The sequence below is a fragment of the Bos taurus genome, chromosome X (genome assembly GCF_002263795.3).
Source record: "Bos taurus isolate L1 Dominette 01449 registration number 42190680 breed Hereford chromosome X, ARS-UCD2.0, whole genome shotgun sequence".
Taxonomy (NCBI): domain Eukaryota; kingdom Metazoa; phylum Chordata; class Mammalia; order Artiodactyla; family Bovidae; genus Bos; species Bos taurus.
In genome coordinates, this window is record NC_037357.1 from 87,132,650 (window position 1) to 87,411,467 (window position 278,818).

The 278,818-nt window shown below is 48.4% G+C and overlaps 15 protein-coding genes, 1 non-coding gene and 1 pseudogene across 47 annotated transcripts; 8 read left to right on the plus strand and 9 right to left on the minus strand.

Moving 5' to 3' along the window:
* The first annotated feature begins 3,826 nt into the window (after nt 1–3,826).
* CCDC120 (coiled-coil domain containing 120) lies at nt 3,827–20,292 on the plus strand. 7 transcript variants are annotated; one of them, XM_024987841.2, is made up of 11 exons: nt 3,827–4,139; nt 12,995–13,094; nt 13,260–13,350; nt 13,489–13,622; nt 14,306–14,446; nt 15,031–15,328; nt 15,805–15,867; nt 16,147–16,321; nt 16,458–16,556; nt 17,713–18,627; nt 19,119–20,292. In XM_024987841.2, exons 3-11 carry the CDS (start codon nt 13,302–13,304, stop codon nt 19,231–19,233), a joined length of 1,989 nt encoding a protein of 662 aa, XP_024843609.1. In that variant the 5' UTR covers nt 3,827–4,139; nt 12,995–13,094; nt 13,260–13,301; the 3' UTR covers nt 19,234–20,292. The 7 variants fall into 7 exon arrangements, with proteins under 7 accessions (XP_024843609.1, XP_024843613.1, XP_024843610.1 ...); XM_024987845.2 differs by having other exon boundaries at nt 12,995–13,037; XM_024987842.2 differs by lacking the exon at nt 3,827–4,139 and adding an exon at nt 9,696–10,480.
* Nucleotides 20,293–20,828: 536 nt separating this feature from the next.
* On the minus strand, nt 20,829–23,464 carry PRAF2 (PRA1 domain family member 2). Its single transcript, NM_001046009.2, has 3 exons — nt 23,273–23,464; nt 22,081–22,298; nt 20,829–21,645 (listed from the first exon to the last, which is right to left on the minus strand). The coding sequence occupies exons 1-3, from the start codon at nt 23,449–23,451 to the stop codon at nt 21,506–21,508; spliced, it is 537 nt and encodes a 178-aa protein (NP_001039474.1). The 5' UTR covers nt 23,452–23,464; the 3' UTR covers nt 20,829–21,505.
* Nucleotides 23,465–23,916: 452 nt separating this feature from the next.
* On the minus strand, nt 23,917–29,159 carry WDR45 (WD repeat domain 45). Of its 2 annotated transcripts, NM_001076151.1 has the most exon segments (11): nt 23,917–24,352; nt 24,738–24,883; nt 24,970–25,071; nt 25,153–25,361; nt 25,474–25,553; nt 26,021–26,115; nt 26,238–26,343; nt 27,195–27,299; nt 27,389–27,463; nt 27,593–27,664; nt 29,062–29,125. In NM_001076151.1, coding segments are annotated over 10 exon segments (1,083 nt in total). In that variant the 5' UTR covers nt 27,648–27,664; nt 29,062–29,125; the 3' UTR covers nt 23,917–24,242.
* Nucleotides 29,160–40,773: 11,614 nt separating this feature from the next.
* On the plus strand, nt 40,774–43,115 carry LOC522428 (large ribosomal subunit protein eL36). Its single transcript, XM_005228173.5, has 2 exons — nt 40,774–40,803; nt 42,630–43,115. Exons 1-2 carry the CDS (start codon nt 40,774–40,776, stop codon nt 42,990–42,992), a joined length of 393 nt encoding a protein of 130 aa, XP_005228230.5. The 3' UTR covers nt 42,993–43,115.
* A 3,099-nt stretch (nt 43,116–46,214) lies between these two features.
* On the minus strand, nt 46,215–71,527 carry GPKOW (G-patch domain and KOW motifs). Its single transcript, NM_001193252.1, has 12 exons — nt 71,436–71,527; nt 53,894–54,559; nt 52,827–52,981; nt 52,603–52,727; nt 50,607–50,716; nt 49,591–49,810; nt 49,066–49,195; nt 48,374–48,500; nt 48,048–48,171; nt 47,890–47,959; nt 47,268–47,353; nt 46,215–47,176 (listed from the first exon to the last, which is right to left on the minus strand). The coding sequence occupies exons 2-12, from the start codon at nt 54,052–54,054 to the stop codon at nt 47,042–47,044; spliced, it is 1,443 nt and encodes a 480-aa protein (NP_001180181.1). The 5' UTR covers nt 54,055–54,559; nt 71,436–71,527; the 3' UTR covers nt 46,215–47,041.
* LOC101906207 (uncharacterized) lies at nt 54,166–72,861 on the minus strand. 2 transcript variants are annotated; one of them, XM_015461696.3, is made up of 6 exons: nt 72,710–72,861; nt 72,440–72,622; nt 71,766–71,869; nt 70,288–70,371; nt 56,890–56,995; nt 54,166–54,559 (listed from the first exon to the last, which is right to left on the minus strand). In XM_015461696.3, exons 1-4 carry the CDS (start codon nt 72,756–72,758, stop codon nt 70,309–70,311), a joined length of 399 nt encoding a protein of 132 aa, XP_015317182.1. In that variant the 5' UTR covers nt 72,759–72,861; the 3' UTR covers nt 54,166–54,559; nt 56,890–56,995; nt 70,288–70,308. The 2 variants fall into 2 exon arrangements, with proteins under 2 accessions (XP_015317182.1, XP_015317181.1); XM_015461695.3 differs by having other exon boundaries at nt 71,723–71,869.
* Nucleotides 70,774–70,852, minus strand: MIR2486 (microRNA mir-2486). Its single transcript, NR_031275.1, has one exon. It is a non-coding gene; the product is annotated as a microRNA mir-2486 (primary transcript).
* A 3,859-nt stretch (nt 72,862–76,720) lies between the features above and the next one.
* Nucleotides 76,721–80,624, plus strand: MAGIX (MAGI family member, X-linked). 7 transcript variants are annotated; one of them, XM_005228176.5, is made up of 7 exons: nt 76,721–76,872; nt 76,960–77,142; nt 77,713–77,859; nt 78,695–78,777; nt 78,854–79,090; nt 79,199–79,370; nt 79,977–80,624. In XM_005228176.5, exons 1-7 carry the CDS (start codon nt 76,824–76,826, stop codon nt 80,378–80,380), a joined length of 1,275 nt encoding a protein of 424 aa, XP_005228233.1. In that variant the 5' UTR covers nt 76,721–76,823; the 3' UTR covers nt 80,381–80,624. The 7 variants fall into 7 exon arrangements, with proteins under 7 accessions (XP_005228233.1, XP_015317176.1, XP_015317177.1 ...); XM_015461690.3 differs by having other exon boundaries at nt 80,055–80,624; XM_015461691.3 differs by having other exon boundaries at nt 80,070–80,624.
* A 3,073-nt stretch (nt 80,625–83,697) lies between these two features.
* Nucleotides 83,698–86,737, plus strand: PLP2 (proteolipid protein 2). Its single transcript, NM_203363.1, has 5 exons — nt 83,698–83,877; nt 84,950–85,102; nt 85,208–85,303; nt 86,041–86,131; nt 86,330–86,737. The coding sequence occupies exons 1-5, from the start codon at nt 83,782–83,784 to the stop codon at nt 86,350–86,352; spliced, it is 459 nt and encodes a 152-aa protein (NP_976239.1). The 5' UTR covers nt 83,698–83,781; the 3' UTR covers nt 86,353–86,737.
* Nucleotides 86,738–86,856: 119 nt separating this feature from the next.
* Nucleotides 86,857–95,876, minus strand: PRICKLE3 (prickle planar cell polarity protein 3). 3 transcript variants are annotated; one of them, NM_001014886.1, is made up of 10 exons: nt 95,744–95,851; nt 94,182–94,267; nt 93,137–93,320; nt 90,987–91,100; nt 90,527–90,664; nt 89,507–89,710; nt 89,229–89,415; nt 88,165–88,464; nt 87,564–87,606; nt 86,861–87,323 (listed from the first exon to the last, which is right to left on the minus strand). In NM_001014886.1, exons 1-10 carry the CDS (start codon nt 95,783–95,785, stop codon nt 86,999–87,001), a joined length of 1,623 nt encoding a protein of 540 aa, NP_001014886.1. In that variant the 5' UTR covers nt 95,786–95,851; the 3' UTR covers nt 86,861–86,998. The 3 variants fall into 3 exon arrangements, with proteins under 3 accessions (XP_005228174.1, XP_005228173.1, NP_001014886.1); XM_005228117.4 differs by having other exon boundaries at nt 86,857–87,606; nt 95,744–95,876; XM_005228116.4 differs by having other exon boundaries at nt 86,857–87,606; nt 89,507–89,731; nt 95,744–95,876.
* A 1,684-nt stretch (nt 95,877–97,560) lies between these two features.
* Nucleotides 97,561–109,361, minus strand: SYP (synaptophysin). The gene is made up of 7 exons (NM_173963.2): nt 109,309–109,361; nt 108,102–108,167; nt 106,851–106,975; nt 103,805–104,000; nt 102,921–103,112; nt 101,322–101,652; nt 97,561–99,169 (listed from the first exon to the last, which is right to left on the minus strand). The coding sequence occupies exons 1-6, from the start codon at nt 109,342–109,344 to the stop codon at nt 101,326–101,328; spliced, it is 942 nt and encodes a 313-aa protein (NP_776388.2). The 5' UTR covers nt 109,345–109,361; the 3' UTR covers nt 97,561–99,169; nt 101,322–101,325.
* Nucleotides 109,362–112,676: 3,315 nt separating this feature from the next.
* CACNA1F (calcium voltage-gated channel subunit alpha1 F) lies at nt 112,677–140,132 on the minus strand. Of its 2 annotated transcripts, none has more exons than XM_059883331.1 (48): nt 140,108–140,132; nt 138,378–138,627; nt 137,893–137,998; nt 137,316–137,455; nt 136,920–137,062; nt 136,664–136,816; nt 135,229–135,425; nt 135,013–135,116; nt 134,303–134,493; nt 133,969–134,052; nt 133,763–133,856; nt 133,572–133,598; nt 133,263–133,423; nt 131,905–132,130; nt 130,718–130,925; nt 130,500–130,620; nt 130,302–130,383; nt 128,951–128,993; nt 128,707–128,770; nt 127,661–127,805; nt 127,314–127,443; nt 126,762–126,821; nt 126,440–126,546; nt 126,270–126,357; nt 125,578–125,685; nt 125,433–125,485; nt 123,573–123,719; nt 122,589–122,790; nt 122,340–122,498; nt 121,296–121,406; nt 120,765–120,848; nt 119,935–119,955; nt 119,596–119,724; nt 119,219–119,284; nt 118,874–118,965; nt 118,064–118,223; nt 117,706–117,833; nt 117,325–117,421; nt 117,035–117,137; nt 116,670–116,771; nt 116,358–116,488; nt 115,998–116,126; nt 115,233–115,402; nt 114,402–114,527; nt 114,181–114,308; nt 113,963–114,075; nt 113,383–113,580; nt 112,677–113,102 (listed from the first exon to the last, which is right to left on the minus strand). In XM_059883331.1, exons 1-48 carry the CDS (start codon nt 140,130–140,132, stop codon nt 112,872–112,874), a joined length of 5,937 nt encoding a protein of 1,978 aa, XP_059739314.1. In that variant the 3' UTR covers nt 112,677–112,871. The 2 variants fall into 2 exon arrangements, with proteins under 2 accessions (XP_059739314.1, NP_001192592.1); NM_001205663.1 differs by having other exon boundaries at nt 112,872–113,102; nt 114,420–114,527.
* A 1,760-nt stretch (nt 140,133–141,892) lies between these two features.
* Nucleotides 141,893–156,973, plus strand: CCDC22 (coiled-coil domain containing 22). Of its 2 annotated transcripts, XM_005228144.5 has the most exons (17): nt 141,893–142,045; nt 143,137–143,314; nt 149,277–149,409; nt 150,169–150,275; nt 150,424–150,490; nt 150,589–150,767; nt 152,745–152,939; nt 153,455–153,517; nt 153,611–153,730; nt 154,438–154,557; nt 154,651–154,767; nt 154,873–154,974; nt 155,283–155,390; nt 155,650–155,745; nt 155,961–156,020; nt 156,101–156,175; nt 156,605–156,973. In XM_005228144.5, the coding sequence occupies exons 1-17, from the start codon at nt 141,996–141,998 to the stop codon at nt 156,716–156,718; spliced, it is 1,884 nt and encodes a 627-aa protein (XP_005228201.1). In that variant the 5' UTR covers nt 141,893–141,995; the 3' UTR covers nt 156,719–156,973. The 2 variants fall into 2 exon arrangements, with proteins under 2 accessions (XP_005228201.1, NP_001069484.1); NM_001076016.2 differs by lacking the exon at nt 155,650–155,745.
* On the plus strand, nt 145,234–146,955 carry LOC107132065 (small ribosomal subunit protein uS2-like; annotated as a pseudogene).
* FOXP3 (forkhead box P3) lies at nt 156,886–176,178 on the minus strand. 3 transcript variants are annotated; one of them, XM_024987814.2, is made up of 14 exons: nt 176,091–176,178; nt 172,428–172,463; nt 172,118–172,287; nt 163,848–164,079; nt 163,224–163,328; nt 162,996–163,134; nt 162,527–162,614; nt 162,352–162,456; nt 161,381–161,468; nt 161,120–161,200; nt 160,193–160,343; nt 159,440–159,516; nt 158,147–158,248; nt 156,886–157,952 (listed from the first exon to the last, which is right to left on the minus strand). In XM_024987814.2, exons 3-14 carry the CDS (start codon nt 172,186–172,188, stop codon nt 157,803–157,805), a joined length of 1,389 nt encoding a protein of 462 aa, XP_024843582.1. In that variant the 5' UTR covers nt 172,189–172,287; nt 172,428–172,463; nt 176,091–176,178; the 3' UTR covers nt 156,886–157,802.
* PPP1R3F (protein phosphatase 1 regulatory subunit 3F) lies at nt 175,277–191,689 on the plus strand. 4 transcript variants are annotated; one of them, XM_024987938.2, is made up of 4 exons: nt 175,277–175,643; nt 186,180–186,232; nt 186,450–186,529; nt 189,917–191,688. In XM_024987938.2, exons 2-4 carry the CDS (start codon nt 186,199–186,201, stop codon nt 191,213–191,215), a joined length of 1,413 nt encoding a protein of 470 aa, XP_024843706.1. In that variant the 5' UTR covers nt 175,277–175,643; nt 186,180–186,198; the 3' UTR covers nt 191,216–191,688. The 4 variants fall into 4 exon arrangements, with proteins under 4 accessions (XP_024843706.1, XP_024843705.1, XP_005228176.2 ...); XM_024987937.2 differs by having other exon boundaries at nt 175,278–175,643; nt 186,447–186,529; XM_005228119.5 differs by lacking the exon at nt 175,277–175,643 and adding an exon at nt 175,697–176,743.
* Nucleotides 191,690–203,466: 11,777 nt separating this feature from the next.
* On the plus strand, nt 203,467–223,870 carry LOC100848555 (X antigen family member 5). 9 transcript variants are annotated; one of them, XM_010821937.3, is made up of 5 exons: nt 203,467–203,569; nt 217,453–217,532; nt 217,977–218,073; nt 221,227–221,352; nt 223,703–223,870. In XM_010821937.3, exons 2-5 carry the CDS (start codon nt 217,461–217,463, stop codon nt 223,723–223,725), a joined length of 318 nt encoding a protein of 105 aa, XP_010820239.1. In that variant the 5' UTR covers nt 203,467–203,569; nt 217,453–217,460; the 3' UTR covers nt 223,726–223,870. The 9 variants fall into 9 exon arrangements, with proteins under 9 accessions (XP_010820239.1, XP_010820241.1, XP_010820238.1 ...); XM_010821939.4 differs by lacking the exon at nt 203,467–203,569 and adding an exon at nt 203,993–204,073; XM_010821936.4 differs by lacking the exon at nt 203,467–203,569 and adding an exon at nt 204,459–204,585.
* Nucleotides 223,871–278,818: the final 54,948 nt, after the last annotated feature.

Below are 278,818 nucleotides of genomic sequence, written 5' to 3' on the forward strand. Positions count from 1 at the left end.
GAGAGATAAGAAAGCCTTCCTCAGTGATCAATGCAAAGAAATAGAGGAAAACAACAGAATGGGAAAGACTAGAGATCTCTTCAATAAAATTAGAGATACCAAGGGAACATTTCATGCAAAGATGGGCACAATAAAGGACAGAAATGGTATGGACTTAACAGAAGCATAAGATATTAAGAAGAGGAGGCAAGAATACTCAGAAGAACTATACAAAAAAGAGCCTAATGACCAAGATAATCATGATGGTATGATCACTCACCTAGAGCCAGACATCCTGGAATGTGAAGTCAAGTGGGCCTTAGGAAGCATCACTATGAACAAAGCTAGTGGAGGTGATGGAATTCCAGTTGAGCTATTTCAAATCCTGAAAGATGATGCTGTGAATGTGCTGCACTCAATATGCCAGCAAATTTGGAAAACTCAGCAGTGGTCACAGGACTGGAAAAGGTCAGTTTTCGTTCCAATCCCAAAGAAAGGCAATGCCAAAGAATGCTCAAACCACTGCACAATTGCCCTCATCTCACACTCTAGCAAAGTAATGCTCAAAATTCTCCAAGCCAGGCTTCAGCAATACATGAACCATGAACTTCCAGATGTTCAAGCTGGTTTTAGAAAAGGCAGAGGAACCAGAGATCAAATTGCCAACATCCGCTGGATCATCAAAAGAGCAAGAGAGTTCCAGAAAAACATCTATTTCTGCTTTATTGACTACGCCAGAGCCTTTGACTGTGTGGATCACAACAAACTGTGGAAAATTCTGAAAGAGATGGGAATACCAGACCATCTGACTTGCCTCTTGAGAAACCTATATGCAGGTCAGGAAGCAACAGACTGGTTCCAAATAGGAAAAGGAGTATGTCAAGGCTGTATATTGTCACCCTGCTTATTTAACTTATATGCAGAGTACATCATGAGAAACACTGGGCTGGAAGAAGCACAAGCTGGAATCAAGATTGCCGGGAGAAATATCAATAACATCAGATATGCAGATGACACCACCCTTATGGCAGAAAGTGAAGAGGAACTAAAAAGCCTCTTGATGAAAGTGAAAGAGGAGAGTGAAAAAGTTGGCTTAAAGCTCAACATTCAGAAAACGAAGATCATGGCATCTGGTCCCATCACTTCATGGGAAATAGATGGGGAGCAGTGGAAACAGTGTCAGACTTTACTTTTGGGGGCTCCAAAATCACTGCAGATGGTGATTGCAGCCATGAAATTAAAAGACGCTTACTCTTTGGAAGAAAAGTTATGACCAACCTAGATAGCAGATTGAAAAGCAGAGACATTACTTTGCCAACAAAGGTCCGTCTAGTCAAGGCTATGGTTTTTCCAGTAGTCATGTATGGATGTGAGAGTTGGACTGTGAAGAAAGCTGAGTGCCGAAGAAATGATGCTTTTGAACTGTGGTGTTGGAGAAGACTCTTGAGAGTCCCTTGGACTGCAAGGAGATCCAACCAGTCCATTCTGAAGGAGATCAGCCCTGGGTGTTCTTTGGAAGGAATGATGCTAAAGTTGAAACTCCAGTACTTTGGCCACCTCATGCGAAGAGTTGACTCACTGGAAAAGACTCTGATGCTGGGAGGGATTGGGGGCAGGAGGAGAAGGGGATGACAGAGGATGAGATGGCTGGATGGCATCACTGACTTGATGGACGTGAGTCTGAGTGAACTCCAGGAGATGGTGATGGACAGGGAGGCCTGGTATGCTGCGATTCATGGGGTCGCAAAGAATTGGACACGACTGAGCGACTGAACTGAACTGAACTGATCTGAGCCACAGTCAGCTCCCAGTCTTGTTTATGCTGACTGTATAGAGCTTCTCCATCTTTGGCTGCAAGAATATGATCAATCTGATTTCAGTATTGACCATCTGGTGATGTCCATGTGTAGAGTATTCTCTTGTGTTGTTGGAAAATGGTGTTTTTTATGACCAGTGCGTTCTGTTCGCAGAACTCTATTAGCTTTTGCCCTGCTTCATTCTGTACTCCAAGGCCACATTTGCCTGTTACTCCAGGTATCTCTTGACTTCCTACTTTTGCATTCTAGTCCCCTATAATGAAAAGGACATCTTTTTTTGGTGTTAGTTTTAGAAGGTCTTGTAGGTCTTCATAGAATCCTTCAACTTCAGCTTCTTCGGCATTACTGGTCAGGGCATAGAGTTGGATTACTGTGGTATTGAATGGTTTGCCTTGGAAATGAACAGAGATCATTTTGTAGTTTTTGAGATTGCATCCAAGTACTGCATTTCAGACTCTTTTGTTTACTATGATAACTACTCCATTTCTTCTAAGGGATTCTTTCCCACAGTAGTAGATATAATGGTCATCTGAGTTAAATTCACCCATTCCAGTCCATTTTAGTTCACTGATTCCTAAATGTTGATGCTTACTCTTGCCATCTCCTGTTTGACCACTTCCAATTTGCCCTCATTCATGGACCTAAGATTCCAGATTCCTATGCAATATTGCTCTTTACAACATCAGACTTTACTTCCATCACCAGTCACATCCACAACTGCGTGTTGTTTTTGCTTTGGCTCTGTCTCTTCATACTTTCTGGAGTTATTTCTCCACTGATCTCCCATAGCATATTGGGCCCCTATTGACCTGGGGAATTCATTTTTCAGTTTCATATCTTTTTGCCTTTTCATGATGTTCATGGGGTTCTCAAGGCAAGAATACTGAAGTGGTTTGCCATTCGCTTCTCCAGTGGACCACGTTTTGTCAGTGATTTTTATGGTATGCAAATTATACCTCAATTAAGCTGTTTTAAGAAAAGGTCATTGAAGGATGCTCTGTAATATAATAGGGTCATTTAAAAATGATTTAGGGTGTGCGTAAGAGTCATTGGAAGGCTTGAGGGACACATTTGGGGTCACTGGAGTATGATTTGAAGGTAACTGCAGAAATAAAGTTAGTGATTATTTGGAGATATTGTTGAGGACTGTTGGAGAGTGCTCTGGGGTCAGAGTCTGGATCAGTGGAGTATGATTTGGAGATGGAGAGGGTGTGGAGGGTAGTTTGAAGTGCAGTTGGGGGAATCTCACTTTGCGTAGTTGGGAGTATATGGAATAGTGATAGGGGCTTTGGAAGTTAGTTTTTCTGGGAGTGGGATTAGTCAATGAAATGTTTGGTGGTGGTAGGGAGTTGGGAGTTAAAGCTGGTGACTGTTGGAATTGATTTGGGGTGCAGGTAAAGGTCACATACAAAGGTAGTTGAGAATGTTTGGAGTGGCTTGAGTGCCATTTGGGGGTCAAAAGAGTATGGTTAGAAGGGTACATGGAGAGTGGTTTAGGGTCAGTGCAGGGTGTTTTGGGTGCATATTGCGGGGAGATGAGTGTGATTTGGAAGTGCTCTTTGGACACTCAAGGTTTCAGGGCTGATTGTAGATGATTGGGGGAACAATTTGGGGTATTGGAGGGTAGCTTATTCGTGCAGCTTGGGTGTTCAAGGGAGGTAGATTTGGGGTACTGCTTTGGGATCAATGGACAGTAGTTTGGGGATACAATTTGGGAGATGTGAAATGTGGTTTGGAGTGCATTTGGGGCACGGAGGGGGAATTCAGAGGTGTGCTGGTGGCTGACAGAAGGAAGTTTGGGGTGGCTTGAGGTGAGAGGACACTAGTCTGATTACTGAGGGGGCGTGGCCTCGGTTTGAGAACGCTCCACGGCCTCGAGAAAGCGTGTGCGCACGCGCTCCGAGCTGGTTCGCTCCTGGCGCTCCCAGGGCAGGAAAATCGAAGACCCGAACTAGCGCCTGCGCACTCGGACTCCGCCGCTGCTGTGGTCTCGCGCCCCGCCCCCCGTCTGCCCCCACCCCCCCGACCCCGCCCCTCCAGGCTCGCGCTCAGCCGCGGAGGTGGAGGTGCAGTCGGGAGCCGACCGACCCGAGTTGAAGGTGGGGGGCCAGGGTCCACCGCCCGCGGTGGAGCGGGTACTCCTCTCCTACCCTCCCCGCGTCCCCAGTCTGGCCCCCACGGCTCACAGTCGCGCGGCCGAACGCGGCCCGCGGGCAGGGCGCGGAAAGGGAGTAGGCAGGAGCCCGGGGACGAGCTGGGGGCAGCGAGGGAGGGGCGCCGCCCCCCCCCTCCCCACGCCATTGCCTGCACGGACACCGCCTACGCCGCGGGCGCGGACACTAGGTGAGTAGAGCCGGCTTGGGGTTGTAAAAGAGGAGACAGGGTGGGGCGAAGGCCCAAAAACGCCGACCAGCGATGTACCTGCGCTCGCACCCCTTATCTCTGACTCCGTGGTCTCCCTCTCGACCCCTGACTTACCTGGCTACATCTTTTTTAATCTGGAACCCCTGCCAGTTTTGGCCCAAGGACCTCTGGACTGACCCCTGACTAACCATATTCTGGCCTGGTGTGATCCTCAACCTTTGTTTTGCCCCCCTAAATCCAGTCCTGACCCCAAAGCATCCTTGACCTGACCCCAGATCCTTGCTTGACCCTGTTCCGTCTCTGAAGCTCATCTTGCCTTGTCTTGATCACCCCAGTTTTTGTCCAGATGCTTCACGTGCCTGTTCCCTAAACTCTAGTCCAGTCTCTGGACCCCTACCAGTCATGTCCTGTCTGCTAAACTCCAGTCTGATCCAGGTCTGTCCTGATTCCCAACCTCTGATTTCTGTACTCTTTCCCCCAGGTCCCCCTCCTGACTCCTGAACTCCATCCTGGCCCATCACCTTTACACTCTCCCTCTTGCCTCCTGCCATGCCCCTGCCCTCAAATCTATGCTGTTTCCCCGTTGTCTTCCCTAGGCCCACCACTGTCCTCATTCCTATCTTCATTCTGTCCAGATCTTTTCCTGTTCCTTACCTCTATCCTGAACCTGCCCTTTTCCCTACCCTCTTCCATGACTACTATCTTGGCCTGTCCTCCATCATGTCTTCTGACTGCCCTTTTATACTGATCCTGATACCTGCCTGCTTTTTTGTCCCCTACTTTTCCCCTGGCCTTTATCCTGAACCTCACTCTATCCCATTCTCTGGCCAGTGTCCTGGCTCCTTCTCCGTCTTATCTTTTGACCTCCATCCTACAATGACTCTGATTCTGTTTTGTTCCCTATACTCCTTCCTGTTCTGTCCCTTCATCCTGTCCCAACCCCAGGCCCCTCTTCTGCCCCTTACCATGCCCTTCCATGCCATTCAGATCTCCCTTCTTTGTAACATCCACTTTTCATCTCCTTTGAGCCCACAAGGACAGGGGTCCCATTATACCTTCCCCTTGAACTTGGAGGTTCCACTGTACCCATTATCTCTGAAATTCATCCCAGAAGCTTTTCTTAGCATGAGCAAATAAATAGCAAACAACCTTGTGGGCCCCCTGTGACTAAGGGAGTTTTCACATGTTATTTCTCTCATCCCTCACCCAGTGATCTCACACAGAAATTGCATTTCTCTCCCTGCCCCAGGGGGGCATGGAACTGTTCCTGGGCCCCCTCCACTCCCCAAGTGTGAAAGAGCACCCTAAATTATTCAGTTATTCTCTGGGAGTCTGTGAAGTCTGGGTCATGTTTCCAACCTTGCTACGTTGGGGGCTGATGTGAGTCCTCTAGGTCATGTTATCCCCATATCCTGGTCTTGATCCTGGGTGCAATGATCCCTGCTTTCCTGGCCTGAAAAAAGTCCATTCTAGGCCAGAGGCTTCAGGGCTTGGTAGAGGTAGGATGCAGGCAGGAGTTTATCCTTTTCCTCTCAGCAGGAAGCAATACAAATCTTGATGCTAAGTCCATCCTACCTCTGCGGGCAGGTCTATGTGTATTGGGTGTGTGGTGGGGGTCTTTGTTAGAATCAGGCCCATCCAGTAGTGACAGTAATAACAAGAAAAAATACGAAGTTCTCTCACTGTCTGAATCTCCTTGATTTTGAAGACAGACAAGGAGAATTTGAGTAGTGAGGACGTAACATGTCATTCAGTTCTGTTTTATTCCTGTATTTCTCATAGAGAATAGTGAGAGTTTGAATAATGAAATAATGGACCTGTTTCATTTATCCAAACCTGTTAATGACAACACAAACATCTCTCGCTATTCTAGTGTATTTGGTACCCAAGTTCTGAGAGGAGAGTTTGAATAGTTCACACAGTGAAAGATACTAAGTTATCTGAAGGTATTTTGTTTTAGCATTTTACAGAGTGAGTAGGGAGAGTTTAGGTAGTGAAGGATAATGGCTTTAACTCAGAAATGTGTTCAGATCTACTAATTTTCCTGTGCTCCAGTGGCAAGGATTGGGATAGTAAGAGCATCTCATTATAGAAATATGTTTGGTTCCTGTTATTTTGCCTGGTGAGTAAGGAAAGCTCAGAGAGTGAGGAAAAGAGAAAGTGAAAAAGGAAAAGGACAGCTCAGGATTGAGTCCTATCTCAGAAATGTATCAAAGTCCATTCACTTCCTGTATTTGGATAGTGAGAGTTCAGACAGTTTTTCTGAATATATTTGGTTCCTGCATTTTTGATGTTGAGTAGGGAGAGGCTGGATAATGAGGAAAAACAGCTCTGTTTCAAATATGTCTTGTTTGGCAAGTAGAGCGGGTTCTATATCTGGGTGGCAAGTAAGGAGGGTTTTGAGGCTGAAATGTGTGTGTGTGTGTGTGTGTGTGTATTTGATTCCTGAGTTTGGACTGGGAAGAAACAATTATGCATGACATATTACATATGTATATAGACCACTTACCATGGGCCAACCTGTCCTAAACTGTCCCAAGCAAACTTTGGATCTCTTAGCTCATGTCATGCTTACAGTCACCCTGTGAGTTATATACTGCTGTCATCACCCCCATTTTACAGATGAAGACGTTGAGTTACAGGGAAGTTGAGTGACTTGCCCAAGCAGTCACACAGCCAGGCAGTGGCAGAGCTGAGTTGAATCCCAGACCCACCACTTGCTAGCCCTATAGGAAGAGGCCACAGGAGGCTCAGGTCCCCACTGGCATGTGGCTTAGAGGTGGTTGTCTTCTCAGTTCAGTTCAGTTGCTCAGTCGTGTCTGACTCTTTGAGACCCAAGGGACTGCAGCATGCCAGGCTTCCCTGTCCATCACCAACTCCTGGAGCTTTTTCAAACTTATGTCCATTGAGTCAGTGATGCCATCAAACCATTTCATCCTCTGTCGTCCCCTTCTCCTCCCACCTCCATTCTTTCCCAGCATCACGGTCTTTTCCAGTGAGTCAGTTCCTCGCATCAGGTGGCCAAAGGATTGGAGTTTCAGCTTCAGCACCAGTCCTTCCAATGAATATTCAGGACTGATTTCCTTTAGGATGGACTGGTTGGATCTCCTTGGAGTCCAGAGGACTCTCAAGAGTCTTCTGCAACACCATGGTTCAAAAGCATCAATTTTTTTGGCGCTCACCTTTCTTTATAGTCCAACTCTCACATCCATACATGACTACTGGAAAAACCAAACCTTTGACTAGACGGACCTTTGTTGGCAAAGTAAGGTCTCTGCTTTTTAATATGCTGTCTAAGTTGGTCATAACTTTTCTTCCAAGAAGCAAGCGTCTTTTAATTTCATGGCTGCAGTCACCATCTGCAGTGATTTTGGAGCCCCCAAAAATAAAGTCTGTCATTGTTTCCATTGTTTCCCCATCTATTTGCCATGAAGTGATGGGACCAGATGCCATGATCTTAGTTTTCTGAATGTTGAGTTTTAAGCCAACTTTTTCACTCTCGTCTTTCACTTTCATCAAGAGGCTCTTTAGTTCTTCCTCGCTTTTGCCTTAATTGTGGTGTCATCTGCATATCAGAGGTTATTGATATTTCTCCCGGCAATCTTAATTCCAGCTTGTACTTCATCCAGTCCAGCATTTCTCATGATGTACTCTGCATATAAGTTAAATAAGCAGGGTGACAGTGTACAGCCTTGACAGAGTCCTTTCCCGATTTGGAACCAGTCTGTTGTTCCATGTCCAGTTCTAACTGTTGCTTCTTGACCTGCATACAGATTTCTCAGGAGGCAGGTCAGGTGGTCTGGTATTCCCATCTCTTTCAGAATTTTCCACAGTTTGTTGTGATCCACACAGTCAAAGGCTTTGGCGTAGTCAATAAAGCAGAAGTAGATATTTTTCTGGAACTCTCTTGCTTTTTCTTGATCTAACGGATGTTGGCAATTTGATCTCTGGTTCCTCTGCCTTTTCTAAATCCAGCTTGAACACCTGGAAGTTCACGGTTCGTGTACTGTTGAAGCCCAGCTTGGAGAATTTTGAGCATTACTTTGCTAGCATGTGAGATAGGTAGTGTGGTAGTTTGTGCAGTAGTTTGAGCATTCTTTGGCATTGCCTTTCTTTGGGATTGGAATGAAAACTGACCTTTTCTAGTCCTGTGACCACTGCTGAATTTTGCAAATTTGCTGGCATGTTGAGTGCAGCACTATTCACAGCATCATCTTGTAGGATTTGGAATAGCTCAACTGAAATTCCATCACCTCCACTAGCTTTTTTCATAGTGTTGGTTCCTAAGGCCCACTTGACTTGACATTCCAGGATGTCTGGCTCTAGGTGAGTGATCACACCATCGTGGTTATCTGGGTCATGAGGATCTTTTTTGTATAGTTCTTCAGTGTATTCTTGCCACCTCTTCTTAATATCTTCTGCTTCTGTTAGGTCCATGCCATTTCTGTCCTTTATTATGCCCATCTTTGTCTTGTAGGGGCTGTTAAAAGTCGTGGACAAGGCCAGTGATGTGTGTGGGTGACTCCGCCCTGCCTCTCCCAAGAGCCCCAGTTACCTGCTCTTCCCTCCTTACTCTCGCTCCAACCCACCTCTGCCTGAGTTGATTATGTAGTTATTAGCAACTGTGAATGACATGGTGTGAGTTTCCTTGCATTTTGAAATGTCTTCCAAAGCTACTTTGGCCTCCGTTGGTTGGCTGTGTTTGTGCCATTTACCTGTTTTCCAGATGCGGAAACCTAAGCCTTGAGACTCAGTCTGCATCGCCAGCCAGATACCCTGTCCCTCTCAGCCCTGATTTTATAAACATCCCCCTTCTGAGCATCCTTGGTGTCCCACAGGACAGGGGGTTTGGGGCCATGGCTGAGAGGACACTCCCCACCAACACCCAGCTGCCCAGCTTGTGGCTTCTGCCTCCATCAGCCCCAGGCAGTGAAGGGAGGGAGAAGGGGGTGATGAAAGTGGCCTTTGTGTCCCATGCCAGAAATCTCACAGCCAGGAAGAAAGGTGGGCAGGGTAGCAGGAGGCCTGTAGCGTGCACATGGGGCGTTACTGATACAGAGTAAGTTCCTTTCCAGCCTTGGCCCACCTGTCAAGTGGGGAGGGAGCTTTCCTCACTCTGCTTTTTCACATCATGGCATGGGCTGCTGTCGGGCCTGGGCTGGGCTTGGGCCCTGAGGGCACAGAGCAGATGGTCCCTAATGGAGCTCAGGTTGTGTGTGGGGTGTGCCGGGGCAGGCCCAAAGCCCAGGTGGTGGTATAGGGGAAACAGTTGGTCCATCGGTCTGGTCCATCGCAGAGACTGATAGCCTCCCATTTCCTTGACTCCTGGCCAGAAATGCCCCAGGGGGTTGGGGAGACCCAGCCTGGATATGAAGTGTGAACCGCCCCCACTCCTCTTCCCCTGCAGGAGTTGCCTCTGTCAACCTGCAATCCAGCACCCCGCCCCCGCAGTTCTGATTGTAGCAGCTCTTGCACCTCTGTGATCAGAGTTGGGCCTCTTCACCTGCACGGGGGGGGGGGGGGGGGCCCACTTTCATCTCTCCAAGCTGGCTCTGTGGAGCTGGATCTGTGCCATCCTCTCAGGTGTGTAGGGGTCAGTTGCGGGGGGTGGTTAAACCACTGGTGTGTTTTTGCCCTTTGCTGGAATGATTTCTTGTGACGCTGCAGAAGGTTATAGGGTCCTGAGACATGGTCTCTCTTAGAAAACTGGACCTCGTTTGTCCGACTTTGGCAAACTGTTACCTCAACGAGGGTGGGAATTGCCTTCCAACCTTTTCCCACGTCTGCCTCGCCTTGGGAGGAAAGGGTAAAGGATCTCCAGAAAGTGATGGGTGCTGCCACAAGAGACACACACCCAGTGCACACCCAAGTCCTTCCGTGTGCTTAGCCTCTCCCCAGACCTCCAGCCTTCAGCTCCTAGGGTGGGCAGGATTGAATCTGGGCACTTGGGCAGCACCAGAGGCAGCTACCACTCCCACGACCATTAGCCCTTCCTCCTCGGTCCTCTGCTAGGTATATGGGGTAAAGGGGGAGGTCCAGGCTCTCTTCTTGGCCATGCTGGACTCCCGGGAGAGACATGACTCCAAGACAGCTCTTAAGGGTGACCCAAGCCCTGGTGTCAGGCAGGCAAGGGTTAAAAGGTATGGGCTGGCCCAGTCCCTGGCCAGGTAGGCTGGGCCATTACCTAGTGGGAGGCGGCCTCGGCATCCGCCACTGGGCTCACCACTTATTGCCACTACCAGCGGGAGCAGGGCCTGGTCGAAGCAACTTTTTTTTTTTTTTGAGGTACCTGAGGCCACCCCACAGCACCTCTCTGACGGGTGAGCACCCGGGAGCGGTGGGGCCAGGGGCGAGGGGTGAGGGGAGAAGGGCATGGGTATGCTGAAGTTCCCTGCCAGAGAGAGCGAGGTTTGTGTGAGAGGCACAACCAGGAAGCAAGGCCTGGCTAAAGGGGCAAAGCCTAAAATGTCCAATTTCCTTTCCTGGCATGAAGCCGATTCTTTGCTGGATGTGGATGAGGGGAAGGGACGAGGGAGAAGAGCAGCTGGCACCCTATTAGCAGAAGAGCGCCCCTTCTCCACTCCCTCCTATTTCCTGTCCCCTTTCCTCCACTGCTGAGGTAGCCCTTGCCCCGCTTCAAGGGCTCATCCCCCTAGGAAAGCGTAGACTGGGGTATTGAGAAACTGCCTCCCACACCTGTCTGCCCACCACCCCTATCTGTCCCCCTAGAGGGGGCCCTGGGGGAACCTCTCGGGCAGTGTGGGGAACAGTGCAGTACATCAGGAGCTGTTATTTGCTCCAGAGATGGCAGGATGTAGAAATGGGGGTCCCACTGAGGTGTTGGGGTGCCACCTAGGTGAGGTGTCTTGGTTGTAAACAGTCATTACAGCCAGGAATTTCTTTCTCGGCTGTGGTGTCAGAAGGGCAGACCTGAAAAACCTGCTGGGCCCGGCCGCCTCTGGGTGTGTGTGGGGGCCCTTTGCAGCTCTCTCACTGCAGCCCATCCTCAGATAGGACAGGGACACAGGGTCACCAGTGGGGAGCCCCCGGGGCTGGTTGGGAGTGTGTTGGGGAGGGAACTGCTGGGATCCCCTCTTTCTCACCATCCTTGGGTGGGAACCAGGCTGCCCCAGGCCCCCAGGCCAGCATGGAGAGGGTAGGCGAGTGGAGGCAGAGGCTTGAGAGCGGGTGTGAGAGTGTGGGGGTGTGGGGCGTTGACCTGTGTCTAACCTGCCTGATGACCCCATGACTCAGGCCCTAGCTATGTCCCTGAAGTCAGGCTGACAGGGTGTGGAGTCGGGGTTCCTGTCTGGACCCCGTGTGGACTTCCAGGATGCCACAAGCTCTACAAGCTCCCAGGGAAGGAAGGCTGAGGGAGATGGAAGGAAGATGAAGCAGCCCAGTGTGGGATGGAGGAGTGATCCTGGTGAATGGGCCCATTGGGGAGGAGTTGAGGCTCCTGTTGGGGTTAAGGAAGGTTTAGGGGAGCCCTCCTCAAACCCAAATGGAAGCTGGGGAAGAAGGAACCCCTGGAGCCAAGGAGCAGAGGAATCTAAGCTGGGACCTCAAGGAAAGCCTGCCATGCCAGGCAATGTCAGACCTTGGAAGGTAGCTGCTGCCTGGAGGTGCAAAATAGCTTTAGGGACTGACCCCACCCTGATTTTGAGGATTAGGAACCCCTGCTTTGTTGGAGGGGCATAGACCCCAAGAGGTGGGTGAGAGGCCTGCTGAGAAACTCCTGGCACCCTATTAGCAGCTTGGCCATGACTCCAAGATACACATAGGGAAGGGGCTTGAATCCACCCCACCAAGGCTGCCTGGGTCTTCACACCTGGCCACCACGTAATGACAAGCTGGGGATTGCAGAGGCAGATAGAGATGGAACCTCGGTAGCCTCAGGAGGTCCCCCCAGTCACCTGCTGCCGAGGTCAGACCAGGTGGTGGGAGGTGATGTCACCTAGCTGCCCAGCTGGGGACTGAGCAGGCCGTGGGAGGGAGCAAACTCCAAAGGAAGGGATGAGGACAGGGCTGGCAACCAGCCAAGGCTAGCTCCATGGTCAGCCAGGGTGTCTGGGGCAGAGAAGGAGGCAGTCGCTTGTTATCTGCAGCTGTGGACTTTGCCACTCCCAGTCCTGGCAGGGTGACTTCCCTATGCCTGTGCGGGACAGGCTGGCATGCTGGGTGGGGCTGGATGGGTCCTGAGGCCAAGGGCACGCTTTTGCTGCTGCACCAGGGCCACAGGACGGAGTTGGGACGAGGAGCAACTCACAGACCTTGCAGTCATTCTTTTATTCACCCAGCAGACACTCCCTGAGCACTTGCTGTGTGCCCGGAAGTATTCTGAATGCCAGAGATACTGATAACATTTTCTGTTCTCATAAAGGTACAAGGGAGGCATAGTCTTGACATAGTGTGGGGGCCCACCTCTGGAAGTCACACTGAAGCCTCAGAATATGAGAGAACCAGGGGCTGGAGTGGCCGGAGGGAAAAGTGCACTCCAGACAGCAGCTGCAGCCTGCGCAAAGGCTTGGACCCCTGATGGGCTGAGAGATTATGAAGGATTCGTGAGGTTCAGCACCTCTGGGGAGGGAGAGTGTTGGAACAGAGGGTGGGCCTGGCTACATCCTTAGCCGTAGGCAGATTATTTCATCTCTTTGTGTCTTACTCTTATCTCTAAAATGGAGGTAACGATGGTCACAGAAATTGCCATCGCAGGGTGGTTGTGAGGATTAAATGTGACATATAAGGTGACTGTTCCAGGCACCCAGGTGGTTAATAAAGGCCCACTGTTGTTCTAGTTGGTTGTATCTGTACTGTTAATTCTCCTTTCCCAGGCAAGACTCCTGACGGTGGCCCATGGGCCTCTGACGAGGTGTTGTAAGTCTGCCCAGCTCCCCACTTGCTCTGCTCCCACTCAATGGGAAGGGAACCAAGGTACCCGGGCCTTGACATTGGCACAGATTCTGAGAGGGCAGGCCAAGCAGGTGGGTGGGGTCAGGGTCCTCCTTATTCGCAGCTGGGGCACGGGAACCTGGGTAGGGGTGGAGGGTGGGGGTGCATGCCGGATGATCCCCAGTGGCCCCCCTGCATCACTGCTAGGCCTTGTGCAGCCATCAGTCACGGCATCCTGACAGCTTCAGGATGGAAGTCAAAGGTCAGCTGATCAGCTCTCCCACCTTCAACGCCTCAGGTCAGTGTCTGGTTCCCCCTCCTGCTGCCTCCTCCCCTGCTGAGTTACCACTCGCCTGTGTGGGAAGGAGTGGGCCCTGGCCCCACAGCTGCTCCAGGATGCCCCCCACCCCCTGATCTTCACTCCCTCTGTGTCCAGCTGCCCTGTTTGGAGAGGCTGCCCCCCAGATGAAGTCAGAGCGTCTACGGAGTCTGCTCGACCGGCAGCGGGCCCTGCAGGAGGCCCTGAGCCTGAAACTTCAGGAGCTTCGGAAAGTGTGTCTCCAGGAGGCGGTGAGGGCCTGAACCTAAGGGCGTCTGTGGTGGGGGGAGGGGGGGCGGGGGTGGGGGGAGAGGGGTGAGGAGCAGGGACGAGGTAGGCAGACTGAGCCACTTGTCTGAGCTGGAGATTCCCCAAAGCTCAGCTTGGATGTCTTCAAATACGGTAATATTTTACCACAATCCCCTATCAACAATTTGAAATCCAAAGAAGAAGAAGAAGAACAAAAGCCTCAAAGACAAAAGAAGTTATTTCCCAAATGTGGCAGTAAAACCTGACCAGAAGTGACATGGGCTGATTTATAGTTTCGATTTACCTCTCTTGCTGCGAATGTCCACACAGTTTGCCAGAAACGGTAATGCGGTTCAGAGCATGCAGCCCAGGCCCTGAAGGGAGTGTCATATGATATGTAGTATACAGATGGTGTCACCTTTATAAAAACTGTGAGATTCTGGATTCCAGAGCAGGCTTCCCTGCCTCCCATGCCCACCGGCCCTGGGCTTTGGGCCATGAAGGGGCTGAGAGTGTGCCACACACCCACCTGGTGGAGAATTAGGAAGAGGAAGAGAAATAACAGGTGTGGGCGCTGAGCAGGGCTGGGCTCCTAGTCCGACTTCTGTACCTTCGTGTGTCATGACTGCTTTGCCCCATCCCCCCAACTAACCCTTGGTAGTCTCCAACCCCTGACCCCACCCAGGAGCTGACTGGCCAGTTGCCTCCCGAGTGCCCACTGGAGCCTGGTGAACGACCCCAGTTGGTCCGCCGGCGCCCCCCTGCAGCCCGCGCCTACCCTCCACCACACCCTAACCCAGCACACCACTCCCTGTGCCCCACCGAGGTGAGCTGATGGGCATGCTGAGCAAGGTGGGGGTGGGACAGGATCCCGGAGGAAGCTGAGAGGGGCTTATGGCCAGGGAAAGGAGAGACTAAGGTGGGGAGGCTTCCCTGGTGGCTCAGAATCCACCTGCAATGTGGGAGACCTGGTTTCCATCCCTGGGTGGGAAAGATCTCCTGGAGAAGGGAACGGCTACCCACTCCAGTATTCTTGCCTGGAGAATCTCATGGACAGAGGAGCCTGGTGGGCTACAGTCCATAGGGTCACAAAGAGTGGGACACAACTGAGCACCTTTCACTTTCACTTTCAAGGTGGGGAGGGAAGGAGCTTAAGGGAGGTGGCTTCCAGGTCTGAGAGAAGATGCTGGTCCCTAACTGTCAGGATAAGCATTTCCCCCTGCCCCAGGAAGACGAGCAGGTGCAGCTCTAATGCACACAAACCCTGCCCCCAGAGGAACAGTAGGCGCCCCCAGGAGGGGCAGGCCCCGCCCCCAGCCTATCCAGGCTCTGACACCGCCTGGTCCTGGCGCCTGGCATTTCCATTTCCAACATCTGGTCCTGTCGCACCGTCTCGGGTGGGCCCCACAGGAGCTGGCGCTTGAGGCCCTGGAGCGAGAGGTGTCTGTGCAACAGCAGATCGCCGCAGCTGCCCGCCGCCTGGCCTTGGCCCCCGAGCTCAGTGCTGAGCAGCGCCGGCGCCGGCGCCAAGTCCAGGCAGATGCCCTCCGGAGGTTGCACGAGCTAGAGGAGCAGCTTGGGGAGGTCCGGGCCCGCCTTGGCCTCTCGGGGCTCCCGCCATCCCAGCCCCTGCCCCTGTCCACTGGAGGAGCCGTTATCACCACCCAGGGAGTCTGCCTGGGCACGCGCCTCGCTCAGCTCAGCCATGGTGAGCCAGGCCCTGTTATCCCACCGACGAGAGCGGGAAGGTGGGCACTGGCTAAGGGGCTGGCAGGGGTGGAGCGGATGAGCAGCCAGTGAAGATTGGGGAAGGTAGGCAGGACTTAGGGGACCCTAGCTGTGAGAGGAATTGTTGTAGACTGTTCCCAGGCAAGGGTGGGGACATTGGGAACAGGCCTCAGGAAAGTGAGGGACAGGGGCTTCCCTGGCCGTCCAGTGGTTAAAGCTCTGCACTGCAGGGGGCACAGGTTTGATCTCTGGTACTAGAACTAAGATCCCTCATGTCACTCAGTGTAGCCCCCCCCCAAAAAAAAAGTGAGGGAATAAGCTCCTGGTGGTCTTGGATTTAGGTAAAGGTGGATTCTTGGGAAGGGTGCCAGGTGGGGAGGAGATGGTCCAGTGGTGTAAGGGGGTGGCACCCAGGCCTTGCATTGATAAGCCTGGGTCTCCGCTTTTCACCTGTAGAGGATGTAGTTCTGCACTCGGAGAGCAGCTCCCTCTCAGAGTCTGGGGCCAGCCATGATAATGGTGAGAACCCTTGTCCCCTGTTCTTTGATGCATTGCCCCTGCCCTCCCTCTTCAGCTCCTCTTTAGCCACACCCCATCCTCTGGTGGAGCCCCCATCTTCACTTCACCGCCCTCCCCTCTGCCCCTCCCATCAGCCCCAGTTCCTGCCCTCCTCCCTTGGTTCCTCCTCTACCTGTCCTACCCTGCTTAGCCCTCTGCACCTCCCTAGCTCCTGCCCTTGGCTTTGTCTACAACCCTCCCATTGAATCCCCCCTCCACCATTTTCTCCCTTCTGCTCAGAGGAGCCCCGTGGCTGCTTCCCTCTGGCTGAGCGCCCCTCACCGCCCAAGGCCTGGGACCAGCTGCGGGCAGTCTCTGGGGGCAGCCCTGAGCGGCGAACCCCATGGAAACCACCCCCATCGGATCTTTATGGGGATCTGAAGGGCCGGCGAAACTCTGTGGCCAGCCCCACCAGGTGAGGATGAGCCCCTCCACTCCTTCTGCACAGCCAGGAGTGGGGGCTGAGCCTGGGTGGGCAGGAGGACCTGCTGGGAGGTAGGGTCTCTAACCTGGCCCCCACCCCCACCCTGGGCCCGCATGTCTCTGTCTAGCCCTACACGCTCACTGCCCAGGAGTGCCTCCAGTTTTGAGGGGCGAAGTGTGCCTGCTACTCCCGTCCTCACCCGGGGCGCTGGCCCCCAGCTCTGCAAGTAAGTGGACTCTAAGGGTGAGTTTGAGGACCAGAGGAGGGAACTGGTAGTTCTAACAGGGGGTACTGGGGAGAGTTATTTGGATTCCAAGAGTGTAGGACATGAAAGACTGGGCTTTGAATCCATCAGTTTTATTCTGATTTTCTGTGTAGGTTGTATGAAAAAGCAAGAATTTTATTTATGCTTCAGAACTTTTGTCCATAATGCATCCTATTACATGATAAAGAAATATAGGTAAAATATCTTTTGGAATATGCCATACATAATGTATGTGTAACATCACATTATAAATAAATTTTTTAATTGACCAAAAAAAGAAAAGCTGAGCTTTGAAAGGTGAATAGGAGTTGTCTTGGTGGAGAAAGAGGGTGGGGATTTGGGGCAGAAGCATTGAAGTTTGAGTATGGGGTTTTTTGTGCATTTTGGGCAAGTCATTTCCCTTCTCTGAATCTTGGTATCCTCATTTGTGAAACAGGCATATCAATATGTGTCTCTGGAAGAGGCTGTAGGCATAAATGAGTTCTGGTTAACATGTGCTGCATACCGGCCATCTGCTAGGAGTCAGTCCTTTACTTGGTATCAAACTCATTTAGTTATCACAACATCCCTATGAGGTAGATGCCATTATTCTCATTTTAGAGATAAGAAACCCGAGACACAGAGAGGTTAACTAACTTGTTGGTAAACCAAAGACTTGGTATTTGAACCCAGACAAATTTGACTCAAGAGTCCGTGCTTTTAACCATGGTAGTCTCCTAGTCCTTAAACAAATACGTACTTACCAAGTGCCTACTTTTTCCAGGCTGTGAACAAAAGTCCCCATCCTTGTGACACTTGCCTTCTATGAATAGTGTCCTCCCCTGCTAGCATTTCCTCTGGAGTCCCTTGCTTCCATCTCCCTCGGAGCTAACAGCCCCAGGCACCCCATACATTTTCAACCCCTCTGCTCCCCAGTCCTGGTTAGGACCTCTGCTGCTCTTAATGTGCCACTCCCTAACGCCTTTATACCCCATTTCCAGTCCGGGGCCCATTGTGGAGTATGAAAATGAAGGCCCAGAGAGAGGCGTGTGTTGGGGGAGGGGTTGCGGAGCGTACTCATCCCATCTGCCTGATATTTCTGACCCTTCTCCCATCACCCCCACCTCTGTGCCCCTAGACCCGAAGGCCTCCATTCTCGCCAGTGGTCCAGCAGCCAGGACTCCCAGATGGGCTTCCCACGGGTGGACCCTGTCTCCGACCGCACCTCCCTCTTCGCAGCTCGCACCCGCCGCAGCAATAGCTCCGAGGCCCTGCTGGTGGACAGGGCAGCGGGTGGGGGAGCTGGGTCCCCGCCCGCACCTATGGTTCCCCCTGCCAGCGGTCCTCCAGTCTGCAAGAGCAGTGAGGTGCTGTATGAGCGCCCCCAGCCAACCCCCGCCTTCTCCTCCCGCACGGCTGGCCTCCCAGACCCTCCCCGGGCTGCCCGGCCCAGCTCAGCTGCGCCGGCCTCCCGTGGGGCACCTCGGCTCCCACCCGTGTGTGGGGACTTCCTCTTGGACTATTCCCTGGACAGGGGCCTGCCCCGTGGGGGTGGCGGGACAGGCTGGGGGGAGCTGCTACCCGCAGCTGAGGTTCCAGGACCCCTCTCCCGCCGGGATGGGCTTGTCGCCATGCTCCCAGGCCCACCGCCTGTGTATGCAGCTGACGGCAGCAGCCCCCTCCTCCGCAGCAAGGACCCCCATAGCCGTGCCCCCCGCACCAAGCCCTGTGGTCTGCCCCTGGAGGCCGCCGAGGGCCTGGAGGCACATCCCAACCCTGTGCTGTGGATGCCCCCACCCGCCCGTATCCCCACGGCCGGTGAACGCAGCGGCCACAAGAACCTTGCCCTGGAGGGGCTGCGGGACTGGTACATCCGAAACTCGGGACTGGCCTCGGGGCCCCAGCGCCGGCCTGGGCTCCCCCACATGGGCCCGCAGCACCCGCCCTTCCTCCATGCCCGCTGCTATGAGGTGGGCCAGGCACTGTACGGGGCCCCCAGCCAGGCGCCGCTCCCACACTCGAGGAGTTTCACGGCGCCCCCTGTCTCCGGCAGGTATGGGGGGTGTTTTTACTGATGGGTAGGGGTCTCTTGAGGCAGATGGCAAAGGTGTCCAGGTCAGGGAGCAGCTAGTCATGGTAGCTAATGACAGGGACCAGGAAAGAAGCAGCTGCAGCCTTGGCCTGTGGTCCCTGGGCCTGCCTGACCCGCATTAATCCGTGGGGCCTCGGCGGAGGGGTATCTTGGGCCCCGGTAGCAGCAGTTCTTCACCGAACTATTCCAGAGTTGTAATAGTTGAACAGCCAGTGCATGTCAGCTAAAAATGAGCCTTGAAACTAGGGTGCTGGGAGGAAGGGCTGTCCTGTGCCCCTCGCCTTTCTCTTCCTCTTTTCACCGCGCCCCGCACCTGCGAGCCTAAAGGTACTCTCCTGTGCCTGTTTCCACCTCTTTAACGAGCCTCTTTTCCTCTTTCTGTGTCTTGTCCGTCTTTTCCTCTGTCCGGTCTTCCTACCCTGTCTTCTGGATTCCTGCTACCCCTTCTAAAGATACTACGCGGACTTCCTGTACCCCCCGGAGCTGAGCGCTCGTTTAAGTGACCTGACGCTAGAGGGGGAGCAGTCCTCCGGTTCTGACCCCCAGACCCCGGGAACACTGGTCTGACCCCTTCTGACATGCCCCTTATTGGCCTGGACAAGACTCCAGTTTGGGGAGCGCACAGCTGACCTCGCTGAGCCCTGGGATAGGGTTGCTGTCACTCCTGGTGGTGGGCACCAACCTGATCATCCAAGGCCCCTAGCTCCCTGTGGGCCCATAAAGGTGTCTGACACCCTGCATCTCCTTTCATGCTGTGCTGGGGACTGGGGGCCCTCCGCCAGCTTAAAAGAGAGGAGGTGATGTAACGGAGACTCCAAGCCCCTTCCTCCATTTCTGTTTACAGTTGTGATTTAGGTATTCACTGTCCTCCCCCGACACTAGACATTTTATAAAAAGGGAAACTGTGATCTCATCCTGGTTGGGTTCATTCCTGTCCCTGTGCCCAGCCTGCTCCATTCAGGAACCCCCTCCACAAAATGGACCAGATAGGGTCTTGGGCCCAATTTAGGGCAGTCAGGAGACTGATGTGAACAGAACTCCCTGCCACCCATCCACTGGGACAATTTTTTCTTGGCAGAGGTGCCCACATTTGGAAGGAATGAAGTCTCTGCCCACATGTGGAAGGACTGAAGTCTGGGTGGGAGGCTTGGGTTCATTTTCCCTTCCCCAGGGGTGCCTGAAGGTGCCCCAGATCCTGTCTGTCTGTGCCCGCTGCCTCTGCCCACAGAATCAGATGGCTCAGCCTTTGGTGGCAGCCTCTGCCCTCTTCCCAATCAGGAAGCCCCACAGGAGGACCAAAGGGCAGAGCCATTGGGTGTTTTGTGTCCTGGAATGCTGCGGTGGTGGAACCTAGCATCTGGTAGATGCCAGTGAAATCCTCAAGTGACGTCTTGCCACTGGCTCCATCACATCTTCCTTGGCTTTCCTTCCATCCACCACTTTTTAAAAAAAAATCCACACAAGCTGTGTTTTCTATGATACCTTTCTGTGACTTTCTGAAGCTGGGGGTTCCTCTACCCCCTTTACCTGGTGTGAAAACTTTTCTTTTTGTACCAGTGGATCTGGACCCAAAACACTACCCACATTGGAAGGGGATTTCTATAATAAATGTGTAAACTGAATCCATGTATTGCTTCCCTATCTGCCTTGCCTTGGGGGCCCACATCTTTACCTAAGATGACATTTTAACAAGAAAAATATATATATAGCACTGTGGAAACAGCCTTTGATAACGTAATCTGCTTTGGTTTTACTTGCTTTGTCATGTGGGGCAACTTCTTCGCCTGTCCATGCCCAGATTCCTAGGCAAGAGCCCTTAGAGATACAAATGATGGCAGCAAACACTCCTTGCCCTTAACTCCCTTGTGTGTTAATGCCACTCTAGGGATTCCCTGGTGGAACAGTGGTTAGGACTCTGCACTTTCACTGTTGGAGAGCCAAATTCAACCCCTGGTCAGGGAATTAAGATCCAACAAGCTGCTCAGCACTGGGAAAAAAAAAAAAAACAAAAAACCGCTACTCCAGAGGTAATAGATTTGAGAAAGGAACTGAAAGCTAGTCTTTTAAGCTCACATATGTGACAGACTCAGAAGTCTCCAGCAGAATTGAAAAGCAGGTTACTTCTGGCCATTGAAAAACACAGACTACCCAAGAGGCCCAAATTGACTTGAGCAATGCAACAGCCTTTATTGTTGCAGCAATACTGCTATATATGCCCCATTCCTGGTCAGGGCTACCCCCACACCCCACCCCACGGTCCTTGTCACTGGAATTTTTCGGAGAAGTGGCAGAACTCCTAAGCAGAGCTGGAGGGAGGCAAGTGGGACTGGTGAGTGTTGGGGTCACCTGGGACCAAGGGTTCAATGGGGTCAGGATACCTGAATCCTCTACCCTGATGGGGGCTGAGAACACTTGGATCCTGGGTTCAAAGCTGGGGTAGGGTCTGGAAAAGCCTTGGTTCAGGGTTCAGGATTTGAGAATGCCTTGGTCCCAGACCCCAGCTTTGGGACTGAGCATGGAGGATAGATGGGTCCCAGATTGGGGTTGGGGGTGTGGACCTAGAGTTTGAGGTTGACTATGGTGCTCTGGTCTCCAACTCTCAGTTTTGGGCTGGATGTGTCTCTGGGTCCAAGTTCAGGGCTGGGAAGACTCTGGTTTCCTAAAATGGGAGGTGGGGGTGGGTATGAGGGAATATCCCAGTTTGGGACCTGGGGAAAGGGTTGCAGTTGTCTTTTGAACTGGGTGGGAGGCTCCTATTTTAAGGGTTGGGCAAGGGCTCTGGGTTCGGGCCGGGGTGGGGATGGCATTCTCCACGCCTTTGGGTACAGATCCCAGGCCCCTAGGATCCAGCCTCCTGTTCTTGTCCCAGCGCCTCCAGCAGCAGCCCCATTGGTGTCCGCTTGAGACCAATGCTCTCGATCTTGTTCTCAATCTTGTTCTTGAGGTTGCGCAGGCGCAGTGACGCATGCACCAGGATCACTGTGGGCAATACCGAGAGGAGTGGGGTCAGTGGGATGGGACATCTGCCTTTAGCTAATGGGGGGCCGGAGAAAGGAACTGGAACACCGGCAGACCAATGGAATGGTCGGTAGCCAGGTCGCCTCCGAACCCTGCTAATATGGCGGAATAATACGTTTCACAACAGGGGCGTGGCCAGAAGGGTGCGCAGCAATGGGGACGTGGCCGGCGGAAGGCACTTCATACCAGCAGTGACGCCCAGAAAGGCGGGTAGTAAGAGGGGCGTTCCCAGGGAGGGGCTCAAAGCCAGGGAAGGCGCTTTGTAAGGGAGGGGTGTGGCCTTGCCCGCTGAGTATCCCAGCCCCCTCTCAGCCCAGGAACCGGGGTAGGGCGGGCCTGGCGCCGTTCGCGAGCGCTGGCTGTTTTCCCGGTTATCTCAGGGTAGTGAAGACTCACGAAGCACTGGCCCGGCGATGCTGAGCAGGAAGGTGCCAGCGCCGCCCGCGGCCCAGAGAACGAGGAAGCCGACGGCAAGCACTGCGGCCAGGCAGGCGGCTGGGTGGCTGCGACGGCAGCGGCGCACGGCGGCTCGATTCTCAGCCGCGCACACCAGCATGCCAAGGGCCACCGCCACTACCAGCGCGCTTAGGAGGGTGTGCAGCGGGCGCACGTACCTGTGGGGACAATGGAACTAAGCTAGCCCCCGGGCTGGCGGGGAGAGGGCCTCCCAGACCACCGTCCACCAAAGCCTGGATGGGCCCCAAGAGCTCTGGTTTGTTCCCACCTCTACCCCTGCTCTGGATCCTCCCGCTCGGTAAATACTCCCACCTTCCCAAGAGGTCCACCCTCCAGGTCTTCTAACTTCTGGGAGCCCTGGGCTCCCCGCAGAACCCACTCCAGCTGCACCTCCCCATTCCAAGCCTGACCCCAAACCCACTCTTTGCAAAGGCCCAGCCCTTGCAAATTCCTCTTCCAGTCCTATTTCCATACATTTCCCACTCTCCAAGCCCAGAGTCCTTTCCAGACTTCCTTTCCTTGAAATTCCCCCTCCAGGCTCCCATTTCCTACAGATTCCTCCCTCCATCATTGCTAGAACCCCTTCCAGGCTTTCAGTACCACTCTTAACTTCCAATCCTGACCAAGACCTTCCTCCAGGTTCTCCAACTGTCCCTCGTCTCAGGCCTTCATCCTTGGGTCCTTCCTCATAACTCAAGTTTCCCAACTAGTACCTGCTCCTGGAGCATTCCAATTATAGCCAGGTTCCAAGTCCAGATCCTCCACAAGTCCACTCTTCAACTTGACCAAGTCCAGCCCCTGTCTCTGCAGTAAATTGTTCAAGGCCACCTAAAGCTGGTCCCATCACCCCTCAGGCAGTCATGTCCCAATTTTAGGCCCTCCTTATCTTCAGATCCACACTTAACCCTACCCTCGCAGGACCTATTCCAGCTGCCCCTCCCATCCCAACCTGTCCCTAAACCTTTGCAAAGGCCCAGCCCTCTTCGAGGGCTTCTGTCACCCAGTTCCCCCCTCAGTTCCTCATACTACTGAATTCGCCCTTCAAGGTCTTCATCCCTCTAAAAATCCCGCGGGCCCACCCTCCATGCCAGTGGGCATCCCCGGCCAACCGGCGCCTCCCTCCCTCCCTCACCCGGCCAAAGCGAGACCAAGGCCGAAGCAGATAAGGTAGTTGGTTTGGTAGTAGAGGAGGTTGTTGATGACGCGGTGGCACCATCGCTGCGGGTCGCAAGGATCCGGGGCCACCAGACGCGCGGACCCCAAAACGAAGTCGTCCAAGGCGCGTAGCGGTGGCAGCCGCACCTCCGACATCCTGCCTGTCGATGTAGCTGGACCAGAGAAGCGGTCGGACTACAACACCCGTACCACCCCGCGCCAACACGGGGCACACCGGGAAATGAAGTCTGGACCCTTCAGCCGCTACCCGGAAGACCCAGCGGCTGCGCATGTGCACCGATGCACGTGACCGGAAGTGCGGGCAACAAACCGGAACTGTAGGCTGGCAGGGGCTGCCGGGAAATTAAGTCTGCGCCATGGGGCGAGACATTCCCATCCACCCCCACGCGGGGGCGCCACAGGGCCGGTTGAGGGACATGCTGGCTGTTCTGGCACCCTGTAGCCAGACCTTAAGAACACGCAGAGACTGTCAGAAGGACCTGCGCAAGATGCCACTTCCTTCCCGTCAAGGTCCAAGAGGGTCACACCTTTCAGGAAACTCCTGCAGGGCCTTTTCAGCCTCATCTTCTCTAGGCCCCACTCCCAAGGTCCAGTCATAAATACTATTAAGGGCCTTTTATTATTTATATTCATCACATCAGAGTCTTTTTCTGGGAAGTTTTTTAAAAATCCCCACAGGTTGGATTAGGGCACCCACTCTGGGTCCTTAGCAGTTTTCTTCAGGCTGGGAGCTCCAGGGGGTCCACTGTCTGGGTCCCTGAGTCCCTGGCCTGGCCCTGCAGGCACACAGTCATCAGGAAGTGCTTGGGGCAAAGTGGGCGCCCGCTCCATTAATGCTTCCTGGGTGGCGGCTTCCACAGCACTCCCACCCCTACACGGGCTTTGCAATCTGCCACTGAAGGTCCCTAGCACAACCCACAGGGTGCTTAAAAGTCATCATCATCACAGATGTCAAGGTACACATCAAAAGCCTCTCGGTTGCAGTTTCCATCAGGAGTGAAGACATATTTGTGGAAGGTCCCATCTACACAGATGGCTGGAAGAGAGGGGAGGATTGGAAAAGGTTAGAGGCTGCCAAAGCCACATTCTAATCCTCTCAGGTGTCCCATAGCCTAGGGTCTACCTCCAGGCCTTTGCCCACATCTCTTCTGGGTTGGGAAGATCCCCTGGAGAAGGAAATGGCAACCCACTTCAGTATTCTTGCCTGGAAAATCCCATGGACAGAGGAGCCTGGCAGGCTACAGTCCATGGCGTCGCCAAGAGTCGGACACGACTGAGCGACTTCACTTCACTTCACTGATGATGGAAGTGACCCATCCATTTTTGCTCCCTCAGGCCTCCCATGACCTAAAATTCTTTCAGGTCCAATTTGCAGGCCTCCGCCCATGCAGTACCCCCAATCAAGGGCTATTCCTACTCACCAATGACAGAGTTGACATTCTTGGAAGTATTTCGACCAAAAGCACAGATGCAGGCTGACTCAGCAGGCACGGTGAAGCTTGCCAGGCTCCACTGAGAGTCCACATACTGCCCAATCATAGGCCCCACCTTGCCCACGCGAGCCAGCCTGCAGGCAATACTGGCTAAGCTCAGGTGTGGTATATGTGCAGGGGGATGATGGGGGTAAGGCAGGGTAGGGCAGGAGGTACTCACGCAGAACGGCGGTTCAGGCGGGTATCCTTGAGAGCAAAGATATGGACTGTGCCCTTATCACTGGATGCACACAGGAAGGAGGAATCATGGCTAAAGTTGATGCTGAAAGACAGACCAGCAGTGATGCCCACATGTCATGCTGGGCGTGGGGTCAAGAGCCCACCACCCATGCCCTGTGCTTACCAGTAGAGGGTGGCAGGGTCGGTGCCTCGACGCAGTTCCACCAGTTTCTCCTTGGACTGTGTGTCAAAAAGGCGAATAAGTGTGCCCTTCTGAGAGGCCGAGGCCACTACTGTGCCTGGCTGGTTCAGAGACACACACGCCACATCGCTCTGATGTGCATTGATGGTAAACGGAGCAGAGGAAGTACCAGGCTTTGTGCTTGCCAGGTCCTGTGGTAGAAGGAGCAGTTCAGGCTTAGAGCAGGTAGTAAGGAGGTCAGTGGCCAAGAGTCCACAGGGAGAGCCGGTCCACCTACCCATCCCTGCCCACGGGACAGCTCACCACAAGTTGGAGGCTCCCGCACTTGTGTCCTGGGAACACTAGCAGCTGTTTCTCCAGGCTGGGACAGAGGTCACAGAGCCCTAAGGTGTGAAGGGGGTGGGCTGGTAAAGAAGACGATGGGGCCAGGCAGGGTCTCAGATGGACAGAGCTGGATAAAGGCTGGACTTCAACCTTCTATGATACATGTTACCCACAGAACCCACAGGGGGCTTGTCCTCAACTGTGCTCCCCACCATCAAGGCAGATTCTCTACCTCCCAATGCATTTGTGGCAGTTCCAGGAGGCCCAGGAGTCCCTGGCATACCTGCAAATGTCCTTACTGAGCCTTTTTGCTCTGTGATCTCAGATAGCCAGGGGTGGGACAGGGCCAAGAGTGGAGAGAGAGAACTGGCTAAGGGATGGGAAAATGGATACACTGGGAGTCTCAGCCCATCAGAGCATCTCTATGCAGACTCCCTCCCTGCCTCTTTCCCAGTGCCTTTGTGCATGTCCCTCTTCCCCATCCACTACCTCCTGCCATTACATCTGCATCTCAGGGTCCTCTCACCCTTGGGGTTGTCCCGGGTGTCAAATTCAAACAGCTTTCGGGGATTGTCAGGGAAGGAGTACACATAGATGCGGTTCTTCAGCACGATCACGATTCTGTGGGCATCACACAACACAGGATGGTCATGAGAGAGGGCAGGGTACCCATGCAGGATGAACCCTCTCTCCTGCTGGGGGGACTTCCTACCTCCCCCAACCCCAGTCCACCTCAGGCTCACTTGTCATGGCGCATGCGCACAGCCAGCACTGGCTTGGTGAAGGTGAACTCCAGCACCAGCTTGTCCTTGGAGTCCTTGCCCTCCCGGGCATCGTCCCAGATCAGCACTGCTTGGCAGGTGGGTGTGTTGTCGGGGCCAAAGTGTAGGGTGAGGGGCAGCCCTGGTGACACAAGACCTACCCCTACTCCCCATGGGACCTCAACCACTTGCTTAACCTTTTGCTAGCACCCCATGTGATCCTCACACAGCATGACCACTTGTGATTCCTCAGGAGACAGGTTCTAGAACTGTTATACTCATTTACAGATGAGGAAGCTGAGGCTCGAAGGGGCTGGCTACCTGGCCAAGGACCTCACAACCCATCAGCAACCAAGCAGGGACTCATATCCAGGCCTGGAACTTCCCATCAGTAACCATATCTGCTTCCAGGGTCCCAGTCTATACACCCCCAGAATATTTCTGTGAGGAATCCTAGGGCTTCTCTTGCCATGCCCCAGTGGGATAAACAAAAACCCTTAAAACAAGATGGTGCTTGAGACTCAAAGCAAGAGTGCAATGGGGAGACTGCCCCAAGATTTTAAAACCTATTGATTGTGTGACCTTGGATAAATCACTTAACCTCTTTGGGCCTCAGTTTCTTCATCTGTAAAAACGGGAATAATGATACTTCCTACCACACATAGTTATTATGAGTATTAAATGAGTTAATACATGTAAAGTGGTTAGGACAGCACCAGGATCACAGCAAGCGCTCTATAGGTAAGGACATGTCATACAGGAGGCATTCAACAAGTGTTTGTTAAATGAAGACAAAACACCAAGCTTCTCAAGCAATGAGATCCAGGACTTGTAAGCCTCACTGTGTGACTCTGAGTTACTCTTCATTTGCCAGTGCCTCTGGGAGGCCAGGATTCTAGGGAGTCTGGGCCAAGGGTGGGATGGGATGAGGACACTTACCTGAGATCTCTGAGAACTTGGGGCTGCTACCACCGCCCACCAGGGCCAGCAGGTTGGAGCGGTGCAGCATTTCCACCAGGCCCATGCTGCCCACCTGCTCATGGTCTGGACAAGGACCAGGGTATCAGTACGGATGGGTGCCAATTCCCAACCCATCCCTTCTGCCCATTGCACCTCCCCCACCGACAGCTCACCCAGATGCCCCTTCTCCATCAATGGCTCCACGTTGTAGATGCGCACACCTGTCTCCATAGCACAGCAAAAGCAGCCTGGGGATGGGAGGAATCCGGACTGCCTCAAAGGATGCCCAAGTGGGAAGCTAGGGGCTTAACATCCACCTGTGGCCATTCTCTCCCTCCCCCCGCTCCCAAAAGGGCATAGGCACAAGCCTCTCTCACTCTGGTCTTGGTTGAAACGCAGACTGGTCACACCTCGAAGTGGCTGCTGAGTCATGGTCCAGGATTACTTCCCTGGACATAAATGGGGGTAGGGTTGGGAAGAGTCCTTTGGTCTGTTCTCTGAGTCCTAGAACTCCCATCCTCAACTGATTACTTCCTCCTCCTTCCATTCTGCTACCTAACCCCAGCAGTATTGCAGAGAAGACAAAATCAGGGGAAGAATCCTAGGGTCTCCAGTCTAAGCTCCCAAGACCCCAAGGAGCATGGCCAGGAACATTCCCATCTTCTCACACTTGGTTGACCCCAACTCTGTGTGCCTATCCCGACCTCGACCACCCCTGCCCCACCTCCTTACTCCCTGGCCCTGACTGTTTCTCAGGAAATAATGAGGTAGGGGGTATTTCAGTGATGTCTCCTCTTTACCCCCAGCCAATCCTGACCCTAGTGCCCAACATGGCCTGGAACCACCCCATACCCACTTCTCTTCTTACACCTGGACCTAGCACCTAAGTCTGCCTGTCAATAAATGGGAAAGGGAGCTCAAGCACCCACCTCCTTCTGCACCTCCCCGACCTGGCCCTGAGACCTGCTATAGTTGGTCCACCATTCTGAGGAGCTCTCCTTCCATGTCCTTCTACTCCAACCTATTCTATCACTCCCAAGCTCTCACACCTTCTGTCCTCACAGGCTTCCTGAAATACCTCCAGGATCCCATTCCTACCTCCAGACAACCCCTCTCATGACATGCTAACTTCTGCCTCATCATGGACAACCTGGACCTTCCCCCAGATCCCTGTATGCCCTAAAGACACTAGTTCAGAATTCCCTTATCACCCAGATGCCCCACCCCTGGGACACACCCTTGCAAGTGTTCAGCTATCCCTGACTTTGACATGGGTTGGCTGGGACCTACCCTCAGGAATTTCATACCCCTTAAGATCCCTCTTCCAGACTCCCTATCCTCTCCCCAAGACCCTGCCCCAGGGGACCCTACTGCCTCAAGACCCTTGCCCAGGACACAGACTTTCCAAAACTCCTACCTGGGACTACTCAATCCCCCCAGCAAGATACCTGGCCCAGATTCCCCTAATATTCTTGCCCTAGAGTCCCCATATTCCCTTTAAACACCCATCTTCCCCAAATCTTTGCCCAGGCACACCCTCTTCCCACCCTTCAAATGTCCCCCTCACCTCTCCACACCACCTCCACTGGACTGCCTCCTCCACAACAAAGACCCATTCGTTGGAGATTCCCCCACCCAAGAACCCTGCCCAGGGATTCCTCACACATAGCTCTCCCACCCCTTACGTCCACGACCACCCTCATACTCTTCCCAATGCCAGCACCTACTTAAGATGCTTGTCCTAGATACCTTCCATCAACCAGAACTCCTGCTCAAAAGACCCCTTTGTCTCCTAGACCGCAACCAATTTTGGGACCATGCCCCAGATCCCTGCTCCTGCACTGACCTGACCTCTGTGCGTCCCCGATCCCAGCTCCAGTTCTCGGTGCCGCCCGCGGCCCGGCTTTCTGACCTCCCGAGCCTTGACGCCCTGCTCCGGTGTTTACATCAGGCCTCACTTCCGGGGGAGGGAGCCTGTGACCGGAAATGATTCACCCTGCCCAGAAAACGCGGCCAGTCCTGCTAGCCCAGCTTCTGGGTCATTGGAGCAATGAGAGAGAGCGTGGCATCCTCCCAGGAGGGCGCGGGAAGCAGAGGATGCTCAGCCAAGGCATGATTGTCTGAGGGAACCGCGGACGGATGGGCGAGAGAGAGTCTTTCCCTCGCTGAGCGGAAAAGGGCGAAAATTCTTCAATTCGGTCCAGCTCCGACAGCTAGAGGCGTTATCTTCTGGGCTAATAAGACGTGGACCACCGAGGTGGGGAGAGGGACCGCCCCCGTTAGCAATTTGTAGTTCCCGCACACTCCTAGGGAGGGGCGACCCAAGACCCTTGAGCCTGGGGTGGTCCTGGAAGCCTTCAAAGCTGTCTATCCCAATAGCCAGGGGAAACCAGATTGAGATTCCCCATCCCACCCTCGCTTCGTTTTATTCACAAAGTGAAAAAAATTTTTTTTGATGGCAAGATAAATGTTCTCTGGGGGGGGGGGCAAGAAACCCCAATTATGTACATAGTGGAAATATTTTTTTATTCAACACGTGAGATGTGGACTCACGTGTAGTTTTGAGAAATAATACAGAGAAATTCTATGTACTTAAACACTTCCCCCTAAAGGTAACATATTATCAAACTATAGTAAAATATTACACTCAGAATATTGATATATTTAATATTGATACAATCCACCCATCATTTACTTTTTTTCAAGTATTGGTTTTGTTTTTTTTTTTTAGTTCTCCTTTTTAATTTATTTTATTTTTTAACTTTACAATATTGTATTGGTTTTGCCATATGTCAACGTGAATCCGCCACAGGTATACACGTGTTCCCCATCCTGAACCCTCCTCCCTCCCCGTATCAAGTATTGTTTTTATACTTTCAAAAGTTACTAATATATAATGGACAGTGGTTTAATGTAGCCTTTTTAATTGATTCATGGTATTCCGTGGAATAAATGTCTAATTGTTCAGCTGTTACCCTACTGATTGGAGAAGGAAATGGCAACCCACTGCAGTACTCTTGCCTGGAAAATCCCATGGAAGGAGGAGCCTGGTAGGCTACAGTCCATGGGGTCGCGAAGAGTTGGACACGACTGAGCGACTTCAATTTTTTTTCCCCTACTGATAGCCATCTAGGTTGTTTGATGGACTGTGTTGACAACATCCACAGGCATGTTTACTTGTGAATTTTGACCCCATATACTACTCTATAGCTTCCCTGGGATCCCTGGGTTGGGAAGATCCTCTGGAGGAGGAAATGGCATCCCACTCCAGTACTCTTGCCTGGAAAATCCCATGGATGGAGGGCCCTGGTAGGCTACAGTCCATGGGGTTGCAAAGAGTTGGACATGACTGAGTGACTTCCTTTTCTTTCTTTCTACTACTCTAGGCATCACTCCACTGTTATGCTCCTCCACAAAGCCAATCTTCTGGCTCTCTTCAGTCTCTACTTTCTCACAACCCAGAGCATATTTAACTTTTTTTTTTAATCTGCTGTGCCATCGGCATATTGCAGGATCTTAGTTCCCTGACCAAGGATTGAACCTAGGCACCAGCAGTGAAAGCTTCAAGTCCTAGCCTGTGGGCCATCAGAGACTTCCTAAGGCATATTTGACTTAATTCACTTTGGCTTCTATCTGTCTCCTAGACTCCCTGTCTCTGAGACCTCTCTTAACCAGATTACTGATGATTAACAATCTTCCCAAACCAGCAGTTACTTCTCTACCCCTTCCTGTGACCACTCAGCATATTCCACAGTTTCTTGCCCTCACTCTCTTGGTTTTCTCCTGTAACTCTACTGCTCCCCTTTCATCATTTCCAAACATTGGTGTATGCTTGGCCATGATCCTGGCCCCCTTACTTTTATAGCCAGTATTTTGTCCCTAGGTGACTTCATCTTGTCTCCTAGCCTTAATTATTGCAAATATTTGTAAGATTCAGTAATTTAGGCCTCTGGCCTAGATGTCACCAGAATCATATATGCTATGGCTTGTTGCACATTTTCACATGGATGTCTCATAAGCCATCTCAGATTTAACCCATCCAAACAGATTTCTTGAATCTCTCTAACTCAAACACCCTCCTGTCACCCACATCTCAACCAATGGCACCATTACACCAAGTTTGTCATGCAAGCCAAAGAGCAGATATATCATGCTTGATTCTCCTTTGTCACTGGCAAATTGTGTTGATACCACTGTCAAAATGGTATCACAGATACAACCCCTGGGATTTCCCTGGTTTGTCCAGTGGATAAGAATCCACCTGCCAATGCAGGGTACATGGGTTCTATTTCTGGTCTGGGAAGATTCCACATGCTGCTGAGCAGCTAAGCCTGTGCACCACAACTCCCAAGTGCTGCAACTACTGAAGCCCGTGCACCTGGAACGAGAAAGCCCACACAGCAACGAAGACCCAGCACAGCCAAAAATAAGTAAATAATAAATAAATATAGCAGTGTGTACACGTCAAAAAAACAAAAAGGCCTGGCACATAGGTCGATTGGAAAAACTCATAATTCACAGGGCATGGAATACACAGGAAGGTTGTGGGGAATAAGTAGCCCTGGACTTAGTACCACTCCATACCCAATTAATCATTAAAGGAAGACAATGAAAAATCAAATTGTTTCCTAGTAACTGTATTTCAGTACAAAGATAAAGAAGATTCATAGGAATAATAATAATAAAACCCTAAAAATAAATAAACCTAATAAGGTAAAATTCACAATGTCTGTTACCCACCCCCCCAAAAAATGACTAGGCATAAAAAGAAAGCAGAGGTACATACTACAACATGGAAGAACCTTGAAAAACATATGCTAAGTGAAAAGAGCCAGTCACAAAGGACCATGTGTTGTATGATCTCATTTGTAGATAATGTCCATAATAGGCAAGTGAAATACAAAGTAGATTAGTGGTTGCCTAAGGCTGGTGGGGTGGGGGATATGACTGGGAGAAAAAAAGGCAATGACTGCTAAGGAGTGTTTGGGGTGCTGAAAATGTTCTAAAACTGATTGTAGTGATGGTTGCACAAGCCTGTAAGTATCATTTAAAAAGAACATTTAACTGTACACTTTAAATCGTGTATTCTGCGGTGTGTCAATTATATCTCAATAAGAATGTTATTTTTTTTAAGCAGAAAAACAGGACCCATAATAATCAGTCAATGGAAATTGACCCAGAAAGGACATACATGTTAGAATTAGGAGAGAATAATGCTAAAAAAAAGTTATTAAAAGCTGCACTCCATATGTTAAAAAAAGTTGATCAGAGACATGGAACGTTCACCCAAAGTAAAAAATACACCTGATGGGATTAATGACTAGACACTGCAGAAGAAAAACATTAATGACTTAAAGTCCTAGCAATAGAAACTAAGAAAATGAAAAAGGGAAAAGGAATCTCCAAAAATAAAAAGAGCATATATGAGCTGTAGAACAATTTTGTGTGACCTAATATGCAGGAAATCGAAACCCCAAAGAAGAGCAGAGGGGACAGAAAAAGTATGTAAAGAATAAAGTCCTAAAATTTTCCAAAATTAATTAAAAATATAACCTCATAGATCCAAGAAATTCAATGAACACCAGCAAAAGATGCATGAAAAATACTACACAGAGGCACACTGTAATAAAATTGCCCCAAACCAATGAAGAGAAAATCTTTATTTTTTCTTCAGGTTTAATTGAGATATAACTGACTTACAGCACTATATGTGGACAATTCTGAAAGAGATGGGAATACCAGACCACCTGACCTGACTCTTGAGAAACCTGTATGCAGGTCAGGAAGCAACAGTTAGAACTGGACATGGAACAGACTGGTTCCAAATAGGAAAAGGAGTACGTCAAGGCTGTATATCGTCACCCCACTTATTTAACTTATATGCAGAGTACATCATGAGAAACACTGGGCTGGAAGAAGCACAAGCTAGAATCAAGATTTCCAGGAGAAATATCAATAACCTCAGATATGCAAATGACACCATCCTTATGGCAGAAAGTGAAGAATTAAAGAGCCTCTTGATGAAAGTGAAAGAGGAGTGTGAAAAAGTTGGCTTAAAGCTCAACATTCAGAAAACTAAGATCATGGCATCTGGTCCCATCACTTCATGGCAAATAGATGGGGCAACAGTAGAAACAGTGGCAGACTTTATTTTTCTGAGTTCCAAAATCACTGCAGATGGTGATTGCAGCCATGAAATTAAAAGACGCTTACTCTTTGGAAGAAAAGTTATGACCAACTTAGATAGCAGATTGAAAAGCAGAGACATTACTTTGCCAACAAAGGTCCGTCTAGTCAAGGCTATGGTTTTTCCAGTAGTCATGTATGGATGTGAGAGTTGGACTGTGAAGAAAGCTGAGTGCCGAAGAAATGATGCTTTTGAACTGTGGTGTTGGAGAAGACTCTTGAGAGTCCCTTGGACTGCAAGGAGATCCAACCAGTCCATCCTGAAGGAGATCAGTCCTGGGTGTTCACTGGAAGGACTGATGTTGAAGATGAAACTCCAATACTTTGGCCACCTGATGCTGGGAAAGATTGAGGGCAGGAGGAGAAGGGAACAACAGAGGATGAGATGGTTGGATGGCATCACCAACTCAATGGACATGGGTTTGGGTGGACTCCAGGAGTTGGTGATGGATAGGGAGGCCTGGCATGCTGTGGTTCATGGGGTCACAAAGAGTCGGACATGACTGAGCTACTGAACTGACAGCACTATATAAGTTTGAAGTGTACAGATAATGACTTGATTTACATACACCATGAAATGATTATCACAAGTTTAGTGAACATCCATCATTCCATATAAATATAAAATTAAGGAAATAGAAAAAAATTTTCCCTGTGATCCACTTATAATTTACTTTTATATATAACATACAGCAGTGTTCATTATATTTATCATGTTGTACATTACATCCCTAGTACTTATTTACATATACCTGGAAGTTTGTACCTTTTAAACCATCTTCATCTTATTCCCCCTTTCCCACCCCCATCTCTGAAAAACACAAATTGGATCTCTTTCTATGAGTTTGTTTGTTTGTTTTTGAAGGTGGGGATTGGGGAAGGGGCAGCAAGAAAGACAGTTAGGAGGCTATTTCAGTAAATCAGTGGTTTTTGGTGCCTTATGGCAGAAAGCAAAGAAGAACTAAAGAGCCTCTTGATGAAAGTGAAAGAGGAGAGTAGAAAAGTTGGCTTAAAATTCAACATTCAGAAAACTAAGATCATGGCATCTGGTCCCATCACTTCAAGGCAAATAGATGGGGAAACAATGGAAACAGTGAAAGACTTGATGTTGTTGGGCTCCAAAATCACTGCATATGGTGACTGCAGCCATGAAATTAAAAGATGCCTGCTCCTTGGAAGAAAACCTATGACCACCTAGACAGCATATTAAAAAGCAGAGACATTACTTTGCCAACAAAGGTCTGTTTAGTCAAGGCTATGGTTTTTCCAGTGGTCATATATGGATGTGAGAGTTGGACTATAAAGAAAGCTGAGCGCCAAAGAATTGATGCTTTTACAAAGACATCAAACCAGTCCATCCTAAAGGAAATTAGTCCTGAATATTCATTGGAAGGACTGATGCTGAAGCTGAAACTCCAATACTTTGGCCACCTGATGGGAAGAACTGACTCATTGGAAAAGACCCTGATGCTGGGAAAGATTGAAGGTGGGAGGAGAAGGGGATGACAGAGGATGAGATGGTTGGATGACATCACCAACTTGATGGACATGAGTTTGAGTAAGCTCTGGGATTTGGTGATGGACAGGGAAGCCTGGTGTGCTGCAGTCCATGGGGTCACAAAGAGTTGGACATAACTGAGTGACTGAACTGTCCTTCAACACAAGGTTGACTTTCAACAACCTGCCTGATGCTGTTAAAACTTCTGATAGTAGGAGTACCACTGTGCCCCTTCACCTCCTCACCTTTTTGGAGCAAATAGGACTTAGCATCTTATTTGAATTAAGATGTATTCCTAAGTCTTTAATCCTTTTTAGTTTGCTTTTCAAACCAGCAGTCTGATTATTTACTTACTGCTGTATATTAACAGGACAGTCACCAGAGAATGAAGAATGATGCACATGCCTGTCATGCCAAGTTGTCACAAGGAAGGGCATCAGGATCAAAAAGGACCCACCTGTCATGATTGAGTAATGTCTGGAAAAAATCCAAACTAGGATGAATGCTTAGGCATTCCAGATTTGTGGGAATGAGTTTCAAGTATCTATATCTCAGTCAAAATCTTTCTTAAAACAGAAATCTTGAAATTAAACATGGCTCTGCTCAAACTCAGTTGGGTCAACTTTAATATTAGAATTTCTCCTTGGAACATTTCACCTTCTTTTGTGGATATGACTCAATGAATTAATTTTCTCTTAACACATCCTGGAAAATGGATTGTTTGGCAATTGAGAAATTCGGTTTAGCTCTGATGTTCTGGAAAGTAACATACTAATTCCCTTCATTAACAGCTAATTATTGAACATTTATCCGTTCATTTATCCAATGTATACTGAGTGCCTACAACACACCAGGTACCTGTACTAAGTGTTGGAGAATGGAATAATAAACAGAACAATGTCCTTGGAAGAGAAAGGTGGTGAATAAATGGATGAGTAAACATATATTTATATATAAATTAGAGATAAAATGGATTAGGAGATAGGAAGGGTTGCTACCTTATTTGGGATGATCACAGAAACTTCTGTGATAAGGTGACATTGGAGCAGAAACCTGAGGGATTGAAGTCTGTGGAAGTTTGGGGAAAGAGCATTCTGGGAGAAGAAACAGCAAAGATATCAGTGCAGCCTGAGCAAGTGAGTCACAGAAGTATGTTGTGGGGGCAGAATATGCAGGGCCTCATCACCATTTTAAGTGCTTTGGCTCCTATTCTGAGTGGGATAGGGAGCCATTTGGAGGGTTTGGGGCAGAGAGACATAACCAGACTGGCTTCTGTGTGTGGACCACACAGAAGGCAGGGAGTAAGGGAAGGGGCAGCAAGAAAGACAGTTAGGAGGCTACTTCAGTAAATCACGCAGTGGTTTTTGGTGCCTTTTGGACACTGGGCATTGGAGATGTTTTCTGGAATTATTTTGAAGGTAGAGCTGAAGGACTATGTTGATGGATTAGATACAGGGTGTGTGGATGATAAGAGTTAAGAATGACTCAGAAGGTTTTAGTTAAGCTGAGAGGTGGAGAAGCAGATTAGGAGTTTTGTATTGTTCTTGTGAACTCTGAAATGCTTCTGAAATATCATTTAGAGATGTTAAGTAGGTGATTGGATATGACTAAAGGTCAGGAGTGAGGTACAGGCTGGAGACAACACATTTAGGAGGCATCAGAATATCAAACTCATTTACAGCCAGAGGAAATTACCTAGGAAGTGAAAGTAGGTGAGGTTAGAAGCCTAAGCCCTGGGGCATTTCCAAGGTATAAAAGTCAGTATAATGAGGAGGAACTGGCAAAAGACTGAGTAGGAGCAGCCAGTGTGGCAGGAACAGAACCAAGGAAGGATTTCTGGAAGTCAAGAGCAAAAGCATTTCAAGAAGGGAGTCAAATGTTGCTGAGAGGGAATGATAAGGAGCACTCATGATATGCAGGCACTGGGTGTACAAAGATGAACCAGAATGCCAGGCACATAGTAGGTGTCCATGTACTTTTAATTGTAACAAAATATACATAACAAGGTGCTTCCCTGGGGGCTCAGAAGGTAAAGAATCTGCCTGCAAAGCAGGAAACCCGAGTTCGATCCCTGGTTGGGGAAGATTCCGTGGAGAAGGGAATAGCTGGCTACCCAATCCAGGATTCTTGGCTGGAAAATCTCATGGACAGAGGAGCCTGGTGGGCTACAGTCCATGGGATCAACTGAGCGACTAACACTTTCACTTTTTAATACATAACATAAAATTTACCACCTTAACCATTTTTAAGTATACAGTGCATTAATGTTAAGAATATTTACATTGTTGTGAAACAAATCTTCAGAACTTTTTTATCTTGCAAAACTGAAACTCTAGACTCATTAAACAACATCTCTCCACTCAGCCTCCTGCCCCTCCCCAGTCCCTGGCAACTACCTTTCTACTTTACGTTTCTATGAATTTGACTTCTTTAGATACCTCATATAAGTGGAAACATACAGTATTTGTTTTCTTATGACTGGCTTATTTCACACAACATGATGTTCTCAAGGTTCATTCGTGTTGCAGCATGTGTCAGAATTTTCTTCATTTTAGAGGCTGAATAATATTCTATTGTATGAATATCCCACTTTTTGCTTATCCATTCATTTATTGATGGACACTTGGATTGCTTCCACCTTTTGGCTTTTGTGACTAATGCCGCAATGAACATGGGCATGCAAAGTCTATTTCATACTATGCTTTCAATTATTCTGGATATTTTTCCAGAAGTGGAATTGTTGGATCATATGGTAATTGTTTTTTTTTTTTTTTAATTTGTGGGGAACTGCCATATATTTTTTTCCATAGCAGCTGCACCATTTTATATTCCTACCAAGAGTGCACAACGGTTCTAATTTTCTCATCTGAACCAACACTTCTTCTCTTTTTTTATAGTAACCATCCTAATGAGTGTGAGGCCCAGAGAATTGTCATTCTGGATCTGTATGGCAGTTCCCTGGAAACCTTCATTTACAGGGCTTGTCTTTATTTGACCTGATACAGAGCTCTCTCTGAGTCACATCTGCTGAGGTGGTGATAACAGCTGGAATCATCAAGAAGTTGACCAAAAAATCATGAAACACTGGATATGAGATGTCCAGAGGGACCTTTGAAAAACTCTGACATATTTCTGGGAATCCAGAAGGCCAAATGCATGTGCAACTGCAGGACTGAAAGCATGCCCAGGAAAGAGCTAAGGAGACTGTATGCTTTCACCTCTGGGTGATTTGTTTTTTATTGGAGTATAGCTGATTTACAATGTGTATTAGTGTCAGGTGTACAGCAAAGTGAGTCAGTTATCCACTCATTTTCAAATTGTTTTCCCATACTTGTTATTACAGAACATTGAGTAGAATTCCATGTGCTGTACAGTAGGTCCTTATTAGTTATCTATTTTACCAGCAAATTTGGAAAACTCAGCAGTGGCCACAGGACTGGAAAAGGTCAGTTTTCATTCCAATCCCAAAGAAAGGCAATGCCAAAGAATGCTCAAACTACCGCACAATTGCACTCATCTTACACGCTAGTAAAGTAATGCTCAACATTCTCCAAGCCAGGCTTCAGCAGTACGTGAACCGTGAACTTCCAGATGTTCCAGCTGGTTTTAGAAAAGGCAGAAGAACCAGAGATCAAATTGCCAACATCTGGGGATCATGGAAGAAGAGAGTTCCAGAAAAACATCTATTTCTGCTTTACTGACTATGCCAAAGCCTGTGACTGTGTGGATCACAATAAACTGTGGAAAATTCTTAAAGAGATGGGAATACCAGACCACCTGACCTAACTCTTAAGAAACCTGTATGCAGGTCAGGAAGCAACAGTTAGAACTGGGCACAGAACAACAGACTGGTTCCAAATAGGAAAAGGAATACGTCAGGGCTGTATATCATCACCCTGCTTATTTAACTTATATGCAGAGTACATCATGAGAAACGCTGGGCTGGAAGAAGCCCAAGCTGGAATCAAGATCACCGGGAGAAATATCAATAACCTCAGATATGCAGATGACACCACCCTTATGGCAGAAAGTGAAGAGGAACTCAAAAGCCTCTTGATGAAATTGAAAGAGGAGAGTGAAAAAGTTGGCTTAAAGCTCAACATTCAGAAAATGAAGATCATGGCATCTGGTCCCATCACTTCATGGGAAATAGATGGGGAAACAGTGGAAACAGTGTCAGACTTTATTTTTTAGGGCTCCAAAATCACTGCAGATGGTGACTGCAGCCATGAAATTAAAAGACGCTTACTCCTTGGAAGGAACGTTATGACCAACCTAGATAGCATATTCAAAAGCAGAGACATTACTGACAACAAAGGTCCGTCTAGTCAAGGCTATGGTTTTTCCAGTGGTCATGTATGGATGTGAGAGTTGGACTGTGAAGAAAGCTGAGCGCCAAAGAATTGATGCTTTTGAACTGTGGTGTTGGAGAAGACTCTTGAGAGTCCCTTAGACTGCAAGGAGATCCAACCAGTCCATCCTAAAGGAGTTCAGTCCTGGGTGTTCTTTGGAAGGACTGATGCTAAAGCTGAAACTCCAGTACTTTGGCCACCTCATGCGAAGAGTTGACTCATTGGAAAAGACTCTGATGCTGGGAGGGATTGGGGGCAGGAGGAGAAGGGGACGACAGAGGATGAGATGGCTGGATGGCATCACTGACTTGATGGAAGTGAGTCTGAGTGAACTCCGGGAGTTGGTGATGGACAGGGAGGCCTGGCGTGCTGCGGTTCATGGGGTCGCAAAGAGTCGGACACGACTGAGCGACTGAACTGAACTGAACTGATGTGGGATCTTAGTTCCCATAGGTTAAATTGAACCTGCGTCTGCCTGCAGTGGAAGGCAGATTTTGAACCACTAGGCCATCAGGGAAGTCCCTGTATCATATTTTAGATTTCCATGTAAGAGTCACATGTAAGTGATAGCGGGTTTCCCACGTGGCACAGTGGTAAAGAATCTGCCTGCCAATCTAGGAGACACAAGAGAATGCAGGTTTGATCTCTGGGTCAGGAAGACCCCCCTGGAGTAGAAAATAGTAACCTGCTCCAGTATTCTTGCCTGGAAAATTCCATGGGCAGGGGAGCCTGGCGGGCTACAGTCCATGGGGTCACAAAAGAGTTGGACACGACTCAACAACTAACACTTTCACTGCCATATGCAACAATATTAATGGACTTCAAGGACATTTTGCTAAGTGAAATAAGCCAGACACAGAAAGCCAAGTACTACCTGATTCCACTTATAGGAGGTATGTAAAATAGATTTGGGACTTCCCTGGTGGTTCAGTGGTTAAGAATCCACCTTGCAATGCAGAGGACACGGGTTTTTTCCCTGGTCAGGGAACTAAGATCCCACATGCCACAGAGCCACTAAGCCTATGAGCTGTAGGGCCTGTGAGACACAAGACAGCCTGTGTGCTGCAACTACTGAAGCCCAAGCGCCACAACTAGGGAGTCTGGGTGCTACAACGAAAGATCCAGCATGATGCAATGAAGATCTCACGTGCCACAACTAAGACCCAACACAGCCAAATAAATAAATATTAAAAATAAAATAATCAAATTCATAAAATTAAAGACCAGATGGTGGTTAACAGGGGCTGGGTAGAGGGGGAAATGGGAAGATATTAATCAACCGGCATAAAGTTTCAGTTAAGTAAGATTAATAAGCTCTGGAGATTTGCTGTACATTGTACCTGTAACCAACAATAATGTATTATATACTTAAAATTTGTTAAAAGCAGAGATCTTATGTTGAGTGTTTTCATCACAATAAGGTCTAAAAAATAAAGCTCTTTGGAAGAAAAAAAAACATGAATTGGTTAATCTATCTTGGAAGCCTTCTCCATTTTGCATTAATGAGTGTCTAGTTGTGACTATGGCCTTTGTCCTAGAGACATTGCCCAAGGTTTGACACTGAAATGGGCCTGCCATTTTCTTTTAAATGCTTTTCAAAATTAATTATTTTTATTTTTGGTTGCACTGGGTCTTCACTGTTGCTAGTGGGCTTTCTCTAGTTGCAGAGAGTAGGGGGCTACTCTCTAGTTCTGGTATGTGGGCTTCTCATTGAGATGGCCTTGCTTGTTGCAGAGCACAGGGTCTGGGCACATGGGCTCAGCAGTTGTGGTCCATGGGCCCTAGAGCATGCCGGCTTTAGTAGTTGAGGCGAGTGGGTTCAGTAGTTTCAACTCAGGTTCCAGAGCATGGGCTCAGTACTTGTGGCACACAGGCTTGGTGGGCCTGCGGCATGTGGGATCTTCCTGGACCAGGGAACCCATGTCCCCTGCATTTGCAGGGTGGATTCTCACCCACTGTGCCGCAAGGCAAGTCCTGCAGTTTTCTTTTGAAGAGTAGTTTGCAACTGGTGCTTGTACCATAAGCCCCTGGGGGGTTCATTATAACAGAGCGCTGGTTCCCAACTCCAGAAGGTCAAATTCATTAGGTCCAGAAAGGACCTGAGAATTTGTATTTCTGCCCTGTTTACAGGTGATGCTGCTGCTGCTGGTCTGGGGTCCACACTTTGAGAATCACTGCTTGCCTGATACCACAAAGTAATAAAACTCTGCCCCTGGAGAACTGTCCTAACCTCCTCATGGGAACCCTTGATTCAAGATATGGCCAGAGTCCCTAGAAGGACAGGAAGCTGAGACTTGGCTGAGTTTACAAACAGGTTTAGGATTTGCAGGAATTGAACCTGCTTGGTACTAAATGTTTGTTTAATAAATGACAAGTATGTTGGAGAGAGGGAAAAAAAAGCCCTACAGCTAATGGTGTACTTAATGGCATAAGACTGACTACTTTCCCCTCAAAACCCAGAATGAGACACATATATACTCTCACTACTGCTCTTTTACATTGTACTGAAGATTCTAGTCAATGCATAAAAGCACGAAGAAATAAAAGGCATCTGGATTGGAAAGAAATAAACCTGTCTTTATTTGCAGAAACATGATTATCTAGTAGAAAACCCAATGGAATCTATAAAAAAGGTAATAAAATTGTTATTTTAGCATGGTTGGAGGATACACGATCAATGTATGAAAATCAACTGTACTTTGGGACTTCCCTGGCACTTCAGTGGTTAAGACTTGGTGCTCCCACTGCAGGGGAACTAAGATCCCACATGCTGCATAGAACAGCCAAAAAAAGAATGTGGAGAACTGGTTTTCAAAAATTATTTATTTGGCTGCATCGGGCCTCAGTTGTGGCATGTGGATCAAACCCAGACCCCCTGCACTGGACCACCAGTGAAGTCCTGGATAACCAATTTCTTTTAAAAGGCACAAAGCCATGCAGTGGAGGACGGATGGTCTTTTCAACAAATGGTTGATACTCATACCCAAAGGAAGGAGCCTGGATTCATACCTCCTACTATACAGAATGTGTTAATTGCCCAGTTGTGTCTGACTCCTTGCGACCCCATGGAGTGTAGATCACCAGGCTCCTCTGTCCATGGGGATTCTCCAGGCAAGAATATTGGAGTGGGTGGCCATTCCCTTCTCCAGGGGATCTTCCCGACCCAGGGATCAAACCTGGGTCTCTTGTACTGCAAAAAGTAATTCAAAATGGATTAAAGACCTAAATATATTATCTGAAACTATAAAACTTCTAGAAAACCTGTGTGATCTTGGATTAGGCAAAGATTTCTTAGATAAGACATCAAAAGGACAATCCAAAAAGAACAAATTGATAAATGTGACTACATCAACACTGAACATTTCTGCTTTTCAAAAGCCATTGCTAACTTTCTGCCTCGCCAGCCACTGCAGAGCAGTGGCTGTGGCTCTGCTCTTCCCCATGGCCATTGGCCTCAACAAGGGCCACAAGATGACCAAGAACGTGAGCAAACTGAGGCACAGCCACCTCCTCAGGCGCCTCACCAAGCACACCGAGTTCATGCAGGACATGATCCGGGAGGTGTGCAGCTTCACCCCTTATGAGTGGCGGGCCATGGAGCTGCTCAAGGTCTCCAAGGACAAGCGGGCCCTCAAGTTCACCAAGAAAAGGGTGCGGACATACATCCGTGCCAAGAGGAAGAGAGAGGAGCTGAGCAATGTCCGGGCCACCGTGAGGAAAGTGGCAGCCAAGAAGGACTGAGCCCTTCCCCTCTGTGCACAATAAACATATTCAGGAAAAAAAAAAAAAGACATTGTTAAGAGAACGAACAGACAAGCCATAGACTGCCAAGAAAAATACTTGCAAAGCATATATCTGATAACGTGTCTGTATCCAGAAGATATAAGAACTGCTTTTTGAAAGGTCTATTAATAGGATATGGCAAAAGGGGTGGTGTATCTCTAATCTTCATAAAGATTCTTAAAGCTAGAAAAAATGGAATAGATGAATAATTTGCAAAGAAGAAATAGACACACAGATGTAGAGAACAAATGTTTGGATAACAAGGGGGAAAGAGGGTAGGACAAACTGGAAGCTTGGGATTGACGTATTTACACTACTATGAGTAAAATAGATAATAGATATTTACAATACTATGTGTAAAATAGATAACTAATGCAAACCTACTGTACAGCATAGGGAACTCTACTCAATACTCTGTGGTGACCAAAATGGAAGGAAATCCAAAGAAAAAGGGGTGGGATATATGTATATGTGCAACTGATTCACTTTGCTGTACATCAGACTAAAACAACATTGTAAACCAACTATATGCCAATTAAAAAAACATTAAAGCAACCTGGGTCTCCTGCATTGGCAGGTGGATTCTTTTACCACTAGCACCACTTCATATCTTTGCTCAAATGCCACCTTTGTAATAAAACCTTCCCTGATTATCCTATGAATACTGCCCACTCTGGATCCCCTTTACCCTGCTGTACTTTCTCCCTGCATCCTCCTCCATGGTTGTTCACACCTTTTAACATACTGGATAATTCTCATGCTTATTACCTCTCAGCCCCACTGGAATGTCAGCTCCACAAGGGCAAGGATCTGTCTTGTTTTGCTCATGATCTTCAGTAACTAGAATCAAGCCTGGCATAGAATAGGGACTTGATGTTTGTTGAATGAATGATGTACCCTTTATGTATCCCTAGCATGCAGAACAGTACCTGGCATACATAGGGGTTCAATCAGTTCAGTTCAGTCGCTCAGTCGTGTCTGACTCTTTGTGACACCATGAACCACAGCACGCCAGGGCTCCCTGTCCATCACCAACACCCGGAGTCCACCCAAACCCATGTCCATCAAGTCAGTGATGCCATCCAACCATCTCATCATCCTCTATTTTCTCCTTCTCTTCCTGCCCTCAATCTTTCCCAGCATCAATGTCTTTTCAAATGAGTCAGCTCTTTGCATCAGATGGCCAAAGTATTGGAGTTTCAGCTTCAACATCAGTCCTTCCAGTGAACACCCAGGACTGATCTCCTTTAGGATGGACTGGTCGGATCTCCTAGCAGTCCAAGTGACTCTCAAGAGTCTTCTCCAACACCACAGTTCAAAAGCATCAATTCTTCAGAGCTCAGCTTTCTTCACAATCCAACTCTCACATCCATACATGACCACTGGAAAAACCATAGCCTTGACTAGATGGACCTTTGTTGGCAAAGTAATGTCTCTGCTTTTTAATATGCTGTCTAGGTTGGTCATAACTTATAGATACCCATTGAATGAATTGGAGCAATACCAACTACTTCCTAAGGAAGTAGTTTTTTCAAGTTGTTACTTACTCTCTCTGCTGGATGCTACAAACACGGAAGTTAAAAGGCCCCATTGTGGGAGTGGAGGGGAGCACCTCAGGGCTGAGGAAGCCATGTCAGAAAAGAGGAGCCTACCTGTATATATCTGCGCCCAAGCTCAGCCCCAGGCAGCAGTCCCAGTCACCCAAATAACTGATTTCTCTCAGAAAAGCAGAGAAGCTGCTTCCAGAGTCTGTCACAAAGGGTGGCTCAGTGTCTGGACAGCTTCCTAACAGGGTAGCACCCTACAAGGAAAACTGGAGATTTGGCAAAAGTGGCAGATGCTTTTTCACCCACATCTTGCTCAGACCCTGTGATGGGGAAACAGCCAGTCTGGACAAATTGTACAGGTCGTGGTCCCCTGCTTGTGAGCGGTCTGTGGAGTATTCATGGGCTCATGGAAGCTGTTGCTGCAGTAACTGCTGCCAAGGAGGCAACACTGGCAGCACGTGCAGCAGCTGACAACACCATGCAGACTCAGAAGGTGTTTGTACACAGTGAACGAGGGGCAGGTTGGGAGGGCTTCCTTGTTCTTCTGTGCTTCCTGGAATGTAATGAGGCCTGTCCTCACACTGAGGGATCAGGAGGGATCCTCTTGGAGAAGCACAAAAAGCCCCAATGATCTGCCCAGGGGTACCAGGCCATCTGCCAGGGGCTAGGCCTTCTGAACACAGGGTTGTATTCAAGAACTTCAGGCCCCATTTCCAAAGGCGGGCTCAGGAGAAACATTAACTCCAGGAAATTGGATCTGATAAAAGATCTATTTTAAGGGCCAAGGCGCACAGAGGAGATGGAGGAATTGTCTGAAACTGCCAGGTCATGTATCATTACAGGGCAGACACAGCACCAGGGCCATTCCCTGGGGAGCTTTATGTCCTCCAGGGCATTACCAAGACAGATCTACTATGATTTGGAGAAAAGAGGAGGCCTTCTTGACTGGGTGAAGCATTTAACAACATAGGAAACTGATTTCTGGATGTGGGCTTCCCTAGTGGCTCAGATGGCAGAATTCGCCTGTAATCCCTGAGTTGGGAGGATCCCCTGGAGGACATGGCAACCCACTTCAGTATTCCTGCCTGGAGAATCCCCATGGACAGAAGAGCCTGGTGGGCTAGTCCATGGGGTGGCAGAGTTGGACACAACTGAGCAACTAAACACAGAACTCCCAACCCTTTCCAAGATTAAAAATACAAGTCAGCCTGTAATTCCAAGGCAGTATGTACAATCACAGTGATGATGCAAGAACTGGAGGGACTGAGGGTGGGGTTGTTCTCTGGTATCTGCCTTAATAACCCTGTTTGGCTAATCTTGAAAATATATGAGTTCTGGAATTAATTAGGGATGATTAAAAAAAAATTAAGCCAGTCTATGCAAGTGTCCCTCATACTGAGGTGACTATACTAGGTTTTCTAATCCCTTAGCTTACTGGGCCCATGGCCAACTCATTGTCTTTCTATACCTGCTCCTTTTGGCTCAGAACAATAATCTGCTTCTGCTTGGTGTAGATAGCCGCTTACCTTTATTCTTCTTCTTGAGGGGAAAGTATTCAAATTCTCCACAGCGGTGCCCTGTTCTGAAGCATCAGGAGTTTATACCAGAAGCCTAGATCTAACGCAAACACCACTAATTATATCAATGATTTAATGACTGAGGATGATTTACAAACAGTTGTGCCTAAACTCTGACTTCCCTTGTCGATTTTTTTTCTTCCCTGTTGACTTTCTATCTTAGGACATTAAACAGGGAAAAGGATTCTCTGGAATCCTTTAGTAGGAAAAAAGATAACCTTTTGAGAATCTAGTTACTCGGAGAAACCAGAGAAATTCTACCCAAGATAGACAAAACTTTTTTACCTTCAAAGTTTTGGGACTAAAACGGGGGCCCCCGAGATTAACTGGATCCTCTGGAAATTAGTGCTAACATGTCCCATTGGTGGGGAGAAGCCTCCCTTCAGCCTGAATCCTGTCACAGGCTCAAGATACCCTGTGGGCATCTTCTGTGGACCACAAGTAAAAGCAGAGCCTGCAAGATTCTTCCTTAGGATGTTCTCCAGAGATGCAGCATTCCTGAATCCCTAGTCTCTGCTCGGGGACAGGGTTCATAGCTTCGGGATTCTGACAGTGGACTCAGGAGCAAATGGATTCTTCCACTTGGCTGACAGCCCAAACTTGGCAGTGGGGCTGAAAACAGGAATGGTTCCCATCTCCACTCACAGCTCAGCACACCATTTATGATCTCTTTGTTTCATGAACTATTTGAACTTTTTATTATATACTAACTTCGGGTAAACTGGGTTTGTTTCTAGCCTCCCTTCTGACCCATCCTGTCCCAGGGCTGCACTGCCAAGTGGAGGGCAAACCATGACCCCCCCCCCCCCCACCTTCACAAAGGCAGGCTTTTCACATTGTACAGGACTGGCAACAGCCCAGGGGATAGGAGTGTGTCCACAGGTCAGTCTTCCTCCACGTCCCAGAGGCCCACAAACTGGCAGATGGCATCATAGTGAAGCTCCACCACTCTGTCTTCTCTCTGCAGCTGTACCAGAGCCCGGCTCCGTGCTCTGTCCCGGTCCAGCAGACGGCCCACCTACAGTAGGGGTGGGTCGAGTCAGCAAGGCCAAGCCAGACCAGAGACGTTCCCGTGTGCCCCTGCCCCCGTTCCTAGGTCTGCAACTCACCCTTCCAGCCCATTGCCCCAGCACCACCATCACCTGGTCGCCTGGGACCTTGGGGACCAGGGTCTCCAACATGTCTTCCCTCAGGCCTGTAGACAAGGAGAGGGGAGTGAGACCTGCAGCAAAGGCCAGCCCAGCCAGGTCCTGTCAGAAGGGCTTTTCCTGTATTCCCTGGAGCCACTCTATACCTGTTGACAGATGGTAGTCCCCCATATTCATTTCCCAGAGGAGGAAACCTAAGGAGCCATTCCTGGCAATAGTTGTAATAAAGGGAGCATTTATGTACAACAATGATGAGTGGGGGTTGATAACAGACACCATTTATTGTGGGCACATCGTATGCTCTGCCCTGCATGGGGAGCTTACACACATCCCTGCAAGGCACCAATCACAAGAGGGAGAAATAGGTTATCTTCATGATAATTTTTCAGAAGAGGCAAGTGGGGCTCAGATATTCACCATCACAGAAGTGTCTAGTGATCTGTCAGAGGGTGTTGAGCCTTACAAAAAAACCCAATTCTGCCCAAACTCCCAGCCTCTGCCTGGGCCAGGGTCTTGACGCTAGATAGTCTTCTCATCTGCCTCCGGGATGATGGAAGACCCAGCAACCATCCCTCAGACTCACCTTCCAAGACCTGGCCTTCATCTGTCCGACACACACAGGTATCTGGGCTCAGGACGTCTTCAATTGTCATCTGGGGAAAGGGTCAGCAGATATGAGAATGTTAGCTAAGGGGACCCATTCCCCGGGGGAAGAAGCAGACCCAGGTGTGGGGTTCCCACCTTGGTGTTGTAATACTGGCCGCCCTTGTGCAGCTTGTCCACAAACCGCACTCGCAGATCCCTGTGCAGCCAGTGCTGACTTCGGGGGGCTGCTTTCTCATTCTTGGTCGCAGGCCCATCTTGTCTGTGGAGAGGGGTCAACACCAGGCATAGCTCTTTATGGGGGGCATGTTCCAGTCACCCCACCTTTGCCGATGTTTTGAAACCCACCCATAATGCCATTCCTAGTTCCTTCTAGGCACCTGCCTTGCCCTGGAAGCCTTCTCTGCTGGAGCCTCCCCACAGTTCTGCCCCTACCCCCAAGGCTGAGATGCTCAGTGTCCCACCGGTCTGGATGGTGTTTCCGCTTCCTCTCTGCATCCTCCCAGCATATGTGGCTGTCCTGATCCCGGAGGGTCTTCCGTGGTGAGGTTGTTCTGTGGTGTTCCCCAGGGGAAGTTCTGCTCACCTGACCTGTTCAATAGGGTGTGAAGGGAACCCAGAAACAGCCTTGGTGTCTCACTCGCTTCCCTTCCAGGCCACACCTCAGCCTCAGGCCACCTCTCATCTGCCAGAATACCCCAGTTCACCATCCAGCCTTTGCCTTGGCTATTAGAACGCTGCCTGCTTCCTCTCAGCTGTCTCGGCTTCCTTCAGGAGGCCTTGCTCGACCCACCTCCCATGTGCCAAACTGGCCCATCCATGCCTAGAATGCCTTCCTCCCCGGCATGCCCTAGTCCTAGCTGTTCTCCATCCCTAGCAATAGAGCAGTCCACTACCCGAGAGACAAAAACTTTCCAAGGGTAGAAACTGGTTTCCATTCCTGTTGCTTCCTCCCTAGAAAGAGGCTAAAGACCCAGGGTTACTACAGAAACTTCTCTTCAGTCAAACTACATAAACCACTATGTTCACTCTCACCTCTTAATTCTGACTAGAGGTCACCCTTGCCATGTAGACCACTCCCAGCCCTCTACAGATCTAACTCCCACCCCCAGGAACACTGCTCCAACTCCCCCAGCTGAGTAACAGGCTCACTTACTCAGATTCAAGTTCTTGTCAAACTCCTTCTGGGAGACAGGCCGCAGGCAATACTCACTAACAGTCACCATGCGGCTCCCCACAGCCAGACGGACCATGGCTCGAACATTGTCAGGATCAAGGCCTTCCACCTAAAGTGTGTGTGGGCGGGGGGAAGAAATGAGGCAGGGGTTGAGTGGACTTGACCCATGTTCCTAGGACCAAGTTGTCCACCCTTATCTCTAATAAGCGTCTTATCTCTAATATGCGTCTCTCCCAGCAGACTGTGAGGCATGGACACATTTTAAGTGTCTAATCCTCAGGGACTTGTGGCATATGGCATTCTCTCCCTTTTAGTTGAAAACTGAGGCTCAGAAAGACCTGGCAAGTAGTCCTTAGTTACAGAACGAGATAGTGGGCCTGGCAGCCCAAAAAGACAAGGACTTACAGCCTTTATACTCCACACCCAATTCTGCCTCCTTCTGACCCTCACATCAATCTTCCCTGCTGCCTGTTTTTTGGCTCTAGGCACATTAAGGTTCCTTACCTTCCCATAGAGGCCTCGGTGGGGGCCAGAAAGAACCACCACAGCTCCTCCAGGCACCAGTCCTTTAGGCTGGTCTTCCTTATCCTTCTCTTGCTCCTCATCTGGCCTCGGCAGGCGGTAGGGGCTGGCAGGGGCCTGGGCCTGGGCCTGGACCTCGGTCAGGTTGGCGCCCAGTCCTAATCCCTTGGGCCTCAGTGAATTGACACGGGGCTTCACTACTCTGCAGGGAGCACAGAATATGGACTTGTCAGGGGGATGCATCAATCTTCAATGTCTTGTTCCCCACCCCTATCCCCAACCACTACTTAACTCCCATCCTATCAACATGTTCAAGAATATCCTTCCCAATCTCATATTAGGACTATTTCTGACCTACAGAAATGGCAATTTCATTTGGTTCAACCGAATAACATGCTGAGTATACCATCTATGACATGGTATCTAGAGTGGATTCTGAGACAGATCCCAATAGCCAAATATACCAATATTTCTACATGGGAAACTATTCACACCAAACAAGATAAATAGACTGTAAAATGCTCAATGTCAATTCAGGTCATATTTGGCTGCCAAATATTTCATGGAAAAAAAAAAAAGTGGGGTTTTCAGAATTCTTTAGAGTTTGGAACGGTAGTCTGTATGATCATGACAATATCAAGGGTTTAGCCTATGCTTATCTGCAGCCAAGGGCTACTATAAAGGCTTTATGTGTATCATTTCACTTAACTTTGAGAACAGTGAGGTCAGTACTGTTATTATCCCTATTTTTCAGATGAGGAAGCTGATGCCCAGGGAGGCAATGTTTACATAAATAGGATCTCTTAATGGAGTTTCAAAGGGCAAACAGGAGGTTATAATAGCAGTGGAAGGAACTATTGAAATATTTAGGGTGGTAATGTGCCCTCTCCCTGCCTGGATGGTTCTGGGTGGGCGGTAACCATGGGGGGTCTGTTTCCTGGCCCATCAGTTGTCCCCTAGCCTATCTGCTGTCCCCTGTCCCTACCCGAGAAACTCACTGACTGAAGGTCCGGCCAATGCCCTCGCCAGGTTTCCAGCCCATGCCCCGCAGCATGGCCAGCCCATAGGCCTCTACAGGCACTGCCTCGTAATCAGCCTCCTCCGGCACCTATGGGTTTAGGCAGAGGAAGGATGGTCAGGCTTGGCTTACCATGGGCCCACTGAAGTGTACTTGCTATCACCCACTGAGTGACACTTGAGGCTTCTTTTCCAGTCAGCTCAAGGGTGAGTTTTTCTTTCCTCTCATCATCCCTCACTTTATTCCTCCATGTTCAGTCCTTGGACAAATATTTATAAAACATCTATTCTGTGCCAGCTACTGTTCCAGGTGCTGAGGATAAAGCAGTGAACAAAAGAGACAAAAACTCCTGCCCTTGTGTGGCTTACATTCTAGTTGTGGAAACAGAATAAATGAAATGCCTAAAGCATGATATGTCAGGTAGTGATAAGTCAGAAGACGGAGAATAAAGCAGGTTAAGGGGAGGCAGAGGGATGGAGAAGGGAGTGTCACCAAGTTGATATTTGAGTAGAGACCGAAGGAGATGACAGAAGGAACCCTGAAGATACAGGAAGAGTGCTCCAGAGAGGACAGTAAAAGCAAAGGCCCCAAGGCGGGACAAGATCTGTTGTGTGTGAAGAGCATCACGAAAGCCAATTCGATTGAAACAGATGTGAAGGCAAAGAGGGGTGGTAAGAGATTAATCAGGAGAGCTGGCCAGAAGCCGTGATAGGGTGGCAGCTGCAACGGGACCAGTGAAAAAGTTACTGCAATAGTCCAAATGAGAAATGCTGGTGGCTCAGACCAGAGGAGTGGTAGTGGTAATGGAGAGAAGTGGTCAGATTCTGGATATATGTGGAAAAGAGAGATGACAGGGTTTTGCTGACAGTATATAGGGTATGAAATAAAGAAGGGATTCAAGGATGACTCTAAGGTTTTTAGGCTGAGTGAGAGGAAGGATGGATGGAACTGTGATGGACTGAGATGTAGAGGCTCTGAGAGGAGGGAAAATCAGAGAAAAGAGGCCAAAACTGGAACGGGATGGAGAGTGAAGTGAAGGTCTTTTTTAAGATGAAAGAAACCCAGAGGTTGTCTGAAAACTGAGGAGAACAGTTCAGTTGAGTCTCTCTGCTTTGGGGCTGTAGGAGAACTAGAACCCAAATAAGCACTGCCAAAAAATTGTGAATGAAGAGGTGGAAAGTAGGGTCCACGAGTATGAAAGGCAGACTTGGTTACTTCTGTGAACACACCCCTCACCTCTCCTGTTATCAGAATCATCACTTCCTTAATTCTTTATATTCACTCTAGACACATCAAGGTGTCACTGATGGACACATACCATGCTGATTTCCTGTCACTATGCCATTGTCTGGGTGGTTGCTGCCATTAGGAGCACTCCCCCTCCTCTTCCCTCTCTCACTAAACCCTACCTATCCTCCTGGCCTCACTCCTACCACTCTGGTCTGGGTCACCATCACCTTTAGCATGGACTGCTGCTCTCCTTGCCTCCACCGTTGCTTACTAGTCTGTTCTGCTCACAGCAGCCAGAGAGAGCCTGGCAAGTCATAAGTATCATCCCTTCTCTGCTCAGAGCCCTCTCATTGCTCTCCTCCCACTCAGAGTAAAAGCCAAAGTCCTCACCATGGCCCACTTATGACCTCATCTGCTACCCTTCCCTCTCACTCATTCCACTCCAGCTACACTGGTCTCCCTGGTGTTCCTCAAATGCTCCAAGCAGAGTCTACCCTTAGGATCCTTACATTTCCTGTTCCCTTTGCTCCTCATCTTCTTCAGATAATCCCAGAGTCCAAAGGTACCTTTTCACACCTCAGTATTTGGATTCATTTGTCAGTGCTTCCAAAAAGAACAGAAGGAGGAAGGGAGAGGCGACAGACCTCTAGTATACACACAGACTTTTCCTGCTGGTGCAGGGAGACAAGCCCTGCAGACAGGGCAATGAGAGACTGGGGAAGCGGGGAGGTGAGGGGCCAGCTCACTGTCTCAGCCTGGGGTTCGCTGTCTGTCCCTTCTCGGTTGGGGGTGCATCCTTTCTGGATCATGGGGATAGCAAGTGTGGGGTCGACACCTGTATTCTCTCTCTCCTCCAGAGACTTCTTGGATTCTGAAGAAGAATGGGAGGGAGCAATGAGGTCCCACCCTCTCCTTCCATTTTCCTCCCGTTCTTCCTTCACTAGGGCAAGGCAAAGGAGGGATTACTCACCCTCAATGAGCTCCTTCACAGCCTGGGACAGCATCCCATCCATCAAGACCTCAGTATGTGTGGATGGCCCAGGGGCCTGGGTCGGTGGCTGCCTTCGATGGCCATTCTGGATCAAAGGGATGACAAGTTCCTTGGGGGCTTCTGAGGGCTTCACACTGATGTGGACACAGAGGAGTGAAATTGGGAGAGTAGCACAAGCAGTGAGTCCTGAGCCACAACCCTTCACTCAGAAGAAACACAAGAGCCACACTCACCCCCAGCCCCATAGATCATGCCCTCCGTTCTCGTGTTATACCCTAGTGGTGCTTTCTTTGGATTCTCTCCCCCACACAAACTCTTTTTTTTTTTTTTTTTGGCTGCACCTGGTGACTTGCGAGATAGTAGTTCCCCAACCAGTGGTCAAACCCCGCCCCCCTGCAGTGAAAATACGGAGTCCTAACCACTGGACCACCAGAGAACCCTCTCTCCCCACCTCTTAAATGTCAGTGCCTTCGTGGAATCAGTCCTCAGTTCTGGACCTTCTGTTCATCCCAAGACCCAATTCTGTGGCTTCCACAAGGACCTAGAAATCACCATCTTCAGCCCAGACTCTCTCCCCCCAGTTCCAGGCTCCACACCAGCCTCCTGGACGGTTGATTCTCTTCTGGAAGCCCCTCCCTCAAACTGTCCATTTCGAATTAAGCTGATGATAGCCTCCCCCCAACCTGAATCTGGCGCTCAATTCCGGTTCCCATATCGAAGAAGCCTCACCGCTCCACCTGGGCCACTAGGAGTCCTGTCATTCTCATTCCTTTTCTTTTTTCAGAACACAAACACACGCTCCGCAGGGCCCCTCGACTCCTAAAGACACTCTCTCTCAGGAATACATCCTCTCCTCTCAATCCCTTCGGCCAACAGATCCAATTTCCCCACCTGTCTTACTGACTCCCGACTTTTCTCCTTCACAGATTTTCTCCGGCTCTCCCTCAGACTTCCCAGGCCACTGTCACCAAGACATGAACTGGTTCCACCCTCTCGCAGGCACCCACCGCACCAGTTTCCAACGGATGAAAGACCCAGTACTTCACCTCTGCAGCTCCCGGCCTTCCACGGTCTTCAAGAAATCCTTCTCCTCCGGAGCCGCGTCTCCCGCTAGCCATCTCCGGGCGGACGTGCGATTGAAGCTGAAGGAAATTGGGGCAGTGGAAGACCCCGCCGGCCGCAAAACACCATCTTCGGCGTCCGCCATCTTGCCCCTCTTCCCAGGCCGTCGCGCTGCTCGCTGGGAAGCTTAGTTTACGCACACTTTGCTGGGGCCTTGAGCACGACCGGTAGAACTACTCTTCCCATGAAGCACTGCGGCACTGCGAAGGCGGATAGGGACCGTAGGAAGTAACTGCCGCTCTTTTACGTCACAGGAGCGCGTGACGCCAAGCATAGAGGGAAATGTAGTTCTTAGGGAGGCTGTATGCGTGCTAAGTCGCTTCAGTCGAGTCCGACTCTGCGACCCTATGGACCATAGTCTATAGGCCAGACTCCTCTGTCCGTGGGATTCTCCAGGCAAGAATACTGGCATGGGTTGCTATGCCCTCCTCCAAGGGATCTTCCTGACCCAGGGATGGAACCCACGTCTCTTACGTCTCCTGCGTTGGCAGGTGGGTTCTTGGGGAAGGTAGGCGTGATAGAAGATGGGTTCGTTCTTGCCAAGTATTCATTCCTATGTGTGGGCATTATTAATCGCCTGCTTTGCCCTACTGGTGTGGGAAATTAGGTAAAATAAATGATTAAGAAAAAAAAATCTGTTAGTGCCAGTTGTGTACAATAATAAATAATACACTTCAAGATGATAGATTTAATAGTGCACAAACTCTAGATTCAAATACACATGACCTTTGGATTACATGGGTTTGAACTGTGAGGGTCCATTTATACGTGGATATCTTTCACTAAATAACCTACTACATTACTACATGATGTGAGGTTGGATGCAAGGTTGGTTGAATCCGAGGATGCAGAATCTGGAGGGCTGACTCTAATGTTATAGGAGGATTTTGTTTTATTTTATGTATTTATTTTTTTTTTTTGACAGTTGAAAATAAAATTCTAATTTATTAATCACAGCAGAGTCTGCATTCATTTTTAAAGGAGTGGTATACAGATGCTGCTGCTGCTAAGTCGCTTCAGTCGTGTCCGACTCTGTGCGACCCCATAGACGGCAGCCCACCAGGCTCCCCCGTCCCTGGGATTCTCCAGGCAAGAACACTGGAGTGGGTTGCCATTTCCTTCTCCAATGCATGAAAGTGAAAAGTGAAAGTGAAGTCGCTCAGTTGTGTCCAACTCTTCTCGATCCCATGGACTGCAGCCTACCAGGCTCCTCCGTCCATGGGATTTTCCAGGCAAGAGTACTGGAGTGAGGTGTCATTTATTTAGTCTACAAACAACAGTGACTCATATGAAACAAAAGTGTTCATATGAGTTTGTCGTCGCAATACTTTCACAGCAAACACACCCACCCCAACTTGGGTCCTCTGTTTAAAGGCTAAGAACCCGGAACTACAACACAAACGCTCCAAATCCTTTCTGACACTGACTCTCCACAGTTCTGCTTTCTTTAGATGGTTGTTAGGATTGTTTACACATGAGTGACAATTCTTTGGAAATAGACTTTTAATTCTGCCTCCTCAACCAGCCAGCCAACCAATCAACCAACCAAACAATCAAATACACCAAATACACAAGTTAGTTAAGTCGCTCAGTTGTGTCTGACTCTTTGCGACCCCATGAACTGTAGTCCATCAGGCTCCTCCACCCATGGGATTCTCCAGGCAAGAATACTGGAGTGGGTTGCCATTTCCTTCTCCATATAGGAGGATTTTGGACTGCCCTGCATTGTTGCCCCTAATCCCTACATCGTTCAAAGGCCAGCGGTATTAACAGTCTGGCTTCCTCTCTTGAGACTCTGGGTCTAGTGGAAAACAATGACTCTCAAAATGATAAAAAAATGTTTCTACCAACTTTACATGTTGTGAGAGCCACCTCCTAAGGCCTCAGAAGATTAATGAGACACTCCTCTGAGTAGGACCTTAGAGTTTGTAAAGTAGAAGACCGATACTTAAATAATCATAAGAAAGAAAACTAAAAATCTAAAAATTTATCCCAAGGAAACCATCCAAGATGTTAAAAAGTATATCAGAGTATTATTTATTGTAGCAAAAGCTTGAAGACCACTAAAATGAACAACAAAAGGGGATGGGCTAAATGAATTAGAGCACATGGTTTGGATGGAACCAATACAGAGCTTTTAAATGTGAAGCTATAATTAAATGAAATGAGGACATAGTCACAGTGTTTGGAAAGTAAATAATAATTTAGTGGGTTATAGGAAGCTCTTGAAAACAGGTAGCCCAATATTCAATCAATTTTGTGGCTATGCTTTCAGGTTTATAAGCCCTAGGCATCCTGCGATGGGCCCTGAAATCTCAAGAGAGAAGCCATTGTGGTTTTCAAAATATACAACAACAACATCTTTTTTTAAGTTGTGGTATATGGGATCCAGTCTCCTGATCAGGGATGGAACCCAGGCCCTCTGCATTGGGAGCAGGAGTCTTAGCCATTGGACCCCCAGGGAAGTCCAAACAACATTCTATCTTATTACTAATGATGTGAACATTGCCTGGGAGGCTAACTGTCCCTGGCTAAAGTGATACCCACTTCCTGAAGCAGCCACCTGAGATAGTGTGCACAATACAGGCTTACGCAGGCTAGGGCCAGAGGTCCCTGAGAATCTTACCTTCTCAGTTGGTTCACACCTGATTTGTGACTAACTCTTGACATGTACCACAGAGATCATGCCAAGCTATGCTAGTCCTGATGCAAAACTTCATGGTGAAAATATAGTGGGAGAAAAGACACTTTTTTTCTGTTTTTCCTTTATTCTGAAAACAAAATCAGGAATTTTTTTTCTATTTGCAAGCATTAAGAAAAGTGTTTGCTTACCACGCAGTGTAAGAAGACTATAGGAAAGTTTTGCACATTCAACCATTTATTCTTTTGTTCATTGAATAAACATGAATTGAGCACCTACCTTATTACATACTCTTCCCTCCAGGTACTCATATAGGATAATGGGACAATCCATGGTTCCAAGCATGGTTATGACTGCAGACATACAGGACTGTGGGAAGGGGTGGCTGAGAAGACAGAGGGGATTAGTTTACATGATACCACTTCTAAGATGGGATGAAGATTCAGAAAGCATTCTGAAAGATGGCAGGAAATGAAGCTGGAGTGATGGGCTGGAGTTTGGCTACCTCACTACAACTGACTCAAATCCTCAAATTAAAGACTTTCTGCTGCATGTGATAAGGGTGCCATTCGAAGGTTATGTGACATGACAAAATTTGTATTTTAGAAAAATAATGTATATCAAAGGTATAGAGACAATGTGCTCAATACACAAAGCGCTCCTGTAGTTCAATAACTATAAAAGGAAAGCAATTCCCAACTGAAAAATGGGAGCAGACAGAATTAGATGGTTCACGAAATGAGAAATACAAATAGTCATGAAGCACATGTAAAGATTCTTAACCTCACTAATACTCAAAGCAGAGACTTCCCTGGTGGTCCAGTGGCTAAGACTCTGGGGTCCCAATACAAGGGACCCAGGTTCAATCCCTGGTCTTGTAGCTAAAGATCCCACATGCTGCAACTAAGATCCGGCACAGCCAAATAAATAAATAAACACTCAAAGCAATGCAAATAAATAAATAATAAAATGCTGTTCTTCTCTTAACTCACTGGTAAAATAAAAAAGACAAACACTTCTACTGTGAGTTCTCTATGCCAATTGCCCATCTAAGCACTCACTTAGTCCCCCAAGGATTCTGTGAGGTAGGAACTATTTTAAAATCCATTTTACAGGTAAGAGAACTGCAGCCCAGAGAGGCTGAGTTGGCCAAGATCACAAAATAGTAAGTACTATGGATGAATCCTAGAGCTACTAAAGATAGAAGAAAACGGGCACATTCATACACTGCTAATATGGGCACAAATTGATTCGACATTTATCCAGGGCAGTATAATAATATATATGCCTGCCCTGACTCAGTGATTCCATTTCTAAGAATAGATCTGAAGGAAAGAATGGAAAATTGGAGCAGGAAATTCTGTATGCTAATGAGTGAATCTACATTATACCCTGACTAAAAAGGTTTAAAAATTCTTCATGGTTTGACAAGGAACAATAGCTACAGTATTGTGTTAAATGGAAAAAGCAATTTGAGGAGTATGTAGGAATTTCTGGAAAATTAATAATGTTATCTTATTTAACCTAGTGAGAGTTACACAGGTATTGATTTTACAGTTTGTCAAACTGTTAGTGTATGCTGTATGTATGTTCTCTATTAGGTATATTTCACCATTTTTTAAAAATAGAGAATTCCAGAATAGTAGTACTAGGAGCTTGGTGGGCCTTATCCTCAAAGCAACCAACACTAGTGAACTTTTTTACTTCTTTTTATTCTTTATTAGAAGATAAATGTTTTACAATGTTGTGGTGGTCTCTGCCATACATCAACGCAAATTCTGAGCCTCAGTTACCGCCCCACATTTCACCCCTCTAGGTGGTCACACAGCATCAGGCTGGGCTCCCTGTTATATAGCAGCTTCACACAAGCCCTCTAATTTACACATGATAGTGTATATAAATCAATGCTACTTTCTCAATTCGCACCACCCTCTCTTCCCTTGCTGTGTCCACAAGTCCGTTCTCTCTGTCTGTGTCTCCATGACTTCTTGGTAAATAGGTTCATCAGTACTATTTTTCTAGATCCCATATAAATGCATTAGTATATGATGCTTGTTTTTGTCTTTCTGACTTACTTCACTCAGTATGACAGACTCTAGGTTTATCCACCTCACTACAAGTGACTCAAATTCATTTCTTTTTATGGCTGAGTAGTATTCCATTGTATGTATGTACTATATCTTTATCCATTCAACTGTCAATGGACATCTAGGTTGCTTCCATGTTCTGGCTATTGTAAATATGTAAATAGTGGTGCTATGAACATTGGGGTACATGTATCTTTTTGAATTATGGTTTTCTCAGGGTATATGCCCAGTAGTGGGATTGGGCTTCCCTGGTAGTTCAACTGGTAAAGAATCCGCCTGCAATGCAGGAGACCCCAGTTTGATTCCCAGGTCAAGAAGATCCCCTGGAGAAGGGTATGGCAACCCACTCCAGTATTCTTGCCTGGAGAATCCCCATGGACAGAGGAGCCTGGCGGGCTACAGTCCATGGGGTCACAAAGAGTCGGACACGACTGAGTGACTAAGCACACACATGGTAGTTTTATTCCTAGTTCGTTAAGGAATCTCCATACTGTTCTCCATAGTGGCTATATCAATTTACATTCCCACAATCCATGCAGTGGGTTTTCCTTTTCTCCACATCCTGTCCAAGATTTATTGTTTGTTGTTTTTCTTTTTTATGATGGCCATTCTGATTGGTGTGAGGTAATACCTCATTGTAGTTTTGATTTGCATTTCTCTAATAATGAGCTATGTTGAGTTTAACCAACCCCGTAAAGTCTTTGGGAATTGCATAAGGGCATATAGGAAATGGAGAAACATTTGTTCAAGAAAATCCAATAAATCACTATGAGAACACCAAGAGTCTGGCACTTTAATTATGACTTGCTCCCTCCCTACATGCCAGCTCAGTGTGATAGAAGCTCTACTCCAAGAGTGTGGACAAGAACATGGGGCTCTTCCCCTGCCAGCTCCTGGTCTAGGACAGTGATTTCTCCTCAGGAGGGGCAGGTAACCAACATGTCTCATCTGCTCAGCCCCATATTATAGAAACTCTATTCTGGGAAGGCATGACTAAGAGGCCTGGGGCTCTCTTCCACCACCCAGACCCTGTTCATAAGGATGAAACTGTACCCCAGTATGGCAGACCAAGAATATTGGGCCCCAATTGCCCACTCCATAGCTTACTATTAGAGTGGAGGTTCCACACTGGGAAAGACAAGCAGATAATACCAAAGGATATAACCTCCCCAGCTCCCTGCTCATAAAAGAGGAGTGTTGGTCATTCCAAGAGGGGTGGGCTTCTGATAGACCTGCAACTCTTGAGGGAGAATATAAAGAACAGAGAGTTTAACAGCTTTCCCTTAGAGGACTGACTTTATTTGAAACAGAAAGTCAAGAAGTTGAAGAACAAGAGCTTTAGAAGCCATTAAGATAGCAACAGGCAAAACAGGGAGAAACAGCTGACAAGAGTCCTTCTAGGGGCAGAGCAAGCTACAAAGACTGCTCTCAAGAAGAAAAAAAAAAGCTGTTCTGAAAGACTACACCATGCTTACACCTTAAACATTGTAAACCAACTATACTTCACTTAAAAAAAAGATTAAAAAGACTACCCCATATTTTAGTTGAATAAGGGGCCTGACTTTAATGGAATAAGATTTTAATTGGTTAATTAGAACAAGTTATGGAGAAGGCAATGGCACCCAACTCCAGTACTCTTGCCTGGAAAGTCCCATGGACGGAGGAGCCTGGGGGGCTGCAGTCCATGGGGTCGTGAAGAGTCAGACACGACTGAGCGACTTCACTTTCACTTTTCACTTTCATGCATTGGAGAAGGAAATGGCAACCCACTCCAGTGTTCTTGCCTGGAGAATCCCAGGGACGGGGGAGCCTGGTGGGCTGCCGTCAATGGGGTCGCACAGTCAGACACAACTGAGGCGACTTAGCAGCAGCAGCAGAACAAGTTATGCCCCAGAGTATTGTAAAACTTCAGTGGCAGTTAAATTAGGTATAGTATTGATAGCTTATGGTGAATGATGTCAGATTCGTGATCTCTAAAGAAAAAGATTTAGATTTGGGACCAGAGACCAGGCTTGACCACTCAGGGCTCTTGTGTGGCAGAAGTTTTGTTACAATGAAAAGGGACAGAGAAAGCTTCTACACTGACATCAGAAAGGGCTGGAGAGTACCCCACTTGCTAGTCTTAGCTAGGGAGCTACATACTTTTTATATTGGTTATTATTGCTAAGTCGCTTCAGTCGTGTCCGACTCTGTGCAACCCCATAGATGGCAGCCCACCAGACTCCGCCATCTCTGGGATCCTCCAGGCAAGAATACTGGAGTGGGTTGCCATTTCCTTCTCCAATGCATGAAAGTGAAAAGTGAAAGTGAAGTCGCTCAGTCGTGTCCGACTCCTAGTGACCCCATGGACTGCAGCCTACCAGGCTCCTCTGTCCATGAGATTTTCCAGGCAAGAGTACTGGAGTGGGGTGCCATCTAAATCAAAATAATATCTCAAGGTTATAAAAATCTTCCTAGACCCACTCCCACAATTTACATTTTAAGATTACAGGATTAGAACTAACAATAGAAAGATCTTACCAGACCCACTATCATAATATACATTTTAAGATAACAGGGTTAGTCAGAAGGTTTTCAAGAAGGAGAAACTATCCTCAAGCAGGATACATTGTTATCTAATCCTTGAAAGTGAAAAGTGAAAGTGAAATCACTCAGTCTTGTCAGACTCTTTGTGACCCCTGGATTGTACAGTCCATGGAATTCTCCAGGCCAGAATACTAGAGTGGGTAGCCTTTCCCTTCTCCAGGGGATCTTCCCAACCCAGGGATCGAACCCAGGTCTCCTGCATTGCAGGTAGATTCTTTACCACATGTTGTGGTAAAGAATGAGCCACACGGGAAGCCGATATAATCCTTAGTACCTTAGTACGAAGTTTAAGCTGAGTTGTTTTTTTGTGTAATCATCAGCTCTGGGCTTAAAGAAGAAAAACCATTTTATGTGACTAAGACTCAGAATGTAGCCTGGCGGTCTACACCCCATGGGGTCACAGAGTCAGACACAACTGGAGCAACTAACACTTGGACCTAACATTCCAGGTTCTTATGCAATATTGATCTTTATAGTATCAACTTTTACCTTCACCACAAGACACATCTACAGCTGAGCATCATTCCCACTTTGGTCCAGCCATTCATTCTTACTAGACCTATTAGTAATTGCTCTTCACTCTTCCCCAGTAGCATATTGGACACTTTCTGACCTGGGGGGATTATCTTCTGGTGTCATATCTTTTTCCCTTTTCATACTGTCCATGGGGTTCTCCAGGCAAGAACACTGGAGTGGGTTGCCATTTCCTTCTCCAGTGGCCCAGGTTTTGTCAGAACTCCTCCCTATGACCCATGTGTCTTGGGTGGCCCTGCATGGCTCCTAGCTTCACTGAGTTACACAAGCCCCTTCACCATGACAAAGCTGTGATCCATGAAAGGGACTATGTTCATGCCCAAAGCTGAACCCTTTGAAGAAGTTTATAAGGTGGAAACAGATTTAACTAAATTAGTCTGGTCAAGCCACTAAACAGTAAACAAGGAAATTATAACAAAAATGGACAGCTCTAAATATAGAGTTGCTATGATATATTATACAAAATGTTTAGTTTTCAACAGAAAATTATGAAACATGCAAAGAAACAAGAAAAGTGGCAGGAACAGCAGGAAACAGAAACTATTAGAAGACTCAAATGTTAGACCTAGCAGATAAACTTCAAAGTGAAACAGGAGGAAAGAGGGCAGGGCACGACCTTTAAAAGAATTACATACCAGTTGAGGATATGACATAAAATGACTAGAACCAACTAGGTCCAAGATGGCAGAATATTTGACTTCCAGTAGACTTTGAGCCTCATTATATGCTCATTTTAATATATTAGCATGCTAAATGGCACACTTACAGGCACCATAACAGTTCTCAGATCAACCATAAAAAAGCAAAAAGTGGGGGTGGCCCAAATCCTGGAAATCCTTGCCCCTTCTCCAAAATAGTTGGAATAATCCTCCCAGTCATTTGTCTATGAAATACTCAGCCCATGAAAACTAACCACACCTTATTTCAGGGCCTCTCACCTTCTGAGATGGTCCACACTCTGTCTGTGGAGGGTGTTTTTCCCAAGGCCACTCTTGCCTTTTGAGATGGACTCCATTCTGTCTATGGAATGTATATCTCTAAATACACCCATTTTTTACCTATCACTTTGTCTCTCACTGAATTCTTTCTGTTATGAGACATAAAGAACCTGAACTCCATTAAGTCCTGAGACCAGGTGTGTGATTTCAATGAGAAGGCTATAGGTTTAAGGCCCAGTCTGGGTCTCAGCTGGGTTTGAGTCCCAATCTGAGATGTGCAGTTTCAAAATCACCTATTAAATTTGCTCAAAGAAGTAAGAAATCATGTATAAAGATGTAAGGGAAAGTATGAAAACAATATCTCATCAAATAGAGGATATAGTTACAAGGCTTCCCAGCTGGCTCGGTGGTAAAGATTCCACCTACCAATGCAGGGGACACAGATTTGATCCCTGGTCTGGGAAGATTCCAGATGCCATGGGATAACTAAGCCCATAAGCCACAACTACTGAGCCCTCATGCTACAACTACTGAAGCCTGTGCACCCTAGAGCCTAGGCTTCACAACAAGAGAAGCCACAGCAATGAGAAGCCCATCTATGGAGTGTGTATCTCCTTAAATAAACCTACTTTCCCACTTAATTCCTGGGGTAGTGGCCCTTGCCTGCACGCTTGTCTCCCTCATAAGAGTCCTACATTAATATGCCTACTTCTTGCCCATTGCTTTGTCTCTTTCTGAATTCCTTCTGTGCTGAGACATTAAGGAACCCGAGCTTCAGTAAGTCCTGATGCCAGGTGAGTGATTTTGTTAGGGAAGCACTAACTGAAACTTCCTGCCCTGGCCAGGCACACAGTAACAACTTGCATGAACTATTTTAACAACAGGAGGTCCTGGTAAAGAACACAGAACTAACAAGCTACCAACAACCGAAATAATTCAGGAAAGGTGTAAAGGACAGAGGGGGATGCCAGTCCATATATCCTACCAACCTCCCAGAAAACGTCTTGCTGGAATCTATCTTGGCTGAGCAATGTGCATGCCATGGAGGAGGGACCCTGAGTCAGAGTCATGGGCCAGAGATAACCCAGAAACTAACCGCAGTACCATAAAACCCGAGATTGTGAGCCACGTAGCAGAGTAGTTCTCCTGGGTTCCCTTACCCTCCTGCTCTCCACCCAGATGCCCTTTCCCAATACAGTCTCTTGCTTTGTCAGCACAGGGGTCTCCTCAGACAATTCCTTTCTGAGTGAACTATCTAACAAAGTGTTAGACAAGAGCCCACTCTGAGGCCCTGGAAGGGGTCCTCCTTCCTGCAAAAATTTTAATTAAAAGACAGCGGGTTCAAGCATCAACAAGACAACTCCTTAAAAGACAATATTCTTTCTTGATCTTGTAACATGACCTACCATGATGATGCTTAGATCTGGATTATGTAAACCATCATACATCACTTGATGTATAGCCCTCTGTCTCAAAAAACATATAACTGTATCTTGACTTCTAAGGGCCAGAACAGTTCTCAGAGCTTTCTGAGATGCTCTTCTCAGGTTATAATCCTCAAATTTGACTTGAATAAAATTTTTCATTTCTTTTTTGGATCAACCAATTAGTTTTTCATCTACAGGACAATAACCAAAATGAAAAAAATAAGCAGAGGGACTAAAAGTAGCTCTTTGGGGCTAGCAGAAGAAAGGAGCAGTGAACTAGAAGAGAGTTCAATGCAAATTATGCAATTTGAAGAACAGATTGTAAAAGGAATGAATAAAAAAATGAATAGAGCATCAGACAAATACGGGACACAACTAGGTACACCAGCATATGTGTAATGGGGAAGCACAAGTGGAGACAGAGAGAGGAGCCAAAGAATTCAAAGAAGTAATAGCTAAAATCTACATGACAAGAAGCTTAACCAACTCCAAGCAGGATAAATGCAGAGAGATAGATACCTAGGCACATCATATTCAAAAATGTTAAAATCCAAAGAGAAAACCTTGAAAGAACAAAGAGAAAAATGACTCATCTACAAGGTAACCCCAATAATATGACAAGCAGTCTTCTTTTTTTGGTTCCACTGGGTCTTCATTGCTGCTCACTGACTTTCTCTAGTTGCAGTGAGCGGGGGCTATTCTTCCTTGCAGTGCACATACTTGTTACTGGGATAGCTTCTTTCACTGCGGTGCACAGGCTCTAGACACAGGGGCTTGAGTAGTTGCAGCACTTGGGTTCAGTAGTTGTGGCTCAAGAGCTTTAGTTGCTCCTTGGCATGTGTGTCAGGAAGGGCGGCGGTGAGGAGACACCCCTCGTCCAAGGTAAGGAGCAATGGCTGCGCTTTGCTGGAGCAGCCGTGAAGAGATACCCCATGTCCAAGGTAAGAGAAACCCAAGTAAGACGGTAGGTGTTGCAAGAGGGCATCAGAGGGCAAACACACTGAAACCATACTCACAGAAAACTAGTCAATCTAATCACACTAGGACCACAGCCTTGTCTAACTCAATGAAACTAAGCCATGCCCGTGGGGCAACCCAAGATGGGCGGGTCATGGTGGAGAGATCTGACAGAATGTGGTCCACTGGAGAAGGGAATGGCAAACCACTTCAGTATTCTTGCCTTGACAACCCCATGAGCAGTATGAAAAGGCAAAAGGAGAGGATACTGAAAGAGGAACTCCCCAGGTCAGTAGGTGCCCAATATGCTACTGGAGATCAGTGGAGAAATAACTCCAGAAAGAATGAAGGAATGGAGCCAAAGCAAAAACAATACCCAGCTGTGGATGTGACTGGTGATAGAAGCAAGGTCCGACGCTGTAAAGAGCAATATTGCATAGGAACCTGGAATGTCAGGTCCATGAATCAAGGCAAATTGGACGTAGTCAAACAAGAGATGGCAAGAGTGAATGTCGACATTCTCGGAATCAGCGAACTCAAATGGACTGGAATGGGTGAATTTAACTCAGGTGACCATTATATCTACTACTGTGGGCAGGAATCCCTCAGAAGAAATGGAGTAGCCGTCATGGTCAACAAAAGAGTCCGAAATGCAGTACTTGGATGCAATCTCAAAAACAACAGAATGATCTCTGTTCGTTTCCAAGACAAACCATTCAATATCACAGTAATCCAAGTCTATGCCCCAACCAGTAATGCTGAAGAAGCTGAAGTTGAACGGTTCTATGAAGACCTACAAGAGCTTTTAGAACTAACACCCAAAAAAGATGTCCTTTTCATTATAGGGGACTGGAATGCAAAAGTAGGAAGTCAAGAAACACCTGGAGTAACAGGCAAATTTGGCCTTGGATATGGAATGAAGCAGGGCAAAGACTAATAGAGCTTTGCCAAGAAAACGCACTGGTCATAACAAACACCCTCTTTCAACAACACAAGAGAAGACTCTACACATGGACATCACCAGATGGTCTACACCGAAATCAGATTGATTATATTCTTTGCAGCCAAAGATGGAGAAGCTCTATACAGTCAGCAAAAACAAGACCAGGAGCTGACTGTGGCTCAGACCATGAACTCCTTATTGCCAAATTCAGACTTAAATGGAAGAAAGTAGGGAAAACCACTAGACCATTCAGGTATTTCCTAAATCAAATCCCTTATGATTATACAGTGGAAGTGAGAAATAGATTTAAGGGCCTAGATCTGATAGATAGAGTGCCTGATGAACTATGGAATGAGGTCCGTGACATTGTACAGGAGACAGGGATCAAGACCATCCCCATGGAAAAGAAATGCAAAAAAGCAAAATGGCTGTCTGAGGAGGCCTTACAAATAGCTGTGAAAAGAAGAGAAGCGAAAAGCAAAGGAGAAAAGGAAAGATATAAACATGTGAATGCAGAGTTCCAAAGAATAGCAAGAAGAGATAAGAAAGCCTTCTTCAGAGATCAATACAAAGAAATAGAAGAAAACAACAGAATGGGAAAGGCTAGAGAGCTCTTCAAGAAAATCAGAGATACCAAAGGAACATTTCATGCAAAGATGGACTCGATAAAGGACAGAAATGGTATGGACCTAACAGAAGCAGAAGATATTAAGAAGAGATGGCAAGAATACACAGAAGAACTGTACAAAAAAGATCTTCATGACCGAGATAATCACGATGGTGTGATCACTGACCTAGAGCCAGACATCCTGGAATGTGAAGTCAAGTGGGCCTTAGGAAGCATCACTACGAACAAAGCTAGTGGATGTGATGGAATTCCAGTTGAGCTATTCCAAATCCTGAAAGATGATGCTGTGAAAGTGCTGCACTCAATATGCCAGCACATTTGGAAAACTCAGCAGTGGCCACAGGACTGGAAAAGGTCAGTTTTCATTCCAATCCCAAAGAAAGGCAATGCCAAAGAATGCTCAAACTACCGCACAGTTGCACTCATCTCACATGCTAGTAAAAGTAATGCTCAAAATTCTCCAAGCCAGGCTTCAGCAATATGTGAACCGTGAACTTCCTGATGTTCACGCTGGTTTTAGAAAAGGCAGAGGAACCAGAGATCAAATTGCCAACATCCACTGGATCATGGAAAAAGCAAAAGAGTTCCAGAAAAACATCTATTTCTGCTTTATTGACTATGCCAAAGCCTTTGACTGCGTGGATCACAATAAACTGTGGAAAATTCTGAAAGAGATGGGAATACCAGACCACCTGATCTGCTTCTTGAGAAATTTGTATGCAGGTCAGGAAGCAACAGTTAGAACTGGACATGGAACAACAGACTGGTTCCAAATAGGAAAAGGAGTACATCAAGGCTGTATATTGTCACCCTGTTTATTTAACTTATATGCAGAGTACATCATGAGAAACGCTGGACTGGAAGAAACACAAGCTGGAATCAAGATTGCCAGGAGAAATATCAATAACCTCAGATATGCAGATGACACCACCCTTATGGCAGAAAGTGAAGAGGAGCTAAAAAGCCTTTTGATGAAAGTGAAAATGGAGAGTGAAAAAGTTGGCTTAAAGCTCAACATTCAGAAAATGAAGATCATGGCATCCGGTCCCATCAATTCATGGGAAATAGATGGGGAAACAGTGGAAGCAGTGTCAGACTTTATTTTTCTGGGCTCCGAAATCACTGCAGATGGTGACTGCAGCCATGAAATTAAAAGACACTTACTCCTTGGAAGGAAACTTATGACCAACCTAGATAGCATATTCAAAAGCAGAGACATTACTTTGCCAACAAAGGTTCGTCTAGTCAAGGCTATGGTTTTTCCTGTGGTCATGTATGGATGTGAGAGTTGGACTGTGAAGAAGTCTTAGCACCGAAGAATTGATGCTTTTGAACTGTGGTGTTGGAGAAGACTCTTGAGAGTCCCTTGGACTGCAAGGAGATCCAACCAGTCCATTATGAAGATCAGCCCTGGGATTTCTTTCGAAGGAATGATGTGAAAGCTGAAACTCCAGTATTTTGGCCACCTCATGTGAAGAGTTGACTCATTGGAAAAGACTCTGATGCTGGGAGGGATTGGGGGCAAGAGGAGAAGGGGACGACAGGATGTGATGGCTGGATGGCATCACTGACTCGATGGACGTGAGTCTGAGTGAACTCCGGGAGTTGGTGATGGACAGGCAGGCCTGGCATGCTGTGATTCATGGGGTTGCAAAGAGTTGGACACGACTGAGTGACTGATCTGATCTGATCTTCCTGTGTGCTATTCTGGATCTGTCAGGAATCCTCTGTTCCTTATTAATTCCTAAATATTCAGGAATTAAGAGGAGAGGCAAGCCTCTCCCATGGCTGAGGGATCCAGGCATTTCCTTCATTAGTTTTTCAATATGATGATAAATACCCTCTTTCTTCTTATGAATCATATGGTAAAACTGATTGTTTACAACTCTCTCTTTAATATGGATCGCCTATGTTTTGTAAGTCTGGAATTTTAATCTTTATCTTTGCTGAGAATAACTACAGTATATATGCCCAAACCATGTTGACTAAAACACCTTTGCTCAATCAGAGCTTTGGTCCCTGTGTCTTTCTTTCTTTCTTTCTCTCTCTATTTCTGGCTGATTTCCTGGAACGCGAAAGCCGTCTGTAACCCAGGAAATATTAGCCTCTCTCCTTCTTTCCCTTTCTCATCATCGACTCTGGACCACCAGGTTCCAGTCCATTAAAGGACATCAACACATGTGGAATCTTCCCGGACCAGGGATCAAACCCTTGTCCTCTGCACTTAGCAGGTGGATTCTTATCCACTAGGCCACCAGGAAAGTCCCAAGTAGGCTTCTTATCATAAACAGTGGGTCCAGAAAACAGCTAAAATTTTACTCAATCGTGAAAGTCTATATACTTTGTACCCATGATCTGGAATAAAACAATGTCTGCTCTTGCTACTTCTATTCAATATTGTACCTAAAATTCTAGTTGGGAAAAGTAGGCAAGAAAAAGAAATAAGAGGCATCCATATTGGAAAATGTTGATAAAAGAAAGGACAAGTGAGTGGTTCAGCAGCAAAGAATTCACTTGCAATGCAGGAGACTGTCTGCAATGCAGAAGACACATGTTCAGTCCCTGGGTCAGGAAGATTCCCTGGAGAAGGAAATAGCAACCCACTCCAGCATTCTTGCCTGGGAAATACCATGGACAGAGGAGACTGTTGGCTACAGTCCATGGGATCCCAACAGTCAGAAAGGACTTAGTGACTAAACCACAATTTAAACAGTGAATTATTTCTGGGAAGGTCACCTTCCCTTCGGGGAAAGCAAGGGAGGATGTCTTAGGCAGATTACCTCACTAGTGCTGACCAGGAAAAAGAAAACCTCACAGACTAATTGGCTTAAAATTCAATTCCTAGGATAGCCTGCAAGTACAATTTGGTTAGATATTAAATATCAGTGGAGCTTAGCACAAGTCACTCCATTTTGCATTGATTGTTTCCTTTTTAACAAAAGAAATAAAACCATCTCTGTTTGCAAATGTCATTATATAGAAAATCCTAAGGAACCAACTGAAAAACAATTAGAACTAATAACAAATTTCACAAGGTTACAGGATAGAAAATTAAACTACAAAAATCAATTGTATTTCTATAGACAAGAATGAAAAAAAAAAAACAAAAAACTCCATTCACAACAGCCTGAAAATAATAAAAATACTTTCGAACAAAATTAACAAAAGAAGCATAAAAATTGTACTCTAGGAAATGCAAAACATTGTTGAAAGAAATTAAAGAAGACCTAAATAAATGGAGAGACATCCAATATTGACTCAAGGCTTGTGCTGGATTCTCAGCATGGCCCTGTTCAATGCTCTCCTGCAGCTCCCATCCTTCTCTTCCACCCTCTCTCCCAACCCAAGAACCCAAGATTCATGAAGGAAATCTTGGCAAGATGGATGGTTCAAGCTTCTCAAAATTACACGTGTTTTTTTTTTTTTAATACTTATTTATTTGGCTGTGCAAGGTCTTAGTTACTTAGGATCCAATTCCCCAAGGTAACTGAACCTGGCCCCCTACATTGGGAGCCTTGAACATTAGCCACTGCACGACCAGGGAAGTACAACGCAAGGCTTTTAAAACCGACTGTACTTGACATGCCAGGAACTCTTCCTAGGAGGCAAGGGCATCTTGGGACAAATCCATGATGTCATTGTCCTTCTGGTATTCTAAGGGCTAAAGAATAAAAGAGACTAGTGTTAGTCGTGCAGTCCTGTCTGACTCTTTGCGACCCCATGGACTGTAGCTGGCCAGGCTCCTCTGTCCATGGGATTTTCCAGACAAGAATACAGCAGTGGATAGCCATTCCCTTCTCCAGGGGATCTTTCTGGAATCAAACCCAGGTCTCCCACATTGCTAAAGAAAGTCTTTAATGATGGTCCTGTGAAACTGGATAGGGCTCTCGCCCTGTATAAACATTCTAGCAGCTTCTCTTTGAATTCACATCCGGGTTTCACCACTCTTAGTATGTAAGCCGAGACCCTCAAGAAATCATCCAGGCTCCACCCACCCGAATAACCATCCTGATCCCACCTTAGCTAACAACCCTAGCAACAAATATTCAAGCAATCCTACCTCCCTCAAATAAAACACAGATTTTGCCCCTCATTTTAAACCCTTAGGCCCACCCTACACCGTGCTTCTCCAGAATTCCAGGTCCTGCTCTCTAATTAGCCGGGTTTTAGTCATTAAGTCTCCGACTCATGTACTATAGCTACCCCATGCACTATAGCCCTCCAGACTTCCTCTGTCCACGGGATTTGGCAAGAATACTAGATGGGTTGCCATTTCCTACTCCAGGAGATCATCCCACCCAGGAATCGAACCCGGGTCTCCTGAATTGCAGGCAGATTCTTTACCCACTGAGCTACAAGAGAAGACCAACTAGGCTATAAAACCTCAACCTATTATTCCTGACAATTCCAGCCACACTCCCAGTGCGTTTATAGACTCCGCCCCCTTGACTAACATTTCAGGCCTGCCCCTCAGCCACTGCCCGCCCCCAACCCTCTCCAGGCCTGGCCTCCTCAGAAATACCACTTGAAACCCCGCTGACGTAAGTAAATATCAAGCTCCGCACCCACAGCTAATCTTACAGCGTTCAACTACTCCAATAACCCTCTCTATGTCACCTCCTAGAGGAATAGTCTAGGCTAATACCAGCACCCTCCAATCACAGCCGAGCGCGGGCCTCCATATTCACACTCATTGGTCCCACCAAGAGAAGTGAAGTTGCTCACTCGTGTACGATTCTTTGCGATGCCATGGACTGTAGCCTACCAGGCCCCTCCGACCGTGGAACTTTCCATGAAAGAGTACTGGAGTGGGTTAGCCATTTCCTTCTCCAGGGGATCTTCCTGACCCGGGAGCGAACCTAGGTCTCCCGCATTGCGGGTAGACGCTTTACCCTCTGAGACACCAGGGAAGCCCTCCCACCAAGGGGAGTAACTAATAATCCTGGGCCCGCCCCCTCGGAACCAGGCTGCACTCCGACCACGCCCCTGGAAGGCCACGCCCCATCACGCACCCTCCTTGGGGCGCAGGCGCAAGGTGGCGCCGGCCCTGCGTACCAGCGCCGCCACGTCGGCCGCAGCTCGGGCCGCCAGGGGGCGAGCTTTCAGCCGCGCCAGGAACTGTCTGGCGCTGGCATCCTCGGGCTGGGGACCGCCACCGCCTGCGCGAGTGAAAAGAACAGATCAGGGCCCACCCTGAGTCTCAGCGAACCCTCACGGGCCCCTACGATCAAAGACCTAGAATCCCCCTCAAGATCCCCGAGACCACTCCTTTTTCATAGTCCCGAAGGTCACCGACTGTGCCTTTCACCTCCCTGGACCCCCGACTATCACGGGAATGCCCGTGGACCCCCGCCTGCTCCCACGATATCGCCGGAGAGCTATTTAACTCCAGCACTCCTGGACACCTCCTAACACCCTGGGAATATCTCGAGGTTTCTGACGGCCCCCCCGACACAACCCCAGATTCCAAACTCTTCCCCCCAATATCCAGAAGGACCACGATTCTCCCAGATGTCCCAACAGAACACGGTCTGCTCCCTGTGGCCCAGGCACCCCCGATTCCCCTCTAGATGTCCTAGGTAGCCCTGCTGGTCCATGTAGCCCCGGATGGCCCCTCCACCTATCCCCAGAGGCTCCAGCCTAACCTCCCACAATCCACCAGACCCCCGCCTCCCCCCGCCCAGTGCCCAGGTGTCCCCAGTGACCCTGGGCAGACCCCTCCAGCACACCTCCCCCGAGACTCCTTGGAGTCCCGGGGTCTGGTGCGCCGCCCCGCGGCGCAGGTGTGGGTGTGGGTGTGGGTGCGGCTCCTCGAGCCCAGCTGGGGTCGCTGGGCCGCTGCCCTCCACCGCCGCCGCCCCCGCCGCTCGCCGCCGCCGCCACTCGGGCGCCAGGGCTGCTTTGTTTACCACCTGTCAGAAGGAGAAGGTGAGGAGCAGACAGGAGGTGCGAGGGCTGGCAGGGACGCACCCACCACCCTCCCACCCCGAGCCCGGTACCTCCTTTGCTTCCCCTAGGGTCCGTGCCGCCCCCAGGGCGCCGCTCCATGACCTGTACTTGGCCTGGTGGACGCACGGCCGCCCGCGACGCGTTGGGAGCGCTCGGGAGCGCTCACCTGGTGGCCAGCCGGGGCCTGGACGTGGCTGAAGCCGGCCGGTCCCGTGCTCAGCGCCCCAACCAGCGCAGTGACCTACCTGGCAGCCGCCAAGGTGTCCTGGCCCTTGGAGCCAGCGCGCACTCTTGGCCTCTCCCTGCCTCAGCCGCTGCCTCTCTTTCCACCCAGGGGATGTTGTTATTCCAGTGTCAGAGGGGAAAGTCAGGGCCCAGAGAAGTTAAAGGCCCCACCTGAGCTCTGACAACTAAAAATGGGGTGCAAAACCGGAATCCAGGTTTACCGAGGTGTACTGCAGCCTCCAGCAGAGCTTTCCACATCTTACGTGGAAAGTCTCTCAGTCGTGTCTGACTCTTCGTGATCCCATGGACTGTAGCCCGCCAGGCTCCTCTGTCCATGGGTTCTCCAGGCAAGAATACTGGAATGGGTTGCCATGGCCTCCTCCAGGGGATCTTCCCCACCCAGGAATCGAACCCGTGTCTCCTGAGACTCCTACATGGGCAGGCGGATTCTTGACCACTGAGCCACCTGGGAAGTCCCTTCCACATCGTAGACACTCAGTCAATCTGCACTGAATGTTTCCCTACTGGGGAACTGGAAGAATATGGTGGCCTGAGCAGTGGGGGCACCCTGGGAGTCTTTGGGAGCCCTGGGAGGTGTCAGGGCCCTGAGCATGATAGGGTTGGGGGACCCCAAAAGTAGGGAAGGGCAGGTCTCCTGGAGAGTGGAGGGGCAGTAGGAGCCTGGACTTGAGGAAGCTTTGAAGGCATAGGGTGTGTGTTGGGGCGGGGACACTAGCCAATGAGAGGGGAGTAATGAGGCTCCTCCTAGGTTTGAAATGGGGCAAGAGTGTCTGGAGACAAAGCCCCCAAGATGGAAGCCCATGGGCAGAGTGCTACTCTAGTGACAGGAGGAATGGGGAGGGGTGAGAGAAGGCCTGTGGCCACCACTTTGTGGAGGAAGAAACAGGCAAAAGATGTGAACACAAACTTTACCAAAGAACATATACAGATGGCAAATAAGCATGTGAACCCTGCTTAATATGATTAGTCTTTAGGTAATACAAGTTAAAATCATGGCAAAATGCCACTACACACATATTAGCATGGCCAAAGTTAATTAAATGTCTGACCATACCAACTGTATGTGAAGTTGTCCAGGAAATGGAACTCTCATATACTGCTTCCAGGTTCAATACTTGTTCAGGGAACTAAGATGCCCCGTGGGGCAAGAAAAAAAATCGAGCACCCCTCTTAGCTGTAGCCATTCCTGAAAATAATTCTTTTGCCCCTTTTAGCATCACTTGGTTCATGGATGTAGGTCAGTCCCTCTAACAACCCCACCCAATTCTTATTAATTTAAGCAAATCTTTCTTTTCTTTAGGAGATTGTGGGTTAATTGACATAAAATTTCATAGGTTTTGAACCTGTGACAAAACCAGTTTCAATTTGCTCAACATGCAGCAAGTCAAATGATGAGACACCAAGATCTGCAGCAGAGAAAGGAAAGTGCCTCCCAAAAACAAAAGACCCTGATGCTGGGAAAGATAGAAGGCAGGAGGAGGAGGGGATGACAGAGGATGAAATGGTTGGATGGCATCACCCACTCAATGGACATGGGTTTGAGCAAGCTCTGGGAGATGGTAAAGGACAGGGAAGCCTGGCATGCTGCAGTCCATGGGGTCACAAAGAGTTGGACATGACTGAACAATTGAACAACAACAAGTAAAGTGCAAACTGATACACAGTGCAAGAAAGTATATCAGTGTCGGGGTGGGAGGACAGCAGTAAGGAAAGAAGAGTCACACGGGGCAGGAGAAAACATTTGGCAGTGAGGATTATGTTCCCTGTCTTGAGTGTAGTGATAGTCTCACAGATGTAAACACTTTGAAACTGTGCCCCATAGGGTCAATGTTTCTGTCCTGGTGACAGAGATTCTTGAGCTTGTCTTACAGAACTGCAGATTTGGGAACAGCTTGTTAAAGATCGCTCTGCTTTGTAACCTGCCTTCACTGACCAAACTTGCCTTAATTATTTTTTGACTCCTTCACCACTCCCTATTATCTATAGGTGTCACCACACCTCTGACATATGGGTTGCTATAATAATGAGGGCTTTGTGTTGTTTTTCAGGAAGTTGGAGTTAGATCTTGTCCAGTTCAAACTGGCTAAGATTGGTTAGCCAACCCCAAACTGGGCCTGCACAGGGGTATGATGAATAACCTTTGCACATCACATGGTCCACCTTCAGATCATGGTGCACCTCCATTTTTGCACATGCATCCCCTGAAGCAGCATAAAACTCATACACCTGCACAGAACACCTGTTAGGTCACCTTTTCCCTACCTCTAATCACTTTTTCCTGGGTCAAAGACAACTCTGCTTCTTTATTTCATAAATATCTCAAGCCCTGTGCCTTTTGGGAGGCACTTTCCTTTCTCTGCTGCAGATCTTGGTGTCTCATCATTTGACTTGCTGCATGTTGAGCAAATTGAAACTGGTTTTGTCACAGGTTCAAAACCTATGAAATTTTATGTCAATTAACCCACAATCTCCTAAAGAAAAGAAAGATTTGCTTAAATTAATAAGAATTGGGTGGGGTTGTTAGAGGGACTGACCTACATCCATGAACCAAGTGATGCTAAAAGGGGCAAAAGAATTATTTTCAGGAATGGCTACAGCTAAGAGGGGTGCTCGATTTTTTTTCTTGCCCCACGGGGCATCTTAGTTCCCTGAACAAGTATTGAACCTGGAAGCAGTATATGAGAGTTCCATTTCCTGGACAACTTCACATACAGTTGGTATGGTCAGACATTTAATTAACTTTGGCCATGCTAATATGTGTGTAGTGGCATTTTGCCATGATTTTAACTTGTATTACCTAAAGACTAATCATATTAAGCAGGGTTCACATGCTTATTTGCCATCTGTATATGTTCTTTGGTAAAGTTTGTGTTCACATCTTTTGCCTGTTTCTTCCTCCACAAAGTGGTGGCCACAGGCCTTCTCTCACCCCTCCCCATTCCTCCTGTCACTAGAGTAGCACTCTGCCCATGGGCTTCCATCTTGGGGGCTTTGTCTCCAGACACTCTTGCCCCATTTCAAACCTAGGAGGAGCCTCATTACTCCCCTCTCATTGGCTAGTGTCCCCGCCCCAACACACACCCTATGCCTTCAAAGCTTCCTCAAGTCCAGGCTCCTACTGCCCCTCCACTCTCCAGGAGACCTGCCCTTCCCTACTTTTGGGGTCCCCCAACCCTATCATGCTCAGGGCCCTGACACCTCCCAGGGCTCCCAAAGACTCCCAGGGTGCCCCCACTGCTCAGGCCACCATATTCTTCCAGTTCCCCAGTAGGGAAACATTCAGTGCAGATTGACTGAGTGTCTACGATGTGGAAGGGACTTCCCAGGTGGCTCAGTGGTCAAGAATCCGCCTGCCCATGTAGGAGTCTCAGGAGACACGGGTTCGATTCCTGGGTGGGGAAGATCCCCTGGAGGAGGCCATGGCAACCCATTCCAGTATTCTTGCCTGGAGAACCCATGGACAGAGGAGCCTGGCGGGCTACAGTCCATGGGATCACGAAGAGTCAGACACGACTGAGAGACTTTCCACGTAAGATGTGGAAAGCTCTGCTGGAGGCTGCAGTACACCTCGGTAAACCTGGATTCCGGTTTTGCACCCCATTTTTAGTTGTCAGAGCTCAGGTGGGGCCTTTAACTTCTCTGGGCCCTGACTTTCCCCTCTGACACTGGAATAACAACATCCCCTGGGTGGAAAGAGAGGCAGCGGCTGAGGCAGGGAGAGGCCAAGAGTGCGCGCTGGCTCCAAGGGCCAGGACACCTTGGCGGCTGCCAGGTAGGTCACTGCGCTGGTTGGGGCGCTGAGCACGGGACCGGCCGGCTTCAGCCACGTCCAGGCCCCGGCTGGCCACCAGGTGAGCGCTCCCGAGCGCTCCCAACGCGTCGCGGGCGGCCGTGCGTCCACCAGGCCAAGTACAGGTCATGGAGCGGCGCCCTGGGGGCGGCACGGACCCTAGGGGAAGCAAAGGAGGTACCGGGCTCGGGGTGGGAGGGTGGTGGGTGCGTCCCTGCCAGCCCTCGCACCTCCTGTCTGCTCCTCACCTTCTCCTTCTGACAGGTGGTAAACAAAGCAGCCCTGGCGCCCGAGTGGCGGCGGCGGCGAGCGGCGGGGGCGGCGGCGGTGGAGGGCAGCGGCCCAGCGACCCCAGCTGGGCTCGAGGAGCCGCACCCACACCCACACCCACACCTGCGCCGCGGGGCGGCGCACCAGACCCCGGGACTCCAAGGAGTCTCGGGGGAGGTGTGCTGGAGGGGTCTGCCCAGGGTCACTGGGGACACCTGGGCACTGGGCGGGGGGAGGCGGGGGTCTGGTGGATTGTGGGAGGTTAGGCTGGAGCCTCTGGGGATAGGTGGAGGGGCCATCCGGGGCTACATGGACCAGCAGGGCTACCTAGGACATCTAGAGGGGAATCGGGGGTGCCTGGGCCACAGGGAGCAGACCGTGTTCTGTTGGGACATCTGGGAGAATCGTGGTCCTTCTGGATATTGGGGGGAAGAGTTTGGAATCTGGGGTTGTGTCGGGGGGGCCGTCAGAAACCTCGAGATATTCCCAGGGTGTTAGGAGGTGTCCAGGAGTGCTGGGGTTAAATAGCTCTCCGGCGATATCGTGGGAGCAGGCGGGGGTCCACGGGCATTCCCGTGATAGTCGGGGGTCCAGGGAGGTGAAAGGCACAGTCGGTGACCTTCGGGACTATGAAAAAGGAGTGGTCTCGGGGATCTTGAGGGGGATTCTAGGTCTTTGATCGTAGGGGCCCGTGAGGGTTCGCTGAGACTCAGGGTGGGCCCTGATCTGTTCTTTTCACTCGCGCAGGCGGTGGCGGTCCCCAGCCCGAGGATGCCAGCGCCAGACAGTTCCTGGCGCGGCTGAAAGCTCGCCCCCTGGCGGCCCGAGCTGCGGCCGACGTGGCGGCGCTGGTACGCAGGGCCGGCGCCACCTTGCGCCTGCGCCCCAAGGAGGGTGCGTGATGGGGCGTGGCCTTCCAGGGGCGTGGTCGGAGTGCAGCCTGGTTCCGAGGGGGCGGGCCCAGGATTGTTAGTTACTCCCCTTGGTGGGACCAATGAGTGTGAGTAGGGAGGCCCGGGCTCGGCTGTGATTTGAGCGTGCTGGGGTTAGACTAGAATATTCCTCTAGGAAGTTACATCAGTCCGTTCAGTCGCTCAGTCATGTCCGACTCTGCGATACCATGAATCGCAGCACGCCAGGCCTCCCTGTCCATCCCCAACTCCCGGAGTTACATAGAGGGGGTTATTGCAGAAGGTTAATGCTGCAAGATTAGCTGTTGGTGCGGAGTTTGATCTTTACTTTCTTCAGAAGGGTTTAAAGTGGCATTTTTGAGGAGGCCAGGCCTGGAGAGGTTTGGGGGCGGCCATTTGGCTGAGGGGCGGGCCTGGAATATCAGTCAAGGGGGTGGAGTCTATAAATGCACTGGGGCAGCGGCTCGAATTGTCAGGAATAGGTTGAGGTTTTATAGGCTAATTAGAGAGCAAGGCCTTATATCTTCACCAGCTGGAATCCTGGAGAAGCACCGTGTAGGGTGGGCCTAAGGGTTTAATATGAGAGGTAGGATCTGCATGTAGGAAAGTTTGGGGAATACTAGAATAGCTGTTGTCAGGGTTATTAGTTAAGAAGGTGCAATCAGGATAGTTATTCATGTGGGCGGAGCCTAGTTAAATGAATGAGCAAGTCTGTGCATCCTAAAGGGACGGAAATGAGATGAGGCTAGAATATTAATTCAATAGACAGGTCCTCGTTTCTTTATAGTACCCTTCCGACTGCCTTTTTCATCCCCCAGCCATTAGCATGCTGTATTCTGCCGAGATAGAGGTCACAGACAATCGCCTTCCTAATGCCAATTTCGTGGAACAGCGTCCACAGGTACTACCTTGTCCTCCTAATCAAGGCCACCTGCCTCAGGACTGGCAATGTATGTACACTTGTGTCCTTACTCCAGCATCGTCGGTCAGAGACCATGGGTATACGTACCGCGCCGCCCCAAGTGACCCAGGGTAAAGCTCATCCTCCTTTGAAGTCACCCCAGGCCTCTGGTCAGTTCTCTGTTGAACTCATTCGCAGTTCCGCCGGCTTTGGCTTCACATTAAGTGGAGGCCGAGATGCAGGTGGGGATGCTCCGCTGGCAGTGCGCCGGCTGCTGAAGGATGGACCAGCTCAGCGCTGTGGTCGCTTGCAGGTGAACCAAAAGGCACCCTCCATTCGATGGTGCCAGCCCTGTCCTCTCCCGTTGGTGTGCTCTCCATTTTGACCTTCCTACAACACCCCTTGCCTTGCACTCTTTCAGGCCGGCGACCTCGTGCTTCACATCAATGGAGAGTCAACTCAGGGCCTCACTCATGTTGAGGTCGTGGATCGGATTCGTAGAGGTGGCCCCCGGCTTTGCCTCGTGCTAAGCAGGCCTCCTGAAACCCACCCTGGCAAGCCTGAGGTGGTAGGAAGGCCCCAGAAAGAAGATGGTGGGTTTCCTAGGGGAGAAGGGTCAGGGATCTGTGAGGGGAAGAAGAGGGTCACAGAGTGGAGAGGCTGGGGACCTCGTTAGAAGGGTTTGGTAGTCTCAACCGGGAGGATCGGGGCTCGGTGTCTGAGGGTCATGGTATTTTCAAAAGGGGAGGGGAAGACCGGGGTCCCAGGGTAGGAGTAAGGGTGGATTTCAGAGCGAAGGGTTTTGAGGTACTGGGAGAGAAGAGAAAAGATGGTGTTAGGGGTAAAAATGGGTGGTCAGAAGGAAGAGTTGTGGTCCTCAGATGGGAAGGCAGAGTAGGTCTACGCGGAGAGGGGATGGGATAGGGAACCAGAGGGTAGGGAGACTAGTCCCAAAAGACGAGAGATCCATTAGGGTAAGGGCTGGGAGTTGAGGATGATGGGATGAGCAAGGAGAGAGTCTGGGATCCTAGATGGGAGGGTTTGACTGCATTTGGGGGTTGTGGGAATTGATTTCTGAGAGGAGTGTTCTGGATCCAGGAAAGGAGGGGAAAGGAAGCATCAGGTCTTGAGGTGTGGCCCCATTCCCGGAGTGCATGTCCATGCCTTTGTCTAAGTACCAGGGTCTTTGTCTTTTGCAGCCCTTAGAGTCTGCAGGCCACCCTCGGCCAAAGAGCTCCATCCCCATTGCCCACCCTATCGCCCAATCTTATCCGCAGTCCTGCCATCCCCAGATCGCATTCCAGATCCTGGGGAGCCAGAGATGACGAAGACTCGCAGCGCCAGCACTTCCTCCCCACTTCAGCATCCACGACCCCGTACGACCCCCCAAAACCGGGGCAGCCAGGAGCCTCGCCTAGAAGGGGCGGCCGACGGCCCCGCGGTTCTTGCTGCAGAGCGCCGCACGGAGGACCCCAACGACCAAACTCCGGATTCTCCCGGACCCTGGCTGACGCCCAGCGAGGAACGGCTCTCGCGGGCCCTAGGGGTCCCGGGGGCCGAGCAGCTCGCCCTGGAGATGGCAACCGGAAGGCGGAGGCACTGAGCGTGCAGCAGAAGGTTCACTTGGCATTCCCCAACCTACATCTGGCGTGCTGCCCCCGCCGCTCTCTTAGCATCACTGGGAGAACTTCCTTGGTCTTGTTCCCCACCCCCGCACCCCCCGCATCTTGCTTCGCAGTCGACCCGCCCGCGCTCCCCTTGTGGCGTCAGTGGTATGGCCCTTCCCAACCGGCCAGCCCGGCGCTTCTTGTTTCGGGGCCGGGGAGGTAATAAAATGGTTCAATCCAGTCTTGACTTGTCAGGTGCTCCAGGCCAGGTGGGGATCCCAAGTCCCACACGTGAAGGAGGGGGAGGGTCGATCTGGTTTCGAGGAGGGCCTCTTCAAGCAACCTTTGGCAAGCTTACTTCGCGCTGTTTCTTTCATGCCTCTAAAGAGCTCTTTGCTTCTGCCGGCGCGCATTGGACCCACTCCGTTCCCACTTTGCCAACTCCTGGTTCTTTCCCCATTCATTCATTTCACTTTTTTGGAGGTGTACAGGGCTCACAGCTAATTATTGCGCATGGCGTGGGGAATGCAGAGGTGGGCCTGTTGTGGCAAGAGTGCACCAGTTTACCCTCAACCCCGGCGGGCCGGGAATCGTCCAGACCCTCAAGTGCACTAGATAGCAAAGTTAGAACCTAGCGGCTTCCTTCGCCGAGAGCCTGCGGTCACTCACTTCCGGCCTGGTCGGCCAGCTTTCGCTGGCTGTAGACTGCCACCCTCAAGGCACCGGCTGGGGCCCCGGAGCCCCCTTCGGGGCGGAGCCAGGAAGGTGTGAGTCAGCAGGCTGGGCTAAAAACGGCTGTTAGAAACTTTGGGCCGCGCCCCCCTCTTCCACAGATGGTGACGAACTGCAGCCGGGCTTGTGTGCACACGCTACACGCTGGGCGTTCCCAGTCCTGGAAGAGGCCAGAGTTTCCTCCGTCCTGGGAACAGAGCCCCAAAGCCCGGTCTTATATGGCGAGCTGGGCTCTGATGTAGCCCCAGTGCCAGCGCTTACTGAGATCAGCAATGTCCAGTCACCTCCGTGGTCACCACACTCACGACACTTGGCCCTATCCCCCCAACGAAGGAAGCTGTGGTCTGGAGGGAATGAACAACTCTCACCTCTATGGGGAGGGGCTGGAGAGGTGGGAGGAAGTAAAGGACCCTCGTGGGAGTGTCCAGGGCGGCGCTGGAGAAGAAAGAGGGACTGTAAAACTAGGCTGGGAGTTGGGGTATAAAGAGGTGAAGAGGTGAACCCTTGAATGATTAGTGCTGTAGCAATTGTGGGAGAGTGCACTGGGGCTTCTAGCTGACCCTTACTCAGCTTGATAGAAGGTGTGGCTCTAGGGAAGTCAGGGAAGGACTTCAGAGCCTTAGTCACACCCAGGAGTCTTAACAATAGTAACCCCAACCACCATTTACTTGGTTTTATCCTGGCTACCGGCTTTACTGGCACTATTTCCACTTAGTTACACATTGACTCAACAATCCTGATGCGTCCATTTCACAGAGCAGAGAAATGAATCCCAGTGAGTATAAATAGCGTAAGTTGAGGATTGAAGCAAGATTTAATCTTGCCCAATTCTTTGACAAGTATTAACTGAACCCCAACTGTTTACCTTGCACTGTGATAGGCACTGATGAAATGTTGGAGGGATGAAACATAGATTTCTATCCTTGTGTATCTAATGTAGTGGAGGGGGGTAGATTGATGTCAGAAAAGACACAGGAGATGAATAAAAGAATTTCAGAGAGAAGTGAGAGTTATGAAGATAGCAAAAGGTTATGGTGGGGGAGGTAATGATGGTGGGCTGCTGACCTCTTTGAAGACATAGTATTTGATCTGGGACCTGAGTGACCGGAAGCTAGATGTTTGAAGGGGCGGGGTGGGAGTGGGGGTGGGGAGGAGAAGGGCATTGAAAGCAGTGGGAGAAATAAGTTCAAAGGCTCTGATGTGGAAGAGAGTTTGTTCTGTTCTAGAAACTCAGGCATGGCCTCACATAGTTGGAAAGCACACACTCAGCCCTGGGAAAGGTATGCTTCATGCCTTCCACTATCCAATCTCTTTCAGCCACCTGGACTGAGGACAGCCCCTTACTTGGTTTTGTGGGACCCAAGGTTCAGGGGGGAAAGCAGGCAGGCCCTTGAGTTGAACCATCCTGGCCTTCCAGCCATGGCTCTCCTCACCTCAAACGAGAATGAAACCAACACCCACTCTGGAGAGAGTGTGCCAGAGGAGCACACCTTGGGGGAGATCCTGATTCCATTACCAGGTGCAGGTCTCAGACGCAGAAATTGAGACTGAGTCAGGAGAAATTACTTGCTCAGGATAACTCACTCTTCAAATGTCATCAGCCTTTTCACCCAGTCTGGCACCCAGGAGCCTTCCCCTCATTGTGCCAAGCTCACGGCAATAAACAAAACTGTGCTCCTTCCGCATTCTTCATCTAAGACCGGGCTGACAGCCCCTCTACTTAGAACCAGGAAACAGAAGCCCAACACTTGGGGCCAGGACCTCCCTAGAATTGCAGAACAGAAACAGACTCTGGGCTCTGACATTGTTAATAACATCCACTCTTCATTTATGGAGCAGCATGATGCTCAGCAGGCTTTGTTCTCTCTCAACCTGGCAAGGTCTCATCCCCATCTAAGGGGTTTATTCCATGATCCACCATCTTTTATCCACAATCCTGAAATCCAAAAAGCTTTGGAAACCAACAGATTTCCCACAAGTTGGGCACCATTTGGTTACAAAACTTGACCTGACTTAACCAGGAACAATTTTTTGGTCCTGTCTTATCCCACTTACTGTGAAGGCTGAGGAAATATTAAGATGTGTATGTTGCTTTTTTTTTTTTTTTAATGAGGCAGTCTCAGATCCCGCTGAGAGTGTTCAATAACACCTTGTATGCATTGGGAAAATTTTCCAAAATCTGAATTATTCCGAATTCTGTAAACATACCTGAGTTTAACCTTGGCCTGGGCAGTTTTTACAGCTAAGGAAACTGAGGCATTCCCTCCCAAAGCCAGATCTCCACGGTTCTGAGGCAGTCCCAGGCGCACTGGTATTCTAAAAGCGTGAAGGGTCTCTCTATTGCAACACAGTTCTGGTTCGCAGAACTGCCAAACCGCAGAACTGCCAAACTGGCGCCCCTGAAGACTGGGCGCCTCAGGGGCTGAGAGCCCGGCAGGGAGAATCCTTGGCGGGCGGGGCGAGGGGGCTTCCGGGGCGGTGGCCACCTGGCCCGACCCGCTTAAGCCCCGCCCGCTTCTGCTCTGCGCGGTGATTCACTCCCTCCTTCGCCCCGGGGGCCCCCTTCCCGGCCAGACGGCTGGCAAGACAGCTGGGTGTGCAGCGTCCTCGAAAACACGAGCCAGCGAGCAGGTCTTTTGCGCCTCTTGGGACTCGGGTCCACACCATGGCGGATTCCGAGCGCCTCACGGCTCCCGGCTGCTGGGCCGCCTGCACCAGCTTCTCGCGCACCCGAAAGGGATTTCTTCTGTTTGCTGAGATTGTGAGCGTCCCGGGACTGGCGGGTGGGCAAGGGCGGGGTGGGGTGGCAGCAGCACGCGGAGCGGGCAGCTCCGGGGGAGGCAGGCGCACGGCTGGGGGCTCTCGGCAGTGGGGCGCCAAGTGGGTGGGTTGATGGCGGAGGCCCGAAACCAGGGGCACACGCAGGGCCAAATCAGTGAGGTCTTGGAGAAGGTGGTCAGGAGCTGCTGGCCCACGCGGTCAGGCAAGAGGCCCACAGGGCGTATGGCGGGCCCGGTGGAGAGAGACCCAGTAGACTCATCGGTGGACTCCTCGAAGGTGTCCCCAGGTCCTGGGTGTTGGGGGGACATCCCGTGGCAGGGCGTGGCGCGGCCTGGGCACAGGCAGGCGGGCTGGCAGAGGGCCCAGGGGCGGGACCTGTTGGGGTGGGGCCCCGCGAGCTCTTGTCCCGCAGGGTAGTGTGACTAGCTCTCCCCCAGTTCTTCCTAGCCCCTCTGTGGTGGGGCGGAAGGTCTTTAGCTATCTGGGTCGCTCAGGAGCCTCGGTTTCCCGTACTCCTCAAAGTGGGCGCCTCCTTTGAGTCCTTTGTAAAAGGTGCAGCGCCTTTAATGGAGCCCTGCCCCTCTGGTGTTACTCTCACCGATTTCCACAGAGGTTGCTGGGGGAACTGCATGTCGCGCCCTGTCAAAGCCCTGAAGCTGGTACCCTGAGTGCTATAGGCAATACTCCCCAGAGGGCATCCTAGAAGGAAAAAGATGGGAAACCGAGGCACCCAACTTTACCTATTAGCTGGGTGATTGTGATAAGTCACTTCACATCTCTGTGCCTCACTTTCCTCATGTATAAAAAATAAAGGTACTAGTAATAGTACCCAGTTCACTAGGTTATTGTGATGATTGAGTGAATTAATACTTGTGCAGCTCTTAGAACAACATTTGGAACACAGTGTGTACACACTAAGAGTTTAGCTATTGCTATTTGTCATTTTGCCAGTCCTGAGTTTGAGATGACCCTCCGCCCCCCGCCCCCCCAATTGAAACCATTCCCCTCAGCCCTGGGAGTTGACTGAGGCCCCCTTTTACATGTCCTTCCAGATACTATGCCTGGTGATTCTGATCTGCTTTAGCACCTCGACATCAGGGTACTCTTTCTTGTCGGTGATAGAGATGATCTTTGCCGCCATCTTTTTTGTTGTCTACATGTGTGACCTGCACACCAAGATACAGATCATCAACTGGCCTTGGAGTGTGAGAAAGGGGCCACAATGGCAGGGCTAGGGAGGGATACAGGAAGTTGTGATTGTGGGGGGCAATTCTGAATGCTGACTTCGCTCTTCTCCCTACACCTCACAGGATTTCTTCCGAACCCTTGTAGCGGCCATTCTCTACCTGATCACCTCCATTGTGGTGCTCGTTGAGAGAGGAAACGGCTCCAAAATCGCTGCAGGGGTAAAGGCTGTGGAGTCAGCTTCTAAGCACAGAGAGAAGGGTTTGAGGATCCTGGGGCTATTTCTGCCTCTGCTTCTGCCAGAAAGTGTGTGACTCACAGTAGGTTACATTTGTCCTCAGGGCCTGCAGGGAAGTCAAACTGAGGCCCTGGTTTTCTTCCCCAAATCATCATTTGCTGTAAAGAGCCATCCCTTGTCTGACACAAGGATTTTTGTGAGAAGCACATAGAGGTGGAAGCACAAAGCACTATCACTGTCAATACATTAGACTAAACCATCTGCTAGAGCTTTGTTTCAATGCACAGTATGAATGCCATCCCCTATATGTGGGGCCTGGCTTCCCTGGTGGCTCAGTAGTAAAGAATCCGCCTGCAGTGCAGAAGACCTATGTTCAGTCGCTGGGTCGGGAAGATCCCCTGGAGAAGGGAATGGCAACCCACTCCAGTATTCTTGCCTGGGAAATCCCATGGATAGAGTCGGACATGACTGAGGAACTAAACAACAACAACAACATATATGGGGCCACTGTGTCGCTGTACTGTGTTGAGATGTACTAGGAAGAAGGAGGGTGGGGTAGAATCCAGTCTCTGGTCTTTCCCCAGGGCTCTCTGGGATCCCCACCTGCAGCTTTAACCATAATCCCTGCATGGGCTAGTCACTGGAGGTGGTGGATACAAGGAGATAGGAGGCTGGGTAGGCTGACCAGTCTAATCTACGTGCCCTCACTCCCATCCCTAGGCGCTGGGCCTATGCGCTGCAGGCCTCTTTGGCTATGATGCCTACATTACCTTCCCCTTGCGGCAGCAGAGACATACAGCAGCCCCTACTGGTAAGTGTGTGGGTGTGTTGGGGGTGTTGCTAAGGGGGCTGAGAAGAAGATGGGTTTTCCCAAGGGGCATGAATGCCAACTCTGTCTCTTGTTGGTACTTAAGGCTTTAGTGCCAATAAGTACCATAAGTTTCAGTATTCTTATCTGTAAAACAGGCATATGGATCCAACCAATGCTTTCTCTCTTTTCCTCTTGCAGATCCTGCAGATGGCCCGGTGTAGGTGAACTCTCTTCATTTCTCTCAGCAGTCTGCAAATAACACCTCTATTGAAATAATTCCTCCCCACCCCTATAACACTCCCAGTCAACTCCCAGCTCCCTATTGAGGTAAAAGTGCCTTTGTCATGGAATTTTTCTTCCAGCCTGCCAATCAACCCTCCTGGGTATGGCTACCTTTATGGGTGTGCCTAGGGCCCCCTTCTGCAGTATCCAAACAGAGACATCAGTTCTGCCTGGACAATGTCCCACCTAAGTCACACGGAAGAGGGTACCTCATATTTCAGACTCCAGGCTCCATGTTGTAACCCACTCTAAATAACCTCCTCAGTGTGTGTAGGGGGTGGGGGTGTTCTGTGGAGCAATAAATAAATACTATGCAGATTATTAGAACATATGATAGTGAATAAATTAATCCTTTGATTAAATGTAGATAAATTTCAAGCATCAGTAGAGGGAAAATTGGGGAGGAGGGATGCTGGAGCAAGGAGGTAAAGAAGACAAGCCTGTTTTACAACAAATATTAAATTACTTCAGTAATACAAACAGACAAAGGAGGGAGGAAGGAAGGGGATCAATGACTTAAGTTGGGGTGTAGGTCTTCATCTACACTGACTTGAGAATGAAGCCCCCCCCAGAACTGTCACTCCTTCAAGCCACGATGCAGTTCTTATCTCTGGCCTGTCGAGATATTCCTGGGCGAGAGTTCCCAGGGAGCTGTGGAGATGGGGAGTTGGTGGTCTCAGCTGCAGTGTCTTGAGCAAGCACTGGCCTGCACAGGTGCGGGGACAGCGGGATGCGTTCCCCTAGGAAGTAGCCGTCCTCCTCTGAGGACTCGGAACTGGAACTGGAGGGTGAGCTGGAGCAAGATCCTGAGTCTGACCCTGATCCCAAGTCACATTGATGGTGGCGACGTCTGCCAAAGTGGCAGCGGTGGTGGTGGTGGTGGTGGTGATGATCGTGGTGGTGGCGGTGGCGGCGACGACGCATGGGGCCCCTGGGCGGGGGGCTGCGTGGTCTGCGGCGCTGGGCTGGGGGCGCACTCAGGGTCCGCCGAGGGCCTCCCTCAGACACCAGAGGGTCGCGAAAGCTGACACGAGGGGCGCTCTGGCGACCAAAGGCACCATCTTCTGGTCGCGGATCTGGCTGGCTGGGAGGCCCCAGGGGTGGTTCAGGGACACTGCGGAGCCCCAGCTCAGGCATGGAGTGGCGGTGGGGGGCCCCTCTCAGAAAGTGGGTGGGTTCCTCAGGGTCTGCAGCTGGAAAAAGATGGAGAGTCGCCCTATACCTCCTGCCCCACTCCCACCCCACCCAGGAGAGGCCTCTGGAAAGGACCTTCTCTCTCCCCGATCAAGACTGGGAAAATGGGGGCAGGCATCGGGGTGGGGTAAAAAGGTGGGGAGTCCAGGAAATATGAGGCCTTAGGCAGGTTCTGGGTGGAGGTGAAAGCAGGAGTAACAGGACAGGATTGGTGTATGAGGTGTGGCCCGGGTGGGGGCGTGGCCTCTGGTGGAAGGGGCGTGGTATAGGATGGAGCAGAATCCGGGCAGGGCCAAGGAGCAGAGGGTGAGGGGTCAAGGGTTTGGAGGAGGAACTTGGGCTCAAGCTGGGACAAGTTGAGGTAGGGGAAGGGCCCTGCACAGAAGTGGGGCAGAACCAGGATTCACGTGGGGTGTGGTTTGGGCTGGAGATTAGGCCTGGAATGGTTTGGGGATAGAGCCAGGACTGAGATAGGGGTAGGGTCAGGGATGCCAGGATGCCAGGGCCGGGGCTGGTCAAGGGGAAGGGACAGGGTTGGGGGAGGTGGGGTGGCTCACCAGGTGCTGCCTCGGTGTTGGTGCCTTTGGTGGTAGTCTCAGATGCCCCCTCCACAGCAGAGAAAGAGGCTGTAGAGGCTGTGAGAGGTGTGGAGACCGTGCTTGTGCTCCAGCTGCGGCGGCTGTGCGCTGGAGCCATGGGCTCAGAACCCAGGCTGCAGGCTCGTGAGCAGAAGATTAGGCCACGGCGTGGCAGGAAGGGGCGGCCCAGGAGAGCTCGCCCGCAGCGACTACAACAGAAGCAGCGCTCTGAGGCATGCCAGTGCTGGCCCTCATAAGCCATCTGGCCTTGGTCCAGGCCTGCAGGGATGGACAGGAGGGGAAAAACTGAGGCAGAGCCCTCAGGCATATCCCCGACCCTACTGAATGGGGGCCCTTCTTGGAAATCTGGGGCAGGGTTCCTGGAGATGCCCTCTTGCCCCACCTCTCCAGACTGGGGCCCTTCCTCACCCTCCTCTCCTGGAAACTGGCTAATAAATGTCTCCTCTGCCTCCCTTTCTTTCCCCAGGTGGCCCCTCCCAGAGTGGAGGTGGGTATTAGACTCTAAGATGCGGGTCAGGCTTAGACATTAAGAGGTGGCTTCAGGTGGAGGGAGAATGGAAGGTAGACCTGAAGAAACCTGGGTGGTGGCAACAGGACAGAGAAGGTAGGGCGTGGCTTTGGTGGGAAGGGAGTCGATCTTAGAAGGTTGAGTCTGGCTTAGAAGGTAGGGTTTACCTAGGCTGATGGAGGAGAGTGTGAGAGAACAGGGCATAGCTTAGAGTAGGGGCTAGGTTGAGAGGGTAGGAGAGTAACTTGGGAGGCGGGGTGCTAGAAATTAGAGGGCACTCTGGAGGTGAGCCTAGATATGTAGTGGTGCCTAGTGTAGCTGAGTTTAGAAAAGATGGCATGATGGGGGACATCAGTAATGGAATTGCAATGAAGGGTATAGGGCTACAGTGCTGGGGCTAGAATTAAAGTATGGGGTATAATGGGAGATGGGGCCTGGAAGACAGAGGAATCCTGGGGGTGGGGCTATGACCCAGCTGTCCATCCATCGCCTAGCCAGTCCCATGTTCACCCACCAATGTGCTCCCCGCAGCCATCACAGTACTCCGCGTGGCGGGCCTCATAGCAGGCACAGCAGTGGGGGCGACTCTGACGCATGACATAGCGCTGCCCCCCGAGCGATGCTTCACACTCAAAGCAGCAGAAGTGATCCATGTGCCAGTGCCGGCCCTCAGCTTCCGTGCACTCAGGGGAGAAGATGATCTGGCAGGCAAAGGCCATCATGGCCATCAGAAGGGTCTGCCCCTGGCCCTGCCCACCCTCCATTCCCACCGTTGGGCAGAAAGACACAAACCTCGTCACAGGCTTGGCAGCGTGGACGCAGGCGTTCAGCATGGTGGCGACCACAGTAGACCTTGCCAGCATGGTAGAAGTAGATGAGGTCCACCAGCAGCTCCCGGCACGTGGAACACACAAAGCACTGTGGGTGCCAGCAGGCACCTAGGCCTGCACGGCTGGCAAACACAGCAATGTCCCCACCTCCAATCTGCTTCCCACACTGTGGAATGACAGGTGAACACTGTCACCATCACCAAGAGGGTCAGATGGATGGGGGTCAGCCAAGGTGTGTCACACCTGGGCCTTCCCCATGGTCTATGTGACCAGCCCCATCCAGGAGGTAACTTCAAGATAGGCCCTGCCTACATGGCTGGGGGTAAAGGTGGGAGCAGGAACCTTTAGAGAACAACCCTGCTCCTGGGGAAAACCACAGAGACAGGCCCTATCTCTCGTGGGTGGCCTCAAAGGCAAGTCTCACCTTTAGGGGGTTGGGAAAACCATAGAGTCAGGTCAGGTCCAGTTGGGGGATCTTAGCAACAGACCTCACCTAACAGTAAGATCTAAGGTTAGGGTCCACCCACCAGGGGGGGGCCTCAGAGACAAATTCCACCCATTGCCCAGCTCTGAAGACATGCCCTGCCACTGTGGGTTGGTTCTTAAGAACAAGTCTCGATCATAAGAGGGCCAAAGAGATAGCCCACATCCCATGTCCACAGCATGGAAGGGAGAAAATGAATAGAGAAGGTCTACTAGGCTCTCCTTAGAGGCAGACCATACCTGACATGGGATCTGAGAAACAGGCCCCAGTCCACCAGGGGGCCCTACAGACAGACCTGGCTGGTCAGGGAGGCCTTAGATATGGTCCCTGCCCAACAGCAGAACGTGAGGAAAAGACCCCACCTACCAGAGGGGACACTAGACAGACCACTAGGGCTTAGGTGGCCAGCCTCATCTTCCCAGGGCATGGGAGATGGGTCTGCACCCCAAGGCTTGGAGCAAAGGCACTACTTACTCACTGAAGCCCTCCATGGCTCACCTCCTCGCAGATGGCCCCAGTGATGGTCACGGGGAAGATGCGCACGGTGCCACGCCCCAGATTCTCCCGCTTCCGCTGCTGGCTGAAGGCTCTGAGCTCTTTCTTCTCCTCCTCTTCCAGTGCCGTACAGTACTGTACCTGGAGTAGCAGGGGTCTTCCAGGCTCTTCCCCTGATGCCTGCCCCACCCCGACCTTCTTCCAGATTTCATCCTTGCTCAGAAAGTTTACTTCTAGGCCTTTGTACAGGTATCTCAAATACCCACCCCTTACCTCTTCTCCCAAGGCCCAGCTGTGGTTTTTACCAAGGAATGTCCCCTGATCACTCCTGCCTGTTTAGACCTGTCCCCTCAGATCAGTTCACCTTTTCTCCTCTGAACCTGCCCACTGCTTTCCAGCTCCCAGCATTTGTCCAGGCCGTGCCCCCTACCTGGCATGCCCTTCCTGTCTTCTGCCTCCTTACCTCACTGTCATGTGGGGGCAGCTGGTGCAGCAGCTGCTTGATCCTGTATTTCTCCCCAGGACTGTTCACATAGGGGACCTTGTCTTCTGGGAGGCAGCTGAAAAATTGGTATACCTGGAGGGACATAGGGGATGGCTGAAAATAATTGAGACTAGAGGCGATGCAGTGGGGTGGTTGTTGTTCAGTGGCTCAGTCGTGTCTGACTCTTTGTGACCCCATAGACTGCAGCAAACCAGGCTCCCCTGTCCTTCACTATCTCCCAGACTTTGTTCAAACTCATGTCCATTGAGTCAGTGTTGGTGGAGCCCTACTTTTCTGAGAAAATTAAAGTCATCAGGAGGGAATTTCTACTGACCCCCCTCCATCTCTCCTTCCTACAGGCCAGATCGTTCCTGCCACATCTCTAACATACCGAGAGTCCCTTAATGTCTTGACCCTTCATCTGCTGCTTCACTTTTCTTTCCACATTTACAGCAAAATTCCTCAAAAATGTATGCGTTTGCTATCTCCATTTCATCTCCTCCCATTCTCTCTAGACCCCACTCCAGTTGGGCTTCTCTGCCCCCTCTGTCTCTGTCCCTCCTCCAAAGCTATTCCTGTCATAGTCATTGATGATATCCAGATTGCTAAACTCATTTCTCAGGTCTCAGTCTTCATCCAGTTTGACCCATCAGTAACAATGGACACAGCCAATCACTCCCTGTTCCTGAAAACACTCTGTTCTGTTAGCTCCCACAAGACCACACAGCCCTGGGTTTGCTTCCTCCTACCTTATTGACTGCTCCTTCTCTGTCCCTCTTTTGGTTCCTCCTCAGCTAGTTGATCCCTAAATGTGGGAGGGTCCTTGGTCCTCTTCCCTCTGTCTACCTTCAGTTCTTTGGGAATCACATCCAACTTCATGGCTATAAATACCATCTCCTGGCTAATGCCTCACAAATGCATACCTCTAGCCCTGTGACTTCTTGTTGAGTTCCATTTTCATGTGACCACTCAGATGTCCAACAGGCATCTCAAACTCCAGACAGCCAAAACCAAATGTATGCTCTTAGCCTTCAAACCTGCTCCTGCCTTGGCCTGCCCCATATCAGTCAATCCATCCATCCTTTGTGTCATCTTTGACTCCTCTCTCATACCCACAAGAAAATCCTCTAAGCTCTAGTTTCAAAATATAACTAGACTCTGACTACCGCTCACTACTTCCACTGCCAATGTCATGATCAGGATCAGTCACCTGGACCACTGCAGTTGCCTCCTCTTCACTAATCCCCTGCTTCCACTCTCACTCTCACAGTCCATTCTACACTCAGCAGCCAGAGGGATCCTGTTAAATCCTAAGACAAATCACATCCCTTCTCTGCTCACAATCCTCTGGTGTCCTCTCCCTCATTCAAAGTGGAAGTCAAAGTTGTGTCCATGGCCCCCACCATCTCTGACCTCATCTCCAAACACTGGCCCCATTGCTCACTATGCTCCACATACACTGGCATCCTCACTGTTTCTCACACATGCCAAGCACACTCCTGCCTCAGGGCCTTTGCATTCGCTTTTCCCTCTGCCTGGATTGTTCTAACCTCTGATATCTGCATAGCTCACATTCTCACCTTCTTCAGGAAGCTCAAATATCACACTGCCACAGAGGCCGACCTGGGCACCTTATTTACAATTCCAACTTTTCTGTCTCTCCCCCACTTCCCTGCTCTATTTATTCCATAGCTCTTCCACCATTTGACATACTTTTGTAGGTTTGCTTATTGTCTCTTGTTCCCTTTGGGAATACAACCTCCAGGTGGGCAGGTATATTTTTGTGTGGGTTTTTTGTTCTTTGTTATGTTCTCAGAACAGTGTCTGACATGCAGTAAGTGCTCAGTGACTGTTGAATGGATGAATCAATGGAAATACAGTGAATGAAAAGTGCTGGGATAAGGCCTGAGATAAGGCGAGAACAGGAGTGGGGTGATCAGGTCCTGAGGAACTGGCCCAGCCATCAATCAGGGTTCCCTGCTAGATCACAGAGGGGTCAGAAGGACATGCACAGTCTGACCACGTACTCTAGTGTTTCTCTGGAAATAGGTTCCCACCTGAGTGTGTGTGTGAGTATGTGTGTGTGCGTGCCCACTGGTGAGCAAGAGTGGGTGGTGGTGTTTGGTCACCTGCTCAGGCTTGAGACCAGGGGGCACCCAAGCATACTCCTCTGAGGCACAGCCTGAGTCATCATCAGAGATGGAGTGGCGCTGGAAGTCTGAGATTAGCCGACACATGATGCGTTCCAGGTCCACAGGCACTGCATGCACGGCGTGCTCCTCCCGCGGGCATTTGCAGTGCTGGCAGATCTTTCTGAGGGGGCCGGGATGGGGGTCAGTTCCAAAGGGATAGCCCACTGGGATCCCCCTTGGCGGCCCAAGGAAGTCTAACCGGAGGGGCAGAGGCACGCAGATTATCGCCAGCAAAAGACTTGGAGCCTGAGAGGGCTCTGGGCTTGGAGGCGGTGCAGAGCCGACGTGAGGCTGTGAGCCAAACCACTGTGGGGGAGTGGGCGGGGGCTGTGAAGGGCGGGGCGGCCACCTGGGCTGGGAGCTGCGAGCGGGGCTGTGGGCCTGGCCAGAGGATGTGAAGCGAGTGGTGGGGCTGTGGGAGGTCTCAAGGCCCTGACTTTCAGCACTGGGACTTGGGTCACACTCTCCTGGCAGCGGACCTGAGTAGGGGCGGGGCTGAATCTGAGATTGGAGTCCCCTCAGGACTTCGGAAGTTGTTGGGGGAACTTTCCTAGAGGCGGGTTCTAGCTTGTGCTGAGCCTCTGAACTCGTAAATGGGTCGGGCTCTGAGCTCGTGAGTAGGGCTCTGTCTGTTGTATTCTGTGGGAGGTTTTGGGTACAGAGCTTCACTAGGAGGATAGGACCTGGGTGTGGGAGAGGAGTTCTGAGCCCAAGAAGGGGGCTGGAGGTCAGTGGGCGGTGCTCAGAACCCGGGACCCAGGCTCTCCCTAGAGACAAGACTCGGAAACTAGGATACTTCTGGGGGCGGGGAGATATAGTAGGCGGAGATCTCCTGGGAATGCCACAATTAGGATCGTGTCTGGCGAGGGAGGGGCTCTGGACCTGAGCTTTTCTCGAAGACCGGGCTCCAGGCTAGGGGAGTGGCCTACGTCTTGGTGGGTTCCCCTAAGGGCAGGACCCTGACGAAGGCAAGGTCACCTACCTCCAGCCGTGTAGCAGGAAGCCGGGGCACTGCTCCCTGCAGGAGTTGCAGGGCTGGCCGCGGTCTGGGTCCTCTGCCTCTGGAGGCTGTAGTGGGCGGGGACAGACGCGGGACCGGGCGAGGTGCGCGAGGGCGGGGAGGGAGAGAGAAATCAACGCCCGCCTCTCCATTCCAAGGACGGCAACCACAGGCCAGGGCCTGTCCCACCAGGGCAACGCCAGGCAGGCTGGGACAGAGCCCAGAGCAGAGGGGGACACCACCGAGGTAGAGGCGGGGCAGCTGAGGCTACCTCCCTACATGCCCCCCTTTCAGGGAATTTCCCCTCCCTGGGCCAGCCTCTGACTCCCATCACCCAGCCTGGACACCTCCCACCAGCCTCTGAATCCTTCAGGCCTCAAAACACCTGAGCTGAGTACTCTCCCCACCAGAGCAGAGACCCTAATCTGGGTGTCTCTTCCCAGGCCTCATCTCGCTGGGCCCCTTCTCCACTCAGGAACCAGCAGCACTCCAGTTCCACAGGTTGGGAGTCTGAGACCCCATCCTTACTTGGTATCCCCATGTGAACCCTATTCCTATTTTCAGAAGCTCAAGAGCTGTTCTGGAGAAGGCAATGGCACCCCACTCCAGTACTCTTGCCTGGAAAATCCCATGGACAGAGGAGCCTGGTAGGCTACAGTCCATGGGGTCTATAAGAGTCAGACACGACTGAGTGGTTTCACTTTCACTTTTCACTTTCCTGAATTGGACAAGGAAATGGCAACCCACTCCAGTGTTCTTGCCTGGAGAATCCCAGGGATGGCGGAGCCTGGTGGGCTGCTGTCTATGGGGTCACAGAGTCGGACAGGACTGAAGCGACTCAGCAGCAGCAGCAGCAAGAGCTCTTCCCCAAACCCTGGCTTCACCTTTTCAAACCCAAGGAACTGAGACCCTTCTCTGGGATCTCAGGAGGCCCTTGAGCCATTCAGAAACTCACACCCCAAGAAGCCTTGGCCCTTATCCCTCATATCCTAGGGCTATTCACTCTTCTGGACCAGACCCCACCCAGACAGCCCCTCCAAAGGAAGACAGAGACCCTCCTATCTAGGAAGTCAAAAGCTCCGTGACTCAAGTGGAAGCCTGGAAGCTCTCTTACCCCCATATCCCTACCACTTGACTCTCAATATTCGGACACCCCAGGAGTGTAAGGCCTCACCCCTCAGTTCACCTTCCACCCAGGTACAGGGGGAGGTCCCTTTCTTCAGAAGCTCAGGAGGTCTCTGCTCAATCTAGGACTTCAGGACCCAATCTTTTGGCTCTCAGAATCCCCTCCCATCATTCATCCAAGATGGGAGTGCACCAAGTCCCCTGCGTACTGATAAAGGTGTGCGGAAAGGTGATTAGGAAGCAAGGACCACCAGATTTCTACATTCCTTCATCCACATGCTTCCAGCAGTCCTCCGGTCTGGGTATCCTGGGGATGGGGATTCCCAGATCCTCTGTGGAACACCTCCTCTCTATCCCTTGCTTCCTCTCCTGGGTCTCAGTTTGTCCCGACCCCCATCGCTGCCCCGAGTCTCGCTCACCGCACGCCCGGAGCGGCGCCTCCGGGACCCACGCGCGAACATGGCGCGCCCAGGCAGGGTCCAGCCAGGCCGGGTCAGGCGAACGGAATCCTTGCGGCCGTCTGGCCACCGCGCGTCCGGCAGGGGAGCTCTCAGTTCCGTAAACCTGACACCGGCGTAGGAGGAGCGCGCCCAGCGGGGTCCGCCCCTGCGCCTGTTGTCTCTCCCAGGCCAAGGCGCCCCCTGCCTAGAGGTGAGGGGCGCGCAGCCCAGGAGCGCCGTGCGCGACAGCTTCCCGGCACTCCTGCCTGGGCGGGAGCTGGGCCTCAGAAACCACAGCCCCCAGAACCCCAGGGTTCCATGTAATCTCTCACTAGATGTTCTGGGGCTGGAGGGCTCCGTTGTGGAGGAGGGGAACTTGGAAGTGGTGACCTGACTGCAAGGAGTGTGTGCTACAGTAATTGTATTGGCACTTTGTGTCAATTTATCTTGGATGTTTATTTGGGGGATGGGTTAAAGCCACCTCTTGGTCCTCCCCTCACTGGTGATGATCTGAGGGTCTCTTTCCCTCCAATTAGTGCTGCACGAACGGTCTCCAATCCTATTGCAGGCCCGTCTGAAAGCTAGACCTTGTACACCCCCGCTCCCCATGTCCTTGCTCACATCCGCTTTCAGAGAGAGCCAGGGTTATTTGAGATTTATGGGAAAGGACTTAAACTGACTGGCCAGGTTCCGCGGCCCTCTTCCCATCCTTATAGTTCCAAATGCGAGGCCTCATAAGTCCTTAGAAATATATTTTAAAGGTTTCTCTCCCCTGCTCCCGCTTTTCTCTCTCCAGGTATTCTTTCCCTGAGCTAGGAGTCTCTCCTTCGCCCTCTCAGGCTTCGCTACGCCTCAGGGTGGGAGGAGGGGGTCCCTGGCACACAGTCAGAACTCTGATGCCCGGCCAAGGTAGGCACCGCAACGGGCAGCGGTCCACCGGCCCTTCACGGTGGGCTCCAGGGACCCCGCCCCTCACCCCTCACCTTCCCACCCCCCAAACCTCCTACCCGCCTACTCTACCCTACCCCACACCACCCCCGGCCTATTACGCAAACCGGGTCATTTCCCGCCCCTCCCTGCCCCAGGGAGGAGCCAGGAAAGGTTATGAAATGAATGAGAGAACTAACTAGTCCCCTCGGCGCCCCGCCTTCGCCTTGCTGCCTAGACGGTCTCCCGGTTCTCCAGCAGGAGCGCAGGCAAGGAAACGGAGAGATAGCAGGGTCTGAAGAATGCGAGGCAGGTGACTAGAGGGAAGTCTCCTTGTGAAGCATGGGGATCCTATTTGAACCCTTTGGGGATTCAAGGACAGGGCTCCCCAGAGTCTGGGAAAGGGCCTGTCTAAGGAACCCAAATTAGAACCGAACTGTAAAGAGACTCAGTGGTAAAGAATCTGCCTGCAGTGCTGGCTTGGGTTTGATCCCTGAGTCAGGAAGATACCCTGGAGGAGGAAATGGCAACCCACTCCATTATTCTTGCCTGGAAAATTCTATGGACCGAGGAGCCTGGTGGGCTACTGTCCATGAGACCGCAAAGAGTCGGATGTGACTGGGCATTCAGTGGCCAGTAGTAGGGCAGTGGGCAGGGCTACTCTGAGTGTGACTTAGAACAATCGGCAAGTGAGGCTTCACAGAGGATGCAGCTCAGCAAAACACTGTTGGAGGGGCCGAAAATGGGTTTTCTTGAACGGTGTCCAGCAGGTCAGAGGTGGAGCTTTCTCTCACCTTCTTTTCCCTTTGTCCCCTGCCTCCCCCCCCCCTCCCCCCGCCAAGACACTGAGAAGTCAGAGCCGTGTGGACTAGGTGGTTGAGGAATTTATTTAGGGGAGAATTAATCATATTTGTTCTTCCTCGGGGAGGGAGTCTTCAAACAATATCCAAGGGCACGGGAAAGGGAGAAGGTCTGGAGGGGTGGGGGAGGGGCAACAGCCAGACAAAATGGCAACACACGATCACAGGCACTACAGACGCCACAGACACAGCAGAGGGTGCAGGATAGGGGCTCCAGACCAGGCCTCCAACCACCCCGGGGAGGAAGCGGGTGTGGAGGGAGGGAGGAGGCAAGGGAAGTGGGGAGAGAGGGTGGGTTGGCCCCACAGACCCTTTGGCTCTGTCCACTAATTGCCTTGCTGGCCCATCTCAAGGTGGGCAAAGGTGTGTGGGGGGTGCCTCTCTCTGGATCCCACCCCTTAACCTCCAAGTCTTATTTCTCAGCTCTTCCTGGGCCACCTCAGTCCCCAGCCTTGGCCAAAGATATTCCCCCCATCCCTAACAAAACCCATCCCTCAGCCCCAGCCAAGCTTCTCATCCTACCCTCCCCACTGCCAAGCCCATCCACTTTAAAATATATTTTCTTCACTGCTCCATTGCGGGGGCAGGGCTGCCCTTTTTGAAACCACCAGGCAGGCCCCACTATGAGCCCCAAACTGTCTAGAATCCCCACCATGACCTCACTCCAAGTTTGGCCCATTCCTGAACCCCACTTCTAGGCTTGCCCAAGGTCTGCCCCCTTTAGAATCAAACTCAGTCTATGGAATGTTACAAGTCACATCCCTTTCATAGATTCTGGTCCCAATCTGAGACGTGTCCCCTCTGGAGCCTCATCCACTGTCTAGTTCAAGCCCCACCCTCTCTAAAGCCAGGCCTCAGCGTTTTTTCTCTACCTGGTTCCTGGGTCTCAAGTCACACTTCTTCCTTAGAACTCTGTCCTACTCTAAACCCTGCCCACTGTGGGCGCTACCACTGCCTCACTCAAAGCTCCACCCCTTCTAGACCCCCACCCTCAGCCTCCTTCCAAGCCCCATTCTAGAATGCTGTAGGGCACCCTTCTTCTTGAGATTCCAAATCCAGTATGTCTGGAACCCAACCCATCTGCTTATTAGTCTCCTCCACTCCAGAACTCCTCTCCAAGACCACTTTGGGTCCCAGGCTCACCCAGTCTCTGCCTTTCTCCCCTCTTTAGTGTTGGATTTTCCCTAATGGCCCCTGTTCAGGAATTGCTGGAAGAAATCAAGGCCAGAGTCAGGAGGAGGAGAGGAAGAAAGGGGAGATAGTCTGAACTCACACCCACCCTCCCCATGCAGCCTTCTGTCTCCTCTCTGTGCCCCTTAAAGAGTCCCCCCAACATCAGGGCACAGGGCCAGGGGCCAAAGGATGAAGGGGAAGGGGTAGGGGTAAGAGAAGGGCCCACTCAAGATCGGGTCCTTAATGCACAAGGGGAGTGGAGTGGGGGCAGGGCTTAGACAGATAAATAGATATTTATATATAATATATATATATATAAACAGCAAAGACAGTTAAGGGTCTCCTGGCTTGAGGGGTGGAGACCTGGGGTGTAGGGATGGTAAGTGGGGGCAGGCCTTCTCCTGAGCTCTTGCCTACCCATGGGGTCCTCCCAGGCTGCACTGACCTGTGGAGACAAAAGACATAAAAAGGAGAGATGGTCTAGACACAGGTAGTGCCTTTAGGGAAGGGCTGGGCTGCTATGCCTCTGCCCAGGCTTTACCCTCTATCTGCCATGCCCTTCTTCCTTCCTTCTTCCTTCACTTATAGTCTTGGGATCAGGTTCATCCCAGCTGCTCCTGTTGGGAAGATATACCTTACCTCCACTAGATTAGGTACCAAAGAAATTATGGTTTCCTTTTGGATTGGTTTCCCCTAATCCAAAAATATCTGTTAACAGGTACTGAGCAGAGCAAAGATCCATATCTTTGTGGCACTTACATTGTAGCGGGGGAGACAGAGAGACTTAAAACAATGACCATGATGTGTAAATAAATTATCTAGTATGACATAAGGTGATAATAAGTGAAATGGAAAAACAAAATTAGGCTGGGATGAGGGGGATTAGGAGTGCCAGTAGGGAAAGAAAGGTTGCTCTAGTAAGTAGGTAGTCAGAGAAGACCTCATTGAAGAAGTGACATTGGAATAAAGACTTAAGGAGGTGAGGGAATGAACCATGCAGATAACCAAGGAGAATTACATTCTGGGCAGGGAGCACAGCTGCCAGTGCAAGGGCCCTGGGGTGAGACCACATCTAGTGTGTTTGAGGAACAGCAAGGAGATCCGTGGGGCTTCAATGGAGTGAGCAAGGGAGAGTGATAGAAGGTGATGTCAGAGAGATAGGTAATGGGGTCACATAGGACCTTGTGGACAAAGTTGTGAGGACTTCTGCTTTGACCCTGGATATTTTAAAATGATAGTAAAATGTTTCATGCTATGTTGTTTCAGTAAATGTTTCTTAACATTAGTAGTGCTCTGATTTATCTATGGCATGAATTAGTCATGGGGACATCCCCTAATCTAGTAGAAGAGATAGTAAATAAACATATAAACTAATAATTACAGACTGTGATAAAACATAGGGAAAGGTAAGAAAAGGGTCTTGTAAGGAGTTGGCCAGGTAAGGTTATCAGTGTGTGTGGGTTTGAAACTCCAAGAAGAAAGCAAGTACCAAGACCATGAAGTTGGACTGTGCCTGACACATCGAGATGGCCAGTGTGGCTGGAACAGAGTCAGGGGGAGTGGTTGGGGATGAGAGGTCAGAGAAGTGAGGGGTGGGGCTAGATTGTGTAGGGCCTCGTGGGCCATAATGAAGGCTTTGGCTTTTAATCTGAGTGAGCCCCAGCAGATATCTGAGTTCTGAGCACAGGAAGGCTGTGGCTTGATTTAGGATTTAACAGGGTCCTTCCCCAAGCTGTAAACAGAATATAATGGGAATCGGAGTGGAAACCAGTGAAGAGGTCCAGGGGGACAGTGTGAAGATTATAGATATATTTTGAAGGTAGAGCCAACAGGAATTTTTAATGAATTGTATATGAGATACCTAATAAACTCCTCCCTGCCCTTTCCATCCTGGCCAAGTGCCACAAACTACCTCCACCAGTGTTGCCATTTCCTTGCCTTTCCCTCTAACGCCATCAGCCTGCCTCTACTTCCCATCTTCCCCTCTCATATGCGAGGGACATCTCGCTTCTCTTTAGGGTACCAACAAGGCAAGCAAGACTTTCCAATGCCCCCTGCTTCGCTTCGCCTCGCCCCTTTCCTTCTTGGAAATTCCACACCATCCCCCTCATCTCCACGGTTGCGGAGAGGTGGATCTGTCACCTCCTTCCAGATTAGTAATCGCTGACCTTCATGATTCAAGCCCATTTACCCTCATCATCCATTGGCCTTATCATAACACATTGGCTAAGACCCACCTCCTCTTCCCTCCTCGGCGCCTGCGCCCAGCCGACTTTCCAATACGCAAATCCTCCTGTTATTCCTCCTTTCATTGGTTGCTCTGCCCGCTTCTCTCCCCTCCCTTCCATCAGAGCAGCACTTCCACCTCTCTCCCATTGGCTCTTCATTCTGCCTATTTTCAAAAGCCACTCTTCTCCTCTCTACCATTGGCTAGTTACTCGCCCTTAACGTGTAGCTCCGCCTCTCTATTGGGGCCTTCAAATGGCCGTCCTTACTTGTCCCGCTAGCGTCCTATGGACCAGCCTCTTATTGGTTCATTGACCCGCCCATCTCCTTTCGTGAGCCCTCATTGGCTATCTCACCCGTCTGTCACTCACCAGACTACATCTGATTGGAGAAGGATGTGGGTGCACCCTGAGGGCCGTAGCCTTGCTGCCCGTAGTCGCCCTGAGGCCCATAGCCACCGCCGCCGCTGCTGGCCGGCTGCCCGTAGTCTGGCTGATAGCCACCCTGGGGCCCGTAGGAGTCCTGGGGCCCGTACCCGCCGGGGCCCTGCCCGTAGCCTGCCTCGCCATAGGCGTCCCCGGGCGCTGGTTGTTTCTCGGGGGCACCAGGAGGAGCGCGCAGGAATGGGGCAGCCCAGCCTGTCTCCTTGAACACGAACCACAGGTTGCCGACCCAGAGCACTAGGTTCAGGAAGCCAAACACCTGCGGGGAGACAAAGCTCTGCTGTCATCTAGCGCCCATTGCCCTGGTGGTCCCAGGGAACATTGAGGCTGTTTGCATCGAGCTTGGATTCACAGGCGCCCAGAGGGTGGTGGTTTCTGAGACCCTGACCCTCCGAGTCCCAGCACATGAATGTCTATGTGCAAAAAAATCACCTTGGTGGGGTGATTAGAATTCACATTCCCAGGGATATACGTGTTTATGTATTTGCATATATACATGTTTATACATGTACAGAATATAGTAAATCAATCTAATTTTGTAAGATATAGTAAAATGTTAAGCATAACTTTTTATTAAATACGTAGGCATAACACTAATAAACACATATACACAAAGTACATAAATGGGATTTTCCAGGCAAGAATACTGGAGTGGGTTGCCATTTCCTTCTCCAGGAGATCTTCTTGACCCAGGGATCAAACCCGCGTCTCCTGCATTGCAAGCAGTTTCTTTACCACTAAGCCACCAGGGGCTTATGTATAAATACACATGTGTAAAGTATATAAATATATGATTTATACTAAAACAAAGATACGGAATTTGTATAAATATGTAAATGTAATTCAGTTTGGGGCCAGAAAGTAATATTTCTACTTTACAGTTGAGGAAACTGAGGCCCAGAGAAGCTAAGTGGCTGGAGGTCTGATAGCCAGCAATTGACAGAAAAAAATTGGAACCTTAGCATCTGTAACACTTGTATACGACTTACCATGTGCCAGGTCCTTTTCTAAGCATTTTGTATGTTATTATTCCACTAATCAACTCTTGTTTTCTATTTATATGCTCAAACTGAGGTCTGAGAGGCTATCTATTGATAGTTAGAGGTTATAGAGCTTGCAAGTGGCAGAGCCGGGATTTGAGCTCAGCCTGACTGTGGCCAGTAGGGGGCGTCCAGATGAGAAATATTTCAAGTTCTTTCATTTTGCATGTAAGGAAACAGGTTCCTAGTGGGTACTCGCTGAGTTGCCAGAGATTCTACATGACTAGGCTGAGCCTGGGATCCAGGACCTAACTGGACAGAAAATCTCATGTCCCCTTTTTGGGAACAGTTTGTGGTGTCACAGTGATTATAATTACTATCTCATCCTTCAAGGCTCTGTTGTTTGCATGCCTCCTCCAAGGAGCCCTCTCAGATTTCTTCGGAATTCTCCTCTCATTTTTTTCTCTCCACCACTTCGCCTCCCCATGCCAGATTAAGTTTCCCAGCCACCTTCCCCAGCTGTCTCAGCCAGCTTCCCAGGACTTACCACCGAGGTGTTGAGGCCAGAGGTCACAGGGTCCCTCAGCTCCTTGCATGTATTCCCTGGCTGGTGGCAGACATGCATCCCCTTAATAATGTTCTCTGGGTCTGTGGCCATCTTCACGTCTGACAGCCCCTTGGCCCAGGCCGATGAGCTAACCAGCCACATGAAGGCAAACACTGCCGTGGCCAGAAAATCCTAGGACAGGCAGGGGAGAGGGATACAGCACCATGAGTGGGCTGCTTCATGCTGGGCTGTGGGGCCTCCTCAGATCACAGGCTTTCCTGGGGGGGGGTCCCCCAGAAGAAGCCTGTCTCTCCCTTGCCTTTCCAGCTCTTGAAGCCCCCAACACTCACTTGAAGGTGGTTCTTCTTGCTTGGACGTGTGTGTGTTTGTGTATATATATGACCCAGAGGGTGTGAGAGTGTGATTGTGATATGTGGGGTGTGTGTATGTATGAGGAGGATTCTGTGAGTTTGTTGTCTAATCTGTGGCAAGTAGTGTGTCTTTCCACTTTTGTCTGAATGTGGGGATTTGTGTAATTTTGTATCTGGAATGAGGGTGTATGAGTACAGCTGTATAGGAATCAGTGTGTCTGTGTGGTGTGATGGATGACAAGCATGACTGATGTAATGAACCTCTGTGTGCTCCTTTCTTTCATCTAGACTGTGGGGTTTGGTGAGAGGTAGTAAGTTTCCAGGTTTCTGGGATTCCGTGTGGGCTGTAGATGTGTCCCTGTCACTCAATTAGTCAGTGTCTCTGATGCTCGTAGCAGCAGTGCTTGCGTGTGAGCCTGTCTGGAATTTGGTGTGGCCTCTGAAAATGGCTGTGTCCCCGAGGCTCCATGTCCCCTGGCCCCTGCATGCATGTGAGTGGCTGTGGGAGCTCACCAGCATGGGCCCTTTGTTGTTCTCTCGGTACTTGTTCTGCAGGAAGATGTAGGTAGCCAGAGCCCCCATGGAGTAGAGGAAGGCAAACACAGCCACGGTGACAAAGAATTCAGCTGATGAGGAGTAGTTCCCCACCAGGAAGATTTTTTTAGGGTCCCCTTGGCAGGTGGGTGCCTCAAAGTACACTTCGTGCAGCCTGTGGAGAGAGGTGGGCAGGTGTGGCCTAGGCCCTAAGAATTCCCTTCCCCTCCCCCCTTCCCAGTCATGGGGCCTCCCAGATTCTGACATGGTCCCAGGAAGAGGAGGAGATAACCATTCATGAGCACCTACTGTGTACCAGTCACATTTCATTATTTGTTGTTGTTTGGCTTTTATGGTTGCACCACAGGGCTTGTGGGATCCTAGTTCCATGACCAGGGATTGAACCCGTGCCTTCAGCAGTGAAAGCATACAGTCCTAACCACTAGACCACCAGGAAAGTCCTGCAGTCACATTTCAGGAGAACATCCCGGTGAAATAGGTGTTATTCAGCCCTCACTCCAATCTAAGCACTTGGCCCCTTGGTTATTCATAGAACACACCAGGCACCCTCCCACCCTAGGATATTTACACTAGAAAGCTCTCCTAGATATCTCATATCTTACCCACTCCATCTCCTTCAAGCTTTGCTACACTTGTCATCTTCTCAGTGAGGTCTTCCCTGATCTATTTAAAATTAAATCTAACCATTCCCTCCCAGCACTCCTTAGCCCCCTTCTTTACTCCATTTTCTCTGTAATTGTGATACCCTTGGACATACCATGTATGTTACTTTTTTCCTTGATTTTTGCTGCAAGTACAAGAGGGCAGGGCTTTTCCTTGGTTTTGTTCACTATTGTGCCCTTAAGTCCCGGAACAGTGCTGCCACATAGTAGGCGCTCAGTAAGTATTTATTAAATGAAATATGTGGAGGCAGAAACAGAGGCTCCAAGAAACGCAATGACTTGCCAAAAGTCACACAGCTGGCATGGGAATGACAGAATTGGGATCTGAATCCTGTGTTTTTTCCCTATGTCATGTTGACTCTTCTCTCCACCTCACTTCAGGTCCTCAAAAGAAAAACAAATGTGTACATAGCAGAGGAGAGCCCAGAGACTACAAGATAGGAGGAGACGGACAGAAAGACAGGAGGGTAGAAGGGATGCAAGAACAGGATGGGTGTATCTGAGGTGTGGGTGGGGAGGGTTGGGGGAGACTGGGAAGACATGTGGTGTGAGGGAAGAGGGGTCATAAGGAGGGATGTGTGTGGGGAGAAAGACTGGAGTGATGTCCCTGAGCTCCGACCTCAGGTTGTGGGGGCAGGATCCTGAGATAAGCAAATGGTGCCGATGCCCTTGTATAGCAAAGGCCCTAAGGGAAGGGCTTAAACGTATTGATCAGCTCTAAGCATTTTACATAATTGCCTCTTTTAAGGACTCTCCCCCACAATTCTCTAAAGGAGGCATTATTATACCTGTTTTACAGAAGAACAAACAGAGGTTCTGCAAGACTAAGTTACTTATCCGGGGCTGCAAGGCTGCTAAATGATGGAGCTAGGAGTTGGGTCTAGTTTGAGTTTTTGGGTTTCTAGGGGGAATGAAGGGTCCTTAAGGGGGGTTATTGGGGCAATGGCAGGATTGGTCAAGGGGAACACAGGCTAAAGATTTTTTCCCTGGCAGACTTGTGGGTAAAGGGCAGATCCTCAGGACCTGAGGCTCTAGGCATGGGAGGTGTTGGGGGCCACAGAGTTTTGTGGCCTTCTAGATTCCAAGATATCCCATGCTGCAACCCCTACTCCTTCCCCAAACTCCCTTGGCTTCTGTGAGCTGGTGGGTCCCTGGTTGCCATGCCCCCTCCCCAGCCTCTCAGACCATGCCTCCCTGGCACTTTTCTTTTGATTATTGCTCAGGGCCACTGCTGGACTATCCGCTCTTCAATCTTCCCTCTCACCTTGGATGATCTCTTGAGCCTACATTTACCCTTAATGCTCAAAAATCCCTAATTTCCAACTCAAACCCTGACCTCTTTCCCCAGTCCTTTAAACTTCTTTATTTCCCTTATTTTAACAAACACTTATAGAGTGCTTATTGTGTTTCTGGCACTGTGCTAAGCATTTTACAAGTATTAATTCACTTAATATGTATCATAACCCTGAGGATGAGTATTATTATCCCCTTTGATGGGTGAAGAAATGGAGACCTGGAGCAGGTATGTGACTTGTCCTAGTAGTGGAAGAGCCTTAGGAGCCTCCATTGAAATTGTTCCTGTAAGTCTCTGTCTTTCCATGGCTAGGAGGGAAGCCTCTCCATTAGGGCAGCCACTTTGCCTGCTTGTGCTCACTCTCATGTACCTAGCACCCAGCATATGGTAAGAGCTCAAAAATTCTCAGAACTGCTTAATTGGGTTTAATCCTTCTCTATGGCTATGCAGCACCCCCTCATTAATTCTCTATCATAAGACCCTGCAGGAGGATCCCCTCCTTGGATTTCTCCCAATCTGCAATTATCTTTATTAATTTGTTTATTTGTTATAATGCTGGCTCCACGAGGGTAGGGAGCTTGGTCTGTTTTGTTCACTGTTTTATCCCCAGCACTTTGAGCAGTACCTGGCATACAATAGGTTCTCAAGAAATGTATATGGAATGAATGAATGGGAATTAAATAATAATATTGGCTAACATTATTATCCTATGGCATTAAGGATACATATATATGTGTGTGTGTGTGTGTATATATATATATAATTTTGGATCTTATTTATTGCTAGTCTCCTGTCCCTCCCCTTCACTAGAACATAGCCAGAGGGCAACAGCCTATGCCTGTCTTGGTTGCCACGTGTCCTGGATGTCCAGAGCAGTGCCAGGCACAAGGTAGGTGCTCAGTGCATGCGCAGTGACCTGAGTGGGTGTGGTCTCCCGAGGTGGAGGCTGGGCAGGAGCCTCTGGGGTGGAGGTGTTGGCCAGTCCCAACCCCCCACCCCCATCCCAGGCCTGTCAGGATCCCAGGGGTGGGCTAGAGTGGGGGCACACCTGAAGGGGTACTCGAATTCGACCTCGATGTTGAGGTCACTCTTGGTCTTGTTGGCACAGTCCACACTCAGCTGGAACTCCCCACTGTAACTGCCGCATGTGGCAAAGGCGAAGATGGCAAAGACCTTGGGCAGTAGGGGTGGGGATGGCCACAGTGAGCCTGTGTGCATGTGGGATGGGGCTGCCCTCCTCTGGACAGATCAGGACCCAGCATAGGCAGCAGCAGATGGACTAGTCCCCACCCCCACCCCCTAATCAGGGCTCATGGGGCCCAAGGACAAGCTGATTAGAGGGGTGTGACTATCTCTTCCAATCTTTCTCCCACTGTCTCTCTTGGGCTCTACATCTCAATAATGCTCTGATTCCCCTTGTTCTGTCTCAGTCTCTATTTCTCTCTCTCTGTCTCTCTCTCTCTCTGTATTCTGCCTGTCTCTGTTGTCCTCTGTGTCTCTAGTTCTCTCAGTCTCTCTCTCTCTCTGTATTTCTCAATGTCTTTGTCTTTCTCAAATATCTCTGTCTCTGTTTCTCTCTCTACTTCTCTAGTATATACGTGTGGCTCTTTCTGCCTCTTCTCTCTCTCTCTATCTCTCTCTCTGAATGTATGTCTCTGTGTGTGTGTGCCTTTCTGTTTCTTGGTCTGTCTCTAACTCCCTGCTTTGTCTCTGACTCGTTGTCTCTATGGTGCTCTCTCTGTCTCCCTCTTGCCTTTCTGCTTATCAATTTATCTCTTTTCACAGTGGGTCTCTTCTTCTTCTATTTCTTTCTCTCCCCCACCCCACTTTTCTTCTTCTCTTCCTGTGTCTGTTTCTCTTTGCATCTCTGTTCATCTTTCTCTGTCTTCCATTTCTTTGTCTCTTTCTCATCTCTATATCTTTTTTCTGGGTATTTCCATCTCTGTCTCCATCATTCCTGATCTCCCATTCTCTCTGTCTCCTTCACTGTCTCTGGGTTTCTCTGGCTTTGTGTCTCTCCCTGGAGCAACCAGCTTCAGGCTTCACCTCCCTTGCCCCTCTCTCACCTCAGGAGAGGAAGTAGCACATCGCAATATTCCACTTCATGATGTGGGTACCCTTGACCTTATGTGATGTTACATCACAGCCCATCCATTCTCTGGCCCCAATGCCCTGGGACTTCACCCTGGAGCCCAATTTCCCCATACCCTTTGCCCCCCCACCCACCCATCTATTCCTCCCTCCCCATTCCGAATCCCAGTACCTCCCTCTTTCTCCCCACAGCTCAGACCACACTCACCCATTGCAGCACCTTCACGAAGCCGAGGGGCTCCTTGACCACCCGGAACTGACCCCCAGCCACCAGCTGAGGAGAGAAGTAGTGGGGAAGGGTGGGGTTGTTGGGGATGGAGAGGAAGGTGAGGGACAAGGCCACCAGGCAATAACCCCTGGGGATAAGGCATGTGATCTTGGGGAGAGAGTGACGTTTGGAGAGAAGGTGAAAAGGAGGAAGTGACACTTTGGGGAAAGTGTGAGCTCAGGGTCTCTGAAGAAGATCCCTGGGGTTCAGGGAGGTGGGGAGATAGATGGTGGAGGGGTTCAAGGGTGAGGAGGATGGGGATGGAGTCAGGACTAATTAAGGAGAGAAGGTTTGAAATCGTAAAGATGAGTCAGATGGCAAAGGGGATCAGGTGGAGAGACTGAAGAAGGAGTTGGGGTTCATTAAGGTGGGGGAAATGGTCTTGGATGGTGAAGGTGAGTCACAACAGGGAGAGAGTTGGGTTGGCTAGGGTGGGGGAGGGGTCTGCAGCGGTAAAGGTGAGTCAGATGATGGTGGTGGGGTGTCTGAGATGATGAGGATGGGGAGGGGTTAGTCCTGGTTAGAGATGGGCAAGGTTCTGAGGTGGTGAAGAAGAGTGCGATGGCAGAAGGTCTGGGCTGATTAAGGTGGAGGAGAGCTGGGACATGGCTTCACTGTATATGTGCTGGGGGAAGGGAGACTAGGGGTTTGGGAGAAGCGAAACCGATCGTCCCCCTTGGTCTGTTCTGGGGGAAGAGGTGGTCGTCTACCAGGGTACCATCTGGAAGGGTCTGGGAGGGGCAGGTGTCAACCCTCCCTTGCACCCCCGCCCCCACTCCTTCTGTCGCTCTATTTCCTAGCTCATCCGCAGCACCCCCCAATCTTCCTTCCATTCTCCCTTCCCATCCCTCCTTGCCTATACCCTAGCTCTAAGACCCCTCTTCTTCCTTGCTCGCCTGTAAGGAAATGGCTTCTGGCGGCTCCCGCTGCGGCAGTGAGGACAGCCCTCGCTGCGGCAAAGGGCGCATTCCTTTTCTCCACCTCCCCTTCCCTCCCCTCGTCTGCCGCAGACCCCAGCCCCAGAGCTGGGACCAGGCGTCCGCTGCTAGAATTCTGGCCACCACCTCTAAGAGTAGGCAGATTCACTGCGACCCGGGCGAGGAGGCCGGGCAGCGGCGGGCTCTGTCCGCGGTGCTGGAACGCGTACCTGATTCACCACGTCCATGTCGGCCAGCAGCAGCATCAGCAATGCAGGGGGCGGGAGGCGCCTGCTAGCAAGGGCGGGCGCAGGGCGCGGCGGGGGCGGCGCGCGATCGTCGGAACAGCCCAGGCGGCCGCAGCTCCGCCCCTCGCACCCCCGCCTCACTCGCCAAGGGAGCCTGCGCACAGCGGCAGTGTCTAAATCTCACTGGTCGCCATTCCAGCCGGGAGGTTGGAACCGTGAGAATTCTCTGGGAAGGTCGTGATCTCTGAAAACACGGCTAGAGATCTGGGGAGGTGGACCGTTCCGTCCTACAGTAGGACAGTTTGCCAGCCCTTCACTGAATTTGTTGAATGTGTTCATTTATTTAATCCTTAGAACGTCCCGATGTGGTAGGGACCATTGTCCCCGTTTTTACAGGTGAGGAAAATTAGTCCCCAGAGAGGTTAAGCGACTTGTATAAGGTTACCCAGCTAGTTATTGGCAATGCCCAAAGTCCCTGCAATTTAAACGTAGTTCCCAAAGTCCCACCAATTTAAACGTAGTTCAGGGTCTTGAGGGTTTCTTCTTTTCTGAATTTTCAGCACATTAAAAAAAACCCAACACCCTCCCACTCCACCTATCTCCCCTGTTTCTCTCTTCCTTAGTCAAAGGAACAACTTAGTCAACTCCCTACTCCAACTCTACGCTTGATACAACCTGTTTATTCCTCAGTCCTCCGTTAATTGGATTACACCTCCTTCATGCTGCCAAAACTAGGCCCACCGAGGTCAATGGCAATTGCCACGTTGTAGAAGCCAATGGATAAATACAGTTGGAATTTAAAATGCTAAGCCTCACTCATACTAAAAGAAATGCCTATAAAAGCTACCAAGACATTGTTTTTCACCTTTGAGGGTGGGGAATATAAAACAGTTTAATAATGCTCAATATTAGCATGTTGGCCAGAAACAGGCACTCTCATAAATTACCCATGGAAGTTAAATTGGTATAACTTCTGTAGAGAATAATTTGGCAGGATGTAGCAAACTAACAAGTCCATATATGTGGCTCAGCACTTAGACTTGTAGAAATTTGTCTTGCAGGGAGATACATACATGTGTTAAAGGAGGTATGTATAAGATGATACACTGCAGTGCTCTTTATTTTTTATTATAAAAATAAGGAAGTGTGGACACTTCCCAAGTGCTCATTACTGGTGGCCTGTTTAACAAAAAACTCAGCTAGAGGTACAAAATGGAGTACTATGTAGCTGTCATTATTAATAATATGGAGCTGTGTAATGATATTCAAGATACTTAGGAAATGCAAGAGGCCAAACTATGTAGGAATTGTGTACAAACAGAAGGGATTGCATCATAATGATAGAATAACTAACATTTTAAATTGTGGCGATTCTGTGAGCTTCTCATATATCACTCATTTAAATCTTCACAACAACTCTATGAGTCAGGTACTACTACTATCTCAAACTAAGCTGAAGGAATTTTCTAAAGTAATACAGTTGGAAAGTGATAGAACTAGGATTTGAACAGCTGGTAAGTGGTAGAACTTTGAACAGCTGGTAAGTGGCAGAGCTAGGATTTGAACCCAGGAAGTTTGGCTCCAGCACCTGTTACTGTTAGCCATTGTGCTAACTTATCAGTACAGCATCCTATAACTGTATAAAAGATATCTGATAATACTGGTTGCCTCCAGAGGGAAGGGAAACTTTCACTTTATACTTCTCTGTACTTTTGAATTTTGAACTATCTGAATGTATAGTTCAAATGTATGTATGAAGAGCTTGGGCTTTGGCATCCAGTTGCTGGAATTTGCATCCCACCTCTAATATCTGTTCCTGTATGACTTTGGACAGGGAAGATAATTTAAAATGGTACTTATAGGATAGTTACACTGTTAAACAAGATAATCACTGTAACACACCTAGTTTGGGGCCCAGTAAATGGTTCATTTTACCTCTACACATCTCTGGAACCTACTCCCTTCTCTCCATTTCCTCTGCCACCTCCCCTGGCTAAGGCAACCATCATTCCTGCCAAATTTAGCATCTCCAGTCTCTTCCCCCTCCCTTCTGTTTTCAGCACAAACGTCAGAGCATCTATTTAAAATGCAAAGTTAACTATATCACTACCCTGCTCAAATTCCTCTCATGGCTCCCCACTGCGTTCAGGAAAAACCCCAGGGGTTGGGGCTTGGCATTCAAGGGTCTGCATCATCTGGCCTCAGGTGGCTTGTCCCACCTCATCCCTCAACAACTCCCTTCCCTCTCTTTACCCTACCCATAACTTACTTTCCCACCATACACAAACCCAACCACCCTGAGCCTTTGTTTCCAGACCTAATGCAACTCTATATTCTGAGTCCCAGATCTCCAATTTTGGTTTCTCTCAAATTTCAGTCCTGGTTCAATTGGCACAAATTATGCAAATGAGCAACCCCTGCTCTGAGAGCTGGGGGGAGACTTTAGGTCAGACCCTCCCCATAGGTGGCCCCATCCTGTGCCACTTCCAACACTACCTCAGTTCCTTTGGCATGGGGATGACTAACACTTTGGACAAGTCTTGACAAATGTCTAAGCCAGCTCAGTTTGTACTAAGGGAAACCCAGAACAGTGCCTGGCACAAAAAAAAATGCCTGTTAAACCTTCACTGAATGAATGAGACCCCAAAGTTTGGGCAACGACTAAAGGTAGGAAAAGAAGCAGAAAGAGGAGCTGTGGGATCTGGGAATGGGGTACTCTAAGTTGGTCTCAGGAAAGCCAGGTTGGCCCTGAGTGGGTTCTCCCAGGCTAGAAACCTCACCCTAAGCTGTCACCCATGTCTTTTACAAATGGAGTTAGATTGTCTCTCTCTCTTTCTGGCCATGCTGTGTAGCATGCGGGGTCTTAGTTCCCCACCAAGGATCGAACCCCATGCCCATGCAGTGGAAGTGCAATCTTAACCACCATACCACCAGGGAAGTCCTAGATTTTCTTTTGTTCCAGCAGAAAAGGCAAAGTAGGAGACAGGGTGATCCCAATTTAGTCTCCCTCTCTGACACTGTCAGAAAGCCCCGCTGCCTAAGACACATCACATGCCAGGCTAATTCTAACCTCCAGGCCTTACTGCTGGCAGGCCTCGCCTGGAGGTTTCCGTATCTTTCCATCCATCTGTCCTGCCTCAGTCTGATCTGCCTGACCCCTTGTGGAATCTCTGACTTTCCCCCACCCCTCATCCAAACCCCCACACATCCTCTCTGTCTCTCCACTTCCCTCCATCTGTCTAGTACCCTCCCTTCCCCCAGCACCTCCACTTTGTCTCCAGCTTTTTTTGGCTGCTGTCTCTTCCTCCTCCTCCTCCCTCCTTCCCTGACGCTGAATAATCAGGCCTGGCTGTCCTGGTTTCTGGAAATACCCATGTGTGGGCAGTGGCTCAGGGCTGATACAGGGGATGGATAGATGGGAGCCGCTGGGCAGCCCCAGGCCTCCAGTGCAAAGACACCAAAATCCAGGAGTGTGGTCCACGGCTGTCTCCTTCTGAGGAAGGGAGGGAAGGAAGTTTATTGAGCAGTGGGGGAGGGGTAGGACTTCAGAGGGCATGGACGCAGGCCATCTCGTCTCCTAGGTCCTCCTCATCAAAACGGGAGAGGATGGACTCTTCGTCACTATACAGTGAGCTGGTCCCCTGTGCCAGCAGGTCACTGGCAGCACTGTCCATCTCGTCCAGGGTCAGGCGACATGCATCTGCAATCTCCTGCTTGGCCAGGGCCACGAAGCGTGGGTCTCGAGCAAAGAGGCCCAGGCCCTCAGAGATGAGCACCTGGGGGGCACAGATGGGATATGTGTTGACAGTGGGTGCAGCATGGAAGCAAGGCAGTATGCACAGAAAGGCTGCTGTGAATTAGTGATGAACCCATGAAGGCACACAGGGATGTCTGTGGGGGACAGTGGGGCACACATCTTGCTGAGCAGAAGTTGCAGAGCAAAGAGAGAGCTACATGCACAACACAGAGACTGGGGACCCCTTTCCCCTCCTTCCCAAGCTCCCACCTCCTCCCCTTCTCTCCCGTCCCTCCTGCCCCCTCCCCTTCTGGACTCACAGCCTCCACCAGGCTGTCAGCACTGCCCCTTTTGCCATGGCTGGGGTCCGAGTGGGTTCCAGGCACATGCAGACAGGTGAAGGTGTGCAGCGGACTGCTGGATTTGCCGATGTATCCCTCCCCTGCTGCACCCTCCTCCACCAATAGCAGTGGGGCATATAGGAGTCGGCCCCGCTGAGGAGGGGTTGCCCAGGAACCCTGGACCAGAATAAACATCAGGGGCATAGTGATGGATGGATGGGGTATGAGGATCTAGGAATCACTCCCATGCCTACCTCTTACCCCAAACCACAACTGGAGTCAAACTTAAAGGGTATAAATCAGACTTGAGTTTATTTAAGAGCACAGAAGGCCTGGGTTTGCCACCTACTAGCTGTGTGATCTTGGGTAAGCCTCTCTGGGCCTCAGTCTCTTCATCTGTAAACTGGGGCTAATAGTACCCACCTTACAGGCACAGTGAGGATTGTGTGAATTCACATGTGCCCCCTTCTTCAGAAGGAACTAATATATAGTGTATTTGATAAATTCAGCCTCGGCTGCCCCCACCCCTCCAGACCTCAGCCTCCCTCCCCCACCTCACCTGTGCCCTACTGGGCCCTGAGTTTCGTCCACGATGATAGGTGCCTGGAATGGGTAAATCTTCACAGCTGCCCTGGCGCCGCAGACACTGGATGTTGAAGGATGGCTTCCGACCTGGGGGTGTGGGGGGCACCATGGGCAAAGAGGAATGTCAGTGCCTCCCGAGCCCTCTGCCCTGATGGCCCAGGGAGGGGGGCCCGGGCCCACGTCCACTCTCACCTGCAGGCGTTGGGGGCAGCAGACGGCGGCGTGGTGCTTGGTGGCCATCCACGTATCTCTGGGGTCTGTGAGATGGCAAAAGGATGGGGCGTGGGGGAGCCCCTGCCTGTTCATCTAGGTAGGAGAGCCTGTTCATGAAGAATGGCTGGGGTGAGCTCAGGCCTGGGCATGTGCAGTGGGTTACCATTCCACCCACACATGGGCTCATGGGCTCATCCTACGTGTCGTGGCCAGAGTGCTGGCTCAGGACTTCCTCTTGCTCATCCTGCCTCTCTTGCCCTTTGGTTGCCTTGGACTGAGAACTTCCTTCTTCTGGAATGGTGAAAATGAGAACCCCAGAGCTTCTCCTGGGGAAAGTGAGGCAAGTTAGGCAGACCAGATCCTCTCAATGTGGTCCTGAGCCCCTGATTCCCTCTCATTCCATGCCCTACCTTCTACAGAAACACCAGACTTTTAATTTTTTCCTAATTGAGAAAATTCACAAAACATAAAGTTAACATGTCATAATTTTAAGGCAAACATAAGCTTTCTTTTAACAGTTGTCCATCTCATTGGAAGCACCCAAAGTTTCAAAAAATCAAAGCAGGCTCTCTCTTTGGCCTATTGAAGAGAGAGCTTCAACACAAGAACTGGAGGTGTATTGAGGAGGTGGTGAGGGGGAGGCTGTAAAAGCTAGGTGTGACCTCATTTCATCCATCATTCCCATGAGGTAAGTGCTACCATCACTCCCCATTCACAGGTGAGGAAATTGAGGACCACAGAAACTAAGTGACTAGCTCAAGGTCACTTAGCAAATGGCAGAGCCAGGATTTGAACTTAAACCCATTTTGCTTCACATCATATGTTTTTGTATATTAAACCTCTTTATTGCCTCTCTCATATGAATCTCTTATTACCCTTTGTTCCCACCAGAGCCATTGAATCCCCTCCATTTCTCCCCACATTTCCATTTGAAGGCCCTCTTATGCTAACCATCTCTGCGCCCTGAAGTCCCCATATAGTGGCTAGTCCCTGTCTTCCCTCACAAGCCTCCCGTAGAGCTTTGGTCATACCTGTGGGCATGGGACCCAGACTGGGGAACATTGGACTGTCTGGAGTTGGGAGCCCCCCCATCGTCATCACTGGGTCCAGGGGAAAGTGAATCTGGAGGTCTGTCTCCAGCAGGCAGAGACACAGAAATCACGGAGCTCCGGCGAGATGGGGGCTGGGAGCCCATCAGGGCCTATGGAAATCACAGGATTGAGGATTGCATCCAGGTTATAACTAAGTCACTTGGTCACATAGTATGTATCCAGCAAGTGCCCCGGGGGCTGAATCTGGGTCTTGCCCCCAGCCCAACAGTGGGTTCAGTTCAGTTCAGTTCAGTCACTCAGTTGTGTCTGACTCTTTGCGACCCCATGAATCGCAGCACGCCAGGCCTCCCTGTCCATCACTAACTCCCGGAGTTCACTCAGACTCATGTCCATCATACCAAATAAACGTTTGTCTACTGTAGGGTGTCTTCTCTGGGGGGCTTCCTCCCAGAGGCAGTATGGAAGTCACTCAAAGGGTTGAGGGAGTATTTAGTTCAGTTCAGTCACTCAGTCTTGTCCGACTCTTTGAGACCCCATGGATTGCAGCACGCCAGGCCTCCCTGTCCATCACCAACTCCCAGAGTTTACTCAAACTCATGTCCATTGAGTCGATGATACAGTTGGCCAAAAAGTTCATTCAGGTTTTTCCATAACAGGGTACTGAAAAACCCAAACAAACTTTTTGGCCAACCCAATATTTTACGATCAAGAGTGTCTGGGGGAATGAAAGCTTATTGTCCTTACTGTGTATGTTTCCAGGTCCTCATGTTCCTCCTCTCCCTCATGCCCCTCTTCCCCTTCCTCTTCCTCTGTGTCACAAGTGAGGGCCTGCCGCATCTCCGGACCCAAGTCTTGCAGGCTCCTCAGGCCAGCCTGTGAGGGTAGAAAAATAGGGAAGCAGGCAGCTCAGGGTCTAAACTTCCCTGCCCTTGGGTAGGAGTGTGGGGTGGGAAAGGAGCCCCACAGCCACCCCTGACCCTCTATGGGTCCTGGGACCTCAGTTTCTTCATCTGTGACATGGCTTCCATGAGATCAAGAAGGCAGTCAACCTCAGCTACAATGCTCCCACATATCCCCACCCAGCTCAGCCCCTGCTCCCAAGACCTGAAGGGCAGAGGAGGTGCTTGGGGGGGCCTCGGTGCCTAGTAGCCCCTTTTCTTTCCTCCGCCGGAATTTGCGGAAGTAGTCCTGGATCAGAAATGTGGCGTAGAATTTGCCCACAGTAACTTCTTCCTCTGGGAGCAAGGGAGAAGAAGCAAGGTCACACAGAAGTCCTCTGTTCTCCCTGCTTCTCCCACCAGGGCTTGGACTCTCTCCCTGCACCCCTCCGTCTGTAGCCAGGGATGGTTTGGTGGTGGTGAGCAAATCCTCGACATTCAGAGGCGGGTTTAAGAAATTGGGGTGGAGCCAGCTCACCATCAGCTGGTGGGATGACCTCATCTAGCAGCTTCTGCTTCATCCGTTTCCAGATCTTTTTGATGACAATCCGCAGCTCCTGATTGGCTTGCTCCAGGTTTCCTGCATCAGGAGAGGATATGGGCATAAGCCAATGGGAAGAACACTTCACAGCTACTCCCTCACTGTTGGAGGGGGCGTCACAAGCTTCTACTGCAGCCATACACTGCTCCGGTTGGACAGGTGGGAAAACAGACCTGGAGAAGACAAACTCACCTATTTTGAGGTTCAGATCTAGGAGTGGGGCCCGTTCTCCAATTAGTTTGCTCCTGGCACCTTACCCAGGCACCCTCTCCCTCCTGCCCCTCCCCCTCTTCCCCACACACCTTCCGTCTTGATCTTCAGTGATGTCCGGACCAGGGCAAATAGTGTGGCGTTGAATGTCACTGTCCCATCTGAGTTGAGGGGCATGTTCATCGCCACAAGTCTCTGTGCACAGCAGGGATATGGAAGCCACTTTGGGCAAACGCCAGGGATGCAGGCATGTGATGCCCAAGGGCAGAAGCCTTTGAGGATGCCACCAAACACCCCTTCCCCACCCAAGGCAGGGTCCCTGCCCACCCCAGTCATATGGTGGACAGTCCTCTCCAAGACAGTGGTGGGCAGGTGCACAGACCTTGCAGGCCACTCGGTGTGGGCACAGCTTCCCAAATCCCAGTGGGGGCTGGATGCGTCTCAGCAGGGCAACCACATCCAGGTGCTTGATGCGGCCTCTGGGGAAGGTAGGGGTGGATAGGAGGCACTACTGGGTTGGAGATAACCCCTCTAGTCCTTACTCAAGATCCTACCAGCTCATCACTCCCTCCCCGCACCAACACCCTATAGCCTGCCAGGGGAGAGTTGGGAGGGGAAAAGGCCGAGGACAGCAGCAGTGGGAACCTTGGAGCATCTACTGCCTGGGTAATGGGAAGCACAGGTGAGTGGTTCTGGGGTTGGAGGACTGTGTGGGGCAGCACACTGTCCTCTGGGATCCCAGGTATGGGGTTAGAGGGCATACTTGGCCCCAGGGTCATATTCAGACCAAATCCTCTTGAATTCATCGAGGTGATGGGGGCCCAGGATGGACCAATCTCTGGTTAGATAATCAAAGTTGTCCATGATCACAGCCACAAAGAGATTTATGATCTGTGGGCCAGTGAGTAGGAGAGGTTAGGTGAAGGGCAGAGCAGGGTATGTGGGTTTGGTGGGAGGCTGAGGTAAGCTTATATGGTCACTGACTCAGGAGTCCTTGGTTTGATCTTGTCAGGCCAGCCCTTTTATCTGCTCTGAATATCTGGGCTCCCCACCTCATCCCCGGACTTCCTCAGAGCCAGCCCCTGGGACAGTGGTAATAGTGGTGGGGAAATGGTCCTTACCAGGAATGCACAGAGCATGAAGAAGCTGATAAAATAGGCGATGGCAAAATTGCTACCACAGCTAAACTCCTCACCAGGGCCGAAGTCAGACTCAGGGTCACACCGGCTTCCAGGAAGGCTGGCAAGCATTATCTCCTGCCATGCCTCACCAGTAGCACACCTGGGGGGTCACACAGGGATGCCATCTTGGAGGGGAGGCTGTGACATCATGACAAGGGGCTGTAGGGGCCAGAGGGGTGAGGAGATGACCTACTTCTTGCCAGGCGCAACATCTGGTAAAGATAGCATTTCAATATTTTAAAAGCTGGTGTGGCCATGTTGATGACTATCATGTTTTCATTTTATAGATGCAAGGTCTATGAAAGGTATACATCTTGCAGCCAGAAAAAGGATGGCTGAGGCTAGACTATTCTAAAAGATTCTTTAGAACACAACCAGAAAAGGTCTTTGGGAATATGGAGTCTCACAGCACCAGCACTAGTGTTAGTTGCTCAGTCGTGTCTGACTCTTTGCAACCCCATGGACTATAGCCTGCCAGGCTCCTCTGTCCATGGGATTCCCCAGGCAAGAATACTGGAGCGGGTAGCCATTTCCTTCTGCAGGAGATCTTCCCAACCCAGGGATCAAACCTGGGTCTTCTGCATTGCAGGCAGATTCTTTACCATCTGAGCCACCAGGGACACTCCATGGAGTCCCATGCTGCCCTGTTATTTCCATAACTCAGGCAGTCTGGGGCCCAGAGAGGCTATGTGCCCCCCCCCCAAAAGCATGCTGGAGATCAAAGCAGCAGGGAAGGGGTTTTTGTGTCACCTGAACAAAAGCAGTACAGCCTGTGGAAAGGTCTGGAAGTTGTTGTTTCGGTTGATCTGTGTGCCATCCTGAAGAGCCACCTTGCCAAACATCTGTGGGCACACAAGAGCTGTGTCAGAGGGGTGACTCTGTGCCCTTTACAGGATCCCACCCATTTCACAACACCTAATACCTGAAGGATCCTCACCACGCTGACAAGCAGGCACTGCTGACCCCATTACACAGATGTGTGGACTGACTCAGGGTTATGCGGCTTGTCTTTATACCCCCACTTTGGGCTCATTCCTGTCTAACCCCTTTCAACAGAAGAGTGCCTGAGGGATTCCCCCTAGTGTTTCCACGTACCTGCATCCCAATGACTGCGTAAATGAAGAATATCATTGCGATGAGAAGAGCCACATAGGGTAAGGCCTAGGGGGGTAGAGAGGACGATAGGTACTCAGGTCCAGGCAGAGAACTGTAAGCCCCAGAATGCACTGCTCCCTCAAGCCTGGGCCATATGAGAGATGTGGTCCATCCCCAAGGTGCCTACAACACAGTATTAAGTACAATAGAGGCCAAGACACGTTGGGAATTGAAAGCCCACAGAAGACAGAAAACTGGAAATAGTAAGCTGCTGATGGGTATGACATGCTGGAAGGGGTAGTTCTGAGAGTGGTAAAAGGACAAGCTGAGAGGTGTGAGGTAGGGATGAGGAGTGGACAAAGGAGTGAGGGAGTTACCTGAAAAGACTTGATGAATGTCCAAAGTAATGTGCGAATCCCTTCACCCTTACTAAGAAGCTTGACCAATCGCATGACTCGGAAGAGGCGAAAGAAGGTGATCGAAATGCGGGAACTGTCCTCAGAGCTCTGGGATTGAGTGTGTGGTGAGTATGCTCAGTTCACATTTGCTTCAGCCACCTCCCGGTCTTATACTTTGACCTCCCGAAGCCATCAAATCCCTCAGAACCCAGGCCCCAGGGTGGTTAGGGAACATTTCTAAGGACTTTCAGGCAGAAAGGAAAGGATGGTAGGTGAAGAGAAAGGCATACAGTCCCTGCTGTGAGGTGGGGGGGTTACCTCGCCCAGGTGGCCACCATTCTGGATGGAGATATTACCAAAACAGAGGTGATGAGATCACAGGGTCAGTGAACAAGAGGAGAAATGATGGAGCAGATACGAGGGATAGTGGATGGCAGAGTTATTATCCAGGGATGATGAGGAAGGTTATGTAGTGATGGATCAGGATGGTTGAAGGAAAAGTTGGTAATAAGGGTGAAAGGGAAAGAAGGTGCAGAAGATGATGGAGGAGAGATATTGCAGCCAGTGGAGGAAATGGTGGAGCCAGTGGTTTCATGGACATGAGAGAACCGATGAAAGATCCAATGGAGAAGCCAGTGATGGAGATATGGACCCAGCAGCATTGTCAACGGAGGACCACGTAGTACCCAATGAAGAAGATGATGGAGCCAATGGTGCAATCAGTGGTGATGACAGAGCCGTGAAAGACCCAGTGTCAGAGACGATGGTGTTGGTGGAGGAAATGGAGCCAATAAAGGAATCAGAAGAGATGATGGAGTCAAAGCAGGAGTTGGTGGAGATGATGGGGCCAATGGAGGGGGATGTAGAGGCAATGAAGAAAATAATGGTAAAAACAAGAGAGTCATTTTAGGAGCTGCTGGAGGCAGGGCATAACTTGCAAATAAATGGGAGGGGGAGGGCTGGGAGAAGAGGGCTTTGGCTGAACCCAACAGAGACTCAGAGAGAGAGAGCTAGAGGAAGGAGTTCTGAGTCTCTGGGAGTGAGTAGGATGTGAGTGGGAACCACCTCCCCATGAGAGAAAGCCCTGGGGTTGAGGTGAGAGAAGGTTGGTAGGAGTACAATGGGTTAGTAGAGAGGCCAGTCCTCACGTTGACTTCAGTGACGGCAATGTCCACTACGCTGCCCACCACAATAAGAGCATCAAATGTGTTCCAGGCATCAGTAAAGTAATGCTGTAGACAAGAGGAAAGCAGTGTCCTGTCTTCTCAGAGCTAGCAAGCTAGGGTATGGGGCTAGTAGCAGTTGGGGACATTGGGGAGGCAGGGTCTAGGTTGGACCATGATAGGGCTGCATCTAGATCCCTCTTCCTCCTTAGTCTCCTGACTCACTGGTTGCTGCCCCCCTGGTGGTGGTGGTTTAGTTGCTAAGTTGTGTCCAACTCTTGTGACCCCAGGGACTGTAGCCCACCAGGCTCCTCTGTCCGTGGGATTTTCCAGGTAAGAATACTGGAGTGGATTGCCATTTCCTTCTCCAGGGGATCTTCCCAACTCAGGAATCAAACCCAGGTCTCCTGCATTGCAGGCAGATTCTTTACCGACTGAGCTATGAGGGAAGTCCCCCCTGAGAGGTACGCAATGAGCTCCACCTTAAGGAATGGATTAGGTCTGGGAGGAAGGTACCTTGGGTTTGAAGGCAATGATTTTGAGCACCATCTCGACAGTGAAGAGGCCAGTGAAGACCATGTTGAGGATGTCCATGGCATAGTTGAAGGGAGCAGTCTGCTCATAGTGCTGCAGGAGAAAATCAGATGTGGGGATACAGCATGAGGCAGAAAACCACCATAACAATCAAATATTCTCTGGCTTGGACGGAGGTGAGTCTGGGGATGTGGAAGCACAATGAGTTGGCCAAAACTCTCACACTGTCTGCTTCCCATTATGGATATTGGAAAGCCCAGCTCTTGATTTCTTAGCTTTCCTTGCAGCTAGTTCTGACTAATGAGACTAAAACATAAGCTTGCTGCTGCTTGGACAGCTTCTGTGAAAAATATTTTTGATTTCCAATAAAAGGATCAAAGAAGGAAATGGCAACCCACTCCAGTATTCTTGCCTGGAAAAATCCCATGGACAGAGGAGCCTGGCATGCTACAGTCCATGGGGTCACAAAGAATTGGACACGACTCAGAGACTAAACAACAAAAGGGTCAAATGAGGAAAGTCCCTTACTGCAACCTTCCTTCCTTTTTCCTGCTTTGAATGTGGTTTTGATGCCTGGAGCTATGGCAGCCATTTTGTGACCATGAAGCAACAATCATGAGAATGAAAACCAACTTGCTAAGAATAGTGGAACAGAAAGAGCCTGGGTCCCTGGTGGGCAATAAGCAAATAGCCTACCTCTGCTTGCTATGTGAGATAACTCACATTTATTGATTCCAGGATATACATCTTTTCACATTTTAGGATCTCTGAAACTTGGGTGCATTTCACAGTCAATGGCAACTTATATTTGCCATCTGCCATATTTTTTCACATTCTGACATCCCTGAAATTAGGGTGAATAGGTCTGTAATTTGAAAAAATGTGACACATATCTTCAAAGCTTAAGTTTCTCTCAGTTGGGGGTTTTGTTACTTGCAGCCTAAAGCATTTCTGATGGTTCTCAAGGATTTGTGTGGACAGAATAGGGTCAGGTGTCTGGTGGGGGTCAAGGTGGGGAGTTCAGACCTGCATGGCTAGAGCAACCGTGTTGAGCAGGATGAGCAGGAACATGAGATACTCGAAGGCAGCAGAGTTCACAGTGGCCCACACACGATACTGATGTGGGTTCTTGGGGATATAGCGACGGAGTGGTTGGGCCTTGAGGGCGTATTCTACACACTGGCGCTGCATATGGGTGCAAGGCATGAGTGAGCGGTGGTGTCCCAAGGCAAGGAGTTGGGGAGGGGAGTTGGTGAATCAGGGGTCAGAGGTCACCTGGTTCTTATCCAGCTCACAGTCTTGGTACTCCTGCTCGCCCTGGGCTCGGAAGGTGATGATGACAAAGCCCACAAAGATGTTCATCATGAAGAATGCAATGATGATGATATAGACAATGAAGAACACTGAGATCTCCACGTGGTAATTGTAGATGGGGCCCTTGTCCTCTGCGTTTGCATCAATGGCCTTGTATAGCAGCCTGGGGAACCAGTGGGGGGAAGTGGGGGGATATCCCAGACTCCTACAACCTACCCATAGACACCTTAGATACCCCAGAATATCCTTCTCAAATATCCCCCACCCCCCCGACCTAATCACCTGAGACCTCCACATCAGGTCATCAAAGACTCCCAAAGCCCAGCCCTCCAGAGACCCAGAGATCCCCATCCAACCCTCCAGAGAATTCCCCAATCAGGCTCTCTGGGACCCTCAAATCCCTTAAGTTCCCACAGATGCCCAATTCTCCTCCAGTCATCTTGGGGTCCCTATGCAGCTCTCCAGAACTCCCCCACAAGCCCCCAAAGATCTCTAAGTCCTCTGTCCCATCAGCTTGAATTCCTTGTTCCATCTCCCCCCAAACATCTTTGACTAATACCATGAAGACTTGTGCAGGTATCTGGAAACCACTGAATCTCTAGCTCCATCTCCTCCAAGACCTCCACCCAGCCCCCCAGACCCCTACCCGGGTACCCTCTAAATCGTATCCAGTCCTCTCTAGACTTCCACCTAGTGCCTCAGAGATATCTACTCAATTCCTGGAAGCCCCCTCACCCAGGTCCCCAAAGCACCCTCAACCAACTTCTAGGAGATCCCCACTTAGTCATCTGATACACCCACCAGTCTCCAGAAAACTCTATCCATTTTCCAGAGACCTTCATCACATTTCAAGTTACCCTTCCACCCATCCCCAGGATATCCCAAGCCAATCCACTAGAGACTCTCGCCCAGTCCCCTGCCCATCCCTAGGGCCCTGTCCCTCACGCAGGCCAGCCTTCGAAGGTGGAGACAGTGAACAGGGCCATCATGGCTGAAAGGACATTGTCAAAGTTGAAATCGCTGTTGACCCAGAGCCGCTCCCGGACCAGAGGCCTTGACACATCTCCATCGGGGTAGACCAGGAAGGAGCCCCTGTGGATGTTGCAGACATGCTGGATGGATGAGGAGGGGTGGGGAGCTATGGAAAGGTGACTGGTGTCTCCAGCATGGAGGCAGCAGGGCATAGTGGTGGAGGTGAATAGCCTGGGTTCAAATCCTGGACTTCCATTTACTGACTGGGTGACCTTGGGCAGTTAGCCTCTCTGTGCTTCAGTTTTCCCCATTTATGAAATAAGGATAATGACAGAACATATTTCTTGGCTTGTCACAAGGATTAATTTTGTCAATCAATGAGAACAGTGTGTGGTGCATTGTTGGGACCATATACATTAGCTATCGTCACCATTATTATCATCATCATTGTCATCCAGGAAAAAGCAATACTAATAATACCCAACATTTATCAGCACTAAGTATATGCCAGGCTCTGTGCTAGGCTTTACATGTACTACTCTTACATTGTAGTACACTCTCCATGTAGTAACTCATTTACTCTTCACAACAACCTTGTGAAATCCATACTCTTTTGATCCTCATTTTTCAGTTAAGGAAAATGGGACTCATTGAAGTTAAGAAACATACTCAAGTCTCATGAGATGAAATTGAACCAGGAATGTCTAATTTCAGTTAACTACTACCCTCTACAGGCTTCCCAGGTGCCCTAGTGGTGAAGAATTTGCCTGCAATGCAGGAGATGTAGGAGATGCAGATTTGATCCCTGGATTGGGAAGATCCCCTGAAGTAGGGGGACCCACTCCAGTATTCTTGCCTGGGAAACCCCATGGACAGAGGAGCCTGACAGGATACACTGTCATGGTGCTGCAAAAGAGTCAGACACAGCTTAGTGGCTAAATATCAACTACCCTCCATAGGAGTCTCAAGGTGGAAGCTGGGGACTTGGTGGTGGTGGTGGTGGTAGGTGTTTTGGAATTGCCAGGGGGAGTGGAGGTAACTCTGGGGAATGTGAAGAGGGGTTTGGGGCAGTTACTGGGGGTATCTTAAGGATTAGTGAGTTCTGAGAGCCTTTGCAATTCTTAGAATTCTCAGGGTGTATCTTAGGGCCTTGAGGAATTCTGGGGTCTTGGGGGCCTTGATAAAATCTGGGGGTGGCACTTACCTTGTGGTCCAATGGTTAAGAATCTGCTTTGCAATGCAGGGGATGTGGGTTTGATTTCTGGTTGGGGAACTAAGATCCCACATGCCACAGAGCAACTAAGACCACGTGCTCTGGAGCCAACGGGCTGCAACTACTGAGCCTATGTGCCATAACAAGAGAGTTCCGTGCACTGCAGCTGCAGCAGAAGATCCTGTGTGATGCAACATAGATCTGTGTGCTGCAACTAGGACCCAACTTAGCCAAATAAATATGTGTGTGTGTGTATGTGCGTAGTCGCTCAGTCACGTCCAACTCTTGTGACCCTTTGGACTGTAGCCAGCCAGGCTTCTCTGTCCATGGGATTCTCCAGACAAGAATACTGGAGTGGGTTTCCATGCCCTCCTCCAGGGGATCTTCCCAACCCAGGAAACGAACCAGCATCTCCTGTGTCTCCTGCATTGGCAGGTGCATTCTTTATCCACTGAGCTATTGGGAAGCCCAGCCAAATAAATATTTTTAAAACTCTGGGGGTCTCTTAAGTTCTTTGGAGGAAGGTCTAGGGGTTTCAGAGGCCTGGGTGAGATCCAGGGACCTCTTTGGACTCTCGGAGGGGTCCTGGGCTGCATGGAGGGCAGGATTTGGGCACTCACTTGCATTCTTGGGGTGTGTGTTTGGCCTCATCAGTGCAACTGTAGAATTTCCCCTGCAGGGATGATATTTGTCAAACAGATTCATCCTTCATCCCCACCTCCCCACCTTGACTCACATCTGAGCCTTTCCAGTGTTTCCTCTCACCTTGAAGAGCTGCACACCAATGCAGGCGAACATGAACTGCAGGAGCGTGGTCACGATCATGATATTTCCGATGGTCCGGATGGCCACGAACACACATTGCACCACATGCTGCAGACACCCACAAATATGGCTCATGGACACCGCAGGCCATAACAGCCAGGGGGCACAAACTCTTGGCATGTGTGGGGCTCAGGGACTTGGGTTGAGAACATGCGGTCTTGGGTGAAGGACATGTGGGTACCAACTGGAAATAAGTGTTTGCCAGATGGGTATGAGTCCACACATCAGAAACCTGGGTCATAGAAATGTGGCCTTTGGTAAGAAATGGACAGTAACTGTGCCCACTGTTCAGGGCTGGGTGGTTACAACATCAGGTCCAGGCTATGTGGTCAGGTTGTGGTTTTAGTCGCTAAGTCGTGTCTGACTCTTTGCGACCCCATGGACTGTAACCTGCCAAGCTCCTCTGTCCATGGGATTCTCCAGGCAAGAACTGGAATGGGTTGCCATTTCCTTCTCGAGGGTATCTTTCCCACCCAGGAATTGAACCTGGGTCTCCTGAATTGAAGGCAGATTCTTTACCGACTGAACTACGAGGGTCAGGCATCACTGCAAATGGCCACTCTGACCATGATCTTTGGCCCCAGGGGTGGGGCAGAGTCTGGGTCCCATGAATTTGGGTGGGATGTGGATACCTTGAGTCCTTTGGCCCTGTTGATAGCTCGAAGGGGCCGCAGTACTCGGAGCACACGCAGAATCTTCACCACTGAGATGGCGCTGGAGCTGAGGAGAGGGCAGTCCTCAGACCATGGCCAGGGCCTGGCCTTGGCTCTTGGAGGGATGGAGTGGGCAAGGTATCACTCACTGGATACCAAAGGAGATGAGGGACACGCTGACCACCAGCAGATCCAGCAGATTGAACCAGCTACGGCAGAAGGAACCACGGTGCAGGAAAGCCCCGAACACTGTCATCTTGAGAGTAGGGGGATATAAGGCTAGTTAGACCACAGATCTGGAGATAGGGAGGGCAGTTGGGGATGGAAACAGGAGTGGTGGGCTACAAGGGTTGGTGGGGAGTAGGTTGGGGCAACTGGGGGTATGGTGGGGGCATATCAACTGTTGTTCAGTTGCTAAGTCGTGTCCGCCGACTCTTTGTGACCCCATGAACTTCAGGGGCCCATTCATACCTTTAGTAGAATCTCCACAGTGAAAATGGAGGTGAAGGCATAATCAAAGTACCCCAGAATCTGGGGGGTGAGAAAGATGGGGGCACCAAGTCATGGATGAGGGGGATCCTAGCTGTGTGTCCCTCTCTGTAGGTTTTGCTGTTCCTCCTCCTTCCTTCCCTCTCTTCCTCACTCTCTCCTTCCTTCCTTCCCTCCCTCTCCTTCCCCTCTCTCATCACCATCAAGGACTTCTCTACAAGGCAAAATCCTTGGCCATCAGAAAGACAAGGCTTCGGATCTGGCCTCCTTTCCTTCTACCCAGCTCCATGGGCACCCTTGGTCTGCTCAGCCTCTGAGTACAGCTTCCTCCTCTTCCAAATACTGATCACCTCCCCGGCGCTTCCCCAAGGGTATTGTGCACGTAATAAAGGCTAGTACTGCTGCACCTACCATTATTTCTTGTCTCTCTCTGCCTAACTAGGGGGTCTTGTCCCTGTCTGCACCCTGGCCATAGCTTGTATCCAGTAGGACAGCCCTGGGAGTGTCCCCTTGAGCCCCCAGCCCAAGGCTCACGTGGTTGCGGAAGGAGTGGGCTCGGATGGGATCCTCAGCGGCCAGGGACACACTGCTGAGGATGATAAACACCAGGATGAGATTGGTGAAGATGTGATGGTGGATGAGGGTGTGGCAGGCCTTCCTCAGCCTGGGGAGTGGAGAAATGGCCGTAGTCAGAACCCAGGACCACAGAAGTGACTGAGGGAGCCCAAGGAGCCTGGGCCCTGTTGCATCAGGCTGTGCACCCCACCTGAGCCTTGGCTGCTCCCTGGTCCTCCCCATCTCCCTACCCCAGGCCCTCCTGTTTCCCTCCCCTCCTTTGCCCCCCTCCAGCCCCCACCCCCCCACACATTTGCAGCACTCACGGGTTGGTTTGGCTGAGGCAGAAGAAAGCACTGCCCTCAGGGATGGGTACCACCTTCTCCTTGGGTACAACTTCCTGCAGGAGTTCCACATGCCCGGCCCCCACTTCCTCTTCCTCCTCCTCCTCCTCCTCCTCTTCCTCCATGCCTGGCACCAGAAGATCAAAAGAGAGAGAATGAATTGAGAAGATGTATGTAGAGCACCTAGAACAGTGCTTTCCCATGGTAAAATTCTCATCTCCCTGCTAGAATGGCAGCACCTCAGAGAAGGGATTTCAGTTCGTTTTGTTTACTTCTGTGTCCTCAGCACTTAGAACACAGGATCGAACCCGGGTCTCCCACATTGCAGGCAGAGTCTTTACCAGCTGAGCCACAAGGGAAGCTCTGGGACACAGTAGGGGCTCAGTAAATGTGTACTGAGTGAACATCGCCATCTTCAGGACTGTAGCCCACCAGGCTCTTCTGCCCACGGGATTTCCTAGGCAAGAATACTGGTGCAGGTTGCCATTCCCTTCTTCAGGAGATCTTCTGTATCCAGGGATTGAACCTAGGTCTCCCACACTGCAGTTAGATTCTCTACCATCTGAACCACTGGAGAAGCCCCTCTTCAGGCATTTACACACTATTTTATAACAAAGGCTCTGAGAAGTTCTGCAATAAAACAAAATATTGGTTTCTCTTTTGGGGCTTCCCTGATGGTTCAGTCAGTAAAGAATCCATCTGCAATGTGGGAGACCTGGGTTTGATCCCTGTGTTGGGAAGATCCCCTGGAGGAGGGCATGGCAACCCCCTCCAGTATTCTTGCCTGGAGAATCTTCATGGAAAGAGGAGCTTGGCGGGCTGCAGTCCATGGGGTCGCAAAGAGTTGGACACGACTGAGCGACTAAGCACATCTTTAATCTCAGTGTCTTGAAACTTCCTGACCACACACCAAGTCCATTATGTTCAAGACCATCTCATAGAAGGCTTCTCCCCAGAGAAGAGGGTCTCAGGGGTCACAAGGTCTGCCTGGGTGGTTTCCCCAAGGTCCCACGCCTCTTCCACCTGACCTGCCCACTTGCCTGCTCCTTCATTTTTTGCAGATTCCTCTTCCTCATTCTCCCCACCAGGCACCTGGGGACAGGAAGATGGAGGTCATCGATGATGGGGGGTTTACCAGGGGATGGACACAGGGGAGGCACAGAAGGGATGCAGTAAAGAAGGAATGAATAGGCAGAGGATGGGGGTTAAAGACACGCACACAGATACTGGTGGTAGTGGGAGGTGTAGACAGTGCCCAGGCTTTTAACTCACCAGTGCTCCATTCTCCTGTGGAGTTTCCTCAGTGATCTTCTCCCTGGGCAAAGAAATATAGGGGGTGGTGTGGGCGGTGACTGTTAAAGATTGAATCAGATAGGCAAGGCTGGTGGAGGAGGGGGTCACTGTAGTCAGAACAGACCTTTCTTAGGTCCCATAGAACCTCCCTGCTTCCTCCCTCATCTCCTTGGTCTATTCTCATAGCAGCAGAAGAGATCCTGTTAAGTTCTAAGTCTGGGACATTCCTCCTCTGCTCACACCCCTTCCATGGCTCCTCCCTTACTCAGAGCAAAACCGAAAGTCCTCACCATGGCCCAGGATACCCTTGATCTGGCTTCTCTATTTCCCCCTATTTGAGCTCATGCCCTATCACTCTCCTCCTTGTTCATGCCACTCCATGGCATCCATGGTGTCTCCATGGTGTTGTTTTTTTTGCCACTCCCAGCAGCATGTGGCATCTTAGTTCTCTGACTAAGGACTGAACCCGTGCCCCCTGCCCCTCTGCAGTGGAAGCATGGGGTCCTAATCCCTGGATCACCAGGAAAACCCCTCCATAGTGTTTTTAAAATGTCCTAAGAATATTATCACCTCAAGACCTCTGCACTTGCTGTCCCCTTGCCTTGAACTCTTACTCCAGATATTGGCATGGCTCACTCCCCTACTTCTTTCAGGCCTCTGTTCAGTAGTCACCTTCCTTGATTACTCTAACCAAAACAGCAAGCATAATATCTCTCTATTCTCTTATTCTGCTTTCTTTTCCTTCATTACATATTGTAAACATATATTTAATTAAATTATATTGTTATATATTCATTTGTTTGTGTTTTGCTTGCCTTTCCCAGCTAGAATGTCAGCTCCATGAAAGCAAGAACTCTGTTTACTTTGACCACTGCTGTCTCCTTAGCATTTAGAACAGGGCCTGGCAAAAAGTGTGCATGTATGTATTAGTCGCTCAGTTGTGTTTGACTCTTTGGGACCCCATAGACTATAGCCCGCCAGGCTCCTCTATCCATGGGATTTCCCAGGCAAGAATACTGGAGTGGGTATTCCTCCCCATTCCCTTCTCCAGGGGACCTTCCTTACCCAGGGATTGAACTGGGTAACAATGAGTCTCCTGCATTGCAGGAAGATTCTTTACCATCTGAGCCACCAGGGAAGCCCTGAGCCACCAGGTAAAAAGTAGGTGCTCAGTAAACGCATGTCCAATGAATGAGGACTGGCAGGTTGGATCTGCAGATAGAGATTTCCAGGGAGACTAAGGCATCTTTGGTGGTGTGGGATGTGTGTGTGAGGGTCCCAGTCAGGGATTCCAGGGCGAAAGTGTCTTGGAGGCAGAGTCAGACCTCACCTGCCCTTATCTTTGTCAGTGCCTGCATCTCCACTGGCCAGGTTGTCCACAGCGATGGCAAGAAACACATTCAATAGGATGTCTGGGGTGAGCTCAGGCTAGAGAGGATGGAGAAGCAGACTGCCTACAGAGTGCCCAGGTCCTCATTATCCTCCCCCAACCCTGCCATGATCCAGCCTCCCAAGGCTCTGAGGATACAATTGCCGCAGATGAAGAGGATGATGAAATACACGCACACGAGCATCCCTGGGAAGAAGGGGCCGCCATAGGCCATGATACCATCATACATGACCACATTCCAGTCCTCACCCGTCAGTATCTAGGGGTGGGAAGTCACCATGAAGTCCTTGGGACCCTCTCCCCAACCTTGGGTCCCTCCCCACTTGCCCACCCATCCCATGATCTCCAGGTCCCACCTGAAAGACAGTGAGGAGGGCCTGGGGAAAGGTGTCAAAGGTGCTTCGCTTGGTGTGGGTCTGGTCAAAGTTGAACTTGCCCCCAAACAGCTGCATGCCAAGCAGGGAGAAGATGATGATAAAGAGGAAGAGGAGAAGCAGCAAGGATGCAATGGATTTCATTGAATTGAGTAGAGACGCCACTAAATTGCTCAGAGATGCCCAGTGCCTGCAGCAGAGATGGAGGGGGAAAGGTTGACATGTCCAGTGGTGAGTCAGGAGCTAGGGCAGGGCTTCAGCTTGGGGTGTACTGGGGCGGGTTAAGGTGAACTTTGATGTCACTGTTGGATGTGATTTTGGAGTTAGAGTGAGGTGAGAATAAGAAGGAAGGGGAAGGGGTTATTTGAGGTTAGGGTGGCGTTAGGGAAGATGAGATTAGTATGGTAGGTATATGGAAGTTAGTGAAGCTAGAATTGGGTTTCAGCCTGGGTTGGGCCTGGGACTGGGTTTGGGGTAAGGGATGGTAGCTGGCGATGGGCTTAGGGAATATTTGGAGTTGTAGATGACCAAGTTGGGGATAAGGTTGTGGTTGAGGGTTGGGATAGAGGAGAGGATGGATGGGGATGAGATTAGGGCTGGGAATGGGGACGAGTTTGCAGTTGGAGATAGGCTAATGGTTATGAATTTGGGATGTGGGGGTTGTGGTTAGTGATGGGGATGTATCTGGGAGTTAGAAATGAGGTTGGAGGTGGGGCTGGGCTTGGGCTTGGATACTGGGGCTGTAAATGACCTTGTGGATGATGAGTGGCTGGTGGTTGGAGTTAGAGATAGTGTTATGGTTGAGGGTGAGGGATGGGGTTTGGGTTGGTGATGAGTATGGGGTTGAATTTGGAGATGGGGTTGGGAATCATATTCTAGCTGAAGTTGAGGCTGAGGAAGGGGAAGGAAGTGGAGTAGACACCCTCCCCAACTGACTTCAATCTCTAGGAAGGCAGGAGCTATTGTCTGCTTTGATTCCTGGTGTTTCCCTAGGGCCTGGAAGGACACCTTGTATGCAGTAGGCACTCAATGGATATTTGACAAATGAATGATGATGCAAATATAGTCATCATTGGAGCTGGGGTGGTGGCTGTTGCAGCTGTGTTTGGGGTCTCAGTCTTCATCCTTCGCCACATACAAACACACCCCCACCCCCACCCCCCACATACCTGGTGACCTTAAAGATCCTGAGGAGGCGCACACAGCGGAGTACCGAGATGCCCAGGGGCTGCATGGCACCCACCTCCACCAGGGTAGTCTCCAGGATGCCCCCACAGACCACGAAGCAGTCAAAGCGGTTGAAGAAGGAGGACACGTAGACAGAGGGCCCCAGACCATACAACTTGAGAAGCATCTCCACCGTGAATAGACAGAGTAGCACTTTGTTGGCATACTCTGTGGAGAGAGGGGCAGGGGTGAGTGGGCTAGCCAGGTTTATGGTGACATGTAGGGAGGGAGGGGCCATGGAGCGATCTGGGGCAGCTGGTGTCAGACCAGGCACAAGCTGGTGATGTGGTTAGGATTGAGGATAGGGTGAGTTTGTAGGTCAGGGTGCATGAGGTTTTGAGAGTTTTGGAGCTGGGGCGAGGGCAGAGCTGGGGTGTGGGCCTCAGTTAGCCTCTGTGAATACAGAAAAACTCTGATTCACGGGTAGACTTAGAGCCTAGCTTTTAGCTGGGACTGGGGCTGGTTTGAGGGTTGGGGTTAGAAGTTTGCTCAGTATTCAGGTTGGGGCTGAGATTAAAATGAATAATAGTAAGGGCTATTAATAACACTTATACAGTATTAACTCCATGTGGGTCAGGCAACATTCTAAGCATTTTTCACTTTAACTCATTTAATCCTCCCCACCATCCCTGGCGGCTCAGATGGTAAAGAATCTGTCTGCAATGCGCAAGACCTGGGCTCGATCCTTGGGTCAGGAAGATTCCCTGGAGAAGGGAACGGCTACCCACTCCAGTATTCTTGTCTGGAGAATTCCATGGACAGAGGAGCCTGGCAAGCTACAGTTCATGGGGTCTCAAAGAATCAGACAGAACTGAGCAACTAACACTTTCACTTTTGCTTTTAGCATCCCATGAAGTGGATACTATCACTATCCCCATTTTGTAGATGGGGAAATTGAGGCACAAAGGGTTTAACTTGTCCAGACAGTGTGGTGTTAAGAGCCTGAACTCTAGAGCCAGGCTGCCTGGGTTTGCCACTCAGTAGCTGAGTCCTGGGGTTAGTCATTTAACTCTTCAGGACCTTGGTGCTAGGCCTCTGTGCCTTAGTACTTAATTCACATAAAGTTGCAGTGAAGAGAAATTGAGTGAGTACATGTAAACCGCTGAGAACAGAGACTGACACACACAGCAAGCGCTACATAAGTGTAAGCTGCAAGGTAGGATGGGACAGGTTTTCTGCATTTACTTGGGTGGGAGGGCCGTATCTGGGGATCTAGGGCACCCAAGAGATCCTGCATCTGAGCTTCTGGGGTGGAAGGAATTGGGGGCTGGGGAGAGGGCTGGCAGGCTGGGGGGTGCACCCTGGATCTGGGTGAGCCAGAAGGGCTGCCCGTGGTGCTCCGAGGCGATTGTCAGAGTGTTGAGGAAGACGAGCAGCAACACGGCCCAGTAGCAGGCATTGGACTTCACAGCCCTCCGGCAGCTCGCCCGAAGGCCCCGGTTGGCTCGGCGGAGACGGCGGCTGTGGGGACAGGGAGCCCACTGACAGAGATCACTTACCTGAACCTGTCCTGAGGGCTCAGGTTGGGGAGCCTGTTGGTCATGGGGGGCTTGGAGGTGGGGTTCACAAAGTCATAGGGTCTGGGAGTCGCATAGCTTTCCCAACTCACCAAACGCTGGTTTTCACGATCTTATTTCTGGAAAAGGGGAAGATGGGAGGTGGGCATCACTGGGGGCTGAGGGGCACTCAGCAGCAGGGGTTGGAGGTCAGGGCTAGGAAGTTGGAGGCTGAAGTCAGGACTGGCGCCAGGATCTGTTCCGGGTTCTGGGCTGGGTCAGGGGTCAAGGGCCGGAGCCTCACAGGCAGCGTGTACAGCTGGCTACAGTGCCCTCTTCCTCTTCCTCGTCTCCTTGGGTCTCTGCCATTGAACCGGTGTCACTGGCTGGGAGGCTGGCTATGGGCAGGGTGGCAGAAGAGGTCAGCACATGAAGATGCCAGGGTTCTGCTCTTGGCCTTCCCCTCTGCCTACTCTTCCCACCCCCTCCTCAGTCTGGTTGGATCCTCACCATGGCTGCTGGTGGAGTGGGTGGAGTGACTGAACCAGCGTAGACGTCCTCGTCTCCTATTGGTCAGCTCTTCCAGTTGTGGCCCTGTAAGCACAGGGAGGACATTTGAGGAACAGGGTCTGGGGTGAGGTTAGGGCTCTGGGGTGAGGGGTGTTATTTGGAGTCTTTGTTCTGGGTACAGTCTGGGAAGGGTATCTGAGTCTGGGTTCTGTGTCATAGACCATAACCAGAGGCTGGGCCTAGAGTTGCTGAGGGCTGGGGCTAGATCTCAGGAGAGCAGCCCACATCTGAGGGACGCGTGAGGCAGGGAGTGGGCTGGGTTGAGATTGCCTACGGTGGCCGGCCAGGCCCTCTTCAGCCACGGAACCAAAGTTGCCAGCAGCTGAGGGGTCCTCCATGTCCAGCTCCTCCGCCTGTGTGATCCAGTCCAGGTAGCCCCGGAGGTCCTCCTCCAGCTGCTGCTTCTCCCGAAGCTTCTGGAAATCCCCTCGTGCTTTTGCCTTCTCCCTCTCTTTGGAGAACTCCCTGAGGAAGGAGAATAGAGGGCTACACAGAGGAACCACCCTGGCCCCCTTGCCATCACCATCCCAGCCACACTGACCTCCTTGCTGTTCTTTGAATATGCTAGGAACGTTTTAGTTTTGGAGACTTTGCACTGGTTCTTCCTTTTGCTTGGAACACTCTTTCCTCAGATATTCAGTATCTTTCCCATTTTTACTCAGATAACACCTTCTCAAGGAGGCCCGTCCCTGCTTGTCCTTATTTGTAATTACAATATCTCCCCATTCCTTTCTTTCCATAGTATATATTTCATATGAGACAAAACACATATGTGTGTATGTATGTATGTAATATCCAATAAAGCAGAGACTTCTGTCTTTTGTTGCATTCCTAAAACAGTGCCTCACACACAGTAGATGCTCAGTGTTGACTGAATGAATGAAGGGGTATTTTAGATGGGTTTTGAAGGATGCCTAGAAGTTTGCAAGGAACAAAGTAAAGGGACAGGGGCTGAGGGGTTGGGTAAGTGTCTAGGCTCCTCACCCACTCAGGACACCAAGCACAAGGTTGAGGACGAAGAAGGATCCAAAGATGACGAGACTCACAAAATACACCCAGGGCAGCTCATACCCCATGGCATCCTGCATCTAGGGAGGGGGGAGGACATGCATCTCTCAGTGTATGCAGACCCTCCTGCCTGAGATCAGGGAAGAAAGGCAGGTTCAGCTTCTGCACTGGGTGTCTGTCATTTCACCTCACCCAGTAGAGCACGTCGGTCCAGCCTTCCATGGTGATGCACTGGAAGACTGTCAGCATGGCGAAGAAAAAGTTGTCAAAGTTGGTGATGCCTCCGTTGGGCCCTGCCCAGCGCCCGCGGCACTCCGTCTGGTTCAGTGTGCAAGCACGCCCTGATCCTGAGGACGCACAGGGTGACGGGTCCTCCTCCGCCTCTACGTCTGTGGGAACACTGGAGCTCTGGAATCCGAAGTGCACCCACCCACAGTCATGGGCACCTTGGAAGCCCGCCTACCTGGGAAGTTTGCCTCAGGGTTCTAGATTTTTCTAAATCAGACAACCCTTAGGGCTTCTCTGGTGGCTCAGTGATAAAGAATCTGCTTGCCAATGCAGGAGACCAGGGTTTGATCCCTGGTCCCAAAAGATCCCACATACTTCAGAGCAACTAAGCCTGAGTAGTGCAACTATTGAGCCTGTGCTCTAGAGCCTGAGAACCGCAACTACTGAGCCCGTGAACTACAACTACTGAAGTCCACACTCTACAGCCTTTGAGCCACAACAAGAGAAGCCTGCACACTGCAATAAAGACCCAGCACAGCCATAAATAAATATATGAAATTAAAAAAATAGACAACCCTTAGCCTCTGATTGCTGGGTCAAGACTCTGAACCGCTGGGAAGCTGTGAAGCCTAACCACAGAGATCTGGGGAGTAGGACTGTAAATTTTGAGGCAGAATCTTGTGAATAACAGTGAGCCATGAGCCTAGGAGCAGAGTCTTGTGAATTTCAGAGGGTCATTTGAAAGGATGGGGGCAAGCCTTGGGTTTGGGTCTGGATAAAAAAGGCCTGCCTAGGAGTCTTCACTTCCCTGGTGGCTCAGTGGTAAAGAATGTTAATGCAGGAGATGCGGTAGACACCGGTTGGATCCCTGGATTGGAAGATCCACTGGAGAAGGAAATGGAAACCCACTCCAGTATTCTTGCCTGGGAAATCCCAAGGACAGAGGAGCCTGGTGGGCTACAGTCCATGGGGTCACAGAAAGGTCTGCGATTAAGGGTAGAGTCTTGAATACATGGGGTGTGCTGTGTGTGTGTGCTAAGTGGCTTCAGTCATGTCCAAGTCTTTGAGACCCCATGGACTGTAGCCCGCCAGGCCCCTCTGTCCATGGGGTTCTCCAGGCAAAAATACTGGAGTGCATCGCCATTTCCTCCTCCAGGGGATCTTCCCAACCCAGGGACTGAACCCGTCTCTTATGTGTCCTGCATTGGCAGGTGGGTTCTTTACCACTAGCACCACTGGGAAGCCCAAATATATGGGGTAGGGCTTGTTGATCTGGTGGCAGAGCCTGAACCGGGGAGAAGAATCTCGTGTATTTGAGTGAGTCTCCTTGAGAACAGGGTGGGGCTTAGGAGCCAATGGAGGAGGCATGCCCTGTCTCGGGATGGGTGGGCTTGCTGACCAGATCCCAGGAAGTAGCACGTTTTGTGCATGCGTCCGAGGAACAGCTCCAGTCCAATGATGGCGTAAATGATGATGACAAAGAGCACAAGAAGTGCAATATGCAACAGCGGCACCAGAGCCTTCATGATGGAATTGAGCACTATGTGCAGGCCTGTAGGGAGCCATGGGTGGGCAAAGTAGGGGCAGGGTCAGCTCAGCCCCCCACTCCTCCCACTCCCGTCCATCACCTCCAAGCCTGGGGATGTGCCACTCACTTGGGACCCCAGACACCAGCCTCAGTGGCCGCAGCACCCGAAATGCCCGCAATGCCTTCACATCGAAGCCCCCTGGCTTCCCTCCCATATGCGGGGTGTCCCCTGGGCGTCCGGGACCCTGCTCCAGCAGCACGCTGAACAGCCTGATGGGAGAGCATGAGAAAAGGAAGTAGGGGGTCAGGCCTTGGGATCCCCCCTTCCCTTCCTTTCCTTCTCCTCTGAGAAGTACAAATCCCTGTAACTGGAAATGCAAATAGGTTTAAAATATGTTAATATTCCTGATTCTGGCTGCCAAATGGGGGTAGTCTGAAGCAGTCACTTCCCCGAGCCCCGAATTTAGCAGGTCTGTGGTGGGAAGTTGAACTAGGGTAGGGTGTGTCCCCTGCAGATGCGCACCCGACCACGACAATGATGAAGTCGAGCAGGTTCCAGCCGTTGCGGATGTAGGCGCTGGGGTGGAGCACCAGTCCATAGGCCACGATCTTGAGCACCGTCTCCACAGTGAAAATCACCAAAAATACGTATTCCACTTGCTCCTGGGGGCAGAGCCGGGGGCGAGGTGGGAGATTGGGAAGTTATTTGGGAGTGGGGTTTGTTTGATAGGGGGTAGGGGGAGGCGGGTCTTCTCTGGTGGCTCAGAGGATAAAGAATCCGCCTGCAATGTGGGAGACCTGAGTTCGATCCCTGGGTTGGGAAGAACCCCTGGAGAAGGGAACAGTTACCCACTCCAGTATTCTGGCCTGGAGAATTCCATGGACAGAGGAGCCTGGCGGGCTACAGTCCGTGGGATTGCCAAGCATCCAACACAACTGAGCAACTTTCTCTTCAGGGGGAGGCCAGCAAAGCAGGACGGAGGGTGGGGCTGGGCAGGAGAGGGTCATCTGTGTCAGCAAGGGTGGGGCCTGGCTGGAAGGCTTGAGGTGTGGCTCTACTGGAGCTATATCTAGCTGGAGGCAGGGAGGGCAAACCTCACCAGGTTGTGGTTGGCAGTGTTGGAGTCGTCCTCCGGGAAGGGGATGTAGACTCCCAGGGCCACGCAATTGGCAAAGATGGTCAGCAAGATGAGGATGTCGAAGGGCCTCAGGTGGACACAGTTAAGGACCCAGGCAGAGTGGCCTCAGAATATGACATTTCCTTGGGTCCCTCCCCACCCAGTGCTGACTCGACTCTAAGATGACCAACCTTGACATTCCTGGCCCCAGCTCTGACCAAGGCCTTGACTCTGACCCCCTGGGAAACTTTTAGCATCCTCAAGTCTGGCTGAGATTTAGTCTTTGACTCTTGACAACACCCCCTCCTCCAGACCCTCACCTTTCTCAACTCTCCCTTGAATCCAGTTCTTAACCCTTGATCCCTGGTGATCTCAGCCCTCTTTCATTCCAGCTCTGGCTTGATCCTTGACTCTTGGTACCCTGATGACCTTCACCCCTGAGCCCTGTCCCTGGCCTTCAAGGATGCTTCCATTCCACAATGCTGATGCAGGACCGCCGCAGGGGGTTTGCCAGGGTGAGGCAGAAGAGTGCCCGGGGTGACCGCTGGGCACTGGCTACTGCCACTGTCTTGTGCTTACTGTGCTGAGTCTTTCGCTTAGGGGTCCCTAGGCCCGATGCCCCGCTGATTTCACCATCTGATGCTGGGGGCCCAGGGCACAGCCCCCATTCGGGCCCAGGGCCTGTCCCATTGGCTGGACTGGGCTCTGGGGTGGTGTCTGTGTGAAGAAACCAAGTCAGGGTGAGGACAAGGTATTGGTTGCCTCCTACCTGATCCTACTCTTCTATCTGAGGGAAGGAGAGAAGAGCATGTAAAATTAGGGAGAGTTGAGGGTACTTGGGAGTTGGTGGTGGACAGGGAGGCCTGGCGTGCTGCATTTCATGGGGTTGCAAAGAGTTGGACGTGACTGAGTGACTGAACTGAACTGAACTGAACTGAGGGTACCTGAGTTAAGGATTGGGGGATGAGTTGGTATTAGAATTGACTGAGGGTAAAGTGCAAGTTTATAGGTGAGAGAGGGTGAGATTATATTTCTAACTGAAGTAGAGTTTGTGTTAGATTTGTGGGGGGGGGGGACAGCTTAAATTTGCATGGGGTAGGACTAAGTTTATAGCTAGAAGCAAATGTAGGGTTAAACTTAAGTGGTAGATTTTGGGTTGGGTTTAAATTCAGGTGGGAGTAAAGTGTGCTTAAAATATGATTTAGGCCTAGATAGTTGAATGAGTTGGGATTTGAATCAGGATCAAGGTTAGCGTTAAAGTTGAGTTTGAGTTCAGGTGGGATCTGAGTTTTACATTGGGGTTTTCAGCTAAATCCATTCCCAGTTCCCACGGCCTTATTTCAGCCTCCAAGGGGTAGCGGGTTGGTCTGGTTAAGATACCATCAGCTTTAGAGGGAAAAAAACTATTTGAGTTTAAATCCTGATTCTACCACTTTGGTAGCTTTCTGTGGCCTTGAGCAAATTATGTAATCTCTCTGAGCCTTAATTTCCTTATTTGTATAATGAGATGACAATAAGAGTACCTACAACATAGGGTTGTTGTTAGGATTAAATGAGTTCAGCATTCAGAAGAATGTCTGACACACAGTATTATTCCCATTTTTCAGGTGGAGAAATTGATGCAAAAAGAGAGGTTAAGTTATTTGAAGAAGCGACTGAATTGGGAGTTAAACCCAGGGAGTCTCTGACTCTAAACCTTTACGATTTATTACCACCATCAAGTATGCATTCTGTCTTTCTCTCTGATCCTTAAAAATGGGTCTGTGCTCTTTCTGGAAAATCAGAGACCCATTCGCCAACAGTGCTGATATCCAGGGGTTGGGGTTGAGTTTAGGTGACTTTAGAGCTCATGGTAAGGTCTGTATCCATGTTGGGATTTGGACTCTAACAGGGGTTTGCCCTCTGGTTGGTAAAGTTTGTGTTAGGATTAAGCTTGGGGCTAACATTGGAGTTGAAGTTGGGGTGGGTGCTAGGATAGAGATCAGGGCCAGGATTGGGGTTGGGTTTCAAATTGGGATCTAAGGCTGTGGGCTGTGTTGGGGCTGTCTGGGATGGGAACAGGGTAATATGATTCCAGTCCCCAAAAGGCTCTCCAGGGGTAGGATCCTGGTGGGCAGTGGGTGGGTCAGAGGGGCAGAGGATAGAGCAGAGCCCGGGCTTGCTCCAAGGGTCTGTAGGAGTGGAAGGTTGCTCTCACCTTTCCCGCCTTCAGATGCCGACATCCTCCTTTCGAGATTGAAGAGCCATCTGCACACAGCCCCTGTCTCTTCCCCCAGCTTTGGAGGGATTAAGGTCACAGGGCGGGGCCATAACAGGGTCGGATGGGAGGGTGAGGAGGGGTGAAGATGGGACACTTGTGGGCCAGAGCCTGGCAACAGAAAAGGCACTGATTAAAAATATATATATATATATATATATATATATATATGTTTATTTATTTTACAAAATATATACCAGCACCAGAGGCAGAAACTAAAATAAGAAAAATGATAATTGTTTTCCAAAAGTATCTGAAATTTGAAGTGTGCAGGAATAGACGTAAGATAACATATGTACAAGATCTCCATGGGAAAAAATTATCAAATATTATCAAATGATTAAAGGGGATCTAAATAAATAGATAGATTAAATTTACTAATTAAAATAGTCAATATTATGAAGATGTCAATTCCTCCCAAAGTGATCCAGAGATTTAATGCAGTCCCAAATAAATTTCTAAAGATTTTTCCTTGACATTTGACAAACTAATTCTAAAATGTATATTGATATACAAAAGACCTAGAAAAGCAAAATCTTTGAAAAATAACAAGATGGGAGGACTTGCCATATTAGATATCAAAACTTGTAATAGAGCTAGAGTAATTAAGAACAAAATAGAGTTCAGAAACTCTGTTTTGTCCCACATGATTTAATGACAAACGTGGCACTACTGATCAGTGAAGACAGGGTGGTCTTTTTAATGACTGGTGGTTATATGAATGCTTACTAGGTAATTATACTCTGGAGTGTACATATATGTATAACATTAAAATAAAGCATTTATTGAATGCATGAATACTAGTGACTGTAGCTTAGTAGCTAGTAGCTCAGTCATATCCCACTCTTTGCGACCCTTTGCCTCTCAGGCTCCTCTGTCCATGGGATTTTCCAGGCAAGAGTGCTGGAATGGATTACCATTTCCTTCTCCAGGGGATCTTCCCGACCCAGGAATTGAACACGGGTCTCCCACATTGCAGGCAGACGATTTACCGTCTAAGCCACCATAGTGCTTTTTTTTTTTTTTACTGTATTATGTATCACACACAGTTTAACAGCTGCTTTACATGCATTAGCCTCCAATGCGGGAGACCTGGGTTTGATCCCTGGGTCGGGAAGATCCCCTGGAGAAGGAAATGGTAACCCACTCCAGGATTCTTGCCTGGAGAATCCCATGGACGGAGAAGCCTGGTAGGCTACAGTCCACAGGGTCGCAAAGAGTCGGACACGACTGAGCGACTTCACCTTCACCTTACATGAATAATTCTCCTTTAATCCTAGGAAACAGGTACTATGAATAGTCCCATTTCACAGATGAGGAAACTAAGACAAAGGAAGCTATGTAACCTCCCCACTGTTGCACATTTAGCAGGCTGTGGAACTGAGACTCAAACCTAGTTGCTTTGTGCGAAAGCCTCTGCCTTAATTAACTTGTACACTTTTACAATCTAGAAGATGAATGCCTTAAAAGGAATGAGTCAAGAAGCCTCTCTCTCTCTCTCTCTCCCCCGTCTCCTTCTCTCTCGCGTGCTCAGTACCATCCCTTGGCCACTTGGAAGAACGCACTGGGCTGTAGGCAAAACAAAACAGAACGGAACCTACAACTCCCAGCAGCCATTGCGCGCTCAAGCGTGCACGCGCTCATTCACACCAGTACGACAGGCACCCGGCTTGCGTCAAACGCGCTCTCGGGACTACACTTCCCGACTCTCCTCGCGGAGCCTGTGACACTCCTTGGACCGCGAGCGGGGAGCGGGCTTTCCTCAGCTGCGCCTCTCTTCCTCGGACCCGGCCCTGGACCCAACCTCGGACTCCAAAACGGCTCCACCATGGAGGAGGCGGACCGAATCCTCATCCATTCCCTGCGCCAGGCCGGCACGTAAGGACACAGCCCCCGCCTACCTCGGAATGCCCACATCCGGGACTCCAAAACTCCGGATCCAGTCACCCGGGAACCTTAAAACCCCAGACCTTAACATCTAGGGATCCAACCTCCAGGACCCTAAGACCCTCCCTCCTCCATACACACACACACACACACACACACACACACACACACACACTCTCTCTCTCTCTCTCTCCCCAACCTTTGACCCCTACACTTGGTAAACCCCAAACTCCAGGACCTAGGCACCTCGAGACCTTAAAACCTTGCAATCTCAAGGCCTGAGCTCCTGAAGTCTGTGGATCTTAACATCAGTCCCTGGAACCCTGATATCTGGAGATTCTAAAACACCTGTATCCTGAGAACCAAGGAACTTAAAACCCTGGGGTCCTGGCACTCAGGGACTCCAAAACCCTCTGGGACTGGATACTTGGGAACCTTCAAACCTCTTTTCCCAACACCCAAGGCTTTTACAATCCCAGGACTTTAAAATCTGGTGTTCTTAATGCCTGGTGACCCTGACACACTGGGACTCCTGCATTCGAGGGTCCTAAAAACCCAGGATGACAACATGTAGGGAGCTTGACTTCCAGATTGCTTGAGACTAGGTGGTCTTGATATCCAGGGACTCTGACATTTGGAAGTCCTGAAAATCCCAGCTTCCTGACGTCGAGTCTCAAAACCCTAGCAGTTCAATATCTAGGGGCCCCTGACATGCAGGGAACATGATATCTGGGGATGCAGAAACCCAGAGACCATTCCATCTGGGCTTCTAGGCCTTCCCAGACCCCAGGAATTTGGGACTTTTAGGCATAGGGAAATTTGAGATTTTTTGAATTTGGATCTCTTCCATCCACCATTCTACACTGAGGTCTTAGGACCTAAGGACTACCTCCCACCACCACCACCATTTTTAGTTTTACAAATGGAAGTCAGCCAGCAACACTGAGGACCTGTCTGAACTGTGTCCATCCTCACCACCCCATCCCAGTATTAGGGCTTACAGGAGACTGTACGGCTATGCCTCATCCCTGTTTCCTGACTACTCCCATCCCCCTCATTGTGTCTGCCCCCTTCTTCTTCAGGGCAGTTCCTCCAGATGTGCAGACCCTGCGAGCCTTCACCACTGAGCTGGTGGTAGAAGCTGTGGTCCGCTGCCTGCGTGTGATCAACCCCGCTGTGGGCTCTGGCCTCAGCCCCCTGCTGCCTCTTGCCATGTCTGCCCGTTTCCGTTTGGCCATGAGCCTGGCTCAGGCCTGCATGGTGAGTGCCTTCCTCCCGATATACACAGCCTCTTCCTTCCTCCTTTATAGTCGCCAGACTCCTTTGAAACTCTTTTGACTTTCCTCTCTGCTACCTCCCCTTGTGACTTAGTGGTTAAGGCTGCTGGCTCTGTGGTCAAACTGCCTAAGTAACTGAGACCCTGGCTACAGCACTGGCTGTGTGTGACCCTAAACCTTGTAGCCCTCAGTTTTCTTCTCTGTGAAATTGGGATGATAAAAGTAGGGTTGTTAGGATCATCAAATGAGTTGATCCAGTTTGCACCTGGGTGACTCCTGGCTTTCATATTTTGAGCTTGCTGCTGCTGCTGCTAAGTCCCTTCAGTCGTGTCCGACTCTGTGCGACCCCACAGACGGCAGCCCGCCAGGCTCTGCCATCCTTGGGCTTCTCCAGGCAAGAACACAGGAGTGGGTTGCCATTTCCTTCTCCAATGCATGAAAGTGAAAAGTGAAAGTGAAGTCGCTCAGTCGTGTCCGACTCCTAGCGACCCCATGGACTGCAGCCTACTAGGCTCCTCCATCCATGGGATTTTCCAAGCAAGAGTACTGGAGTGGGATGCCATTGCCTTCTCCGATTTTGAGCTTAACACCAAGTATTTTTCTAAATCCTATAATATCCATTTACCAGTTCTGAAACAGCCCTGTTTGATTAAATGCTCAGGCTGAATTAACCACCTGTTCTGATTGGCCCAGCCTGGATCCTATGGTCATCCCTATAGGGCACTGTGAGTAGCTACTCCATCAGGATCACATGGAGTTGGGGGAGGGAGGGTTATCCAAAGGAAGATATGCTGGTTAATTTAAACAGTGTCTGCACTAAAACTTCACTCTGCCCTGTTAGCCAGATAGGCTTGATCTGGCTTCTTGCATTCCAACAGCCTGTAGCTATGTAATGAATGTCAGCATACCCAACATATGCAGTATTTGGTGGTAGAGGGCCAATAGTGTTAACTACAGTAAAACTTTCCACTTAGCCCCAAGGGACAGGGTGGTCCGGTTTCTTGAATTTGTGCCTTGCTTGTGTAGTCTCTGTCTCTTAGAAATAGGCCTCTACCCAGCCTTCGGCTCTCAGGTTCACCTAGCTCTTAGGTGTTCTTGGGTTCTTCTGTCTCGGGCTTTTGGTGGCCTTCAAGGCGAGCAGTCTGTCCTCTGGCCTGGGGTTGTCTTCTTGAGAATGGCACTTTATAAGGGGGAACGTGGGTCCTCTGTTTGTCTAGACGGGGGCACAGTGAGACATGTTGAGGAGGGGCTGGGGCTTAGGCTTCCCCCAGTTTTCTGTTACCTCCTTCTCTCAGTGTTGTTTCCCACTGGATTTGATGGTTATCTACTTTTCTGCACACTAACTTTTGCGTGGGGAAGAGAATGTGGCTTTTTCAGTGATGGAGAAGTTCACGTAATTGTCTGGCCCCAAAGTCTTGGTTTGGCCTGAGCATCTAGAAAGCCTGCTGTGTGTCCAACTCTTTGTGATGCCATGGACTGTAGCCCGCCAGGCTCCTCTGTCCATGGGATTTTCTGGGCAAGAATACTGGGGTGGGTTGCCATTTCCTTCTTCAGGGGATGCAAAAGCAAGTAGAGAAAGTTTCTTAACTCAGCTGGGTGCTGCTTCTGTAGCACACCTTGGCTCAGCACTGCCACCTTCTGGTGTCTGCCTTGTCATGTGCCCTACTGCTGACACCGCTTTCTGCGACTCAGGCACCTTCATATTTTGGTGTCTGTCATTTCACACACCCCACTCCTGGAATGAGTTTCTGTATCAGTCACAACTCTTTGATTGCAGGTGTCGGGAAAAACCCAAAGTAAAGTAGCTTAAAAGACAGTGGTTTTCACACTTTTTGTCTGCGACCCTCTGAAATAAATATGTCCTACATTGTGACCAAATACACATATGTCTGTATAATAACGATGTTATATATAATCATGATGTTTTCTGAGTGTTGCTCTGTGCTGGCTGTTGTGGTAACTTGGCATCAAGCCATTGAATTATTGAGCCAGCTTTCTGAAGTAGGCACTGTTGGTATCCTTTTACTCAGGTGAGGATAGTAAAGCTCAGAGAGGTTAAGTGATTTGCCTGTGGTCACACAGTTGGTAAGAAGCAAAGCTTAGATTTGAATCCAGAAAGTCTGCTTTCAGAATCCATGCAGCTCCAGACCAGAACCTTGATGGGCCTTTTTACCACTTAAGTTAAAATGAAAGTGTTAGTCACTCAGTCGTGTTTGACTCTTTGTGACCCCTGGGCTGTAGGCTGCCAGGCTCCTCTGTCCAGGGGATTCTCCAGGCAATAATACTGGAGTGAGTTGTCATTCCCTCCTCCAGGGGATCCTAATCCAGGGATCAAACCCAGGTCTCCCACATTGCAGGTAGATTATTTACCATCTGAGCCACCAGGGAAGCCTTTTTTTTGTTTTTAATCCCTTAAAGCATCCACATAGAAACACTACTGTCAGCCCCATTTTACAGCTAGAAACTGAACTGGGTGGTTAAATAATGAGTCCAAAGCTTTATAGTGAGTCAAGGAGCACAGGTTAGATTTCAGCTGCAACCTTTTTGACTCCAAAGCCCATAGTCTCTTTTGAAACCATTATTTACTGTTTTATGGAGGTCATTTTTATCAGAGTCCAGTCCAGACACAGAAACCCTAGCAGTAATTTGAATAGGGAAAATTTAATATGAAGAACTGTTGCCTTTCGACACTATCTAGACAGGGGTCCATGTGGCATTGTTCTGGGTTCCCATCATAACTTAAAGGGGAACTTTCACAGTGTCCAGAGCCCTTGATACCCTACAGGTGAAGGAGGAGGATGTCCTTGAATTCCTTGCAGCAGGAACCCACTTAGGTGGCACCAACCTTGACTTCCAGATGGAACAGTATATCTACAGAAGGAAAAGTGATGACATCTACATCGTAAATCTGAAGAGAACCTAGGAGAAGCTTCTGTTGGCAGCTCATGCCATTGCCATTGAAAACCCAGCTGATGTCAGTGTCACCTTCTCTAGGAATACTGGCCAGTGAGCTGGGCTAAAGTTTGCTGCTGCCCCAGAGCCACTTCTGTTGCTGGCCACTTCACTCCTGGAACCTTTATTAACCAGATCCAGGCAGCCTTCCAGGAGCCAAGACTCCTGGTGGTTACTGATCCCAGGGCTGACCACAAGCCTCTCACAGAAGCCTCTTACGTTAACCTGCCTACTGTTGCTTGATGCAGCACAAACTCTTCTCGGCAGGATGTGGACAGTGCTATCCCATGCAACAACAGGGGAGCTCACTCAGTGGGTCAGATGTGATGGATGCTCTGTGCCTGTGTGGCATGATCTTGTGTGAATACCCATGAGAGGTGTAGCCTGACCTCTACTTCTACAGAGATCTTGAAGAGATTGAAAAGGAAGAGCAGGTGGCAACTGAGAAGTTGTGACCAAGGAGGAATTTCAGGGTGAATGGACCATTCCAGCTGCAACTCAGCCTGAGGTGGTGGACTGGTCTGAAGGTGCTCATGTGCCTTCTATGCTTATTCAGCAGCCTGCCACTGAAGACTTGTCTGCAGCTCCCACTGCCCAGCCCACTGAATGGGGAGGGACAACTACCGAGGGGCCTTAAGCTGTGCTTCTACAAACTCTTAAGATGGAAATTCAGTTGAGAGAAAATAAACAGTTTCTTAAAAAAGAACAAGAATTGTTAACTAGATGAAAGATGGTTAGTTACTGAAAGAGTAACTCTCCAAGGTGTGACAGAAGTGACACGATACCTTGAGAAGTCTCACGTGCACTCCAAACCATTCACCTGATTACCCTTACCTGGCTGCTGAGAGGGGGATTACTTTGATTAGTTTCTTGTGTATCTTTCCAGTTTTTCAGAAAAAAAATGAAGATATAAGCAAATATAAATATATATTCTTATTTCCCCCCTTTCTTACATAAAAGAAAACATATACCTAAATTCTTATACTTTTTCCCCCCTTGCAGCATATCCTGGAAATCGTTTCATATCAGACAATAGAGCTCTTCCTCATTTTTTTCTTTGTGAAGCTGTAGAGTAGTTCATTGTATGTACGCACTGTAGTTTATTCAACTACTCTCCTATGCTTGAACATTTAGGGAGTTTCCAGTATTTTGCAGATAATGCTGTAATGAATAATCTTGCACATCTATATTCATGAATTGTTGGAGGCATATCTTCATGGTAAACTAGAAGTAGGATTGCTAGGTGAAAGAGTAAATGCATGTGTCATTTTGTTAGATTTTGCCAAATCACCTTCATTGGGATTGTTTAATTTCTGTATTTCTGACAGCAGTATATGAGAGAGTATCTGTTTTCCCACAGCGTCTTGCACTGAGGAAGTGTAGTGTCAGAGTTCTGCCTGTTCAATAGGTGAGGAATAGTATCTCCAAATAGTTTTCCCGCTAGTTTTGCACTTTGAAAAGCTTTTGAATTTAAGGAAAAATGAAAATAGAAACATAACATCTTTCTCCTAGCTTCCTATACTGTTAACATTTTACTTCATTCTTTTCTATCTGGGTACACACACACACATTTCTTTTCTAAACCATTTGAAAACAGCAGACATTGTGATACTTCATACCTAAAACTTTCAGTGCACCTTTCCTAAGTATTGATAAAAGGACAATCACCAGTATAACCGTAGTACCATGATCACACCCATGAAATTGAATATCGATAGAATAGTAGTATTTAATATTTGTACATGGTCAGATTTCCTCAGTAGTTACAAAGATATCCTTTACAGCTGTTTTTTTCCAATTACAGAATCCAATCAAAGATCATACATTTTATTTCACTGTTATATCTCTAATCTTCTGTATCCAGCAGCAGTCCTTCTTAGTTTTTCTTTATTTCTTTTTGCAATGACCCATGTCTGAAGCGAGGAGGCTGGTCGTTCGATGGAATGCCCACAATCTGATCTGATTGTTTGTTCATGACTAGATTCAAGTCTGGGGCAGTAACTCTGTGCCAGTGATAGTATCTCTCTACCCAAGTGGAACTTCAGGAGAACATAATGTCAGTTTATCCCAGATCAGTGATACTCACGTTGGGGCTCAGTGTGCTTTCAATTCAAGTCTCCTTTGTAAGTGAAGTTGGACATGTTTGCATATGTTTAAGGACCATTTTTTCATTCTTTTTCTGGGAATTGTCTATCTGTTCCTATCTTTTGCCTCCTTTACTGTTGCACTGCTGGTCTTTCGGCTTGTGTGGTTTTAGGTACTCTATATATATTAGGTGGGCTTCCCAGGTGGCGCTAGTGGTAAAGAACCTAGCACCAGCGGTAAAGCCAGTGCAGAAGACAAGAGTTGCGGGTTTGATCCCTGGGTTGGGAAGATCCCCTGGAGAAAGAAATGGTAACCCACCCAGTATTCTTGCCTGGAGAATGTCATGGACAGAGTAGCCTGGTGGGCTACAGTCCATAGGGTCACAAAGAGTTGGACACAACTGAAGCAACTTAGCATGTATGCTATATACTAGGTAGATTCACTCTTTGTCTTTGATATGTTGATGTATGGGAGAAACCAACATAATATGTATAAAGCAGTTATCCTTCAATTAAACATAAATAAATTTTTTTTAAAAAGAATGCAGACAAGAGGCTGGATATGTGACAGCTAGTTGCAACATCTTAAATTAAAAAATCAAGTCCAAATACTATTTTTTCCCATCTTGTTATTATGCTTTGACATTGCTCATTATATTTTTTCTTTAAATTTTTTTTTTGTGTATTCAGAAACACTCATCTTCTCTTTTATGGCCTCTGGGTTTTGATCATATTTAGCAAGGCCAGAGCTTTAACTTTAAAGTTCTGGAGGCCGTGGGGAGGCAAGGGAAAGTTCGGAGGGTGGTGGCTGGTGAGAGCATGGTAGCATTTGGAGTCTCTGCCCTGGGCTCTCAGGTCAGGACGATCCTGCCTGTCAGACTCACAGGTGTCACCCTTTCCAACCCCCAGGACCTGGGCTACCCCTTGGAGCTTGGCTATCAGAACTTCCTCTACCCCAGTGAGCCTGACCTCCGAGACCTGCTTCTGTTCTTGGCTGAGCGTCTGCCCACTGATGCCTCTGAGGATGCAGACCAGTCTGCTGGTATGGGGCGCTTGGGGTGTGATGGGAGTGAGGGAGAGGGTGTTGTGGGGCTTGAGAAAAGAGGAAGGGGTGAAAAGTTTGGTGGGGGTGGAGTATGTGTCTTAGGGAGAGCTAAGTGGGAGGACTGGGGTGGAGAGGGGGATACAGGTCATGGGGAGGGAACTGGGGCTTGGGCTGACCCAGGTGGGGAGTTGGTGCTGGAAGGGTCCTGTGGCCTTACCTCCTGCCTTGCCTGCCCCGACTCTAACCACACTGGCCTCAGTGATGCTCCTCAGACACATCAGGCCACTCCAGCCTTAGGGCCTTTGCATCTGCTGGCTTACTCTCCCAGGTACTTACTCTCATGGTTCACTCCCTTACCCCTTGGAGTTTCCTGTTCATGTGTCACCTGAGGGAGGCCTTCCCTGGATTGCCTTGTTCAAAACAATATCTTCCTCTCCCTGGTCCTTAGCCTCCTTTCCTGACAACCACCTGCCAGTTTTCTGCATTGTACTTATGACCTCAGTCATGCCTCTATCAGCCTGCCGCCCTGGGAGGGCAGGAGGATATTTATCAGTTTGTTCACTGAGGTAGCCTAAGGGTCTAGAATGGGGACTGGTACAGAGTAGGCGCTTAATAAGTGTTCCTTGAATGACTGTGAAAATGATAGCTACATAGATATGTATCTCTGCGAGGGGGTCAGGCTGCTCTCCCAGGGTGTATGCATTTTTGGAGTTGTGGCATTATTACCTGATGGATACCCCCTCCCCTCTCCCCTAGGTGAATCTGCTATCCTCCTCCGGGCCATCGGGAGCCGGATCCGGGACCACCTGGCCCTGCCCTGGGTCCCACCCCTCCTTCGCACTCCTAAACTACAGTACCTCCAGGTGGGACCCCTCAACTCGTGTTAATATTGCTTGTCACTGCCCTGCCTGCCTTGTCCCCAATTGTTTGCTCAGGTTTTTGGCCCCTTCCCTCTGCCCACCCCCAAACACGATTCACCCTAAAGGCTCTCTGATTCTGCTCTCCCACCAGGGCTCAGCCCACCAGAAGCCTTTCCATGCCAGCAGGCTGGTCATGCCTGAGTTGAGCTCCAGAGGAGGTGAGCAGGAGGCTGTGGAGAGGGGCTGAAGGGAGGGGCAGAGGTGGGCCTGCCCGTGTGGTGAGGCCGGAGGGCTGGCTGACTCTTGCTGCTTCTAGAGTCCCGGGAGTTCCAGGCAGGTCCCCTGCTGCTACCAGTTCCTGCCCAGGTGCCCCAGCCGGCTGCCAGGGCGGCCTCACTCCTCGAACACCATGCCATCCAGCTTTGCCAGCACACAGGCCGGGACCGTGCTGGGGACGAGGACTGGGGCCACCGGACATCCCGCCTCCCCGCCCAGGTACTGCTTGGTGCTTGGCCCCCCCTGATGAGGCCGCTCCTCCCTACAGCTCCCATTTCATCTCCCTTTAGTCCTCTGCCACTCTTTTTTCCCCACTTTGTCCCTTTCTTCCATTGTTTCCTCTCTCTGTGCAACTACCTGGTTCCCTGCCTGAAAGGACGCTGGAGCCAGAGAGTCCTCACACAAGTCAGTATGGCCCCTCAGAGCTTCGGTGTCCTGCTCTGACACATGGGTGGTAATACTGCTCTCCTCCGAGGGTGATGTTCCACCAAAGGTCGTGCACGGGCAGCCAGAGCCATCAGGATCTCCTCCCTTTCTCCCTGCTTCTGTTACCTCCTTCCTGCCCCTAATTCGCTTCCTCTTTCTCTGTGTCGTCATCACCGATTACAGCCTCCAGATCTCTGACCAACTCTTCCCACCACTGGCTTTCTCGTTTTGTGGTTTTGCTGCCCCTCTTTCTCTCTCCCCACCACTGTCTCATTTCTGTACTGTCTCCCCACCTCTGTCTACCTCTATATCTGTCCCTATATCCCCTTTGTCCACCTCAGTGTCTGTCTCCATCCCCTCCCCACTTTGTCTACCTCTATAACTGTCCCTTTCTGCCTCCCCCACTGCCATTTGTTCTGTCTTTATCTTTTTCTCTCATTTTAAAACTTATAGGCACTTCAAACACAGAAGTAGAGAGAGTAGTTTCATGAGCCCTATGGCCCTATCATCCACCTTCAATTAAAGCATTTTGCAGGACTTCCGTGGCAGCCCAGTGGTTAGGACTCTGTGCTTTCACTGCCAGGCCCGGGTTCAATCCCTGGTCAGGGAATTAAGATCTTGCAAGCTCTGTGGTGCAGCCAAAAAGAAAAAAAAAAGATCCAAGCATTTTTCCAATCTTTCCTCATCTCTTCTTTATTTTTTGTGTGTATTATTTTAAAGCAAATTCAAGATTTCATGTCATTTAAAAAAATTTATTTATTTTAATTGGAAGCCAATTACTTTACAGTATTTTAGTGGTTTTCGCCATACATTGACTTGAGTCAGCCACGGGTGTACATGTGTCCCAGCTGGTGCTCTGGGACAACCCAGAGGGATGGGGTGGGGAGGGAGGTGGGAGGGGGGTTCAGGATGGGGGGACACATCATGTCATTTTAACTCTGAATACTTAGGCAGACATCTCGTGATTCAAAAGGGCATTCACTTTTTAAAAATAAGTTTTTAAAATTTATTTATTTTTGGCTGTGCTGGGTCTTTGTTGCGTGGGCTTTTCTCTAGTTGTGGCAAGCAAGGGCTACTTTATAGTTGTGGTGTGCAGGCTTCTAATGGCTTCTCTTGTTGCAGAGAATAAGCTCTAGGCATGTGGGCTTCAGTAGTTGTGGCCCACGGGCTCTAGAACACAGGCTTAGTTGCTCCATAGCATGTGGGATTGTCCCGGATCAGGGACCAAACCTGTGTCTCCTGCATTGGCAGGCAGATTCTTTACCACTGAGCCACCAGAGAAGCCCCAGGGCATTGACTTTTTAATGCAACCAGCAGGCCATCTTCACAGTTAAGAAAATGAATAGTGACCTCTTAATACTATCCAACACTGAGTTCACAATCAGATTTCTCCATTTGTCTCAAAACTGCCTCTGTTTTCATATCTCTCTGCTCCACTCTGCCTCCGCCCCCTTCTTTTCCCAGCTCATCTGACTCAGTCTCCACTCTGTCCCCACATGTCCTTTCAGTGTTGGTCTCTAATTTGGGAGCTGCAGGCTTGTCTCCCTTCCCATAGCCTCCTCCATTGTGGAGAGCCGAGTGGGTGGAGAGAAATGGGGCTGTCCTCAGGGAGCTCCCAGGCTGGTGGGCCCAGACAGTGGGGCCGGGTCCTCTTGTTGGAGAGGCTGGAGGGTGGGTGCGACTTGGGGGTGGCCCCTTGTCAGGCAGCTCCCTGGTGGAGGCAGGGCCTCGGGTACCCAGCAGACCTCCACCCCCTTCCACTGTTTCCAGGAGGACACACGGGCTCAGCGGCAGCGGCTACAGAAGCACCTGGCCGAGCATCTGCGCCAGACCTGGGGCCGGCCAGGGCCCCCGCAACAAGCCCGAGACCTGGGAGAAGTGCTGCAGGCCTGGGGTGCTGGGGCCAGGCCTGGTACTCCCAAAGGCTCCCGCTTCACACATTCCAAGAAGTTCACCTTCCATCTGGTAGGTGGGGCTAGGGCATGCTGATGGCACCAAGGTTGCTGTAGGTATACACACCACACTCTCTCCACACAAGAGGCCCCTGTTCCCACCAGACCTGCCTGCTCCCCACTGAGGTGGGTACCCAGAGGAGTCCCCTGGCTTCTTGGGAACTTCTGTGGAGAAAGGGTCCAGGGGTGGGAGCCGTGTAAATGTGTAGGACTGCTCTTTGTGCAAAGCTCAGCTTTCTCTGGAGAGTTTCTTCTGGATATCTCTTCTTGGATGGTCACCCGGAGGGGCCCTCACCCCTTTCATGGGCAGGTGGGCAGGAGCTGTGTCAGGGTCAGGGAGGTTTTTTATAAGTAAACACTCCAGTCTAAGGTCACAGAGAGTGCTTTGATCCTCACACATATTCCGACAGCCATCAGTGCACTATACATGAGTACTGTGCTGGGAGGGCGCCGACAGGGGATATTGAGGTTGGCTGTGAGGGCCTGGGCCTTCCCCGACAGCCAAGATGCTCCTTCCTCCCTCCCCAGGAGCCTGAGGCCCAGGCAGCCCAGGTGTCAGATGTGCCGGCCACCTCCCAGCGGCCTGAACAGGTGAGCAGAGCAATGGTGGGTGGGGCGGTGTCCTGGGCCCTTGGCTGTCTATTGGGCCTGACACCCCCACATCGCCTGGCCTGTGTCTACCAGGACACGTGGGCAGCCCAGGAGCAGGAGCTGGAGTCTCTTCGGGAGCAGCTGGAGGGGGTGAACCACAACATTGAAGAGGTTGAAGCTAACATGAAGACGCTGGGAATCAACCTTGTGCAGGTGAGGGTTGGGGAGGGGCTGCCCGCTGAGGTCGGGCTTAGGGGGCTTAGAGGGACTTGCGGGGACTGAGGGTACTCTGTAGAGGTCTGCAGATGTCAGAAAGATTCGTGGAAGCCATTGGGGGACCTGTGGGACTCTTGAGGGTTCAGGAGAATCAGGGGGAGTGGGAGGAGGATGTGGGACCTGTAGGGGTTAGAGGTGCCTTGCTGTCTGTGAGAGTCGGGAGGGGTGTGACTGTCCATGGGCAACTGGAGGGGCCTGTGGGCCTCCTCGGGGCTTCCAGGGGAGTCAGTGTTGAGGTCAAGGAGTCAGAGGGGTCTGCTGTGGGTGCCTGTCTCTGCTTATATGTCTCTGTTGCTATTGGGAGGGGTCTGAGGGGCCTATAGGGGCATGCTAAGTCACTTCAGTTGTGAATCTTTGTAACCCCATGGACCGTAGCTCCTCTGTCCATGGGATTCTCCAGGCAGGAATACTGGAGTGGGTTGCCATGCCCTCCTCCAGAGGATCTTCTGACTCAGGGATCGAACCCCCATCTCTTGCATCTCCTGCATTAGCAGGCGGGTTCTTTACCACTAGTGCCACCTGGGAAGCCATAAGGGCTAGAGGGATGTATTGTCATCTGTTGGGGTTGGGCTAGGCCAGGGCTTTCCAGGCCCAGTAGGCTGGGCTCCCCCACTGACTGGGAGTAAGGGTTTCTGGGGTGCCAGGTGGAGACTGAGTGTCGGCAGAGTGAGCTCAGCATCGTGGAGCGTGAGCAAGCCCTGCGTCTGAAGAGCCAGGCGGTGGAGCTGCTGCCCGACGGGGCTGCCAACCTTGCCAAGCTGCAGGTGGGGCTGGTGCTGAGGCTGGGCTGGGAGGGTCGGAGTTGGGCGGGCCCAGCCTGTGTTATCTGCAGCCTCCCTCCCACCATCACCCTCCAGCTTGTGGTAGAGAGCAGTGCCCAGCGGGTCATCCACTTGGCGGGTCAGTGGGAAAAGCACCGGGTCCCGCTCCTCGCTGAGTACCGCCACCTCCGAAAGCTCCAGGACTGCAGAGAGGTAGGTGGTGGGGTCCCAGACCATGGGTGGGGCAGGTTCAGTCCCTCCCTAGGGGGCTAGTCCTGTGCTCTGCCTCACTACCCTCTCTCTGTGGGACCCTGGCAGCTGGAATCTTCTCGACGGCTGGCAGAGATCCAGGAGCTGCACCAGAGCGTTCGGGCAGCTGCCGAAGAAGCCCGCCGGAAGGAGGAGGTCTACAAGCAGCTGGTAAGACCCGTGGAGCTTCCCTGGTGGCTCAGACAGTAAAGAATCCACCCACCAATGCAGGAGACATGGGTTTGATCCCTGATCTGGGAAGATCCCCTGGAGAAGGAAATGGCAACCCACTCCAGTATTCTTGCCTGGAGACTCCCCATGGACAGAGTAGCCTGGCGGGTTACAGTCCATGGGGTCGCAGAGTCAGACATGACTGAAGCGACTGACCAACCAACAACCAAAGACCTGTGTGGGGGCCTTGGGTAGCTCAGAGTGGGGGAGGTGTGGGTCCAAGGGGAGCACCCGCTGTTTCTGTGTAGGTGTCAGAGCTTGAGACCCTGCCCAAAGATGTGTCCCGGTTGGCCTATACCCAGCGCATCCTGGAGATTGTGGGCAATATCCGGAAGCAGAAGGAAGAGATCACTAAGGTACACCATTGTGGCTGTGGAAGGTGGGTCACGCAGGCAGACATGCCCAAGGGCAGGATGTGTGTTGCAGGGTGACACAGGGACCTTACACCCTATGGAAGGCAGAGCTATCTGGCCATACTTGGCACAGCACAGCCCCACATAGTCCATTCCAGCCACCCCTGAGCCTGTCTAGATGTGACAGCATGAATATGAATGGCCTCAGCTGGCTGGCTGCCTGTCCCAGACATGGGCTCACGGGTACCCTGGTCTCTGCCAGATCTTGTCTGACACGAAGGAGCTTCAGAAGGAAATCAACTCTCTGTCTGGGAAGCTGGACCGGACGTTTGCAGTGACTGATGAACTTGTGTTCAAGGTTTAGGGCAGGCTGGGCTGGGTGCAGGGGTGGGGTGGGTGGGCCTGGACCAGGTGTGAGTCTCATAGTTACAGTGATGCTTGCGCCTGGCTTTGCCCCATGGAAGGTGAAGTCAGAGGAGTGGAAATGGGTGGCCTTGTTGGGGGAAGGTGGGGGTGGGGTGGGAGTGGGGCAGGACAGCCCACTGACACCTTCAAGATCCCCTGTTTCATCAGGATGCCAAAAAGGACGATGCTGTTCGGAAGGCCTACAAGTATCTAGCTGCCTTGCATGAGGTGAGGGGAGAAGTGTGCCTGGGGGCTGGCTGGGGAGGGGACAAATTTGGGTGTAAGCCTTCCACTCCTGCTGTCCCCAGAACTGCAGCCAGCTTATCCAGACCATCGAGGACACAGGCACGATCATGAGGGAGGTTCGAGACCTGGAGGAGCAGGTAAGGCCAGGGGGTGGGAGGGCTCAGCAAGGCAGGCCGGGGGACAGAGAGGCTGTGGGACCAGACCTAGCCAATGGCTGGGGTCTTAGCCCTGCCCATTAGTAACTGGTTGTGTGACCTGGAACTGCCCAGTGGCCTGCTCTGACCCCCGCCTTCCGTCCTGAGGGTCCTCATACCTGCCTCCAGGGCCATTGGCAGAGGCTTCAGCTTAAGTATGGGCTGGGTGATCCTGCCACGCAGCCAAGGATGCTTCAGGTGGATGGGTGACATCTGCTAAGGCCTGGTGGTGGGACAGAGCAGGCTGTTATTGGGGCAGGGGGTGGGAGGAGCACAGTGGGGCCCTGAGTGGCTGCAGTGGGGTGTTGGCGGCAAGCAGGAACTGAGAAGGGGGCCCTGTGTGCTAAAGGGCTGTGGTTCACATTGCCTTAGATTGAGACGGAGATGGGCAAGAAGACCCTCAGCAACTTGGACAAGATCCGCGAGGACTACCGAGCCCTTCGCCAGGAGAACGCTGGGCTCCTGGGCCGGGTCCGCGAGGCCTGAGTAGCCCCACCAGAGGTCTGCCCCCGGCCTCAGGCAGGGATGTGGAGTGCTGGCGGCACTGGCCCTCGCTGTGCCCTCTGATTACCATTGGGTTCCTCCTGCTGCAGCCTTGGCCCCAGAGCCTCGCCCACCTCACCCCGACCCTTATCTGGGGCAGTCATCCAGAGTGTGGGAGCTTGGCTTCAGTTTATTGTGAAGGGCACGGGGCGGGGGTTGGGGTCTTGGATCTCAAATAAATGAGGGGCTCTGTCTGCAGTCGAAGCTGAGGCATGGAAGAGGGTGCAGGGCTCAGGGTGGGGGAGGGGTGGGTGGCAGGTGAGACGCTGGATACATTTGGTGAGTTGGTGTGTGTAGCCCTGGGCGTCTGCCTGGGACTCCAGAGGCCCCTCGGGGTGCTGTGTGGGTGTGCATGTGCACATGAGACGTGCTGGTGAGTTCAGAGTCTGTGTGACCAAGCATGTGTGTCGGGAGCCACGCGTTACCGTGTGTGACCTGCGTGCATGCGTCTGGGTGGCTTTCTGGAACCTGACATCCTGAAGGTCCCAATGCTGCTGCTGTGCTGTTGTCAGGGCCTGCCTCATGTGACACCGCACCTGTGGGCCTGGAAGCCGGCTGTGGGTATGTGCTTTGGGGGACGTGGGTTGACTGTGTGTGGGTGTGACTGTGTGACTGCAAACTTGAGGTGGTGTGAGTGTACTGAGGCAGGCTCTTCATGTTTTGGGGGTTTGCATCGAGTCCAGGGGACAGGATTGTGACTCTTATGTGTCCTTTTCCAGCTCCAAGGTCATCTGTGAGAGTGACTGAGGCAGGCTGTGTGTGTGACTGTGAAGTCTCAGTTTGGCTGAAGAGCCCATCGCAGGGGGCTGGGGAGTGGGTGCAGGGCTGGGCCTGGGGTCCCTCTGAGCATCCTTGGTGCAGAGCATGTGATCCAAGAGGGCGGTCAGCTGGGGAGTGGGGTCCCTGACTGGCAGGACAGTGCACACCTTACTTCTTGGTCCCTGCGGGCATGTCCAGGGCTGGTCACCCCTGCCCCCAGCCACTTCGATCCCCTCCCCTGTCCTCCCTTCTCTTCTTGGCTCTGAGATCAGGGGCCAGGTGTGGGGTTGGAACACCTGCTGGGCCTCTGGCTCCTCTTCTTGCGGAACTCAAACTCATCCACGGTCCACACAGCCCCCTTCTCGCTCTCCACGCGTACGAAGCACTTGTGCAGGCTCAGGTTGTGGCGGATGGCATTCTGTGCAAGGAGGACCAGCCAGCCGGGCCAGGGCCAGGGGGTGGGGGGATCAGGCAGCCATGCACTGATGCCAGCAGTGCCCACCCCAAACTGACCTCCTGCCCTTTCCCAACACGCCTCCAAGCCCCCTCCCAGGCCCACCTGTGGTGGCATTTGAGGCCCTCCCAGCCACTGCCCCGTCCAAAGAAGCTCACCTTCCAGGTGGCTGGGTGGTTTCTGAAGAAGGCAAACATGCGTGTAAACCAGTGATAGATCTCGTTGAGTGTCCGCTGCTTCTCAGGAGCCTCCAGGATGGCCTGGAGGTTAGGGAGTGTGGGGGTGAGGGGAGCTGCTCCCCCAAATGCAGCCTGACAGGGGCACTGGCCCACCTTGGGCTGGCCTCTGACCTGGGTGGAATTGTGGGGACAGGGGAAGGGAGGGAGATAGTGAGGGGTGACGGGTCAGAGACAGGGTTAGAAGTGGGGTGAGGGTGGGGCTGGGATGGGGTTAGGTGAAGGATCAGGGCTGAGGTTGGAGTTGCTTCTGGTTCAGGGTCAGGGCTGGAGTGAAGTTAAATTTCTGGGGTGGAGTTGGAGCTCTTGGGATGGGGGTAGGGTGAGATTTCAGGGTTTAGGAAGTTTAAGGGCCAGGGGTGGGGTACAGTTAGGGTTTGGAAGGAGTAAAGGGCCCAGCAGAGTTAGAGGTCAGATAAGTGACTGGTTAAGGGTCAGGCTGGGGATGAGGTGGGGTGAGTCAAGGGGTGAGGGGTGGGATGACGTGTAGCATTAGGTCAGGAGGCAGAGATGGGCCTAGTTATTTTGTGTGTCTGGACTGTAGTTAGGTCTTGACTGTGTGTGGTCATTTAAGGATCAGGGATGGGATTGGGTGTGGAGTGAGGCTGAGGGTCTGGGAATTTGATCTGCTGGGATTTAGGAATGGAATTGCGTCAGGGGTCGGTGATCATGGCTGCAGTGAGCCTCCGGGTTTGGATGGGGTGAGGCAGGTGAATGAGTGGTGTTGTGTAGGGTTAGGTGTGGGCCTGGGATGAAGGTCCATGTGGGATCTGGTGAAGCTTTGGGGAAGGCATTAGGGAGATTAAGATGAAGGGGTTGGGATGGGGTGAGGTGGGAAGGGGTTAGGGGTGGGGTCTAGCAGGGGGATGTCTTGACAGACTAGGGTACGTCAGGGCTGAGGAAGGAGTTAGGGTGAACCTGAGGTGGGCATAGGGGAAGGGGCAGAGATCAGATTAGTTTGGGGGCTATTTATAGGCCCAGGAGGCAGTTAGGCATGGGGTTGAGGTGGTCGTTAGGAAAGGGGTGGATTTAGGGCCGGCTCTTGGCTTGCCATGGCTTGGACAGCAGTTGAGGTGTGGGTTTGGGGTGTAGATGGGGAATCACATCTAAGGCATGGGTTTGTTCACACAGGAGGCCCCCTGAGGGTGTTTGGTGAGGGGAAGGTCCTCCACCCCAGCCCTCTCTTCCTTCTCCTCAGCCTGGCACCCCGCTTACCCAGCGGATGAGGGTGGCATAGGTGAAAGGGGGCCGCATGTTGTGGAACTTGAAGTAGTCCATGTTGTGGAAGAACTCTGCAAGAGGTGGGGAGGGATCAGGGGCCATCTGGGAACTCCTCACTCCCTCTTCCACCCTCTGCTCTCCACCAGCTGTCGAGTCTGCATGCCTGAAATCCCACCGTGTACACCGCTTTCCAGGATCACAATCACTGTTGGCTAAGCACTCTACGTAAATGATACCATTTCCTCTTTACACTGCTCCCACCACTATAGGGCTTATTCTTCCCAAGGTTTAAAAGTAGTAACTTCCACACCAAAGGGATGTAACTGGTTAAGTGGCGGGGCCAGGAGGGCACTCAAAGGCCCTGATCCCTGTTAAACCCATAGCCCAGACCTTGTGGATGGCAGAGGATTGGGGAGCTCAGCAAGTCACCCTGCTTTTTCTTGGTGGTGGGGAGACAAAGAGTCCCTGGGAATTATTAAGCTAGCTCTCTCCCTCCTGATGACCAAATAGAGTGAGTGGCTGAAGCTCAGAGTGAGTGAGTCCCAACCTCCAGGGAAGACAGGGCTAGACATCTGAGACCACAATGGGGGCTTGGAGGCCATGGAATTCCAGAGAGGAAGCTTTTGCAAGCAGTTGCCATTTCCCAAAGGCTGGGTGGCAGTGGCAGGGGAGAGTGGTCCCCAACCTTGTACCAGTTAGGGAGATGAGGGGTCAGGGGGCACCGTGTAGGACATGCACCACCCTTACCTGGGAATGTGCTGTTTCCATGGCTGCCCCAGAGGTGCCTCCGCACAGCAAACAGGCCATCGGGGGCCTCCTGGGGTCCTGGCCAGGCTGGGACGGTGGTGCCTGGGGTGCCAGTGGCTACGATACAGCAGGAGCCCTTGTCAGATGATGCCTGGGGGAAGAGGGAGGGGCTGGTGACCCAGAGGCTTAAACTTTCCACTTTAGTTTTAAATAAATGTTTTTATTAACAAAAGCAAGGGCGTCCTCAATTCCACTCTGATGTGGAATCCGACGAAGCAGCACAAACCATATTTATTAGAGTGGAGGTGTGGACAAATGGGTGTAGAGCACCAGTGATGGGGCCACAAGCTAGGGTTGAATTGGAATTGGGCTCTTCTGCCACCCAACTGGGACCTTGAGGAAGTCACCTAAGCCTCCCTGGCCTCAATTTTCCTCAACTGTGAAGTAGAGATGATAGTAATACCTCACACAGGCATCATGAGGAATTAAATAAGGTAACATCACCAAAGTGCTCAGAAACAATGCCTGACACCCAGGGCTGGCTATATGATCACTGCAGGTGCCCAGGGCCCGGCACTTTGTTTAATGTTCTGCAATCATCACTTTGAAATCCGAGCCCTGTGATTTCATTTTGCACCAGGCCCTGTGAGTTATATAGGTGGTTCTGCCAGCAGCACGTGGTCTGTGTTCAGTGTTGGGTGATTTGCTGTTGCTTTGCAAACTCAAGATCGTGATGTCTGGGGATCTTAAGATCAGAGAGTTTGTAAGCAGAAAGTGACAGATTCCCAGGTCTGGATGTGTTTGGAGCTGGGGACAGGGGCCCAGAGATCCCAGGACCTGGGTGCAAGGATAGGTCCCTTGCACCCTGCAGGAGCCTCTCCCACTGCCCAGCCGTCCGTGCCACCTGTGGGGTCTGGGGTGGCTCACCGCAGATGGAGCCTTGGTTTGGGCCATCTTCCCGGCCAGATGGGCCTGCATAGCACCCAGCTTCTCCTTCTCCAGCACCAGCTGTGAGGACAGGCACAGAGTGAGGCCTCGACCCACTCTTTCTCTTCCACTTATTTGCCCGGGCTGTGGTCTTCCCTGGGAGTGCCCTGCCCCCTTCCTTCCTTCAGGCCAGGCCCCTTCCTGGGTGAGCTTGGCTCCTGGCATGGGGTGGACTGACCATTTACCACACCCCCACATCACCTGTTGCTCCAGAGATTGCACCACCTCCCTCTGGAGCAGACACTGCGCCCTGCCCTTCTCATCCAGGAGATGGTCTGCCTGGCAGTGCCTGGGTAGGGGGAAGAGTCCATGCAGGTGACCATGGTGGGACAAGCCTTCTGGCTCAACATTCTGAGGGGAAAGGGCTCAGACTCTCTGGGAGGAAGGTCTCTTCAGAGTCTCAGCCTCCCTCCCCTCTTTTGACCTCAGTCTCCCTCTCACACCTGTCATTCCTTCAATGCATGCCACTTGGCATCTACTCTATGGCCAGGGTGCTGGAGATGATGATGGATGGGTAGTGAGCTGAGAGCGGGCCAGGTAAGTGAGAGTGGGAAAGGCATTCCAGATGGAGAGGACCGCCTGTCCAAAGGCCTGGTTGTGAAGACAGGATGCACTGAGTTGCCACTGATAGTTGGGTATGGTTGGAGAAGGGGGTGGGTGTGAGACAGAGAGAGAGAAACAGAGTGTGTATGTGTGTGTGTGTGTGATGGGGCTGAGAGGAGGCAGCAACAGCCACTGTGAGGATCTGGGACTTCAGGGATCAATAAAATCAGGCTGGTGTGTTGGCATGACAGGGTAGCAGGGCAAAGCAGTTAGGAGTGTGGATTCTGGAGGCTGGCTATCACTCAGAAGCTGGGTGATCTTGATCAAGACACAACCTCGCTGGCCTCAATTTCTTCATCTGTAAAATGGAGGCAATCAGCACACACCTCTATTGTGATGCCCCATTATACAGATGAGGAAACTGAGGCTCAGAGAAACTAAGTAATTTGCCCAAGATCAGAGCCCATGAGTGATGGAGTCAGGCTCTGAACCCACAGTCTCAGCTTTTGCCTCTTTCATCTTACTCCCTATCAGGATGAGGCGTGAGCTGAAACCTGCACCCCCAGACCTCCCACAAACTGACCCCCACCCCTGGACCAGAATGGGCCTGGTGGGCCCAGCTCACTCACTTGAGGAAGTCTTCTGGCTCCTTGAAGACCTTCTCACATCCGGGCCACTTGCAGACGCCATTTGCTAGCAGTGAGTAGGAGCCCTGGGGCACAGTCGAAAGGGTGCTAGGGGGGACAAAGAGTGTCAGGGGCGGGTGTGGCAGGGCAGGGAGCCTTCCCAGCCCTGTGCACTGACCTGTCTTTCCTAGGCATGCCGGGGCTTGGGAAGGTGCAGAGCAGTGCTGGCTCCCTGGAAACCCACTCCAGGCTGGCCACGTTGATTCCTGCAGGGGGGACAGGGCACCTCTGGGTGCCAGGCTCTGAAGCTTGGCCCCGACCAGGCCTCTCGTTTTGAGCTTCCGACCCCCCCCTGAGTTTAGCAGGCCCAGACTCCCAGGGGGCTCTGTGGTCCCTAACCTCCAAAGCTTCTGTAGAACAGCTCAAAGACTGTGCTGACATTTCGACTAACTGCAAAAGATCTGTGGTTCTGGGATTTTGACATTCTGCGTCTTTAAGATTCTGACATTTTTGAGAGGTTGGAGTTTCCAAGATGATAAGACCTGACCCCTCTGGCCCCCCGAGGGCCGTGATTCAGCAGCCCACACTGCTTTAGTTCAAGGATTGGGGGCTCTGGGGTTCTGTGGAACTGTGGGGTACAGTGTTACCAGGTGGCAGGCCGGGCCGGGCCTTGAGAGAGAAGAGCCCCGTAGCAGCAGTGGGTGGCGGGAGGCTGATCATAGCTGGGCTGTCCAGTGGGCGCACCTGCAGCACAGGGGTCCGGGCATGGGCGTCCACCGTTGAGAGCTGGGGGCACATGAGGGCTGTGGTTCAACCTGGTCCCCTCCCCAGTTCTCCCGCCTGCTCCACCCTCCCTACCCGTGCTGAGCTGGTACCTGGTGCACGAAGTGTGGCCTGTCCTGGAGGAGCGCCTGCAAGTGGGGCGAGGGACCCAGCCGAGCTCCGGAGGGTGCCACCATGACAAGGGGTACTGTGGGCATCTGGGGGAAGGCAGGTGGGTGACATGCTATCCTTATGCTCATTCTACATGTCTAATCCCTATACTCCTCACTACAACCCTGCCTACTGGATACTATGACCATCTCCATTTTACATATGTGGAAACTGAGGCTAAGGGAGACTGGGTGACTGTTTCAAGGTCAAGCCAGCTAGTAAGTTTCGGAGCTGGCTTCCATCCCGTCACCTTACCTCTGTGGGCCCCCAGCCCTTTGTCAAATGGGGGTGGAGACACACACGGCTATGCCTATGGGACGATGATGGGGTCTCCTCTCCTGAGATATGGGTTGGGAGGTTGGTGAGAGCCTCGAATCTCTGAGACCTGCTATGTGGGGACTTTCTTGGCCCTGTGACATCTGCATAAGTCACAGACTTGCCTGGGACCCAGAAAACCACTTCCTGTGCCCCAGCTGGGCCCCCCCTCCCAGTGCCACAGTAAAGGTCGGCACCTGTAGGCCCAGGTGCCCCACCCTGCCTGCCCTATCCTGGACCCTAGGCCTTACCTGCAGCTGTGATGGTGGCATGGGGTTCAAGGAGGAAGAGGAAGTGTGGGCCCCGCTTCGGAGATCCCGGCCTTGGAAAGTTGTCCCTGGGCTCTTGGTGCCCAGCTGGTCTGAGGCCTTGGGTGCAGCCCTCCAGCTGGGCGAGGCTCCTGGGGATGGGCTGAGTACCAAGGAAGGGGCCAAGGGCTTGGCTGGCCTGGGGTTGGGCATTGGGTCCTTGTTCAAGGGCAGGCTGCAGGGACACAAGAAGAAGGAAGTTACATGTGTGCTGGGCTGTGCGTGTATGAAACACTCAACTGTTTGAACCATGTGGACACCCCCTCTGGTCAGAGCAGGCACTGGCCAGGGACTGTCCCAAAGGGACCCCAGCTCTGGTCACATGTGTGTGCCTGTGTACACACATACTTGGTGTCAGGGACACAGGTGTGCCTACTATGGCTCAAAGCACACCCCCCGTGCAGACATACATAGACCGAGTACACAGCCTGCCCGCACACACTGGCACAACCCTGCTGGGGAATTCAGGCTGGTTTTGGGGGCTTCAGTCAGGGTAGATTTCAGCACTTGAGTGGTGGACTTCAAACCTCCGCCCTCCTGTCCTCCCAGAACTGGGTACAAGCCACACAACTTTTGCTGACCCTGCTAGGACTGGGTTCTGATTTTCTCCTGGGAGCACTGTTACCCCAGTGACTTGGGCATATCTGGGAGTAAGAGGGGGGCACGGAGTCAAAAGATCCCTCTGGCTGCTGTAAGAGGGGGATGCTCTAGGGAGGTGAGGGCAGAAGTAGGGGGAATAGTGAGGAGGCTACTACAATAGTCCAGGCAAGCAACAGTCCAGACCAGGCTGATGGCAGTGGATATGGTGAGAAGTGGTGAGTTATGCTGAGTTATGTTTTGAAGGTGGAGTCAGGAGAACTGGATGGCAGCTTGGATGTGGGAGGTGAGAGAGGGAGGGTCATGGTGACTTATGGGTGTTAGCTGGGCAGCTGGAGGGACAGAGCTGACATGACCTGGGATGGGGGAGACATGGGGGAGCAGGGTAGGGGGTCATGATCCAGGTGTGGAGGGACATGGAAAGTCTGGCATTAGATGTGCAAGTGGCAAGTCCGGGTAGGAGCTGAGTGAAGAAGTCTGGAGCTTAGACGGGCATCTCTAAGATCATCTCCATGCTCCCACCCTGCACGGAGCTGGCAGGGCAGGTACCAGAAAAGAGGAAATACAGATTCTCTTGAGCCAGGGCTGGTACAAGCTCCTTGACTTGGCTCCCACCAGAGTTTACCCCAGTCTCTGCTTTGCAGGCCTGCCTCCCAGCCATTGCTCATGCTATTCGACCTACCCAGAATGCTTGCTCCTTTTCCTATCCAGAAAGCCCTGTCCAGAAAGTTCTCCTAAATGGCTCCAGAACCTTACACTCTCTGATGGGCAGGGCCTTGGTTTCTCAGATTCATGTAATCCAAGTCGGAGAGGAAGCCAGAACTGGAAGGGACTGCCAAGTCCAACTTCCATGCTATGGAAGTGGCTAACCAGGTACAGTGTCCCACAGCCCCATGGTGACTTGAGAACTCTACTTTCTCCAGAAAGTGTGTGTGTGTCTGTGTGTGTGTTCATGTCCCAGTCTCACCCCACAGCACTGGGATGGGCACAGAGCTGCTGAGAGCAGACCTGGGGAGTAGAAGGGAGGGTTCTGAGGGGGCAGTAGCTCCTTTTTTTCTTTGCTGTCAGCGGGTGTCAGAGCTATGGTGCTGAAGGAAGTAGGGGTAAGAATCCAGGTATTTAAACCCCTAGTCTTTCAGGGGCTTAGGGCATTACTGCCTGAGAATTAAGAGCCTGGGTCTGTGGAGGCTCAGAACAAGGGCCAGAGAGACTGTCGAAGACCCTGAAGACGTGAGTGAATGAATGAGTGGATGAAGGCAGGCAGAGATCACGGTGAGGCTTGAACAAGCCAAGGGACATCAGGCTGCCAGCAAACCATCCAAAGCTATGAAAGATGCGTGAACAGATTCTCATACCCCTATGAGGAACCACCCCTGCCGACACCTTGATCTCGGACTTTGGCCTCCAGAACTGTGCGACAAACCGTTTCTGTGGTGTAAGCCACCTAGTTTGTGGTACTTTGTCACAGAAGACCTGAGCAAACCAATACCGGTTTTGGTGGATGCATGAATGTTTCCCAGCGCTCTGGCCTGGTCCACAAGGCTAGCTTGTGGTCGGTTCTCCAGTTGCCTGGACCCTTGGCCAGAGCATATAAGAAACCACTTCCCCAGATACATCTGGAACCACCTGAGTCAGGGCAGCATAGATACATTCTCAGAAAGGGGCCGTGGATATGGTCTGTCTGGTGGTGGGGTACCTGGAGGGCCAGACTGGGCAGCCGGCTTCCTGCATTGTCTGTTGGGGCGTCCCTTTCTGACTATTTCTCAGAAGCCACATGGAGGATGTTTCTGGGACACAGATTGTATTTTCGTATCGGGGTCTGCATCTGAGCCCTGCTGTCACAGCCCCCGACTTCCCCAGATATTTCTGCCATTGACGTCATGGCGGCCGGATGCACTGGGCTTCATCAGTACCAAGGAGGAAAAGAAGGGGGCAGGTACCCCACCCCACGGGTTTCATTCCGAGAATTGGCCATCCCGTCCTGCAGCTGGTTTGGCCCAGGTGGGGTGATGTGGGTGCTGGCGGATGTGGTGAGTGACGTCCATCTGGCCACCATGACGAGCCCTGGGCCCTGTAGACCTGGCCCTTCTTGGGCCATGGAGAGGCCCAAGGTTAGACGCTTGGGGAGCGCCATGTAGACCCCACAGAGACTGGGGCCCTCGGAGTCTTCAAATGGTACGATGCCAGAACCTTAGAATCATAGAACATTATTTCTTAGATTCAAACGATCCCAGAATCTCGAACCCACAGACTCTGTGGGGTCCATGGGCTCAGCTTCTCAGTATGTGAAGGCCTACGTCCCTGGTGCCCAAATTCACTGGAACTTCCTGAAGTTCACAGTGCCTCCTGCCTACCAGGCCTGGAATTGCAGCAAGCCTCCCCTCGGCCTCCCTCCTAAGTTCTGGGAAAGCAGGAAGGTCAGAATCATCCTCTGCTTCCCCCAGCCTGGAACCAGGCTCTGACACTAACCAGCTGTAACATTCCTCAGGCTCAAATGTAAATTTAGACAATAATAGTACCCATCTTCCAAAGTTAATGTGTACTAAATGCTTAATGAAATGTCAGTGACCAGTAGATGGACCCGTGAAGGGTCTGTCTTCCTGTCCATTCTGGGACAAAGCTCCCAGACTCACAGCCACTATGCCAGAGATGTGGGAGGGAAGGAAGGGGACGTTGAGGCCAGCACACCTTTGGCTAGGACCTCATGGTGGGAGCAGGAAAGGCCCTGGTCTTTGCCAGTAGAGAGTGCACCATCAGGCTCTCTGGAGGGGCTCCAGGATAGAGTCCCAGGGACCAGTGCCAACTCTGGGGACATGGCTGAGCCCTGTCCACAGCCAGACTCACAAACAGACCGACTGATGTCCCTCTAGTATCACCACCCTCTGGCCATGAGGCTTCCTGACTCATGGGGCCCTGGGACCCCACCCAGCCTAGCTCTTGTGAGGCTGGCCCCACACTGTGACCCTGAGGGTCCAACTTGTGAGAGGGCTGAAGGGAGAATGGCAGCAGATGGGAGGCAGCCCAGGGTCCCCCGTGCCTGTGATGGGTGCCGAGGAGTAGTCTGAGGCCTACGGTTGGGGAGAGAGACAGAGCCAGGGCCCCTCTGAGAGTCTCGGGATCTGAGCTCGGGTCTCAGCTCTGCCACTGTGTCTCTGTGAGGGCTTCATGGAGTCTTCCTGCCCATCTCCCGGCCTCAATCTGCCCCCTCTGTATGCTGGGAAGGGGAGGGGTATGGAGTGGATGAGGGCCAGGGGCCTTGCGCTCTGTGTCTGGGTGAGCGGCTAGGTGTCTGCAGCCCTTTGATTCGATACTGCCCTTCTATCCAGGGGAATAGCTGGAGACCGGGATACAGAGAGACAAGGAGAGACAGAAACAGACATAGGCAAATTGAGAGACCCAGAGGACAACAGCTACAGAGAGAGATGGGAGAGACATGGGGTGGGACAGAGAGAGACACTCGGAGAGAGAAACAAAGAGAATGAGAAAGATACTGAGAGAGGAGAGACAGTGAGGACGAGCAAGGAACCCACAGGAGCAGAACGTCAAAGACAGAGAACAAGAGAGACAGAAACAGGGAGATGGGGAGAGACAAAGAGACAGACAAGAGAGACAGCAAGAGACAGAGAAAGAGAGAGAGGGAGACAGAGAGAGACAGAGAAAGAGATGCTCCAAGTAAGAACAGTTGTTGGTCTCTAGCTGGAGGAACTGATCCTTTGTTATTCCACAATAACAAAGGAATAACAAAGGGCAAGGCGCCAGGGCTTTCAGTGGGTGCTACATTGTAGCGAAGAGCAACAATCACAAAATGCTGTGGCCCTGGCACCAGAAGAGACACTGAGGGGGAACAGAAGGGGAAAAGCTCAAATACAGACCATGTATTTGAGCTCAAAAACATCTACAGGGAATGGAGTTGTGATGAATGTGGCACGTGGCATTTCAAACCAGGAGACATTGAAAGAGACTGTTTAACAAATGTTTCTGGGATAATTAAGGGGACAATAAAGTTAATGACTGACCAGTCCATTTTCCCACCAACCCCTCCCTGCCTAGTGTGAAATGTCACCCTCATCATATACCCTAAAATAAATTCCAGATCCATTAAAGGGATAAATAATAATATCCTATATTGATCTTGGGTTTATTGTATGCCAGGCCCTATGCTAAGCATTTAAGAAGGTTCAGAGATTTAATCCTTGCGACCACCCTTTGAGGTTGGTACTATTATAACCATCACAGTACCAATGAGGAAATGGAGGTATAGAGAGGTTAGATGCCTGGCTAAAAATCACACAGATTGCTTGGGCTGAGGTTGGGTTTGTCCCAGACAGTTTGGCTCCAATACCCACACTCTTAACCTCTAAAGTAAATGGAAAAAATGAAGCCATAAAAGAGAAGAAAAGCCAACACAGGTGAACATTTATCTCATTTTCAAGTGGGAAAGGACTTTCTAAGCATAAAACCAGAGACAGTAACCACAGAAGAAAAGACTAACCTCGTTGACAATATAAAAACATCATAAGCATCACAAAACAGCAGAAATAGAAAAACAACTTCAGCAAATGATGAATTGAGAGAGAATATTTGCTGTATATGTATGGCTGAGAGAAGGTTAATATCCTTTTATATAAAGAGCTGTGACACATCAATAAATTAAAATAATGAACACCCTATTAGGACTAAGGACATGACCAGACAACTGGGGGGGAAAAAGCATGAATGGTCAACAAACAGTATCATCAAAAGGTGCAAATTTCAACAACATGGTAATATTTTTCTTACCTGTTATGTTGGGAAAGGACTAAAAAATGATAATACCCACCCATGGTTAGCTCAAGTAGAGGGAACATAAAACAGGACAACGTTTTGGGAGAACAATTTGTAGAAAAGGTCAGAAACCTTAAAAATGCACAAACCCTTTGCCCTAGCCACTCGACTTGTAGGAATTCGAGGGATTAATCAGGGATGATTATGGGAAAAACTAGAAACAACCTGAATGTCCAAAAATCAGCACTTGGTTAAACCAGCCGTGGTTCACACCAAAGTGAAGATAGTCTGGACAGTTATAAAAGATCATTTTATGTTGAAACATTTTTCAGTGACCTACAAAAATGCTCCTATTCATTGAATAAAGCAGAAACAAAATCAACAGATAGCCAGATAGCATGATTCTAATTTGGTTAAAAAAAAAAATACTAACAGTTAACACTCAGTGAGCACTTGCTAAGCCTGCAGAGACAAAATCACACGGAGCCTGAATGATCTACTCTGTTACTGGACATGGATCCTGGCCACACACACATACACACACCAGGTCCTAAGGGTATGACCCTGCAGCTAAACCATGGTTGACAATGGTGTGAAGTGCCCCCCAGGAGGCTCTCATCATGCGGTGCGAGCACAAGTTCATGTTAAGGGCTCAGCCCAACCCAACTCCTCTTTTGATCAGGGCAAACAGAATTGAAGCTCATTCTTGTAAAATGTAAATGTCCTTCTCAACGTTATTTAACACACTGTTATTAACCACCAACTGTACAAAGTTCAGTGCTAGACTTTGGGGTGTGGGGAGGCAGGCAGGGAGAAGGCAAGATGAGTGAATAGGAAAGGTGGTGGGAGAGACGGAGGAAAGGAGACAGACGGAGTGTGGTCAAGATGGAGGAGACAGCAACAGGGGAAATGGTCAGAGACAGAGAGAGACAGAGGGATGGAGAGTGTGCATTCCAGGAAAAGACAGAAAAAGAGTGGGGCAGAGAAACATAAAAAGAACGAGACAGAGAGGTATGGGAGGTATCAAGAGAGAAGAGCCGAAGAGATGCCACAGACGTAATTGAAATTTCCAGTTTTACCTGGATAGTATTTCAAGTTGTTCAAAGCTCTGCAATTCATAAAGATTGGCAGTTGATATATTTAAAATATCTTACCCATCCACTCATTGATCCATTTATTTATCTTTGCCTCTGCCTCAGCACTGATTAAGTGCTTATCTATCAGTCTTCTGGCGTTTGTTATTACTATTATTACTGTAAATAATACCTTACCTGACCAGGACCACAGGAGCTGTGTGCGTCTTGACAGTCCCCAAGGGCCCCCGATCCCCTCAATGCCTACCTCACTGTCGTCTCTTCCGTTGTACCCACATCTGGTGGGGGAGAGTGGGGACACTCACCTTGGTGAACTGGACTGACAGAAAAGGATCAGCTTGGCTTGTGGGAAACTGTCACATATCAAAAACAACTTTGCTTTTATACCGAGAAGAAAAACCACGGTGTGGAAGCCACAGACCTCTCTCTTCTAATAATCCAATTTTTTTTTTGATGAGTGTGTACGCTGATAATCACGGGGTGGGGGGGGGTTCTCATAGTTTTTTTCTTCTCTCTCTCTCTCTCACTCGCTTGCTCTGTTTCTTCTCTTCTTGATTATGAGACTTAAACGGAAATTTTGAAATTTTGGGTTTTTTCTTTGCCCTTTACGAGTCATCTGAAAATATGATTTCTTCCCCTCACTACAGAGGTGAGAGGTATCAATGAGATAACAAGGCTCATGAGAAACCACAGTTTTTAAAACAATTGTGTAGAGTTAGAAAAAAAGGGAAAAGAACTCAAATAAATCACAGGGGCTTCTCAGGCAAGTAGAGATGCCACCCCATGAGTGAAGGCATATGTGAGGGTCTCCGAGGAAAGGGAGAGACGAACTACAGGCTATGCATGGATGGGAAATGCCAGGGAAATAAATGAAATAGGGTTGCATTTCCAGAGGCCTTGCTGTGGTCCAGGCCTGTTTACCCTTAAGTGGAACTGACATGGTCATCACGCTCTTACTGCCCAAGGATGAGGAGCTCTGGACATTCTTGCAACCCATCTTCTGAGACTGAGGGGCATAGAAGTTAATTTACCGAGAAAAAATGCAGGGAGTCCCTCCCTACCCCCGCACAATTCACAGAATCCAAGAGTCTGGGAATCACTCCCAGAATCCACTGAACATCACTGAATGAGGAAAGGGAGAAAAGTCTTGCCTCATTATATCTCAGGCCTGAGAACTCTGACCCAGAGGCTGCCCTACCAGGAAGGTCCCAACCAGACCCCAGTATTAATACATCCATCCTCGCAAAGCCTGGAGAGGCCCGTTGGGACACCAAACTTCTCATGGTCAGGTACATCATGTTCTGATGCTTCTGAGGCCCTCAGCCTTTGTAATTTTCTACTCTGACAAATCCCAGTTTCTAAGGATTTAGTATTCCAAATATCCACCATCATCCCTATAGCTGATAGTTATCTCAGATTTTCCATGTGCCAGGCACAGCACTGAACACTTCTCACAACTAATCATGTTCAATCCTCACCACAGCCCTTGGAGATCCATCTGTCATCATGGCGGTTATACATATCGGGAAAACGGAGACATGAGGTAGTCCGGCAATGTGCCTGGGATCACAGAGCTGGTGAATAGGGGCCCTGTGTCCCATCAGTGGTGGAGTTTGAAACCCCCATGTTTCCTTGAGCACAATGGTCTCACGTTTTAAATTCTAGGCTGCAATGACAGGGAGGTTCTGAGATTTGGAGATTCTTCGGGGGGCTTGAAGGTTTCAGGTTGTCCAAGACTTGGTGGCTGCATTTCCTCACCTCAGTGAGCTTTCCCTCCAATCAATCTTCAACAGGTGTGAGCAGCCCTCGGGCTTCTCCAGATAAGCCATGGCTGAGACTCTCTGCCTTTAGCACTCCAGTGCCCTGCAGAGCCTAGGGTTCTGCCATCCAATGTCTACTCCAACCCGTCTGCAAGATTGGCTTCAGGCCTGGGGAACAGAAATTGGGAAGAGCTTATTCACATGGTATAAACCTCCTGTCCAAGACCCAACCCCTTCACTTCTTTTTCTCCCCATTCCCTCTCAAGTTTTCAAAAGAAGGAGAGCCTCTTTCCTCCACTCAGACTTACCTTTCTGGAAAAGTGCAGAGGGGCCTGGTGGCCTGGCTTTGTAAAGACAAGAAAAAAAAAAAAGTGAATAGAGAAAAAAGACCTAAAAAAAAAAAAAAAGCCAACAACAATAAAGAAAAAAAAAAAAAAAAAAACCAAATCTCCCTACCATTAGTTCAAAACAATTTCACTGGTTGAGGCGTTTGAGGTGGTAAGATATGTCTGAGACCCAAAGATGGCCCATGTGTGCCGAGCAGCCAGGGGAGGCACCAAGTGGGGTAAGGTCTCAGGCTGGAGGCCTTCAGGGATCCTGCATACAGCAGGAGCTTAAAAGATGTGGCATGTGGTTAAGAGCAAGAGATGGGGTGAGGAACGGGCTTGTCAGGAAGGAGTCTGACTTTACGGATGTCCCTTGCTCCTTGTGGACTTGGGGGGTCTGAACTATATAACTGTAAACCAGGTCAGTTCTAGAAGCTGAGGCCCCATTCCCTGCCCCAGGACCTGTTCCCTCCTGAGAGAGGGGGCTCTTTTTTCCCTTTCAGAGTCCAAGGTGTGGGTTGCATCCTCCCCACAGGGCCCCTACCCTTCCTCTCACTCTGTGAGAGGAGCACCAGAAAAGGAGGGAGAAGGCTGAGTGAGGGGTGATGCTGCTGCTGTTGGGGGCCAGGACTCGTGCACAGCGAGGACCAAGGGGTCAAGTGGGCAGAGGTCAGGGTCACCACCTCTCTGCACTGGACTACATCCTCTCGCAGAGGAGGCTTCTATGGGAGAGGGGACAGGATTAAATAGAGAGGCTGGCGAAAGTCTGCAGAGAAGTGGGCCTTTGACAAAGATTTGAAGGAGGTGAGGGGGGAGTCATGTAGATGATATCTGAGCAATTCCAGAGGAAATAGCCAGTGCTAAGATCCTGATGTGGGAGTGTGCCTGATCTGCTCAAAATATACCAAGGAGGTCCGTGTGGTTAGAGTGGTGCAAGTGAGAGAAACGGGTAGGAGCTGAGGTAAGACAGGGGACGGGGGGAGGGGCATTGAACCATACAGGACCTTATAGCCCATGGTAAGGACTTTGGCTTTTACTGAATGAGCAGGAGGCCATGGGAGGGTTGTGAGCAGGGGAGAGATGTGAACTGTCATAGGATTTAACAGGATCCTTTTGATTGCTGAGTGTAGAATGGACTGTAGGAGTGAGGGTGGAAGCAGAGGCATCAGTGAGAGAAAGGCTACTGCAGTAATCCATGTGACTGATGATGGTGCTGGCAGTGGAGGGAGTGGGAGAGGGCATATTTGGGAAATATAGCAAATGGAGAGCTGACAGGATTTGCTGAAGGATGACAGTCTTAGGCCAGGCCAGGACACAGACGAAGGACTTCCTGGACTACTTAACATCTTGAAATTTTAGGTGAGAAAAAAAAAAGTTCTATCTTGTTTAAGCCCATATTATTTTGTGTGGGTTTCCCTGTTATTTGCAACTAAACATATTAGTTCCTGGCCCATGACCCTATCCTGGACACAGACCTGAGGAGGGGAGCCCGCCGGGAGAACTGCCTTTCTCCTAGGGATGTTGTGAGTCAGAACCTTCCATACAGTGGGTGTTCAGAAAAATCCTCCCAGGATGGAGGGAGAACATGTCATGTTCAGTGGACACAAGCTACAATTCCGTTCCCACAGGAGGCAGGGTTTCAAAGTAAGAGTGGAAGGGGAGTGAGAGGAGTTCATTAGATGACCAAGGAGCAGTACTCTTGGAGGAGGGAACAGTAGGAGTAGAGACCGAGACAGAAAGAAGGGAGCTGAGGCCACTGAGGGGTGTGGAGTTTGAGTCAGGCAAGAAAGACAGGGCTCTGGTTTGTGATTACATTAGTCAATGTCTGCCAACATGCTCAACCAACTCCTGGATGCATACAGTTATCACTCAGTGTTTCTGAGCTGGAGTTAGAAAAAGCTAATCTTCCCCATAAAGCTCTGACTCTCATTTGGCCATTCACTCAAGAATGATGCCAAGTCTGGAGAATACTGAAGATGATAATCAGGGGCATTCTTGGCTAGTGGTACAGCTCAAGGAAAGGCTCGGAGCTGGGTCGAGCAGGCCCAGTAACTGCGACAGGAGAGGTCCGTTGTGCCTTCTTAGGTTTCACATGAGGATGCAATCTAGGTCTCAGGGGCTCTGGGCATTCACACTCTTGGGGCAACAGGGAGTCACAGAGGATTAAGGAGAACGTAAATTCATCCATCACCGACTCGATGGACTGAGTTTGAGTTAACTCTGGGAGTTGGTGTTGGACAGGGAGGCCTGGCGTGCTGCGATTCATGGGATCGCAGAGTCGGACACGACTGAGCGACTGAACTGAACTGAACTGAAATTCATCCGTCAGAGGTGTACTCTTCCTAAGGGCTGCCTACATTCTACAGATCAGTGGCCTGATCACCCTACAGCTCAGGCGGCCTACGCACTGTCCTCTTCTCTGGCCTCCTTATTGGCTGTTCATCTTCTTCACAACACCTAAAACATCCCAGTTGGTTCTGCTCTTTGCAGTCCCGCCTCCGGGTCCTTCTACACTTTCTGGCTTCGGCATTGGTTCATCCCGTTCTAGCACTGCCCTTTGCGGTCTCAACTGCTTTCACTCTGGCTCCCCCATTGGCTACCTGGCAGCTCTTCCTTGCTCCTTCATCGCCCACCCCATTGGCTCTTCCCCTCCCCTCCCCGCTGAGGCTGCTGACACCACCTCCTGTTCATCTTTTTTAGCCTCCTTATTGGTTACGTCTGCCCTGGCACCGCCCCTTAAAGGCGTAGTGCACACTTACAAGACTCTCCATTGGCTCACTGCAGCTATTATCGTCATCCTTCCTTACATCACCGGCGCGCGGCTCCCCATTGGCTCTTCGCTGTCTCTCTCTTCCGTCCCACTACCTACGCAACCTACGGATCTCCTACTTTTCTGGCCTTTCTGTTCGCTCCCTGCTGCCCCATCGCCTGTAGCCATTCCATTTTCCCAACCACCCCAGCTCACACTTCCCCATTAGCTATCCTACGTCTGCTCTCTTCATCCCGGGCCCGCACCCCCCACGCATCCAGGCCTCTCCATTGATTCCTCGATCATCCCGCCTCGTACACCGCCCACTCTCGGGCATCCCCATTGGTTGTGTGCTTCCCCTGCACGAACTTCATCGCCTACGTCACGCATGCGCGGATCCCCATTGGTTCTCCGCTATACCTGTCTTCGTTTCACCGCCTACGTCCCCCGTGAGTCGTAACCCTCCCCCGCGCTGGCCTTCCCATTGGCTGCCCGCCCCTTCAGGCCCTGCCCCCGCCGGTCCCGCTGCCGGTGCCGTCGGTGCCGCCGCCGCCGCCAATATGGCGCGCACGGCCCCTGTGGAGCCCCCGCTGCGGCATCCCGCGCCCCCCTCGCTGGCCTCGGGCGAGCCCCGCACCTCAGTAGAGGCAGCGGTGGCCCCGCGGAGGGTGCTGTTCGCCGACGAGGCCCTGGGGCTGCCGCTGGCGCAGCTGCGCCGCTACCGGCCGTGGGGCGGGCCCGGGGCGGGCAAGATGGCGGCGGCGGCCGGGCAAGATGGTGACGGCGGCGGGGCTGAGGACGACGATGGCGAGGATGGGGATGAAGGGGAGGAGGAAGAGGAGGCTTGCCCCGAGCCCTCGCCGTTGTGCCCCGTTCCCGCTGGCGGGGGGTTTTACCTGGTGCCCACATTTTCGCTGCCGCCCGCGCCGGGCCGTCTGGAGCGCTTGGGGCGCGTCATGGTGGAGCTGGAGGCGCTGCTGCCGCCTCCCGGAGCGGTCCCCGGGGGTGCCGGGGTGTGGGTGCCTGGGGGGCGCCCGCCAGTGCTGCGAGGGTTGGTCCGCGTGCTGAACCGCTCTTTCGAGAAGGTGGTGCACGTGCGGGCCTCACACGACGGCTGGGCTTCCTTCTGCGACCACCCAGCACGCTACGTCCCACGCAGCCCGCCGGGGGCAGGAGCGGGAGGACCAGGAGCAGGAGATCCCATCTTGGATCTGGGCCTTGGCCTGGGCCCTGGCCAGGTGTCCGCCTCCTCGCCCGACGACGGTGGCCGCACTGACCGCTTTGCCTTCCAGCTGCCCTTTGCTGAGGGCGCGGGCGATGGGGCGCGCCTGGACTTCGTGGTGCGCTATGAGACCCCCGAGGGCACTTTCTGGGCCAACAACCACGGCCGCAACTACACAGTTCTGCTCCGGATTGCACCCGCTCCCATACCCACTGATGCTGAAGGGCTGCTCCAGCAGCAGCAGCTGGAGCCACAGCCCGAGTGCCAGGGCCCCGTGGAGGCTGAGGCCAGGCAGCTGAAGAGCTGCATGAAGCCGATGAGGCGCAGGTAATGTCTGCCAGCGCCACCTCCGCCAACGCAGGGCTGTGTTTAGGATGGAGGACAAGCATTCCAACAACCCTCAGGCCTGTCCAGGACAGGGAGGAGGGCACGTTCAGTCAGTTAGTCAAAGAGTAATGGAGACCAAACATGTGCTAGGCCGTGTTTTAATTACTGGGGTTTCATTGATTTATTGAGGTCCACTGTAAAGCCCTGAACAAGACAGACATCTTCCCTGCCCTCAAGGTTCATACAAGCTTTTATAAGCATGGTTTGAAAAAAACCCACAGGTATATAAGATACATAGGATAAGATTAACTGCTGAGAGAAAAGTAAAATAGAGTAGGGGGATAGTTTGGGAGGGAATAGCTGCTTTAGGCAGGATGTTTGGGGAGGGCCTTTGAGGGAGTGAATCCTGGATGCTGGTAAAGAGTTATGTACAGATACGGGGGGGTTGTAGAAAAGGGAACAGGGAGGACTTTCTGAGGAGGTGCTGTTTTAACTGAGCTCTGAATGATAAAGAGGAATAGCTATGCACATATGACGGGAGCAAGGGTGTTTTAGGGAGCGAGAACAGCAAGTGCAAAGGTCCTGAGCTGGAAATGTATCTGGTATGAATGAAGGATAATGTGCTGGAGTGAAGAGAACTGCAGTGATATGGTAGTGTGGACCAAGGGCGTTGCCAGTGGGAGGCGGGGAATCTGATCCCCATTTGATGGAGCAGGAGGCCAGGGTTCCAGAGGGAGAAACTGGTTGAGGAAGTGATGGTGCCTGGCTTTTCCAGTTCAGCCATGTCTGACCTTGAAGCCTGTGCACTCTTTCCTGCTTCGCTCTAATATAGTCTGATATCTCCTGTGGACTTGAGGGGCTGCGCCCCTGCTTTCACAGGCAAGCAGTGCCTCTGGCAGAGGCAGAACCAGATGGGCCTGGACTGGAAGCTCTTGATCTTTGTTTTTGCTGTACCACCTGTGACGGACCATTCAGGTCCTGGGAGAATGAACCCGTTAACCCCAGGAGGTCTTGATGTAAGATTCTCCTATCAAGTCGCGAGTTCTTCAAGAGTAGCAGCTAGGCCTGATTTTGAGGGGAGCCACCTAAGTCTAACCTGGGATAAGTAGGTTCTTTGTGCACTTGTGGGAAATGCATGCATTTCCCCACTCTTTGGAGGACTGGAAATTGGAGTGGGAAAATGCTTTTTGGATCTTGTATATGCTTGATCAGAAGCCTCTGGCTGCAGCAAGATGTTTATGATTCTGGCAAAGTCTTAGGCTGTGAGTGGTTTGAAAGGTCTAGCTTGGGTCTGGTGCGCAGATGTGCCTGGGTAAGTGAGCAAGCAGACAAGTACCCACTTACCAACCAGTGAGCCTCACAGTAACTTGAACAGGGCAAGCAGCAAGGCTGAGCGGTGAGTGGATTCTGACATCAGTGCCTGAGTTCAAATCCTGGTCCTGTCTATTAGCCTTGTGACCTTGGGCAACTCATCTCACTGCACTGTGCCTCAGTACTCTCATCTGGAAAACATAATTATTGCACCTGCTTCACAGGAGACAAGTAAGAGCATTCGGAACTGAGCCTGGCTTTTAGTGGGGCCATATAGGTGTCAGTATTAATACTTAGGGAATCACAGATGGTTTCTTGGATTCTGTTCCCCATCTCTGCTCTGCCTGTCATCAGCTGTGTAGCCTTGCATCAGTTTCTTCATCTGTGAGCCTCAGTTTTCCCATCTGCTAAAGGGATGTGACAGTCACTTTGGTGCTTGGATTGGATGCAGCAAGCATGGGCAAGGTAACTGAAGCATAGTGGCAGCTTCGAAAGATTGACAGTGGCCAGCATTTACTGATCTCTGTGAGAGCTTCGAGTTTGTTCTCTCTTTAGTCCTACTGTGCATGCTGTGTGCTGTAGATGCTATGATTATGCCCATTTAACAGAGGGGAAAACTGAGGTAGTTCAGAGAAGTGAGCCAACTTGTTCAAGTATACTCAGCTAGTGAGTGACAGGACCAGGGAGGAGAGGTAGGGACCTTTTAAAAAACTACTGTTCCTCTTGAAGGCCTGATAGGATTCCGGGCAAATTCTACATTTTACTCCTGGTGTTTCTGTGTTTCCAGCATGTCTTGCTTTCCTTTTATCTTTTTTATTCTTTATTGATCTTAAGTGTAAAACTCAATAGATTTTTACATATGTATGCCTTTGTGAAACCATCACCTAGATCAAGATAATTGAGTTGTTCCAGTGCCCCAGAATCACCCTCATTTCTGTCAGTTTTCCCAAGTCGTCATCCCAGGCAGCTGTCGTGGGAGCTCTGTCTAAGACGCGACAGTTTGGGTAGCAGAGTTTGGTCATTTTAGAGTGTGAAAGGAAGGGAACAGAGAAATCAAAAGCTTGCAGGGCCAAGGTGGGTGGAGAGGGTGTTTTTCTTTTAAAAATACATGGGTGGTTTTAAGGAGAAATTGAAGCGGCCCGTTCAGACAATTGTTTTGGTATCTGGCCCCAGGTCTGTGGTTCCTAACATGACTTGTGATATTATTTTAAGTGGGCAGATGGCTTTTGATAGCTTCTTTATCTTGATCTCAGCTCTTGCAAAGGGGAGGTTGGTGCTCACTGCAAGATCAGCGATGATCAGTGATAAGATTTTCTTTGTAGGTCGGTGGCTTTCTTGGCGAGTACATTTCAACTTATTATTGTTTTAAAACCTGGGTGCTGCCGGTGACATGGAGCGCTGTTGAAGAACAGCCACTCCCTGCGACCCAGCCCTCTTAGGAGATGGTAGAGGATCTTAGGGGCTAGCCTTCTGCGGGAGCCCTGTCATAGATGGCTTGCCATTCAGAAAGTGTTGGCTCCAGGCCTATTGTGCACCAGCACAGCCACATCATGTTGGGGCATGGGAGAAGTCTGTGCTAGCCCTTGGGATACAGCTCAGAAACTGAAATGGCTGCATTCCTCAAGTTGCTGGACTAGGCTTCTGATAACCCTCAGGCTTAGAGATGACCCATCAGCAAGCATTTATTGAAGGCCTGCCATGTGCTGGGCACAGTGCTAGGTTCAAATAGGGCAAAAACTGCAGACTGGTGCTAAGTTGTCAAAGGGTTGGTGGTGGAACTGGGTGGGAGGGGCAGGGATGGAGGGCTTGTTGAACAAGATCTGGCAGAGACCCTGCGGAGTATTTGCGTGCACAGTCTTATCTAACCCTTTCAACGTTCTCTGTGAGAAAGACTGTTTTGATCCTTCTTTTCTGGATGAGCAAACTGAGGCTCCCAGAGTCCAGAATCCCAGGGCCGGTGTGGGGAGGAGAGTCTTCCAGGTCTGCCTCGGCTTACACCCTTGGGAAGTGTCCTGTTCCTCTTAAAAATAAAGACAAGGAAGGCCTCAGCATGTCCTTTGAGCACCTCCTGCCTTCTCCCCCAGTCTGGCCTCCAGGTCTACTTGTTTCACCTCACACCATCCTTTGCCTTCTGAGCTTCTATCACTGGGGTCTTTGCAAGGTGCTTTGCCCTTTCCTGCCTCAGAGCCTTTGTCCCTGCTGTTTCCCTCACCAAGAATGTTGGTCCTGTGCCCCTTGCAGCTCCTCATTTTGATCCTTCAATTCCCCTCCTGGAAGCCTGTCCGTCCCAGTGACCTCAGGCCCAGGTCTTTTTATAGCACTGATCAGCCAAGCAGGCAAGCCCTGATAGAGACTGTCATATAGCAGAGCAGATGAGCATTTCCACAGATCCAGGATCACTTTCCACCTTGCCTGGCAGTCCTACTTTATTCTGAGCCACTCTTGTCTTGTCCCTAAAGTGACTCTTTTGAATGTTCTTTACCTTCAGACTTCCTGCTTCAAAAAAACAAGTAGAAACCATAAGAGTGGAACTCCCTACGACTTGTAGCCCCCAAGCCTGCAAACTGATTTCCCACCTTTGTGTTTCCTCCCTTAGGCCAGTCCCCTGCTTACACTCTGTGTTCCATTTTTCCGCACCTTGCTCCAGAACCTGACATAATCAGTTACACTTTCTCTTCTGGCAGCTTTTCACTGCCCTCCTTGGCTGAGCCTCTCTATTGGCCTTTATACATGCCAGCGTCTCTACTGTCTTAACCATATGTCATTTGACCTTACTTCTGTCCATGCTGCTCCTGGCTAGCACCCAGTCACCCTTCTCCCCTTCACTGTTGACCCGTCTCTGAAGAGGTACCTACACCTCTCCACTCCTGCCCCTGCATCTACCAGATTCCAAAGGGGTGTTTTTGTTTTCTTGAAGTGGTTGAACACTCCTATTTAAAATACTTTCTTTCCTTGCCTTGGGACCACCCTCTGCTGCATTTCCTCTGAACTCTGGCTCTTCTCTTTCTCTCTGCTCTTTTCTTCAGCCTCATATATATTAACTCAGTACCTCTACTTGGCTGATGTCCCAAAGATGCCTCAAACTCTCCTCATTCAAGATTGACTCCATCACCTCTTCCATAGAGTCCTGAGCAGCCCCTTACTCCCCAACCCCTCCATTGCTCATTTTTCTTCTAAGCATCCTAAGCCCTCTCTGATCCTGTAGTCTGGGCCAAGGCCCCTTGTTCTAGGGCATTCTTTCCTTTTCTGAAGGCCCTGGCCTCAGTTTGTAGTGAGACGTTCATTAGGGGATTATTGGATGACCCTTTCTGCCCTGCTAGACTGTAAGCTCCGTGAGGGGTAGGGACATGGTCTGCTTTTGTTCACCACTGTATTCCCACAGGGCCTGTCACAGTGCCTGGCACTTAACAGGTGCTCAATAAATGTTTGTTGAAAGAATGAGTGTGAGTATCTTTTTTTGATATATTCCTGCACACTGAATTGTAAGCCTCCTAGTCGGATTTGCTCACCATTTTGTCTCCAGGGTCTGTCCCTGGGCTGATGCACAGTAAGGCCTCCATGATTTTTAGGTGTACCTGTAGGCGAATGAATGGGGACCTGACTTGCTATCCGAGTTAGCAGTTGGGACATCAGAACAATCAAAGTTGAAACAGGATGGGCCAGGGGTCATCTTAGTTGTCTAGAAAGTGAGGATTTTAGTGGGAAAGTGATCCTCTTTTATTCCATGGAAAACTAGTAGGGCATCATGGTCAAGGATGTGGGCCTGAGGCCACATTTTATGAAAATGGTACAGCTGGGATCTGAGCTGGGAGCTCCTGCTCTGGCACCCCAGTTCTCAACTGCTGTGCCAGGCTGGGTGATGGGTCTTACCAGCTGGGCAAGTTTCCTTCCTCTTTAGAGCCTCAGTTTCTTTTAGTGGGAATTTGGAGGGGAGTACTGTTGGTTAAGCACTTTAAAGGCAATTTCAAAATATTTCCTCAATCTGCCAAACAGCTCTCTGAGGTAGGTATTACTATTACACCCTCTTCACAATGAGGAAACTGAGGCACAGAGAGGTTAAATAACTTGCTCTAGGTCACACAGCTGGTAGGTGGTAGAGCTGGGGTTATTCAAAACTACATGTCATGACCCTTTATTGAGATGTGAGATCAGTTTACTCGATTCCAACAAACATTAAAAAACAGCATAGAAAATAATGAGTGCATCACAACATGTAGTAAAGGTAAGTGTTCAAAGAACAACTGGTTTTCAGGTATATGTCTATATATTTACACATGTATGAGCGTGTACTGGGTTATGATGTAAAATGTATCTCACTGTGGGTCACTGCGAAGTGAATAGAGGCATTGCTTTAACAGAAACTCATAGCACAATAAACTGCTGAGCTTCCTCCCTCCACCCTATTGGGTTGTCCGTAAGTTCCAGAACTGACACACACAGCTGGGGAAGGCAAAGCAGTGCCCCACATAACTTGGCTTTCTCAGCCTCCTTCAAACCCCATTCTTTTCAGAAAGCAGATGGCTCAGGGTAACTGGGATTCCAAGTATCTTGGGCAAGTTTCCAAAGCCACCTGTCCCCTTGGAGAGTCAGCATTATCTTTGGGCTGACTGCATGGGAGCTGGGGTCTGCTGAGTTTCCCTTTGGGTTTCATTGCATGACCCACTTTGGGCTGGCCAGGTTCTTTGAAAACACGAGTGTTGGGGGTGCTCTCAGAGGACTTGGGTGGTGGCGGCAGTGATGTGACATCCCTAAAAGTCTGCTTTGCTCTTCTCCATGGTTGTCCACAGGGGTTGTCAGCCATCACTTGCTCACTCACTGTGACGATGCACTTTTTTTGTTCTGTCTTGGCTGGCCTAGGCTGGGGTCCCCAGCAGCTCTTTCAGAAACCCCACCCCCAGTCTCAGCTGCCATCAGGTCAGAGGCCACTGAGTCTCCTGATGGCAGGAAGACTTCTCAGGCCCAGGAGACAGGCGTGCAGGCCTGACATGGCCCCTTCTAGGCCACACTGTCTTGACTAGCTGTCAGGAGAGCACCCAGAAGAGCACCCAAGATGCCCCCTGATCTGTGTGCTCCCGCTTGTGACTGCTCATAACCCTTAAGGTGATACCATGTGGCATGTGTGGGGTTGGTGCCAAAAGGGCAGGTTTCCTTCTCAAAAATTAGCAAGCACACTGGAGGTACAGTTTTGTTCTTAATCTCCCTCTCCAGTTTTCTAAGAACCCCTCTTCTCTGTTACCGATTATTGAGTCAGTATACATTTGTACTCCCATTTCTTTTACTATCCTCCTTTTGATTGAAATCCTAGCTGCCTCCAAATATTTACTGTGAAAGACAGTTCAAGGATAGTGTTTTTTTTTTTTTTTTTTTTTAAGGCCCAAAGTTTCAAACTGTCTTCAAAATGGAACCCTCTTTGGATGTTATCAGAGTGGTGTGTAGTTAGTAGTTAGTGTGTATAGAGAGTTCCTTGAGCCTCAGTTTCTGCATTTGCAAACAGTTTCTGCAAAAGGAAGGGTATTGCTTAGAAGGATAGATATGAAGGTTTTCACATGACTTAAGTGTATCAGTGAAAAGGGTCCACGGTGGAGGAGGAGAACGATGTTTGTGCCTCCTGCTTTCATTTCTTTGACGTCAGAGGAAGGGAGAATGAACTGTGTACTTCTGCTGACTTCGTGGATCTTGGGATTGGCTGAATTGCTTGACCCAGTTTTTGGATGTCCCCCCTCTTCTCACCTTCCCTGGCTGTGGAAGAGATGTTCTAGGGGCAGAAGGATTGTTATGTCTTTGTTTTTCTTCTCTCTCTTCCTTCAAATGGACCGTGGAGTTCTTTCCTTGCTGTTTGCTGCATCCTGTGTTCCCCCTCTTATCTCTCATATATACCCAAGGCTCTGGAGTGGCTTTTAGAAGTCTGATTGTTGTGTACATGCACTGGGCCAGATGGCAGGGGAAGGCTGGCTTAGTCCTGCCCTGGAAGGAGGGTTGCCTCTCTGTTTGTGGGTCTTAAGGATGCTTGAGAAGACCCTGGAAAGATGACATTTTCTTTAATGAAGGACTACATTAGCCAAAGAAGTCAGCAGAATTTGTGTTGGGCCACAAATCCAAAGACCTGGATTTTCAGCCTACTCAAGGGACTGGTGCAGGACCAAGCCAGTTTGCTCCAAATCCCCCATTCTCATCCATGAAGTACAGGAGATGATGGCTGAGCTCCTAAAGTCACCCACTCCATGCCCTGTAGTCTCTGATTCTGGGAGATGTGAGCCCCAGTCTGTGGAGAAGGACAGATGGTCCTTTCTGGATCTTCCAGACTCTAGATCCATGTGCATTGTTCAAGCTTTATATTAGCACCCTCCCCAAGGGTGCTAATAAAAAGCAGTTCTTTCAGCCATTTCTGTGTCTGGTGGTCTTCTAGCCACATGTCCCACAAAGGCAGGGAAACTGGGAATGACAGTGTGGGCAAAAGGCAGATCGAAAGCAAAGCTTGAATGAAGATGGAGGGAGGGATCTTGTCCATTATTGCTGCTTCCTATCTACTCTGGAAAGGATTGGAGATGGGGCTGTGGTAAGATCCCAGCCTCCCTCATCAGTTTGTTGGTTGAGAGCACAGACTTAGGAGCTGAAAGGCCTATGTTTCTATCTTCACTGCATGACTGAGCTGTTTACTTGGCTTCTGTTTCATCATCTGTAAGATAAGGATAATACTGTCTACTTCAAAAGAATAAAAGTATCTCATAGGGTTCTCATGAGAATTAAGTGAATACATGTGAAGCTATGTGAAGCTATGCTACGAAGTACCATAGTAAGCACTATATTCAGGTCAGCTAGTGATAATTCTGTTTCTGTAGGTAATTGTGAAGATAATTGATTATATGTTTTCAAAAAAGTTGCAACCACTTCCGGAAGTGTCAATATCATACTGTACTTCTTAGAAAGAAAAAAGCCCTGAGCTATTGCTTCAGCTCTTCTCAGATCTCCGTATGATTTTAGTTAATGGTTCCCTCATTGGAAACAGCTGATACTCATGAGAACAATGATTTCCGCATGATCCTCATGCCCTCACTTGTGGTAGGGACTGGGTGAAATACACTTGGTTTCTGCTACTCAGACCTTGGGGTCAGACTTGCCTGGCAAAGGAGGAAAAGACCAAAAAAATATCTATTCAGCCCCTGCTCTGTGCCAGGCCCTGGTGTCTGGCTTGAAGTCCTCATTTCCCATGACTGCTCTGTGTTTGGTGTATACATCCTGGCTCCTCTGTGCTCCGTTTTAAGATGAGGAGGGTGAGGTTCAGGAAGTTTAAGTATCCTGCCAGGCTGATACAGCAGTGGGTGGAGGGTTGGCAGAGGGACCTAGGCCTCTGCAACCTCAAATAACTGCCTTTTCTTCTGACCTTCCTGTTTTCCATTTGCTTCCTTCCTTCCTGTTGCTGTTTCCTGTGCCCCACAGTCCTCACTTGCCATTTCTTGGAAAAGATGGTTTCCTCCACAGCCAGAAATATACCCTAGAGAAATAATCCAAAGCTATGTCCTGGCAACCCACTCCAGTATTCTTGCCTGGAGAATCCCAGGGACGGGAGCCTGGTGGGCTGCGGTCTACGGGGTCGCACAGAGTCGGACACGACTAAAGTGACTTAGCAGTAGCAATGATGTCTGCTGAAGTCTGCTTTGCCAGAGCAAGATGAAAGAAATAACCTAGCTGCCCAGTAGGAAGGGAATGGCTATGTACATTAAGGTCAGCCCATGTGATAGGAGCAGTAAACAGCCATTTCAGATGGTTACAAAAGTATATAATTCTGCTTCTTACTGTTAAGTGGACAAAACCAGCTGCAAAATTATGCCTGTAGAATCTAAATGATTCGTAGAATGTGTGGAATGAAATTTTCCAGAACAGTAATGGTGGTTGCCTCTGGCTGATGCATGACTTTCCTCCTGCTTCTTTACACGTTCCTGTATTTCGTCAGTTTTCTACAGTGAGTGTGTAGACTTTATGACCAGAGGATAGAGAGAGACAGCAGAAGAGAAACTGCAGCTATCAGGTGAGGGTGGCCCAGCAGAGAGGCTCAGAAAGTGCCGGTAGGTGGCAGAACTGGCCTTTCAGGGCATCAGATCCATGCATTCTCTCCTCCGCCCCACAGGCCTAACGAAGAGCTGAAGATGAAGAGTGCGGACGATAATACCCCTGCTGTGGGTAAGCAATTGGCAGGCTGTGGGAGTTTTAGCTTATATTTACTATTTCTATCTTTCTCTTCTTTCTCCATAAATTAAGAGGCACCCTCTGCCTTAGATTGTCACAGAAAGCTTCAGAGGCAAATCTGACAACTGGCTAGAAGCATATATTTTCTTAATCAAACCAGGCCAGTTCATATACTTGCCTGGCCCCAACGCTGTCCTCCTCTTTCCAGCAGAGCGTCCTGATGTCCAGGAGACAGTGGGTCCCTTGGTGGCCCCCACACCTCTCCGTCCATGGCCCCAGATGACACTTCAGGTAAGCAGACCTGGCAGCCTCTGGATGAACGGCCCAATGAGAGGCTGGGTGGTGGGGGCTGACTTGCTCTGGGTCAACCCTAGGTAGAAGTTTGTTGCTGTTTAGTCGCTAAGTGGTGTCCGACTCTTTGAGACCCCATGGACTGCAGCACACCGGGCTTCCCTGTCCTTCACTATCTCTCGGATTTTGCTCAAACTAATGTCCACTGAGTTGGGGGAGACCCCCAAGTCAGAACTTGGTGGCAGAACAGTAGAATGCAGTTATTTGGGCTTATAGAAATGTCATTTGCTTAGCAAATATTTATTGAGTGCTTGCTCTGTGCCAAGCACTGTTATGGACACTGGTTACACAGTAATGACCAAAAACACTGTCTTCATGGGGCTTACTTACATTTTAGTGGAGTGAGACATAATAAAACAAAGTAGTAGTTAAAATGTATGGTATTTTACCAATTAAAAAACAAATTTTAAAAATATGGTATTTTAGATGATGAGTGCTAAGGAAAAAAATAAAGGGATAAAGAGAGAGAGTATGTTGGTGTGTGTGTGGGAGGGGGGTTTAGAGGAGGGGAGATGTTTGCAACTTCAGATTGGGTGGCCAGGGAAGGCCTTAGTGGTCAGTGAGATTTGAGTGAAGAGCTGAAGAAAGTGAAATAGTGAGGCATGTGGATAACTAAGGGAAGAACATCTCAGGCTAGTGCAAAGTCCCCAACCGGGGCTGTGGCTAATATGTGTGAGGAGCAGCAAGGAGGTCAGTGCAGAGGGGCAGAGTGAGTGCAGGGGAGCGGCAGGAGGTGAGGTGGGGGAGGTTGGGGAGGACAGATTGTGTGGGACCTCATGGGCTGTGGAGAGGACTCTGGCTTTTACTCTAAATGGCAGGGGAACAGAGTGGGGCTGTGATCTGACTTAGGGTTTAGCTGGTTCCCTCTGGCTGCTTTGAGGAAAATAGACCGTGGGGTTGAGGGCAGAAGCTGGGGGACCCTTAGGAAGAGGAGGTTACTGCAGTGGTCCAGGTGAATGATGCTGGTGCTGGCAGGGAGAGAGAGAGATTCTAGAGATGTAAGTGTGTGTGTGTGTGTGTTAACTTTTTAATACAAAGATTTTCAAGCGTATCAAAGTAAAGCAACCAGGAATTCCCTGGCAGTCCAGTGGTTAGGATTCCATGCTTCCACTGCACAGGGTGTGGGTTTGATCCCTGGTCGGTGAAATTAAGATTCTGCATGCCATGCTATGCTAAGTCACTTCAGTCATGTCCGACTCTGTGCGACCCCATAGACGGCAGCCCACCAGGCTCCCCCGTCCCTGGGATTCTCCAGGCAAGAACACCGGGGCGGGTTGCCATTTCCTTCTCCAATGCATGAAAGTGAAAAGTGAAATTGAAGTCGCTCAGTCGTGTCCGACTCTTAGCAACCCCATGGACTGCAGCCCAACAGGCTCCTCCGTCCATGGGATTCTCCAAGCAAGAGTACTGGAGTGGGATGCCATTGCCTTCTCCTCTGCATGCCATAGGAGCAGCCAAAATAATAATAATAATAATAATAATAAGGAAACTAGTATAAGGAACGGATAAGGTGATGGCACCCCACTCCAGTACTCTTGCCTGGAAAATCCCATGGATGGAGGAGCCTGGTAGGCTGCAGTCCGTGGGGTCGCTAAGAGTCGGACACGACTGAGCGACTTCCCTTTCACTTTTCACTTCATGCATTGGAGAAGGAAATGGCAACCCACTCCAGTGTTCTTGCCTGGAGAATCCCAGGGATGGGGGAGCCTGGTGGGCTGCCGTCTATGGGGTCACACAGAGTCGGACACGACTGAGGTGACTTAGCAGCAGCAGCAGCAGTATAAGGAACCCACATATACTTATCACCCAGCTTCAACAAATTTTAGCACATCCATTCCTACTTTTTCTATACTCCACCCACCCCTTCTTCTCGCCTTCCCTATGAAATTATTTTGGAGAAGATTTAGACATTATGTCATCCACAAATACTTCAGTTTGTATTTCAGAAAATTAAGCACTCAAAAAAAAAAAAAAAAAAAACCCCACAATACATCATTCCCCCTCAGAAGATTAACAGTAATTCCTTAGTATTACCAAATATTTGGTCAGTGTTCAAATTTCCTTATATTGTAAGTGTTTTAGGGTTCAAACAAGGTCAACACATTGCATTTGGTTGATGAGTCTTTTTAGAATTTTAAATCTATTTTACAGTTGTAAAATTGTTTGTTGACGAAGACTTGTTTGTCCTATAGAGTTTCCCACAGTCTGGATTTGGCTGATTGCATCCACGTGGAAACACATTTCTACTTAATTTTTATTAATTTATTCTATTTTATTTGATCTAATATTAGGTTTAATTAATTTATTAAACTATTAATTTTTATTAAATACATTTATTAAATCTGTTATTAAAGTAATTCAAATAGAATCAATTCTGTTTACTTCTATTTCCATTTTATTTATTAGCTGAAATTCTTCTCTAAAGAAAAGCTTTCTCTCATCAACTATTTGGCTACCTTGAGCATATATACACTGAGGATATATATAGTTTGTATAGAAAGCTGGATAAATATTTAAAATTTTCCCTTTCATTTACCAGTTTTCAGAAGAAATGAACACCAAAGGTGACCAGTTAGGGATTTAAGTTTTGGGGTGATATTATTAACTCATGAATTTTAAACATATTTGATGAGTTTCAACCCATTGAACCTATTTATTTATTTTGATAATAAATTTAACTGCTTAAGTTGAACTGTCTCTGGCCAGTGGGAATTTATTTTCATTGGCTCCAGACTTGTTTTGACACATCCCCAACATTCTTTGAGCACTTTCTTACATTCTGGTATGTCAATATGTCACAACCTCATCTTGTACTTTTCCTGCCCCATACTTGAAAAACAGTCATTTATTTCAGGATCCCTGATTCCTTTTAGTGGAGAATGGTATTTAGAAACCAAGATCTGGGAGCTAGGAATGCTTGTTGCTACTAGACTGGTCATTGTTTCTAGGCCTTGTCAAAAGACAGTGCTAGGAAATACAATTTTTTTTTAAAGAGAAAATATATGAATTCATATGGATGTCCTGGATATGTTTTGGAGGTCAACCAATAGTTTTTACTGATAGTTGTTCATCAAATATTGGTGCCCACTGAATTGCTCAGCTTTATGATCTGCAGGAAGTCCCCTTTTATTCCATCTATTTTAATATAGGCATACTCTTTGGAGTTAAGGAAATTATAGTTCTTTAAGGAGTTTTCATCTGGAAACACTTGTGGGGCTGGGTGCAGGCTGTCACCAGTTCTCATTGTCTCTGCTTGTTTCCCTGCCTCCCCTGCCTCTTCATTCCCTTCCCTTTCTCTCTGCTCCCACCTCCCACCATGGTTTCCAGGTTTCTGAAGTTACAGTGACTGGCAGACCCCCAGAGGAAGGTGATGTCACCAGAAGCAGCCCGCCTGTGACTTTCACAGAGGTTCCCCAGGCACCGGCCATCAGGATTCCCCTCTCTTCTTCTCTCTGCGCCCTGGGTCGCTCTCCCCGGGACCAGGCCTCTGGGCCTGATGCAAGTGAGGGGGCAGCTGGGCCTCTCCTGGAACCGAGCCAGCGACAGATGGAGGCCACGTGGGAAGTATCCAGCGAGAATGGAAGGGGCCGAAAGGAGCCCGTAGTGGGAGCTGTCATGGACAAGCCTCCCGGGGGGCTGGAGGTTGTGAGTGGGTTGGAGGAGCTGCTTGGAGAGGACACCATCGACCAGGAGCTGGAGCAGCTCTACCAGTCCCACCTGAGCCGCCTGCGGGCTGCCGTGGCTGCTGGTGGGGCGGGAGGTGGTGGGGAGGGGTCCATAGATGGAGGGGTGTCCCCCAGCCATCCCCTGGGCATACTCACAGACCGCGACCTGATCTTGAAGTGGCCTGGCCCTGAGCGGGCCCTGAACAGTGCCCTGGCTGAGGAGATCACGCTGCACTATGCCCGGCTGGGACGTGGTGTGGAGCTCATCAAGGACACCGAGGACCCTGATGAGGAGGGGGAGGGGGAAGAGGGGCTCTCCATCATACCCTCCAGCCCAGAAGGGGACACCCCTAAGGAATCACCTCCAGAAATCCTCTCGGGGGCCCCTTCTTTGGTATCCACTATGGGAGATGTGTGGCTCCCATGGGCGGAGGGTTCTGGATGTAACAGCCCTGTGGCTCTGGGTATAGAGGGTCAATTCAGTGGGGCTCCAGAGAAGGGGACGAGCAAGGACTCTGACTCTTTGCATGTGAGTAGGATGATATCTGGGGTGACTGGGTCCTCAGGTGCCACAGAAGCCCAGATGGAGTTTACCACTGAGTTGGCAGACAGGCTGATTTCTATATCTGGCCAGGAGCCAGCTGCTCTGGTCCTGCAGGGGCGGCAAGATCTCTCCCTCCTTGGTCCCTTAGGGACTGAAGTCTGTCCTTCCAGCCTGGCCAGGCCCCATGTAAGCCCCCAGGATGAAGGGGGTTCAGGCCCAAGCCTTGAACCCCCAAAGAGGTCTCCTACCCTAGCAGACCCTGCAGAAAGCATGTGTGTATTGCCTCCCCAGCTCTGGGGACCCCTGACCCAGACTCTGGGGGTCCTAGCTGTGCTGGTGGTGGTCCCTGTGGCTCTGAACAATGGTATGTCCCTCCTGGTGCTTGCACTGTGCCTCTCTCTGGTCTGGTTCTTGTAGGAGCTGCTTGTGAGATGAGCAATAACAGGTTTCCCCTCTCTGGGGAGGGGCAGCCCCTGCATCACCCCCCCCCCCAGAGGGTTCAGATGGGTTGTGTGGTCTGTTCAGTGAACAGTCCTTTGCTTCTGAGAATACTTGACTGGAGAGAGACCTCTTTGTCCCTCAGCTCTCCAGTGAGCACGGGGTTCCCTGTGGTGATACCAGTGGAGAGAAGTGGCATGCGGGGATGGTGTAAGAACTTGCAGAATGGAATTGGGCATGTCCTCCCCTCCCACCCCACCCTCAAGCCTGTATTTATTTTTGTATAATTCTCTGGTTGAGGGAGAGTGGTCATGAGCTGGTCTTGGGGCACAATTACCCAGAGATGTATTTATTAACAGCCAACCTGTGCAACCTGCTGGAGCTTTATTTTTAATTTAATTTATATAGAGTACCTATTATTATACGCCGCAATAGAACTCTATGAGAAACAATGTGTCTTGTTGTGCAGTGTTTTCCTCTTTGGGCCTAAATGTGCAGGGTGGCCATGTTCTGTGGAAGGACCATGGTGGAGAGTGGGTGGGGGTGGATGGGTGGGGTGGGATGTGGTCATACCTGCTGCTGCTGCTTCAGTATGTCCTTGAGGATCTTTGTCATCTCACCTATGGTACTAAAATGTAGTCTGGTGGTCTTGCGGGAGTGGGGGCAGATCCTTTGGTCTTTTCCACCTTCTGCCAGGGGTGGAGGAAGAATGGTGGCCACATGAGTGTTTGATGTCACACATATGACTCTATGACATGTGGCCAGCTGTGGATGAGGGGATATTGGTTGTGAATCAGCCACAAGGTTTTGAGGTTAGTGAAAAACAAAAACAGCCTTTGACACACAGGGAGAGCCCTCTGCCCTCAGGATTGGGATGGCTTCAGAAAGGACAGAGGACTTAATGTGTCATAGTTGAGTTGCTGTCCAAGACATTGCATTCTAACTCAAAACTGGAAACCCAGAATCTTTGAAAGGAAGGATAGATGTATATACTGCATGCAAATGAAAAACTCTATATAGCAAAATAAAACACCATAAATTTATTTACTTGCCTTCATAGCAAAACTTTATGTCATCTTTCTTTAGTCCTTCTCCTCCAGGGCTCCAATGCTTTTCTGAAACAGCCCCAATTGGATTTTTTTTGCCTAGCCACTTCAGCAAAAGTGCTGAAGACACTGATGATACTCACATTATGCTATTGACAGTCATCTCAGACCTAATCAGACTTAATTGATTGACAGTATTTGACACAGTGGGCCATCAACTCAACCTTGAAATCCTTTCTTCACTTGGTTTCCAGGATACCACACTCTTGTAAGTTTTCCTCTTTCCCCACTGGCCACTCTTCTAGAACAGTACCTGGCACATAGTAAGTGTTCAATAAATACATTTTGAAAGAAATAAGTGAACAAACAAATGTATGTGGGGAAATACAGAGACGTGGCTAGAGAACTTAGCTGATAATTCAGTGGTTACAGCTCATTTCAGCTCCACAAGTGTTGATGTGTGCTCTACTCTAGGACGTAGAGGAAAGGGCCCATGGTCTAGTGGGAGAGACAGACACAGAGGGGGTTAGTACCACAGTGTGGTTAGAGCATTAGCAGCAATGGATCCAGTGAGCTGTGGGGGCCCTAGGACAGGTGCTCAGTCCAGTGTAGGGACTCTTAAAGCCTTCTTGGAGGATGTGGTGCCTGAGCTGCATTTTGAAAAACAAGAAATGGGAAGTCCCTGGCAGTTCAGTGGTTTGGTGCTTTCACTGCCACAGCCGAGGTTCCATCCCTGGTCAGGGAACTAAGATCCCATAAGCCGCTTGGCACACAAAAAAAACAAACAAAACTAACAACAACCCTCCTTCTCCCCTACAAAACAAGAAGGAATCCACCAGGTGATGAAGGGAAGAGAGGGTAGTCCCGTCAGAGGGAATAGCATTGCTGAGGTCAGGAAGTAGAAAACAGCTTGTTGTTCAGTTCGTAAGTTGTGTCTGACTCTTTGTGACCCCATGGACAGCAGCACACCAGGATTACCTGTCCCTCACCATCTCTCAGAGTTTACCCAAGTTTCTCTGCCAAGAAAACAGCTGTGTGTGCTAAGTCACTTCAATCATGTCTGACTCTTTGTGACCCCATTGACTGTAGCCTGCCAGGCTCCTCTGACTATGAGATTTTCCAGGCAAGAAAACTGCAGTGGGCTGCCATTTCCTTCTCCAGGGGATCTTCCCAACCCAGGGATCAAACCTGTGTCTCTTGTGTTGGCAGGAGGATTCTTTCAACACACTCATATTTCACCTTTTAATGAGCACACTCATATTTCACCTTTTAATGAGGATACTCTGACTTTGTTAAGTATCAAAGTTTAGACATGTGCCCTTGGCCTTCCACTGATGTGATAATTTGCTCAGTGTCCAAAAAAGAAACTTTATGCCAATTGGGCTGAAAAACTAGGTAAAATGGACAAATCACTCGCAGACATATAATTTGCCAAAACTGACTCAGATGGCTTCAGTGGTGAAATGCTCTGAGGAATAATAATAATGTGTAATAATTACAATAATAATTCCAATTTTATAAAAGCAATTCTAGATTGTAGAAAAAGAGGGAGCATTTCTAATTCACTTTATGGGACTTATATAACCTTGATACTAAAACCTTCTGAGTAAAAAAAATATTAATGAGATATTAGAAAATAGATGTGGGACTTTACTGGTGGTTCAGTGGCTAAGACTCTGCACTCCCAACGCAGGGCCCCAGTAACTAGATCCCACATGCCGCAACTAAGACCTGAAGAAGACAAATAAAGAAATATTAAAAAAGAAAATAGATGTAAATGTTTTAAACTAAATGAAAACTTCCTGTCTTTGTTCAGGCTACTATAACAAAATATGTAGACTAGGTGGCTAATAGACAAAAACATTGATTTCTCATAGTTATGGAGGCTGGGAAATCCAAGATCAAGGTGCTGGCAGATTTGGTGTCTGGTGAGGGCCAACTTCCTGGTTCATGGGCGGCTCTCTTCTTGCTGTGTCCCCACACAGTGAAGGAACAAGGATGCTCTCTGGGCTATTTTATTAAAGCACTAATCCCATTCATCACGGGCTTCCCTGGTGGATCAGCTGGTAAAGAATCCGCCTGCAATGCGGAAGACCTGGATTCGATCCCTGGAGAAGGGAACAGCTACCCACTCCAGTATTCTGGCCTGGAGAATTCCATGGACTGTATAGTCCATGGGGTCGCAAAAAGTCATACACGACTGAGTGACTTTCACTCTCTCTTTTTCAATCCCATTCATGAGAGCTCCACTTTCATGACCTTGTCACCTTCCAAAGCCCTCCTCCTAATGCCCTCACACTGAGGATTAGGTTTCAACTTTTGAATTTTGAGGGGACACAAACACAGTCTATAGTTATACTGAGCGACTAACACACACACACACACAGGATGCCTGCTATCACCATTTCTGCTCAGTATCGTACTGGGGGGCCTAGCAAGCACAGTAAGGCAAGGAAAAGAAGTACAGAATTGCCATTATTTGTAGATGATGCGTGTGTGCATGCTCAGTTGCTTCAGTCGTGTCCCACTCTGAGACCCCATGGACTCTGTAGCCCACTAGGCTCCTCAGTCCATGGGATTCCCCAGGCAAGAATACTGGAGTGGGTTGCCATGCCCTCCTCCAGGGGATCTTCTTGACCCAGGGGTGGAACCTGGGTCTTCTGCATTATAGGCGGATTCTTTATCACTGAGCCACCAGGGAAGCCCCATTTGTAGATGATACCACTGTATATTTAGAAAACTCAAAATAGTCCATGGATAAATTATAAGAATTATTAAGTGTTTTATATTTCTGGGACTTCCTCAGTGGTCCAGTGGTTAAGACTGTGCTTCCACTTCAGGGGCCATGGATTTGATCCCTGGTGGGGGAACTAAGATTCTGCATGCTGTACGGTGAGGCCAAAAAAAAAAAAAAAAAAGAATTTTAAGCTTTCTGATTTAAAATCCATATTTAAAAATCTACTGCTTTTATATGCTAACAACAAAGAAAATTTTAATAAAGATACCATTTTTGAACTTCTTAGAAATTAATGAAAGAAGCTAACATTCTTGGGAAAAATATAAAACTTTATAGAAAGAAATTTTAAAATACTAAATAGATATACGTATTTATCAAATGGAAGACTCAATGTCATAAAGCTTTCAGTTCCCTCTAAACTGTTTTATAGGTTCAATACAAATAAAGTCGTGATTTCAATAGATATTGTGTCTGTGTATCACAACAAGATAATTCTTAAATTTATGTGGAAGTTCCAACAAGCCAGGGCACCTATACTTACTCTAAAGGTATAGCAATTAAGATGGTGTGATACTGCTGCAAGGGTAGACAAATAGACCAATGAAAGATAGTAGTCTCAGAAACAGACCCACTTGTATGTTGACAGAGAATATGTGGCCAAGGAGGTACTGTGAGATCGGACTTCCAATATGGTTAGATTTCTAATAAATGGAACAATCTGTTTTCCATATTGAAAAAAATGAAATCAGATCCCTACCTCAAAACACAAATAAAAATAGTACTAGATGGATTGAAAACCTAAATGTGAAAGACAAAAGAGCTTTAAGACTTTAATATAGTATAGAGATTTTTCTTAATACAGAAAAAACACTAACCATAAATGACAATTATAAAACATTCAATTACATTAAGAATGTCTATTAATCAAAACTGCCATAAAGAGAATGAAAACCACAAATTGGGGCACAAATTGGGAGAAGATAACTGAAACACATTTAACTGATTAAAGACTCAAACGTAGAATATATTAAAAACTACAAATAGAAAAACCAAAAGTGACATGAAGTGTGTAAATAGTTTATTCGTAGAATGGACTATTGTGCAATAAGAATGAAAGATCTATGAATACATGGAACAGCCTGGATGAACCACACAGATATGCTGTTGAGCAAAAGAGTGAAATCGCTCAGTCGTGTCCGACTCTTTGCGACCCTGTGGACTGTAACCTACCGGGCTCCTCCGTCCGTGGGATTCTCCAGGCAAGAATACTGGAGTGGGTTGCCATTTCCTTCTCCAGGGGATCTTCCTGACCCAGGGATTGAACCTGGGTCTCCCGCCTTGCAGGCAGACGCTTTAACCTCTGAGCCACCAGGGAAGCCCAAACATAAATGCTTACACACTGTATGACTCACTTACACAAAATTCAAAAACAGGTGAAGTGAATCCATTACTACTGGTAAAATTACAAAGAGAATCAAGGGAATAATAATCATCAAGTCATAATAGTGTTTACTTCTGGAGGAGGGAAGAATATGATTGGGAAGGGATCCAGGGGACTTCTGGAATGTGGATAATGGTCTACTGCTTGATCTGGGTGGTTGTTCATAGATATGAAATTCATTAATCTGCATTAAGATGTACATTTCTCAAGTGAAAAAAAACACCAAAGACAACTAAAAATGCAGTGAGAAGTAGGAGTAATATGATTCTCTGGGACTCCTCCACACAGGCTCTGAGCCACCCAAATTTCCTTGTCTAGACCACGAAGTGTAGACTACTTCCGTCAGAACCTCCTCTGGAGTCAGAGTCCTCTTAACCATCAGTCTTGGAAGTTACTGACGTTCCCTCAGCCCTGTCTGAAGTCATATTTTGCAGAAATTGTTTATTCTTTATCTCCTGACACCAGCGGTGGTGTGGGGATACCTCTCTGAGGGGATGGATCAGTTCAGTTCATTCGCCCAGTTGTGTCTGACTCTTTGTGACCTCAAGGATTGCAGCACACCGAGTTTCCCCGTACTTCACCATCTCCCAGAGTTTGCTCAAACTCATGTCCATTGAGTTGGTGACGCCATCCAACCATCTCATCCTCTGTCATCTCCTTCTCCTCCTGCCCTCAATCTTTCCCAGCATCAGGGTCTTTTTCAATGAGTTAGTTCTTCGCATCAGGTGGCTAAAAAAAGTATTGGAGCTTCAGCTTCAGCATCAGTCCTTCCAATGAATATTCAGGACTGATTTCCTTTAGGACTGACAGGTTTGAGGGGATGGATAGGATCTGCTAATTTTGTCCTCAGACTCTGGAGTCCATATTCCCTTGGACCTCATTCACATTCATACTAACTGAGGAAATGTGGTTTTAGAGTCTGGTAAATGTGCTATAAAGGCCAGAACCTCAAGTCCTGGTTGTGTGACCTCGGGCAAATCATCTTTCCTCTCCTGGCCTTTGTTTCTCATTCATAAGAGGGGGTTAGTGCCCACCGGGCTTTGGAGAAAATATGTGTAATGGCCTTATTTATGACCACATTTTTTTTTTCACAGCACCATACAGCTTGTGGGATCTTAGTTCCCCAATAAGGGATTGAACCTGGGCCCCTGACAGTGAAAGTACCAAGTCCTAACCACTGGACCTCCAGGGAATTTCCTATGACCACTTTTGATTAATCTAGTAATCCAGGCGGTGGAGTAGGGTGAGCAAGAGGCGGGGCTCTGGAATGACACAGTCCAGGACTAAATTTCCATGATGTCACATGATGGGCAAGTTACACAATCTCTCTGTGTCTCCCTTTGCTCCTCTGTCATCACGAGTGATGACTTTCCCTCCTCACAGGGTTGTGGTGAAGGTTAAATGAGATAACACTTTCACCTGGGGCAGTGCTCGACCTGAGCAAGTAAACATCAGTTGTTATCAGCCCCTTCTAGATCTCACAATCACAGGCTCATGACACTTTGTGTCTACCTTCAAGTATGTGTATTATTATAGTGGTGGATAATGGGCAGGGGGCCTCCTTTGTATCCCAGGCCCCTTCCCTGTCTGCCACCTTGAGAAGCACTGGGTCCCAATATACCCTCCTCAGTGGACCTGCACCCTCCTGTCTCCCCCTGTCTCAGAGACTGATGGAAGGGACAGAGCCACCATCTCATCCCAGGGCCAGGGGCCACAGGACTGGACATTTCTGATAGAGTGGAGGCCTGAGAAGGAGGAAGGAAGGGAGTGGAGAGGATATGTGTTTCCCCATCTGCTGCTGCTAAGTCGCTTCAGTCATGTCTGACTCTGTATGACCCCATAGACGGCAGCCCACCAGGCTTCCCCATCCCTGGGATTCTCCAGGCAAGAACACTGGAGTGGGTTGCCATTTCCTTCTCCAATGCAGGAAAGTGAAAAGTGAAAGTGAAGTCGCTCAGTCGTGTCCGACTCTTCGAGACCCCATGGACTGCAGCCCACCAGGCTCCTCCGTCCATGGGATTTTCTAGGCAAAAGTACTGGAGTGGGGTGCCATTGCCTTCCCCATTCCCCATCTAGTGGTTTCCTGTTATTGATGTAACAAATTTACAACAAACTCAGTGGCTTAAAACAACACAAATGTATTATCTTTCAGTTCTGGAGGTCAGAAGTCTCACAAGGTGTCCTCAGGGCTGCATTCCTTCTGGGCCTTCTGAGGGCTCTCGGTGAGAAACCATTCCCCTGCCTTTTCAAACTTCTAGAGGCAGCCTGCAGTCCTTGGCCCCTTTCTTCCATCTTCAAAGCCAGCAATAACCAGTCTAGTCTTTCTCACATCAAATCACTCTCTTTCTTGCCTTCTTCTTTCACTTATAAGGACCTTCATGATTACACTGGGCTCACCCAGATAATCCAGGATGATCTCCCCATTTCAAAATACTTAAATTTAATCACACCCACAAAGTCTCTGTTGCCATGTAAGGTGACATATTCCAGGTCCTGTGGTTTGGGACATGGACATCTTTTGAGGGGGCATTATTCTGCCTTATCAAATACCCTCTCCTTCACCAGATCTCTCTGGTGACCGCCAGTGTCCCCACACTGGAGCCACAGAGGTGGACCAATGGGTTTTACCATTGAAGGAGACAAGGTGCCCAGCCCGTGGGGGAGAAGAGCATGTCAACAATTATTTAAGACTGAGTGATTCTTGTAATAATAAAAATAACAATACCATCACCATTAACCACACAGCTACTCTGTACCAGATGTTAGTGGATCACATTACATGAATCATGCTTTTCTCACACCAACTGCATGATGTAAATTCAACTTTTATCACCACTATACAGATGGGCAAACTGAGGCTCTGAGTGCCTTCCATGTTCTCATCAGCCCTGAGTACAGTCCTTTGCCTTCCTGATCTTCCTCTCCCTCTTTCTCCTCATTACGAGGCCCAGTATCTTGATCTCACAGTGGCCTCTCTCTCTGTCCTGATTCTCTCGGCCCTCAGCCTGGCTGTTACTGGACCACCTCCTATAACCTCCCCACTTCCCATTCTGGATGTCTGTGATGCAGGGTGAGTCCAGGTCCAAACCCGAGGATGCTGCTAAGTTAAATCAGCCTTTTGTTTTCAATCACGGAAGCTTGCCTGAAGCCTTGGCCCCACAGGAGGTCTTGGCATCACCAGGCACAGCTCAGCCACCAACTGTCCACATTACAGAGATACCTGCCTTTGCCAGCAGGGGCGTCTCATCTCCAAGACTGGGAAAGTGTCTGAGAACACAGAGGAGGAACAGAGGCAGAAACATTCACACCTGAGAAGGTCACAGGCCTCTGGGTGTGTGAGCCCCAGGCCTGGGTGTCCCTTGGAGCCTCCTTCTCTGTGAGTGGACAGCTGGGGGCAGCCTAAGGTCAGCTCTGCCTCTTGCTCCTGGGGGACCCTGGAAGACTCTGGTTTAAGCTCAGGGTCTTTTGCAGATGGCCATCCCAATTTGGAGGGGACAGCATGGATTTGATTCCCGGTCAAGTAACTAGATCTCACATGCTGCAACGAAGATAGGAAATCAAGCATGCTGCGACTAAGATCCGGCACAGCCAAATAAATAAATATAAAAAAAATTAAAAATGAAAAAAATCATACAGTAAAATTGACCTTGGGAGTTCTGTGAGTTTTAACACGTGTGGATTCATGTAACTACCACCACATTCAGGATACATGACTGTCCTATCACCCTACAGAACTTCCTTGTGCTGTCCCTTCATAGCCACACCTTCCCACACAAATATGACTAACTGATATTTTACAAAGGTGTGTCTATGTGTCTATAACCCTTTGCCAATACTACACTGTCTTGATTATTGTAACTTTATAGTAATTCTTAAAAGCCATGTTGGGGCTTCCCAAGTGATGCTATGGTAAAGAATCTGCCTGCCAATGCGGGAGACAGTAAAAGACATGGGTTTGATCCCTGGGTTGGGAAGAGCCCCTGAAGGAGAGCATGGCAATCCACTCCAGTATTCTTGCCTGGGAAATCCCATGGACAGAGGAGCCTGGCAGGCTGCAGTCCATAGGGTCCCATAGAGTTGGACATAACTGAAGCAACTTTGCACGAAAAACCATGTTAGTCCTCCAATTTTGTTCCTCCTTTTCAAAATTATTTTGACAGTTGTAGTTCTTTGTTTTTTCACATCTATTTTATTCTCTATTTTTTTAAATTAAAAAAAGTCTTTTGGCCACGCCACACAGCTTATGCAATCTTAGTTCCCCAAACAGGGATTGAACCCTAGGCCCTTGGCAGTGAAAGCACAGAGTCCTAACCACTGGAAAGCCAAGGAATGTCCTCCACATACATTTTAGAACCAATTATTCTGTATTAAAAAAATTCCTGCTGAGATTTTGAATGGAATTGCATTAAATCTAAAGATCAACTTGGGGAAAACTGACATCCTAACTACATTGAATCTGTCAGTCCATAAACACTACATTTGTTTGTTTAGGCCTTCTATTTCTTTCATCAGCTTCTTGTAGTTTTCAACATCCACAGATCCTGTACATGTTTTGTTAGATTTTTTGAGGAGCTGTTGTAAAAGAGTATTGTGTGTGTCTTTAAATTTTGGTTTTGTCTCTTGATAGTATATAGAAATAAGCTTGATTTTTGTGTGTTGAACACTATTTTCTCATCCCCATTCTGCCATTGAACCCATGCACTGAGATTTTTATTTGGCTATCATATTTTTCACTTCTAAAATTTCCATTTATTTCTTCAACTATTCTCTCTCTGTGCCAAGATTTCCTGTTTCTCCATTTGTTTCAAAAACGTTCATGATTAATTTGTTGAAGCGTTAAAAAAATAGGTGCTTTAAGGACTTCCCTGGTGGACCAGTGGTTCATAATCCTATTTTCAAAGCAGCAGAGGCAGGTTTGGTTCCTGGTCCAGGAACTGAGATCCCATATGCCTCGGGGCCAACTAAGCCTACACACCACAACTAGAGAAAGCCTGTGTGCCACGACCAAGACCCAGCACAGCTAAAGCACAAAAACAAACAAACAAAAAAGATGATATCAGGGTTTCCCTGGTGGCTTAGTGGTAAAGAATCTGACTGCCAAGGCAGGGGACACAGGTTTGATCCCTGGTCCAGGAAGATCCCACATGCCAAGGGACAACTAAGCCTGTGTGCAAAAACTACTCAGTCAGCGCTCTAGGGCCAGTGAGCTGAGACTACTGAAGCAGGTGCCTAGAGCCAGTGCTCCACAAGAGAAACCACTTCAGTGAGAAACCTGTGCACCACAACTAGAGAGTAGCCCCCGATCTCTGCAACTGGAGAACACCCATGAGGAGCAATAAAGACCCAGCACAGCCATAAATAAATACATCTTTAAAATTAGACGATGTCAGATAATACTTGGCATCTTAGTCTTTTCTACATTGGTGTCAGTTGATTGTCTTTCCCATGTAAGCTCAGATTTTCCTGGTTTTTCACATTTTGAGCAATTTTTTTTTCACTTAAAAATTTAATACAATTTTAGAAGTTACTTTCCATTTACAGTTATTATAGAATATTGGTTATATAATACAGTAAGCCTATCTTGCACCCTATAGTTTGTACTTCCAATGCTTCTACCCCTATATTGCCCCTCCCACCACTGGTATGCAGTAGTTTGTTCTCTATATATGTGAGTCTGCTTTTTTGTTTTATTCACTAGTTTGCTGTACTTTTAGATTCTACATCTAAGTGATATCATACAGTATTTGTCTTTCTCTGACATTTCACTTAGCATAATACCATCCAAATCCCTCCAGGTTGCTGCATTCTTTTTATGGCTGAGTATTATTCCCTTGTATGTATCTATCATGCATCTTTATCCATTCATCTCTTTGCGTACACTTTGGCTGTTTCCATGTCTTCACAACTCTACATAATGCTGCTATGAACATTGGAGCACATGCATCTTTCCCAATTAGTGTTTTTGTTTCTTTTGGATATATATACCTATGAGTGGGATTCCTGGGTCACATGGTAGTTCTGTTTTTATTTTCTTGAGTATTTCTGATCAATTTTGAATCATACGTTGGACATTTTGAATATTAGGTTCTGAGACTTGAGCTTGATGCTGCTGCTGCTGCTGCTAAGTCGCTTCAGTCGTGTCCGACTCTGTGCGACCCCATAGACAGCAGCCCACCAGGATCCGCCGTCCCTGGGATTCTCCAGGCAAGAACACTGGAGTGGGTTGCCATTTCCTTCTCCAATGCAGGAAAGTGAAAAGTGAAAGTGAAGTCGCTCAGTCGTGACCGACTCCTCGAGACCCCATGGACTGCAGCCCACCAGGCTCCTCCAGCCATGGGATTTTCCAGGCAAGAGTACTGGAGTGGGGTGCCATTGCTTAGCCATGCCTGATTCTCTGCAACCCCATGGACTGTAGCCTGCCTGGCTCCTCTGTCTATGGGGATTCTCCAGGCAAGAACACTGGAGTGGGTTGCCATGCCCTCCTCCTGGGAATCTTCCCAACCCAGAGATCGAACCCAGATAGCCTGCATTGCAGGTGGATTCTTCACTGTCTGAGCCACCAGGGAAGCCCAAGAATACTAGAGTGGGTAGCCTAACCCTTCTCCAGGGAATCTGCCTGACCCAGGAATACAGCTGGGGTCTTCTGCATTGCAGGTGGATTCTTTGCCAGCTGAGCTACCAAGGAACGTGTAAATTCTATGGAGTATATTGTACTTTGGTTTTAGCAGGCATTATATCTCACTTCACAGGCAGCCACCACAGCCCTCGTCCTAGTGGCAGGGCTGGGATAATGGAAAACAGTACACCAGAGTGGAAAGGGACAGTAGAAAGTGGGGCGAGTCTTGGAGGCGTTACTTGAGGCACCTGTGCCCTGGAAGAACTGGAGCTGCTGACAGAGCACAGATATGGAAGTCATCTGGGGTTGGGGGCGGGGTGGTAATCTGTTGGGGGAGTTGGGCGGGGAAACCAGCCCACTTGGCGCACGAGAGACGGGTTGCGCGGTTTCCCATCAGCCCTTGCGGTGCAGCGTGTGTAACGTGATTTGCGTGTCGAGCTCTGCAGCTCGCATCATAGCTTTTGCTTCTTTCTATTTGGCTGAGACTAACCAGGTAGGTCCACCGATATTTCCTGTCTGGAGTTTAAGTGTGCATGTGTTTCAGGGGAAGCCAGAGGGCTTTGGGCTGGTCAGGCAGTGCCATCTTTAACTTTTGAAGGGGAAAGCCCTCGAGGTCAGCCTCCATAGCTCTTGTTCTGGTGGTGGGAGAGTTAGGGCAGCGGGCAGTGGAGGTCAGGGAGTCAGATGAAGGTGGGGTGAGTCTTGGGGTGCTATTGGAGGTATCTGGGTCCTGGAGGCCTTAGAACTGATGACAGAGCACAGAAACGGGAGTTATCCATTGAGGGGAGGTGGCGGGGGGCGGAAGCGAGTCATCCATGCGGAGAGGGGGGAGGGGCGAGGAAACCAGCCCACATGGTGCACGGGAGACTTAGTGCACATGCCCAGGGTTGAGCGCTTTCCCGTCAGCCCTTGTGAAGCGTGTGTAACGTGGTCTGTGCTGAGCTCTGCAGCTCGCATCTTAGCTTTCACTTCTTTCTATTTGGCTAAGTCTAACCAGGTAGGTCCACCGATATTTCCTGTCTGGAGTTTAAGTATGCATGTGTTTCAGGGGGAGCCAGTGGGCTTTGGGTGCATCAGATGGTGCCATCTTTAAATTTTAAAGAGGAAAGCCCTCGAGGTCAGCTGTCATATCTCTTGTTCTGGTGGCGGGAGAGTTAGGGCAGTGGGCGGTGGAGGTCAGGGAGTCAGATGAAGGTGGGGTGAGTCTTGGGGTGCTACTGGAGGTGTCTGGGTCCTGGAAGCCTTAGAACTGACGACAGAGCACAGAAACGGGAGTTACTCGTTGAGGGGAGGTGGCGGGCGGCGGGGTGGGGGGGTCATCCATGCAGACAGGGGGAGGGGGCGGGGAAACCAGCCCAAGCGGCACACGAGAAACATAGTGCGCATGCCCAGGGTTGCGTGCCTTCCCATCGGCCATTGGCGTGCCGCGTGCATAACGTGGTCGGGTGCCGAGCTGTTCGAGTCGCGTCTTAACGTCTGGGTTCTTTCTACCTGGCTGAGACTCACCAGGTAGAGCCACCGATATTTCCTGTCTGGAGTTTAAGTGTGCATGTGTTTCAGGGGAAGCCAGTGGGCTTTGGGTGGGTCAGGCGGTGCCTTTAACATTTGAAGAGGAAGGTCCTCGAGGTCAGCCGCCATATCTCTTGTTCTGGTGGCGGGAGAGTTAGGGCAGCGGGCGGTGGAGGTCAGGGAGTCAGATGAAGGTGGGGGTGAGTCTTGGAGTGCTACTGGAGGTATCTGGGTCCTGGAGACGTTAGAACTGACGACAGAGCACAGAAACGGGAGTTATCCTTTGAGGGGAGGTGGCGCGGAGTGGGGGCGGGGTCACCCAAGCGGAGACGGGGAGGAGCGGGAAACCAGCCCAAGTGGCGCACGGGAAACATAGCACGCATGCCCAGGGTTGCGTGCCTTCCCGTCAGCCATTGGCGATCCGCGTGCGTAACGTGCTCTGGGTGCCGAGCTGTTCGGGTCGCGTCTTAACATTTGGGTTCTTTCTACCTGGCTGAGACTCACCAGGTAGAGCCACCGATACTTCGTGTCTGGAGTTTAAGTGTGCATGTGTTTCAGAGGGAGCCAGTGGGCTTTGGGCGTGTCAGGCTGTGCCATCTTTAACTTTTAAAGAGGAAGGTCCTCGAGGTCAGCCGCCATCTCTCTTGTTCTGGTGGCAGGGGGGTTAGGGCAGTGGGCGGTGGAGGTCAGGGAGTCAGATGAAGGTGGGGTGAGTCTTGGGGTGCTACTGGAGGTATCTGGGTCCTGGAGGCGTTAGAACTGAGGACAGAGCACAGAAACGGGAGTTATCCGTTGAGGGGAGGTGGCGCGGGGTGGGGGTCACCCATGCGGAGACGGGGAGGAGCCGGGAAACCAGCCCAAGTGGCGCACGAGAAACATAGCGCGTATGCCCAGGGTTGCGTGCCTTCCCGTCGGCCATTGGGGTGCCGCGTGGGTAACGTGGTCGGGTGCCGAGCTGTTCGGGTCGCGTCTTAACATCTGGGTTCTTTCTACCTGGCTGAGACTTAACAGGTAGAGCCACCGATATTTCCTGTCTGGGGTTTAAGTGTGCATGTGTTTCAGGGGGAGCCAGTGGGCTTTGGGTGGGTCAGGCCGTGCCATCTTTAAGTTTTAAAGAGGAAGGTCCTGGAGGTCAGCCGCCATCTCTCTTGTTCTGGTGGCGGGAGAGTTAGGGCAGCGGGCGTTGGAGGTCAGGGAGTCAGATGAAGGTGGGGTGAGTCTTGGGGTGCTACTGGAGGTATCTGGGTCCTGGAGGCGTTAGAACTGAGGACAGAGCACAGAAACGGGAGTTATCCGTTGAGGGGAGGTTGCGGGGGGGGGGGTGTCATCCATGCAGAGAGGGGGAGGGGCGGGGCGTTAGAACTGACGACAGAGCACAGAGACGGGAGTTATCTGTTGAGGGGAGGTGGCGTGGGGTGGAGGTCATCCATGCAGAGAGGGGGAGAGTCGGGGAAACCAGCCCAAGCGGCGCATGGGATACATAGTGCGCATGCCCAGGGTTGCGTGCCTTCCCGTCGGCCATTGGCGTGCCGCGTGCGTAACGTGCTCTGGGTGCCGAGCTGTTCGGGTCGCGTCTTAACATCTGGGTTCTTTCTACCTGGCTGAGACTCACCAGGTAGAGCCACCGATATTTCGTGTCTGGAGTTTAAGTGTGCATGTGTTTCAGAGGGAGCCAGTGGGCTTTGGGCGGGTCGGGCAGTGCCATCTTTAAGTTTTAAAGAGGAAGGTCCTCGAGGTCATCCGCCATCTCTCTTGTTCTGGTGGCGGGAGAGTTAGGGCAGCAGGCGGTGGAGGTCAGGGAGTCAGATGAAGGTGGGGGTGAGTCTTGGGGCGCTACTGGAGGTATCTGGGTCCTGGAGACGTTAGAACTGACGACAGAGCACAGAAACGGGAGTTATCCTTTGAGGGGAGGTGGCGCGGAGTGGGGGCGGGGTCACTCAAGCGGAGACGGTGAGAAGCGGGGAAACCAGCCCAAGTGGCGCACGAGAAACATAGCACGCATGCCCAGGGTTGCGTGCCTTCCCGTCAGCCATTGGCGATCCGCATGCGTAACGTGCTCTGGGTGCCGAGCTGTTCTGGTCGCGTCTTAACGTCTGGGTTCTTTCTACCTGGCTGAGACTCACCAGGTAGAGCCACCGATATTTCGTGTCTGGAGTTTAAGTGTGCATGTGTTTCAGAGGGAGCCAGTGGGCTTTGGGCGGGTCAGGCGGTGCCATCTTTAAGTTTTAAAGAAGAAGGTCCTCGAGGTCAGCCGCCATATCTCTTGTTCTGGTGGCGGGGGGGGGGGGGGGTTAGGGCAGCGGGCGGTGGAGGTCAGGGAGTCAGATGAAGGTGGGGTGAGTCTTGGGGTGCTACTGGAGGTATCTGGGTCCTGGAGGCGTTAGAACTGACGACGGAGCACAGAAACGGGAGTTATCCGTTGAGGGGAGGTGGCGTGGGGTGGGGGTCATCCATGCAGAGAGGGGGAGGGGCGGGGAAAGCAGTCCAAGTGATGCACGTGAAACATAGTGCGCATGCCCAGGGTTGCGTGCCTTCCCGTCGGCCATTGGCGTGCCGCGTGCGTAACGTGGTCTGGGTGCCGAGCTGTTCGGGTCGCGTCTTAACATCTGGGTTCTTTCTACCTGGCTGAGACTCACCAGGTAGAGCCACCGATATTTCGTGTCTGGAGTTTAAGTGTGCATGTGTTTCAGAGGGAGCCAGTGGGCTTTGGGCGGGTCAGGTGGTGCCATCTTTAACTTTTAAAGAGGAAGGTCCTCGAGGTCAGCCACCATATCTCTTGTTCTGGTGGCGGGGGGGGGGGGTTAGGGCAGTGGGCGGTGGAGTTCAGGGAGTCAGATGAAGGTGGGGTGAGTCTTGGGGTGCTACTGGAGGTATCTGGGTCCTGGAGGTGTTAGAACTGACGACAGAGCGCAGAAACGGTAGTTATCCATTGCGGGGGGGGGGGTGGGGTCATCCTCGCGGAGAGGGGGAAGGGGCGGAGAAACCAGCCCAAGCCGCGCAGGAGAAACATAGTGCGCATGCCCAGGGTTGGGTGCCTTCCCGTCGGCCATTGGCGTGCCGCGTGCGTAACGTGGTCTGGGTGCCGAGCTGTTCGGGTCGCGTCTTAACATCTGGGTTCTTTCTACCTGGCTGAGACTCACCAGGTAGAGCCACCGATATTTTGTGTCTGGAGTTTAAGTGTGCATGTGTTTCAGAGGGAGCCAGTGGGCTTTGGGCGGGTCGGGCAGTGCCATCTTTAAGTTTTAAAGAGGAAGGTCCTCGAGGTCAGCCGCCATATCTCTTGTTCTGGTTGCGGGGGGGGGGGGGTTAGGGCAGCGGGCGGTGGAGGTCAGGGAGTCAGATGAAGGTGGGGTGAGTCTTGGGGTGCTACTGGAGGTATCTGGGTCCTGGAGGCGTTAGAACTGACGACGGAGCACAGAAACGGGAGTTACCCGTTGAGGGGAGGTGGCGTGGGGTGGGGGTCATCCATGCAGAGAGGGGGAGGGGCGGGGAAAGCAGTCCAAGTGATGCACGTGAAACATAGTGCGCATGCCCAGGGTTGCGTGCCTTCCCGTCGGCCATTGGCGTGCCGCGTGCGTAACGTGCTCTGGGTGCCGAGCTGTTCGGGTCGCGTCTTAACATCTGGGTTCTTTCTACCTGGCTGAGACTCACCAGGTAGAGCCACCGATATTTCGTGTCTGGAGTTTAAGTGTGCATGTGTTTCAGAGGGAGCCAGTGGGCTTTGGGCGGGTCGGGCAGTGCCATCTTTAAGTTTTAAAGAGGAAGGTCCTCGAGGTCATCCGCCATCTCTCTTGTTCTGGTGGCGGGAGAGTTAGGGCAGCAGGCGGTGGAGGTCAGGGAGTCAGATGAAGGTGGGGGTGAGTCTTGGGGCGCTACTGGAGGTATCTGGGTCCTGGAGACGTTAGAACTGACGACAGAGCACAGAAACGGGAGTTATCCTTTGAGGGGAGGTGGCGCGGAGTGGGGGCGGGGTCACTCAAGCGGAGACGGTGAGAAGCGGGGAAACCAGCCCAAGTGGCGCACGAGAAACATAGCACGCATGCCCAGGGTTGCGTGCCTTCCCGTCAGCCATTGGCGATCCGCATGCGTAACGTGCTCTGGGTGCCGAGCTGTTCTGGTCGCGTCTTAACGTCTGGGTTCTTTCTACCTGGCTGAGACTCACCAGGTAGAGCCACCGATATTTCGTGTCTGGAGTTTAAGTGTGCATGTGTTTCAGAGGGAGCCAGTGGGCTTTGGGCGGGTCAGGCGGTGCCATCTTTAACTTTTAAAGAAGAAGGTCCTCGAGGTCAGCCGCCATATCTCTTGTTCTGGTGGCGGGGGGGGGGGGGGGTTAGGGCAGCGGGCGGTGGAGGTCAGGGAGTCAGATGAAGGTGGGGTGAGTCTTGGGGTGCTACTGGAGGTATCTGGGTCCTGGAGGCGTTAGAACTGACGACGGAGCACAGAAACGGGAGTTATCCGTTGAGGGGAGGTGGCGTGGGGTGGGGGTCATCCATGCAGAGAGGGGGAGGGGCGGGGAAAGCAGTCCAAGTGATGCACGTGAAACATAGTGCGCATGCCCAGGGTTGCGTGCCTTCCCGTCGGCCATTGGCGTGCCGCGTGCGTAACGTGGTCTGGGTGCCGAGCTGTTCGGGTCGCGTCTTAACATCTGGGTTCTTTCTACCTGGCTGAGACTCACCAGGTAGAGCCACCGATATTTCGTGTCTGGAGTTTAAGTGTGCATGTGTTTCAGAGGGAGCCAGTGGGCTTTGGGCGGGTCAGGTGGTGCCATCTTTAACTTTTAAAGAGGAAGGTCCTCGAGGTCAGCCACCATATCTCTTGTTCTGGTGGCGGGGGGGGGGTGTTAGGGCAGTGGGCGGTGGAGTTCAGGGAGTCAGATGAAGGTGGGGTGAGTCTTGGGGTGCTACTGGAGGTATCTGGGTCCTGGAGGTGTTAGAACTGACGACAGAGCGCAGAAACGGTAGTTATCCATTGCGGGGGGCGGGGGTGGGGTCATCCTCGCGGAGAGGGGGAAGGGGCGGAGAAACCAGCCCAAGCCGCGCAGGAGAAACATAGTGCGCATGCCCAGGGTTGGGTGCCTTCCCGTCGGCCATTGGCGTGCCGCGTGCGTAACGTGGTCTGGGTGCCGAGCTGTTCGGGTCGCGTCTTAACATCTGGGTTCTTTCTACCTGGCTGAGACTCACCAGGTAGAGCCACCGATATTTTGTGTCTGGAGTTTAAGTGTGCATGTGTTTCAGAGGGAGCCAGTGGGCTTTGGGCGGGTCGGGCAGTGCCATCTTTAAGTTTTAAAGAGGAAGGTCCTCGAGGTCAGCCGCCATATCTCTTGTTCTGGTTGCGGGGGGGGGGGGGGGTTAGGGCAGCGGGCGGTGGAGGTCAGGGAGTCAGATGAAGGTGGGGTGAGTCTTGGGGTGCTACTGGAGGTATCTGGGTCCTGGAGGCGTTAGAACTGACGACGGAGCACAGAAACGGGAGTTACCCGTTGAGGGGAGGTGGCGTGGGGTGGGGGTCATCCATGCAGAGAGGGGGAGGGGCGGGGAAAGCAGTCCAAGTGATGCACGTGAAACATAGTGCGCATGCCCAGGGTTGCGTGCCTTCCCGTCGGCCATTGGCGTGCCGCGTGCGTAACGTGGTCTGGGTGCCGAGCTGTTCGGGTCGCGTCTTAACATCTGGGTTCTTTCTACCTGGCTGAGACTCACCAGGTAGAGCCACCGATATTTCGTGTCTGGAGTTTAAGTGTGCATGTGTTTCAGAGGGAGCCAGTGGGCTTTGGGCGGGTCAGGTGGTGCCATCTTTAACTTTTAAAGAGGAAGGTCCTCGAGGTCAGCCACCATATCTCTTGTTCTGGTGGCGGGGGGGGGGGTGTTAGGGCAGTGGGCGGTGGAGTTCAGGGAGTCAGATGAAGGTGGGGTGAGTCTTGGGGTGCTACTGGAGGTATCTGGGTCCTGGAGGTGTTAGAACTGACGACAGAGCGCAGAAACGGTAGTTATCCATTGCGGGGGGCGGGGGTGGGGTCATCCTCGCGGAGAGGGGGAAGGGGCGGAGAAACCAGCCCAAGCCGCGCAGGAGAAACATAGTGCGCATGCCCAGGGTTGGGTGCCTTCCCGTCGGCCATTGGCGTGCCGCGTGCGTAACGTGGTCTGGGTGCCGAGCTGTTCGGGTCGCGTCTTAACATCTGGGTTCTTTCTACCTGGCTGAGACTCACCAGGTAGAGCCACCGATATTTTGTGTCTGGAGTTTAAGTGTGCATGTGTTTCAGAGGGAGCCAGTGGGCTTTGGGCGGGTCGGGCAGTGCCATCTTTAAGTTTTAAAGAGGAAGGTCCTCGAGGTCATCCGCCATCTCTCTTGTTCTGGTGGCGGGAGAGTTAGGGCAGCAGGCGGTGGAGGTCAGGGAGTCAGATGAAGGTGGGGGTGAGTCTTGGGGCGCTACTGGAGGTATCTGGGTCCTGGAGACGTTAGAACTGACGACAGAGCACAGAAACGGGAGTTATCCTTTGAGGGGAGGTGGCGCGGAGTGGGGGCGGGGTCACTCAAGCGGAGACGGTGAGAAGCGGGGAAACCAGCCCAAGTGGCGCACGAGAAACATAGCACGCATGCCCAGGGTTGCGTGCCTTCCCGTCAGCCATTGGCGATCCGCATGCGTAACGTGCTCTGGGTGCCGAGCTGTTCTGGTCGCGTCTTAACGTCTGGGTTCTTTCTACCTGGCTGAGACTCACCAGGTAGAGCCACCGATATTTCGTGTCTGGAGTTTAAGTGTGCATGTGTTTCAGAGGGAGCCAGTGGGCTTTGGGCGGGTCAGGCGGTGCCATCTTTAACTTTTAAAGAAGAAGGTCCTCGAGGTCAGCCGCCATATCTCTTGTTCTGGTGGCGGGGGGGGGGGGTTAGGGCAGCGGGCGGTGGAGGTCAGGGAGTCAGATGAAGGTGGGGTGAGTCTTGGGGTGCTACTGGAGGTATCTGGGTCCTGGAGGCGTTAGAACTGACGACGGAGCACAGAAACGGGAGTTATCCGTTGAGGGGAGGTGGCGTGGGGTGGGGGTCATCCATGCAGAGAGGGGGAGGGGCGGGGAAAGCAGTCCAAGTGATGCACGTGAAACATAGTGCGCATGCCCAGGGTTGCGTGCCTTCCCGTCGGCCATTGGCGTGCCGCGTGCGTAACGTGGTCTGGGTGCCGAGCTGTTCGGGTCGCGTCTTAACATCTGGGTTCTTTCTACCTGGCTGAGACTCACCAGGTAGAGCCACCGATATTTCGTGTCTGGAGTTTAAGTGTGCATGTGTTTCAGAGGGAGCCAGTGGGCTTTGGGCGGGTCAGGTGGTGCCATCTTTAACTTTTAAAGAGGAAGGTCCTCGAGGTCAGCCACCATATCTCTTGTTCTGGTGGCGGGGGGGGGGTGTTAGGGCAGTGGGCGGTGGAGTTCAGGGAGTCAGATGAAGGTGGGGTGAGTCTTGGGGTGCTACTGGAGGTATCTGGGTCCTGGAGGTGTTAGAACTGACGACAGAGCGCAGAAACGGTAGTTATCCATTGCGGGGGGCGGGGGTGGGGTCATCCTCGCGGAGAGGGGGAAGGGGCGGAGAAACCAGCCCAAGCCGCGCAGGAGAAACATAGTGCGCATGCCCAGGGTTGGGTGCCTTCCCGTCGGCCATTGGCGTGCCGCGTGCGTAACGTGGTCTGGGTGCCGAGCTGTTCGGGTCGCGTCTTAACATCTGGGTTCTTTCTACCTGGCTGAGACTCACCAGGTAGAGCCACCGATATTTTGTGTCTGGAGTTTAAGTGTGCATGTGTTTCAGAGGGAGCCAGTGGGCTTTGGGCGGGTCGGGCAGTGCCATCTTTAAGTTTTAAAGAGGAAGGTCCTCGAGGTCAGCCGCCATATCTCTTGTTCTGGTTGCGGGGGGGGGGGGGTTAGGGCCGCGGGCGGTGGAGGTCAGGGAGTCAGATGAAGGTGGGGTGAGTCTTGGGGTGCTACTGGAGGTATCTGGGTCCTGGAGGCGTTAGAACTGACGACGGAGCACAGAAACGGGAGTTACCCGTTGAGGGGAGGTGGCGTGGGGTGGGGGTCATCCATGCAGAGAGGGGGAGGGGCGGGGAAAGCAGTCCAAGTGATGCACGTGAAACATAGTGCGCATGCCCAGGGTTGCGTGCCTTCCCGTCGGCCATCGGCGTGCCGCGTGCGTAACGTGGTCTGGGTGCCGAGCTGTTCGGGTCGCGTCTTAACATCTGGGTTCTTTCTACCTGGCTGAGACTCACCAGGTAGAGCCACCGATATTTCGTGTCTGGAGTTTAAGTGTGCATGTGTTTCAGAGGGAGCCAGTGGGGTTTGGGCGGGTCAGGCGGTGCCATCTTTAACTTTTAAAGAGGAAGGTCCTCGAGGTCAGCCGCCATATCTCTTGTTCTGGTGGCGGGGGGGGGGGGGGGTTAGGGCAGTGGGCGGTGGAGTTCAGGGAGTCAGATGAAGGTGGGGTGAGTCTTGGGGTGCTACTGGAAGTATATGGGTCCTGGAGGTGTTAGAACTGACGACAGAGCGCAGAAACGGTAGTTATCCATTGCGGGGGGCGGGGTTGGGGTCATACTCGCGGAGAGGGGGAAGGGGCGGAGAAACCAGCCCAAGCGGCGCACGAGAAATATAGTGCGCATGCCCAGGGTTGCGTGCCTTCCCTTCGGCCATTGGCGTGCCGCGTGCGTAACGTGGTCTGGGTGCCGAGCTGTTCGGGTCGCGTCTTAACATCTGGGTTCTTTCTACCTGGCTGAGACTCACCAGGTAGAGCCACCGATATTTCGTGTCTGGAGTTTAAGTGTGCATGTGTTTCAGAGGGAGCCAGTGGGCTTTGGGCGGGTCGGGCAGTGCCATCTTTAACTTTTAAAGAGGAAGGTCCTCGAGGTCAGCCGCCATATCTCTTGTTCTGGTTGCGGGGGGGGGGGTTAGGGCAGCGGGCGGTGGAGGTCAGGGAGTCAGATGAAGGTGGGGTGAGTCTTGGGGTGCTACTGGAGGTATCTGGGTCCTGGAGGCGTTAGAACTGACGACGGAGCACAGAAACGGGAGTTATCCGTTGAGGGGAGGTGGCGTGGGGTGGGGGTCATCCATGCAGAGAGGGGGAGGGGCGGGGAAAGCAGTCCAAGTGATGCACGTGAAACATAGTGCGCATGCCCAGGGTTGCGTGCCTTCCCGTCGGCCATTGGCGTGCCGCGTGCGTAACGTGGTCTGGGTGCCGAGCTGTTCGGGTCGCGTCTTAACATCTGGGTTCTTTCTACCTGGCTGAGACTCACCAGGTAGAGCCACCGATATTTCGTGTCTGGAGTTTAAGTGTGCATGTGTTTCAGAGGGAGCCAGTGGGCTTTGGGCGGGTCAGGTGGTGCCATCTTTAACTTTTAAAGAGGAAGGTCCTCGAGGTCAGCCACCATATCTCTTGTTCTGGTGGCGGGGGGGGGGTGTTAGGGCAGTGGGCGGTGGAGTTCAGGGAGTCAGATGAAGGTGGGGTGAGTCTTGGGGTGCTACTGGAGGTATCTGGGTCCTGGAGGTGTTAGAACTGACGACGGAGCGCAGAAACGGTAGTTATCCATTGCGGGGGGCGGGGGTGGGGTCATCCTCGCGGAGAGGGGGAAGGGGCGGAGAAACCAGCCCAAGCCGCGCAGGAGAAACATAGTGCGCATGCCCAGGGTTGGGTGCCTTCCCGTCGGCCATTGGCGTGCCGCGTGCGTAACGTGGTCTGGGTGCCGAGCTGTTCGGGTCGCGTCTTAACATCTGGGTTCTTTCTACCTGGCTGAGACTCACCAGGTAGAGCCCCCGATATTTCGTGTCTGGAGTTTAAGTGTGCATGTGTTTCAGAGGGAGCCAGTGGGCTTTGGGCGGGTCGGGCAGTGCCATCTTTAACTTTTAAAGAGGAAGGTCCTCGAGGTCAGCCGCCATATCTCTTGTTCTGGTGGCGGGAGAGTTAGGGCAGCAGGCGGTGGAGGTCAGGGAGTCAGATGAAGGTGGGGGTGAGTCTTGGGGCGCTACTGGAGGTATCTGGGTCCTGGAGACGTTAGAACTGACGACAGAGCACAGTAACGGGAGTTATCCTTTGAGGGGAGGTGGCGCGGAGTGGGGGCGGGGTCACTCAAGCGGAGACGGTGAGAAGCGGGGAAACCAGCCCAGGTGGCGCACGAGAAACTTAGCACGCATGCCCAGGGTTGCGTGCCTTCCCGTCAGCCATTGGCGATCCGCATGCGTAACGTGCTCTGGGTGCCCAGCTGTTCTGGTCGCGTCTTAACGTCTGGGTTCTTTCTACCTGGCTGAGACTCACCAGGTAGAGCCACCGATATTTCGTGTCTGGAGTTTAAGTGTGCATGTGTTTCAGAGGGAGCCAGTGGGCTTTGGGCGGGTCAGGCGGTGCCATCTTTAACTTTTAAAGAGGAAGGTCCTCGAGGTCAGCCGCCATATCTCTTGTTCTGGTGGCGGGGGGGGGGGGGTTAGGGCAGCGGGCGGTGGAGGTCAGGGAGTCAGATGAAGGTGGGGTGAGTCTTGGGGTGCTACTGGAGGTATCTGGGTCCTGGAGGCGTTAGAACTGACGACGGAGCACAGAAACGGGAGTTACCCGTTGAGGGGAGGTGGCGTGGGGTGGGGGTCATCCATGCAGAGAGGGGGAGGGGCGGGGAAACCAGTCCAAGTGATGCACGTGAAACATAGTGCGCATGCCCAGGGTTGCGTGCCTTCCCGTCGGCCATTGGCGTGCCGCGTGCGTAACGTGGTCTGGGTGCCGAGCTGTTCGGGTCGCGTCTTAACATCTGGGTTCTTTCTACCTGGCTGAGACTCACCAGGTAGAGCCACCGATATTTCGTGTCTGGAGTTTAAGTGTGCATGTGTTTCAGAGGGAGCCAGTGGGCTTTGGGCGGGTCAGGCGGTGCCATCTTTAACTTTTAAAGAGGAAGGTCCTCGAGGTCAGCCGCCATATCTCTTGTTCTGGTGGCGGGGGGGTTAGGGCAGTGGGCGGTGGAGGTCAGGGAGTCAGATGAAGGTGGGGTGAGTCTTGGGGTGCTACTGGAGGTATCTGGGTCCTGGAGGCATTAGAACTGACGACGGAGCACAGAAACGGGAGTTATCCGTTGAGGGAAGGTGGCGGCGGGGTCATCCATGCAGAGAGGGGGAGGGGCGGGGAAAGCAGTCCAAGTGGTGCACGAGAAACATAGTGCGCATGCCCAGGGTTGCGTGCCTTCCCGTCGGCCATTGGCGTGCCGCGTGCGTAACGTGGTCTGGGTGCCGAGCTGTTCGGGTCGCGTCTTAACATCTGGGTTCTTTCTACCTGGCTGAGACTCACCAGGTAGAGCCACCGATATTTCGTGTCTGGAGTTTAAGTGTGCATGTGTTTCAGAGGGAGCCAGTGGGCTTTGGGCGGGTCAGGCGGTGCCATCTTTAACTTTTAAAGAGGAAGGTCCTCGAGGTCAGCCGCCATATCTCTTGTTCTGGTGGCGGGGGGGGGGTGTTAGGGCAGTGGGCGGTGGAGTTCAGGGAGTCAGATGAAGGTGGGGTGAGTCTTGGGGTGCTACTGGAGGTATCTGGGTCCTGGAGGCGTTAGAACTGACGACAGAGCACAGAAACGGGAGTTACTCTTTGAGGGGAGGTGGCGGGCGGCGGGGTGGGGGGGTCATCCATGCAGACAGGGGGAGGGGGCGGGGAAACCAGCCCAAGCGGCACACGAGAAACATAGTGCGCATGCCCAGGGTTGCGTGCTTTCCCGTCAGCCATTGGCGATCCGCGTGCGTAACGTGGTCTGGGTGTCGAGCTGTTCGGTTCGCATCTTAACGTCTGGGTTCTTTTTACCTGGCTGAAACTCACCAGGTAGGGCCATAGATCTTACTTGCCTGGAGTTTAAGTGTGCATGCATGTGAGGGCGAGCCATCGGGTTTCTGGCGAGTGGGCAGTGTGGTCTTTAGCCTCTGAGGAGCAAGGTCATCGAGTTGTCTTTCTCCTCACAGGTGTCGCGGCCGCCATAGCTCTTGTCCTGGTGGCGGGAGAGGGAGGGTGGTGGGTCGACTAGGTCAGGGAGTCAGATGAAGTTGGGGTGAGTCACGGGTATGTTATTTGCTGTGTCTGGGTCTTGGAGGTTCTGGAACTGACCACAGCACAGAATCCAGAGGCGGTTGCGGGGCTCGGGTCCTGGGGGCGGGGCAGGAGGTCATGGAAAGGTCTAGAAACTGACCACTGTGAGGGTTGTGACTGCACTGCGAGATTAGTAATGCCTCGAAAAGGGTGCGAAGGAAGGCGAGTGTCTCGTAGAATCTTCATTTCCATAGCTCGACTCTGCCATTTTAGTGCAAATATAGCTATAGAAAAAATGTAAATGAGTAAGTGATTTTGTGTTCCAGTAAAACTTTATGATGGGGGAGGGAAGAGAATGGGCTTGGCAAATGAGAATGTGACACTCTTATCAACAGTCAAGTTTTAAATTTCCAGCAGTGTTTCACTAAATGTCTCTATGATGGTGAATCAAGTTGTGAGATCAAAACTCATCAGAAATGTATTCTTGGTAATTCCCTGATCCTCCCGTGGTTAGGACTCCATGCTTTACTGTGGTTGGCCTGGGATCAAACCCTGGTCTGGGAACTAAGATCCCAAAAGCCATGTGGCGTGATAAAAAAAATCGTGTGTGTGTATATATATGTTCTTTTACTGTGTGTTTTAAGATGATTTTTCAGTCTATTTAGCCATAACAAATAGTTGCTTTTGCAAGTAGCCAGATTTACTGTAATTGGAAAGCACACACACAATTAAATTACCTTGAGAGTTATTTTGAAAATATTTTCAATTTTACAAAAATAGTATACATCATTATTTGGCCAGGGAAGTGTTCAAATATAATTTTTCTCTTAAGGGTATTTTCCAAATGACAATATTCTGTTTACAGTGGGAAATATGAGTCGAAGAATAAAGTCAACATACAGGCCTAAAGGAAGAGGTTTTGGTCGTGCATATCCCCAGGCACTTGTAAGTGTGGCTTTAAGTATTTTAACATTTGACGTTTTTTATTATTAAAAATTAATTCCTGTAGGTATTGTTGAACAATATAATCATAACGGTATTCCATGTAATAAGGAACATTGATCCAGGAGGATTATATTCTGGTGTTGCCTGTATGTATGCTGTTATGTTCCTGGGGAATGTGGCTGATGACATTCTTCTCAAGCTTATTAACAACAAAATTGCACACATCCATCCCAACATTGATTAAAATAGCTTCTGAAGTCTGTGGGTAACTGTTCTTAGAATAGCCTCACTGTGGGAAGAGTAAGTTTATTAAGAGTAAGTGTGAGTAGTATTGGAAAAATGTCTTTAGAGTTATTTATGATCAAATATGTTTATATTCTGTGTATTTATATTGTTGACACATATTAGTAACACAATTTTTCATTTGTGCACACACATCTAAAGATCGAGGTTGAGGAACCTGCAGAGGAGCTACCAATTGAAGGAAAGGGCATTACACCTGGTCAAGAGAGAAAGGATGAAGGAGCATCTGCATCTCCAGGTGAAGGGAAAGGGAAGAGGAATGCCTGTGTGTGTGTGTGTACGCATGCATGCACGCACTTTTATGTCTCTTGTATTATGATATACTAGTAATAGAAGGAAAGAAAGCAGTAGAAAGGGATCTCAAACATGGCCTGAAAGTAAAAGTGAAGTCGCTCAGTGGTGTCCGACCCTCTGCAACCCCATGGACTGTAGCCTACCAGGCTTCTCCGTCCATGGGATTTTCAGGCAAGAATACTGGAGTGGGTTGCCATTTCCTTCTCCAGGAGATCTTCCCGACCCAGGGATTGAACCCGCGTCTCCCGCATTGTAGGCAGACGTGGGTGCAATCCTTGGCTCAGACGGTAAAGCGTCTGCTTACAATGCGGGAGACGCGGGTTCAATCCGTGGCTCAGACGGTAAAGTGTCTGCCTACAATGCGGGAGACGGGGGTTCAATCCGTGGCTCAGACGGTAAAGTGTCTGCCTACAATGAGGGAGACGCGGGTTCAATCCCTGGGTCGGGAAGATCTCCTGGAGATCTTACTCTTCCCACAGTGAGGCTATCCATGGGGTTGCAGAGGGTCGGACACGACTGAGTGACTGGGTGATTTATGGCCTGAAAATTGGCTGGAAAAGTGAAGAGAGTATAGTTTGTAGCTTAGGGTAATCCCTCACTGTAATAAATTTCTTCTATTTTATAAATGAGAAAATTGAGGCTCAAGGATTGTGTTTGTCAAAGAGCATTTGACTATTGAATACAAAATCTGTATTTCACTCCAAAGTTGGAGTCTCCTTATCGTGAATGTGGCTGTAAATAAGGTGAATGATTTTGCTTAAAACTCAAATATCTGTACTGTAATGTTTCTCAGTATTGGCCCAGTTGAATGTAGTAGGACAGAGACTCCAGAAATGAGTCCTGAATGATGGCCATTGTTTATGTAATTGATATTTTTACATGGAAGTTTGATTAAAGCTCAATAGTTCAGGGTACTGGCATACTGGTTTAGTATGATTTTTAAAAAATAATTATTTTGGTTGTGTTCTGTCTTCATTGCAGCATGTGGGCGCGCTCTTGTTCCAGTGAGCAGGGGCTACTCTTTGTTGCAGTGTGCAGGCTTCTCATTGAGGTGGCTTTTATTTGTGGAGGACATGGCACCCAGGCTTAGTAATTGCGATTCATGGGCCCTAGAGGGCACAGGCTTCAATAGTTGTAGTGTGTGTGCTCAGTACTTGTGGTATACAGACTCAGTAATTGTGCCTCAAGGGGACTCAGTAGTTGTGGCACATGGACTTAGTTGCTGTGCAACATGTGGAATCTTCCCAGACCAGGGATTGAACCCATATCCTATGCAAGGCAGGTGAATTCCTTTCTACTGTGCCACCAGGGAAGTCCTCAGAAGATTATTCTAAGATTAACATAAAGACAGAAATTATTTCTCCTGCATATATACAGTATTTTGAAGCAAAGCATTTATATAACTCAGGCCACTATTAAAAGTTTCTAGAATTTGATGGGCAACTATGCCCATTTCATTTCCTTCTATCATACTTCCTTTATCCTCACTGTATATTTGACTGTTATTCATAATTTTGCTGTTACTTTTGGTACCAAAAATGGGATTCATTTATGGAAAGTTACATATTGGATGTTTGGACTTAAATATTATTTATTTTAATGAAATAAGTTTCTGGTTACCCCAATAGAGGGTGGGCATCACAACTGTAAGATTTGTTACAGACCGCAAATCCACTCAGATAACCCTTCAGAAAATTACATTTTACTTGTAATTGAAATCCTATATGTGGTGTAGACTTGAGGCTTTGTAGCTAGCTGAGGCTCACTGTTTTTAGTACACTACAGCAAAATACAGAAATAATTAATTCTTAGACTGACATTTAAAATGTTTCAAAATACAGGAAAACAAATACGTAAAGTCCACTCCTAGTTTCTGTTAATGATGCATTACTGAACTATACACTTAAAAATGGTTAAGGTGGTAATTTGTTGTTGTTGTCTAAAAAAATTTTTTTTGAGCATGCCACATGACTTAGTGGGATCTTAGTTCCCTGACCATGGATTGAACCTGGGTACTTGTCAATGAAAGTGCAGAGTCCTAACCACTGGACCTCCAGGGAATTTCCTGTTAATATGTTTTTAAACCACAATTAAAAATAATTATTGTCTTCCTGAAGTACAATGTAGACATCATATCTTCTCTTTAATTTTTACTTTATATTTCTAAAACATAAAATTTACATAGAATTTGCAAGCCTAGAACAATTAACTGATACTTTTCACCTAGATTTACCAATTGTTAATAGTTTTTACCACATTGGTTTCATATCCTCTTCCCTTCTCCTGTATATATACACACACACACATATACACACTTACTGATGTGTTGGCTCTTTTTAATACTGAGTCATTTAGATAAAGGTTCACATATTATGACCTTTTACTGTAAGTACAGTAATGTATATATAGCTCAAGAACAAAGAAAAAGTCATTTTTTGGCTGATCAGTGTATGGTTATCAAAATCAAGAAATTAGTGAGAATATGCAATCATAAAATACACAGTGTATATTCAAGTATCTCCAGTTGTCCTGATAATTCCCTTTACAGAATTTTTTTTGATCCAGAGTCCAGTCCAGGATCATGTAATGTATTTTAGTCATCATGTCTATTTAATCTTCTTTAATCTGGAATAGTTCTTTAGTTTCCTGTCATTCATAAAACTACATTTTTGAAGAGGAACATAACAGTCAGTTTGCAGAAGGTTAACCAGTTTGAGGTATTTTTTAAAGACTTCTTCCCCCCATTCAATATTTATTGTTGTCTGCTCATGCCATGTAAGAGAGCTCACAGTCTAGTCAGAGAGATCCAAAAGATCATTGGTAAGTACAGTCACAATTACAGTATGCATAAGTACAAAAGGAGTACCTAATTTGTTTGAGGGCAGTCTTGCAAAAGGAAGAGGGGTAATAAAACCCTGTTTTCCTGGTGTTTGGTAACAGACTCCTGAAACAATGCTCTTGTGATTCTCATGCATCACATGTATTACTGCAGTAGCCTAAGGCTTTTATTTCATAACCTTGAAGGAATGAATATTACCATTCCCTTATTCATATCTCATGTTTTATTTCTTAAATTGATAAACTATTTATTTGCAAGGGCCTTCCCTGGAGGCTTCTCAACAGGAACTGGCTGAGCCAAAGACCGGTTCTGAGCATGGAGATGGCCCTGATGTCGAGGGGAAGGGAGTGCCAAATCTAGAGCCCATAAAAATGCCGGAAGCGGGTATGTTATCTTATTAAGCATGTGAATTAGAGTGTCTGTTGTCCACAATATTACATTTTTAATAATACAGAGATAATGTTACTGTTATTTTAATACAGTTCACATAAATACAGAGATAATGTTACTGTTATTTTAATACAGTTCACATAAATACAGATTATTTGAAATGTAGTTCAGAGCTTAAATGCCCATGGAACATCAGGTATATAAACAAATTGGGTCAAAGCCATACTGAATTATAAAATAAAAGCTTTTAAGTATAAGCCTTTCAACCAACAGTTAATAATAATTTTCAGATATTTTTATAGAGCTCTGCATTTAACAAATATGTAATGCATTTGTAACACGCATCAGTTTGTATGAAATACACTGAAACCCTGAAGTAGGTTCTAGTACCAACTCTTAACATAATTTGTGTGACTCTTGGGCAAACCCCTTAACTTCTAAACTCATCTTTGCTCTTCTAAAAATAGTGACTTCAAATAAGATATTGAAAAATTATTTTTAGTTCTCATTATTGCTTATTCTGGTTCTGTTGCATATAATACAAAGATAAGCTATTTTATGAGATTTTTATTATAAATCATCAAATCCTGACCTGAGTCAAATTACATTTGAAGTTTCATCACTACTAAGAAAATGAACAAAAACACTTTGCTTGATGTTTGTTTTACTGTTCAAGTTCTGATGCCTCTCCTCAGATTCTGTTGAATTCTGAATTCTCTGGCTCTTAATGACAATTGCATTTTATTTTTTTCCAGTTTTATTTATGTATAATTGACAAAATTATAAACAGTTGCATTTTAAATCCTTTCTTGAATTAAGCCTCAAAAATGACTAATAAAATATCAAGAGAAAGTCTAGTTTTCTAATCTTTGTGGCTGATCAAGTAGAGAGAGTGCATGTAGTCAGGGATGCTCAAGGTTAGTGTTAGTAACATAACCTATGCTGAGTATGCTCCCTGTCTCCACTATCAGTCTTAATAAGCTACTGTTCCTAATAAAATGTGGACACTGATATAATCACCTCTAACCATGTCAAATGTGGCATGAAAATTTTGTGCCTTGAGGCATCAAATTGGTAAGATTGAATTTCAAAGGTCATAACTGAAGTGTGAAGCACTTGATGTTTAGGGAAGAAATTACCCTGCATTAGTCTTCTAAATATTTTCACTTCACAGTCCTGGTCCATTTTACATTACAAGACATTTTATATTACAAGACAGTTTGCAGGCTACTTCCAGGAACCTGTTAAACATGGCTAAGATGTACTCATAGGAAGATCATAGCCTTAAATACATATGCTATTAAAAAAGAAAAAGGTGGTAAACTACATGAACATTCAATATAAAAAAAATAAAAGGCAACAAAATCTAAGGGGAAAGAAAGGGGATTCTTAAGACAGGTATGAATCATTAGGAGAAGGAAAAGTAATAAAACCAATAAATCGAGATTGCTCTTTAAAAAAATATTTGTGAGTAGAAGACCTACTAATTTAAATGATCTTGGAGAAAATACAAAATGCCAAGTATCCATAATAAGGATTATGAAAAAGACAAATATTGACTATATTATCTATCTATCTGGATATTTGGCTTTCCAGGTTTTTTTCTCCTACACTGATAAATGGTACTGTTTTCCTTCACCATGTGATGTTACCTTTGATGGTAATGGCTTAAAACTAGCATAACCACATAATTTATTATGCAAACTGGAATGCTTTTAAGTGTATAAAAAGTCACTACTCATAGTTAGAGCAGGAGTATGGATGCAAACAGGGGCAAATGGTTAACTTACTACTAGGTAAGGGTTAAACTGGCTCATAGAGAGTTTTGTACTTTTCTACATTAGAGCCAAAACAAATGCACTACTAACCTTTCTGTTGTTCATTTAAGCAATTCTAAGTGTGACATTATTGTTTTAGATATCCTACCTATATTAATATTTTTTCAAGTCAAAACATTTAAATGAACTTTTAAAAAGTTTCTTTTGTTTCTTAGGTTTTTTATTGTTTGGTTGGATTTTTACTAAAAATATAAAAAATTGTACTTTCTACTTAAAACTACTTCTGAATAGAAGCATTGGGTTTAATCACTTCTGAACTTGAATAGTCTGTTTCTCTGTACCACTAGAAAGAGGGATGTGTTTAGCAAATGTGGTTAATGTGCCTGAAAGTCTACCTTCAAAGTCTCTACAGAGGTTTAACTGTAGATAAAGCCAAGGGTTGGTCATCCTTAGGGTTCTGGTTTTAGTCAATTTTATAAAACTAAAACTGTAGTGTCCTCTGTATCCCTTTAGTGTCATCTCAATAAAGTTCTAACTAATAATCCCAAATGTTTGTTAACTTACAGGTGAAGGAAAACCGCAGATTTGAATGAAGACAAACTAACCATGCAGGCTGTTCTTGTGTTGAAAATGTGGCTCTTAAAATTCTCTCAATATTGCCTCTGAAACTACTATAACATTTAAAAAGTTTGAAACAAAAAATTCAATAAAGCCTTGCAGCATTGTCCAAAGAAGTCTTATACATCTTTTGTTAAATTTATTTCTAGGTATTTGATGCTACTGAAAATTACACCTTTTTGGGAAATTTTATATTTTGTTTGATCTGGTATAGAGGGACATAATTTTTGTGTGTCATTTTTTTCTACCCAGCAACCTTGCTGAATATGCTTATTAAGTTTAAAAGTTTACCTTTAGGTCGTTTTCAATTTTTTTTTTTTTGGTGATATTCTTTATTTTTTTTAATTAATTTTATTTTATTTTTAAACCTTACAAATTGTATTAGTTTTGCCAAATATCAAAATGAATCCACCACAGGTATACATGTGTTCCCCATCCTGAACCCTCCTCCCTCCCCATACCATCCCTCTGGGTCGTCCCAGTGCACTAGCCCCAAGCATCCAGTATCGTGCATCGAACCCGGACTGGCAACTTGTTTCTTACATGATATTATACATGTTTCAATGCCATTCTCCCAAATCTTCCCACCCCCTCCCTCTGCAACAGAGTCCATAAGACTGTTCTATACATCAGTGTCTCTTTTGCTGTCTCGTACACAGGGTTATTTACATAATTATATCATCTTTGAATAGTAATAATTTTGTTCTGTCATTTTAAGCATTATAGCTTTTATTTCCATTTCTCATGGCATTAGGTAGACCCACCTAGTAAAATGATGTATAGAACTGGTGATAGTGTACATCCTTGTTTTATCCCTGATGAGAAATGGAAAATTTTCAGTATTTCCCCATGATATATAACTGCTTTTTTTGGTAGATACTTTATCAGAGTCATTCTATTTTATAATTACTTTGCTTAGGGTAGTCATCTTGATTATATGTTGAATTTCATCAAACACTTAAAAGTGCATCTATTGAGATGATCACTTCCCTCTATTAATATAATAGGTTGAATTACATTGATAGGTTTCTATGTTTAAGCCAATTTTATATTCCTAAGATAAACCAATTTTGTCATGAGTAATCTATGTCCTAATTTGTTTAGAATTATGTGTGTCCTCATGAGTGACCTAGCATATGCTTTTATTTCATGTATTCTTAGACTTTGGTATCAAAGTTAACGCTAGCTTCATACAATGAGTTGGGATGTAAAACCTCGAAATTCTCTAGAGCTGCAAGACTGAGTACCTATCCCTTCAAATTTTGTGAGGTGCCCATCTTCCCTGCCAAATACCTCTAATGATGATGTTGCTCTGAAAAATACCTGCTCCTGTTTCTATGCTGATACAATCTTCAGTACACAGAAAATTAAAAGTCACTGTTCTTGATTTTGATCTGTGCTGTCTGGTCACAAATGGCTGACAAACCCTGGAAAGTGAAAGTTGCTCAGTCATGTCCGACTCTAATGCGACCCCATGGACTAGACAGTCCATGGAATTCTCCAGGTTAGAATACTGGAGTGGGTAGCGATTTCCTTCTCCAAGAGATCTTCCCAACCCCGGGGTTGAACCCAGGTCTCCTGAACTGCAAGCAGATTCTTTACCAGCTGAGCCATCAGGGAAGCCCAAGAAAACTAGAGTGGGTAGCCTATCCCTTCTGCAGCGGATCTGTCCAACCCAGGAATTGATCCGGGGTTTCCTACATTGCTGGCGGATTCTTTACCAGCTGAGCTGCCCTGGAGCTGTAAACAATTACGACCACAGCTTCATTTACTGAGTTCTTTTTATCTAATGATAATAGGAGTTACTATAAAAACTCAAATTTACAGAGTGTGTATGTGTGCTAGGTTCTTCACATGTATGACCTCAGCCTCACAAAGAGTTTGTTTTCACAAAACTGAGTTCTCTCTTGACTGCAGTAACAGGCATATTTGGGGGGTTCAAGTTCTAAGTTCAAAACCCTTGCTCTTTTCTCAGAGTAGCTCTGGAAGTGTTGAGTACAGAACTGATGGTGTCAGTTATAATTTGATGTGAGTGAGTGAAGTCTCTCAGTTGTGTCCGACTTTACGACCCCAAGGACTGTAGCCCACCAGGCTCCTCCGTCCATGGGATTCTCCAGGCAAGAGTACGGGAGTGGGTTGCCATTTCCTTCTCCAGGGGATCTTCCCGACCTGGGGATCAAACCTGGGTCTCCCGCATTGCAGGCAGACGCTTTACCATCTGAGCTACTTCAGTTATAATCTGATGTGTTTTATAAAATTTAAGAATTATATGGAATTTTTCAATTTAAAAGGCTTTGTTCTCTAGAAGCATTTCCCAATATGTGGAGCACAGACGAAGTGTTGACCCAGATGGTGTTCTAGATGAAATCATTGATATAAAAACAAACCTTTAAAAATAATATGCTTATCTTACAGCACTACATAGAATAGAACATTAAATCTCTTGGGGACAATTTATGGGACGACAGAAAAAACTTACGCCACAAGCCGCCTGGCAAAATGCCATAGCATCTCCTGTAAACATGTGTATTCTTCAGAGTTATTCAGAGGTAGGGTGGGAGCAGCCACGAGTCTGTTTCCTCTGCAAAATCCTCTGTTGCCGTAACAGTCACAGATCTCACTCAGAAGCCCCCAACTATATACAAGAAGATCAGGTTACATCTCCAAGCTTCCATTTGTATTTTCACAGCCCCAAAAACAGTTGTGAAAAAGACACTACTGGTGGTTTTTTAAGATTCTGCTTAAGGAGAATCCACCCTGCTTAAGGAGTGATAAATGTAATTATTTCTCCCTCGTAATACAGAGTTAAAGATACTTCCTGACCCAAAAAGACTGAAAATCTATGGTTTAAATAAGAATACTAAATGTAGGGTATCCGAATTTGCTGCACAATATGTGACAAGTCCGTAGGCTGTAGAGTTGGATGAAAGGATTAGAACATAGGTGGAAGAGGAAAAGGGAGCAGAGCATCTCGCTGAGGCCAAATGACTTGTGTCCTACCTACTCTTTCTCCTTATAGGCCATGATATGAACTAGCCATTGGTTTTGACCATGGCTCTGACATGCACTGTGTTATGGTAGGAAAGGTATTTATATCTTTGGGTCTCTCCATTTCTAAAATAGGAATTAAAGTATTGACACTAAATTATTGCTATGGTGAAATAAGTGAGGATGGATACATATGGTGTTTGCCATAGGGGATATGACACTGATGGGGCAGACAGACACAAGAGTAGTTGAAGTGCAAAGGAGGAACACAGGGAAAGGACCTAGAAAAAAAGTGATGAGTAACGTGGCCACAAAGCAAGAGGAAAACAAGGAGAGAGAAGACTCATAAGGGTGAAAGGTCAACTGGACTTCCCACACCTCAAGTATGGGTTCACATACTTGATTCTGTTGATACAAGGTTGAGTGACATCTATGCCTTACACTTAGGACTAAAATAACCAAGGACTTCCCTGGTGGCCAGTGACTTAAGACACTGCACTCAATGCAGGGGGCCTGAACTCCCAATGCAGGGTTCAATCCCTGGTCAGGGAACTAGATCCCATGTGCTGGAGTTTTCATGCCACAACTAAGACCTGGCAGGGCCAAATAAATAACAAGATTGGCAGTGTGTTTATCCAAGAAGTATTCATTGAGAGCCTAGTCTGTTCCTTGGCCTCTTTATATAGAAAGACTAGTGAATTAGCTGATGCAGTGCCTAACTTAGGGCTGATCTGAGAAAATAGCAGTGACAAAGATTCATTATAAAAGTGGGCAATAAACAGGTACTACATAAGTCTGTCAGAAGTGTGGGGTAAAGAGCACAAGCTCCCTGTGCAAGACCACTCAGGCTTGATGATCTGCTAGAAGGACACACAGGACTCAGAAGCTGTTATACGCATGGTTTGGTTTGTTACAGTGAAAGTATACAGATCAGAATCAGCAAAGGGAAAAGGTGTATGGGATTTAATCCAGGAGAAACCAGGTGCAGATTCCCAGGGGTCCCTTCCTAGAGGAGTTGCATGGGGACATATTCCTTATGTATTCTCCCAGCAATGATGTGGTACAACACATGTGAAGTTTAGCCAATCAGGACACTCTGAGCCTTGGTGCCATGTTTTTGTCTTGGGAGTCAGTCACATAGGAACACAAAAGAGTTTATGTGGCTGATCTCGGGCTACTCAGACCGTATCTCCCCAGAGCAAAACCAGACATTTACCATAAATCAGTGTTAGGATAAACTTATTTGATCCTGCTGGTAGAGCATGGGCTGAGGTCTTAAACACACAGAAAGTCTTATCAGGCAAAATACTCCAGGGGCTCAGAAGTTATCTCTTAGGAGCCATCCATGTGCCAATCTCAGAGGCAGGCTTTTCTTTGGTATATGTAGGAATTGAGCAACCCAGGCCTGCTGAGGTCATCCTTTCCCCCACACCCCCATTTAAGAGAACAGAAATTTACAGAGATATTTCCTACAATATCTTGGATATAATATGTTATTTCCAATAAGCAAATGCTGGTTTAATGATGGTGTAGGGAGGGAAAATATATTTTTTCTCTACCCTTCAAAATTCTTGGCTGGGGCTGCTGTAACAAAAGATAACAAGGGAAAAACATATTAATTCATTTAGTAAGTTTTACAAGATCTGAAGTGGATAAACCTGAGCGTTTTATGCTAGATTTGATGAGTCCTGGGAAAATGTGATAAGATAAAAAAGAATGTGAGCCGAGTGTAATAAACTAGGGGAAACATCAAGGCCTGTCTGTCCAGATTCTTGTCAGTGTCTGTGTCTTTGGAGATAAGGATGCTCTTTTCCTCTGGGTAGAGGGAGGGCACCTCTCACATGACAGTTTATGACCTGTTTCAGAGAAAGTTCAGAAAATCCTGCCTGTACCTGCTGTTTGTTAAATTCCTTCCACTTGAAATATTCAACATGCCAAGGTGCCGTATTTTGGGGTAGTGTGTCCTGAACCTCATCATCCAATATACTTGATTAAGTATCTAGTGTCGTCATCACTCAGACAAAAACCCATTCAACAAACAAAACCAACCAACCAACCCAAACCAAACCCAAAGCCAAAAACAATCTTGTTTGAGCACCTGCTGGGAATCAAGCTTCTTGCTTTAGGCGAAGCAGGTTCTGAGGACATAGGAATGATTGATTAATGCAGGATATAAGTTCTAAAAGAGTTCAGAGTTAATGAGTAGAGAACCATCCAGAAGATTGTGATAGAACAAATATGATAAGAGCCAGGGCAGGGGAGAGCCAGGGAAGGCTCGGAATACAGAGGAGAGCTCCGTAGCCCAGGTGGTCAGGAATGGCTTCTCCCAGGGGAAATTGTGTGTGCTTTAGGTACTGTTTGTAAGTACATTTCCATCTCTCTGTTACTATCCCTCTTTCATTAAAAAAAAAAATCTCACTGTTCTATTATCATTTTATAGGTCAAATAATTGAGGATAAGAGAAATATCTTATTCAAAGTCAAATCACTAGTCCCAGTGCAGCTAGTTTTGAACCCAGGACTCTTAGAACCCCTGTGTACCTCTCAATGTGTATGTGCTCAGTGGTGTCTGACTCTTTGCGACCCCATGGATTGTAGCGCACCAGGCTCTTGTGTCCATGGGATTTTCTAAGCAAGAATACTGGATTGGGTTGCCATTTCTTCCTCCAGGGGATCTTTCCAACCCAGAGATCAAACCTGTATTGACAGATGGATTCTTTATCACTGAGCCACCTGGGAAGCCCGTGTACTTCTCATTATAGCCGTTTGTTGTCTTCAGTCTTAATTCGCACTCATCATACATGTTTCTTTTTTCTGCTTATGCCATAAACCCTTTCTCTTTAATTCATCTGGAGTTTGTTTATTACAGCTTTAGTGCCAAACTGATGAAATATTTTTCAAAGTGGCTATACAATTTTGCATTCTCACCAGTAATAATATATGAGGGTTGCTTCATATCCTCATTAATTCTTGGGATGGTCAGTCTTTTTTATTTTAGCCATTCTAAAAGGGATATGGGGCTTCCTTGGTGCCTCAGTGGTAAAGAATCCACTTGCTAAGCAGGAGACACAGGTTAGATCCCTGGGTTAGGAAGATCCCCTGGAGGAGGAAATGACAACCCACTCCAGTATTCTTGCCTGAGAAATCCCATGGACAGAAGACGGGCTACAGTCCATGGGGTCACACAAGAGTCTCTACAACTTAGTGACTAAAGAACAACAACAAAAGCAGGGTTATAGTGGCATCTCCTTGGGGTTTGAATTTGCATTTCAGTATGTTGCACCTATTTTCGTGTGCTAATTTTTCATCCATATATATTCTTTTATTTTTGGCTGCACTGGGTCTCTGTTTCTGCATGTGGGATTTCTCTACTTGTGGTGCACAGGCTTCAGTAGTTGTGGTGCATGGGCTAAGTTGCCCCACACCATGTGGAATCTTCCCAGACCAGGGATCAAACCCATGTCTCCTGCATTGGCAGGCAGACGGATTCTTAATCACTGGACTACCAGGGAAGTCTGTCCATGTGTATTCTTGTCTGTTCACATTTCTTGTACATATTTTATTGGGTTGTCCTCTTAAGGATTTACTATTTATTTTTACTTAGTATTTTGAAATTTTAAGTAACATCTCTTTGTCTAAAGTGTTTATTCGTTTGTGCTAGAAACACATGGCCTTCATTTCTAAGGGGCATTCTTGCATTATTTCTTTGAGAATTTCCCCTGCCTTTTCCTCTGTTTTCGGTATCTGAAAAGTTTTAAAAATCTAATTCTAGATCACCTTTACTAAGACTTAAAAATTGTTTCACTCCTTTTATCTGTTTATTCAACTTTCTGGAAGATTTGCTCAACTTGTTTTTTCAAGTCTTCCATTGAATGTTTTGTATTAGCTACCTGATTTCCAAGATATCTTTTTGAAGTCTGTTTTTTCACTTCAATAAAAAATTTAAACGTACAAAGAGCAAAAAGAAAAATCTACTTTTTGGAAATCCCTTGGAAGTCCACTAGTTAGGACTCTGAGATTCCACTGCAGGGGGCATGGGTTCAATCCCTGGTTGGGGATCTAAGATTCCACAAGCCTTGAGGTGTGGCCAAAAATAAAAATAAAAAAATAATAAAAAGATCTATTTCTCTACTTTTTCTTAATAAATGGATGCTTAAAATATAAACATACACCTAATCCAATTAAGATCTCTTTGTTGAGTTCTGATACCAATATTATGGCAAATTCCTACAAAATCTTGAAAATTCATTTTTTTCCCTCCCCAGTGGAAGAGTTTACAGAGCACTGGAGTTGTGTATTGCCCATAGACTTACAAACTCTGGCATTCCCTAGACTTGACAACCTTTTGTAAAGGACAAAAGATGGCCCATGGGAGCAGAAGTTCTTAAGCTGTTTCAACTTCGGAGTATTTTCAATGAGCCGAAAGCCAGAGAAAACTGGCTGATGCTTGCTCTTTCCCCCAAGTCACCCAATAACTGTTTGATTCAGAAATATAGGTGAAGAGGCACTCAAAGGACAGAAGATGCAGGGTATGACGGGATGTAGGGAGGTTTTATTTTTATGGAAGAAGATAAATCCTTGACATCTGGTCTGTTTTGACTCAAGTCTACCCATTAAAAGTGTTTGGAAATCTCTTTTTATTGCTCTGGCTTTGGATCACAGACATTTGTGAGGAGCTGTGTATCTGGGTCAGAAGCCTTGCTGAAGACTGGTGTCAGCCTCCCTCAGCCAGGGCACCTTGGAGAAGAGATACTTATCTAGGTCCCGGGTAAGGCTTAGAGTTGCACAGACTGGTCTATGTCACAGGAACAAAGGCTTTAGGATGACCAGAGATCACCGGGTATGTCTTCTGGGCACCGTGAGGCTGAGGATCAGGGGATGATTTCCCCCTAAGAGGCATCAGCCCCTCCAGGATGCTCAGTTCAGGTCAGTCAGGGTCATGGGCACCTGGAATTCCAATAGCTGCAGGACAAGCATTTGTGGCAGTTGTGGATAAGCAGCTTCCCCCTCCTGCACGCAACATTCTGCTTTGGGTTCCTGGTAACAACCATTGCTTCATTTAAACATTTATTTTAAAACTGCATTTAAAGATACGGTAACACAAATTTTGCTTTAGACCACTTTTAAGTGTACAGTTCTGTGGCATTAAGTACATTTACATTACTGTGAACAATCACTATCATCTATCTCCAGAAGTCTTCGTTTTGCAAAACTGAAACCCTGTACCCATTACACATGAACTTCCCATTTCCCCCCCTGTCTCTTTTTATTTTTTTAAAAATTTTATTTTATTTTTAAACTTTACATAATTGTATTAGTTTTGCCAAATATCAAAATGAATCCGCCACAGGTATACATGTGTTCCCCATCCTGAACCCTCCTCCCTCCTCCCTCCCCATACCATCCCTCTGGGTCGTCCCAGTGCACTAGCCCCAAGCATCCAGTATCGTGCATCGAACCTGGACTGGCATCTCGTTTCATACATGATATTTTACATGTTTCAATGCCATTCTCCCAAATCTTCCCACCCTCTCCCTCTCCCATAGAGTCCTGATATTGGTAATTTGTCTTCTCTTTGATTTTTGTTTGTTTGTGTTTTTGGTCAGTCTGGCTAGAGTTCTATCAATTTCATTGATCTTTCCAAGGAACCAGTTTTTTTTTTTTTTAATTATTTATTTATTTTTGGCTGTGCTGGGTCTTTGTTGCTGTGCGCAGACTTTCTCTAGCTGTGGTGAGTGAGGTCTACTCTTCGTTGTGGTGTGAGGGCTTCTCATTGCAGTGGCTTCTCTTACGGAGCACGGGCTCTAGGGTGCATGGGCTTCAGGAGTTATAGCACAAGGGCTCATGGTAGTTGTGGCTCATGGGCTTAGTTGCTCTGTGGCATGTGGAATCTTCCCAGACCACGGATTGAAGACTATGTTTCCCTGGCATTGGCAGGCAGTTTTTTTTTTTTTTTTTTAACCTCTGATTCACAGGTCTAGGTTGGGAAGAGGCCAGGAATCTGCATTTCTTTTATTTACTTATTTTTGGATGTGCTGGGTCTTCGTTGCTTTGTGAGGGCTTTCTCTAGTTGTGGCCATCAGGGGCTACTCTTTGTTGCAGTGCACGGTCTGGTTGTGGTGGCTTCCTGTTGCAGAGTACAGGCTCTAGGTGCATGGGCTTTAGTAGTTGCAGCCTGTGGGCTTGGTAGTTGTGGCGCGAGGGCTCAGGTGAGGGCTCAGTAGTTGTGGTACACGGGCTTAGTTGCTCCTCAGCTTGTGGGATTTCGGACCAGGGATGGAACCCATGTCTCCTTCATTGGCAGGTAGATTCCTATCCACTGTGCCACCAGGGAAGTCCCTCATTGATTTTTTCTCTCTTATTATTCTGTTTTCTTGATTCATTTTCTGTATTATTGCCTTACGTCAGCTTGGCTTAAGTTTGCCTATTTCTAATTTCATGAGGTGGAAGCTTAGATCATTGATGGGAGGCTTTATTGAGGTTCACGACATGCTACTTCCAAATATGGCATCTTGCCATATTGAATACTTTAAGCTGAAGGACTTTGAGAAAACAGCAGAAGTATGGAAGTAACCCTGACCTCCACACTGCCTTTCTTCATATACCCTCATATAAGAAGTTCGTTCCCTATACCCACAAGAAAGGAGCATCTGAACAAACAGGTCTTGCTAACTTTCCCCAGTTTACTACACTTACCACGTGCTCTCTGATCCTATCATATTTCTGTCTTCGTGTCATCAGACCTAGAATAAAACTACTCAGGTCTGTTTCCTCAGGTCTTCATTTCCTTATGAAGGCTCCCATGTATGTAAAATTCATATTAAATAAATTTGCATACTTTTCTCCTATGAATGTCTTTGTCATTTTAATTTTCAGACCCAGCCAGGGGAGTCTGAGAAGGGTTAGGGGAAGGTCAGGGTTACTTCCTTACTTCTGCTGTTTTCTCAGAGGCCTTCACCTTAAAGTATTCAAAATCCAAGGTGCCATATTTGGAAGTAGCATGTCTGGAACCTCATCAAAGCCTCCCATCAGTGATCTAATCTTCCCCTAAGTGGGTCAAGGGAAACTTTTTCCTCTCCTATAACTGTCTTTTCTAACATAAGCATTTAATGTCATAATTTTTCCTCTAAGCATTGCTTTAGGTGCATACCAAAAATTCTATTATGTTGTGTTTTAATTGTCATTTAATTAAAAATATTTTCTGATTTGCTTTGAGGTACCCATGGGTTATTTATGTGTCTTTAATTTTCAAACATTTGGAAATTTACCAGATATTTTTGTCATTGATTTCTAATATAGCTCCATTACAGCCAGAGAACATACTGTGCATTGTTTCAGTTCTTTTAAATTTGTTAAGATTTTGTTATGACTCAGAATTTGGTCATATGGACTTTGATTTTCCTGCCTCCTCCTTTCATTTATAAGGATCTGTGTGATTACATAGGGGTCATCCAGATAATCCAGGATAATCTTCCCCAGTTTAAGATTCTTAATCACAACTGCCAAGTCCCTTTTGCCATGTAAGGTGACACATTCATAGGTTCTGGGAATTAGAATGTGGACATCTTTGCGGGGGGCCATTGTTCTGTGTATCACACCCTCCTTTCCCATCCCCAAGCCCTTGTGGTGACTGTCACTGTCTCCAAATGGGTCCATAGAGGTAGAGAGATGGGGCTTACCTCTGAGAGTAGCCAGGTCCCCATCCCACAAAGGGGAAAAATACAGCAACAGTAGATGGCCCTAGGAATAATAATAGTGACAATGTTGATCTTAAGAGTCATTGTTTGCATTGGGCTTGCCGTGTGCCAGTGCTTTCCATGAATAATAGCTGCCATTGTCTCCATTTTACAAGTGAGAGTCTGAGGCCCAACAAAGTTCTATGATCTGCTCAGTGTCATGCAGACAGGAATAGTGGAGGAGCCAGGGTTAGAACACCAGCCTTCTCCATAGCCTGTGCCCTTAGCCACTGTCTCAAGTTATGACTATGACCACCAGAGGTCAGGGGAGGCCTCCTTAGAATGGATCGTTAATGGACCTAGAATTTTAGGATGAATTTTAGGGTTTGCTAGTGGCCAAATCAGGGCTTCCCAGGCGGCCCTAGTGGTAAAGAACCCACCTGCCAATGCAGGAGACTAAGAGATGTGGGTTCAATCTCTAGGTCCAGAAGACCCTCTGGAGGAGGGCATGCCAACCCATTCCAGTATTCTTGCCTGGAGAATGCCTTGGACAAAGAAGCCTTGCAGGCTACTGTCCATGAGGGTTCAAAAGAGTCAGATGCTACTGAAGCGATTTAGCATGCCTGCAGGCAGTGGCTAAATCACTACCTTTTATGAATCTCCAGAGAAGCTATTTGGTTCCACCTTTCTCTGTGTCTCTGACTCTGATTCTCTATGTCTTTGTCTGTCTGTCTCTTACACACACACACACACACACACACACACACACACACACACACGTGGCTTAATCTACAGAATTAAGGGGTTATGTATCTATAAAACTCAGGGGATGATGATCCTCAGCACACATGGGGCATGCCTTACACAAAGCTCTGCAGCCCCGTCCCCCATTAAAATGGCCTTGTTGAGAATGAGGGGGAGGCAGCCAGGGAGAGTGACAGTCTCCTGTGGGCATCTGGAGGGAGGTCAGTGCAGGGGTCTAGACCAGGACTTAAGGACACCTCAACACATCTGTTCCCAAACCTCCCTTTGCCTGCCACCAGGCCTCCCCTCCCAGCCAGGGCCTCTTTAGCCCCTCCCCCAGCCCTGCTCACAGGGCCTCAGTTACACCCTCAGCCCATTTGTGGCCTTTCACCCAGCACCTGTGCTGCCTCAGAGGATCCCCTCAGGACCCTGCCTGCTCCCTACATTCTACAGGACACCTCTCTCCTGCCCACACACAGGGTCTGTCATAAAGTCCTGGTGAGGGAGGAACTGAAAAATCTCTCCAGGATCCAGAGAAAATCCAGGCCCAGACCAGGCGTCCAAGGCACTTCCCTCAGGGCTGGGGGGAAAGGGAGGGGGTCTCTGAGAGGAGCTGGGCTCAGTGTCCCGTGGGAGGTGGGATGACACAGGGCAGGGCTGGGTCTGTGAGGACAGGGAACAGCCCTGGGAGGACCCGGGGCAGCGGGAATGCGAGGATGGCCCCAACTGCTGTCCTCATGGGCTTTGGCACCTGGCCAGGCTCTGTTCTACTGGAGCTGGACAACGGAGTTTGTTAAGTGCCTTCTCTGGGCCTGAGTGTCTTTGCTGACAGGGGCAACAGGGTTTTCTTCAAGGGCCTTGGTGAGGATGAAGTGAGGTGGCACTTAACAGATTCTTGGGATCAGCCATAAAAAAGAATGAGATTTTGCCATTTGCAACAACATGAATGACCTTGGAGTGCATTATGCTAAGTGAAATAAGTCAGACAGAGAAAGACAAAGACTGAGTAATCTCATTTATGAATAGGTGGAATCTAAAAAAGACACAAATTAATAGAAACACAGATCGGTGGTTGTCAGAGGTAGGGTGAGGGTAGAGTGGGTGGGGTGGGGGCTGGGGAATGGTTGAGTCAGAAGGTACAAACTACCAGTTATAAGATAAATAAACCCTGGGGATCCAGTGTACAGCATGGTGACTATAGTTAACAATACTGTATTGTGTATTTGAAGTCACTAAGAGAATAGATCTTAAAAGTTATGATCACAAGAAAACAAATTGTAACTATGTGAAGTGATGGATGTTAACTAAACTGATTGTGGTGATTATATATGGACATATCAAATCATTATGTTGTACACCTGAAACTTATACAATGGTATATAACAATTATATCTCACTAAAGTTGGGAAAAAGAAGTGCTTAGAACACTACAAATCAGACAGATCAGTGATTACCGAAAACAAAATTCTTATTTAAATTTAAAATTTAAAGTTTTGGAATTTTTTTTTTTTACCATAGCTCATTAACTCTCAGATGCTATAGACAGCGTGTCACATCATTATTTTAAATAATCAGTATTCTTGCCTGGAGAATTTCATGGATAGAGGAATCTGGTGGACTTACATGGGCTTGCAAAGGGTCGGACACGACTGAGCGACCAACACAGACTAACACACAAGAAAGAAGGTGTGGCGAATTAAACTGTGCCCCACAGCCTTCTCATCTCAGTGACTGTAAGATGCATTCTCTATTTCTGATATGTTGAAATATTTAAAAAAAGGCATTTAGAATGATAAGATATGGTATTTTTCATTGTTTATTTTTACAGTTACCTTCTGTGGTAATACATTGCTTCTGATTTTGTGTAGTGATATAGCCTTTTCTATTTCATTTAAAACAAAAAATGATTCAATCTTACAGAAAATTTGAGACAATTGTACTAGTCAGAATGGGCTCATGGCCCTTGAGCCACTCCCAGCTGCCCAGAAGGATCTTCCTGGGGTGAGGTGCACAGAAGCTCATTCCCCTAGATGCCCACACTGAGAGCACTCCGGATGCCTACTCCAGGGTGGAAGGGGGAGGAGTTAACCCATCAAGTCAGCATCTGCTGAGGGATGCCCACACAATGTCAAGGACATCCTGGCTGCTGGGAAGCCGGCAATCCCACAGGCATCATGCAAACCTTCAGGAGTCACATAGTCTGGTGAAGAAGGCTCACACATGCTCTCTCTCTCACACACACAAGCACAAAAAGAAAATGATAAGGCACTGCGGTATGTGGTTATAAGGATGGAACTCTGGATCCAATGGCCTTGGTTCAAATTCTGGCTCCTTGATTTCCCAGCTGTGTGACCTCTGGCAGGTTTCTAAACTTGTTTCCCAGGTGCTTCATTTGTAAAAAAAAAAAAAAGGGGGAAAACAAAACTTCCTACCTCATTAGGTTGTTGTGAGAAGTATTATGTGAGTTAATATTTCAGAAGAATTTGAAACACTTTCTGGTATATAGTAACTATTTCATAAGTGCTTGCTAATGAAACCCTTTTAAAACATTGAATTAGAAGTGCAGCCCATGGAAGTTCAAGAAGAGACACAGGGGAAGAAGGCATAAAGGTCTTTTCACATGTAAAGTGGAGGTGATAACAGCATTATCCTCCCAAATTTATTGTGCCTATTTTGTTACATCTTTCTTAAAGTGTTCATGTCACTTTAAGAAAGCCCTAGCCTTAGTCCTAGGACTAAGTCTCCATTCCTTAGCAGGATGGACCACACTCCTGTTACAGTGGCTCCAAGATTTCCGGGTGGGTCCCAAAGGTCCCTTCCCGAAGCAACACGGATCCCCCTTTCCCTGCAATGCAAGGGCCCAATTGGGTGTTAGGGCCTTATTCTGGGCCCTGTTGAAGGTCACTCCAGGGGCCTGACTACCCAGAGACAGCTAGAATCTGGGGATTCCTGTCCTTCCATTGTCAGTCTGGATAAGCTTCTTGCTTCATCCAAGTCCTAAAGATTACTGGCAGCCCACTGCATTTGTGAATAAACGAATGACATTCAGAATGGCTCACTCCCAGGCTCCTAAGCCAGCCCTCCCCAAGCTCCTCCTCTGAGAAAGCCCTGTGGTGAACAAAGCCTGGTCCCCGTTCCTCCTCCAGGGATCGGGCACTAGCCTCATGGGGTCAGACACTTTTCTCTGCAACACATGTATTCCACTTGCTGTTCTTTGTTAACTGCATGTTCTGGAGAATGCACTCCCCTTTGTTCCTGTAAGCACACACAGGTCCCACTCATTTTGTATCATACCCAGCAGGTGCTGTGTGGTATAACATGAACCCTAGTCATTAATTTTACTCTGTAAGCTATTGGCTATAAATGGTTATTTAGGGTCCACCCCACCTTCTCTGTTAGTTTCCTTTATCAGCCTTGTGCACACATCTGTGTGCACATGTGTGTGTTTCTTCAGCAGTCTTAGAAGTGAACTGCTTAGTCAAAGGGGTCAGTCAGTCAACAACCCAAGTGCCTACTCTGTGCCATATAGTGCTCAAGGCGTTGGGGTGACTCGAGGAACTAGAAAGCCACATGTTCTTACTTTCGTGGAGTTGACATTACAGTGGAGGATATTTCCAGTTTTTATTTTAAAATAGATGCTGCCACACTGCTATCCAAATTACTGACATCCTCAGCCTACTTCCAGGGCAGCAGCTTTAAGGAGGGAGGGTGTACTCCTTTGCCTTCGCTTTCTGCAGGGCCTTTAGGGTCAGGGCCTGGGACGGTCCATTTGGGGACATGGGTTAGAGACAGGGATGGAAGGGTCCAGGGAGTGGGTGGAAGGAGGCTAAGGAAGGAACAGTTCACAGGGCATCTGTATGGAAACCTCCTTCATCACACCACTAGAGGGCGTACGGGACTCAGGGATGAGAAGTTGGCAAGAGAACAATACCCTCAGGTAAGATAAAGTCGCTCAGTCGTGTCCGACTCTTTGCGACCCCATGGACTATATCGTCCATGGAATTTTCCAGGCCAGTACCAGAATACTGAAGTGGGTAGCCTTTCCCTTCTCCAGGGGATCTTCTCAACCTAAGGATCGAACCGAGGTTTCCTACATTGCCCGCGGATTCTTTACCAACTGAGCTATGAGGAAAGTGAGCCTCAGGTGAGGAATTTGCCTGCTAATGCAGGAGACTCAAAAGATGCGGGTTCCATCCAGGAGTTAGGAAGATCCCCTGGAGGAGGAAATGACGACCCACTCCAGTATTCTTGCCTGGGAAATTCCATGGGCAGAGGAGCCTGGCGGGCTGCGCAATGAGTCAGACACGACTGAGCACACACGCACGCACTCAGGTTATTCCACTGCGTGAGGCACAGATGGAATAGTCAGTTCTGAGAGGTACCACTGGGTAGGTGGCATCTATTTTGGAACAAACCACTGCGAAGGACACTAAGGGCCGCTACCACCCCCAGGTAGGGGGTTTCCACAGAAGCTCCGGATGGAGGCAGGAATGTACTTTGACCGTCCGCACACCGCACCCATCTTCCCTATTCCTATCCGAGTCCCTGGAAAGCACCCTCTATTGGACTGAGACTTTCACATTGCCGAGGCTTCCCTCGCAGCTTCTCGGTCTCCGCCCTTCAAGTGTTTTACCTTTGAATCAGTGGTTTGAACATGATGGAGAAAGAGATTGTATCAACGGAAAGGCATTTGAAAAGACCCTGATGCTGGGAAAGATTGAAGGCGCGAGAAGAAAGGGACGACAGAGGATGAGATGGTTGGATGGCATCATCGACTCAATGGACATGAGTTTGAGTAAACTCCAGGAGTTGGTGATGGACAGGGAGGACTGGCTTGCTGCAGTCCACGGGGTCGCAAAGAGTCGGACACGACTGAGCGATTGAACTGAACTGAGGGGCGGGGGCGGGTTTCAAAGCTCTTTTTGGGATCTGATTGGTCAATGTGGGGTTTTACCAATCCGGAGCTTTTTCTGAGTGCACAGGGCCCCCGCCCCCCGGCGAGCGCCAAACTCCAATTGCTTGCTGATTTGGCGCAGGCGCGGTGGTTGCTTGGGCAGAGTTCTGAGCTGTGGAGGCGGGGCTTTCCGGATTGAGGGCGCGTTCAAATGTCTGCTTGCCTGTTTCTTCACTTGTCAAAGGTGGTGAAGCTTCTCCTGTAGCACAATTTTAAACTATATCTTTGAGTGCAGGGTGATGGGGGTTGACCTCGAGTGAACAACTGCAGTCTCTTGTTCCCCATTCGTCCCTAAGCCAGTCACAAGTCCAGCTGCTGCTGCTGCTGCGTCGCTTCAGTCGTGTCTGACTCTGTGTGACCCCATAGACGGCAGCCCATCAGGCTCCCCCATCCCTGGGATTCTCCAGGCAAGAACACTGGAGTGGGTTGCCATTTCCTTCTCCAATGCATGAAAGTGAAGAGTGAAAGTGAAGTCGCTCAGTCGTGTCCGACTCTTAGCGACCCCATGGACTGCAGCCTACCAGGCTCCTCGGTCCATGGGATTTTCCAGGCAAGAACACTGGAGTGGGTTGCCATTTCCTTCTCCAATGCATGAAAGTGAAGAGTGAAAGTGAAGTCGCTCAGTCGTGTCCGACTCTTAGCGACCCCATGGACTGCAGCCTACCAGGCTCCTCGGTCCATGGGATTTTCCAGGCAAGAGTACTGGAGTGGGGTGCCACTGCCTTCTCCACACAAGTCCAGCGGGCACCTTTATTTTACCTCCTTGCATTCATCATTCATTCTCTCCATTGCTAAAATTGCATCGTCGGATTTGAGATTTAGGGAAATTTCACAAAATCCTGCCCTGGTGGAGGGCCCATGAACCCAGGACCACAGAGCAGGGCTGCTTGGAGAACCCACTTGCCAGCAGTTGGTGCTTTGGCAATGAAATATTTTCCCATGTGGGTTTTGTTTTTTGCTGTTAATTCCAGAAATACATTAAGCCTCAAACCAGGTTTATTTTGAAACCATACTGCAATTTAATTTTAAAACACAACAGAAATCTTTATCTAAAGGCAACAACACACACTTGTGTTAGCTGCATATATTTCCAAGATTTTCTCTTCTGATACATAGGAAAGTGGGGAAAGCTACATAGTCAAAAAGTAAAACTGTGATAGTATGGGAGGAAAAACAAGCTCTAAAAATGAATACAAGCATACAGAAATGAACCTCACTCTTTAAAAAAAAACTTAGCTATTTTTTTTTTAACTCTTATTTTGTATTGGGACTTCCAAGGTGGCTCATTGGTAAAGTATCTGCCTGCCAAGCAGGAGATGCAGGTTTGATCGCTAGGTCAGAAAGATCCCCTGGAGAAAGAAATGGCACGCACTTCAGTATTCTTGCCTGGGAAATCCCATGAATGGGGGAGTGTGATGGGTTACAGTCCCTGGGGTTGCAAAGAGTCAGACATGACTTAGCAACTAAACCACCACCACCATTGAATATAGTTCCCTGGGCTATACAGTGGGACCTTGTTATTGATTCATTTTATATATAATAGCTTACACCTAACTCCAAATTCTCACTCCATTCTTCCCCCAACCCCCTCTTGTCTTGGCAACCACAAGTATGTTCTCTGTGTTTGTGAGTCTGTTTCTGTTTTGTAGATTGGTTCATTAATGTCATATTTTAAAAAGGTTTTATGTATAAGTGATATCATATGGTATTTGTCTTTCTCTTTCTGACTGACTTCTAGTTGCATCCATGTTATTGCAAATGGCGTTATTTTGTTCTTTTTTTTGTGGCTGAGTAGTATTTCACTGTATATACGTACCACATCTTCTTTATCCATTCTTCTGTCGATGGACATTTAGGTTGTTTCCATATCTTGGCTATTGTGAATAGTGCTACTGTGAACATAGGGGTCTATGTATTTTTTTGAATTATAGTTTGGTCTGGATATATGCCCAGGAGCAGGATTAATGGATCATGTGGTAGTTCTATTTTTAGTTTTTTGAGGAACCTCCATACTGTTTTCCATAGTGGCTGCACCAATTTACATTCCCACCAATACTGTAGGAGGATAAATGAACTTCACACTTGATCTAATTGATAACCCATAGAGAAAAATAGTCTTCTAGATAACTTTTGCTGACTGTGTCAGTAGGGCTCTAGTATTCAATTCAAGACAGTCTTCAGTATTCAATTGATTGTCTTTTCTCTTTGTCAAGATTTGTGAATGATTTCTATTTGTTTTAATCAGAATGGTGTCATTTATCTGAAGCCCATTTCTCCAAGACAAAGGCAGACTGGATAAACAGCCTGTTTAAAAAATATTTATTTATTTATCAGTTATGTTGGGTCTTTGTTTCTGAGTGTGGGCTTTCTCTAGTTGCAGTGAGCAGGGGCTACTCTCTGTTGTGATGCATGATCTTCTCATTGCAGTGGCTTCTCTCTTGTTTTGGAGCACAGGGCTTCAGTAGTTGTGGTGCATGGGCTTAGTTGCTCCACTGCATGGGGATCTTCCTGGACCAGGGATTGAACCTGTGTCCTGCACATTGGCAGGCAGATTCTTAACCACTAGACCACTAGGGAAGTCCCAACAGTCTGTTTAAATCAGTTACTTGTCTGGAATTGCCTCGGAATACAAGACTCAGACTGGGTAAGCAGGTGACTTGAGTAGTCTCACTTTCCTCCCTGATCCCTTCACCATTTCTCCAGCCCCTGGAGTATCCCAGGTAACTCTAGCTGCTAAGGGCCATAACCCAGTGTGGTGCTTATTATTAACCCTCTCTTAGATCTCACTCTGATCTTTCTCTGTCTTTCCATGTCAAAGCAGCTGCTGAGAAGCCACAATTGGTGGTTGCCTCTACTTATGACAGTCTGCATTACTGGGCCCAACATGGCTTTAAAATCCCTGCATTATAATCCTCTTCTGGAAAAAGCAAGGAGGGGACTGTTTACATTGCTATTAGTACATATTAGTAGTCTGGTTGATCCAGATTAATGACTTCTTTACTTCACACTTGTATATCAGGATGTTGTTGTTGTTCAGTCACTTAGTCATGTCCGACTCTTTGCAACCCCATGGACTGTAGCATGCCAGGCCTCCCTGTCCTTCACCATCTCCCAGAGCTTACTCAAGCTCATGTCCAGGACTCGGTGATGCAATCCAACCATCTTGTCCTCTATCGTCCCCTTCTCCTCCTGCCTTCAATCTTTCCCAGCATCAGGGTCTTTTCCAATGAGTCAGTTCTTCACATCAGGTGGCCAAAGCGATTGGAGTTTCAGCTTCAGCATCAGTCCTTCCAATGAATACTCAGGGCTGATTTCCTTTAGAATCAAATGGTTTGATCTCTGTGCTGTCCAAGGACTCTCAAGAGTCTTCTCCAACACAGTTAGAAGGCATCACTTCCTCGGCACTCAGCTTTCTTTATGGTCCAACTCTCACATCCATACATGACTACTGGAAAAACCATAGCTTTGACTAAATGGACTTTTGCAGGCAAAGTAATGTCTTTGCTTTTTAATATGCTGTCTCTAGGGTTTGTCATAGTTTTTCTTCCAAGGAACAAGTGTCTTTTAATTTCATGGCTGTAGTCACCATCTGCAGTGATTTTGGAGCCCCCCAAAATAAAGCCTGTCACTGTTTCCATTGTTTCCCATCTATTTGCCATGATGTGATAGGACCAGATGCCATGATCCTAGGTTTTTGAATGTAGAGTTTTAAGCCAGCTTTTTGGCTTTCCTCTTTCACCTTCATCAAGAAGCTCTTTAGTTTCTCTTAGCTTTCTTCCACTAGGGTGGTTTCATCTGCATATCTGAGGTTATTGATATTTCTCCCAGCAATCTTGACTCCAGCTTGTGCTTTCCAGCCTGGCATTTCACATGATGTTCTCTGCATATAAGTTAAATAAGCAGGGTGACAATACACAGCCTCAATGCACTACTTTCCCAATTTGGAACTAGTCTGTTGTTCCATGTCCCATTCTAACTGTTGCTTCTTGACCTGCCTACAGATTTCTCAGGAGGCAGGTAAGGTGGTCTGATATTCCCATCTCTTTAAGAATTTTCCACAGTTTGTTGTGATCTACACAGTCAAAGGCTTTAGTGTAATCAATGAAGCAGAAGTAGATTTTTTTTTTCTGGAATTCTCTTGCTTTTTCTATGATCCAATGGATATTGGCAATTTGATCTCTGATTCTTCTGCCTTTTCTAAATCCACTTTGAACATCTGCAAGTTCTTGGTTCATGTACTGTTGAATCCTGGCTTGGAGAATTTTGAGCATTACTTTGCTAGCATGTGAAATGAGTGCAATTGTGTGGTAGTTTGAACATTCTTTGGCATTGCTCTTCTTTGGGATTGGAATGACAACTGACATTTTCCAGGCCTGTGGCCACTACTGAGTTTTCAAAATTTGCTGGCATATTGAGTGCAGCACTTTCACAGCATCATCTTTTAGGATTTGAAACAGCTCAGCTGAAATTCCATCACTTCCATTACCTTTGTTCGTAGTGATGCTTCCTAAGGCCCACTTGACTTCACACTCTAGGATGTGTGGCTCTAGGTGAGTGATCCACACCATTGTGGTTGTCTGAGTCATTAAGATCTTTTTTTGTATAGTTCTTCTGTGTATTCTTGCCACCTCTTCTTAATATCTTCTGCTTCTGTTAGGTCCATACTGTTTCTGTCCTTTATTGAGCCCATCTTTGCATGAAATGTTCCCTTGGTATCTCTAATGTTCTTGCTAGTCTTTCCCATTCTATTGTTTTCCTCTATTTCTTTGCATTGTTCACTTAGAAAGACTTTCTTATCGCTCCTTGCTATTCTCTGAAACTCTGCATTCAGATGGATATATCTTTTATTCTCTCCTTTGCCTTTCACTTTCCCACAGGGATGATGAAGAATGGGTCACAGTGGGCAGAAGAGTTTGATGAAGGACAAGTTCCTGGAGGTTTGCTTGGAACCCAGATAACAGTGATCATTCACATGATAAATGGGGGAGAATGAGGGATGCAGAGAGGGTTCTCAAAGAGAAAAGTGAAGACCGTGAAGGAACATAACATGTTTTACAATGCTATGAGAAGTGTTCCTTTCCCTTTCCTGTTTTAAAAAATGTATCTTAATTAATTAATTAATTAGTCTGTGCTGGGTCTTAGTTGTGGCATGCATACCCAGGTTCCCTGAATTAGGAGCATGGAGTCTTAACCACTGGGCAGCCAGGGAACTCCCTCCCTTTATTTTCTTTAGTGTAGCTCCCTCTCTATACCAGTCTCCATGTGTTCCCAAGGAGAGGAACCCAGAAAAAAAGTTTTGCTTGAGATGATATTAAAAACATTAATTGACCTCACACAGCTCTTAATAAAGAACTACTTCTTTGTTCCATCCAGGAGTTTGCACTTGTAACACTCCTATACTGCCTGTGAAATTTCTGTTAAAGTACAATTTTCAAAAAGTTACAAACATGCTGCTGCTGCTGCTAAGTCGCTTCAGTCGTGTCTGACTTTGTGCGACCCCATAGACAGCAGCCTACAAGGCTCCCTGGTCCCTGGGATTCTCCAGGCAAGAACACTGGAGTGGGTTGCCATTTCCTTCTCCAATGCATGAAAGTGAAAAGTGAAAGTGAAGTCGCTGAGTCATGTCCGACTCCTAGCGACCCCATGGACTGCAGCGCACCAGGCTCCTCCATCCATGGGATTTTCCAGGCAAGAGTACTGGAGTGGGATGCCATCGCATTCTCCGTACAAACATGACTCTGATACAAATAGAATGAACACAGATGTCACATGTTGTATTTTCCCCAGACAGTTGGGAGCAAGATATTTATTAAGGACCAACACCTGTAAAAGAGAGATAGAAGTGGAAATGGGCAGAGGGAGAAGTAGAACTATGACTGAGAGCCTGACAAAGCCTTGGCCAGGCAATCTGGGAGGGAACCCTGGAGTAAGTGTCTTCATCTATTTGGGCTGCTACAACAAATTACCATAGACCTGGGGGCTTCAGCAACGATGTTTGTTTCTCACAGTTCTGGAGGCTTAAAGTCTGAGATCAGGGTGCCGGAATGATCAGGTTCTCCTGAAAACCTCCTCTGGGTCACATGCTGCTGACTTCTCATTGTATCCTTACCTGGAAGAAAAAGAACCAATAGGTATCTGGTCTGTTTTACAAAAGCACTAATTCAGCTTGAGGGTTCCACCTTCATGACTATTTACCTCCCCCAGCTCATTTCCAAATACTATCACATTGGGATGTTTCAATACATGAATTTGTGTGTGGCAGAGGGGACACAAACATTCAATCCATTGCAGTAAGCATTGCTCATCAGAGTGTCCTGTGGTGGGCAGAGCTGGCGGGCCTTTATCCCTCCTGCCTCCCTCAGTCACTGCTTGTGCACAGTCCTGGCTGGTTTTCTGAAGCTGAGGCAGACACCAAAGGAGCTTGAAGCAGGCCTGGGAGGCTCATGTTTGTGTCTACACAGACCACCCCTTGTGTCACATGGATCTACTTCTGCACATATGATCAGGTGCTACTCCTCCAAAGTTCTGGTGGACCTATGTTCCTGAGGGGTAACTTAGAAAAAGGAGATTAGTGGGATGAACTAGAACCCCTGCAACTGCAACTGATCTTGGACAACTACACTGGGGAAGGGAAATATCCATATTTCTTAAGGACTGTTGGACATACGGTCTGAGTTGACATTGATATCTGGAAACTGTGTCATCATGGCCTCACTGTCAGAGGGAGGGTGTATAAGGACCAGGTAATAAACAGAGTCCTGACCCAAGTCCAGTGAGACTTTGTCTAGCGTACAGTGGGGGCACTGAGTCCATGGTCCCAACCTGTGGTCATTTTGCCAGACTTTGCATGTATAATTGAGATTGACACAGGCAGTTGGTGCAACTCCTAAATTGGTCCCTTGGCCTGTAGGGTAAGAGCTGTGATAGTATGGAAGGCTAACTGGAAACCTGTTAGCCTGTACCACAAACTGGCTGGTTTAAATAATAGGAATTTATCATCTCACAGTTCTGAAAGCCAGAATTTCAAAATCAAGGTGTTGGCAGGGTAGGTTCCTTCTAAGGTTGTGAGAGAGAATCTATTTGTGCCTCTTCCTAGCTTCTGGTGGTTTGCTGGCAATCTTTGGTGCCCTTTGGCTTCTGCAGCATCACCCTCATCTCTGCTTTCATCTTCACATCTCATTTTCCCTTTGTGTGTATGTCTCCAAATCTCCCCTTTCATAAGGGCACTGATTATATTGTATTAGGGGCCCCTCTTGCTCCAGTATGACATCATCTTACCCAATTACATCTGCAACAACCCCATTTCCAGATAAGGTCACATTCTGAGGTACTGAGGGTTAGGACTTCAATATATGAATTTTAAGTGGACTTAGCTCAACTCATAACACTTCCCTTCACTCATCAAAGATACTAAATCCAAAGAAATATTACATCCTGGGGGTATGGCTGAGATTAGTGCCACCTTTAAGGATCTAAAGGATGTAGAAATGGTGATCCTCATTGTCAGTTCAGTTTAGTCGCTCAGTCGTGTCTGACTCTTTGCAATCCCATGGACTGCAGCACACCAGGCTTCCCTGTCCATCACCAACTCTGGGAGCTTGCTCAAACTCATGTCCATCAAATCCTTGATGCCATCCAACCATCTCATCCTCTATAGTCTCCTTCTCCTCCTGCTGTCGATCTTTCCCAGCATCAGGGTCTTTTCCAGTGAGTCAGCTCTTTGCATCAGGTGGCCAAAGTATTGGAGCTTCAGTTCCAGCATCAGTCCTCCCAATGAATATTCAGGGTTTATTTCCTTTAGGACTGACTGGTTGGATCTCCTTGCAGTCCAAGGGACTCTCAAGAGTCTTCTCTAATACCACAGTTCAAAAGCATCAATTCTTTGGCGTTCAGCTTTCTTTATGGTCCAACTCTCACATTCATACGTGACCACTGGAAAAGCCATAGCTTTGACTAGACAGACCTTTGTCAGCAATGTCATGTCTCTGCTTTTTAATATGCTGTCTAGGTTTGTCATAGCTTTTCTTCCAAGGAGTAAGCGTCTTTTAATTTCATGGCTGCAGTCACCATCTGCAGTGATTTTGGAGCCCAAAAAAATAAAGTCTGTCACTGTTTCCACTGTTTCCCATCTATTTGCCATGAAGTGATGGGACCAGATGCCATGATCTTCTTTTTTTGAATGCTGAGTTTTAAGCCAGCTTTTTGGCTCTTTCACTTTCATCAAGAGCGTTCTTAGTTCCTCTTCACTTTCTGCCATAAGGGGGATGTCATCTGCATATCTGAGCTTACTGATATTTCTCCCGGCAATCTTGATTCCAGCTTATGCTTCAACCAGTGTGGCGTTTCACATGATGTATTCTGCATATAAGTTAAATAAGCAGGGTGACAATATACAGCCTTGACATACTCCTTTCCCAATTTGGAACCAGTCCGTTGTTCCATGTCTGGTTTTAACTGTTGCTTCTTGACCTGCATAAAGATTTCTCAGGAGGCAGGTAGGGTGGTCTGGTATTCCCATCTCTTTCAGAATTTTCCATAGTTTGTTGCGATCCACACAGTCAAAGGCTTTGGCACAGTCAATAAAACAGACGTAGATGTTTTTCTGGAACTCTCTTGCTTTTTCTATGATCCAACGGATGTTGGCAATTTGATCTCTGATTCCTCTGCCTTTTCTAAATCCAGCCTGAACATCTGGAAGTCCTCAGTTCACATACTGTTGAAATGTAGCTTGGAGAATTTTGCTTTGCTAGTGTGTGAGATGAGTGCAATTGTGCAGTAGTTTGAACATTCTTTGGCATTGCCTTTCTTTGGGATTGGAATGACAACTGATCTTTTCCAGTCCTGTGGCCACTGCTGAGTTTTCAAAATTTGCTGGCATATTGAGTGCAGCACTTTCACAGCATCATCTTTTAGGACTTGAAATAGCTCAGCTGGAATTCCATCATGTCCACTAACTTTCTTCATAGTGATGCTTCCTAAGGCCCACTTGACTTCGCACTCCAGGATGTCTGGCTCCAGGTGAGTGAGCACACCATCGTGGTTTTCTGGGTCATTAAGAACTTTTTTGTATGGTTCTTCTTTGTATTCTTGCCACCTCTTCTTCATATCTTCTGCTTCTGTTAGGTCCATGTCATTTCTGTCCTTTATTGTGCCCATCTTTGCATGAAATGTTCCCTCGGTATCTCTAATTTTCTTCAAGAGATCTCTAGTGTTTCCCATTCTGTTGTTTTCCTCTATTTGTTTGCATTGATCACTGATGAAGGCTTTCTTATCTCTCCTTGCTATTCTTTGGAATTCTGCATTCAGATGGGTATAGCTTTCCTTTTCTCCTTTTTGCTTCTCTTCTTTTCTCAGCTATTTGTAATGCCTCCTCAGACAACCATTTTGTCTTTTTGCCTTTCTTTTTCTTGGGGATGGTCTTGATCACTGCCTCCTATACAATGCCACGAATCTGTGTCCATAGATCTTCATTGTATATCCATTTAATTTGTCAGTCTGGCTCCTGCAGAAACTGGCTGTATTCTGAAGGCTGACAGTGGACTGTTCCAAGCTCAACTAAGGAACAGCAGTTCCAGTGGCAGCCAAATGTGGCATCATTGCTAGAGAAGATTAACATGGCCTCAGGTTCATGGTATGTGGCCCTCAATTTGTTGAATGCATCCTTTACTATCCCTATCAAAAATAATATAAAATAGAGTTTATTGCCGTACAGAATGAATAATAATATTAATTTACAGTTTTGCCTTAAAATTCTTTTTAACTCTCTTGCCTTCTGTCATAATTAGTACAAAATAGTCAGGACTGTCTGGCCATCCCACAGAACATCATATTGATTCATTACATCAGTTATCATTTAAGAGGTGGCAAGAACACTGGGTGACTGAAAAACAGGTGCTCCAGAGGGTGAGAGATGAACATTGTGAAAATTCAGGAATCTGTCACATGCCTAAAAATGTTTGGAGATCAGTGGTGGTCCAGAGTTCAGTTCCAGAACACCCCTTCCAAAATAAAAGATTAATTTTTGCATATTGCATCTCCTACCACAGAGGGAGATTTTGCAGGCAGGGTGTTTAGCACCTGGGATTATAGCTTTGGGCCACATGCTAGATGGCATAGAAGGTTTCTGCATTTGATTGGAACCCAGAGCAGGAAAGGGCCCTGTATCAGGTTCAAGATGCAGTTCAAGCAGCTCTAGTGCTTGGGCCATATGACCTGGCAGACATTAGTTCAGTTCAGATCAGTCACTCAGTCGTGTCTGACTCTTTGCAACCCTATGGACTGCAGCATGCCAGGCCTCCCTGTCCATCACCAACTGCCAGAGTTTACCCAAACTTATGTCCATTGAGTTGGTGATGCCATCCAACCATCTCATCCTCTGTCGTCCCCTTCTCCTCGTGCCCTCAATCTTTCCCAGCATCAGGGTCTTTTCCAATGAGTCAGCTCTTCACATCAGGTGGCCAAAGTATTGGAGTTTCAGCTTCAACATCAGTCCTTCCAATGAACACTCAGGACTGATCTCCTTTAGGATGGACTGCTTGGATTTCCTTGAAGTCCAAGGGACTCTCAAGAGTCTTCTCCAACACCACAGCTCAAAAGCATCAGTTCTTTGGTGCTAAGCTTTCTTTATAGTCCAACTCTCACATCCATACATGACCACTGGAAAAACCATAGCTTGACTAGATGAAACTTTGTTGACAAAATAATGTCTCTGCTTTTTAATATGCTGTCTAGATTGGTCATAATTTTCCTTCCAAAGAGTGTCTTTTAGTTTCATGGGTGCAGTCACCATCTGCAGTGATTCTGAAGGCCCCCAAAATAAAGTCAGCCACTGTTTACCCATCTATTTGCCATGAAGTGATGGGACTGGATGCCATGATCTTCGTTTTCTGAATGTTGAGCTTTAAGCCAACTCTTTCACTCTCCTCTTTCACCTTCATCAAGAGGCTCTTTAGTTCTTTTTTTTTTTAATTTTATTTAATTTTATTTATTTATTTATTTTTTTGTGAGAATTAAATATGTTAATACAAAAAAGCTCACACTACAGTGCCCAGTGCATGAGAACCTCTCATTAAATGTTAGCTATTATTATCTTTCCATGTCAGTCCATGTATTTTTTTTAAATTTTTTTAACTTTATTTTTAAACTTTACATAATTGTATTAGTTTTGCCAAATATCAAAATGGATCCATCACAGGTATACATGTGTTCCCCATCCTGAACCCTCTTCCCTCCTCCCTCCCCATACCATCCCTCTGGGTCGTCCCAGTGCACTAGCCCCAAGCATCCAGTATCATGCATCGAACCTGGACTGGCATCTCGTTTCATACATGATATTTTACATGTTTCAATGCCATTCTCCCAAATCTTCCCACCCTCTCCCTCTCCCACAGAGTCCATAAGACTGCTCTTTAGTTCTTTACTTTCTGCCATAAGGGTGGTGTCATCTTCATATCTGAGGTTATTGATATTTCTCCCAGCAATCTTGATTCCAGCCTGTGCTTCATCCTGCCCAGGGTTTCTCATGATGTACTCTGTGTATAAGCTAAATAAGCAGGGTGACAATACACAGCCTTGACATTCTCCTTTTCCTATTTGGAACCAGTCTGTTGTTCCATGTCCAGTTCTAACTGTTGCTTCCTGACCTGCATACAGGTTTCTCAAGAGGCAGGTCAGGTGGTCTGATATTCCCATCTCTTTTAGAATTTTCCACAGTTTATTGTGATCCACACAGTCAAAGGCTTTGGCATAGTCAATAAGCAGAAATAGATGTTTTTCTGGAACTGTCTTGCTTTTTGTATGATCCAGTGCATGCTGGCAATTTGATCTCTGGTTCCTCTGCCTTTTCTAAAACCAGCTTGAACATCTGGAAGTTCACGGTTCACATATTGTTGAAGCCTGGCTTGGAGAATTTTGAGCATTACTCTACTAGCGTGTGAGATGAGTGCCATTAGGATGAGTGATAGTAAAATGAGTGAGATGAGTGACATTAGGATGCTGGAAGTATCAGTGATGGGAAAAGATGGTGGAGAATTTATAGCAAGCCCCAGTGAGCGAATCCCAACTCAGACTCCAAGTGTTCTGAAGCAAGTCTGTAACATCTTCAGTGGAGACTTATACCTTAAAGAAATATAGATCCTGGAAATCCTGACACATGCTACCAATACAACATGAATAAAGCTCAAGGACAGTAAACTAAGTGAAATAAAGCAGTCACAAAAAGACAAATACTGCATGATTCTGCTTATATGAAGTAGAACAAGACCTACAGTGTTGCAGATTGCTGTTCAAATATTGCTCTTGCTGACAAATCCCACAGAAATGTGCACCCCCCAGCTCATATTCACAATAGGATGTATACTTCCAGGTGAAGACCTTGTCGGAATTTTTTTCTTGGAATTGATTTTGTTAGAAGTGTAATGGGGGTAAGGTTGAAAAAATAAGGCTTCTAACATATGAGAGCTGTTCCCGAGGGAAACCATTAAAGCAGGCAAGGGAGGCTCTGACACATGAAGATAGGTATTTCTGGTTTCTCACTGTTGTAGAGTTGCCCCTGTACAGAGTTTATCTCCATCAAGTTCAACTTGCCTGTCGCAAAATTTTTCCACAGGCACTTGCCTTCATAAGGGCTGCCCCCATAGCTCAGCGGTGAAGAATCCACCTGCGATGCAGGAGACACAGGTTTGATCCCTGGGTCAGGAAGATCCCCTGGAGTAGGAAATGGTAACTCACTCCAGTATTTTTGCCTGGGAAGTCTCATGGACAGAGGAGCCTGGTGGGCTACAGTCCATGGGGTCACAAAGAGTCCGACACAACTGAGCACACATCCATTTGCCTTCTTTTGGAGCTGGTCTATAAATAGTCTCACCAGATTCCCTAGCTTCATAATACACCTTTTGTATAAATAGTCCACTGATCCTTGAACAACAGGAGTTAGAACTGCCTGGGTCCATTACATTTATGCAATTTTGGGGGACAAATAACTATACACTACAATACTTCTGGAACTGAGGGTGTAGGGGAGAGTGGAGTTAAAGTTATATGCAGATTTTCAACTGTGCTTGGGGTGGTCAGAGCCTCTAATCCTCCACATTGTCCAGGGGTCAACTGTATACTGATAAATAAACTTACTGGCTTGTGTATGCACTTCATGTAAGGTCTCTTTTTAAAGCATAGATTTACATTTTATAGACTATAAAATATGGATGTTTCTTTACTTTCTATAATATAATGCTTTATTTAGAATGTTAAGATAGCCCCTGCCCATTTTGTAGAGCCATAGCTATCTTAAAAAATTGTTTGTTGCATAAATATTTTCAGTACCTCTGACTGTAATGCTAAAGTAGTTTCTAATCATTGTGAAAAGAGAGGAGCTGATCACTGCTATAAACACAGGAATTTATGCATCTCAGTGGCCACTTTAGCCTGAAAGGTTAGTTACAACAGATGTGAAACAACTCCAGAGTCTGATGGGCATATAGGCGGTGCAGGTGCAAATGTCATAAAACAGCAACAACAGGAAACTCTGATGAGAGTATTAGGGACAATCATCTTTATTTTTAAAGCCCTTATATCCTAGATCGGGGTCTCTCAGCTTCAGATCTACTGACATTTTGGACCAGATAATTCTTTGTTGTGGGGTCTGTTCTGTGCATTGTAGGATATTTAGCAGCATCACTGGCCTCTACCTACTAGATGCCAAAGGCACCTCCCTGCTTGTGACAAATTAAGAATTTTCTCTAGATATTGCCAAGTGTCTCCTGGGGGACAAAATCACCTCCTTGCTGCCCACTGCCCTAGAGTAAAAGGTTCTAAATTTTTTAAGTGAAAAAAAAAAACTCTATATATCTTTTAAAAAACTTTTTATTTTGTTTTGGGGTATAGTCGATTAGCTAACAATGTTGTGAGTTTCAGGTGAACAGCAAAGGGACTCAGCCATACATAATACATATACTTATTCTCCCCCAAACTCCCCTCCCATCCAGGCTGCCACAAAACATTGAGTAGAGTTCCCTGTGCTACACAGCAGGTCCTTGTTGGTTATCCATTTAAATATAACAGTGCACATATGTATATATGTCCATCCCAAACTCCCTAACTATCCCTTGCCCCATACTTCATCCCAGCAACCATAAATTCATTCTTGAAGTCTATGAGTCTCTATTTTGTAAGTTCATTTATATAATTTCTTTTTAGATCCCACATATGAGGGATGTAATACGGTATTTCTCCTTCTCTGTCTGATTTCACTCAGTATGACAGTCTCTAGGTCCATCCATGTTACCTCAAAGGGCATTATTGCATTCTTTTTAAAGGCTGAATCAAAGAGTCAGACACAACTTGGTGACTAAACAGCAACAACCACAAATATATGCACCATATCTTTACCCTGTCCTCTGTTGCACTTAGGTTGCTTCCATGTCTTGGCTATTGTAAACAATGCTGCAATGAACACTGGGGTATCCTTTGGGATCATGTTTTTCTCCAGATATATGCTCAGGAATGGGATTGAAGGGACATATGGTAGCTCTATTTTTAGTTTTCTGAGGAACCTCCATACTGTACTCCATAGTGGCTGTACCAATATATGTTCTCACCAACAGTGTAGGAGGGTCCCCTTCTCTCCATACCTGCTCCAGAATTAATTGTTGGTGGATTTTTTGATGATAGCCACTCTGGCTGGTGTGGTGATATCTCATTGTAGTTTTGATTTGCATTTCTCTAATAATTAGTGATATTGAACATCTTGGCCATCTGTTTGTCTTTGGAGAAACGTCTGTTTAGGTCTTCTGCCCATTTTTTTGAGTGGGTTGTTTGTTTTGATGTTGTTAAGCAACATAATCTGTTTGTATATTTTGGAGACTAATCCTTTGTTGGCCACATCATTTGCAGATATTTTCCAATTTGTGGGTTGTCTTTTTGTTTTGTTCATAATTTCCTTTTCTGTGCAAAGGCTTTTGAGTTTAAGGAGATACCATTTATTTTTATTTTTATTTCCATTATCCTGGGAGACAGATGGAAGAAGATACTGCTGTGATTTATGGCAGAGAGTATTCTGTCTCTAGGAGTTTTATAGTGTCTGGTCTTACATTAAGGTATTTAATCCATTTTGAGCTAATTTTTGTGTGTGGTTTTAAAGAAAGAATGATCTAATTTCATTTTTTACATTGTAGTTGTCCAGTTTTCCCAACACCATTTGTTGAAGAGACTGTCTTTGCAACATTGTGTAGTCTTGCCTCCTTGCCTATGGTCATAGATTAATTGACCATAGGTGCATAGGTTTATTCCTGGGTTTTCTATCCTGTTCCATTGATTTATATTTCTATTTTTGTGCCAGTACCATACTGTTTTAATGACTGTAGCTTTATAGTATAGTCTGAAGTCAGGGAACCTGATTTCTCCAGCTCCATTTTTCTTTCTCAAGAATGCTTTGGCTACTTGGGGTCTTTTGTGTCTCCACAGAAATGTTAAGATTTTGTTGTTCTGGTTCTGGGAAAAATGCCATTGGTAATTTGATAGGGATTGCATTGAATCTGAAGATTGTCTTGGGTAGTATAGTCATTTTGGCAATATTGATTCTTCCAATCTGCAAACATGGTATGTAGTTCCATCTATGTTTTCTTTGATTTCTTTCATCAGCATCTTATAGTTTTTGGAGTACAGGTCTTTTGTCTCCTTGCTGCTACTGCTGCTAAGTTGCTTCATTTGTGTCCGACTCTGTGTGACCCCATAGACGGCAGCCCAACAAGCTCCCCCGTCCCTGGAATTCTCCAGGCAAGAACACTGGAGTGAGTTGCAATTTCCTTCTCCAATGCATGAAAGTGAAAAGTGAAAGTGAAGTCGCTCAGTCATGTCCGACTCTTAGCCACCCCATGGACCACAGCCTACCAGGCTCCTCCATCCATGGGACTTTCCAGGCAAGAGTACTGGAGTGGGGTGCCATTGCCTTCTCTGTTTGTCTCCTTAGGTGGCTTATTTCTAGGTATTTTATTCTTTTTGATGTGATGGTAAATGGAATTATTTCTTGAATGTCTCTTTCTGATCTTTCATTGTTAGTGTATAGAAGAAATGCAACAGATTTCTGACTATTAATTTTGTAACCTGAAACGTTACCAAGTTCATTGATGAATTCTAGTAGTTTTTTGGTAGTATCTTTAGGACCTTCTATGTATGGTATCATGCCATCTGCAACAGTGACAATTTAACTTCTTTTCCAATTTGAATTCCCTTTACTTCTTTTTCTTCACTGACTGCTATAGCTAGGACTTCCCAAATCTATGTTGAATAAAAGTGGCGAGAGTGGACACACTTGTCTTGTTCCTGATCTTAGAGGAAATGCTTTTAGCTTTTCACAACTGAGTATGATTTTAGCTGTAGGTTTGTCATGTATAGGCTTTATTATGTTGAGGTATGTTCCTTTTATGCCTACTTTCTGGAGAGTTTTTATCATAAATGGGTGCTGAATTTTGTCAAAAGCTTTTCCTGCATCTATTGAGATGATCATATAGTTTTTATCTTTCAGTTGGTCAATGTGGTGTATCACATTGATTGATTTGTGGATATTGAAAAATTCCTGTATCTCTGGGGTGAATCCCACTTGATCATGGTGTATGATCTTTTTACTGTATTGTTGGGTTCAGATTGCTAGTATTTTGTTGAGGATTTTTGCATTCATGTTCATCAGTGATACTGCCCTGTAATTTTCTTTTTTTGGTGGTATCTTTGTCTGGTTTTGGTATCAGGGTGATGGTGGCCTCATAGAATGTGTTTGGAAGTTTTCTTTCCTCTGTAGTTTTTTGGGAACAGTTTCAGAAGAATAGGTGTTAAGTACTTTTTTCCTTCAATATATATATTTTATTGAAGTATAGTTGACTTACAGTGTTTCAGGTGCACAGAAAGGTGATTCACTTAGGTGTTAACTCTTATCTAAGTGTTTGATAGAATTTTCCTGTGAAGTCATCAGGTCCTAGACTTTTGTTTATTGGGAGTTTTTTAAAATCTCAGTTTCAATTTCAGTGCTTATGATGTGTTTGTTTATATTTTCTCTTTATTCCTGGTTCAGTCTTGGGAGACTGTACCTTTCTAAGAATTTGTCCATTTCTTCCTGGTTGTCCATTTTATTGGCACAGTTGCTCATAGTAGTCTCTTATGATCCTTTGTATTTTTGTGGAGTTAGTCATAACTTCTCCTTTCTCATTTCTAATTTCATTGGTTTGAGTAGTCCTCTCCCTTTTTTTTCTTGATGAGTCTAACGAAAGGTTTGTCAATTATTTTTTTAAATCTTTTTAAAGAACCAGCTTTAGTTTCATTGATCTTTGCAATTGTTTTCTTTGTCTCTATTTACTTCTGCTCTGGTCTTTCTATTTCTTTCCTTCTACTAACTTTAGGTTTTGTTTGTTCTTATTTCTCTAGTTGTTTTAGGTATAAGGTTAGGCTTTTTATTTGAGATTTTTCTTTTTTCTTGAGGTAAGACAGTAATCCTATAAACTTATTGGAACTGCTTTTGCTGCATCCCATAGGTTTTAGACCACTGTACTTTCATTTTCGTTTGTCTCTAGGTAGTTTTTGATTTTCTCTTTGATTTCTTCAGTGATCAGTTGGTTGTTTAGTAGCATATTGCTTTGTCTCCACGAGTTTGTATTTTTTGTAGGTTCTTTCTAATCTCATAACATTGTGATCAGACAAGATGCTTGATATGATTTCAATTTTCATAAATTTACCAAGGCTCACCTTGTGGCCCAGCATATGGTCAATCCTGGAGAATGTTTCATGTGCAGTTGAGAAGAATGTGTAGTCTGCTGCTTTTGGATGGAATGCTCTATAAATCAGTTAAGACTATCTGATCTAACGTGTCATTTAAGGCCTGCATTTCCTTATTAATTTTTTGTCTAGATAATCAGTCCACTGGTGAAAGTGGGGATGTTAAAGTACCCCACTCTTAGTGTTGCTGTTGATTTCTCCCTTTATGGTTGTTAGTAGTTGCCTTACGTATTGAGGGTGTTGGGTGCATATATATGTGCATATATAATTGTTATATCTTCTTGGACTGAACCCTTGATCATTATGTAGCATCCTTCTTTGTCTCTTATAACAGTCTTTGTTTTAAAGTCTATTTTGTCTGATGAGTATGGCTACTCCAGCCTTCTTTTGATTTCAATTTGTGCAGAATACCTTTTCCTATCCCTTTACTTTCAGTCTGTAAGTGTCTGTAGGTCTGAAGTGGGTCTCTTGTAGACAGCATATATATGGGTCTTGTTTTTGTATCCTCCCAGCCAGTCTATGTCTTTTAGTTGATGCATTTAATTCATTTACATTTAAGGTATTTATCAATATGTATGATGTAATTATTTCTTAATTGTTTTGGGTTTATTTTTGGAGGTCTTTTCCTTCTCTTGTATTTCTTTCCTAGAGAATTTCCTTTAGCATTTTTTGTAAAGCTGGTTTGGTGGTGCTGAATTCTCTTAACTTTTGCTTGTTTGTAAAGCTTTTGATATCTCCATTAAATCTAAACAAGAGTCTTACTGGGTAGAGTATTCTTGGTTGTAGGTTCTTCCTTTTCATCACTTTAAATATATGGTGCCAATCCCTTCTGGCTTGAAGTGTTTCTGTTGAGAAGTCAACTGATATCCTTATGGGAGTTTCCTTGTATGTTATTTGTCATTTTTCCTTTTTTGCTTTTAATATTTTATCTTTGTATTTAATTTTTGTCAGTTTGACTACTATGTGTCTCAGTGTGTTCCTCCTTGGGTTTATCCTGCCTGGGACTTGGTTTACTATTTCCTTTCCCATGTTAGGGAAGTTTACAGCTATTATCTCATCAAATATTTTCTCTGGTCCTTTTCTTCTCCTTCTGGGACCCCTATAATGTGAATGTTAGTGCATTTAATGTTGTCCCAGAGGTCTCTTAGGTTGTCTTCATTTTTTTTTTCATTCTTTTTTTTATATTCTGTTTTGTGGCAATGATTTCCACCATTTTGTCTTCCAGGTCACTTACCCATTCCTCTGCCTCAGTTATTCTGCTATTGATTCCTTCTAGTGTTTTGTTCATCTCTTTTTGTTCTTTAGTTCTTCTAGGTCTTTGGTAAACATTTATTGCATCTTCTTCATTCTTCTTCCAAAATTCTGGATCATCTTCACTACCATTATCTTGAATCCTTTTTCTGGAAGGTTGTCTATCTCCACTTCATTTAGTTATTTTTCAGGGGTTTTATCTTTTGCCTTCATCTGAGACATGATCCTTTGCATTTTCATATTAATTAACTTTCTGTGATTGTGACTTTTGTTCTGGAGGTTGCAGGACTATAGTTGTTCTTGCTCCTTCTGTCTGCCCTCTGGTGGATGAGGCTAAGAGGCTGTGTAAGCTTCCTGATGGGAGGGGCTGGTGATGGGAAAAACTGGGTCTTGCTCTGGTGGGCAGGGCTGTGCTCAGTAAAACTTTAATCCAATTGTCTGCTAATGGGTGGAGCTGTGGTTCCCTCCTGTTAGTTGTTTGGCCCGAGGCAACCCAGCCCTGGAATCTACAGGCTCTATGGTAGGGCTAATGGTGACCTTCAAGAGGGCACACACCAAGGGGCAACTCCCAGGACTGCTGCTGACAGTGCCCCCACCCCTGCTAGGAGCCACTGTGAACACACACCTCTGCAGGAGACCCTCCCACACTAGCAGGTCTGGTTCAGTCTCCTGTGGGGTCACTCCTCCTTTCCCCTGGGTCCTGGTGCACACAAGATTTTGTTTGTGCCCTTCAAGAGTGGAGTCTGTTTTCCCCAGTCCTGTGGAAGTCCTGCACTCAAATCCCATTGGTTTTCAAAGTCAGAGTCCCTGGGAATTCCTAGTCTGTTTGCTGGAGCCCCAGGCTGGGAAGCCTGATGTGAGGTTCAGAACCTTCACAATAGTAGGATAACTTCTCCAGTATTATTGTTCTCAAGTTTTTGGGTCATCCACCTGGTGGGTATGGGATTTGATTTTATCATGATTGTGCCCCCTCTACCATCTTGCTGTGGCTTCTCCTTTATTGTTAGACATGGGGTATCTTTTTCCCTAGGAAACAGAATTCTTTTATTCTTGTTACTTATATTATTATAATTTGTCCTGTATTTTGGAGGAGAGAGGACAATTTTTCTCATTCTTCCTCCTTGAGTACCAATTTGATCATTTGCACAACCTTACTCAGAAAATCAGGACAGGATGCAGATCTGATTTTGGTGGGTTCCAGTGTCCTTCCTGTCAATGGTTGTGCAACAGCTAGTTGTGATTTCAGTGCTCTCACAGGAGGAGATGAGCACATGCTCTTCTACTCTGCCATCTTGAACCAATCCTCTACAATTCATCTTTAAAAGTGGTTTTAAAAATGTATTAATAAGGTCAACCAAACATCATCACAATCCAAGTTTAGAACAATTTTGTCCTCCCCCAAAGAAACTTCATGCCTGTTAGAAGTCAGTCTCTGTTCCCACCCCCCACCCCACCATCTCCACTGCACCAAGGTAACTAATCAACTATTTCTATGGATTTGCCTATTCTGGACATTTTATGTGAATGGAATTGTACAATATGCGCCTTTTGTGACTGAATTCTCTCATGTAGCATAATGTTTTCAAAGTTCACTCATTTTTAGCAGGGACCAGTTTTTCATTCCCCCCTGCTCCACCTTTTTTTCACCTTGCCATGCAGCTTGCAGGATCTTAGTTCCCTGACCAGTGATTGAACCTGGGCTACTGCAGTGAAAGCACTGAGTCCTAATCACTGGACTGCCAGTCCAGGGAATTCTCAATAGTGCATTACTTTTTAAGGCTGAATAATATTCCATTGTATGGATAGATTACATTTTGTTTATTTATTCATCTGTTGATGGACATTGGGCTTGCATCTACTCTTTGGCTATTATTGACAGTGCTGCTGTGAACATTCACATACAAGACATGGACATATATTTTTGTTTCCTTGTAAAAGGAATGGAATTTCTGGGTACTATGAAACACTTTTTAAATAGCAGATCTTCTTTTCAAGACACATTTTATGGGAAACTCCAAAATGGAAGATAAACCAAAATTCAGTACCAAGTGAGGTTATTTGGAGTTCCAGAACCCTGCCTGTACTGACACTTGATAGCCCAGTGGCCTAGAGATGTCTACACAGAGCATGGATGGGAAGAGAGGACATTGGGGGCAGAGTTACCAGGAACATAGCTTCCATATCTATGCCTTAAAGGTTTCCCAGACCTTTCAACAACATTTCTTTAAAAATGAGTGATTATAAAATAAGTTTAGACCTTGAATCAAGAAGGGAAAAAAGGCACAGACAGTTTGGCAATTGTTCTCTGCTTAATATGTCCAGGGTACCTCCATGTTTAATCACCCAAGATGAAACCCTATCCTTCATCTCCTACATGCCTCACATTTTGCCTTGAAATGCCTTTCTAGTTTGTTCTTTCCTATTCAGGTCCATTTCTACTGTCTGGATCTCTACTTTTGTCTCCTCACCCCATGATACTCACAGGTTACTTATTTGGCTCCTTTTCAGCCTTCTTCCGGTTTCTCTTTCTCTGGCCTATTTGCCTGCTTCCGCCAGGCTAAGCTTTGGAATTGCTTTGATTTGGACTTCACCTTTATGCCAATGACATGAATTCAAATTAATTCATTCATTAGATTTAAAAAAATGTTATTTGACTGCAGTAGGTCTTAGTTGTGGCATGTGGGACTCGTTTCCTGACCAGGGATCAAATCCACGCCCCCTGTTTTGGGAGATGGAGTCTTAGCCACTGGACCAACAGGGTAGTCCCTCATCAGATATTTATGATGTTCAGAATGTACTGTGCTAGGAGTGCTGGAAGAGTTCTCTAATACACATTAGAGTCCCTGTCTTTCATTAGGATAGATAAGACAGTTACAAAACACTCATCTGAGAAGGTGGTATGTGGTAAAAACCATTGGAATGGTAGAAGCACAAAAATAGCTAGTGATCTTTTCTGGAAGGTGAAATTGGGGAGTAAATGAGTCAGTGCCACAGAACTGAGAGAAATACTTTATATAGAGATGGTGCCAATGGGATATCTAGTAGAGAGGATGGCATGAGCAAGAGCATGGAAATAGGAAAGTACAGATTCTATCCAAATAATTGAAGTAGATGAGCAATGCAAGATCAAGTAGTACAGTTACAAAGACCAAAGAGAATGGAAGGCTTTGAAAGCCAGAAGAGGGGTTTGAATTTCATGTTGTGTGCATTGAAGAACAAGTGACCTGGGGTTTCTCAGTTATTGTAGCCCCACCCCCTGCCTATTGTTAGGAGATACTGTGGTAGAGTGAAAAGGTTTTGTTGAGAAGTTTGGAGAAACCCATGAACTTTTGTCATGAACTCCCATCATGTTTTCTTCCAGTTGCTTTATCTCTCTATTCTTGGTATTCCTTGTGAGACCATTTTCCTTGGACAAAATGATCTTCCTAGCATCTCTATTTCTGACTGCAAGCATGGGTCGAGAAGCCCTGATGTTATTTGAAGAGTTAAGGCTAACGGCTAAGGAAAGAAGTGAGGACATTTCCATGGAGAAATGAGTCATTTGGAAACACTAGAAAATAAGAAAATATTTCTCTATAATCTATCCAGGTTCCCTGTTGCACATCTTTTTCCTTTTAGTGGCTTCCTTCCCATCTTGAATCTAGAAGGTTGTAAATTCTTCAGGGATGAAGCACATGTGCTTTGTTTAATCTTTTTACCTCTGGGGCATAGCACAGTGCCTGGCCCTTAGCCTCTCATGCTATATGAATAATTTTTTCCAACCTCCGTCAAAACCTGCTCTCAAGAAGGAAATATGTAAACAAATGTATACTAAGGTATAAATGGCTAATAACCATTTAAATGATGGTCCAATACAAATAGGAATTTTTCTTACAAGGAATGAAATAGCCCTTTGCTAAAAACAAAACCCGGTTCTAATAGTGGCATATATAAACTGAAGGAGGTTTCAGGATGGTAGAAGTGACATTTCCAGCTGGATTTCTAGTCACTATTAGTTTTTTCTCCTAAAAAGACCCCTCAGTTCCCATCTCAAGGTTAAATCTTGCCTCATTCTCTGTAACAAACACTGTCTGTTTGCAGTGAAAACTTCTGGAGCCCTGCTTTAATATTCTGGGCTTAGTATTGGACTCTGCTTGCTTATAAATTGGTTCTGGGTCTCTCTAGTCCATTTCACAAAACTAGACTTGTGTCTTGTTTCATCAGCCTGGATACCTGCCATGGTGATATGTCTTCTCCTCTGGATGCTCTCAGATTGGAACTCTGTGTTTGTCTCTTTCTAGTATATCCTAACATCTTTCCCTAATCTGATTACCCACAGGGCCAAGTTTTGGCTTCCATAACTAGTCCAGTATCCATGGTCTTGCTCCTCTTTTGCCCTTGCTTCATCCAAGCACTATGTCTCAGAGGAAGGTGGATGCTGGCCTGCTTAGGTCACAGGAGGCCCCAGCCCTATGACCAGGAGGAGCAGATGGTTTCAGCTCCAACCAAACAGCAAGGATGATGAGTTCCCTGCAGGATAAGGGAGTTCTCTTACCAGAGCAAGGAAAAGAGGTTCGGAGCTACAACAATCACAGTCAGATGTCCATTTTAGAGATTAGGTAAATAAAGGGGCTATATTAAGAGATTAAGAAGAGGTGGCAAGAATACACAGAAGAACTATACAAAAAAGGTCTTAATGACTCAGATAACCATGATGGTGTAGTCATTCACCTAGAGCCAGACATCCTGGAGTATGAAGTCAAGTGGGTCTTAGGAAGCATCACTACAAACACAGCTAGTGGATGTGATGGAATTCTAGCTGAGCTATTTCAAATCCTAAAAGATGATACTGTTAAAGTGCTGCACTCAATATGCCAGCAAATTTAGAAAATTCAGCAGTGGCCACAGGAGTGGATCACATTCCAATCCCAAAGAAGGGCAGTGATAAATAATGTTCAAACTACTGCACAATTACTCTCGTTTCACATGCTAGCAAGGTAGTGCTCAAAATCCTTCAAGCTAGGCTTCACTAGTATGTGAACCAAGAAATTCCAGATGTATAAACTGGATTTAGAAAAGGCAGAGGAACCAGAGATCAAATTGCCAACATCTGTTGGATCATAGAGAAAACAAGACAATTCCAGAAAAACATCTACTTCTGCTTTACTGATTATGCCAAAGCCTTTGACTGTGTGGATCACCATAAACTGTGGAAAATTCTTAAAGAGATGAGAATATCAGACCACCTTACCTGCCTCCTGAGAAACCTGTATTCAGGTCAAGAAGCAACAGTTAGAACCAGATGTGGAACAACGGGCTGGTTCCAAATTGGGAAAGGAGTACGACAAGGCTGTATATTTCACCCTGCTTATTTAACTTCTATGCAGAATACATTATGTGAAATGCCAGGCTGGATGAAGCTGGACTGAAGATTTCTGGGACAAATAGCAACAACTAGGATATGCAGATGATACCACCCTAATGAAGGAAAGCAAAGAGGAACTAACGAGCCTCTTGATGAAGGTGAAAGAGGAGAGTGAAAAAGCTGGCTTAAAATGCAACATTCAAAAAACTATGATCATGGCATCTAGTCCCATCACTTCATGGCAAATGGCTGGGGGAAAAAATGGAAACAGTGGAAGACTTTATTTTCTTGGGCTTCAAAATCAATGGTGACAGTGACTGCAGCCATGAAATTAAAAGATGCTTGCTCCTTGGAAGAAAATCTGTGACAAAACTAGACAGCTTATTGAAAAAGCTGATATCTCTTACTGAGATATCACTTTACCAACAAAAGTCCATATAGTCAAAGCTATGATTTTTCCAGTAGTCATGTATGGATGTGAGAATTGGACCATAAAGAAGGCTGAGCCCTGAACTGGCGCTTTTGAGCTGTGGTGTTGGAGAAGACTCTTGAGAGTCCCTTGGACAGCAATGAGATGAAACCAGTCAATCCTAAAGGAAATCAACCCTGAATATTCATTGGAAGGACTGATGCTGAAGCTGAAGCTCCAATACTTTGGCCGCCTTATGGGAAAAGCCGACTCAATGGAAAAGACCCTGACGCTGGGAAAGATGGAGGGCAAGAGGAGAAGGGGGTGACAGAGGATGAGATGGTTGGATGGCATCACTGAATCAATGGACATAAGTTTGAGCAAACTCCAGGAGATAGTGAAGGACAGGGAAGCCTGGTTTGCTGCAGTCCATGGGATTGCAAATAATTGAACAGGACTGAGTGACTGAACAACAGCAAGAGGTGCATGAGTTTATCTCTGGTCTCTCAGAACTTATTTTTTTTTCTCTTTTAAATTTATTTAGAACAAATTTTAATTGGAGGATAATTGCCTTACAGTGTTGTGTTGGTTTCTGCTCTACAGCAATGTGAATCGCTGTAAGTATGCACATATCCCCTCCCTCTTGAGCCTCTTTCCCACCCTTATAGGTCATCACAGAGCATCAGGCTGGGCTCCCTGTGTTATATAGCAGCTTCCCACTAGCTATCTATTTTACACATGGTGGTGTATGTATGTCAGTGCTACTTTCTCAATTCATGCCACTCTCTCCTTCCCCCAAGGTGTCCATAAGTCCGTTCTCTATGTCTGCATCTCTATTCCTATCCTGCAAATACGTTCCTCAGTACCACTTTTCTAGATTCCAGATCTTGCTTTTACAGGTGCTTCTCTGCTTTTTCATGCACTAGTTCCATCCATGGCCAGGCTCCATAACACAGAGCAATTTGAGTGTAAGAAATACTGCTCACCAGAAAGTTTTTCCTGGTCACAAAGCACATATTTCCTTTCCTCAGCCTGTCACCCTCAATCTTCCCAAGCTCTTGTTCCCTCCTCAAGCTCTGTGTGGCCTGGTTTTAGATACCAGCAGCTGAGACTGTGTCAGCAGTTAGACTGACCCCCATCTGGCATTCAGTTGTTACAGTGATCTCTGTCTCCATATTAATGGCCTGCTGTTGTCAGAACCAGAATTCCTCTGAACAGTGAGGTTTCTTCTCCCTTGATGTTGGGCCATTCACATGAACCTCTCAAGAAAAATGGGATGATGTTTGCTATGTGTTTCTGTCTGTTTGGCAAGGGGACAGCTTTTCAGTGACTCCTAAAGCCTGGTGTCTTTGGAGAAAAAATCTAGACTGATAGGAGGAGCCTGTTGAGTGCTGAAGATTTTGGAGATCCCTGTCTCCAATTCAGATGCTTTTCTGTCAGAAGTTCAGACCCCAGGGGAATATTACTCAGCCATAAAAAAGAATAAATAATGCCATTTTCAGCGACATGGATACAACAAGCATTTATCATACTTACTGAAGTAAGTTAGAAAGAGAAAGACAAATACCATATGATATCACTTATACATGCAATTTAAAATATGACACAAATTAACTTATCTATGAGACAGAAACAGACTCATGAACTTAGAGAACATACTTGTGGTTGCCAAGGAGGAGAGTGATAGGGGAGGGAAGGATTGGGAGTTTGGGATTAGCAGATGCAAGTTATCATACATGGAATGGATAAACAACAAGGTTCCATTGTATAGCACAGGGAAGGATATTCAATATCCTGTGATAACCCATAATGAAAAAGAACATGAAAAACTATATATATATATATATATATGTATATGTATAACTGAATTGCTTTGTTGTACAGCAGAAATTCACACAACATAGTAAATCAATTATACTTCAATAAAAATTGAAAAAGAAGCTCAGACCCTAAACTTGTCAGAAATCCCAAGCTGCTCTAATCATCCAAGTTGTAATTATGATACTTTTATTTTTTTGTTTTTGTGAATTCATTGTACAAATTAAACACGGATAAATATTTGCAAAACAAGGACTCACAAATAGTATTTTATCCTCTTAATTCTAGTTTATTATAATTTTACAACCATACTTTTATTTTTAGGCTCCATGGGATAGTATAACAAAAATAAATTCTGGCAATAAAAATGATCTGTGTTTCAAACCTCCATATGCCAACTATCATATCTTCCTCCAACTGTGAATAAGGAATATTATATTATGCATGAAGCATTTTATATAATGTTTTGGTATAGTTACAATTCAGGTATTAGGAAATCAACCCTGAATAGTCATTGGAAGGACTGATGCTGAAGCTGAAGCTCCTAGACTTTGGTCACCTGATGTGAAGAGCCAACTCATTGGAAAAGGCCCTGATGCTGGGAAAGATTGAGGGCAAAAGAAGAGGGCAGCAGAGAATGAGATGGTTGGATGGCATCACCAACTCAATGGACATGAACTTGAGCAAACTCTGTGAGATAGTAAAGGACAGGAAAGCCTGGTGTACTGCAGTCCATGGGATCGCAAAGAGTCAAACATGACTTTGCAACTGAACAACAACAGTTACAATTCAAGTATTAGTAACTATGTAAAGTACTTGCTAAAATTGTGAGTCTCCTAGGAACTGAATCTGGGAAAGGTTAGGACAGGGGGACACACACAGTGAGAAAATATCCTTTTGGCATCACTACAATTATGATACTTTAAAATTCTTCTTTGCTGTGCTGTGCTATGCTAAGTCACTTCAATTGTGTCTGACTCTTTGCAACCCCATGGACTGTAGCCCACCAGGCTCCTCTGTCCATGGGATTCTTCAGGGAAGAATACTAGAATGGGTTGCCATTCCCTTCTCCAGAGGATCTTTCCAATCCAGGGATCGAACCTGAGTCTCTTATGTTTCCTGCACTGGCAGGTAGGTTCTTTACCACTAGCACCATCTGGGGAGCCCCAAATTCTTCTTTAGTCATTTATTTCAAGCTACCACAGGACAATGGCATGTCTCCTATTCTTCATAGGAGAAATCTAGGCACATAGCAAGCATAAGGCAGATGTGAGAGCAAAGCAAACTTTGAGTTGCAGGCTCATTTTTTTTTTTATTTTTAAAAAACTTTTTATTTTGAACTGGGGTATAGCCTAATTAAGAATGTTGTGAACAGGTGAACAGCAAAGGGACACAGCCATACATATACATGTATCCATTCTTCCCCAAACTCCCCTCCCATCCAGGTGCAGGCTAACTTCTCTCTTGCTGCTTCTGTGTGTAGATGAGGCCAATGGGCTTTGGCAGAGATACTGAGACAGGGCTGGCTAATGTTGGACAAACATTGTGGTGGTTGGCACACGCAACCCTCCTTGTGAGGTCCTTCCCCATTCTCCTGGGCTTGCTCCTTCTGTTTCCTAAAGTATCCCACCCAATACAATCCAACATGCCCTCGGGGCAGGAAATGACCTAACAAGCTGAGCTGGATAAAACTATCAGTTCAGTTCAGTTCAGTCACTCAGTCGTGTCGGACTCTCTGCGACCCCATGAATTGCAGCACACCAGACCTCCCTGTCCATCACCAACTCCTGGAGTTCACCAAAACTCATGTGTATCGAGTTGGTGATGCCATCCAGCCATCTCATCCTCTGTCGTCCCCTTCTGCTCCTGCTCCCAATCCCTCCCAGCATCAAGGTCTTTTCCAATGAGTCAACTCTTCACATGAGGTGGCAAAAGTATTGGAGTTTCAGCCTCAGCATCAGTCCTTCCAATGAACACCCAGGACTGGTCTCCTTTAGGATGGAATGGTTGGATCTTCTTGCAGTCGAAGGGACTCGGAAGAGTCTTCTCCAGCACCACAGTTCAAAAGCATCAATTCTTCAGCGCTCAGCTTTCTTCACAGTCCAACTCTTATATCCACACATGACCACTGGGAAAACCATAGCCTTGACTAGACGGACCTTTGTGGTCAAAGTAATATCTCTGCTTTTTAATATGCTATCTAGGTTGGTCATAACTTTCCTTCCAAGGAGTAAGCGTCTTTTAATTTCATGGCTGCAGTCACCATCTGCAGTGATTTTGGAGCCCAGAAAAATAAAGTTAGCCATTGTTTCCACTGTTTCCCCATCTATTTCCCATGAATTGATGGGACCAGATGCCATGATCTTAGTTTTCTGAATGTTGAGCTTTAAGCCAATGTTTTCACTCTCCTCTTTCACTTTCATCAAGAGGCTTTTTAGTTCCTCTTCACTTTCTGCCATAAGGGTGGTGTCATCTGCATATCTGAGGTTATTGATATTTCTCCCTGCAATCTTGATTCCAGCTTGTGCTTCTTCTAGCCCAGCGTTTCTCAAGATGTACTCTGCATGTAAGTTAAATAAGCAGGGTGACAATATACAGCTTTGACGTACTCCTTTTCCTATTTGGAACCAGTCTGTTGTTCCATGTCCAGTTCTAACTGTTGCTTCCTGACCTGCTGGAAAGAAATTGCTTAAGGATTTTTCCCACTCAGGGGTATTTGCATTTTAACAGTAGACTCTAGAAGATCAAAAAGACTTTGGGGGGATATATTTCTCAAAGTTAAAAAAATTATTTTTAAATAATTACATACTTAGAGGAAATTGCAAAAACAGTAAATTCATCCTTCATTCAGCTTCTCCCAGTGGTTGACATCTTATATAGTTGTATAACATCAAAACTAGGAAACTGACATTGGTCCATTATTCTTAGACTACAGGCTACATTCAGTTTTTACTATTAAAATCACCTCGCATCTCTCTCTCTCTTTGGATATGTGTATTCTAAGCCACTACCACAACCAAGATATAGAACTGATTCCCATCACCACAAAACCATCCCTTCATATTACTTCTTTGTACATATCCACTCTACCCCCAACTTGTCTCCAGCCTGGCTGCACTATTTTGTATTCCCACCAGCAACGTATAGAGATCCAATTTCTCTGCGTCCTCACCAGAATTTGATATTTACCACTATTTTAAAAAAATTTCGACTGTTCTAATAGGTGCCTACTGAGATCTCATTGTGATCTTAATTTACATTTTCCTAAAGGCTAGTGATGTTGAGTATCTTTACAGATACTTATTTGCCATCCATATCTCCACTTTGGTGAAATGAATGGTCATGTCTTTTGCCCAGTTTCTAGTTGGATTGTTTGTTTTTTTTATTGTTGAGTTCTGAGAGTTCTTTATATATTCTAGATATAAGGCCTTTACTGGGTATGTGGCTGGCAAATATTTTCTCTGTCTGTAATTTGTCATTTCATCTTCTTAACAGGGTCTTTCAATGAAACAAATGTGCTTAATTTTGATAAAGTCCAATTCATCATTTTTTTAAGGATTGTGCTTTTGGTGTCAAGTCTAAGAACTTTTCACCTAGTCCTCCTAGGTCCCAAAGATTTTTTCCTATATTTTGTTTCTAAAAGTTTTAGAGTTTTACATTAACTTCAAGATCCATTTTGAGTTAATTTTTGTAAGGTCTGAAGTTTGGGTCAAGGTTTATTTTTTGTTTCTTGGCAACGTGGCACATGGGATCTTAGTTTCCTGATTGGGGATAGAACCTGAACCCCCTCCAGTGGAAGCATGGAGTCCTAGCCATTGGACCACCAGGGAAGTTCCAAGGTTCATATTTTTGCTTATGAATATCCAATTGTTCCAGCACAATTTGTTGAAAAGGCTATCCTTCCTCTGTTGGATTGCCTTTACATCTTTGACAAAAATCAGTTGGGCGTATTTGTGTGAGTCTGTATGAGTTTTTAATTCTGTTTCATTAATCTATGTCCATCTCTCTGCTAAGACAATAACTACCTTGGTTACTGTAGCTATGTGGGGCTTTCTTGGTGGCTGAGCTGGTAAAGAACTCGCCTGCCAATGCAGGAGATGCATGAGACATGGGTTCAATCCCTGGGTCGGGAAGGTCTCCTGGAGAAGGAAATGGCAACCTGCTCCAGTATTCTTGCCCGGAAATTTCCATGGACAGAGGAGCCTGGCAGGCTACAGTCCATGGGGTTGCAAAGAGTTGGACACGACTGAGCAAATAGATTCAGTCTTTCACAATTAAGTATGATATTTAACTGTAAATTTTTGTAAATACTCTTTATCAAGTTGAGGAAATTTCCCTCTATTTCTAGTTTTCTGAGAGGTTTTTTCTTTTTTAAATCATGAATGAGTGTTGGATTGCATATGCTTCTTCTGCCTGAATGTCTCTTCTTGGTGAACTGATCCTTTTATTATTATGTAATGGTCCACTGGAGAAGGGAATGGCAAACCACTTCAGTGTTCTTGCCTTGAGAACCCCATGAACAGTATGAAAAGGCAAAAAAATAGGACACTGAAAGATGAACTCCCCAGGTCGGTGGTGCCCTATATGCTACTGGAGATAAGTGAAGAAATAACTCCAGAAAGAATGAAGGGATGGAGCCAAAGCAAAAGCAACACCCAGTTGTGGATGGGACTGGTGATAGAAGCAAGGTTCGATGCTGTAAAGAGCAATATTGCATAGGAACCTGGAATGTTAGGTCCATGAATCAAGGCAAATTGGAAGTGGTCAAACAGGAGATGGCAAGAGTCAACATCAACATTTTAGGAATCAGTGAACTAAGATGGACTGGAACGGGTGAATTTAACTCAGATGACCATTATATCTATTACCATGGGCAGGAATCCCTTAGAAGAAATGGAGTAGCCATCATAGTCAACAAAAGAGTCCAACGTGCAGTACTTGGATGCAATCTCAAAACCGACAGAATGATCTCTGTTCGTTTCCAAGGCAAACCATTCAATATCATGGCAATCCAAGTCTATGCCCCGACCAGTATCACTGAAGAAGCTGAAGTTGAACAGTTCTATGAAGATCTACAAGACCTTCTAGAGTTAACACCCCAAAATGATGTCCTTTTCATTATAGGGGAATGGAATGCAAAAGTAGGAAGTCAAGAAACACCCGGAGTAACAAGCAAATTTGGCCTTGGAGTACGGAATGAAGCAGGGCAAAGGCTAATAGAGTTCTGACAAGAGACCGCACTGGTCATAGCAAACACCCTCTTTCAACAACACAGGAGAAGACTCTACACATGGACATCACCAGATGGCCAACACCAAAATCAGATTGATTACATTCTTTGCAGCTAAAGATGGAGAAGCTCTATACAATCAGCAAAAACAAGACCGGGAGCTGACTGTGGCTCAGATCATGAACTCCTTATTGCCAAATTTAGACTTAAATTTAAGAAAGTAGGGAAAACCACTAGACCATTCAGGTATGACCTAAATCAAATCCCTTATGATTATACAGTAGAAGTGAGAAATAGATTTAAGGGCCTAGATCTGATAGATAGAGTGCCTGATGAACTATGGATGGAGGTTCGTGACACTGTACAGGAAGCAGGGAGCAAGACCATCCCCCAAAAAAAGAAATGCAAAAAAGCAAAATGGCTGTCTGAGGAGGCCTTACAAATAGGTGTGAAAAGAAGGGAAGTGAAAAGCAAAGGAGAAAAGGAAAGATATGCCCATTTGAATGCAGAGTTCCAAAGAATAGCAAGGAGAAATAAGAAAGCCTTCCTCAGTGATCAGTGCAAAGACATAGAGGAAAACAATAGAATGGGAAAGACTAGAGATCTCTTCAAGAAAATTAGAGATACCAAGGGAACATTTCATGCAAAGATGGGCTCGATAAAGGACAGAAATGGTATGGACCTAACAGAAGCAGAAGATATTAAGAAGAGGTGACAAGAATACACAGAAGTACTGTACAGAAAAAATCTTCACGACCCAGATAATCACGATGGTGTGATCACTCACCTAGAGCCAGACATCCTGGAATGTGAAGTCAAGTGGGCCTTAGGAAGCATCACTGTGAACAAAGCTAGTGGACATGATGGAATTCCAGTGGAGCTATTTCAAATCCTGAAAGATGATGCTGTGAAACTGCTGCACTCAATATGCCAGCAAATTTGGGAAACTCAGCAGTGGCCACAGGACTGGAAAAGGTCAGTTTTCATTCCAATCCCTAAGAAATGCAATGCCAAAGAATGCTCAAACTACCACACAATTGCACTCATCTCACATGCTAGCAAAGTAATGTTCAAAATTCTCTAAGCCAGGCTTCCACAATACTTGAACCGTGAACTTCCAGATGTTCAAGCTGGATTTAGAAAAGGCAGAGGAACCAGAGATCAAATTGTCAACATCTGCTGAATCATACAAAAAGCAAGAGAGTTCCAGAAAAACATCTATTTCTGCTTTATTGACTATGCCAAAGCCTTTGACTGTGTGCATCACAACAACTGTGGAAAATTCTGATACCAGACCACCTGACCTGCCTCTTGAGAATTTTGTATGCAGGTCAGGAAGCAACAGTTAGAACTGGACATGGAACAACAGACTGGTTCCAAATAGGAAAAGGAGTACGTCAAGGCTGTATATTGTCATCCTGCTTATTTAATTTTTATGCAGAGTACCTCATGAGAAATGCCAGGCTGGAAGAAGCACAAGCTGGAATCAAGATTGCAGGGAGAAATATCAATAACCTCAGATATGTAGATGACACCACCCTTATGGCAGAAAGTGAAGAGGAACTAAAAAGCCTCTTGAAAGTGAAAGAGGAGAGTGAAAACATTGGCTTAAAGCTCAACATTCAGAAAACTAAGATCATGGCATCTGGTCCCATCACTTCATGGGAAATAGATGGGGAAACAGTGGAAACAGTGACTGACTTTATTTTTCTGGGCTCCAAAATCACTGCAGATGGTGACTGCAGCCATGAAATTAAAAGACGCTTACTCCTCGGAAGAAACGTTATGACCAACCTAGATAGCATATTAAAAAGCAGAGACATTACTTTGCCCACACAGGTCCGTCTAGTCAAGGCTATGGTTTTTCCTGTGGTCATGTGTGGATGTAAGAGTTGGACTGTGAAGAAAGCTGAGCGCCGAAGAATTGATGCTTTTGAACTGTGGTGTTGGAGAAGACTCTTGAGAGTCCCTTGGACTTCAAGGAAATCCAACCAGTCCATCCTAAAGGAGATCAGTCCTGGGTGTTCATTGGTAGGACTGATGCTGAGGCTGAAATTCCAATACTTTGGCCACCTGATGTGAAGAGTTGACTCATTTGAAAAGACCCTGATGCTGGGTAAGATTGAGGGCAGGAGCAGAAGGGAATGACAGAGGATGAGATGGTTGGATGGCATCACCGACTCAATGGACATGGGTTTGGGTGGACTCTGGGAGTTGGTGATGGACAGGGAGGCCTGATGTGCTCTGGTCATGGGGTCACAGAGTCGGACATGACTGAGCAACTGAACTGATCTGAATGTTCTTTTTCATTTCTAATAATTTTCTTTGCTCTGGAATCTACTTAAATATTAATATAGTCACTTCTGCTTTTGAAAAACACAGTATATATTGTATATATTTTTCTATTCTTTTACTTTCCACCTACCTATGTGGTTGTGTTTAAAGTGACTTTCTTACAGACAGGATATGGTTTGATTAATTATTTAAAACCTACTTTGCTAACCTTTTATTCGATGAATTTAAACTATTTATATTTAAGGTAATTATTTATCCGTTAGGGCTTAAGTCTACCATCTTACTATATTTACATAGTCATAAATATGTTAACACTGAATAGTGCTTTAATCCCAAGCTATGATATAAGTATGCTGGGAAGATGAAAGAGAAACTTTTGCATGCAGAATGCTAGAAGAAGAGAGGTAGACTGGCATCTTCCATAGTAGGAAGTCAACTCACAATAAATAAAATTGAAAATAAAAAAAAATGAGTATAGTAATATCACTGATAAAAGATGTAGGTAATTTAAGGGAATAGTTCAAAGGGTTGAATGTGATTGCCTCTGGGAAATGAGAATCAGGGATGGGGAGGGATAGAGCAAGAATGTACGTTTTTAAAAATAATTTTTAAGCTCAGGTCCTCTTTTTTTTTTTTTTTTTAAAGTCTTGATTGAATTTGTTACAATATTGCTTTTGTTTTTTGTGTTTTGGTTTCTTGGCAGTGAGGCATGTGGGACCTTAGCTCCCCAACCAGGAATCAAACCTGCACCTGCTGCATTCAGAGGGGAATTCTTGACCCCTGGACTGCCAGGGAAGTCCCGAAATTGCTTTTATAAAAAGCTTTTTAGTAAGTACCATTTGACTTTTAAAACTTTATATCTAATTGCTTGATAAAAATGTAACTGGTACTATTTACAAGAGCTAGGACATGGAAGCAACCTAGATGTCCATTGGCAGACGAATGGATAAGAGAATTGTGGTACATATACACAATGGAATATTACTCAGCTATTAAAAAGAACACATTTGAATCAGTTCTAATGAGGTGGATGAACCTGGAGCCTATTATACAGAGTGAAGTAAGTCAGAAAGAAAAATACCAATACAGTTTATTAACACATATATATGGAATTTAGAAAGATGGTAATAACAACCTTATATGTGAGACAACAAAAGAGACACAAATATAAAGAACAGGCATTTGGACTCTGTGGGAGAAGGCAAGGGTGGGATGATTTGAGAGAATAGCATTGAAAAATGTATATTACCTTATGTGAAATAGATCACCAGTCCAAGTTCCATGCATGAAACAGGGCACTCAATGCTGCTGCACTGGGACAACCCTGAGGGATGGGATGGGGAGGGAGGTGGGAGAGGGTTTGGGATGGTGGACACACATACACACGTGGCTGATTCATGTCAATTAAAAAAATGTAATTGTTGTTTAGTCGCTGTTGTGTCTGACTCTTTGTGACTCCACAGACAGTAGCCCACCAGGCTCCTCTGTCCACGGGATTCTCCAGGCAAGAATACTGGAGTGGGTTACCATTTTCCTTCTCCAGGAGATCTTACCAATCCAGGGATTGAACCTACATCTCCTGTATTGGCAGCCAGGTTCTTTACTACTGAGCCACCAAGGAAACCCAAAAATGTAATTAGTAAATCTAAATTTTAAAAATAATCAAGCCTTTTTTAGTGCAGTTTTCATCAATCCTGGCTGCCTGTTGGAGTTGCCTAGGGGAGTTTTTTTTTCCTTCATTTTAATATATTTAATACTAGAACTTAGAAAAGTACACATACATACATGTATACATGTAAGAGAGGTCCTGCCTAGGGGAACTTTAAAAAAAAATCAATTTCAGGCCCTACCCAATACTAATTAATTGGACCTGGAGTTGAGACATCAGTAGTCAAAAATCATTTCCCAATTTATTTAAATGCATATTTAGGGTTCAAGAGAGCTGATTTAGAACATATATTACCAGTATACCTTTGGTAAAATGCTAATGGCAGTGAGAAAGGTAAAACATGAGGCTTTTACCATCTTCAGGTCAGCCCGTTTATTGGGTATTGGTAGATCAGACATTTTGGGGAAGCCTTACTTGAGAGAAATTAAACACAAGCTGTGGTGGTTTAGTCATAAGTTCTGTCCAACAATTCTAGCTGAGCTATTTCAAATCTTAAAAGGTGATGCTGTGAAAGTGCTGCACTCAGTATGCCAGCAAATTTGGAAAACTCAGTAGTGGCCACAGGACTGGATAAGGTCAGTTGTCATTCCAATCCCAAAGAAAGGCAATATGCCAAAGAATGCTCAAACTACCACACAACTGCACTCATTTCACCTGCTAGCAAGGTCATCATCCTCAAAATCCTCCAAGCTAGGCTTCAACAGTATGTGAACTGAGAACTTCCAGATTTTAAAAAGGCAGAGGAACCAGAGATCAAACTGTCAACATCCACTGGATCATAGAGAAAGCAAGAGAATTCCAGAAAAACATCTACTTCTGCTTCACTGACTATGCTAAAGGCTTTGACTATGTGGATCACAACAAACTGTGGAAAATTCTGAAAGATATGGGGATACCAGACCACCCTACCTGCCTCTTGAGAAACCTGTATGTAGGTCAAGAAGCAACAGTTAGAACCAAACATGGAACAGACTGGTTCAAAATTGGGAAAGGAGTGCATCAAGCTGTATATTGTCACCTTGCTTATTTAACTTCTATGCAGAGTACATCATGAGAAATTTCAGGCTGGATGAATCACAAACTGGAATCAAGATTGCTGGGAGAAATATCAATAACCTCAGATATGCAGATGACACCACCCTTAGAGCAGAAAGTGAAGAGGAACTAAAGAGCCTCTTGATGAAGGTGAAAGAGGAGACTGAAAAAAGCTGGCTTAAAACTCAGCATTCACAAAACTAAGATCATGGCATCCGGTCCCATCATTTCGTGGCATATAGATGGGGAAACCAGGGAAACAGTGACAGATTTTATTTTCTTGGGCTCCAAAATCACTGTAGATGTTGACTGCAGCCATGCAATTAAAAGATGGTTTCTCCTGGGAAGAAAAGCTATGACAAACCTAGACAGCATATTAAAAAGCAGAGACATCATTGTACTGACAGAGGTCCATTTAGTCAAAGCTGTGTTTTTTCCAGTAGTCATGTATGGATGTGAGTGTTGGGCCGTAAAGAAGGCTGAGCACCAAAGAATTTATGCTTTTGAACTGTGGTGTTAGAGAAGACTCTTGAGAATCCCTTGGACTGCGTGGAGATCAAACCAGTCAATTCTAATGGAAATCAGTCCTGAATATTCATTGGAAGGACTGATGCTGAAGCTCCAATACTTTGGTTACCTAATGGGAAGAGCTGACTCATTGGAAAGACCCTGATGCTGGGATAAGTTGAAGGCAGGAGGAGAAGGGGACGATACAGGATGAGATGGTTGGATGTCATCACCAATGGCCATGAGTTTGGGCAAGCTCCGGGAGATGGTGAAGGACAGGGAAGCCTGGCATGCTTCAGTCCTTGGGGTTGCAAACAGTGGGACACAACTGAGTGTTTGAACAACAAATGAGTCATCAATAAACATCATATCAGGATTGTCTAGGGAAGTGGTTCTCAACCTTTAGTTTGCCTCAGAATAATTTGGACGACTTAGTAAACTACGGGTTGGTTAATGGCACTCCTAGAGTTTCTGATTCAGAAGATCTGGAGTGGAGCCCAAGAATCTGCATTTATAAATAGTGCTGGATGATACTGGGGACCACACTTTGAGAGACAGTGCTGTGAAGGACCACTAGTCAGGTCAGGATGAAGAAGACTTCGAGTTTAAATGGATTCTAGACAGTCATGAGATTCAGTCATTCTGAAGAAGAAGTAGGACACCACCATTTAGATTAGAGCAACATTGTACAGTTTTGTGTGAAACACAAAATTTTTAGAAGAATTTCATAGGAGCCAATGTGACTAGCTGCCAAATACTTTCTACCCCTAGGGGATCCATAGGGTCAGGGAGAGGCTAAGAAGATGTCTGCTGTAGCTTCCAGAGGTCTAGCTGCTGCTCTACAGCATGGATACAAGGCAGATGAGCCTTGGCCACAGGGGCAGAGATGTACATGATGGTCTTAATGATAGCCCCTCATTTTTGATGAAGTTTGCTTTCATGGGAAGAGCTTAGCACAGTTAGGAATGCCCAAAGTTGCGCTTGCTTTAGGGGAAGAAAAGGCCTGATGTCATCTTGAATTCCCAAAGCAGGGGCTCTGGGACATTGGTCTTGGACAACTCATCAATAGTTGAGATCTAGCAATAGTTCCTGACTAAAAGTTATGTCTTCAGCAGCTGTTTTCTTTTTTTTCTGAAGACCAGTATTTCTTCTAGTAATTCTTAGAATCTAATACAAGTATATTAGCTAGTACCGATTCATGATTTATTTTTGTTGTTCAGTGCTAAGTGGTGTCTGACTTTGCAACCCCATGGACTGCAGCACACCAAGCTTCCTTGTCCTTCAGTACCTCCTGGAGTTTGCTCAAAGTCATGTCCATTGGGTTGATGATGCCATCCAACCATCTCATCCTCTGTTGCCCTCTTTTCCTCCTGCCCACAATCTTTCCC

Coding starts and splice junctions, on each gene's coding strand:
- CCDC120 (XM_024987840.2), top strand. CDS start 12,505: ATGCCAGAGATACTGATAACATTTTCTGTTCTCATAAAG. Junction 13,623..14,305: donor AAGTGTGTCTCCAGGAGGCG/GTGAGGGCCTGA, acceptor GACCCCACCCAG/GAGCTGACTGGCCAGTTGCC. Junction 18,628..19,118: donor GCGCCCCCTGTCTCCGGCAG/GTATGGGGGGTG, acceptor CCCCTTCTAAAG/ATACTACGCGGACTTCCTGT.
- PRAF2 (NM_001046009.2), bottom strand. CDS start 23,451: ATGTCGGAGGTGCGGCTGCCACCGCTACGCGCCTTGGACGACTTCGTT. Junction 22,299..23,272: donor CTTGGTCTCGCTTTGGCCGG/GTGAGGGAGGGA, acceptor TTGTCCCCACAG/GTACGTGCGCCCGCTGCACA. Junction 21,646..22,080: donor CATCGCCGGGCCAGTGCTTC/GTGAGTCTTCAC, acceptor TATTGCCCACAG/TGATCCTGGTGCATGCGTCA.
- WDR45 (XM_005228157.5), bottom strand. CDS start 27,647: ATGACTCAGCAGCCACTTCGAGGTGTGACCAGTCTGCGTTTCAACCAA. Junction 27,300..27,388: donor GATGGAGAAGGGGCATCTGG/GTGAGCTGTCGG, acceptor GTCCTTGTCCAG/ACCATGAGCAGGTGGGCAGC. Junction 26,116..26,237: donor GTGCGCATGCGCCATGACAA/GTGAGCCTGAGG, acceptor TGATGCCCACAG/AATCGTGATCGTGCTGAAGA.
- LOC522428 (XM_005228173.5), top strand. CDS start 40,774: ATGGCCTTTGTCCTAGAGACATTGCCCAAG. Junction 40,804..42,629: donor TCCTAGAGACATTGCCCAAG/GTTTGACACTGA, acceptor GCTTTTCAAAAG/CCATTGCTAACTTTCTGCCT.
- GPKOW (NM_001193252.1), bottom strand. CDS start 54,054: ATGGCGGACGCCGAAGATGGTGTTTTGCGGCCGGCGGGGTCTTCCACT. Junction 52,728..52,826: donor TGTGAAGGAGCTCATTGAGG/GTGAGTAATCCC, acceptor ATTCTTCTTCAG/AATCCAAGAAGTCTCTGGAG. Junction 49,811..50,606: donor ATTGGCCGGACCTTCAGTCA/GTGAGTTTCTCG, acceptor TGCTCCCTGCAG/AGTAGTGAAGCCCCGTGTCA.
- LOC101906207 (XM_015461695.3), bottom strand. CDS start 72,758: ATGGAGCGGCGCCCTGGGGGCGGCACGGACCCTAGGGGAAGCAAAGGA. Junction 72,623..72,709: donor CCCTAGGGGAAGCAAAGGAG/GTACCGGGCTCG, acceptor TCCTTCTGACAG/GTGGTAAACAAAGCAGCCCT. Junction 71,870..72,439: donor TCCAAGGAGTCTCGGGGGAG/GTGTGCTGGAGG, acceptor TCACTCGCGCAG/GCGGTGGCGGTCCCCAGCCC.
- MAGIX (XM_005228176.5), top strand. CDS start 76,824: ATGGAGCGGCGCCCTGGGGGCGGCACGGACCCTAGGGGAAGCAAAGGA. Junction 76,873..76,959: donor CCCTAGGGGAAGCAAAGGAG/GTACCGGGCTCG, acceptor TCCTTCTGACAG/GTGGTAAACAAAGCAGCCCT. Junction 78,778..78,853: donor TCGTGGAACAGCGTCCACAG/GTACTACCTTGT, acceptor TCCTTACTCCAG/CATCGTCGGTCAGAGACCAT.
- PLP2 (NM_203363.1), top strand. CDS start 83,782: ATGGCGGATTCCGAGCGCCTCACGGCTCCCGGCTGCTGGGCCGCCTGC. Junction 85,103..85,207: donor TCATCAACTGGCCTTGGAGT/GTGAGAAAGGGG, acceptor TACACCTCACAG/GATTTCTTCCGAACCCTTGT. Junction 85,304..86,040: donor GCTCCAAAATCGCTGCAGGG/GTAAAGGCTGTG, acceptor TCCCATCCCTAG/GCGCTGGGCCTATGCGCTGC.
- PRICKLE3 (XM_005228116.4), bottom strand. CDS start 95,785: ATGTTCGCGCGTGGGTCCCGGAGGCGCCGCTCCGGGCGTGCG. Junction 94,268..95,743: donor GGCGCCGCTCCGGGCGTGCG/GTGAGCGAGACT, acceptor CGCCCACTACAG/CCTCCAGAGGCAGAGGACCC. Junction 93,321..94,181: donor TTCCTGCTACACGGCTGGAG/GTAGGTGACCTT, acceptor CGGCCCCCTCAG/AAAGATCTGCCAGCACTGCA.
- SYP (NM_173963.2), bottom strand. CDS start 109,344: ATGCTGCTGCTGGCCGACATGGACGTGGTGAATCAG. Junction 108,168..109,308: donor ACATGGACGTGGTGAATCAG/GTACGCGTTCCA, acceptor TTCTCTCCTCAG/CTGGTGGCTGGGGGTCAGTT. Junction 104,001..106,850: donor GAATTCGAGTACCCCTTCAG/GTGTGCCCCCAC, acceptor CTCTCTCCACAG/GCTGCACGAAGTGTACTTTG.
- CACNA1F (XM_059883331.1), bottom strand. CDS start 140,132: ATGTCGGCATCTGAAGGCGGGAAAG. Junction 125,686..126,269: donor ACAGGGCCAAAGGACTCAAG/GTATCCACATCC, acceptor GGGTGTCTGCAG/CATGTGGTGCAATGTGTGTT. Junction 113,103..113,382: donor CTGACAGCCTGGTGGAGGCT/GTGAGTCCAGAA, acceptor TGTGCCCCCCAG/GTGCTCATCTCTGAGGGCCT.
- CCDC22 (XM_005228144.5), top strand. CDS start 141,996: ATGGAGGAGGCGGACCGAATCCTCATCCATTCCCTGCGCCAGGCCGGC. Junction 150,768..152,744: donor CATCCCGCCTCCCCGCCCAG/GTACTGCTTGGT, acceptor CACTGTTTCCAG/GAGGACACACGGGCTCAGCG. Junction 156,021..156,100: donor ATCTAGCTGCCTTGCATGAG/GTGAGGGGAGAA, acceptor TGCTGTCCCCAG/AACTGCAGCCAGCTTATCCA.
- FOXP3 (XM_024987814.2), bottom strand. CDS start 172,188: ATGGCTTATCTGGAGAAGCCCGAGGGCTGCTCACACCTGTTGAAGATT. Junction 164,080..172,117: donor TGGAGGGAAAGCTCACTGAG/GTGAGGAAATGC, acceptor GTGTCCCTGCAG/CCTGCCCTTGAACAAGGACC. Junction 161,201..161,380: donor TGCAATCTCTGGAGCAACAG/GTGATGTGGGGG, acceptor CTGTCCTCACAG/CTGGTGCTGGAGAAGGAGAA.
- PPP1R3F (NM_001193144.1), top strand. CDS start 175,755: ATGGCGCGCACGGCCCCTGTGGAGCCCCCGCTGCGGCATCCCGCGCCC. Junction 186,233..186,446: donor CGATAATACCCCTGCTGTGG/GTAAGCAATTGG, acceptor TCCTCTTTCCAG/CAGAGCGTCCTGATGTCCAG. Junction 186,530..189,916: donor GGCCCCAGATGACACTTCAG/GTAAGCAGACCT, acceptor CATGGTTTCCAG/GTTTCTGAAGTTACAGTGAC.
- LOC100848555 (XM_010821937.3), top strand. CDS start 217,461: ATGAGTCGAAGAATAAAGTCAACATACAGGCCTAAAGGAAGAGGTTTT. Junction 218,074..221,226: donor AGGAGCATCTGCATCTCCAG/GTGAAGGGAAAG, acceptor TTTATTTGCAAG/GGCCTTCCCTGGAGGCTTCT. Junction 221,353..223,702: donor CATAAAAATGCCGGAAGCGG/GTATGTTATCTT, acceptor GTTAACTTACAG/GTGAAGGAAAACCGCAGATT.